The 288358-nt window shown below is 42.4% G+C and overlaps 2 protein-coding genes across 3 annotated transcripts in view; both read left to right on the top strand.

The window, feature by feature from the left end:
- Positions 1-3748, top strand: part of TNFRSF11B (TNF receptor superfamily member 11b) — a 16276-nt gene extending 12528 nt beyond the window's left edge. The window contains exons 3-5 of the mRNA XM_084281749.1: positions 726-920; positions 1205-1429; positions 2583-3748. Coding sequence (XP_084137875.1) covers positions 726-920; positions 1205-1429; positions 2583-2971 — 809 coding nt within the window. The 3' untranslated portion in view covers positions 2972-3748. The remainder of the gene's footprint in view (positions 1-725; positions 921-1204; positions 1430-2582) is intronic.
- Positions 3749-100590: 96842 nt separating this feature from the next.
- SAMD12 (sterile alpha motif domain containing 12) lies at positions 100591-269738 on the top strand. 2 transcript variants are annotated; one of them, XM_084282555.1, is made up of 6 exons: positions 114221-114308; positions 114619-114656; positions 116947-117125; positions 144530-144659; positions 182244-182384; positions 260492-269738. In XM_084282555.1, the coding sequence occupies exons 2-6, from the start codon at positions 114650-114652 to the stop codon at positions 260512-260514; spliced, it is 480 nt and encodes a 159-aa protein (XP_084138681.1). In that variant the 5' UTR covers positions 114221-114308; positions 114619-114649; the 3' UTR covers positions 260515-269738. The 2 variants fall into 2 exon arrangements, with proteins under 2 accessions (XP_084138680.1, XP_084138681.1); XM_084282554.1 differs by lacking the exons at positions 114221-114308; positions 114619-114656 and adding an exon at positions 100591-100683.
- The last annotated feature ends 18620 nt before the right edge of the window (positions 269739-288358 follow it).

Here is a 288358-nt window from a genome sequence, read left to right as displayed (position 1 = left end):
TAATGCAGTGTTAGATCTTAGACCTGAGGCACTTGCTTAAATGTTGGCTGAATAACTGTGAATTAAATGAAAAAATAAATGAATGTGTATTAAATATTTTTCCTATACTAGACGGTGCTTTCTTTGCTTTAAAAATATTTTAAAGAGCCAACATTCAAGCCAAGAAAAAAAGTTCAAAACTGTTGGTGAAATTATATTTTCCTGAATAATTTGATACTTCAGAAGTGGAAGTACTTATCAGAGGGTCTTTAGTTGATATTTAGTTGAGTTATTTTTGGCTAGAGCTGAAGTACTTCATTTGAGTAAGGTTCTGCGCAGTTATTACAAAGTTCAATTTAGAGGAATGTCTTGTGCCATTTAATTATTTTACAGAGTATTTGTATGGATGAAGTGTGAAGGTCAGACATCATGTAATATCTGAATAGACTCAAGTAATTACTGACTTAAAGACCCTTACAGAAATTGATAACAAGTGCATTTAAGAGTACTGTTTATTCTGTTACTTTAACAGGAACTTCAATCTCTGAAAGCAGGTTTAAAAAAAAAAATAAAATAATGAAGTGTTTTTTTCATTACTGTGATTCCTGCATAGACTAGATATGTGAAAAACAGAAGCCATCACAATTTTGGGAAGAATATATATGTATTTTTTTTTTTTTTTTTTTTTTTTTTTTTACCAGTTGAGGTTATATATGATTGGATGCATTGTTTTCCTGTTTCCACAGGTACCCCTGAGAGTGACACTGTATGTAAGAGATGTCCAGAGGGATTTTTCTCCAATGTAACATCATCCAAAGCAGCCTGCCAAAAGCACACAAACTGTAGTGCGCTGGGTTTCAAGATAGCATTGAAGGGAAATGCAGTTCGTGACAACATCTGTCAGGAAAATACAGATACATCACCTCAAAAATGTGGAATAGGTATGTATGATGTTATGTATCACATTAAACAGGAGTGCTCTGAAAACATACCTCTGAGTATCGTTATAATGAAAGTATCAGCATTTATGCTAAAGATACCCACTGATTTGCCTGCTACAGAACTGGATGTAGCCAGTGAGCAACAGCACTGTAAAGACCGCTTCTTAGTTCTAGTGTTTTTTAAACAGTTTTGCTTAACATCCTTGCTGCATGCCACTTACTCCAGAGACAAGCAGGGCAACAGACATTACAACAACTGACATATTCTTTTTTTTTTTTTTCAGATGTAACCCTCTGCGAGGAGGCTTTGTTTAGGTTTGCTGTTCCTACTTTACTTGTGCCTAACTGGCTGAACTTGCTAGCAGACAGTTTGCCTGGGACAAAGCTTAGCACAGAAAATATCGAACGGATTAAACAAAGGCACGGTTCACAAGAGCAGACCTTCCAGCTTATGAAATTATGGAAGCAGCAAAACAAGGAACAGGATATAGCCAAGAAGATTAATCAAGGTACCGTATATTGATAGCACTTGTATCGTGAGCAACCTTCTAAAAGGCGTTTTAAAACTTGCTTGGGATCAGATTCCTTCTGGTGAGGTGTTGTGCTCTGAGGACTCACAGGGTTTGACAAAGATTTATTGATGCAGTAAGCACAGTGAAGCTGAAGGGAAGCAGGAAGAGCATTTTCCTCATCAGCCCAGAGGACTGACTTCTTCCCAGACTTGTAGGCCACTTGGGAGTATGTGGTGCCACAGCCCAGATCCCCCTCTAAGGCTGTGCAATGCATGAAGAATTTTGATTAGGTGGGGAAAAACGTTTCCTGCAGTTGTATCTGAGCGCTGGCTGCTGAGGTTAGAGGGAGCAGGATGTATGCAACTGAAAGTACAATTTTCTGGTTTCTTTTTGTAAAGTGGAGATTGATAGTTTGAACCAGGACATCTATTTGCGGAATGGGAACACATGGGAATAAGGAATACACAGACATGCGTTCCCTTCTTTTTACCTTCTGGTAGCTATTTGTTATGCCAATTGACTGCTTTGTTGGTGCTGAATCTGCCAAGACAAGTGTCAAAGTTGAAGTAGTGCTGCAATGTTAACACCAAGGTTTTTATGAAAGCCAAGCTAACTCTTTTCATGTAAGCCACCATCAACAACCACCACATTTGCATGACCTTTTGTCCACTGGGAATATCTTTGAAAAACGCTACAGAAATGTATTTTTTGCCTCTCCTTTTAAATATGTATGCTTATGTCAGATTGTGAAATGTCTAGAATGCTTCAAAATGGAAAATAACTGTTTTAGCAAAGCCATCCTAGACATTTCTGAAGAAGAGCAAAACTTTCATTCACTGAAAACAAATATTGGGAGTCCTATCATGTACACAGAACAGTTTACAAGATAAATTAAGCAAGCTTATGGAAATAAATACTTGCTAGTAACTGTGTACGTAATTTGGGGCTGTTTGTATTTGCAAAGTTAATTACCTTCTTAAGTGCTTTTCAGAATTGGATCCTAAAAAAACAGCAGTGCTGAGAGAATAATTTGGCATAAAGAAAAAAAATGGAGCAGGAATATTCACTGCAATATTTTGGAAGTTTTTACAGGCCGTTGTACCATTGTCAGTCATTATACTTATCTGTCTTTTCTTTTTGCTTTCTATAGATATTGAACTTTGTGAAAGTAGTGTCTTAAGGCATATTGGCCACCCAAATCTCACCTTTGAACATCTCAACACACTGATGGCAAGCTTGCCAGGGAAGAAAGTGGGAAAAGAAGATATTGAGCGCACAATGAAACTGTGTCAACCTACGGAGCAAGTTCTGAAGCTTCTCAATCTGTGGAGAATAAAGAATGGAGACCAAGACACCATCAAAGGTTTAATGTATGGACTGAAGCACTTGAAAACATACCACTTTCCAAAAACCACCATACAAAGTCTGAAGAAGGTCATTAAGTTTCTTCAAAGATTTACAATGTATAGATTATACCATAAACTCTTACTAGAAATGGTAGGAAACCAAATTAAATCAGTGAAAGTAAGATGCGTCTAATTCAAGATATTTTTCATTCTCCACTGACAATTCTTCTCTAATTACTGCCAGCAGTAATTAAACTGGAACGTTGTTTCCCTACATTATGTCTTACTATTTATAGAAATGCCTGACTGGAATAGCTCTAAGTCTTTTGCAGTGTTCTTGGAGATTTTTTTTATTTTTTTTTTCTTGTTTGTTTGTACGTTTTGTTTGTTTGTTTTTAAATCACTTTTGTAAAAGCTGTTAACCTGTTGATAACACTAAGAGCCTGATTCAGCATTTTTGCACATTCAGAGTTGAAAAGCCCCACTATAGTCACTAGAGGAGAAAAGAATGCTGGACCTGGCTCTAATACAGTATTTGCTATTTATATTCTTTGAGGTATAAACATTTTTGTTGTACATATTTATTAAGTTAAATGGAAATTGTATGAGACAGAATTTTGGGAAGATAAATGAAAAGCACACTGTATATTTTCTAGTTAAACAAAAATGATCCCATATATTTTTCTGGCAAAATTTTGTAGCATGCTCTAAAAGTTCTTAATATCTTTACCTTTTGTATTTAAAGAAGTATTATTACTTAGTTTTATTTGTATAACTTGTGGTATCTTTGGGTAGGGATGTTTTAATTTATCCAACGATTTTAACTCAAATGTGGTGAAAATATAGCACGTGACCTGAATATTTAAATATTCTGTGAGGAAGTGAATGTACCATATTTAAGAAGCTGGATTTTTACATAGAATTTCATAATCTTATTTTATAAAACAATTAAATTTTTCAGTTTACTTTTCGACTGGTGTTTTACTCCTGACTCAGAAGTAGAAACTAATAACAGGGACATTCCACGTGGGTTTCGCTGCTTATCTTGGGTTTGGCTCTTTGCTAACTCCCTGCTTGGTCTAGTAGTTAATATGTGAGCCAAGTAAATATTGACCAGCACTAGCTTTTCCTGGTCACTGTACAGGCGTAAAAATAAATAAATAAATAAATAAATAAATATAAAATGTTAAAGTATTCGAGTTCAGAGAGCCCGGGTAGAAGCTATGCAATCGGTTACAACTCCATAGACGTATGTGGCCCAACATCACCCTTGGCCTGGCATCATTCTTGGAGAGCTCACAACCTTTGCCCTAACCACAGCTTGTAATTTTATGGAGGAAAGATGATGCACAGGCCCTGACAGGCTTGGAAAGCCTTACATTTTGCCACTATGTTTAAAGGAAGGGAGCACAGAGAGGTCACATTTAAAAAAAAAAAAAAAAAAAAAAAAATCGCTTGCCATTGCCCTCAGCAGAAGAATGAGGCACCTGCACAGAGATGGGCTCTCTCTGCAAAAAAAAGGACTGAAGAAAAGGGGAACAGTGTATGAATGTTGTTATCAAAAGCTCAAATAAGTTTAAGGGCTACTCATCATTCACAATACAAGCCAAAGGCTTTGGTGGCTGCAGAGAGAGACTGTACTGTGTTTTCTTTTTTTACTTCAAACTACATGAACAGAGCTTACGTATGCAACATATTCCTTTCCCTTGTGTAAAGGAAGGAAAAGCCATCAGACCTGAGTGACAAATATTCCTGTATTGCAGATGAGAGGATTTTAAGCAAAGAATGAAAAAGAGAACCCTGGTGGATGTGATAGGTGCTCATCAAAAGTGCTCTCTTACAGAGAGTACAAACACAGCTTTAAAGTACCCGTTTCCATTTTTCACTGAATTCTCAAACCACTTTTTGTATCAAAGTCCAACTATTCAGCAATAAACTCCCTTTTATATTTCACATGCTAATATTAGTATCTAATTCATTGTGTAGCTGAAAAATGGTGCTGAACACAAGAAATCCTGCGTTTGTGTTAATTCATTTGAAATCAGTTTCATACGTTTACAACAGAAGCTGTTATATCATTATATAAACATATAATTAAATAGGTTGAAAGTTGATAACAACAGACTCACAAATTGGAAAAGAGAGCCCAGATTTTGCTATGATTCTGCCAGGTGTGGAAGTTTGGGATGCTGCAGTTACTAAAAATAAAATAAGCATGCTATTGCCAGCAAAATGAAGAGGAATCCTACACACCTCCTACAAATGTTTCCATCCTAATCCTTCCTACATTAGATCTATTTAAGATAAGAATTTAGTAATTGACAGTATACTTATAGTATTAAGTAGCATTATCGTTAAAAAATAAATCAGTGGACTTAATCTAACAGCTAATATGCCAGTGGAAAGCACAGTTGCTTCTCACTCAGTACTTCATACTGCTTTTACCTTTTTGATGAAGACATTTAAACTACTCTATTGCAACTAATTCTGTATAACTCATTATAATTAACGTTGTATTTGTTTGTGGACCTTCATGAATAATGGTATTGCAGAAGATTCTCAAAGCCACAGAAAATAATAAGGTTACACTTTAGCTACCATATGCTGTGCTTCAGTACAGCATAGACTTTACTGGTTTTCCTTTGAGACTTTAGCATTAAACTGTAACCCGTGCCTTTTAAAATAGGATTATTATTTTTTTTGCCTAAAGATAAAGTAACATGTTTAATGAATTACACCTTTTAAAGCTGATGCAGCTAACCAGGTGCCCATAGTCAGGTAGACGTTTCTCGGCCAGCTTATGCCTCATTTATCAATTCAGCTTCGCTCAGCTGGAAGGAATCGAACACTTCATGTTGTGAGCAGGCAATGCTTAAACCATATTCCCTTCCCCAAAGAGCCTCCAGCCCAAAATAGCCAAGACAAACAAAAGCAAGGCCCAGGATAATGAGGGAGAGATGAGGCAATCAGAAAGTGGGAGGGTTGCTTGGAAAAAAAGTGTTTGTTTGGGGGGTGGTTTGTTTTTCAGGGAAGGTTGCAGGAGGAAAGAGGAGGTGTGTGGTGGGGAAGGAGGGAGAACCGAGAGCTGGGGGCAACCAGCAGCAGCCAGAGCTCGGCCTTGGGGTGATATGAAAAGGGATGCTGTGCTCAGGGTGCCCTGACAAGGGTAGCAGTGCCTGCCTTCACCTCAGCTTTGGGCCAGACTCAGATGAAGGCAACCATTTGGTCAGCCCCGCTGCTAGTGGTGAAGCTAAAAAAAATATACCCCGGGTTTAAAGCAGAACTTTGCAATTCCAAAATCTTCTACAACCCTTTTTTTGTTTGTTTGTTTGTTTTTGTTTGGTTGGTTTTTTTGTTTGTTTGTTTGTTTTTGTTTGTTTGTTTTAATAAAAAAGACTGTCCTGCAGTGAGGCAGTCTCCTGGGTCTCAGAAAATACAGGAGGTTTTGGAGTAGGAGGGAAATTAGAGAAGAAACTAGATATTAAGCTCTTTAATCATCTGGGTTTTTTTTGCACTGTGCACATCACCAAGCACAATAGATTCCTGGCCCCTGACTGTGCCCCATGGATGCTCTCATTGTAAAATTACCAGTAATATACCATGAACATTTAAAATAACACCTGATTAGATATCATTTAAAAAGTTAGGAGAGGTGGATAACTAAGGCTGAAAGAATTGGTCAGGGATGCTCACCTGTCTAACCAAACACCACATACACACAAGCACACACACTTGCACACTCACATACCAAACACAACCTGTACCAGGGCTTTGAAGGTTGTGGTGACGAACCCAATTCAACCAACACCCTTCGACACCCATCCTACATGTCCTGGTATAGGTTAATGTTGCCATCTCCAAGGCAGCAGCATCAGATTTCTTTGTAAATCACCTTCAATGTGTCTGAATTTTGACCCTTAAAATAATTCCAAACTGTGGCTCAGAGATACACAAGTATTTATAGAAAAAAAAATAATAATAATAAAAAAAATTCTGCAGACTACTAGAAACTATTCAATTTTGGCCAATTTCTACCCTCTAAAATATTTCTTTGTTGATACAATGCAGGGAAGCATAGCTATCTAGCTAGACAGATAGATAGGTAGATAGATAAAATTTAAAAAAGAAAAGGGGGGGGGAGGGAAATATAACTGAAAAAAAAAGTGTTTTACATTTTTTTCCTTCTCCTTAATTAGGTTGTAAAACCAATACTGGTGATAAGCTCAGTAGTGAGGAGGGATAAAAATATCAACAAACCTAAGGCCATAGTTGTTGTGGAATTGACTGTTCCCAGTCGAGTCAAAGGACGAATCTAAGGGCAAGGGCTATTGGAATGGGCTCAGAATTGCAATAAATTGTGTAATTCAATATTGATATTAATGTTTTGAACTGAACAAAACTTGAGAAAAAGTAGAGCAGGTGAATGCAACATTAATGTAGTTTATTCCACTCATCCTCATCCTCATCCCTTGTATTTATGGCAAGTTTGCGTAGGATTCCTGTTTGTCTTTTCACATTTAAAAAAAGTTCTTTCATACTACCAGGTTATTTTTTTTTAAATCATCCTGACCTTTAGTACCTAGGAAGTTATTTAAAAGGAACCACATGATGAAAGATTGTGGCTTTGGCAATATTTCGTATATGAAGAGGGCTGGGCGGGGTTCAATATCCCTGAACACAGAAAGTTCTGGAGAATACTTTTCTCTTTTTTCTCTTAATCTAAGAAGGGAAGCCTTCATCCACCTCTAAATAACTAAGACTGGCAACTAAGACATATCATTCTGCTTGTGCAGGACTTTGTCAGCACACAAACCAAGATTTCTTTCTATTGATAGCATATTGATGGGCTGGTGTTTGTATTGCGCCTCAGCTCTGTCCATGACACCTAAAGTGAGTGAAATGATGAGTCCTAAGGGATGAGTAGTCCCACCCAATGCAATGGAAACCCGGTGTCAGTAAGAGATGGATCAGGTCCTTGTGCTGAAGGCAGAGACATCAAAGATCAAGGTGCCTGAATACCACAAGGCTTGCAGGAGCTTGGTCATAGTGAGGGAAGACGAACATAGACCCACATTTTCGGGAAGGGCGTCCACGCTCGGGAGATGTGTCAGTGCTTGAAGAAGGGTGTGTTTTTTGGATTGCAACAAACTAAGTTGAGAGTGGCTGGCAGCAGGTGAAACCCGTCGGGAAGCTGGGCTATTCCGGTCTCCGGGAGGTAGAGAAGAGCAGCTTGGTTTTACGCCGCGTGGGCTGGGAGACAGCACGGGGATTCAAGGAATGGGCAGTTACTGCTGTTGAGAAGTGTTTTGAAAGTCTAACACGACTGACGTGCTGAAACCTCAAGGAGCTGGAGGAACCATGCAGGAAAGTTCCTCTGTGCCTCTGAAGCTGACTCTCTTTCTTGAAATAATCACAAAAAAGTAAACAAGCATTCAGAAACCAAATATACCTTCGCTGAAAGGAAGAGATGACTTTGACAGCTAATGGCCAAGACCCCATGGTGGTATTAGGGTGATTTGGGGCTGACAAAGGGTGCTCACAGGCAAGCAGTGGCAGCACCAAGGCAGCTCAATGTCAGGCTGTAGAAGTGGGGACCCAGCGATGCCCCCAGGCTCTTTGTACCCTACAAGGGTTCAGACACCCTAAATTTTTCCCAAGGATGTCCAGCCCCACATAAAGACCTGCAGATCTCTGTGCTGAAACCATCCCTGTGAAACATGGACTCATAGCCTGGCTCTCCCTCATGGTACAGTGATCCCAAGTCATCTCTTTGGGTGCAGGCTGTTGCTCCACGTCCCTGCTGCACCTGGTGCTGCTGATGCCACCTCTCCTTGCCCAACAGCAGGGTCGGGCAGGGAGGAGGCAGTCAGCCTTCCTTCCCTCCTCCCCAGCCTTGTGGAGGCTGCTGAGAAGGGGCCCTGCCTCAGCCTGGGACAGGGAAAACGCCCCAGCCTCCAGCCTTCACCTGGGGTGGGGCCATGCCACAGGCTGGGTTCCTATTAAATAGTCATAGAAAAATGTGCTTGCAGGGGCTGTTTTTGTGTTACACAGGCATAGAAGAAAGCTCAGGCAGTGCATTGCATTTTTTTTTTTTTTTTTTTTAAGCAGTCATGCAAAAAAGTGCCTGCTAGCATAGACAATGAGGACCAGGCCTCACAATGTTCTCCCATGTCTTCCCTAGCCCTTGAGGAAAGCAACAACATCTGCAGGCTACAGGATGTCCCTCCCTATGTAACCCACTGCTCTACCACCAGTGTGGAGGCTCAGCCTCCAAAAAGAGGACAGAAGGGCCATGGTGGCTGGCCCTGGTGACAAGGACATGGCTTTCAATCCTGAGGATGGAGCTGGCGGGTGCCATCAGGAAGGGTGAGCACGTGGGGTGGCACGCGGTCCCCAAAATGTTGTGAGCCTCCAGGGTAACCTCAGCAGTCCCCCATGTGCCACCAGAGGTGGTGAGCCTGGCTGACCTGCAGTTTGTGTCCACACAGATCTGGAGTGACTCCACAGAAGTCAATCATCCCTTGGCATGAGGTCAACAAGAAGAGAAAAGCATGTAAAGCAGAAATCTTATCCCAGAGAGCCTGCGCAGACAGCAGTTCTTCAGAGACTGGAAAGATATCTGTTACCCAAGGAGTTCTGGATTTATTTATCAGCCAGAGTAAACAGTCAATTCTGTAGCTAATTTTGTAACCCTAATATGACAGTAAAGCTGAATCTAGACCACATATTCCATTTTTATTAATGATACCCTGACGTACAGCATGTCCTGATCAGGGCAGCCTGGCAAGTTTTAATCAGCACACAGAGGAGCTCTTATATCGCTAACTTAGGACTTTGGAGCACAGGACTGAATTTTATTTTATTTTACCCAGCTGCATGAATGTGGAAGAATGATAAAGCCTGCAGATTTGCCCTTTTCTTTCAAAGATAAAAATAAAATAAAATAAAATAAATCTCTCTTTTTATTTTAACCGCAATAACCTCAGAATAAATCCAGAAATTCTGTAGAAGCAGCGGATCTCTCCCTGCAGTGATACTGGATTGTGGCACATCACACCCAGTGCCAGCAGTGCTGTGTGGGCCTGCCGTGGGGCTGAGGTGCAGCCACAGCAGTTCTGCCTGAGGATCTACCAACCCCCTTGTTCAGCACTGCAAATTCAAATTCAGAACCAACTACCACTAGCTTGGGGGTTTCTTCAGTTAAACTAGTTGTAGAATATTTCTACGTACACACAGAGAAGCATTTAAAAAAGAGTGATTGGTGGGGAACACACAGGTCTGACTGTCCATGTCACAGCCTCCTTGTTCCTTTAAAACCACCCTGGTCACACAACACTCCTATTACTGCTCTTCCTGCTTTCTTGATGTTCACAGTTTATTATTGCAATTCCTTCTCCACTCTGCTGCTACGCTGCGTTTCACCCTCCTCCAGTCCATGCCATTTTCTTACTGCCATGCAGAAAATCTGCAAAGCATTTACAGAGGCTGCAAGGAGCAGTGTTAGCCCCAGAACTTGAACCTTCAACAACTGAACCTACTAAATATATTTGGCCACGCAAAGGATCCATCAGTGCCTCAGGGAGGGTGGAAGTGCCCTGCTATTGCCCTGTGCTACGCTATATTTACAAGCAGCTTTGGAAACTGCAGAAATTGCACCTATTCCCACACAAATCTGCCCGCTCCATCTGACACCACAGTGAGAAGGTGGTGACTGCGACATCCTGCAGTGCAATCCCAGAGGGTATGGGGCAAACTTGAACACCCACAGACTGCGGAATAAAAAGAGACAGCAACCAAAGCACCTGGGTTATATGAAGGGTAATGACCAGGAAAACCCTTAAGCTAGGAAAATACAGTCCTGTGAAGGATCGTCATTGCTCCCACAGTGCAGGTACTATAAGAGATATAATATGCTTCGGCAAAACTGGAGCAACAATAAATTTGACACACAAAAAAGTGTCCGTCCTGCTGGCTGGTTAGCCCTGCTTAAGGCTAAAATACCACCAAGCTGTTCAGCACTGGAATTACTTAATCAGCAATTTCCTGGGCTTGCTGTCATGCCTCAGAGATGCCATTCCCATGGAAAGTTTGATGGTAGAAATAAATGTGTACTTCGGGAGTTGGCTAATTAAGCAGTAAATAAAAAGGATTACAATAATAAGAATAAAAATGCCTACAATTCTTCTATAGTCACCTGTGTTCCTCTTTTGCAGGGGAACATTGAGTTTAAAATTCTTGCTCCAGAGAGTTTCTATTCAATAGGCAGGGTTCAGAGATGCCTGGCAGGAGGCTTGGAGAAATTTCCCCACCTCCTGAGCAGTTCATCACCTTCTTGGTAAGGCGTTCCTTGGGGAGATAATGGGTCTTTGGCCGTCACCTACATATTGCTCAGTGGTGTTTGTTTTTTTTTTTTTTAATCTTCCAAATGCAAGGTGTTTTCCAAAAAAAAAAAAAAAAAAGACATAACAAGCTAGCTGGCAGTGTTTCCCTGAAAAATCCCAAGTACTGAATCTTGTGGGAAAGGATGCTGACTCACTGGTCCTGATGGCACAATACCCAGCCCTGGTACAGAGCAGCAGGAGAGCTGCACTTCTCGGGAAGGAAGAAGAAAGCTGTAGAAACAGGAAAGCCAGAGGGAGGGAAAGGCCTCTATGTTTACTTGTGCTTAAAGACACGCTGTAAAACAGGTGAGTTTAAACTCATTTGTCATATAGCTGTTTAGCTGATGTGCATGAATGCATTTTATTCAGGTTCTCCATGTTGTGCCTAAGGAATACACATTCATTATGAAATCTTTTGTTGTGAGTCCTGAGACATGAACAAAGTCTTCCTCTCCTTTCTGTCCCACCATACTTTAAAAACCATGTAAATCTTCCTTCTCTGAGTAAAAGTGGATGAGAAAACCCTTATTAGAAATGGACTTGTTAGTACTGCCCTCTGTGGGAGGGCTTGTGGTGCGTGATGCGGCGTCATTCGTGGTGGTGCCCGTCAAATGGCTCATGCACAAAAGTGTATCTTCAGCCCCATGCCAATCATGAGAAACAGTGTTTTACTTTTTGTTTGTTTGTTTGTTTTGTTTTTGTTTTTGTTTTTTGTTAATTGTGATTTAAGGTTTATGCTTGGTGTTACTTGCTTCTGCTGGATTTGTAAGTGCTTTAAAGAAAAGAGCTACCAAAAGAAAATTGTCGCAGGCAAGTAAAGTAGAGCCAGTCTGCACCACAGCCAGCACAGATACCCATCGCTGCTAGAGGAAATGCTTTCAGTATGACAGTTGCCGTCTTCAGATGAAGAATTATAAGGGAAAATGCTACTTCAGTGTTTATTCAGGGTAAGAAAATCCTCTTGCCTCTGGAAAGATGAGCTGAGGAAAAAAGACTGCAATTTTGTCCAGCACAGCCATGCCGTGCGGGGTGACCCAAACTCCAACCACAGCCACTGGGAGTGCTCCCAGCCACCCTGCTCTCTGCCTCACAGCCATTTTCATCCCTGAACACAGCCACAAGCAGAGAAATTCCTGCGGAAGCTCAGATTTCAGCTCCACTGGCTTTTCACTTCTCCCTCCCAGGCGAGTGTTTGCTGGTTGTGCTGAAGGGGAATTCTGAGCCCGCAGAGACCGGCACCTGATTGCCCAAAGACTTTCTGGGTGATGTCGATGTGTCTGGTTTCAGTCTGGTCTCACAGATTTTCTGCAAGCCCCGTTTTGGTTCCTCTTTTCCTGTGAATTTCACTGTGAAGAGAAATGTAGCCTTTCAGTGGAGGCCTGATGCTGCTCCAACCGGTGTTGTGTGGTGGTGTGTCTTGATTTGGGGTTTTATTTCATTAATTGAAAGCATAAGAGAGTGGCTGGGCTCTGCAGCCTGCCCTGGACGGATATGTCTCCTTGTGCTGCTGCAGCTCCACCACTGGTGAGGGGCCCTGGACTGAAAAAGCAGCAAATGAGCTGCCAGGTTGCTGGAGACGCAGTTGGCTAGAGGAGAAGAAACCAGGAGGGTTGCCACCGGGAAAAACAATTTGGGAACTCCTATTGCCAAGGCTTCCTCACTAGTGGAAGCAGCAGGAAGGGAATGCTTAGTGCCTGCTGGCTAATGGCAAGAGCAGAGAAAAAAATCTGAGGTTAGGTCCACGGATGCCAGTGCTACCTTGAGACCACAGTCTGGTTTCCTTTTAAATGCTGATCAAACTATTGATGAGTTAGAAGAAGAGAAGCAATGTGTTTCATGTTCTCTACATCAACTACAGTTAACACTTCTTGCTGCTCAGCCCAATACCTCTGTGCTCAGAAAGATCTGGCATCATGACTTGCTTGATGATGGCAGGAGAGGAAGCTTTGCCTCGGCTGTGATGCTCTGTTCCTCTCCCACGGCCCTGCAGAGCCTTGCTGCAGCCAGGGAGGCAGAGCCTCGAGGGCTTTCAGCATTTCACCCATGCATAACTTCCCCTTAATCTGTCAGGAAGGGCTGAGGGGACGCCCGTCGAGAAAGCCAAAGGTTTTACATCGTTCACGTGGGAAAATCTGAGAGCACCCTTGGATGCAAAGCCAGGGGTTAAACAAAGCTTTCCCTTCTGAAGGGACTCATTTATGTTAAGTTAAGCAGGCATTTCTGTTCCCCCCACCCCAAACAGCCAAAGGAAATTGTAATATCTTCAACTTAATGGATTTTAAGTAGAAAAAAAAGGAAAGAGAGAGAGAAAAAAAATTGATCATTTTCATAATCACATTATTATTTTCTAAACATATAAGAGCTGAGCTCAGCTAAAATGGAAGGCAACCCACTTGACTGCAGGGAGTGGAAAGGTTCCAGTTCACACAAAAGCTGTCTCTGTCTGTAAAATCAGGAAAAAAAATGAAATAAAGTGTATTTAAACCTTCAGAAATAATTAAATTTTGTGTTTACGGTTATACAACGAATGGGTAGATCGGATTGCTTAGAAGACGGGGACAGAAATTAAAGTGTTATTTTACGCTGTGTATATAACTTGTGGATACATTTTCTGAGATGAAAGCGATGCAGAAAACATTTCCTTTAGCAGGCACTGTCACAGGCAATTTGAGGGGTAGGGGCAGAACTGCTTAATCCCTCTGCGTAAAAGGGACAAAATGTACTGGCCTAAAACTTCCTGCTGTGGAGAAGAATGAGAGAAAACAGGGCCTGAAAGCATCTCTAGGTCGCTGGCTGCAGCAGCTCTCTTCTGTCGAGTGCCTCCATCTTCTGCCAGAGATGAAAGTACGGAGCAAAACGGGGAGAAAGTGGCTTATTTAAGCCAGGCACACAGTTCTGGTTTTCCTTGTTTTCTCCTTGGCTTAGATCCCCTAATTAAAAGCTCCCCGGTTTTGCATTATTTGACTCGTACAGGTCCTCGCCCTGCTTTCTGTCCCAGCACGTCCCTGTCTTTCTGTGCCCTGCATGCTGTCCTGCGTGGGACAGCTGCATGCAGCCCCTGCACCAAGGCAGGCTGGTAAATCAAACCCACTAATCCTGACGTCCAAAACAAACAGAGCCCAAAGTTGCAAAGTAAGAAGGTTTTTGCCTGCACTTCTGCATCCCTTCAGAAGAGAAGCCAAACTTTTAAGAGAGTTGGCAGAAGGTATTAAAACGAGCTTTTCTACCAAGCAAGAGCCACAACAGGGTGTTGGAGTGATTACCTTCTAAAGAGCTCAAAGATGGACATACTTTGCTATTTTTTATATTTTTTTTTTCTTCACCTGGGTTAGGTTATCCATCAGTTTCTTTCAGACAAAAATTACTTGATTCGTATTCAACTTACAGTGAAAGCAGCTTTTATTTGACATTGTATGAGATTGTCTGTTCCTCAGAAGTGTGGCTCTTTTCTGAGGCACAAATGAATAACTGTGACTTCTGTGGATATTCTGGAAAGAGCATTCATGGAGGAAATCAGTTATTTAGCCTCTTCTGGAAGAAAGGACTTCATTCCTTAATAACTGCTGATATTCCTGCTTAGCAGCCTATGTGCTTTCATATGGCCCTGAATAAAAAAGTTCCTTTATACTTGGGGAGTGTAACTTGTCCTTTTTTGCTATAGAAGGAATAGATGGCAAGGAATGATGTAAGAAGAAACGACTTCAGAAGGCTTCATATTAAAAAGAGCTAAGCCCAGACCTATATCCCAGATCTGAGTTATATTTTGATTCTGGCACAACTTTGGGGTCCAGGCTTTCAGAACTGCCCCAGTGCCAATAAGGGAAACCAAACCCTCTCTTTGCTCTTCCACCCACCTGCTCCTCGGTGTGGGGAAAAAAAAACAAAACTGGGTTGCTAGTCTGAAGCCTCACTGGGTTCCCAGACAGGGAGGAGCAGTGTGAGCTGTGCCTCCTGCAGGCAGCTCATCCAGCTGCCCACATGGAGCAGCAGCTCCATGGTTAATTAAGTCAGAAAATGAAGGAAAGGCAAAAGATGTCTGACAGAGGTGAGCAGGATTGCAGAAAAAGGGATTCAAAAACAGGGGCAGGCAGTGGTGAAGGATTACGTAGGATGAAATGAAATATGGTATAATTAAAGGAGCGAGATCTTATAGTATGCTGTGTCCTAGCTCTCACAAGACACATCTCAGGCATATCAGACACCCTGCATTGCTGATGTCTTGTTTTATGCTGGTTGAAAAAGAGCTGTTCCTAAGAAGGCTGAATGCTTAGAGGTGAAGATCACAACTGCCCCCAGAGCAGGAAAACCTGGAAGAAAGCAGAAGTGAAACATACTAACAAATTGAACCAGAATCCAAGCACAGGATAGAAAGCAGAGCTTTTCACCTGATTTCACCAAAAACAAACTAAATATGCATTGAATTGATACTCACTAAATGATAAGACTCCTGGTCTTCTGATGTCTTGGCATCCACTTATGAAATCAGAAAAGCTGTTTATTGACCTACAGTGTGTCAAAAATCAGGAATCACCTTTCATTAGTAGCTGAGATTGCTCAGACTCTTTGCAATAGCACAATACCACATAGATTGTCTCAGTGGGCACAAAGTAGCACACAAGAGGTTCCTCTGAACATCAGGAAGCACTTCTGTGCTGTGTGGGTGATGGAGCACTAGCACAAGCTGCCCAGAGAGGTTGTGGGGTCTCCTCCTTGGAGATCTCAAAAGCCACCTGGATGTGGTGCTGGGCACCCTGCTCTGGGTGTCCCTGCTGGAGCTGGGGTTGGGCCAGGGGACTTGCAGAGGGCTGTTGTGGTTTAACCCGGCCAGCAGCTAAACACCACACAGCCGTTCACTCAACCTCCCCCCTCCCTCTCTGGGATAGGGGAGGGAAACAGAACATGGAGCCTGTGAGTTGAGATAAAGACAGTTTAATAAGACAGGAAAATAATAATAATAATTATTATTAATAATAATAACAATGATGATAATAGTACTACTACTAATAATGTGTACAAACAAGTGATGCACAATGCAATTGCTCACCACCCGCTGACCGATGCCCAGCCTAACCCCGAGCAGTCCGGCCCCCCTCCCCCGGCTAGCCACCCCTATATATTGTTTCGCATGACGTCAGATGGTATGGAATACCCCTTTGGCTAGTTTGGGTCACCTGTCCTGGGTCTGTCCCCTCCCAGCTCTTGCTGCACCCCCAGCCTGCCTGTTGGTAGGACAAAGCAAGAAGCTGAGACGTCCTTGGCTTAGTATAAGCACTGCTCTGCAACAATTAAAACATCGGGGTGTTATCAGCACTCTTCTCATCCTAAGCCAAAACATAGCATTCTACCAGCTACTAGGAAGAAAATTAACTCTGTTCTAACTGAAACCAGGACAAGGACCCTGCCTACCTCAGTAATTCTGCGATTCTGCGAAAGCCACCGAGCATGTCCATGCCATGAAACCTGTTGGACCTTGGCTAGAAGGAGTACAGATGCCACAAAAGGGACAGGGCTATGTCAGTGAGGCCCATATCACCTGAGACTATCTCCAGAGAGATTATGGCATGTGCCTGAGAGCCCTCATCCACCAGTGGAAGCAATAATACAAGGAATGAAGGCAGCTGGACTCCCTTTTCCTCAGCTTCTCCGGGAGTGGTTTTCTCTTCTTCAGAAGAGTCACTTGTATTTGCTTTTCAAGTCTGTTCTTGAAGAAAAATTCATCTGTTTATTATAACGAAGTGGACTTGAAAATAGATGGTGTGCATGTATGCTTAGGTCAGAAGTGCAGTTGCCTCAGCTGATAATTATTCTGTGTTTTTTTTTAGCATCAGGGTGGACAAATCTTTCTATTTTCTTCATTGAACCAAAAAAATAAATAAATAAATAAATAAAATATTTCCTTCCTGTTACACACCCAGAACTTCTGACAGCACTGCCTACTTTGTTAACACATGCACAAAAGCTTCTTGAAAGCAGACGGGTAAATACAGCCCAGCTTTATTTTAAGCTTTTCACATTTTAGGAATGTAAAATTTCAGCTTGGCTGTAGTGATCTCTAAACTTTGCAGTCCATAATTCTTCAGTTCGAACACCACAGTTCTAATGTAGATCTAATGCAGTCTGTATTCAGCTCAACACTCAGAGCAGACTTGAAGAGGAGCTATAGATACATGCAGAATAATATCATTGTTTGTCTTGATTCTGCTGTTAAATAATCCTCAATTTTGCAGTTTCAGTGGGCATGTTTTACAAGAAAATCCCTCATTTACTTGTATAAAACACGTTTAAATAAATATCTTTAAGCTACTTTCATGTTTTCTTTATTTTACTGAGATGAAGTAGTGATAAAAATGAATTAAGAAAGAAATAATTCCTCACAAAGACCTTTTTTTTCTAGAAAGCAGAAGCTTCCAGAGATTTAAGATGAAGGGATTCTACCTCATTAGGAGGCTAAGTCTTGCCAATCTGTTTACATGGAGAACAACTGAAATACAAGCGTTAAGATAGGCTAAGACATCGAGTGGAACAGCTCTTTAAGATGTTATGGAAAGCAGTGCCGTGGAGCCTTTGTTCATATTTCTCTTTATTACGGTGTGTCTAATCCTGCCTTCAGGCAAAAGGACCCAAAGCCCAAGTGCTGCGATGTGGTGGAAGGCGTTGCTCCCATTTGCCTGGCCATGGTAGATGCGACCTTGGCCAGACAGCAGCCCCTTTGGACAGGACAGGGCCACCAGCTGGCTCTTGACAACTCTTTGGTCAGCACATGAAGTTTAGTTGGATGTGAGGAGCCTGCCGTTCTGTCCTGCCTCCGGGCTCAGATATTGGAAGAAAATTAGATCACTTTCCCCATCCCTTCTGCATATTAGTCTTTCCTCCATTTCTCACCAGCTCCTTTTATGAGCTGTATTTAATAACACCGCTGGATGGTTTTTTAAAACATGCTGTTTTAATGTTTCTTTAACAAAACACAAATTCCCATCAGACATAATTTTACAGTCTTATTACTCATACAAATGTTGAATTCCCCTCATTATTCCTATTGACCTTGGCTTTACTTAAATCCTGGAGCTGTGCATTAGTGCTTCTGCATAATATAAAATCATTTCCCTTCAGTAGGATTTACACTACACTACTTTAAATATGATTGAATATCTCCTTGTTCTTGCAGGAAAGCAAATAAGATGTCCTTTACCTGGCTGTCCATTCGTATTTGTTTCCAAATTAAACAGTCCTCTGATTATTTGCCCTCATGCTGTAGTGTTTTACATAGCCCGTGAATATCATTTGCAGATTAGAACAGTGGAGTCTGGCAAGAGAAGAGGAAAATGGACTGCAGAGAGCTGCAGTATGGAGGGCAAAGGCCACAGTCATTTCTTGAAAGTCCTTTTCCCCATATGTTCTTCCAACATAAAATTTATCCTCAGAGGTCAGTGCACAGAGGCCCGCAATGTGTGCAGCAGATAGGCTCTGATGAAGTAAGCAGAGAAGAGCAAGGAAAACTGAATTAGAAATTGGAAAACTGGAACAAGAAGAAGGGAGAAAGATCTGCTGCCTGCCTTATGCAGAAGGATCTGAAGATCTGGTCACCAAATGGTTGCAAGAGGACCCCTGACAAATCAGGGTGGGAACAGACCAGTACTGTGATTTTGTTCATCAGAGGTGAGGATGGAGCCCAGACAGAAGTTTCCCTTGTAACCTTGTCTTAGTGGTCAACCACAATACTATGGACTGCGTGTTATAAATGCTGCATCTGCATTTCACTTTCATGTTTCTCCATACATATATATACATATCTATATACACATAATTTTCTTAAGGTTCCAGGCACTACTGCCCTGTCTACTCCAGCAAACTGCACTTAAATGGCAAATCTGCAAATAGGCATGGAATTTTCCATTTTGTTAGAAAGTGTGTATTTGTCAAAACCAGACCATTTCAGTGGGAGCATGCCTGCCAGCTTCCTCAGGAAGAATTTTGCTGAGCCTACCTGGAATTTCCAATGAAAACAGCCTGCTCAGTCTCCAAAACAGCCTGTTTGTCAAGGCACGTACCTGGGGAGTGGGAGAGACAGAGTCCAGTTCTTGGCTTCAAAAAGGATACTCCATGTGATATAAAGCAAAATAGCTCCAAAAGGAGAAACTGAGAGCCCTAATTGAGGAAAGCCAATAAAGTGGCATGAAGGCACTTACAAACGGGGAAGAACAGGCTTTGAGTCCATGTTCTGAATACAAAACACAGACTGTGCCAAAGGCTGCCACAGCCCACATGAGCTCCCTAGGCTCCAAGGTGTTGAATTATGGTAGTCCCTTTCAGCAAGGAACATTAAAAAAACTTCAATAGCCCCTAAAGTTCTGAATTAACTGACTTCCATGGGAATGGCCAGCATGCAAAATAAAGTTTGAGCTGTGCTGTTAACACATCTCTATTCTACCCATATAACCTTCCACGATATTAATTGATGGTGCCCACCATGCACTACCACTTTGGGATTTAACACCTTTTACACATCTGCAAGAACTGAACTCAAGTCAGCAACAAAACTGAGACTACAGATTAAATTGTTCTTGCCTAAGAAGGCAAGACTTCAGAAACAGCATAAACTGAGAGCTAAAAACTAGGTATATTTTTGATGACAAAGCCTTTATGTCAGCCTTGATGTTACTAACATCGTCTTTTTAGTTTGTGAATCCTTAAACTGTGTTTCACAAATAACTGATTTAAATTTAATTGAACTTAATAGCATAGCTGCCAATTAGTAGTGATGTTCATTTGTTTTCTATTGAGAAGCCCTCAAGAATTGTAGCACAGATTAATATTTTGCGCCTGTCCCAGTCTGAGTTGGTTCTATCTGCATGTTTCTCAGCTCCTTCCAGAATTCAGACATTTCTTTGACAACAAAACCATCCAGAGGACATCATACTACATTTTGCACTTGCACTGTTGTACTCAGCTCCTGCTAAAGTACCGATTGCTATTGTTAAACTCCACATGCCTGCACACCAATACAAAAAGCTTGTTACAGAACTATTTTTTTTTTTTTCAACAGAAGATCAGAAGTTTATTATTTTTTCTTCACATGCAATTGACAATCCATCTATTCACCATCACAAAATCTTTCTTTCACTGGAAAACCTAGACTTTCCATCGACTCCACCATATGCATCGACTCCGATGCATTATCTCCTTATAATATCCATAGCTGAATGTTCAGAGAATCAACTGGGTCCTGCAACCGACTGTTAAGCAGAAGGTAGACATCAAGCTTTGTTTCCTTAGAAGATCCAAAACAATTATTTAGTTTTTCACAGTTTCCTTCTTTCACTCATTTGTTTCATGCTCACTTTGCCGTTTCTGTTTGTCTCATCCACTTTAGTCTGACTCATTGAAAGAACAGAACTATTGCAGTAAGAAGGAAACAAATAAAACCATTTTCTGATCTGCTGACAGCTCTGTTACTTCCCTGGACCTGGAAAAATCAGGATCTCCACACATTCTTTTTTGTCCTCTTTGCAGTCAAAATGTGGTCACAGTCTGTATAGACTATGCCAATTAATATCCCAAGAAACAAAGTCATGTTTTGAACCATCTTGTAAAACAAATATCCATTTCCACAGGAAGAAAGTATTTATTTTTTCTTCCATCTGATTCTCTCCATCTCACAGCATGCAAAAAATTTCCCTTTCAAAAGATACACAAGGTGCATCATTCTTTGAGCACTTGGACCACACTGGAATCAAGAGATCTGCCTGGCACTGGCTGACAATTTCTCCTTTTCTGTGTCTCTATCAGGAATAAGATGCTAGTCTGAACACCAATCTAAACTGTGTTCCAGAAGTATTAAGGAGAATAATGATAGTTTTCTTAGTGGCAGGTCATACTCACTCTTGCAAGAAGACAGAATGATTTTCCTTGAAGCTGCATACTCAAAGCATAACTAACTAATACACTCCATCACTGTGTGTGTCCTGAAACACAATATGGGCTTTGTTATGCTCTCATTGTAGGTCACCAGTAATGCAACTGAACTCACCGGGATAAGACCCTAAAGGAGAAGGAGTTGCTGTGTTAATAATGGATGTGACCTGTCTCATCCTTTTTTTTTTTTTTTCTTTTTTTTTTTTCTTTTTTTTCCAGAATGCTCTTATTTGTAAAAGCAAACCACTGTATTAACATAGTCTCTTACTCATATCATTTCCTTTGCCTACAGCACACTATGCCTGCATTTAACAATGGTAGAAAAGGATATGGCAGGCTTTTAACCTTACTGAACCCAGCTCAGGCTGAAGCACTGAGTTACTTGGCTTAGCCATTAACTGAGGAATATTCAAAAACATATGTTTTTATTGTACAGTAACTCTGAATGCAACTGATGGAGTAAAATATCCCAGAAAGGGAAGTTATTTTCATGTTTTTCCATGTTTTAGGCAGCAGTGTACCATGGCTCCCAGCTTCACACTTCCTCTCTTTACCACAGAGTCTGAAGGGACTAAACATTTCTCATGACCTTTATGTGTTCGGTCTGTTGGCAATAACTGTGGACAGGTGCAACTACCAAGGGGGTTCTGTTATAATTAACAAACACACTGGCCTAAGTCTCCACCCAGAAACCTGGGAAAATTAAATATTTTCCCTAGACACCTTAACAAGCAAAACTTCCCTTCCCACTAGCTCTTGAAACAAAAGGAATGCTATTGAGGAGAAAAGGGAACCCAGAATTAATTTGGGAGAACATAGTGATCATAAACAGATATTTCTACCAATCTTATGCATACATTCCTGTCCTCCAGCAACTTTGGCAGTCGACTACCCCCACCCCAGACTGAACAAATCCCCATTAGACAAATGCACTCTTGCAGATTCTGTTTCTCCCCTATCCACATACCATTCAGTTTCTCATCAGATCCAAAGATATTTATCTTTTATGGAAATGGTGTCTAATCCATGACTGGTCCTTCACACCCTCCCCTGTCAAGCAATCTCTACCCAACCACACCTGGGACTACCTGGGTTGGTCCTCAGGGACCTCATAATCCAGGTGAGAATTCAGTCTAAGAAGCAAGATTGAAGGTGACACCTCAGCTGCTGCCGCTGGCTGCAATGCCTGGACCTGTCCTAGCATGATTAAAGCTGTAGGTTGTGAAGGAAGGTCATCATTTCTGTCCTGTTTCTCACCATGCTGTCATGCTCAAGCCATCTGGTTCCTCATCTGGGAAAAACTGTAAGAGCCCATGTCCCCACTGGCATTCTTACAGGCACCATCACGTTGTAAAGACAGCAGGCAAGGAGAACCACTGTGTCCCTGCATCCAAATCGCAACTGTACAGGTCTAATAAAGCTAAATAGCTAAAATATTTGCGTTGACAGAAAGCGAGGTCTCCTGTTAAATGAAGGATTATTTATTGTCCAGGGCACTGACAGAGAACAACAAAGAATCCATTTTCCTCCAGGATCAAAACAGGTCACTAAAGACGCTTATCTTTTGCCTGATAAGGTACATTTCCTGGCCTCGGTAGAAACGGACATGGCTCCACATCAAACCCAAGAAGGCTGGCAGCTCTTTGGAGGCATTTTTCTTTGATAGTGGCTGCTGCATTTCCCTTTCACTCCCATGTCCCTTTGACACAAATTCAGCAGCAAAAGCCCAGATGAAAAGCAGAAGCAATGAAAATGGCCAGAACAATGAAGATCACACGCTTACAAAGCAAAGTCCATACCCTGCCCCTCTGGGCCACGCTCAGCCCTCCTGCTGTTCCCGTTGCTGGTGGCCCAGCCACAGGTCTCAGGCTCCATGCAGATGGGTGCTGACTGCCTGCCACCCACAGGGCACAAAGGCGGTGGCACTTCGTGTGTGTGGAGCTGGAGAGGCTGACAGCTTTAAGGAAAGTGATTTATATAATAATTAGTCATTTAGGACTTCAGCAAGCAAGTAAAGGTGCATATCCCTTGCACACCAACACTACAGCAGGCATGGTGATGCCCACTCCAGCAAATAGAACAAACTCTCTTCATACTCTGAACTTCACCCACCAGAAAACAGGCTCTCCCCAGGAGGGATGAACTATCAGGACTTGAGAAAGAGGCCTAAGTAAATGTCTCCCCAGGTATTCGGTGCTGTGGTGGTTGCATGCCCATGTGTTTTCTGCTGTTTGTTTTTTTGTTTGCTTGTTTTTGTTTGTTTGTTTTTGTTTGTTTGTTTTTGTGAAGATCTGCCCAGAGCAAGGAAGTTGGTGGCTCAGCATCCACAGCTGTTGATTTAACAGACCAGGAACAAAAGGCTGTGAGGGCATTCAGCAGCTTCCATCCCCAGAGCTAACCTCTCTCACGAGCTGGCCTTGGCTAACCCCAAGGGGACACCATGAGAGGTAGGAACAACCACGTATCAGTGTCCAAATCCTATGAATTTACTCACACACCCTGATTGTGCAAAGCCTGGCCTTCTTCCCATTTGCACCCACACACTCCCCATCCCACCCACATTCTGCCATTTCTTCCTCCTGGGCCTGTAGCCCAGGTATTTATTCCCAGAGTTGGTTCCAAAGCTGAGATGATCCCCACATACCTTGCTCCTCTCTCTTCCTTCATTTTTCCTTCCCTGCACACTGGCTGTAAACCAAATGCCCAGGCCTAACACTCTGAATAAACTAATCTGAGTTTGTGGCAGTAGAGGTAAAACAGTAGAGGTCTTTCCACAACGTTTCTTATGCCCCAGCTGCCTCATCTACCACTGGCCCTCCCTGCACAACTGAAAGGGCTCCATGCTGCATCACTGGAGATCCTGTCCCCTGTGCAACCTCCCCTGGGATCAAGCTGAGGACAAGCAGCCAGGCACCACCCAAGCAAGTTGCCTTTTCAACACTTATTTCTCAGTCCAGCTGAAATAGCTCCATGGTGCTCAGCGAGTGCCACGCTTGGTGGAACTGCAGGATGGGGCTGATTGTTGGCCCTGCTTGTGCCTGCAGCTCTGCAGCCTGTCATGCACGTCCTAGGGAACACAAATGTGGGATCAAGGTGAACATGGACAGACGTTTAAGCTAGGCATAGGCTCAGGCTGCAGTTGGCCATGCCATCAGCACAGCCAAAACCAGCCCTTTCTGCAGAGACCTGCTTACAGAGTCACCAGTCACCACAGTGGGATGCTCACCTGTGCAAACTCTGCAGGCCAAAATTCAGATGTTTCCCCTACCTACAGCTGTGAAACCACTCTCCTGTTTCTTTTCTACAAGGGGCTGAACATCTGCTATTCAGGCCAAAATTTAATCCCAGTGTTGCAACAATGGACCATAATGACCTGAAGGTGGTTTGGATTTGCTTTTTACTGTGGAAAGTCACATGGACAGAGAGCAGTGATGTTTCCTTGAGGATCTCAAAGGAAAAATCAAATTTTATTAAAGATACCATGGAGAATGATTGCTACTTTCACATTTTATTGCTCCAATCCACAACAGAAAAATATATGAAATTCATTCAACCACATATCTAGTCATACAAAGGCAATCAAAAGCACATTACAAATAATATATGATTCAACACAGTGCAATATAATTCATAATACAACTCTAATAATCCTAGAAAAAAAATGGAATTCCACAACCTATCAGAATTTTCTGACCTGTGTGTAACAAAGATTGGATTAGTTTTTATCCAGCACTTGTTTCTATGAGGCTGGAACAAAACCATATTAAGTTAGTGGGGGGAGAGGAAGCAGAGCTCATAGCATGTGTCTCTGTTCCTACGGTTGTTGTTCTAAATGGAGTAAAATAAACCAAAAAAAGGTACATTTTAAAACAAAAGAAAATTAGTAGAATAAGGAGGCCCAGCAATAAATGAACAAGTTAGTAATTTCATGTGATACTTTTATAAACTCCAGTGTGTGCTATAGCCCAACAACATTAAAATCTGAAAGTGGTGGAAAGTGTTCATGTTTGCCATCTGGCAAGTCTGGGGTCCAAAGACAGTCTTAGACCTTATTAAAGTCAGTGGTCTGGCTGGATCTTCTTCCAGGTACAACAGAACAGATTGGGTAAAAACCAGTAGAAATGGATCAAAACAGCTACAGATCCATAATTAAGTATTAATCCACATGGGTTATTGAAGAAATTCTTTAGAAATTAGAATCTCTGAAATGCTTAATGTTTTCTTTGAACCAAGCCATAAATTGAGACAACTCTTTACTTGACAAGTCTATGTTGCTCATTTCCCATGCTGGCAAAGAAATCGTGAAGAGGCACAACTTGATGGCTATGGGCCCATGGCCACATTTCAGCAACACCATATATAACCTGTTGGTTACATGGGCCTGTAAAGAACTGGCTTTGAAAATCAGAAAGTGCACGGCAGAGAACAGCCGTTCAGTAAGATGTGAAGATATCACGAACACACATTTGAGCAGATTTGTTTTATGCCTTGTTCTACCCTGTGTGGTGAACCGGTGGGAGGGATGCTCAGGATGATGCTCAGGGTGGGAGGGATGCTCAGGAGGGATGCCATGCGCTCTACCAGGAGCATGCAGATCCCCAGGTTGGAAGGTATTGTGATTTTTTTCACCATTTTGTTGTCAACCTGACTTCTGCCCCCCAGCCCCTCTCTGGTGGTGTAATGACTCATAGGGACTAGTGCTGGTACAGATTGTGAGATGGTCTGTTTGAAAGCCATGTCCTTCATGCAAAGGGAATAAACAAAAACAAAACAAAACAAACAAACAAAAAACAAACACCAAAACAACAACTGTAAGGCAGATGCTCCTACACTGGAGAGATGAAGGAAAAATAACAGCAGAAGGCAATAGCTCTAGGGAAAGTCAAAACACAGCAACCTTGGTTGGAAGATAGATCAGTGATCCCTGTAGCCTCCAAAAACATCCCAGCAACTTGCTCCAGGCTGGATCCAGCAGAATTAGCACCGTCCTTGTGAGTGACACAGCTGGATGGAGGCCCATGTGCAAGGGCATGTGGGTGCCAAGCTGGGCAGAGCCAGGAGGGGTGGGTGGGGTGACATTTATGGCTGGTTGGCCCAAGGGCACCAGGCCCATGCCAATCATGCTGAGCTGGTACCCAGAAAGTTATGTTCTGAAGCAAGAATAGAGCCAGCTTAATCCTGGTTAATGCAAAGCCTCTGGTTGAAATGATGTGCGCATTTTTAAGACTTTGTTTCAAGCTGCCTAACCCACAGCAAGGGGACATTCTTTATTACCACTTCTCTTGAAGCAAATTAATTTCCATTCCCCCTGAACTGAACTTTAGGGAGTGAGGAAGAATCACAAGAGCTAATGGGGAAGGCGTTGCCGATGTAACACCACCAAAAATATTCAGTTACTCTGTCCCCACAAAGCCACTGGGCAATTTAAAATAATAAAACATCAGAAAACAGGGCAGCTTGCTTCTCTGTAATTTAGAAGCATAAAAGGGAACTGATGTTGTAATTACAGACTGGAAAACCAAAAGCCCCATTTTTTAAAGTTGTTTCAGTAAACTTTTAAAATTTCTATTAGATCCTCCAAAGGGGACATAAATGACTTTGCTCAAATTTAAAAACTCTGAGGAAAAGATATATATCCCCGAAAGGGCTGGAGGGGACCTGGCAAACCAGAATTAGCTAGTGTGCTACAAGACAGGTATTTGTGCTGAGACTACAATTTGCTTTAGGCAGAGGTAAGCAAAACAAGGAGAGCTTTAGCATGTCTACAGTGTTTTCCATCAGGCCAGATCAGTATCTTTACTTTGCAGACAAGCCACTTGAGGCACAGATATAATAAGATCGATAGGAAAAGGGTTGCTGAAGAGCCAGAAACAAAACTAAGCTAACAAACCTCCTGTATTTTTCTTAAAACTACTAATCCTTTGGGTTCTGATACACATAGTGATAACCATTCTCTAAAATTAACCACTGTAAGCTCAAATATTGCACGACCATCTCAGCCGAGTGACAGATCGCATACCATTTCTTTAAACAAATGGAAGGAAACCCAGAGGAGAAGAGGCTTTACCAGTGAACCTTTTCAGGGAAATGAAGGGAGACAACATAACTTTCCAATGAAGTTCTTTGTTTTGAGGTAAGAGAAAGCCACTTCCAGCAGCTGTGTCCTTCCTTGGCAATTCAAGCTGACGGTGTTGGTCATTGTCCATTCCACTTGGAAGGTCAAAAGAGATGGTCTCCTCCCTCGTCTCGGGAACGCGCTGTCTCCCGCATATGCCAGAACACATTTGCGGGCAAGGCTTCTGATTTTCTCATTTCCTTTCCTGTTTTGTTGTGCAGGGATTTTAAGCTCTTGGCTTCGGAGCTCTCTTTTTATAGGCCTTTTGCCTTTGTTTATTGTCATTTACTTTTTAGCTGTTTTTGTTAAGATGCCCAGTGTCGTTCAGGCATGGATGCCCATAAATTAACATGCATTATTATTATAATAAAATTGCGTCACTGCTGAAAGCCAAACTGTCCAACACAGATCTCTAAATAGAGGGGTAAGTGAGAGGTTGGATGGTGTTGCTCTCTGCAACAAGGAACACAGAAGAAAGTATATAATCTGGGAGGTAGAAAATGTGACGAGGAGATCAACTAAGGGGTGCACACATAAGCTTTTGGTGGCCTGCAAAGTTCATCAAAAGACCTTGAAAACTCAGATGGCCATGAAAATTCTTAAAACTTTCATAGGAAACTGAGATGAATTATATGCTTAAAAGACTGTGGTTGTCCTAAACTATTGGGATTAAATGCTAAAACAGGCAGCATGTTTTGACTCCCATTTTAAATGAGCCAGCCAGCTTGAGAGAGCAAAGACTGTGCACTACCACAATTATAGGGAGAGTTTGCTTATTGCAGCATCTACCTATGAAGTGAAGAGTTCAATGATCAAATAAAACAGGCTGCCCTTTTTTAAAGCTTTTTCTTTGAATATTCAAATGAAATGTTTTCACTTTGGGGCTTTGAATACAGAAAAAAATACCCTAGGTATTATTGCTTGTCATATCTCTGCTGCAATCAATCCAACTCACTGGTGAACATTCAGAGATTTAGCAGTTCTCATAAGTGTGAAAACACTAGGTAGGATCCATCCTACCCAACTAGTAAACCTTGACATTGTGGCCCAGTTTTATTACCTAGCATACCTATCCCTTAAGTGCCTAATTGTTCATGAAGTAAAGAAGATGCCTTATAAGGTCTTCAGAAGAAAATTCTGAAAATTGTTCCACCTAATATCAAAGCATAATGCTAAGCAAGGAAGATCTCCATCCAAGGGGTCTTCAAAAACCTGCTTCTCTACAAGCCAAGACTTTAACTACATGGGCAATGTTGTCCTTTTAAAGGTGTTAGATCCCACCACTTATCCCCAAGTTAGTTGCCAAAATTATGTAAACTGGGTACAACTCATAAACTCTTACTACAAACACTTTCACTTTCAAGGGCCCCCCAGATGAAGATCTGTATAAAGACCCACCACACTCCTATGAAAAATGCAAACATTACTTCTATTTCCCCATAAGAAAACTTACATAAAGAAAAGGGATAAAATGACTTAGGTTAGGTATGCAGCGCATGCTTATGAACTCAAGGTTGTACCTTGTCTTTCATTTCCAGGACTGTCTGCCAAGGAATAAATCCACACCCATGGTCAAATACTAACTGAAAAAGGCTGAAAACACAACTGCTATAATACATTATCCAGGTTAATATCAAACTCTATTTTAGAAAAAAAAAAAAAAGCCCAAACCAAACAACAACAAAAAAAATCACCTCCTGAGCCTTAAGTTCCACTGCCCACAATTTCTTGTGTTAATGTGTCTTTTTAATTTGCGGTGTATTAGTTTTATCCATGGTCCTCTACTTTCTGTAAAAACCCATGAACTGCCAGTAAATTCTACCTCTGGTTGCCTGTAAGTCTGATTTTTTTTTTTTACATTTTCTTGGCTGGTTTGATTTTCTGTTACAAGCTCTGGTTTTGTTTTGTTCTGTTTTTCCTTTTCTCTTCTGTAAAATATTTGATGGTCTAACAAACAGAAATCCTTACAGGAAAAATCTTCCCTTGGAAAGAAGTTCTAAAAGTCAGGTCTGATTTTCATAGATTTCCCCCTGGATATAGGTAGCATTTATTTTTCACATTTATTTTAGCAAGTAGGATATACAGCAGGTATCAGATGGATGATCTAAAACTATATAATAATGACATTCAGACTCACTTTGTCATTACTTCAATTGAAAGTCCTAGTTTTAATTTTGCTAACCGGGAAACACACAGAACTAGAAGCTTCTTTAAAAGCCATAGCTGTAAATTTCTACATGAAGATGTACTCTTGCTGTTTTAATTCATGAAAAGGTACATTGTCCTTTACACATCCACAGATGCCTTACATCACCATAATACAGGAAAAGATGGCTGTGAACATTGCTTTTCGCTGAGATGGGAAAAGTTGGAGCACCACCGATAACTCACTTCAGATTTTAAATATAACATATAAAAGTAACAGTGAAATACATAAATTATTACAGTATTAATAAAACAGATATTGAAGATGACTTAAAAATAGTAGTAGCTTTTTCAAGAGAAATTAAAATCATAGCTGATTTTACTGTTGCTCATTCCCTGTATGTGCAGCTCTCAGGAGTTTCCCTGTAGGTTTCTGTCCGAATCTGTCCAGAAGTCAAACTCAAAGGTCTGTTTTTCTTGTTACTATTAACTTTGATGCAAATCCCTCCCTGCCTCCCTCTCTCCCAGCCTCCCTCATTGCTGGTATCTGAAACGGGCAGTAGATTCTGCACTCAGATAATTCCTCCCCTCTGGACCACTGCTTTTGTGTAGGCCATGCTGAAGTGTAGATAGAAGGTGGAAGAACTGGAGGTCTCTGGCTCTGATATGGTTAAACCCGCATCAAGTTTATAAATACATAAATATTTTTGAGTATGATATGATTTTGGGTCACATTAACTGAATCATCTGCCATGACATTTTTCCCTTCTACTGAAGTACAGTTCAGTTATTCATTTGTGCTAATTAATAATCCCGCAAGAGCCAAAGCATTAGTACATCATTTATTCTTTGCTGCCAGGAAAATTATATGAGGGACTTGTATTTATTGCTCTATTGCCAGAGGAACTATACTCAAAACATGGAAAATCGGGGAAAGACAGACTGCCCATTCTGTAAAAGCATCGGAGAATATTTATTTGTCCTATTTTCACCGTACAAGGCATACATCAGATTTCACTTAAGATCTCTTTGAACAAAAACACAGAGCCTTGATGACTGAATGGGAGACTTCAATAAACAAATCTCCTATAAACTGCCAACTCATTTGGAAAAAGAGAAGTCCCTTCCAGGGCCCTTTTCTTTCTTATCTGATATCAGAGTTGTATAACTGCTCTGTTCCTCTAACCACAAGACTTGTTAATGGGGACTACTCAGCAATGGCTATATCACAGCTTTGAGATAATGTCCCCAGCTGTGATTTAACGAGGGAAAATACATCCCTCCTGCAAAGATAAACAACGTGAAACTTTCCCGGCAGTGTCCGTTCCAGTCTGGTGGAGAGGACATAGTTCAGTGCTGATTAAACTGCCTTTCTGCTGCAAGCACCTTCTCAGATGCAGCGGCTGAGCTGGGGTGCTGGGTGCTTAGAAACCTTTAGCTTCATACACAGAATGTGTAGCTAACATTGAGGTCTGTGGTGGTTTTACAATGACGTGAAGCTGAGCTCCACAACGCCGCTCTCTCGTTCCCCCTCCTCAAAAGTACAAGAGGAGAAAATATGATGAAAAAAGGCTCTCAGGTTGAGATAAAAACAGGAAGATAACTCACCAATTATTGTCATGAGCAAAACAGACTCAGCGTAAGGGTGATTAACATAATTATTGCCTACTAATAACAGACCAGAGCGAGAACTAAAAGCAAACTAGAACCACCTTCCTCCCATCCACCCTCTTCTGTCTCCTCTCCCCAAGTGTCGCAGGGGAACAGGGAATGGGGGCTGCAGTCAGTCCCTGACACTTCGTCTCTGCTGCTCCCTCGCAGTCCCTCTCTGCCCCTGCTCCCCGTGGGGTCCCTCCCACGGGATGCCGTCCTTCCCAAACTGAGCCTGCGGGGGCTGCCCACAGGCAGCAGCTCTTCAAGCACTGCTCCCACACAGCTCCGTCCCACGGGGTCCATCCCCCAGGAGCAAACTGCTCCAGCACGGGTCCCCCACGGGTGGGTGGCAGCTCCCCCCAGCTCCCCTGCTCCTGCGTGGGCTCCTCTCCATGGGCTGCAGCTCCGGCTCGGGGCCTGCTCCTGCGGGGGCTCTCCATGGGCCGCAGCCTCCTCCAGGCCACATCCACCTGCTCCACTGGGGGCTCCTCCACCCATGGGGGGGCTGCAGCGTGGAGATCTGCTCCATGCGGGACCCATGGGCTGCAGGGGGACAGCCTGCTCCACCAGGGGCCTCTCCCTGCACAGCCCGCAGGGGAACTGCTGCTGCCTGCGTGCAGCACCTCCTGTCCTCCTGCTGCGCTCACCTGGGGGGCTGCAGGGCTGCTTCTCACTCCTCTTTCTCTGCTGCTGTTGTGCAGCAGTTTTTTTCCCTTTCTTAAATCTGTGCTCCCAGAGGCCCAAACAGTGTTGCTTATTGGCTTGGCTCTGGCCAGCAGTGGGTCGTTTTGGAGCAGCTGGATCTGGCTCTGCTCTGACATGGGGCAGCTGCTGGGCTCTGCTCACAGAGGCCACCCCTGCAGCCCCTCACTACCAAAATTTTGCCACGGTGACCTAACACAACTCAATTCATTTAATTATTCTCATCTAACTGTTCTTGGATAGCGGTTGGCTGTATTATTATATTACTCTAAACTGCAGGCTTGTTTTATATACACCTCTTTTACCCATTTGTCACTGCAAAATTAATCAAACTGAAAACTTGCCTAAACATTTATTAAAATGTTCATTCTTATTCAGCAAAGCTATCTATCTATCAAAGTAATCTATTTTCTCATAAGGAATGATCTTATCCATCCACATGAGGAGCCCTAAGAGATAATGAAACATAATTAATGTAGAGGTTTATGAATTCATTATCTAAAATTCTGGCCTGTCAATGGAGAAGAATAGCTCATCCCCACCTCACAGTGTGTATTTCTGTCTCTGTTGTCTCCACAAAAAGCACAAAGATAGCATTCGGGTTGAAAATGTTTTACTTCAGTGTCCAAATAATACTTGAATATATAAATATGCGGGTCGTTCCTCAAGAAAACAATTTCTCCTACAAGATTATGTAGTATTTGGAAGGCACCCAACTAAGATCTTCATAAAACCGTCTGGTTTTCTGGTGGTTTTGTCCTCAAACGAAACAGATGTGCTCAGGTTTTGCTGCCCTCTGCCAGTGCAGGCACAAGTACTGTGGTAAAGAAAAAAAAAATCTGGTAACCAAACCTTTGATATAGAAAAACCACATGGAGTTGAGTCATAAACTGTGGACACGGGACAACTAATTATGGGTTATGTTAGGCATAGGGAACAGGTTAACTGCTACATAATTACAATTGAGATCGCTGTGGACACAGTCAAGGAAACCCAGTTAATAGAAAGAAGTAAATGAAAATATATCTGTATCTATGAAAGAAAACAAGTCCTGTCTGTTTTCTTTAGTTTCTTCGGTGATTCCAAATGTTCTTGATCTCTTACCACTGCGTAAGCATTATACTTATGAAGACTAAACAGGGGTTTATGTTTCGTGTTCTGCTATTTTTCACGAGAATAGCAGGGAAGGAGTTAGTAAAAGTTTATTTAATAAGTACCCTGTGTGGGCCATGCTGCCAGTTGAGTGAAACACCAGATACAAGTGACACAATGAAAACTGGAAATTTGTGAAATGGAAACTTCTGTGAAATGGATTGTCGAGAGGTGGAAAGGAGATGGGTGGTCATACCAAGAAGGATGGTGGTCAAAGGGCTATGGGAAAAGGAAGGGAAGTGGGAGTGGGACTTGTTGAAGGACGACATGGGTGGCAGAGGCCTGTGGCTGCCCCGGTCATCCTGCTGGCTTGGGCAGAGCTGTTTGCTCCAGGGCTACCTCCTGTGGAGAAAAACCTTCCAACGCCAACAAGAGAGCGAGAAAAGTGAGGTGAGCGTCCAGACAGTCTGCATCCCCGAGGCTTCCCTGAAGGCCTGACTCAGACCGGTTTGCAGGCTTCCCCATTTCCTCCTAGGAGGGTGGAAACTTTCATCTTGGTTCCTTTAACTTGCCCTCCGAAAGTACATACTATTTCTGAGCACACACCTATATATAGCCTCCTTCTTCAATGTCACCTCACCGTCAGAGGCTGTTTCCCGTTGACACCAGCTAAATGTGGCCGTGAAGTTTGAGGTTGAGGTGATGGGTCCCTACCTGGGTGGGTGGGCAGGCAGCCAAATGGACGTCCAGTTTCCTGACCTTGCTGTGGCGTCACAGCTTGCACAGTGAGCGCTGCAGGTAAACACTGTGGCTCTTGGGGTTTCTCTGCATGCTGATTCCACTTTCAGTCCCTTTGCAGGGATGCCGTGGGTAACCCAAAACACATGCCGAGCACCAGCAGCCGCCAATGCAGGGTATCCCTCTGCCCCACCAGGCATTTCCTTCCAGTTGCAGGTCCAGATCTGTGGCTGGGGACATCCTCTTGTGCAAGAGACGTAGATGTGCTCCTGGTCTTTTAGGCAATCACTCATCTTAGGGTTTGATTCGCAGCTGTAAAAGCACAGGTCTCCTCTTCAGGTCATCAGTGAGGATATCACAATGTCCTTCATCTTTTCTGTACAAATATCTGGCAGTTTCTGCGTCTTATATTCACTGGAAAAGGTGTGCCTGTATAAAGCACATTGACATCAATATATATTTACCCATTTTAATCATATCATCCAGAATGTACAAATCCATCTAGCGTCTTGCAAGCCTCCATAGCTTTCATTACTGAAAACAACTTAGTCATCAGCAGACTTTAATTAGCTGACTGCCCACTTCTTTCTCAGGCCAGTGCCTGAGACAGCATCAGTCCCAGCACTGATCCCTGCCTTTACACTGCAATTCAATCCTTTCTGTGCTAAGAAATAGGCTTCCCCCCATGTAACCACTTCCAAGTCATTGGCAAGACTTTGCTTCTTGGACTATGGCTACTTATGCTCCAGCCATTTGTAGTGTGGGTATTTGGAGTGTCTACTGAAAAAATCAGGAAGGGCTTTTTTGAACACTTATGCAAATTGTGTTTTCCAGATCACCTTTTCGGCAACTAGACTGCAGGCTGTACTATTCCAGTCACTAACAAATTGCTGCTCACCACTCTCCAAACCTGTGATTTAGAAAAACAGAAGCACTTGTGATTCCCCTCCACACAAAGAAATGTCCTGTCTCAAGACCTCAGCCCTAAGTTATGAGCATGTAGAGTTTTGCAGCCACTGCATATTAGAAATAACAACTAATTACAAAACTGCATAAAGTGAAACATAATTACTAAGGAAGAGTATTTAAATGCCACGACAGTTTATTTTGACAGATGAGCTTGTCTTGAAGACAAAGAATTTCCCATGGGAGAATCAGCTGGAGAAATAAAGATTCTCAAGTTGCTTTTTGATCTAAAGGCAATTTCTGTACTTTTCTTTTTATCACCTCCTTTGAAGAGAATCATGACTCAGAGAGGCACAGGGTTAAGAGTGGAATGAACATTAAAGGCTCCTGTCACCACAGCTAGACTCTGAGAAAGATTTTCAGAGATGTCAAACCTATGATATTTTTTGCTGTTTCTCCTGGCAGTGGTGTGATAGGATTTAAAGCAAATTTGGGCCCTGATGGATGGCAAATGCTGCTCCAAGGGAAAAAATAGAAGAGATGATTTCAGAAAACTTTTATTTATCGTCAAGCAAGGACCATATACATCAAGGTTCAGGGATCCATTTCTAAGCAATCTGACTACACCATGTCGGTAAAAAAATAAAAATAAAAAAGATAGAGAGAAAGAGAGAGAGAGAGAGAGAGAGAGAAAGAAAGAGAGAAAGAGAGAAAGAGAGAGAGAGAGAAAGAGAGAGAGAGAAAGAGAGAGAGAGAGAAAGAAAGAAGGAAAGAAAGAAAGAAGGAAAGAAAGAAAGAAGGAAAGAAGGAAAGAAGGAAAGAAGGAAAGAAGGAAAGAAAGAAAGAAGGAAGGAAGGAAGGAAGGAAGGAAGGAAGGAAGGAAGGAAGGAAGGAAGGAAGGAAGGAAGGAAGGAAGGAAGGAAGGAAAGAAAGAAAGAAAGAAAGAAAGAAAGAAAGAAAGAAAGAAAGAAAGAAAGAAAGAAAGAAAGAAAGAAAGAAAGAAAGAAAGAAAGAAAGAAAGAAAGAAAGAAAGAAAGAAGAAAGAAAGAAAGAAAGAAAGAAAGAAAGAAAGAAAGAAAGAAAGAAAGAGAGAAACTGAGAATGCCAGCACTGTGAGGCACATGGGAGATGCTAGATTATCCAGGTTACCTACTGTACAAGAAGAAAAAATCTCCAGTTAGGCTTTGGTGATTGCTGTAGTCATTTTGTACTCATTTCCATAGCTAAAGTGCATGCTTTTGTATCTGATCTTGGCTGGTAAGTTATTCAGATTTTTGTTGGTTCCCCATGTGGTAGGCACATGGTCACTACCAGCTGTGTGCTGAACCCCTAGCTTCATTGCTCTTCTAGGAAAAGATTTGAAAATGACACTCAGCTGTGAATCCATCCTTTTAACACCATTAACATGAGGTAGTTCATAGGCTTTTCCATTTCTTGGTTGTGAACAAGTGCAAGTTAACACATTGGAATCAACCGACTTAGACACACACTGTTAACCTTCCATCAAACCTGAACTCAATATGTAGCGCTGCTAGATTTATGCCTTGGGCCACATCTTCCCCTGACAGTTCACAGAACAACTCAGAACTGGAAGCTTCACATCCTCTTCAGAAATCATCTTATAATTGCTGCTCAAATATTTCAAAAATACATCAGACATCATCTAATCCACAAGCATTGTCCATTTTTTAATTGTCAAGTTTCTCTGCTTTTACAGTCTTAATTTAGTTGCAGGCACCCATTTCCTTCATGTCCAATTTAGGTGTGGGCCACTTTCCCAGAACTAAAATGAAGGCATGAGTAAGGAAAATGCTATGCAGAGTGTGAACACTGGTGAGGAGTAGGTGCCCGCCATTACCACCCATGAAGCCTTATTACCAACACAGTAGTCCAGAGCTGCCATTAGAGCACATTTATTTTGGCATAGGAGGAAATTATCAATCACTTCTTAAATTGACTTTCAACTTCAGGGACTCACAGCAAGAAGTAAAAATTACGGTTTTATTTATTTGGACTGGACACACTGAAGCACCTGTGTAACACAGATCTCTCACAGAGCACTTTATAATCATGAGGCCTCCTCCAAAACCTCCTGAAATCACCGGGAGTCTTCCCATTAACTTCAGTGTGGCTTTTGGCCTCAACTCAGTGTGCCCATGTGACTGAAGATGCCACAGTAATAGTTCGGACGTTTTGTATTTGAATGGAGCACCATCACATTATATTCATCTCTGTTGCTCAGACGAGCAAGTTTAGCATGTTGTCCCTAAAGCCACAGTGTCACTGAAGCAGCCACCCTTATTTCAAAAGTCTGGATGGAGAATAGAGAATTTGGCACATACAGAAAATACTGCTGGTTCCGTGGCCCATTGGCATCATCTCATGGTGTTTTGTTTTCTCTGTGTAATATTTTTAATTTTCTTCATATTAGCCATATCATCAGGCCCCACATATGCCTAATGGCTATTTCTGTAAAATAAAATAACGGCAAATGTCAAAATGATTTTGGAGAAGCTAAACGGTGACATTTCTAAGGAAGCGTAAAACTTGGTGCCTACAAGTGCTTATAGGCTGAACTGCTTTTTATTTTTTTCCCCCATCTAGCAGTAATATGTATTGTGCTGAAATTTGAAAACAAGAAGTGAATATGGATTAAAAAAAGGTCCTGATTCTTTTTCCAAACATATTTTCTTATTTACTAAAACAAATGGGTAAAACTATCGTCAGGAAAACATTGTTATATGGCCATCGCCCGAATTGTATTCTTACCACTGGATCATAATTCCCTTTTTTTCCATTCCTTAAAAGTTCATTCAGTTCTAACTTCTACAGTAATGTTTATCTAGAGTACCTAATTATATAGTGCAACCTGCATCTGGAGTGCTGGTTCAAGGTTATTATAGTTCTCCACAGACATAACAAAAATATTGTTTTAAACTTATCCATTGAGGAAAAATGGCTGCCTTTTACCACTGATAGAAGTATCTGTATGTAAAATAAATTATTAGAAATTTAGGAACACAGGACTATCCTCTATTTAGAAGGCTGAATTTCCTCCATGACACTTGCTGCCACAGAAGTACTTGTTTTTTGATTCTGCAACAGACATAAAAGGTGACAGATTTAAACTAAATGTGTAAGACGTATAAAATGACAGACTGTAGTGATAGGCAAATAAGAAAGGTGAATTTTATGTATGCTGCCAGTACACGTTTCAAACAATATGTGATGGGGAAATGTGATAAGACTAATGAAATATTAATAATGGATGGAGTAGGAACAATTTTTTAATATTTTTTCAGTACTCAATATCTGAAAAAGAAGCTTCTACTTAATCTATACCATAGTGATTAAATGCAGAGCACCATTACTTTTACTACAAAGAGAAAAACTTTTTCTTTGGCAGCAGTAAAAGGAAAGTGGGTAGATAAAACAAACTCTTTAATTCATATGTCCTTACTCATAGGTTTCCCGTCAAGCATGGTTTCTTCTTTATTTAGAATCAATACTAAGTAAGGAAAGGATAAATATATAAATCGCAAAACTCTTTCTGTGGGTGTACTGGTAGCCAAAGTAAATTGTCTGAGGTTTGGAGAGACCTTGTGCTTGTTCTGTATTTGCTCTAAAATGCAGAAGTGATGAAGAAATATTTTGTTTAAATCCCTAGAATGAGGGCTGTAAGGACTGCCTGGAGTGCTGGCCATGTTTATGACACACAGCATTCCTGATAGATCCCTTGCTGCTTATTTCTGTAGTATTCCCATTCTCTGTGGAGAGGGTGAGGTCTTGCACACAGCCAAAAATGGGAAGTCAAGGGCCTTTGGCTGGGCTCCAGCTCTTGTTTTTGCCATGCCAAGCAAGCAAGGCTATAACTCTGTAGGACTTTCTCCTAGGGGATTTATACTGTGGAGGCCTGGTCCTGTTAACAGCTCAGGCAGTTACTCGAGTGCAAAGATAGGAGTACTCCCTTTATAGTTAGCAACAACTTTAAGATAGAGAATGTGATTAATTGTTTTACCGCCAGTGGAATCAATTAAGATTAACTGTACTTTTAACACCACCCCCCAACAGATTTCATTGTTACCCAGCAAGTCACTTACACTCTCCCTGTGCCGGTGCCCTTTTGTGAAATGGATGCAGTAAAGTACCTGGGGGATGGGGTGATAGTGTTGTGGGTGTTTGCATCTGTGGCACATCCTAAAAAAATTTGAAGATGAGTCAGAAGTGCAGAAGCTCCAATTTTTTATAATGCCTCTGGCTGGTTGCTCAGACCAGCAGATAATGAAGTCATCTGGGAGAAATCACAAGTTTATTAAAGGTATGGTTTAATATTACTTTAAAGCTACTGGGATTTTATATGTGTGCCAATATTTTTTATTCTTCTTAATGATCAGAAACAGCCTTCACTTTTATCTAGGTAAAAAATAGTATCAATATTAAAATAAGTTGGGGAACATGGGAGTTGCTCCTCTTAAGTATTTGAAGTACGGTGTGTTTAGCAAAGAGGAAGATATGAAATACATGTGTATGACGTAGGTACTTCAATGCAGCAGACTTCATCAAAGCTGTGAGCTTCTTAAATTCACAGCCGCATAAGCCTTACCTTCAACATCAGGCATGTTCACCCTCAACACTACCTGGGCAGATAAGCCTGGTCAAGTCAATGTAGAAAACTCCTTCATCCTTCACGAGAGGTTTTCACCTATGAGAGGTTAAACATCACCTCAAAACAGCTGGGTGCAGCCTGCTAGCAGGGTCTGACACTTTTTCAGGGAAGAATTGCCAGAAGTGCATCAATATCCTTGCTTGCACTATGTTAATGAATAGTTTGGTCAAAATGAATAGTTTGGTCAAAATCTTCCAATCCTTCCTTCCCTTCCTTCCCTTCCTTCCCTTCCTTCCCTTCCTTCCCTTCCTTCCCTTCCTTCCTTTCCTTCCCTTCCTTCCCTTCCTTCCTTCCCTTCCTTCCCTCCTTCCCTCATTCCCTCCTTCCTTCCTCTGCCCATTCTCACAGGAAATGGCAGGAAAATGATCTGAGAGCTCAAGCTGAGCATGACAAATGAGGATGACAAGCAGAGGGAGAGGCTTTATTGGCTCGGCTCCAAAGGAAATGAAATTACTTTGAGGAATTTTCAAATTTTGCATAAAATTAGCTGGATGCCAACCCACATGTTTAGATGTGGGTCAGATGAATATTACTGTCACAGGAGATGGTCAAATGATGAGACAACCCGCTCCTTGTGCTTGTGTCCAACAATGACAAAAATCTGGAAGGAAGTGGTAGCGTGAAGGGGGCTATCTGGGATTGCAGGCTGTCAGCACTGGTGCAGTGTTTTTGTTGTGCGTCTGTTCAGAACAGAAAGATATAGCAAAAAAAATGTTGTAAGATTGATCACCGTGTATGCACAAATGGTTCAAATAAATAGTTTTGGAGTCATTGGGTTTCAAGGGGACTAATACCAAGTTTGCAAGGCAATTCATCCTTTAGGAGGTAGAAAGCTGTGCAGGAACAGAGGTGGCATGAAAGCAGTGCCAGAAGGAGCTGGGATGGTGGTGGGGGTGGCACAATTCTTAGGTGACATGGCTCATGCATTTGATTGAGAGGTGTTAGGAGAAGGCTGCGGCAAATCTCTGCCCAAACTGCTTGTGGAATAAGCACAAGAAACAATTCATCACTCTTGTGTGGAAAGTCTGGCAGAGAATGATAACCTTTCCTACCTTGTTTTCATTAATTATTTCAAACTCTAGAAATACTGGGAAAGGTATTTGCATTCCACACTGCAGCTCACAGTACCCAGAAGAGGGTAAATAAAGGGTATGATGATATTTTAGGACGACACAATACTAAAGACTGTCTCTTGATTGACAGACAAGACCCCATGTGGACACTACAAGACTTAAAAGCCCGACAGGTCAAAGGGAGCAAAAAAAGAAAGGAAAGCAGAAAGATCTCTGGCAAGTGAGATTGACAGCCAAAGTGAAGCTGGGGCTATTGATCTGTTCAGGCCTGGGGCACAGGCCTGGCGGAACTGAGGAAGGACCTGATTAGAAATGGAATTAGGAATTAGGAAAGACGGAAACCTGGGAGTATGGCTTGCAGATGCAGGCCAAGCTGGAGCAAGCAGGATGCAGGAGCTAGGGACTACTTCATCAGTGGATTCATGAAAGAAAACATTTCAGACTGCTAGTCCATAGAAGGTAGGAGTATTTCACTCCCACCAAATAAATCACAGGAGACAGACCTAGGGTTGAGATTGTTGTTCACCAACAGGGTGGGCAGGGAGCTTGGGGCTCCATCCACAGCACAATTGCTGTGAAACTAAGTGGAGAAAGCAAAGCGCAGCAGAGCTGAGGCCATACAGGTCCAACTCTCATATGAGTACTTACGTCCAGAGATAGCCCGCATTTAGCATTCTAGAATTTCATCAATCCTGATATCGACGGGACTGTGAGAACTGGAAATTACTTCTGTGAGATGATTCTGTTGCTGAGCCCAAGTTAAAGGAAAATGGTAATTAAAAATTTTTGAAAAGCCTTTGTTCCACTCACAGTACAGAATTAATGTAAAACTGAAGCAATCGATCTGACACAGAGCAGTATTGGGAGCTCCTCTTGGCCTGAGTGAAACCTCTACAGTTCATACACCGAAATAGTTATCAATATTTTTTCATCACAAGGAAAATGATATTTCATCTGAGATTTTTGTGTGAGATGAGTGCTCACATGACAGCAAGGCAGTCACAAATACACAGGAAAGGACATATTCATAAATAAAGTAGCGTATTGTCTCACAACTAAGAGCTCTTCCAGGCCACCCTGACAAGCTGGCAGAGTGCAATGGATGTGACGCTCCTCTGAGAGTTGCACTTCAGTGTGTACCTGGCTGTTTTTCATGTGTATTCCCTGCTGTACTCTTCAAATCCATGCTCAAAAGCTCCTGAGGACCATTATTGAATTCCCCTGAGAGCAAAGCTGTTTTTTTTTTTTTTTTTTTTAAAAAAAAAAAAAAAAAGGAAAGGGATGAAGCACCTGCCTCTTGTTTTCCATGTTTTTCTACTTCCAATGTTATTAAAGAATGGGATAATCATTGGTCCCAAAGAAGAAACAACGTACAAAACAAATTTTCTTCTTCAAGATAGGAAACAATACATTTACTGGGGGAAATTCTCCCCACTTTGTTTTTTCTTGAGTTCCACTACAGACAAAAAATAATAAAAATTTGGAATTTGTTCTCTCAATTTCAAGTGCTCATGAAGTTTTCACTCGGAAAACACAACACAAACCCTAAAGCATGTGGGTGCTTTGGCAACCCCTAGGGTTTTAATGAGCATCATGTATATTTTTACTGGGGAGAAAGAAGTTCCTGTGTTTTTTTTCCAATATACCATTGCTTTAGTGGGAGTCAAAAGTGAAGTGAAACCATCGTGTTAACCAAGAGGATACCAAGATGATAGTGTTCTTCGGTTGTTCCCAGCACTAATACCCACTTGAAAGCAGTAAGGAGACCTTATTTCCTTTTGGGGGGTTTATTTTAGCATTTGAAATATGGCAGATAGCATAATTGGATTTTAAATATCTGATCCAAATTTATTTCAGGGGATTGAGTCAAAACAAATACAAATTCAAGTTTGCCTAGTGCATTTAAAAACTGGCAGCACACGCGTTTCAGGACCTCACCAATTACAGCACTTTACTTATTTCTGCAACAGTTGGCTGCATGTTATTTCTATCTAAAACCGTGTCCCACACTTTCAGGCTTAGTTGCGGGTTCGTAAGTGTTTGTTCTATTATTCAATCATATTATAAAATGAACCACATTTTCCAATAGCTACTTCATGTTCCTTATTTCATTTTTAATTGTGGCATTTCTTCAAACATCAGTTGTCCCACAGGATTTCATTTTTGGACCACTTTTGCAAGCCACTAAAAATGATGAATTCTTGAAGCTTGCAATCTGAGCTCAGTTTAAGCGCACATACCAAAATCTTATCCAAAACCATGTCAAAGAAGCCAAAACCAACCCCATACCACTTCCTAGGTCTAAGTTGCATAACGAATAGGTCTGCACCCTCCCATAAAAAATAAACACCCCAGCCTGCTGTATTTTTCATGGACAGAGAGTTACCTCAATATCCATGAGGCATCAATATTGTCTTGCACCATGTAAACATGAGCCTTGTGTCTTCTGTATCTGCTTTTAACTCTTGCATTTTAAATCCTCTGGTTTCTTGTGGTCTGGTGGCATTGTTTATCACTCAGATACAGGGAAAAGGCATTTGTGATTGCTGCCAAGTTAGTTTTCATCAGCTAAAACACCTTTTCCACATTTATTTTAATTTTTGAATTTCTGAAGCTGTCCAGGTGCTGCTCATGCTTGTTGCACCATACCCTCACTTGAATGTTAAGAACTTCTCTCTGTCCAGCATTGTAACTGTTAGGACATCCCACATTCCCAGATAAGTTTCAGTGTGGCCCTAAAGAATTTACAGAGCAATTTCAGGCCAGTAATCCAGTTTTGTGATGAAAAAGACAGACCATTATTACCAAGCCCGCATGTGAAGGAAACAACCACCCTCTTCTAGTGAAATGGTAAAAAGAATGCTGGTGAGGATGGAGGTTGCTGTCCTGTGAGTTCTGGTGGCTGGGATCTGAGCAATGAAGCAGGTGAAAGAGGACAACAACTTCATCTACACTTCCTGCCACCACTCTTGTATATTCTTTTTACACCACCAAAATTATCATATTTTAAATGTTCACGTATTAAGACATGCAAAGCACTTTCAGTGGAATTACTCTTTTCTCCTAAACTCTACTGAAATGTTTTTGCTCTGGGACCACAGTAATGAGTTTGTCATTGGGATGCATTTGAAAACAGACTCCAGCATAAGACACCCAGCCAGACTCACTCACTGCAGGAGGTGCAGCAGCCAGGCACACACGGTGCAGAGCTGTAGCCTCTTCCAGGTGTCACCAGCCACCGCTGAGCTCTGGTGCTGCAAGCTGCCAAGCAGCACACAGGGTCATGTCGCAGACAAAAAGCAAGCCCAGTCTATGTTTAGCAAACTGAGTTTGCCGGTCAGGTTTCTATATAATATTTGAAATCCTTAGCCCACGACTCCACCACTTTTCCATGGTTATATGTTTCTTAAATTTCCCTTCTAGAATACAGTTGCTCACAAAGCTTATATCCTTATTTCACAGATGATTCACACTCCTTTTAGGACGAGACACTTTAGATCTTTCATGAAGGCCAACCAGAGCGAGATGAGGCTGTGTGTTTTGCTTTCACATCCAGTGAGAAAACATAAATATTTCTTCCCAGACTGTAATGGAGAATATATCATTGCAAAAAGCAAGGCCTGGGCTAGATCCTCCTTTCTGCCTGTTCTGAAATGCCTGTGATGCATGAAAGAAATGCCTCAGAATATGAAAATGTCTCTGTGCTCCTGAGCCTAAGAAAGAAGCAGACCCACAGGCATGCACTGGTCCCTTTCTAAGGAATCAGTAGAATACTTCAGCTTGGGAGTGTCATGGGAAATGTCTGTAAATGGAATATGTAGAAAGAAAAACTAAGAAAAATGCAGAATAGAGAAGGCCACTGTGCACCTACACTCTGGTTCAATACTTAGGTTACTGACCTGTTATATATAGCTTCTTTCAAAGGACTTCAGTGTTTTTTATGATTCTGCATCAGAGAAGTGTCATGGGTGGATGGTCTTCATTTTGGGTGGACAAAATGTTGATGACTGTGACAGGTTTGCATCTGGTAGAAAAGGTCACATTTGCCTTGACATGAGCATAAAAATCTTTCTTGGCCAGAGTTATTGATGGTACATCCAGGTACACACTGAAATGTGCTGAATCCTGTGTTGCTCCATCCTACACGTGGCAGTCATGCTTTCTCAAGAAGAGCTGGCATAAATTGTTGGCTCTTCTTGCTCCACTCCCTAACCAATACATCCTGTCTGACATGAGTGGTGAGATCTCAGCCAGGGCATAAGCTCGTGAAAGTAGTCCCATCACTCATCATCCAGATCAGAAATGACAGCTGAATGAAGCTGAGAGTCTTCACCAAATTGTATGCACTGAAGTCAATGTTCCTCCCTAATCTTTCCAGTGTCTTCGTTCAAAAGCTAAGCCAGAATCAATGGGATATAAATTAATAGGGGAATACAAATTGATTCTAGACTATAGATCCCTTTAATCCCCTCTCCCAAAAGAAAGACTGGTACCAAAAGTCAATAGTCTACATGATCTTTTTTGAGGCTGTCTCAAGAGCAAAGCTTTGTAAGAGCAAGCCTACAAAATCTCTTGTTCAGATGTGTCAAGCACTGGTGATGGTTCCATAATGGTACTTTAATCATGCAGTAAGCAAAACATCAGCTAAGGCAAGTACTACAAATTGTACTCCATATCTACACTTACCAAGCCTGCCCAGGCTCAGAGGAAGCTTAGGATTCAGGATATCTGACACCAATTCCTTCCTCCTCTAGAAGTTAGAGCTTTCCAGTGGTAATTGTTTTGAGATGGCTGAATAGTGGAGTCCCCATTGAGAAATGGGTTCTGGAGGAAAAAAAAATATATATATATCATATTGATACTATGGTAAGCTGTTATATTTTTCTATAGCGATATAGCTTTTGGTATGCAACTTCGGTTTATAAACCAAGTAAGTTGGCTGAAGATCTCTAAGAAACAGGAAGAGTTATCACAGACATATATTTAAGATTACTTTACTCTTCCAGAGTCACAGTTATTTGTGAACTTCTAAATCCAGGTAGAACACCACAAGCTATTGTGTTCTATAATGAATAGTAAAAACGAGTGCTCAGTAAAATTATTCTTCCATGCCTATTCTTTTTAAATTATTTACAGTCCAAACTTCCTTATATGTACCTGTGTCTGTCTGAGTGTCTTGGTTATGAAAGTGAATTCCAAACAGAGCCGTTCTGTGTGCAGCTACACAGAAGAACATTAAATTAAGATTCCGGTAGATATCTGTAATTTTGATGTTTCTTAACATGTGAGAGCCTGATCTTCAGCTGGCTGTGAAGAGGGTTTTGTCTGAAATTGTAATTTTTTTTTTGAAAAGTCAACAAAATGCTCTCAGCAATTCCACTGTGTGGAATCATATTGACAGCATGGACGGGTCATTGACAGGGCTAGAATTTCTACCCAGAGAAAGCAAGGCCTGACTGTCACCTGCATGGACACTGCATGGACAGGCTTTCCAAGGGAACACAAGATGCAGTCTGCAAGCAAACTTCACAGAAATATTTTTGATTTTTGATGCAGGCAAATGGGAACTGGATAAAATATCAAGCCTTGATGGTCACAGATCATACGTATTGATTCACAGGTCTCTCTCTCTTTTTTTTTTCTTCTCTCTCTTTTTTTTTTCGCCCTCATACATTCCTGAGCTTTTTTTTTTTTCTTTTTTTTTTCTTTTTTTTTTTTCTCATTATTTCCTCTAGTTCTTTCTTGTCTCAAAGCTTCTCTTTCCTGTTTGTTTGCCTAGTAATTCCCATACTGCAACATTATTCAACTTAACATATACTTTCTGTTCCCATTCCATATCTTCCCTGTTTCTGCTCTTTGTCTTCAGTTTCCTTTTTGTTCTTTTCTGCCATGTACATGATCCTGGCTCCACTCTCATCCTCTCAAAATCAGCTCTGGATCCAGCAAGCCTACGTTTCATCATCGTTCTCACTTAGGGTCTTTGTTTCAATCTTTCCTTCTATTAATCAGTTCTCACTAACTCCCATGTCTAACTCTCTCAGATTAGATTGTTCAACTGTTTCTCTTTCCTCAGTTTTTCTTCTTCCAGATTAACTTCTCATCCGATTTATTCTCTTTTTTAATTTATTCTTCATCCCAACAGTGTCTAAAGGTCACTTTAGATCACAAGATCTATGTCCTTACCCTCATTCTTCCTTGTGGCTTTTTATCTAGAAAATATGGGTTTCTTCATCCCTGACTTTGTTCTACCCTGATCTTGTGATCTTGCCGGTCTCGTTTTTTTTTTTTTTTTTTTTTTTTTTATGTTGCCGTTGTTCTTCTTTACCAATTTTAGGTTCATGTCTCCTTGTCCAACCAGTTTCTCTCTCCTATTTCCTTCTTGACAAAGTCCACCAGCTTCCATGCTTTTTCAGCTTGACTTCTTGGTTCTCTCTGTCCACACATCCAAGACCTTGGTCTTCTTTTGCCCAGTTTCAAGTTAAATGGTTTCTTGCTCTCCGTTGATCTGGCAGTGTGTAGGCTAGGATACAAGTCATGTGCCAGCTTGATGCTACTTTTAAAAGCATCAGCAATTAAACCCTTGGTTGGTAAGGCTGCAGAAAGCTCAAGATAATGCATTTGGCATGCAAAAGGTAGCACATGCTCAGGACAGACAGGAATTTTGAATAATTTATCTGCCAAAGTCTACCATACTAATAATGAATAGGGCTTAAAACCCACCCAAATATGGGCAAATGCTTATGTGTCTGGCACCAGGATGCCTTCAGCCTGCCAACCTTCAAGTCAAAGCATGGAGAAGCTAGCATTTCCAAAAAAGAATTCTTACAACCAATTCATTAACATTGGCAAAACAATGTCTTTTTTTCATAATCTTTTTTCTGGGAAATAGCATAACCATTTTTGCTGAAACTTTCCAAAAAAAATTTAAGCAGCGGCAGACACCCAGCATAAAAATTTACAAAGTTATAAATAACTAGAATAGGGATTTATAATTAGAAGCATCAGGCAAACTTACACTATGGAGGAACATAGTATTGATAACAACCATTTTTATTACTGTAGCCCCAAAAATGCTGCTCAGGGACCACAACTCCTTGTGTGAGAACATGGGATAAGGATATGTCTAAAATATTGTTGTCCTGAAGAACTTATAAATTTCAGACAACAAAAAACAGATGAGTCCAGACAGATGGGCAGTGCAAGGAAAAAAAAGAAAACACTGGACAGTGTGACTGGCAACTCATCTCAAGGAACCATCAATCTAGGTATTGACACACCTTTTATAGTTCTTTGGAAAAGCAAGAACTTTGGGGAAAATGGGAACTAATCAGAGGATAATGAGGTAGTGTTGCAGATGCTTGCAGAAGCATCAGGTTGGAATTAAAAAAAAAATAAAAAAAAAAAAATATGGATGCATAGAAATGAAACTAATTGGCCATACTGTACATACACCTGGGCAGATGTCCTTCAGCAGTGAGAAAAGGCCAATAGGTAAATGGGGCACAGACTGGAAAGAAAGCACCCAAGAGGTTACCCTAACTGTTGGGATTGTCATGTATGCCTGTCCCTGTGCTCATAGGGGACTGTGTGACTTCAGGACCCTTATACCCCTTTCCTTTTATGTTTTTGCTGCCACAAAAGGGAGAAAACACAGACTGCCTGCTTCACTGTTACCTGCATGGGAAGATTAGTGTCTTCTGAGGACCCTGTTTCTTTGTCCTACAAGGGATCAGTTGGAGGTAAAATAAAGCTAAAGATAGCTGCAATTGAAGAATGTTTTTTTGGTGTGGGATAGAAGTGACTTTAACATCTTGCTTTTGAAGCCTGAAACACTCCACCACCCCTAGTGTTGCTCTTCAGCCTCCTCCGCTGCAGCATGGAAGGTGGCTGAAGCCTTGGGCTGTTTCGTGAAGGTGGGTGGGGTGTTCAAAGCCCTGAAGGTGTGTTCCCTATTCCCAGAAGGAAAACTGCAAAACAGCCAGTGAAAAATCAACGTTTTCAACTAAGATGGGGGGGGTCCTCCCTTCAGACAACCATCCTGGAGCCTTTCCAGCCAGGTTGGCCATACCTACACCCAGGTGTTGCAGCCGTGGGTGTAGCTCAGGCTGTCCTATGGGGCTCTGAGTGCAGAGACTGATATTTCTGAGTGCAGAGACCGATATTTCGGCAGCTGCTGCAAGAGCCGGGATGCCTGCAAGAGAGTCGATAATCCAGGTAAAGCTGCAAACAGCCGTGGTTCTATGCACAGGGGGATGAAAAGGACTGAAGGACAGGCTGGCTTGCTCGCAGTCCCAGTGGAGACCAGGGTCCTTTGCTGGCCAGGGCCAGGCAGGGTGATGGGGATTTCTGTGGGATTTGTCCCATGGCGCAGGACGGCAGGCGGCAGGATCGTGCAATGTGAGTGCCATCTGCTGGGCCTGGAAACCGTGCACATAGCTGCACAGCGTCCAGCTCGCCCACCATCGCCCCTCGTTTGGCCCTGCCATCGCCCCGCATCTCCTGTAGCTTCAGCTACACCCGGGCATCTGATACGGTGGCTCCAGGCCCTGCAGGAGCAGGCGAGGGGCTGCTGAGCAATTCTCACAAGGGCCAGGGGTATCCTTTGCTGCGAGGGCTGCCCTGGTCCCCCTGGCAATGCCGTCGGGCCTATCTCAGTATTCCTTTCCCACCCACTGGTGTGCCTGGCATTTATCCTGTTCATGGTTTCAGGTGGCTTCAAGCTGATTGCAGAGCTCTGCCTGCAAACCTGCAGCATCTTAAGCACCAGTAATTCAGATTTGAGCAAAATATCTGTAGTGGACACTGAAGTTTGCCTCTCCCCACATAAAGCATCCCTTGCTCTTTCTGTTGGGTTTATCATTTTTGGCAAGAAGGTAAGTTTTTCCAAAAGCCTAAATCTCCTCTTCAGCAGTTTATTGTCCCAAAGCAGTCATTCGGAAATCCCTGGATTGTGATATGCAGTCTCTCGCTAGCCCTACAAAGCTGACTCAGTGGGTTATACATATTCCCTCTTAACAGCAACCAGCATCTGGGACCCAAGAGGCTGGCCAAGGCAAGTGTGGATCATTGGAGGGGATGGAGCAGTATGAGATAATCTCAGCTGTTTGTTCGCATTGGAAAACTGCTGGAGAAATAACATCACCATTCCACTGCCAGTGGCCTCGTGTGACCTGCTTAGCTGCAAATGCTCATCTTTGGCTCGCACTTTCAGCTTCTCTCCATCACACATTCATAAAGTTTCAGCAGAAAAAGATTCAGACTATTTTCTGATGGATTTTACCATTATCCTCATACTGAGTTCACTGGGAAAAAGAAGTCCTTCAAGAAAGATTGAGGTGAATAATCCATAACTTTCCTTGGCAAGTTGTTCCAAAGACTAATTGCCCTTCCAGTTAAAATTTTATTACTGATTTCTAATTTGCATATGTCTGCCTTTATCTGCAGTTCTGCCTTAGTTCTGCCTTTTTTTTTTTTTTTTTTTAATAGTAGTTGGTAGAAACTCAATCATATTTTCCCAGTCTACTTTTTGATTAGCTAAACGGCTTGAGCCCATTATGGTTGTCAGTGTAAGGAATATATCTTTGACTTTGGCAATTTTTTATTCCTTCCAATATCTTCTCTAATTTTTCAGCATCCAGTCTGAAATGTGAAGAGTTGATCTGTACAGGTATTCAAGTTTCAGTCTGATCAGGAAGGCTACAAACAGAGAAATACCCAAGACCCATGACTCTCCTGTTGACATATGTATGACCACATTGGTATGTTGAATAATCACAATGAAAGCCTACACTTGTCTCTTTTTTTGCTTTTCAGCAGTCTTGCTGTTTTTCTGCAACCATTGTCTACATTTCTTCTTCTTGACATATGACTTTCCCTTGATTTTAATAAAAGTCAATTGATTTGAAAGGTGTGGCTTAAGAAACGATCTTTTTTTTGCCTTACAAGCATTACTTTTACTACAAGAAACACCCCATTTGATTGTAATTCCCAATGACAGCTACTTTATGAGATTTGTGGTGGTAATATGTGAAGTCAATATGTGTACATTTCAGGTAGACATGAGCATATTTTCTCTCCTAATTGTCAGAGGCTGAGTGCTGAGACACAGCAGCGGTCTAACAATTTACAGCATATGAGCTTTGATGACTAGCTGTGTGAATGCCCTTAGCCCATAGCCAATATAAGACAAAGCACTTCAACTTAAACCTCAGTAGAAGATGTGCACAATAGTTTGCACATGTGCTTTTAAACTATTGGGAATTCATTCAAGATTTCCTTAACACATGACAAGTCACTGATTTTTCTGAGTCCTGAGTTAGGGATGTGGTTTCAGAAGTTCATCCCTTAGCACCTCTCCAGGACTCTGTTTTCCCTGCAACCAACAAAGTGCAATAACCAAATAGCAAAAGAGTTATTAAAATTAGAGAGAGAGTATATTTGAAAATGGGAAAAAAGACTTTGATAACATTCACATCCACATTTCAAGAGAAATGAATTGCGTCTGTCTCTTTCGCCATTTTTTTGGTTAGGTCTGCCAATAACTCCTGTTATCTAGGCAGAGAACATATCTGTATTGTGGCCAGAGATCTTGCTTTTCAAATCCACTCTATCCAGGGAGGCTGCTTGTGCTTTTCAAGCCAGTTTTCTCCAATTTTTGTCTATCGGTATATTATTTATACACTGATAGAGGGCTGAACTTTTCTCACATGCTGAATCACACTGAAAATTTGTGACAAAGCTTAACTATTTCCAAGAGAGGTATGTAAAACTGCCTTAGACCAGTAGAGGTGACTTACTTTGTTGGTGTAATGGTGCATACTTCTGGGAATCACACTGCTTCAACTAGGTTGATTTCAGATTAAACTAATTAAAGTTGCACCAAAAAAAAAAAAAAAGTAGATGAGTGCTGAAATATCCCAATGAGATTTTAGACTCTTACCAATGATTAACTGCTATTTTAAAACCACTTAACTACTCACCTCTGAGACCTTATCCCACAGATCCTTCTCCATACAGAAGATCCTAACCTCCAGCTTCAATCCCTTCTTTTTATTAATGTTTCCTCCAAGCACCTTTTGGACAATCTACCAGTGGCGGTTTCAGTCTGTCTGTAATAACTTTGCTCTTCAACAGAGTCCACGTATGAATCTTTCCACTGCACTTTGAGATAAAAATCTGTTGCAAATCACATGTAAATAAATGAAGCAGGAGAAGTAAAACTGAGAATTTGGTGCAAAGAATACACTCTGTTACTCAACTTGTTAGGATATTAATTTCCAGCAATAGAAATGTACCTTTTATCTTTATTTTTTTATTTCTCTCTCTCTCTCTCTTTTTTTTTTTTTTTTTTTAGAAATACCTAAGTATCAGCCATTATTATTGTTACAGCTAACACAATAATGAGCTAGGGATGGCAGGGCATGAAGACAGTTGCTAACTAACTACTTATTCCCAATTTGCACCTTTCCAACTTTAAAAATGACTGTTTCTGGTCTATGCTCTAGACATATCAGTCATTTCCCCACCTCCAGTGGATCTGCATAGCTCAGAATATGAAAATGGGAAACTTTCCAAATAGATGTAAAAAAGATTGAAGTTAAAAGGTTATTCTTCTCTCTCAAAACATATCATTCTGAAATATTAAACCCAAGTGATAAGCAGGGTGAATTAAGTTAGACTTTCTCCTTAGAGAGTACTAGATCAATTATTTCCTCTTATGAATAGTTTTTCAGCTGCTTGGCAGCTTTGTCAACTTCACTGCAGGCAGCCCAAGGCTATGGACATAGGTGAGAGTAAAGGCAGCAATACATTGCTTTCTTCTGTTGAGTCTGCCCTAACTTCATTGCTAGGCACAGAAAGACTCTCAGCAGCTACAAATAAGACTTATTTTAAGGAGAAAATACCACTCCACCTAGGAAAGTAACAAAACTGCCACTGACCAGTGGGAAACCAAGTCTTGTTTCTTGACAAGTGTGCCACCAGCTAATTCAAATTTCTTCATTTTTAAGGATCCTTTGATGTTGTCCTGTAGGGACAAGGATATTTCTGCTTTACATACCAGTTACATTTTTCCTCAAGAAATCATATATCTTCCTCTTCTCTTTCTTCCTGTATATGTGTGCATTGGGGTAGATTATTATGAGTGGCTATAAACAATTTGAACTCTTCTAAATCCTGATTCCCAGGAGCCCCTGTGTTAACCTAGGGGGTTTAATCAAGATTGGACATACATCTTCCAATACTTTTTGAAACATCTTTCAATACTTTTTGAAAAAGCTGACCACAAGCTGTCATGGCCAATGTCTGGAGGTGCCACAGGTAGGACAGCTTTGGGTGGTAATTCCTACTGGGGTGAGGGGATGATGCTGGAGGAAGGAGCAATCCTGATCTGAACGCTCTAAATTTTTGACTCCTTGGAAAGCATTAAGCAACCTGACAGTTCATCCATAATTAAAAGCCTTACAAGGCCAGATCTGTGATAGAGCGACTGCAACAGTGAGACATGGCAGCACTTTTTTTTGCTGCTATCATTTATATTAACTCCCAGAGGAAAATCAGTTACTCTAATTAGGACTTGTGAGTTTAAATGTCAATATATAACTACAGAATACAAAGAAAAGCCCTTCAATAATAACTTCTTTGCTGTACAGAAGAAGCCACAGCAAAACATTTATGCAATAGGTTAGCCTGAAGCCAGTGGAAGGGCAGGAACCAACCCTTTTAAAAATACGTTTGCTAACATTTATCTGTTGCAGAATGAATTTGGGACATTGTCTTCTCTTGAACAAACACTCATTATTTGTTCCTAATTTCAAAATATCCTGCAGTAAATCTGAGTCTGTGTTCTTCATGTCAATAGAGAAGAGAAAAAGACAGAGGTAAAAGACATTTCAACTAATTCAACTCTTAAAGGTTAGATACTCAAGAACACAAATATCGGCCTTTTTTTTTCTCCCTGAACTCTTCACCTTTCCATGCAATTGAGATATAAAATAAATTACTTAAGAATAATAAGATAAAAATAACTTCTGGTAAACTGCAGTTTCATGAAGTGGATGGTTAGAAAAATATTGATGTTTAAACAACTGTAGAAAGAAAATCAATAATGAATGCAGGACTTTGGAGGAAATTCTTTTAAAACAGTATTTTTTTTAATGTCCATTGTGAGACCAAAAAATCAGTGATATTATTACCTATCCAAAGAGCCAACCGATAGCTGATGTCTTTTGTTTGATTAAATATGATCCTGAAAAAATTATTAGTCCTTTATTTGATATGTCACAACTTAAAATCAGTATGTGTAGAGTGTAACCCTTCAGCCAAATGTGGGGCACACCTTAAAACCAGCAGCAACTAAGACTCAGGAAAGAGGGTGAACTGCAATGTGCATAGATCTCCCCAAAGCTCTGCAGTTCTATATTCACTTACACAGCTGAAAAATTGCCATAACGTGCAGATTGTTTGAAACATTTTACTGTAAAGGCTCAGGTAGCTATGAGATCAAATTATCCTTTAGTGTTATGAGATTTGGGATATGGATTTCTTGAAACATGCCTCATAGCCATGAGTCTGCTACTAATGTACACCCTTCACTGCTCTCTGAATCTGGGCTCTCACCTGTGTTGACCTTAGCCATTAATTTCCTATGGTCAAGCATACAAAAACTGCTTCCCCCAGTTTGGATATGCTTGAATTCAAGATAGATTTACCACTCTGAGACCTTCTCAGTTAACTGGAAAAATCCCAGAGTGTCTCAGCAGATAGCACACCCAGTTATTCAAGGAATGCAAACCAGAGGCTTACAGTAATATATGTTGTACTTGTCCATCCTAATCTAGGTTAACCTATTCAGAACTAGCTATCTGTCACAGAAACTAAAGCTGAGGTATTGCTCACTTTTATTTTCCACCTGAAAATTAGATGTATTGTCAAACACTGTAGGAAAGGACTGCTTTAGAGGATTTGGTTCTCAAGAAGAAGTATATTTGGTTCTCAAGAAGAAGTGTATTTTTTATTTTATTTTATTTTATTTTATTTTATTTTATTTTATTTTATTTTATTTTATTTTATTTTATTTTCAGCTGTGACCTACCAAATCTTTAACATGGGAGATGGAAGTTTGTTATAACAATTTGGGCCTTAGCTGGGTGGGAACTTCCAGTTGGAATGGTCTAATAGCAAATATTTTCTTGGCAAAATAGAAGCATTTTATGGTGAAAATAACAACTTTCTTAAAAAATAGAACTGTTTTCCTACCAAAAAATATGAAGAAAAAAAAAAAGAAAAAAGAAAAAAAAAAAGAAAGAAAATGAAATATAGAGTTTCAGGTTGGCTTGGGCAAATTTGTTTTTATAACCAACAGCATGTTCCAGCATCTGTGCCCAGGACCCAGAGCTGCTGATGTGCAAGCAGCAGTTCTGGCCCAGGATGACAGCAGTCTGTCCCACGGCAGAAGGGAGGTGTTTAATTCCACAAAGAAAGTGCGGTGTCAGACATAATGTTCTCTTTGTTGTTCCTGTTGGCTAGTTTGTGGTCTGTCCACCTCCTCCCTCCTCTGTCCAATGCTTTCAATCCTATTCTGGGCTGCTGGGCTCTTCCCAGCCATGTGTTCAGTGCCCAAGCAACTCCCTGGGGTTTCTGAATTCCACACTCCAAACTGGGCTTTCCTTGCCAACCTACATCCAAATCTCAAGACCTTTCCACCCTGTTTATTTACCCCAAGTTTTAACCTATAATTTTTCCTCTTGCTCAATTTCTTGCTTGTGCTACTGCTCTTCTCTTAGCTTGTAGTTTATTCAGAGCCTTCTGGGATAGTCATCTCCTTATTTGTATTGACAATCCTGCAGCCAGCTCTGTACCATCGGAAAGCTTTATCCCCTGTGTGCACATACCTTCTTCCAGGTCATTGGTAAGCAATGGGGGCAGTTGAGCCAGCAGTACTAATCCCCAGGTAGCCAAAGCTCGTATTCAGTTTGTCAAAACTTAAAGGACAGAAGACTCTTGAGGAAAGAGCTGACAACAGCAGGAGGAGGAGGACTGGAGAACTAAAACATCTGTTGAAAATCACGGGAGAGAAAAATGAAAAAACAAGAGTGAGACAATCGCAGTTTCAAAGAGACTTTGACACCATGGCATGAAATTTTTTTTTTATTTTTTATTTTTTAACCTTCCAACTTTCCTGATATGGAGGATAAAAATGGTGAGACATTTCCTACTGTGGTGGTACTCGGTCTTTTGGATATATGCCTCTTCAATCAGCTTGAGACTACCTAGTTTAGGACCACATTACAGGTTTCTGATGATCTTTCTAGGCTCAGACAACATCACTGTTGCCAAAATGGTCTCTCAGATTCACAAACGCTGCCAGCACACAGGCTTTCAGCCTGAAGCAAATGTGTGAAAATGTAGGTTGGTTTAACCCTCTGCAGTAAGGCTGACCCAATTCTCTTGGCTTTGCCTTTGCACCGGGTTAAAATGCACACGCATCTGCTGTGGTGAAGATGATATGGAGTGCGTTACCCCATGGCATGCCATTTCTGTGGGTGCACTTGCTGTCTTTCAAAGGATCTATAGGCACCTGGCCCTGGCTTTCTAGACCCAATGGGAACTTTTTCCTTGATGTGAATGGTCCTGAGGATCAGTCTTGGAATGACAAAAGAGGCTGCCTTCTGGCTAATTATCTTCTTGCCAAAATACTTCTCATCTTCCAGCTCCGAATACAAAATCACTGGGATGGGAGACTGATTCAGATGCTAGCACGATTAATAGCACTAAGCGACTTCTGCACACTTCTGCCATGGAAGCACTGTGCTGCCAATACTGGTCAATAATCACAAAATAAATAAACTATATTTGCACGTGGTAAGATCCAGGTCCAGCCTAAGGAGTGCAAATAATTACAGAGGAAAACAGTTTCTCCTTCAGCTGGTTTTCAGGTGCGTGAGGGGCAAATCTTCTCTGGCAGCACTGAACTGGCAGAAATCTGGTGGACCTTGGTAGAGGCAGGTTTATTATCCTTCGCACCTCTGGTCTGGTGGCAGAATTTTAGCGAGGGGTTCCTAAGAGACCCCTCAAAGCATATCCCTGCACACAATTCATTAGCTCAGCTGCACCTGAGGTCTTCAATTTTCTGGACAGGGTATGCAAAGTGACTATAAAAACCAGAGGCCATGCCCAAGCTCAGATCTCCAGAGGAAGTCCAGATGGCTCTTCTAAAAATGAAATCAAAAAAGGCCCCTGGCCTAGATGGTATGTAGGCTGATTTTAATAAGAATTACCAGAGCATTTTCTCTCTCAAATTGTGAGAGGATTTTTCAGGACTGAAATAACAATCTGTCACTCAATTTAAATTTGTTTTTGTCACAAACCACGTGGATCTCAGATGGGAAATGATAGAAATTGACACTGACAACCCAACTTGCCAATTTTCTGGTTTGGTTTTGTTTTAACCTCATATCTTTGCTCTAACCTGTTTTTAAAATCATGAATAAATGTTACAATTGCTGCGGGAAGGTCAGAGGGAGAATAATTTTAACTGGTTTTGAGAAAGTCAAGATCTGAGCCAAGGCTGCCTGAAGATATAGTTCCAAAAAGCTTAGCAGGTGTAAAGAGATGGTACATGGGGAGGCGGTGTGTTGTCCCTGCTCTGATACAACACCGTCTAAACACTTTCTAATGAATGCAAAGGTGAAATCTAGAGAAAAGCAAGTAACAAGTGTTGGCATCAATTTTGAGAAATGGCTGCACAATAGAAAACAAGAGTTGTTTTCTAATGTTCAATCACACTCAGGCCAGCAATGAACACTTTCAACCAAAAGAAAAATAGTAAAAATGAATGCGGTGTCTTTCATAATGTATAATTAAGCTGTGAAACTCATTTTTAAAACATATTGAGGTCAATAGTTCAGTGACATTAAAAGAGAGATTACATACCATAAAGATAATACTAAATCAAATGGGGTAGAAAAGAATTGCAGGTAATGCACCACCTCCCTGCTGTAGTCACTGACAATTCCTAATTACTATGGAGAATAATTTTCCCCTCCAGCAGATCATTGTGCAAGTGCTCACTAAAGGCTTTCCTGAGGGTCGTGCTCTCTGCCAGGAGTGAACTCCTTGCAACAATGAAAACAAAAGTTATGGTGACTTTACGTGAAAATGCATGACCTCCCATTCTTGTTCCACCCATTTAAGATTACTATTTTCTTCTGAAAAGGGCCAAACTAGGTGGTAACCACTGGTAGGGAATGGGACGAACAGTGGAGGTGGATCCTGTCTGTATAAGGTGGATAGCACAGGGAGAAAGAGATTATTCAGGGCTCAGAATTGTTGTCTGATGGGTGTGAAATAAATAAATAAATAAATAAAATTGTTCTTTAGCTTCTTCCACTGCCTCCTGTAAGCAATTCATGGTCATTAGAAAGGACAATGCCATGCTTCCAGATTATCATAAAATATGATTTCTTTCTATGGGGACTTAAATTAAAGCAATTATCCGTTGAATTTACATACAGAAAGAACTGTGTGGAGGTGGATTCCAACAAAAAGTGGCGTGGAGGAAATGAAAAGTTTCTAAAAAAGAAAATAAAATTTTGTTAAAAGCATCTTATTTTGAAAACTAAAAAAAAAAAAAAGACCAAATCATACAATCATTAGACATGAAAAATGAAAACAAAATTAAATAGAAAATTCCAGTGAAATATTTTGATTACCTCCTTGTACAATTATGCCTCCAGGTAGAGGCTAGTAATGAAGATTACAAACAGAAGAAACTGCTGAATGGCAGGCAATGATTCAGTCTGTGAGATCTGGTCTCATTCGTAACTGTTGACTTCACACAAGGATACAACCCCTTGCCAGTGCCCAGGATCCTAACAGTCACGCTTCTAATTAACTTGAACTCCAGTTTCATATTTCTCCTGTGATAACAGCATTAACATAAATCCAAGAGATTATATTTTTTTAGCACAAGGCTCACCGTAGAACTGTCTGGGAGATGAAATTGCGGTAAGTAGTTCAGGAAGTTTCAGTGAAAGATGAGACACTCGACGTGAGAATAAAAGCAAGGCCAGTGGCTCCAAGGAGGAAATTCAATGGGCCACAAAACATTATATTTGAGGGTGTTAAATTGATTGCTAAGTGGGTTAAGAGTGAAATTCCCCTCTTGCATTCAGCACAGCAGAGGTGGAAGATTGAAGCAGCTGCCTAACAAAGGTTGTACTTTTTTCTGAAGCCACCAGCACTGCCTGCAAGAAAGGCAGGGGGGGACTTGCTGCACTTGCACACACAGGAGTGTCTGATGCCATTTTAGAAGCCCAGAGAAAAGCCAGCTGCCTCTGCAGTGTGCAGGCTTTGGGTGACATCCACCAGCCTCATGCAGGTATCTCAGATGTCCTTAGACCCTTATGTTCAGGCACCTGAGCTGAGCCCCAGAGCTCCATTGATCAAAATGGGAGCAGATGCCTAGATTCAGATGTAGATGGCATTGTATGGAGCTGAACCTGGCCCCTGTGATGTGTTATCTGTGTTAACTGCTCTATAAGTAAAGGATATCCTAGTAACAGAGTAAGTTATTGCAAAACAGAGTCCAGGATCTCAAATGTCTTCAAATTTTTATGAAGAGGAGAGGTAAATATTTAGTCTGTAAATGAGGTGGTAAAAGAAATGACAGTGTGGATAAAAATATCCTTTGAATCTGAACCTGTGAATCTCAAAAGGCCTGAGCCTGCAACCTTTCATCAGTCAAAATTCCTACTGCTGCATGCAGGATGGACTGTGGCTGTAAGTACAACATGGACTGTGGCTGTAAGTAACAGCAGAGCTGAGCACTTCCCGCAGGCACGGAGCAAAGCCAGTGATCACATTGCTCGGTCTACACAAGAAGCTGGGCCACTGTGCTCCCATCGGTCAATAAGAATCTGCTCTCACCTCCCCCATGCTGCAGAGCTGGCTCTTTTCTGTCTCCACCATTTACTGGAGCACAAGGAATTGGATTACTTAACCTCTGTGCTCATGCAAGGGAGGAGGAAAGACTTCTCAATTCTCTTCCACTGCTGCGCAGGTCCAATGACATCCTCGCCCCGGGGTGCCAGCCTTGCTTCACTAACTCCTGAATAAGCACAGCCAGATTTGACTCAAAGCTCTCACTACTTGAAACAATTTTCTGGAAAGGGTTAATAAACAGTTTCAAAATTCTATTTCAAAGACATATAACTATATACCTGGAATAATGCAGAATGTTTTATTTTCAGATGGGTTTGCTCCATTCTCTTTCAGTTCTGTGACCTTCAGGGAATAAAGTTTGCTCTAGCTTTTAGCTTATAGATTTTGTGTTTCATATTCAAGGTTAACTTCTTGCTTGATTAGACACAAGCAAATGCTAGCAGCTGCAGTACCACTGTGGAAATGAAATCCTGCACTGTGTCTGGTCAGAAATGTCAAGCACCTGGTAGTTAACTACAAAGAACTCATTTTGTCTTCCATTAGCAGCATTAAGGTGAGTTAGGTGCTCTTTTGTTTTCATGTTGCAAAATATGAAATGTCATAATGTAGGACATATGCAATAATTTGAAGATGACTGTTCTTGCTTTAAACAGGGTGTGCTACTCTGTTTTTAATTCTTTATCAGCATTATCACAGAACCAGTAGATGAAAGTTCAAGCATTTTGGAAAAATATTTGCATGTACATTGTCCTGGTAACACCGTAAATGCATGCTAAAAATTCAACAGGATTGGGCAATGCAAAATCTGTATTATGTGGCACACAAGGACAAAAGAAAATGAAGTACATGCTCATGACTAAGATAAGTGCAGATAGAACAACAATATTGTGTTTGCCCCAGATTAGGAGCATGTTGTGCACTGGTACAAGTTGGTCTCCTGTCTAGCCAGCTGCTTGTGATAGTCCCTACACCCTCTTGTTTTCATAGCCCTGAGTTTTCAGAGCCTGTAGGGACATGGTGCATGCCCTGACCACCTAAAAAGCACCATGGATTGTGAAACTGACTGATCACTTCCTTAATACTGGACAGGAGATCACCCAACACCTGTGTGAATGGTGTGTTGGAAGCACGGAACAAGTCTGCACTTCCTAAGAAACCTGAGGTGCTCTGGCTGTGACCTTCTGAACCTGAAGCTGGCTGGTCTCAGAGACTGCCAAAGCTGGGGGTGTTCACAGATCCAGTCCAAGGAAGACTGCTTTCAAGACTGATTTCAGGCTGCTCAGCAGCAGGCCGTGTCAGGGTTCTCTCTTTTAGGAACAGGCCATGGATGGGTGCCACGAAGCCAGGCCAGAAGGGGCAGGTGAAGGCACCAGGCCAGGCACTGGGTGCCAGCTGTCACACACAGGCAGGGCAACCCTTGAACAGGCTCTAGTGTTGCCCTGGGAGGTATCATTAGCTTGTCCCAGAGACATTTCCCAAGGTCCTGCCTCTGAACCGAGCCTTCATCACATAGCGAGCCTTCGTCACGGCCAGCACCTCCAGGGAAATACCACAGTTATGCAGCTGTTTCATGCTCCCAGCTCCAACATAAGCATCAGCTTCAAGTCAGACCTTTGCCTTGCGATGTTTGGTTTACAAATATCATAGACTTTATCTCTGACCGAAGAGGGACAAATTTAGTTTGCAGTCAAAGTAAACACCTTTGAAATGACCTTGTCTAGTACACAGCTGTTATGCATCAGTTTGGAATGAGCTTGACAAGAGGATATACATCGGCTGTGTCTTTTGATGCGCGGTTCAAGTGCAGACTTGAGAGCCTGTTGGTTGGGAACATTCAGATACGGATCAGGGAAAGAATGTTTTCTCACACTGCTTCCTCCTCCACCTTTTCTTTTCGTTTAATTTCTTTGCTTTGCTTTGCTTTGCTTTGCTTTGCTTTTTCCCTTCCTTTCCTTTCTCCTTTCCTTTCCTTTCCTTTCCTTTCCTTTCCTTTCCTTTCCTTTCCTTTCCTTTCCTTTCCTTTCCTTTCCTTTCCTTTCCTTTCCTTTCCTTTCCTTTCCTTTCCTTTCCTTTCCTTTCCTTTCCTTTCCTTTCCTTTCCTTTCCTTTTCCCTTTTCCCTTTTTCCTTTTTCCTTTTTCCTTTTTCCTTTTTCCTTTTTCCTTTAATATAATTTCCAGATATTTCTGCAAGACATCAGCAATAGCAGTTGCTACGTGGACAAGAAATTCTGTTTAGAGTCTTTACAAGTCATTCTAGACAAACAGTCAAACAACATTTTCGGTGCAATAGGAACACGTGGCGATTTTTTCACTTAGTAAGTCAGAGTTCAGTTCAATATTTCTTTTTAGCAGTTACCAGTGCAAACCAGAATGAAGAAATATGAATTAATGTTCTAAATATTTGCCTTTGTATTTGAAGAGAGCTGGTCTTTTAGCAGTCCTACTACAGTACACAGGGCCTTGAACTTTCAGTGAGATGCACAGCTATGTACCTCCTCAGCTGTTTGTATAGCGAGGTCCTAAAAGCTGTCATCAGAATTACAGCAGCTCTCAGAGGTCTCCTCAGTGTTGGGAATGCAAGGAATCTTCAGACCCCTTCTTTTCTTCGGGAAAATGATGAAGGAAAGATTTAGCTGGGAATCCACTGCAGCATGGCTGTTCAGGATAGAATGGTAACTCATAATTGTCTGTGTGCATCAGGGAGCCCAGAGGACAGATGTGCTTTTTGTACCAGAGCTGACATGATCAGCGGGATCGTGTGGGCTGGAGGCTCTGACATGCGGAGCACATGGCTCTCCTGAGACTTGTTCTCCTATTGTCATGTGGAGACAGCCTGGTGAAATGTTACTTCTTTTCATATTTGTCCACCAACGCTTTTCCCATCTCCAAAGATCAGAATATCTCTGCACTGTTGTGATCCAGATGTCTCCCCCGTTCTGGGACCAAAGGCCTGCCAGCTCAGTGTCACCTCTGCAGGAGCTGCGATACAAACGTGTCCTGGTAGTGCTGTACCCTTGAAAGTGTTTACCATGGGTAACAGGGGGCAGAGGTGACTTTGTGTCACTTCTGGGCTGTTCTAACCGAATTGTTGTCCTCACAACCCCCAGGAAATATGCAACCTGCCTGTATCACCATGCTTCTCTTGGTGAGGGAGTCAGTTGTTCGTGCTCTGTTGAAAGCAACGCTGCCACCCTAACCATGAACTCACCCCAAACCTCTTGCACAACCCTTCACTTCCTGATGAAAAGAAATTAAAGCCTTCTCACGCCGCAGCTGCAGATGACAGCTGTTGATGGCGATGTGGGCACCCGGCCCAGCTGGTGGCATAGCCTCCATGGGGTCCCATGGAGGGAGCACCAGGCCCAGCTCCTCTGGGGCCAGATGGGGCCCGTGGCACTGTGCTTGCTGTGCAAAATGTACAGCCCTGCTGCAGGACTGATGTTCAGATGATGGGGGAAGTGTAGCACCATCATCTAGAGCTCCATGTAAACCCAGGGAAAGAAATACACAAGACTGTGGTCTGGAGGTTTCTCCCACCAGGCCATACCTGTCATTCCCCATGATGGGATGTCTGCAAACAAATAAAGCAAACAGCCCTTTCATTCTCATCTGAAGCAAGTGTGCTGAATGTGACAACACTGAAGGTAAAGCAAAGCAATGGCTTCCTTTCTTAGAGCTGTCTTCAGTGGCAAACAAGTTTCTTGACTATCATTATCAGAATCCACACACTCTTGCCATCATTCAAACCAGATGTCCATTCAAACCATGAACAATGCATGTATTGGTGGTTTTGCAGGAGAATTGTCTGAAGGAAAGTGAGGAGTGGGAGAAAAAAGCACAGAATGACCCAGCACAGAAGAAGCCCAGGGCTAAATGCTTGGTTCTGTGAAAAGTCTGAAGAAGGGGGAAGATCTGGGGGGGTAAAAGCCGGGAAGAAAAGAAAAAAAAAAAAAAAAAAAAAAAAAAGAGCAGGAAAAGAAGAGTGATGCCATTTCATTTAATCCTTCTGTGCAAAGAAGATGGGATCCAATATCAACAGATGAAATTTCCTAATGAAAATATTTCACGGGACCTAGCATTGCCTAATCCATTGACCAAAATATTTTGGAGTATAGGCTTGTGGTTGGTGACCTATCACGCGTGTTTCCTGGATGGCCTAATCTACTGGCTTTGGGACCTGGAGTTCAACTGCATCTTGTTTAAAACACGGCATACAGCTCTTAGATCCTGGTGATTACTGGCTGATTTATATAAATGTTAATATGAATACAGAGGTAAGGGATTTTCTTTTGCCCACGGAAGACTGCAAAATAAGTCATAGATGCAAATATTGATGTCTTGGAAAATAAAGCTAAAGTAAACTGTCAGTGAAACTTACGTAAATGACTCTTAATTTTATTTTTTTTTAAAGAGAACTCAAACTCTCAGCATCAGCCAGCTGGCATGTTCGAAGTCTGTCTGTAAATATTAAAAGCTTTTCCCTGGCAAGAATACCAAAATATTACTGGTATCTCTGGCATGTAATTCAAATAAAGATGAAGTAAACTGTAAATGTTATCACAAAGCTTAAATAGTCCTGATATCTACTAAATGTAGAGCTTCATTATGACAGGCTGACATAACCTCAAGTAGTGCTTGAGCAACAAGGACTGTGTTGGGTGATTTCCTGTTAAGTACATGAAGTGTTTTAATAAGAGGCATGTTTTGTTTTAATGTAACTTGGTACTTTTTCTGTGTTGTTGCTGATAACCCACTCCTCTCTCGCTCTTCATGCAGCAAGCCTCAGGCTGGATTGATGTATTACCTAGTTAGGTTTTCCTAAGACTCATCCATGAAGTTTGAGACCTCCTGAGCCTTTTTGCTCAACACTTATGCCAAATATCCTGTACGGTTTGGAGAAGGTTGACCTGGCAGCACATGTGCTGAAGGACACACTGAGGATTTCTAGTTACGAGGTGGCCCTGGATGGACACATCCAGCCCACTGTGTGAGTACTTTCAGTGACTGCCCAAGGCACAGGCAGGGTCGCAGACACTCAGGAGAGGACAACCATACTTTTGGAACTCCTGGAGAAATAAAGCAGCTGCCCGAAGTACATTCAGAGAAGAGTGAGGAAGATGATTCTGGGAGAAGCTGGCTGTCAGCAGCCTTAGCTGTTTCTGGTTCCTGGAAAATGTGTCTCTTACAGCCAAAGGTGAGAATGCCCTGCTTCTTACCCCTGCTTTTGTTGATTAAGCCTGGTACATTTGCAAAGATAGCAGTTTTCTCATGAATATACTGGTAATGTAGGAAAAGGGTAGGAAAAGCTGGAAAGCTGCTGGCTGCTGGACATGCCTGTCCCCCACCAGCACCAACCCTGTCTGAACTTCATGAACGAGAGCCTGGCTCCATGCTGAGGCACCATGTGTGCCCAAGCTCCTCCACCACCCCTCGGCCCTCCCAGATCAGCCTGTGTCCGTGCCTCAAGCCCAGGCACACTTGCTTACATTTATGTGGCAAGTCTGAAACTGAGAACCATCAAATTAATCAAGGAGTGGAGTTGCCCCCTCTGTTAGTTAGTCCAGTGGCTGAGACGGTGCTGCTAATTGCACACACTCAAGCCTTGGGAGCCCCACTTGAGCATCTGAGCAGCAACCTGGCAAACCCCAGCAGAGCTTCTCCACTGTGCAGCTCTTGACCTGGGTAGGCTGAGGCCCCCAGCATTTGTAATTAAATTTTTACAGTTCTGTGATACAGCATAATGAATCAAGCAAAAATTACATATTTTTTTTTATTGTTCAAATATCAAAAAATAGTGTCGGTGATGTGGAAAGAATACATTGCCAGGCACAATTATTTTAAGATAAAAAGCAATAGGAGTTGTTGTAAGATTCAGACTTGTGTTTCTCCTGCCTTTCCAAGCACCGGTTTGGCAGGGTTAGGTATACTTAACACAATATTCCACAGTTAGGCAGAAGGCTAACTTGAGCAATATGGCATCCTATTTTTTCAAGGCTACTCAGTGAAAGAGCCCAAAAATGTGTCTAGACTTTTTTTTCTCTGCACATCAGTAATGTGGAAGATAATAAAATATTTATGTTACATAACAGGAACCCTCCGGTTATGCTTTATTTTTGGAAATGTTAAAAAAAAATATATGCAAGGGCTTCTCTGAAATGAGCGTTTGCTAACTTAATGGGAAATGTGATGTGGATTTAGCAGAAGTGATGAACAAAAGCAGCAGACTGAGGTAGCCAGTGGAGTGCTCTGGAGTTTTGATGTATCTTGCTTTCTGCAAGGCACCATCACATGGAGGATTATGTGCTTACTGCATTTGCCAGGAGGGCAGTTTTTCTTTTTCCCCACACAAATGTGTGTCTTGTGTATGCTTCGAAGGCTTTTAACTGAGATGGAGTGTGTTTCTGAACGGAATTACCCATGAGTAGTTAATGCTCTGCCGGGGAGTGATACAAGAGATGGAAGCAGAGCTCAGTCTGAGCATATTGGTGATGTCCACACTTCCCAAACGAGGCTGCAGGCTTGTTTTGCTGAACTATGGCAGACAAGGAGGTGCAGGATTACTCACTGTTGGTGATGTTAGAGTTAAAGTGCTTGCTGGCTTTTCTCTCCTGCTGTTAACTCTCTGAGTGCAAAATAGGTGTTGAAATATTCTCTGATAACATCACACCGTCATAGGCATACTTGGCCTTTCCCAGAACGGTGCAAAAATACCACAGAAAGATAAATACAATGTTCCTTGACATTCTGCCTAGATATTTCATCATAGCATTGCTGCCTAACAACATTATACTGCACCATGCCATTACCTACTTTCTGACAGGGCATTATCCCAGGTAAGGGCTCAGGTATCCTGCAGATAAATTGGACAAGAGAACAGATGCAGAAAAAAAAAAAAGGCAGGAACTCTTAGTGGACAAAAGGCTGGCAGAGAGCCTGAATCTCAAAATTGCAGCTGTCAGTGCTCAGGTCAGGCAGAATGGACTCCTGCACACAGTTCTGTGCTGTGGTACTGATCTTATTTATTCAATTAACAGCCCTGCAATCAAAACAGCCTCATTATTTGTTATAATTGTGCTTGTACAGAAAGACTATGCAAGACTAAGTGGTTTTTATCACTGGCAGATTTTTTTTTTCCTGTTTTAGCATCTGTTCATCTGAGGACTGCTTGCAGCACACTGCAACTGGACAAACTGGCGGTGGTCAACAGGAAACCCAGATTTTGCATTTTCTCTGGCCAAGGATATCATGCTGGGTACTGATAGCCAGGCTGTGCAGAGCTGCTTTTAGGGATCAAATTGGAAAGCAATGAAGAGAAAGGGATTGTTAGTGACTGCTCCAGACCTATTTATTTATTTATTTTGCCTTCCTCATCTGTGAAGTATGTTCCCTGAAGCTGCTGGGGCCAGTGTGGTTCCTTCCATGGTTCCTGTGTTGGGACTCAGTCAGCAAAGTATGGGGAAGGTGAGTGGCTGGGGACAGGAGGTTTTTTGCTGGGCCTGGTGTTGTACATGCTTCACAGGACTTGGAGAAAATGCTGTAGATTTTCTGCTTATTATTTGAGATCCTGAAGTCTGAAAAATGCCTGCAGTATCCCAGCGTTATGCAAGCAACAAAATACAAAGCCTCAGCTCTGATCAAAGTGTTAGCTTCCCTGTGTCCATGAGGAGCAGTTAGCTCCCAGTTGTTAATATCTGCCAAATATATTAATAGAGAAAACTCAGAAAACTTGCCAAGAGCAGAGTCGTCAATCACTGCCCCTGGGTGTTGGCAGATGGAGGGTGCGTGGCAGCATGGGACAAGGACAAGCCAGTGACTGCTTTGCTGCTGGAAGCCATCTCCCCACATGCCCTCACTTCTGTACAGACATTCAGATGGGCTGCCCGTGGTGGCGCTTGCAGATGGTTCAAAGGCAGGTAAAGCAAAACGCACGGCTGCATTTGCCCAGCACAGATGTACAGTGACACAGGTGAAGTTCTTGGTAACATGCATGGATGCCACAAATCATGCAACTATTGAAAAACTGGGGGGCAGGCTGGAAAAGTGACTCATAAAGCTGAAATCAGGAGGTGATATCCAGTGGTGAATTCAGCCCCTCATACACTGTGAAGGCCGCTAGGCATACACGTGGCCATGGATATGTTGTTTTCTGATGAGGATAGCAGTGTGTGAAATAATATTAAGGAAATGTGTGGTGCAAGGCCCTGCTTTGCACCTGCTACTAGAGTGCTGGGCAGCAAAGGACAGAAGAGAGCCCCACTACTCGTACAGAGTGCACCATGTGGAAGAAATATAGAGTTAATTGGTGCACAAGAGACAGCTTGAAAAATTCCCAGGCAGCTGAATTTGCTTCTAAAATTTCCAGATGCTGCAAAACTGGAGGAGCCCAAGCATGCCCTGCCCTCTCCCCAGCTTTCCGTCAGTCACCAGCATTTCCCATTTAACAATATTCACCTCCCTGCTCAGCAAGTGCTATCTGCATTCCCACTATCAGCAGCACGCCAGTGTGTGGCTTCAGCCTTGTATACAATTAAAACTTTAAGAAGCTTGTGATACAGAAGGCAAGTTCCTAAATCAAATAAAAATGTTCTCGATTTGCTTCAGACTCGACAATAATTTGCTCCAAATTTCATGCTCTCCATTGGTTCAATTTCCACAAACTCACACTAATTAGCTGCAGAGCTTCTTTTAAATTTACAAAAGCAATCATTCTCCGTGATAGCTCTATGCTATGCCCAACTCCCTCTGAATAGACTTTAATGACATGGTAACCATGGTTACAGTATATAAAATAGGCAGCCACGAAATGTGGAAATGTAACAGTGTAATATAATTTTCTCCAGAAAATAAAGGTTTTTGGCATATTTGCATTAATTAGGACATCACATTAAATATTTCATATCTGCATTCTTTACAAAAATAAAAGTCACAACTGACAAAATGATCCTTTTCAAAGCAGCAAACAGCACCATTGGAAAAGCATTTTCCCTGATAAAACATTATAACTGGACATCTATAAGTGCCATTCTGGTAATTCGGAGTTAGAGCGTGTTGGAAACGAGCCCAGAGAGCCACTGCGAGCGGAGCTGCCATATGTCACCAAGCTCAGGCTTTTCATCGAGGAGTGGGGACGGGGAGGAAGCAGCAAAACCTCTCATCTGCAGGATTGAGCGGATAATGGGGGAGGTCTGTGAGCCAGCACAGCAAACCAGGACTCTCACCTTCATGTTTTCAGGTGCCTTTTTTTTTTGTGTGTGACTTTTTTTTTTTCTTTTTTCTATTTTTTACAGAATTGGTTTAACAGGTATAAAACAACTTATTGCACATAAATCAAGACTTCTGATAAGTGGCACTCAGCATCTTTTGTGAATGTTGCCACCCCCTCCATCAAAGTTTCATGTATCACCACACTGTCTTGGGTGAAGGTTGAGGATCCTCAGATCTATCTTCTCTTGATCTGCCTCTCTGCATCAGATCTACTTATGCGGGTGGGCTGGGACATGAACTAGGGCATTTTATCCCTCTAATTTACACCTTTAGCACCTCCATTCTGGCAGTTTGTTGGGAGAAGGGACGAGGGCAGCCATCCCAGGGGAAAGGAGAGGCAGTACATAACCCTGCTGTAACTTTTGCCCTAACTGTATCATGTGCTACCAAATAGATGTAAATACAACACATTGGGTGTATCATCCACAGCTAGTTTGGAGTTGCAGAGAACCTGAGCCAGTTTGTCTGCAGTGACCAAACTCAAAAGCTTACTTCCATATGAGATGCTGCTTGCTACTTTATCCCCTCCAGGGGACAGCTGCAGAGTGGTCCTGACAAACCTCTCTGCTTATTCTTATCTGTAGCAGTGATGCCATAATGAGTGGCAAGCATCCCTGGAGTGACAGTTTTCAAGCAATACAAAGGCGGTTACTTTATTTTTCTCCTGAAGCATTCATCAAATGACATTAGATGAGGAATGCATTTATATAAACTGGTCTCTCCATGACAAACTGATGCACAGGAGAAAAGATTAAATTAATTGAAAAAATGTTTATTATGAATAGGTCATTTAGCTCTAGCCTCAAGCAAACCGCATCCTTATCGACTGGACATGGACGGATACTCCGAGTTCAGCTGTACCTCTTGTTCCCTCATCTGTAGCCTAGTGAGAGCAACACAAAGGAAGGAAGATTAACCTTAGAGAATACAAAAGGATGAAAGGTTGGAGAAAATCCTTCAGTTCCATTTAGGTCAGGCTGGCATTCAGCAACAACTCTGTCCAATTAGACAACTGGAGCGGATTTGTGCTTTGTCCCTGTGTCTTGGGCACTCTTGTTGCAAAAACAGAAGTGAGGGATAACATTTTTTCTTTTTTTTTTTTCTTCCAGCTCCAAAGCACAGATATAACAATATTGCATTTAGGGAAAAGATACCAGAGTTCTTCTTCTTCTTCCATCTTTTTTTTTTTTTTTTTTTTTTTTCCAGGTGACTGATCATTTATTTCTTTGTTTTTGATTTTTCCCCACCATGCAGACAAGATCAAATCTGGAATCTCAGTTTTGCTTAGCTAGATCTTGTTTTTCTTAATAAATACAATCCTCTGATAAGGACTTTTCAAATCCAGGAAAAGATAACAGAGAAAGTGTGATTAAGATTGTCATGCATGTGTTCTTGATGACCTTGGATTCAATTTCTGAGGTATATTCTGTTTGTGCAGAAGGGACAAAAAGAGCAGGACTCCCTTCTGAATCTTGTGTATTTTGAAACTATTTCTTCTCACAGCACAGAGCATCTCTCTCAGATATTTACAAAGCACCTGTCACCATGGGAACAAAATTAAATAACAGAAAAGCAAAGGAAAAAAAAAAAAAAGAAAAAAGTATTTTCTACTCTTCTATATGCTTTCAAAGAAAAATGGGACTGAGTAGAGCACCAGCTCCAAACTTCAGTCCTAGTTTGAGTTCATTCTAAGGATTTCCAGCAAAAGTATCGATGACAACACCATCTCCCCTCATCCCTTTCTTTGAAGAGCATGCCACCACCCAAGAAATTAAAGAGCATATTTGAGAAGGCAATGACTTGTCCCAGACTACAAAGTGTCATTCTGATAAAAAGCATGGGGTAAAATCCTAGTCCAGTCCTCATAGTCAATGCAAAAGCTAGCATGGATTTAAATCCTTTTTTTTTTTTCTTTTTTTTTTTTTTTTTTTCCCTTGAAATGAAGTGCAGGCTCAACACACTCTCCAATACTCAGACATGAAGAGACATGAAGTCATGAAGTAGATACGCAGTGACTGCCAGCTATCCAGACAGACCTGCTGCTCAGAGGATCAGACTCACTATGATAGCAGCTGGGATTTTCCAGCCCAGGATCACCCTGCTGAAGTCCCAAGGACAGACTGACGTCGGTCCCTGCCCTGTCAGTACGGCTGTGCCCACCTGGCCTGGCTCTGCAGCCCACTGAGAGAGGTGGCAAAGGTGTCTCTTACCCAGACGCCCAGCGCTGACATGCCTGCTCACTGAATAATGTGTCCTGAAACCATTCCGATGCTCTGAATAATTCAAACCTACTAAAAATATGTCACTTTTAAGTATAATTAGACAGCTATTATCCTTTGAAACTGAGTAACTATACCCAAATTATAATAAAAAAGGACAAAGATATGGAACTGTGGCACCTTTCTGAGTTTTTACTGCTGTGTTTTTGAGCTATACACTTCTACAAGCACTGCATTCTGCACCCAACAGTAATTTAGGTATCATGTACTGTGGTTTCTGATCTAGTCCCACTTCCATGCAGAACTGCCAGCAAGGCACATCGTGGGGGCTGGCTGTCTAAAGGTTAATACACATTATTCAATATTATTAACACACAATACTTGTGCTTTACGGTCAAAACCTGTGCTGACCTGATCAGGAGCATTTCCTTAGTGAGGACAACCCCACAGAATTTGAACCACAGAATTTCCAAGGAGACCTTGAGAAGTTCAGTCCACGCAGTAAACATCACATCCAGGTCTGTAGTTAAGTTCTCTCTCTTCCCCTGCCAATGTAGAGCTGTATTTTTTATTTTATTTATTTATTTTAAGTAGCTCTGCTGGCAGATATTTTGCAGTTGCTTGGAAAGAAGAAAGATCTCTTTTAAAACTGCTGCATTGCAACATTGCTCCTCTCTAGTATTCAACATCCCATGACACAGCACGGAAAGCCGTGTCAACAGACCTACCTTAGCGAGCAACCCAGCTAAGCACAACATGAGTCATCTTCTGAGCTCCAGCTGGCTGATTTGGGAAGAATTTGCAGGTGTGTGTTTGTTTGGATTAAAAGGAGACTATTTCAAGTGAGGACAATGTTTTGTTCCTGCTCCTTACTCCCATATGCACATTTTATTTGTCACTCCTGTCAACAAGCATTTGTAAACTAAAAATAATGTGTTAACTACACACACTACATTGCAGTGCTTTGGAAGACATTGAGCTCTCTCTGCTTGCAGCATGAATTTCGTCTCTTGGCTGCCTCCCTCCTTTGGTAGACAGCTCTCTTGCTGCGCCAGTTGGAAAGGAAGACACGTCTCACCCCTCACCCCTTCTCAGTTTACTCACCATTACTTTCGTAGTTAGCATTCAGAAAGAGCAACAGCTTCTGAAAGCCCAAATGTTTTGGAGACAGCCTTGGGAAACCTGGCTCGAATCATCTTTTAGGGCAAATTTGTGAGACCCCATTTTTCACCAACAGAAGTTATGTGCGAGCAAACAACAGCCTAACTGGGAGCCCCTTGGGTTAAACAAACTTGGTCTTCGTTTCCAGCACAGGTTTTCTGTGTCAGTTCTGCCGGATAGCTCAGACTCTTCTGGAATAATGGCCTCATTACATACACAGGATACAAATTGTAAACTGCATTTTGTCATCTCAAGAATAAATTACACCCAAAGAGCTATGAAACAGTGAGTGAGAATAAAGTCCGGCACATGTATTTTGCATGGCTTTAGAATGAGCGATATATATATGTAATCATTACCATCCAGGCAGCAAGGTCAAGGTCAACTCTTTTACATTGTTTGAGCTCTTGAGGTCATGTAAAAAGGAGTGTGATCATTATCCAGTATCACCTCATATTGCATCCAAATATTCTAATAAGAAACTGATCTGACTATGGACATGGTCTTCCCACTGATCTTCCACAGGCATGTGTGAGGCAGGCAAAAACAGAGGAGGAAGGAGGACAGAAGGAAAAGTCCATAGAAAACAAGGGAAAATGAATGAAAAAAAAGAGAGAAAGAGAGAGAAAGAGAGAGAAAACTATATTGATGCTAAATTATAATTAAAATGGGATAAATAAAGGAAAAATTCAGGACCAAAAAAAAAAAAAAAAAGGAAAGAAAAAAATAAGCAAACACAGAGTGCAAAAATTGTAAATGTAATAATAAGACATGATCATTATTATAGACAGCTGTCTTCTGTTCAGCACAGACACTAAAAATCTTCACTTCTGAAATTGTCTGACCTGAATTTAATTGTACTTTAAGCTTCCAACAAGGTGTCCCAAGTGGAAGTAGAATACACAATTATTTTCATTTTTCATAATTAGAGCAAACTGACATTCCATTCTGTTTCCTTTTCTATTAAAAATTAATAATAATAATAATAATAATAATAATAATAATAATAATAATAAAAGATAACCAAAATGATTGGACCCCTTTGTCCTTGATTGCGTCTTCCTTTCTCAAGGATAATTTGTTCTTAGGTGGTTTAAGTGTTTGATTAATTAGGAACCCCAGATGTAGAAACACACAGGATCCTCATTAGCAGAACAGAAAGAGAATTAAGGAATTTAACAATGGTTTGCCTGAAATGGGCAGTCCTAGCAAGAGCGTCACTGGCTGTAACAGGAATGCTGCATCTTTAATAAGCGAGTAGTGTTAGCAATTGCGGGACTCAAACAGTGAGAGATATATCATTGTGTTCTGAGACACCGCTTCCATCTATCCCATTCTCTTAACAGGTCTGATAAGTCATTAGGACCTTCTCTGCTGTTTCTGCTTATCCAAAACTGTCCCTGAGCTCTGATGGGGTTAAGTCACACACTAAGTCACAGGGAGATGGGTGGGCATACTCAGCTCTCCTCATACGGTGCCTAAGACAACTGCACCCTGACTCCGTGACTTACCACCAGCTCAGTGTTACACCAGCCCAATAGCAACATTTTCCCATTAAACTTGAGCAGAGATGTCACTTGCTTATTTTCCCAAGGGAAAAGGTTTGTTTGTTTGTTTCCTCTTGACTTTTCACTTGCTCTTTTACCACCTTTTTTGGTGGGATATGTTATTTTGGGACAGCACTAATGGGTCCTTGATTGCAGTTATGCCACTGCTGTTGAAGATAGTGCTGTTGAAAAACCCCAAGTTTTTTTTTTTTAAAGGCATATAAAACCAGCACTAATTTTTAAGGCCTCCTAAAACCATATTTAGATGCTAATGGAGTTTTCTGATTCTGTGATTGGCTATACATTGGCAAACCCAAAGGATGAGAAGAAGCTCCCCCAATACTTCAAAGAGCATGCACATTGCGAAGCCATAGCCAGAGTGGTCTGACTCCTACAAGTGGTGTCAATGAGAGCAACATGCAGTTTCAGGGATGCTTACGTGTTCTTCATGTGGGCTTAATTTCACAAGGGCCAGGATACCAAAAGCCAGGCTCCTGTTGTTGAATCTATTGGCCATGGAGCTATTATGGTTAATGATAAGGGGGATTTTCCCTCTGGCTGATATCTTTCCACCTTCCTGATATTTTTCTGATTGAGGATGACATGTGGGAGAAGTCTGGAGAAGGCTCAGGAAATCCATTTGAAACCCAAACACTAGAAAAACACTTGCAAAAGATCATTTCTTCCAGCAGATCATTTCTTCCAGTAGAAGATGCATAATTTAGAAACAATGATTTGCAATGCAGACAGCTCACATAGTTACACAGAAAGAAAGAGAATTTTGCAAATGAAAGGAATGAAACTCTGCTACTGTGGGATTAATGGAAAGCACCAAGGAAACATTAACACTGCCTGCAAGAGGGAGCAGACAGTTATCATGCTGAAAAGCATTTCTATATTATTCTAAAGGTGCAGCAAAGCATATAAAAAAAAAAATAAGCAGAGGATTGAAGATTATCTTTGACATGTAATATTTATAGCCAGAGAAAATAGCTATTATTATTTATGTAGCTAAGATAGACCTTACAAGATACTTGTGGACATCCAGCAATATTGTTTAATAATAAGAAGTAATTTCAGTCTTGCTCCACTCACAGACAAATGAATTTCAAGTATTTCTAGCACTCAGATAAAAAATAATGAACAAACTAACAACAGAATAACCTAACATCTCCTATCCCCCAAACGTACACACACACACTCCTGCATCCTAATCTCCAAGGTGTTGGTTTGTGGCCCAATGCTCCAGCAGTATTTGGAGTTGAAAATTGATTCTTGGCCAAAAACATTCATGTTATTCCCCCTTTTTTTTTCTTCTTTACATGAAGTCAGTATTTTCATGTAGAGAGATTATTTTATTTTATTTTATTTTATTTTATTTTATTTTTCTGGTGAACTCTAATTATATGAAATAGTTGCTTTAGTTGAATGAAAAATCAATACTGATACTGCTGTAAGAACATGGTAAAGTTGCGGGTGTCCATACCATGAGGCAACTTCAATAACACCAACTGTTCTGGATGATGCAATTTTAGACTAGAGCTTATCTTGTGATCAGCATTTCAAACCTTAGCGCAATTCCTGTGTTTCCAGAAGTAAATATTGTCCTTCCCTTTTTCCTTGAGGGAGAAGGGCTTGGTAGATGTTCAAAAGGCCAGGAGGTATAGGGTGGTTTGCAGCTGGTGAGTGGACATGATGTACGAGTTCAGTAGTTGGTTGAGTGAAAATATGTCAAAGGAGCAAAAAGCAAGGGCTGGATGAATTGCTACAGGAGAGGTGAGTAGTACCTGAGATCACGTTTCCCACTTTTACAATGAAACATTCAATGACAATCATGCTTAGGACAGCAGATAGAGTTCATAACGTCAAGAGAATAGAGACCTATCGATAGCTAAATATATATGTCATCTACCATGAACAGAAATCCACTGGAACTGGAATGTGAAATGGGGGGTCCAGTAGAAAGGACTCCAATGAAACCATAAATGTTGTCCGGAAAGCTGCAAATATAGTACCTGTCTTCAGAGGATGAGGAATAAATAATTCATAGAATCATAGAATAGCTTGGGTTGGAAGGGACCTCGAAGATTATCCAGTTTCAACCCCTCTGCCATGGGCAGGGACACCTCCCACCAGACCAAGTTGCCCAAAAGTCCCATCCAGCCTGGTCCTGAACACCTCCAGGGATGGGGCATCCACAGGTTCTCTGGGCAGCCTGTGCCAGGGCCTCACCACCTTCTGAGTGAAGAATTTCCTCCTAACCTCTAAGCAACACCAGGCTTTTGAACTTGATTTTGACCCTCTGTAAAAATGTAGAACAAATTTTGAAGGAATGCATAAATAAAAGCAGAAAGGCAGTAGAAGGTAGACTAAATTGCAGCATGTTTTTATCAAAGATATATCACGCCAGACTAATCTAATCTATTTTTTTGATAAAATCAGTGATTTCCTACACAGAGGTAATGGAGCAGATATAACCTAGATAGATAGTAGGTAAGCATTTTTTACAGCACTTTATAGGGAATTAGTATTTAAGTTGAAGATATTAGGGATAATGTAAAGTGGATAAAGAGCTGTTTAAGGGAAAATTTTCCCTATGTCATACTTAAAGGAGTATGAGGACGGCAGATGTTCCTGCCTCAACCATCAGTATTGGGATCTATGCTGCTTAATATATTAAGTGGCCAAGGAGGTAGAATCAAATTATTTACTCATGAAATTTGCATACAACATGAAGCTGAGGATTTCATCAACAGCAAGAAAGTAGAGGGTCACCACAAGAACATTTTGCACACGTCACTGAAGTAATTTGGAATATCGTGTTCTCCTCTGCTCAACTATGCACAAGGAAAATAAAAAAAAAAAATAAAAAAAAATAAATAATGAAGAAGAACCTAAATTGTAATAAGAACACAGAGAGTTTCAAGAAAGGGAGTAGCCATTTTATGAAGAAAAATTAAAATGTTTATGAAGGTTCAGAAGGGATTCACAATTCCTTATTTTCAGGGGCAGTTGTTAAAAAGGAAGAAGAATCATTTAATTGAAGCGAAAGAAAAAAGACTTAAACATCCCAGGAATTAAATCTGGGAATAGAGATTTAAGAAAAATAAATAAAAAAATGATGAGATTCAGAGTCTGAGCTTACTTTAAGATAGAACCTGGTATGTTCAGGGAAACTGATCTTTTAGTTTTGCAAACGAAAATGCCACAAGATGGAAAATGAAACCTGTGATACTAGTCTTTGGTACTTGGTATTTTGGGATCTCCAAGAAACTGACAGATGGATTACTGTTTGATTGCAGCATATTTATAATATATATTTGTACATGATATTAATAATACTGCATATATTATGTTTAGTTTTATATTACATTTGAGAATTGCTCTTAGTAGGAAACTGGAAAATCTTGCTATCTTTGATAAATACAATTCAGCTTCTGAGGTGGAATCAATGAAAAAGGAGAATATTTCATATTTCATGAAATTCTGGAGGTTGCCCAACCTAAGAGAACGTAAATGGAGAACACTGGTGGTTCTAGTACCATTATAGTATCACTATAGTCTTGGGTGATTGATTGGTATACCCTCTCTTAATGCTCATGGTAGAACAATTAACTGATTCGGTATCATATCGGTGGTCTGGGGAAACAGGGATATTGTTCTTTCTTCTCTCCTCTCTGTAACATGAGGTGGTAGACCCCTTCCTAGCATAACTTAAGAGTTTAATAACCTTCCAGAGACATGGAGGAGGTCTTTGAATTCTACTTTTCCTATTGCCCATTATAGTATAACTTTACTTTTATCTAATGCAGACCTTAAGTTGGTTCTAAGATGCTGGAATACATACTTTAGGATAAAGCCTGGTGTAGTTTAGAAGCCTTACAAATTGTCTGCAGTTGCATGCTTTCTCAAATTGAAAGAAACAGAACTGAGCAACCCATGAAGGTCTTTATGATTCTTTATTTCTTTGTTCCTCACTTCTGCAATTGTACTGATGTAGTCATTAGCAAGGAGAATGGGTGGGTGGGTTGGCTGCCATCCCAGAAATTGCTCAGGTTGTCTTTCTGAAATACCTTTTCTTTTCACATAACTGTTCAAGAGCCATTTGACAACAAGAGCTTCTAAAAGACATTGTGTGAAAGACGTTCAGTACGTGTCCTAAGCTCAGAACTGATTCTACAAAGCCAAAGCAACTCTTCAGGGAGGATCTACATTCTTGAAGATTCCCCAGACAAGTGCCAAAGACATCATGGAAGAACTTCATATGGACAGAAGCCTCCATCCTTAGAAAGAGCACTAGCCCAATCCACTCCTGTAGACAACCCACACACGTGTATAGAAGACTTTTTTTGTTCCATCTTTGTTTTTAGGAGAAACACAATTTGTGGAAGTGCTGGAGTATGTAGGAATTACATTAGATTTTCCAAAACTCATGTTCTCTTCTACGGGCTTTGAGACTTTGTAGGATAAGGAATACATCCTAAAGCAGTAGTAACTACTGAAAAATCAGATGTGACAAAGAAAGAAGTGCAGATACTGCAAAGTCCCCTCTTACTGGCACACGGCGAAAGAACAGACTGGTCAGCCATGTCAAATCATGCAGATGACTTTTGTATCCTGAGAAGCTACTCATATTTTAATACAGAAGTTTTTGCTTGGTGGATGGAAGCCAATCTTTTTTATACTATGAAGATATATAAAGAATAGCCAAACAAGATTATAGTGCATCATAAGAGGATATAGTAGAAGCACTTGCTGCTTTCCACTCTGTATTTTTGGATACACTCCAGTTGTTCTTTGTTCCCAAACCTGTAATTATCAATACTCTTAGTGTGAACCCCACAGTCATATGCCAGATGGGTGCTGTGAGATAGGTACCAGTTAGGCTAGTTGCATGCCAAGCAGCTTCACGGCTTTAATTACTACTGTAGGCTATATCTATGCACATACTTGATGATATGATTAGTCAGAGAAACAATATTAGAAAGGTTAACAAAGCTGGTCACACGGCTCAGAGAATTATTACCGAGGTGGACAATTGAAGGGACAGATGTCCCAGTCTACTATCTTAGAAATTGCTAATATGTGTTGGCAATATTTCAGGACCAACCAGCTGGACAAAATTTTGTATCTTTGCCCTCCTGTAATACTTTACACTCATAAATATTCCTTCCAGTAAACAAATGCTTGGGTTTGAATGTCCTTAAAAACACCTGGTCTATAGTATAGGTCTTCTACTCACAGTGGAAGGAGGTGAACTCCCGTTTCCCTAACAGTCCATGCATATTTCAGCTACAGAATTCGGGAGCAGAGAGTTTCTCTGAATCATGCATTCCTGTTATCAGCAGGAGGTCTTATGCTCTGCCAATCCCATATTCATGTAAATCCATAAGCCTAAAGGGGGAGATTTACAGAGGAGTCCGTGGAAGCAACTTTGCAATACTTGCCTGGTTCTGTATCTTATTAGCTTCTGCAGGCAATGGGCCAACACAGCTCATAGTTACTGCAGTATTAAACTAAATAACGGTCTTAATAACATACTGAAATATATTCAGAGCCCTGTGGTGTAAAATATATTAGATTATTTCAAAGACAGGACAATCTGGGTCTCTGGGGAAAAGCAAATGTAATTAAAATTATTTCTACTCCAAAAATTCACTTCTCATTACAAACGTTGCCACAGAGTATTCCCAATGCAATTTTTATTCAGAGTTAGAGAAAGAGATATTAGCCTTCCTGAAAACTGTGTTATCTTGAATAAGATACCGTATGCCTTGCCTTAAGTGAAAGAGGAATGGAGATTAGATGCTAGATTGTGTCAGGTGACTTTCAGTCTTCACATTTATATGGTGGAGGTAGGAAAATGTAGTATTTGCTGAGGCAGAGATGGAAGACTTAATCACATGTGACTTCAGAGTACAATTACATGGTATAAAATGCAGTTATTAAACAATTGTTGAAAACACTGTGTAGGACACAAAGAAGTACAGACAGGAGAAATAATGAATGCTAAATAAAATCCTCAGGTTACTTACCTAACTGAGACTACCTTATTATGTGGAATCAGGGCCATCTGCAGCAGGTCATCTCATCTGACTTATCTTTAATTCATTTACATTTTACTTTCTTAATTTAAATGTTCAGGGAAAACTGGAATGAATTAACTAGATTCACACAGACCGTGAATACAAAATGTATGCTTTTCGCTGAGTTATAACAAAGGAGAGTTTGCTGAGGAAGAAATGTGTTTATGCCTTTTACTTGGGCAGGATATTTTTACAGCAGTAGAGAGAAGCACCACTTGAAAAAAACAGCTTTGCAAACACTTGGATTTGCTTCTCAGCAAATAATACATGGAAAGTTCTTCCTCTGGGTGACAGGAGTGAGATCATGATTTCTCTAAAGAAAGAAACTAGGAAAGGGGACGTTGATACAGCAGGGAAAAGCTACAGGGCAATAATTACAGAACAGTTGATACAACCATAATTGAAATAGTTAAAAATACTTTGCCTGTGGGAACTCTGAACAGGCTTGAGATAGACAGATGGCTGTCTTTAAAAAAGCAAAACAAAAAAGGCAATTCTGTCATTTCTAGATAAGGCCAACAAGCTTAGATTTTTGATGCATAACTGAAACAGTGAACTATATGCAAACATGCTAAAAATACCATATAATGATGCAGTGATGTCATACAGCTTTTGGATGGCAGTTTGCTGAGGGACTGTAGACAATCCAGCGATAAACAAACATAAATATAGACATTAGCAAAAAGAATTGCCAGAGGTCAAACAGTGGATTTATATTTTCCTGTTCCACAGACAATGTTGTCCAGTCAATCACACTTGCACTCAAATTCTACAGTCCTATCTCTGCATTTCTTGACCTTTACCATCTCTCTGCTAAGCAGTAACTCAGCATTTGCTTCACTCTCCCATATAAATGTTCAAAGAAATCCATCCCCATTTTCCACTTCTCCCTCCTTCAAGCAGCAAGGTGAAAGGACACTCCATCACAGAATGGTTTAAGTTGGAAGGGATGTCCAGAGATTATCAGGTCCAAAACTCTGCTCAAGGAGGGTCACCTAGAGCCATCATGTCCAGACAGATTTTGAGTATCCCCAAGGAGGGAGACTCCACAACCTCCCTGGGCACACCTGCACAGCACAGAAGTGCTTCCCAGTGTTCAGAGGGAACCTCCTGTGTTCTAGTTTGTGCACATTGCCTTTTGTCCTGGCACTGGACATCACCAACAAGAGACTGGCTCTGGCATCTTTGCACCCTCCCCTCGGGTATTTGTACACATTGGTGAGATCCACCCTGAGCCTCCTCTTCTCCAGGCCGAATCATTCCAGGTCTCCTCATATAAGAGATGCTCCAGTTCCTTGATCATCTTGGTAGCCCTCCATTGGACTCTCCAGTATGTCCACATCTCTCCTGTACTAGGCAGCCCGGAACTGAATGCACTACTCCAGGTGTGGCCTCACCAGTGCTGGGTAGATGGAGATGGGAAGGATCACCTCCCTCAACCTGATGGCAATACTTTGCCTAACACAGCTAGGTACTCTTAGCAGCAAGGGCACACTGCTGGCTTATGGTCAACTTGGTGTCCACATGTACCCCCAGATCCTTTTCTGCCCCCCAGCATGTACTTGTGCCTGGGGTTGTTCCTCCCCAGTTGCACAACTTTGCACTTCACCTTGTTGAACTTCATGAAGCTGAAACTCTTGGAAAATGTCTCACATAGATATTGCAGCCCAGGAAGTCCTCTGCAGTTCTACACTCACAGTATTTTCATCCTCTCTTCCTTTCTGGATGAAAAGACTGCATGTGAAAGAACAGCAAATGAGAGCCTTGCACTGTGGTTAGGAAAAGCTGTCTTCACTAACGAGCAGTGTCCTTCAGATCAATAGGATGGAAGGAGACATAGCACAGGCTCATCCAGCTTCTCTGTCTCCCCTTGCAAGATGATCACAGCCTACATTACCTCATGTTTTCTTCAGCTTTTTAATAGCTGCCATTGGACACATAAATCTACAAGAAGATAGCCCACAAGTTCCTATTTTATGCAATGGAAAATACTCATCTTGCATCCCTTGAAAAGTTGCACTTAGTGCTTTGCCCTGCTGTGGAGGGCACTGATCTGGCACTCCTGGGAAGAGGAGTAGGGGCCTTTTCTCCCAGCCACCCTCCCATGGTGTGCTTGGTGTCAAATGCTTTCTGTCTTGTGAGGAAAGTTGGATGGGGACACTGAAAAAAAAAAAAAAAAAAAAAACGTTTTGCTGACAAGTCACAAAACACTGTTGGTTGACAATGTTTTTTTTGTGTCATCAGAGAGACAAAAATTTTATTTAACTAACTTTGGATGCAGATTTTTTACTCTCCATAACAAGAGACTCAGTTTTAAGACTTCCCCAGCTTACATGCAGTTTGCTACCTGAAGAAAAAACTCCTGACAGTGCTTGAAGGTTGCGTGCATGTAGGTATGACTATGTGCATGGCTTGTGTAGCTGCTGAATTCTCTACCAGAAAAGCAAAGGTCCAGTACTGGTACAATAAACACACAAATAAGCAATGAGGCTTGGGCTTCAGTGCCATGCGGAGTCCAGACTCATTTATTATGAGAGTCACTGATGGAGGAAATTCTGCCGAAGGAAATTTGTTCACAGAGATAAAATTCAGCTTAATCTGATCCCACATAGCAGAATTTACTTTAGCTAGCACTTACAGCAAAAAATGATGAATCACAGAAACTTAAAAATTAGGCTTGAATGATGTGAAAGGAGAAACCCAATCTTGTGAGTGGCAAATTATGAACTGCAATGACAACATTCACAGACCCAATGGCAACATTCACAAACCCAATGGCAACGAAGTCATAGAGCACCAGACAAGGACACTGTGACCAACAAGATTCAAGTCCACAGGACTCATAGGAATAGAGCTAGCAGGACTAGGAGGAGTATTTGTGAAATACTGTGGTGCAAAAATATGTCCTAGACTGGATGAGTAACACCGATTTATATTTCCTGGCGATAACAGAGCTCTCCCAGCATTTAATATATGGGATAAACTTTTCTATTTTAAAATACGTCTATATGAGTTTGCATTAATACAGCCTCACAGAGCCATTTGGGCTGGAAAAGACCTTGGGGGTTTCTACTCCGGCCTCCTGCACAAAGCAGAGCCAACACTGAACTCACACCATGTTGTTCAGGGCCTTGTAGGCTCTTGAAAACCTCCAAGGATGGAGCTTTATAACTCCAGAGAGAAGTAATACAGCATTACCATTGCTAGCAACAGGCTTCAGGCTTTCTACAAAATTTGCAGAGCTTCAGGAGAGAGGCTTGTCAGACGTGCCCTGCCTGATCTTGTCTTGCCGTGCCTGGGAGCTCTGTTTTCACCTGGTTAAGCTGCAACAGCAATTTTTCTTCTAACCAGATGGCTACTCGAGATGTGTTTTACTTTTCCTTATCTCTGTGTGGTACAGCAATAATTTTATACAGACAGTTGTAACAAGCAGTAATTCTGTGTAGAACAAGATATTTATGACTAACATAATGATGTAGTTCAGAGGAATACAGGCCTGGTGTGGCAGCAGAGGCCTTGAGGAGTGAGGAAACAGGATGCTGTGATATGGAGACAGGCAGGGGATGAGAAGGAATGGGGCACAGGCTGGTACTGGAGACCCAAATGCTATAAACAACTTGCCCTTAGCCCTTCATTAAACAAATGTGGACTTGGATCTGGACAAGAGTAGTTTTAGGGGAGGTAACAAAAGAGCAACTATCCAACCTACATAAAACAGCACAAACTTGGTCTTATGATGGACTTGCAAACCAATGAGAAACAGCACATGTATAATTGTGTCAGAAAACACATACAGATGATCCCCTAGCAGATCCGAGAGTGAAAAAGAAAAATAAATCAACATCATACTCCTCCTGGCAAAGTATTGCAGATGCTGATGTTTCACCCTAAAACTTCCACAAGCCCCAGAGTGAGCCCAGGGATCTGAGGATCCAGAGGAACAGTGGAAGGGTGAGCCTAACACCAGGGGAAGGGGTAGAAACTAGGAAATGTCTAAATAACAATTTTCTCTGTATTATTATTACCACCGAGACTTTTTTCCTACATAAGATATTCAATTTTTTATTATTCTCTCTTTCTTTTCTGCAATACTTACGTCTGGACCAGAAATGATTTTTGGATTAATCTATTAAGATTTCAGTCATAAAAATGATACATTCTTGATTGTAAAGCATGTTTCCTGTTTGTCCAGAGAGAAGATTTTGAATCTGACTAATTGCACAGCCTTTTGGAGCAACCATTTGAATGCTTCTCAGAACTGTTGTCTGTGTTTCTCAGTAATCAGTCCAAAACACAGTATTACTTGGATGATATTTTATTTATTTTATTCTTCTACTTTATTTCATTTTACTGATTTATTTTATTCAAAAAGAATACAAAAGCACAACCAGTAGAGACACAGGTCATCTTATTCTATATCAACTCAGCAGGACAGAAGCTGAACTTTGTGAGATGACACTTCAAATTGAATCATCTTTTTCTTAGGAATATAATTTTTCCAGCAGGACTGGAATCTACTCCCAACATAACAAAGAAGTAGCTTGCAGGTATCAAAGTTTAGCACTGCTAGAAAAATGACAGGCATAATGCTTGCTTCATAGACTTATTTCTTGCATGTTGTTAAAGAAACTTTATCCTTGTCTCTGCTTGAGGTGTAGATAAGCATCACTTCAGAGAATCTCAAGCCTGCCCTGGGCAGACCTTGCAGAAACCTGCCCAGAAACAGTGAAATTCTGGATCATAAGTTGCCCTACACCTACCTCATTTCATCTTGTGCTACGGCAGCTTTGATTCCCAATGCCTCAGACTATGAAGTTTGAGCTCTGCTTGCCTAAGCCCTTTGGGATAATAGTAAGGCCACTACATTTGAGGCAAGAATGCTTAATAAAACCCGGAGAAATTATTTTAGTATTGAAATATTCTTGTACATAAAAATAGAGAAACTACCCTTCAAGTCATAAATGCAAACAGCATACAGATTATTTTGCTATCAAAGGGTTGTGAACAATGGAAGGATTCATATGAGCAAAAATATAAAATGCCTAACAGACAGTGAGATAATTTGAATTTGCTGCCACCAATTCAGATTTTTACTGACATAAAAAGCAGATCAGAAGCTGAATACAGGACACTCTACCTTCACTAGGTTTCTGCACAATAACAAGTAATTGTAGGGAATACTAGAATGGTTAGTGCAACTATTTATATCTGATTCAACAAAAATTAAGTGGCTTTCTGGCAACAAGATGGCCTAGCAATCCTAAGCATCTTAATCTGAAATCGCAAGTGAATTTTCCCCAAATGCAGCTGCATGGTGTAAGTTACTTGCTATCTTGTTATTGCATTAAAGCTAGATGTAAAATATATTCATAGATTCACGCTAAAATGGAACTGTTTTTCAGAAGGAAACCCTGACAGTAGAGTATGTAATGGGTGCTCCAGTCCAAATGTGTGTGAAATACTGTGCTACTTACAGAATTCCTGAGAAGATAACGGTGATCAATACGCTGCTCTCCCAGCCTGACTTACGCGGTTCAGCATGGCACAGTTGATATGAGGCCCGTCAGCTTACGCACCACTTAGCTGCTGCTCTGCTCTTCTCCTGATAAGAAATGGCCAGAAATAGCACTTATGTCAGAAGCTGCATCTGCTACTATGGCTCATGTTTCTTTCTACTGTTTTCAGCCAAGAAGAAAACCTGAGAGAATCAATACCTGACCAAGGATCACCATTTGCAGCCTTGGATTTGGGAACTTCTTCTGGGTGAAAAGCATGATACTGGGACATCGCTGACAGCTTCCCTTCAGGCAAACCAGACAACCTTAAAACATCAGCAGAATTTTGAAAGAATCTGTAAACTGAAGGAAAGCAGGAAAATCCTCACTGGCGACTTTCTATAAAGTCTTTTATGGCATAACAGTAAGAGGCATGTTAAGATGTGGCTTGCCAAGCATTTCTGAAAGGCCTATTCAGCCCTCAGTCCGTCAGAGATTCCTTGCTTCTGACTCGGGGTGAATTCGCCACTGGACAGAAGGCCACCACAAAGCGGTATTGATGGCTCATTTAGAGGCCTTGATTAAAGGCATGACTTTGTACAGGCTCTCAGCAAAGGGGTAAACTTCATTTTGCAGAAGATATCACGTATTTCCTGGTTTGTGAGATTTGTATTACTTTTCTCATATAATATTGCCGCGTACTGCTTTGCCTTTCTGGTACAGTGTCATTGGATAAGAGAAGATACGATTATAAAACACACTGGCAAGCAACATCAGTGCTGTGGTAGGAAGCTCCTGTCTGAATTCTGCAGCTAATATGTATTTAGCTCTAAAGGTTCATAGTTCTCGAATAGTCAAAGGTGAAATACAGAATAAAGGACTAAAAACTTATCCTTGGAAGACTTCAGGATTCACTCAGGGCACAAACAGCAGCAGCAAGAGCGGAGCAGTTCAGAGCACAAAGGAAAAATTCAGCAGTCTTAAGAGAAACTGAAGGAGGCAGATGGCAATTAGGTGTCAGTAAGTTCTCATTAAAAGTTGATGATTTCCAGACTCAATTAGAAGAAAACTCTTTGAAAAGATCTTTTGGAGCAGTAGAGAGGGAAAAGAAGCATTAAAACCTTTACAAGGTTGTTGTGTATTACAAAATGTTGTCTTTTCACTGCTGTTTGGGAAAAGTGTAGAAAAGTCATATTTGGGGTCTGTAGTTCTATCACATAATAATTGAGATTTCTGATGTTAAAGGCTTGCAAAACGGACGTGATCAAACTCACAGAGAAAAGGGAATAGAAGTGGAAAAATAAAAGCATAACTAAAAGATGGTGCTTTGTTTTCTTTGTCTGTTAAAAAAAAAAAAAAAAAAAAAAAAAAAAAAAGAGAGAGAGAGAGAGAACTCATTACAACTTACTTACTCCAAAATAACCTGCAGTAGGAAACTCAGAAGAACGTACAGCTTTCTTACATGCAAGTCACACAGTGCAAGAACATGCTTGCCTATTTTTGCCTATTGTCTTGGAGAAATAATGCTATGGAAGGCTCTGAATATGGTTGCTCACTGCATTCAGCAGTCATATCAGCCATGGCTACAGCTTGTAGAGTCGAGTGGGCTGAACCCCCCAGTCCCAGGGCTGACCCCAGCCCACTTCTGGTCTTCACACCTGCGCTCCCAATGTTTTCATCAGGGCTGAAGGCAGGTCAGAGTTGTTCAGGGCCGTGCTGGGTGAATGCATTGCACTGCCTCAGTGTTTGGGTTGAGCACGGCCTTCAGCTGCCCCATGGTGTATGCGGGGCAGCGTGCAGACTACCAAGGAGATGGCTACCAGCACCTTCCCCAGCAGGAGGAGCAGGCCGAGCTGTTCCCTGGGCTCTTTTACTCCTGGCAGGCATTTCCGTGCAGCTGGGACAACAAACAGTAAGTACACAACTGCTGAGCGCAGCCTCTGTCCTGGGGCCCAAGAGGACGGTCACGCCAGCTCCTGCTGCTCTGAAGGAGGCCAGGCTGCGGTGGGAAAGGCCACCACAAGGACTGCCAGAAATGTCACTGAAAGCACCAGGAACTTCCACTCAGTTCCTATAGGAACACAAAATAGGGTGTAGAGATTAAGACACCCAAACATTCATGCTGTTCAAACACTTACTGCACTCACCAGTTACTAAATGTTAGCCCTCTCTGATATCTGAGCTGCAGTGAGACATCCAAGACATCCACACGCAGCTTGCAGACAAAACACAGAGCCTCAAGGCACCAAGGGGAGACCCTTGGACATCATAAAGGGCACCAAACATGTTTAAACAGCCAAATTGACTCTGGTACATCCATGCATCAGGGTCACAAACACCGCTTGCATCTCTGGGCTTCCTGCACATTTCAGAGCTTCTCCATTGCAATTTGTGAGAACAGGGCACTTGAAGCTGCCTTCATCCACTTTGGTACAGCTCCATAACATCTGTAGGGCACTTAAGTAACATATACAGCCTGCAGTGCTGTCTGGCATTGCTATCTTCCAACATTTCCTCCTTCTCTCATCTCCTATTTTTCCCCAAGGCTTCTCAACAGCTCACACAAAGCTACTTGCAAAAATGACCCTAAAATAACTTACAACTTATTTTGTGCTTACCTTTCAGGTGGCAAAATCCAACTTCCCAGCAGAGAGGGGTTCTGGGGTTGCCTTAAACTGTTGGGTTAAGGAAGCAAAATGTCAAGTGGTCATGGGAGGTTTCACAGCCATGTAGATGGAAAGGGAAGAATTTCATGTTCTTCTCTTGATATTGTTCCTCCATCTGACTGAGAATCAATTTAAAAACCTCCCTCCGTCCTCAGATAGATCACATTTGCCTCATGGGGATGGAGAGACAGCAGGCTGCTTTGGCCACAGTGGAGGAAGAAGAGGCCAGAGAGGTATTGTAACAGCTCAGAAGAACCTTGGTGAGCTGGGCTTGTTCCTTCTGCTGCTGGGCAGCAGTGGGAAAGATGCACTTTCTCCCCCCAGACCAGCACCTCTCATATCCCAATCCCCTCCTGTGCAGCAGTAGTGACTATGCTGTCCATGTAGCTACTTGCTGCTCCCCAAACTAGACTTTTCTCCTACTAGGATAGGCAGGTAAGTATCACAGGCCATTTGGGGGTTATTTACTTGCCCTCAGCAGTCTGTAACCTACCCCTCGCCCTGACAGCAAGACCTTGGTACAGTCACTTCAGCAAGTGCAGACATTTCTGCTGTCCCAATCTGTAGGTCAACTGAACAACGCAAATTATTGCAGCCAGATCCTCCTCATGCTCCAACCCCAGCATAACCCAAATAACTCCATTCACTTTCTTGGAATGATGCTTGTGGGTGTGAGAAAGGAGGAAATAACTTGGCACTCCTAGAGCTTATCTTCATTAGAAGACAATCATTAGTTGAAGTTAATACACCTGAATGATTTCATTTGTACTTAGCTTGGTTTTAGTGAGCACTGGCATTCAGGGGAACACCACTCCAGCTACTGGAGTGATTTGATTAGCAGAGCTGAGTGATTAGATTAGCAGAGTGGCTGGACAGAGCTGCTGATTACTTGCAGCCATTCCAGCTGATGTATCCCCACTCCAGAAGTAGCTTGAGCTATGCATTTGCATAGATAAAACCTGTGCATGCTTATATCCTGGTTTTTATTTGCAATTTACAACCTTGCTTCCTGTCAGCGCTTCTAGTCCCTTAGCTTACTTAGTGGAGGTCTATAATGGCTGTGAACTGCTGTTAGCCTGTGCTGGAGATCATTATATGTTACTGAAAATGTCAGGGAGAGAAAATATTGGTTCTTTGTCATAACTCCAGCAGAGAGATATTTCAGGTGCTCTGGGTAATGCTCTTTCTGGAGTGGTGTTTCTTGGCATACAACAGTGCCTCATTGCAGAAATACTGTAGTTTGTTTGATGCTGTTGCAAATAGCAATAGTTTTCACTCTCTCTTAATATCTCCAGAGTTCTACATAGTGGTGAGAGCTTCCTAGGGAATAACCCTGGTTTTAAGGCTGAAGCTCCAGAGGTAGGTGCCCACTTGCTGTTTGTGAGCAGTTCTGCCTGAGAACAACTGAAAATAAAGCAAGCAAATAGTGACAGTAGAATTTCTCTTTATAAACATAGTCTTCTCTGAGTTACATATTTCAGCTAGCTGGTCATCTAGGCTATACCTGTTGTCAGCAGAGAAGATGACAAGCACCTTCAGTAAATGCTGCTCTTTCTCCCCTTGGTGACTTCTAGGAAATGCAGTGTTACTGAGTGTTTGATGCTTCGATAGATAAAGTTCAGCGAGATGAATCCTACCCTTCCTGCTCCCTGCCAAGAGGAAGCAGACCTGTGCTGCTGCTTCTTTGCCAAGAGATAGCAGACATTATGCTTGCCCATATGGAGCAGTGCTCTGAATTCCTGTGCTTGGAATACAAGTGGAATTCCCTTCTTATTAAAAAGCAAAACAAAGCAACCTCCTCAGAAATAAGTGAAATGTTCTTAGGAATGTGGAGTAGGTGATCATTTCTGGATTGCAGGGACGATTTTACATTCTGTTAGATCACTGTCTATTTCTTTGTCTTTCTCGGTAGTAAAAGCATGCAAAGTAGTAACTCTGTATGAGCAATCTTAAAATATAACACTGATTAAGAAAAGTAACGTAAGAAATAGTATAGGGTGGTGATACTTTGCATGGCTGTTAACGGTTGATATTTGCATAGTAACAGCGATAAATCCTTCTATACTGGACCTGCGTCTTCTCCGCACTGGAAATTTCACTATACGAGGTGTGAGGTAATGAAAAATCAGGGCTGTAATACCCCACTGAGTTTCTGAGTCATCTTATTGCACTGAAATAAAAGCACTTTAGAAAATAAAAGCCATCTGTGATGTTAAATTCAGTTATCTGATTTGCCTTAATAAATGCTCACAAATCACACCAACTGCTTGAATTTTTCAACAGTGCTGAGCCATTCCTGAGCAGGTAAAGGTCATCAGGCTAAGACGTTATCAGCTCTGATCATTATCAAGTTATTATTTTCTCCAATAACACAACTGCTTCCATCCAAATCCAGCACATAAAAGAATTTTAAAGAAAGAAGCAGGTCATTTTTCTTTAGCTTTGACCTTCAGAGGATCACATGAGTTATGTTATTACACTGAAATCTATGCAGTATTGATTATTACTTATCACTTTATTCTACTGGTGCTGAGGAAAGTGACAAACATTACTATTTTTTAAAGGTCATCTCCCAAGCTCTATGTTACAGATTCCCCGTGGCAAGACTTCTGTATATTCGGAATTCCCCGTATATGTCCTTTTTTCTTGTTGCCTAGTAATTTTGCCCAAGTGTAGGTGGGCCACTGTGACTGTAGACGTTAAATATTCTGGTTGTAACTGCACTGTGCTTAGGATGTATCAGCCCTCGTGCACACACTGATCACGCTCTAGATGGGCTGTGTACAGATGTCCCACACTGCACAGGCTCATGTATTTCTCTATGGGGAGCCCTAGGAGAGATATGCTAATGCTACCTAAAACTTTGTTTCTAAGATGTTATTTACACCTGTGCTGAAAGCTACTGATATGAATTTAAAATCTATTTTGCCTAAGTGTAAATGTCTCCAGGCACTTAAATGTTTCCACAATGAACATATCAGTGCACACACCAACCAATATCTAACATGATTGTAACAGGAGTGGTCTGAATGCTCAGCCAGTAAAAATCAACGTAGAGTCACCAAAATAAGGATATTACAGAATCAGAACTGACTTAGCTCCACAGCAGACATAGTTCAGCATCCTCAAATCAGTGAAAAACAAGATACAGAGACACAGTCCAAGCATGCAGGAATGGTGTCAGGGAAGCCAAAGCCCACCTGGAGATGTATCTGGTAAGGGACATGAAGGACAACAAGAATTTCTACAGGTAAGGAAGACTAGGGAAAATGTGGGTCTGCTGCTGAATGGGACAAGGACCCTAGTGACAAAGGAAATGGAAAAGGCCAAGGTACTCAGTGTTTTCTTCACTTCATCTTTACTGGTAAGACCAGACTTCAGGAAATCTCAGGCCCCTGCGAGTAGTGGAAAAGTCTGAATGGAGCAATGAAGACATCCCCTTGGTGGATGAGCATCAGGTTAGGGAACATTTAAACAATCCATATGAATATATGCCCACAGGACCTGATGGGATGCATACAATAAGTGATAAGGGAGCTGGCTGATGTTATTGCAAGGTCACTCTCAATTACCTTTTAAATGTAATAGTAATTTGGGAAGTTTCCTGATGACTGGAATGGAGCAATTGCCACTCCAAGAAGGGTAAAAATGATCTAGAAAATACAGGCCAGTCAACCCTGCCCTGATCCCTGAGAAGGTGATGGAGCAACTAATGCTGGAAACCATTTCCAACCATGGTTAGGATGGGAATGCCATTGGGATGGAATCCATGGTCAAAATGGATTTTCACAGGAGAAATCATGCCTGACTAACCTGATAGCCTTCTATGATGAAATGACTAACTTGATGGACAAGGAGAGATACTGTTTATCTTGAATTTAGCAAGGTTTTCAATCCCATGTCCCATAACTTTTCTTAGAAAAATCGATGAGGTACAGACTGCACAAGTAGATGAGGAGGAGGACTGAAAACTGGCTAATATGATGGGCTCAAAAGGTTGTGATCAGCAACACAAAGCCCATTTAGTGTTGTGTAGTTAGTGTAGTGGTGTAGTGGTATACCCTGGCAGTTGACACTGTTCTGTTATCTTCATTAATGACTTACTGGGAATGATGGGATGGTGTGCATCCTCAGCAATATGCTGGTGCTACAAAACCAGGATGAGTGGCTGATATACCAGATAGCCGTGCTGCCATTCAGAGGAACCTGGACAAGCTGGAGAATTTTGATGTAATGGAGAGTATGTCCATCAAAGGGCCACAAAGATGATTAAAGGATTGAAATGTCTCTCACACAAGGAGAGGCTTAGAGATCTGGGCCTCTTCAGCTTGGAGAAGAGAAGGCTCAGGGAGGATCTCATCAATGTGTATAAATACCTGATGGTGGGCAGTAAAGATGATGCAGCCAGGCTTCTCAGCAGTGCTCAGTGAAAAGATACAGGCCAATGGCCACAAACTGAAATACAGGAAATTCCATTTAAACTTCAGAAGAAACCATGAGGGGTGATCAAGCATTAAAGCATGCTGCCCAGAGAGGATGTGGAGTCTTCAGCCTTGGAGATACTCAAACCTGACTGGACATGATCCTGAGCAACCTGCTCTGAGCAGGGGGTTGGACTGGATGATCTCCAGAGGTGCTGTCCAGCCCCAATGACTGCATGGTTCTGTGGCTGCAGGTTACAGAGAGCACCGAATTGTTCCTGCCCACATCAGGTTGCAGTTTGGCAAATAACAGCAGAACCTGGGGTTGTTTAAACAATTTATCCAGCTGTATTGACTCAGTCTGCCAGTCAGTCACATGGACCTGCTATGGTAGACTGTTCTATTAGGTTTGGCTCTTCCATTTTCTCTGAGGAATGCTGATGTGGTAAGGCTCAGCATCTCCAACAGAGAACAAGGGGAACACTCAGTGTTTTATTTTTCTCTGAAGAAAATGGACCCAAGCACTTTTTTTTTCCTAGAAACTGTAAATCTCCATCAGTACTCTCACATCTCCAGTACAAACCCAGCTGTGGCTGTCTCTGAAACTGCCCAGTTCTGTGTTGGTGTGAGGAGCATTCCTTTGCCTTGTCTCTGATGGAGAACGCTGAAGATGCAATATAGTCTTCTAGCCCTTAAAGGCCTAGTAGAGAAACCTGCTTCTGTTCCTGATGAATTTTAAACTTTCTTTGGGCCAGCTGCCATTTATGCATAGAAGGTAAAGAAGAGGAGATATGGATGATGCTTGGTGTCTGGAACCCTGAAGAAACTAGGTCATAAGTCCCAGAAGATAGAAATAAGTTTCAATATGTGCATACAGATTCTCTTCACAGCTTTTTCATTCTTATCTCTGATGTTTGTAAGCCCAGACATGAGGACAGGCTGGGAGAAGAACTCACTGAGATCAGCCATGTGGAGAAGGACTTGGGGGTTCTGGTGGACAAAAGGCTTGACATGAGCCATCAGTGTATGCCTGCAGCCCAGAAGGCCAACTGCGTCCTGGGCTGCATCACCAGAGGGGTGGCAGCAGGGGAGGGAGGGGATTGTCCCCCTCTGCTCTGCCCTTGTGAGGACCCACCTGGAGTTGTGTGTCCTGGTCTGGGGCCCCCAGCATCAGAAGGACGTGGGGCTGTTCGAGCGGGTCCAGAGGAGGGCCACAAGGTTGATCAGAAGGCTGGAGCACCTCTTCTATGAAGAAAAACTAAGAGAGCTGGGGATGTTTAGCTTGGAGAAGAGAAGGTTCTGGGGAAACCTTATTGCAGCTTTTCAATACTTAAAGTGGTCTTATAAAAAGGATGGAGAAGGGCTCTTTACAACATTATTTGTCTTCAGCCATTTTGTACCTTCTCATGAAAATACAGGCATGAGTGATTTACATAGATCTTTGTAAGGGTTGTACACTCGAGTCAGCCAGAATATCGCTATAATGTGCGCCCTGTTGAAAGGGAAGAGCAGTTTATGAATATATCTTCCTCCAGCTGTAGCTCTCCCATCCAAAAACATCACTCTGCTCAGCTCCTCATCACTAGCACTGCTAGTGACTGCTGACCCTCAGTACACGCAATCAAACTCTCATCTGCTTCAGTCAAAATGAGCTGAGTTGGACACAGTCTTTTGTAGAAGCCATACAAGATTACACAGCTCCTTTCAACCAGAAAGATTAGGAAGCAGTGAATGCACAGACAGGAAAGAGAGTGGCAATGTCTAAGTGGATGGTGACAAGCAGATCTGGGCAGCAGTGGCTGATAACTGGTCCCACAAGCACAGCTGTTGATAGAACGTGTAAATCAGCTGGGTTCAGTCGTGGCAGTATGCTCTGCACTTCTCAAAAGGCTGGAGCTGGGAGAGCAGGTGTGACTTAACCTTACACTGAGCCTCTCAGGACATCAATGAGAGGATGATCACCTGCCCCTGATGATGCAAAGTTGGTTTAAAAGGGGTTGCACCTTTAAAAGCCTACAGACCCCTCAAGCCAGCAGCAGAAGAAACTACCTTCACTTTCTTGTTGCCACACCATGCTGCCCAATTCCTTGTGCTAGCACATGGATTTGGGCAGTCACACAGTGAATGACAGAAGGTAACTGGGTGACATTCAAAAGGTTTTGTGCCAGGTTAGTTTTCAAGTCAAAAGGAAGGCTGTTGCAGGCTAAAGTTAGCAACAGAGGGCAGGAAGGTAAATCGCTGCTTTTGATAGTAATTCTAGATCAGGGTAGCTACAAGTGTTGATAAGATCACAGGATACTTCTAAGTGGAAGGGACCTCTGGAGGTTTCTAGTCCAACCTTCTGCTCCAAGCAGGGTCAGCTGTGAGATCAGAGCAGGTTGCTCAGGGCTGCATCCAGCTGGGGCTCAGATATCTCCAAGGATGGAGAATGGAGCAGGTTGCTCAGAGAGTTTTTGCAATGCGTGATTCTCTCAAGGTTTTCATTATACTCAGCCTGAACCTGATGTATTTCAATTCATGCATTATTTATCCCACCCACCCACCATACAACGCTGTGAAAAGCCTGACTCAAAATGCTGTTGTTCCTGGTAGCCACAGCTGGGATCCAAACATGAAGCCTCACTGCTGATTTTGGTCTGTCCTGCGGGGCAAATTGTCACAAGTTTGCTTCAGGATGAAAATGGTGTAGCATGTATCCATGTTAGCATAAAATTTCACCTCAGTTTACCATTAAGCAATGAATGAATTAAGCAGAACATCAGATCATTTGATGATGGCAACAGTCAGTACCACTCTCCATGCAAGACGTAAAACATAGATGTTACTGGAGGGTGGAAGTAACCATGTGCTTACAACAGGATAGACCCTCTGTGTACAAATACTACTGTCACCCCAGACAAAAAAAGGTCATATTATCCCATCCATTTCCCTTCCCCAGTTCTCTATCATAAAAGATAAAGCATAATAAATTCAATGCATCTTCAGAGCATTTTAACAATCAAATTCCATTTTTCCTTGCAAATAAAAGAAGACATTAGTTATTTACAAACCTCATTGCTGTCTTTATTTAAAAAATAAATCATGTACTTAACAGATAAAATAAGAAAAAACACCAGAAACTGCAAAACTAAGGATAAAATACGCTTTGAAGACATCCAAGGATCTTTTCTGAGTCTCCTACAGACTTCCAAATGCACTTCCTGTAGCATTATGGATCACAGATTATCATACAAGGTATTTTTGAGAATAAGGGAATAGAGGTGTGCAATATGAACACTAAGAATATGTTTTAACAACAGAAAATACAAATTAATTATACAATTACACTACTGCACTATTAAAACCTGCTTTACAGAGTCTTAATGACATAAAATCGAAATAATATTACAAATATTTTAAACTTCTTTATTATATTTTGGGCAGCTCCCCAAAATGTAATCCTACAGTGATTAAATAGTGCTTCTGAAGTCATTTTCAGACCCCACAAAACTGCTTCTGAATATTGCTGTTTACACTTGTCGTGGTTCCGCTCGAGTGGGCAGCCGAGCTCCACCACAGCCGCTCTCTCACTCCCCCTCCTCAAAGAGGAATGGGGAGAAAATATGTGAAAAGGGCTCAAGGATTGAGATAAGGACGAGAAAATCACGCAATAATTATTGTAACGGGCAAAACAGACTCGGCATAAGGAGATAGTAAGATTTATTGCCTACAACTAACAAGCGAGAGAAGTGAGAAAACAAAGGAAAAAAAAACCAAAAGCACCTTCCCCCCATCCACCCTCTTCCATCTCCTCCCCCCGAGCGGTGCAGGGGAACGGGGGAATGGGGGTTATGGTCAGTCTACAGCACTTCTTCTCTGCCGCTCCTTCTCGGTCACTCTCGTCCCCTGTGCTGTGGGGTCCCACCCACGGGATGCAGTCCTTGATGAACTGATCCGGCGTGGGCTTCCCACAGGCAGCAGCTCTTCCAGAACTGCTCCAGATATGGGTCCGTACCACGGGGTCCATCCCTCAGGAGAAAACTGCTCCAACCTGGCTCCCCTACGGGCAGCAGCTCCTGCCAGATCACCTGCTCCTGCATGGGCTCCTCTCCACGGGCTACAGGTCCGGCCCAGAATCTGCTCCGGCAGGGGTCTTCCACAGGCGGCAGCCTCCGTCGGTGCAGGGCCACCTGCTCCACCGTGGTCTCCTCCACGGGCTGCAGCGTGGAACCCTGCTCCACCGTGGTACTCCATGGGCTGCAGGGGGACATCCTGCTTCACCATGGTCCTCACCACAGGCCACAGGGGACTTCTGCTCCGGCGCCTGGAGCACCTCTCCCCCTCCTTCTACACTGACCTTGGTGCAAGGCTGTTCCTCACTCCTCTCACTCTCCCGGCTGCTGTGTGGCGCAGCGTTTTTTCCCTGTCTTAAATATGCTCTCACAGAGGCGCAAAACAACATCGCTTATTGGCTCGGATCTGGAAAACAATGGGGCCCTTCCCAAACATGGGGCAGCTTCTAGATCTTTCTCACAGAAACCACCCCTATGGCTCCCTGCTACCAAAACCTTGCCACGTAAACCCACTACAACACTTTAACTTGGTTCGTTCTGTGATTGGATCCATGCAAGCATAAAAATCTGTTTCCCACAGATCATAGTATGGGAGTTCAGCCTTTAGTTCAGTACTAAAGTTCATGCTTTAGTTCAATAACAGCCTTTGAATGTTTTTTATTTCACCACTGCAGCCTAGGTCCATTCAGCTAAGCAAATCTTGGCTACAAGCATTCACTCGTGGCTGTGAAGCTGTTCACTGCTGGAGATACGTGGTGACTGACTTGAGGTTCTTATTTTCAGATGTTTGCTCAACAGTTCGTGAATGATGTGTCTGTGGTTTTGGATGTTTGGGCCCCCAAACTAATTAATCACACTTCAAAATCCTGGATCACACCTATATGGCAGAAGTACCTCACTAACAAGGTCATCAGATGAAGATGATAGAATCATGGAATGGTTTGGGCTGGAAGGGACCCTTAAAAAACGCCCAGTTCCAACCCCCCTGCCATGGGCAGGGACGCCTCCCACTAGATCAAGTTGCCCTTCAACTTGCTGAAGGTACATTTAATCTCACTGTCCACGTCACTGACAAAGATGTTAAATGGTGCTGGTCTGCATACTGACCTCTGAGGAACGCCACTTGTGACTGATCTCCACTTGGACACTGAGCTGTTGACCACAACTCGTTGAGTGTGACCACCCAGCCAATTCCTTACCCAACAAGTGGTCCATCTATCATATCCGTGTCTCTTCAATTTGTAGACAAGGGTGCCATGCAGGACAGTGTCAAATGCTTTGCACAAGTCCAGGTAGATGATGTCAGTTGCTCTCCCCTTATCCACCAATGCTTCAACCCCATCACAGAAGGCCACCAGATTTGTCAGGCACCATTTCCTCTTAGTGAAACCATGTTGGTTGTCAACAATCACCTCCTTATTTTCCAAGTGCCTTAGCATAGTTTCCAGGAGGACTTGCTCCATGATCTTGCTGGGCACAGAGGTAAGACTGACTGGCCTGTAGTTCTCCTGTTCTTTCTTTTTTCCATTTTTAAAAATGAGGGCTATGTTTCCTCTCGTCCAGTCAGCGGGAACTTCATCAGACTGCCACAGCTTCTGAAATATGAAGAACAGTGGCTTAGCATCTGCCAGTTCCTTCAGGTCCTGCGGATGCATCTGATCTGGCCCTACAAATTTACAAGTAAGAATTTCACTGTATTTTACATGAAGCTACACAGTACAAAGGGATACTTAAATCTTCATGACTTGAATTTTTTAAGGGGAAAAAAAGGAGGAAAATGATGATTGATGATAGTGTAGTGATGTATTCAAGCCCTGCATGTAGGTTTTGTCCTCTTCTTCTAGTGGAGCTGTGCTGTTGATGGATGTACTTTCATCTAATTTTAGCTGGCACAAGTCCTGCCTAGAAATGTTTTGAATGGCTAAGGAGCTTTTGGTCAGTACTGCTTATTTCATCTGCAGACCTAGAGCAAAGTACACAGGAAATTGACTTCTGCTGTGTCAAACCAAGTTTGTTTTAGGGAAGTTTGCTATACTTTTAAGAGAAAGTTTAGAAGAAATATGTCTGGAGACAGACAAGGTAAAAAAAAGAAGCAAGGAAGAGTGATGAGATAGCTCTTTCTGAGCTGAGAAAGCTGGTCTTTTTCTACTCTATAATTTAGTAGGGTGTTTTTAGAAAGTTAGCTAGCTCTCACTGATGTTTTTGAAAGCTACGCTCAAAACAGATTGTGCTTTACCCATATATTAATTGAATCAATTTGCAGCCTCTTTTCTCTAATGAGTGACATACATTAAATTACAATTTGTCTAGTCTTGACCAGAATTGTAGATGTTTTTGATGCTTTTAGATTTTGTTAAATACTAGGTTTCACTAGCTATCATGTAACATTAAATATAAAAAACTATACCTTTTAACATCTGTCATGCCCTATTTGCTGTCTAGTCACAGCCGTAATTTTGCTGTTCTTCATCAGGCACAAAGCTGTAATTAAAAATTACAGGGCTTTTAAAGGGCTTAGTAAAATTGTACTCACTAGGGATGTCCTCAGGGCCCACAGCTGAAATGCAGTTACCAGTCAGAAATTCTGCATACTAATGGAGATAGGCTCCAGCTCTCCACATCCATACCATCTGAACTCCAAGTCTTGATTTATTCACACTATGGCTCCTAACTCATTCTAACCAAGAAAGCAATGCTTCACATATACACTAGTCAGATAATCGTACTAACTTACCTCCAAATACCGTCATGATTAAATAAATACATAATGATGAGTCGAATACATAAGCTTAACACAAAATGTCATTAAGATCACAAAAGTTTATGTAGCGAAGAAAAAATTTCTGAAGGTTGTGTGTGTTACATATTTGAAAACAATCAAACCTAGGAACACCCCATTATCTTGACAGAAAGTACGGGAGTATCAGCCCATTTCACACAGCAGCTGGGATCAGGTGTGTGGTTGTGTTGTCTTCTGCAGTCTCTGCATATCCTCTCAATTATAATCACTCACAATGCATTGTGAGTATGCCTACTGCTTTGCAGATACATGAAAGACAAGGCTGCTGCTCGAGGGAGCTTGTATCTTGACTCATATACAACACAAAGGCTAATAGTTCAAATGCATATGAGAGCAAAGAATAAGTGAGATCTTCAGGGCAAAGTTGGTAATAGAAGGCTTCAGGCCAGACTGGAGCTTTTAGGCTGTCCTGGATAGGCTCTGGTTTTCCTTCATAAAATAAATAATGAAGACCCAGTTTTATTTTAATCACTTCAGATATTTCAGGAATGTCAAAATTCCTGGGATTTATGAACACCACACTCATTTACACACGTTACATTCTTGCACTCTAATTTGAAGTTGTGGAGGTTTGTTTTGCAAAAATAACCTGTCCTGAATAATGCTCATTAGTTGCAATAGCCAGTGCTAACAAATAAAAAGAACATGTGCAAATGTTTTCATGCCCCAGATGTATATGCCCTTGAATACTCCGTCCCTCTGCTCTTGTCCTCTCAATTTCATTAATGACTTGTGTGGGTGAAGGAACTCAAAGAGTCTCTCTGTGTAGGCTACTATTTGCTGGGAAAAAAAAAAATCTTCTAAAATCCTTTTGATATCTCAAAATGAAACTTAAAAAGGGTATAAATGCATCGCTTTTCAGACAGCAAACATCTCAGAACGGGTTCTGAGTGCGACAGATGTGTGGTATAAGACTTGTGAGGAGTCAAAGTAAAGACTTGGTTAGGATGTTGCTAATCTCCTTCCATTTTGGGATTTTTTGGCTGACCTGTCAGAGTGGGACAGGATGCACTCTATGGATACCTTAAAGGAGGCTGTAGTGAGGTGAGGGGTGGTCTGTTCTCCCATAAGCCTGGTGATAAGATGAGGGGAATGGGCTAAAGTTGCACCAGGGGAGGTTTAGGTTGTGTATTAGGAAAAACTTCTTTACCGAAAGGGTTGTGAGGCATTGGAACAGGCTGCCCAGGGAAGTGGTGGAGTCACCATCCCTGGATGTCTTCAAAAGACGTTTAGATGTAGAGCTTAGGGATATGGTTTGGTGGAGGACTGGCTAGTGTTAGGTCAGAGGTTGGACTTGGTGATCTTGAAGGTCTCTTCCAACCTAGCTGATTGTGTGATTCTGGATAAAGATGGTGAACAGAGGAAGACTGAGGACCCCACGCTATGGCATGACTGCACCCAGAGGCGACAATGGCACGTTCCCGATGCCCTTTTCGTGCCCTTCTCCCAACAGAACCCCCCCTTTTGCCCAGTTAGGCACAGCAACGCCATGGCGCTCAACCCCTAGCGGTCTGCACCCTCCAACAACACCCCCCCCACCACCACCCCCCTCTCTCCTCCCCATGCCGGGACCAACAACCCCTCCATGGGCCCTGGCGGTGGCAGGGGCTCTGTCGGGGACTACATTTCCCGTGGAGCCCAGGGCAGGCGCGGCCCCGCCCGGCTGTCAGCGGCCGCGCTGCAGGTTGAGCGCGGCGGCTGCAGATGAGCCGAGCCCGTGCGCGGGCGGGGCGGGGGGGGGCGGCCGGGGCAGCGCCGCCGGGACCGGGACCGGGGCCAGGACCGGGACCAGGACCGGGTTTGGGGTTGGGACCGGGGTCGGGACCGGGCTCGGCGCACTATGCGAGGCCGGGAGGATGGCGGTGGAAGGTAAGGAGGGCTCCGCGTCCCTTCGCTTCGCTGCCCCCGGGGGCCCGCCCGTTGTCTCCTCCCCTCCGGGCTCTCACCTGCGGTGTGGGGTTTGGGGTGGGGGGGGCGCCCCCCAAAAAAAAAAAAACTGGGGTGCGGGAGGGGAGGCAGGTGGGGTGGGGGCATGCAGAGCCCTGGGGTCGGCCCCGAGGTGCCGCCCCGGCGGGTGGGGGCGGCGGGTCTGCGCCTCCTGCCCTCCCTCCCTCCTTCCCCTCTTCCTCCCCTCCTTCCCCTCTTCCTCCCCTCCTTCCCAAATTTCCCCCAAGGCCCTGAGCACCCCCCAGGGCTTCTGCCCCCACTGCCGACCCTCCGTGCCTCCCCCACTGACATGGTCATGAGCCCCAGGCAGCCCCCGGCCCGGGGACGTGTGTGCCCCTTTTACCCCCTTGCCCCCCTGCCATCCCCCCCCTTTGCCTCCTTTTCCTTCCCCGAGCAAGAGGTGCCCAAATTCAAGGGGACAGAGCTCGGTGAGCAGCCCGGCTCCCGAGACAGGTGGCTGCATTGTGGAGGTCTTCTGGTGGGTGCGTGGTCCCTCTCCGTGCAGCTTTTGGGGAGGTCATGGAGTGATGTGGGTCGGTGTGTGGGGACAGGTACATCTTCCCCCTCACTGTCTGCCTCTCAACTTCCCTGTTTTCTAGCGTTCAGGGCCCATCTTGCTCTCCTCTGTGCCCGCAGGAGAGCCGTAGGAGTCCACGGTGTGACAACCAGCCACGCAGCCACCCCCTGTGCAGAACTCGGGGTATGTCGCTGTTTTGGGGGTGCTCGCCTTCAGGCAGCCCTCGTTCAGCTGCTTCTCAGGTATGCTGAGATCTGTGGCTCCATCTGAGGCCGCCTGTGTCCATGAGGATCATGCTGAAGCTCTTTAAAGTACCCAAGTGAGCAGCACAAATTAGTGCTGAGCTGAAACTTGGCCAGTGGACACCTCAGCATCCCTGTGAACCAACTTCCTAGGCAAACTTATATTAAGGTAAATAAAACCCCTATGTCTCAAAAGGTACCTGTGCCGAGATTTCAGCCTCTCCTTAAGCCAAACAGATTCTTTATGCCCAGGGTGCTTTGCTGAATAGCAGTTTTGGAGACTGTAACGGTGGAAGGAAGGTAGTGGTCCTGGATAAAAGCATCTCTTCTGCTGTGGCAAAAACTTAGCAGTGTGAACCACGCATGCGTGCCTGGTAGTGGGTAAGTAAATGAAATGGACTGCCATGCACCAGATGGTTCATACGCCAGCAGCAACCCCTCTTTCTGTGTGTCATCCTCCTTTATTCACTTGGAGCCCTTCTCAGTCTGTTTGCTAGATTTTTTCAGGTCTGTAATAATTCCTGTCATATCTGCAGTGCCTTCCATCTGAGAATCTCGAAAAGCTTGGTTAATATTAATGAAGGAAAGCTCTGCTAAACCTTTGGGAAGCAGTGCCTCTCCTTTCTCCCGAGCTGATTTGGGATTTGTTTCCTCTTTAACCCCTTCTTCCCATTTCCTCTCTCCAGGATGCATCCCTGCTGTGGGCTCTCAAAACAGGCCTTCGTGTCTGCATGTCCCACTTTCCCCTCGCTTTGTTTGCTTCCTCCCTCGACTTTTCTTGCCTTTGTGCTGCTGCACAGCTCCGTCCCTCTCCCTAGCACAGCGAGGTGACTCCTTTCTTCTCCAGCACAAGGAGCCTTGTGGCCGTGACTACTTTCTGTCAATGCAGTGCGTGCACGTTTATGTCCCTTTCTTACCCTTAATTTTCTTTTGGGACTGGGCTTCTTTGTGCAAAGGCGCTTAATAGCGTGCTTTTATCTTAATGCATGCTCCACAATATCGGAGCCCTGGGTGTGGGCCGTGTGCTTTTCATGACCTGTGCCTCTTGGCAGGTAACACGTGGCCCTTTTGTTAGGGAAGCCCAGCTCACCCCGTGTCCCTCATGGCTCCTGTCACTACACCATGTGCTCATGTCACTACACTCCAGGCAAAAGCAAAGCTGCTGTGGAATTTTCCAAATTTAAAGAGTTTTGGAGAAAAAATGCCAATTTGCTGAACTCGATGTCTTGGACTTAGGGAACACAAACTGCTTTTTTTTTTTTTTTTTTAGTTGATTTGTTTGTTTTTGTTGGAAAAAAATGTTTTCCTGCTTTGCTGCTTGGGACCTTGAGAGCATAACCTTGTGCACATCAGCTCTGGAAGCCTGGTAATAAGGAGGGCCCTGAAAACCTGGCTTAAGTGGAATGTGTCCAGCCTCTCCGGCTCAGCTGGGAGCTTGGCTAGCGTGGACTTCCTGGGACTTCAGAGCTTTTTTTTTATTATAATTTATTTTTTTTAGTGTCACGAGGCTTCTGGACTGCCAGGCCTGCTCGCTTCTCGTGCGGGCTCGCAGGCGGCTGGCTCTAGGACACGAGTGGAAGGGAGTGGGGGGGTCCCTGGGGGCAGGAGGGAACCACAGGTCCTGGAGCATGGGAGTTCCTGGCCGGAGCCAGCATCCGCTGCCTGACCAGTGCTGCCACTGCTATTGTTCTGGGGAAAACAGCCTCAGCCACCAACCCAGAGACTTTTTTTTTTACCCTCTTTCATTTCAGAAGCGCTCCGTGTGGCTGAAATGGCAGCATTTTGTAACATATAGTTTGCGGAGAATCTTTAGGGGAAAAAAAAATCGGACTTTATTTTAACAACCTGTTGAAATCTTCCTTGGGTTTGATTATTTTTAATGCTGTCTTAGGACGAATTGCTGGAGTTTAGTTATGGTAACAAATGTCCAGCAGTTTACTTAAAGAAAACATCCCAATTTTTTATTATTTTTTTTTTTTTACCAGAATAGCTGACAGAGATGGATTTGCAAATATGAAATAGGAATTTGGAGGATCCCAGAGTTCTTTGGCAGTTGCATAACGCGTACCTGAGCGGGGGTTCAGAGGGACTCAGCCAAAATAGTTTGATCTTGGTTCGCCCTACTTGTCCTGAAAGAGATCTCGTGGCCTGGGTGGTCCTTCAGGCTCATAGTATCAGTGCTTGGGATGGATGAACATATCAGAGTCTGTGTGGGGAGAGAGAGTTTGCTCTCCTTAACACAAGCCCATCTAGATGGGAGCACTGCCAAGGTAAGGCTAATTTTAGACCTAGCAGTTTTGACAATGTTCCTTTAAGTGTTTTCCTCCCTCTAGTAAGAATGAAAGAACTAGGTCAGAGCCAGTCGAAAAAGGCTTTTGATCCCTGCAACAGTGTTCTCAAAAATATATTATTATATTTTTTGCTCTTGTGCAGCAGAGGAAAAGGGGAAGAGAGAATGGTGACTTCCCCCCCACAATGCTTCTTGCACAGGAAAGCAAGAGACTGACAGCAGCCAGCAGCTAATGTATGTGTGCAGGTAATCCCACACAGTTCTGTCAGCTCCCCTGCAGCTCTGACCTGCAGCATCTTGGAGATTTCTGAGCAAAAAAAAAAAAAAAAAGTGCTAATTATGTCACGGAATTATTGCCTAGCGAGTGTTCAGTGAAGCTTGGTCTAATGCCTTCTCTTCCATGCGTGTGCTTTGGAAAGTATATGCATATGTTCATTGCTAGTTTCCTTCTGAAAACTGATGGAAAAATAAACTCTTTCCTGTCCTATGGCTCTTCTGCAGTGGTGGATCTGCCTGCTGGAGAACATTTTTCACTAAGAAGGAGAGACTTGCTGACATAAAATGACAGAAAGGCTCTGGCCTTGCCCCGTGGCAGTCCTGAAGGAGACTGGAGGCTCGAAGGAGTTGGGAGTGTAACGGGGTCTGGAGCCAAGGCTAACTGCTGCAAGACTTGAAGTTTTTTTGCAGCCTGTAACTGACTTCTGTCAGAGCAGTCCTGAATTTCAGCAGTGTGATACACCTGGGTGGAAAGCTTGCAGTGCTCAGCCAGCCCCGGCGGATATTGAGTGCTGCCATGTGTTTCCTCAGAGCGTTGCGATACGGTGAGCTCATAACTTGCAGTGCCAGCGCTGCCAAGACTGTTAAAGCAAGTTCAGGACCATCAGAAAGGGAGCTTCTAGTTTTAGTGTAGGCATCCATCATGCTGTCCCACGGGGTGCTCGAAAGTACAACTGTCTTAACAAGTTTTCAGTTATTCGGCACTTCCTTGCTCCTACACCCACTCCAGGCTCAGATCAGGTGTCTGCACACCTAAGATGTCATGGAATCTGATCTAATACGTGGTTTTTCAGCACACTTAACTCCTTGCCTAGCAAAGAAGTCACAAATCCTGCCATCCAAAAGGTCTGTGCTTCCATCAGTGCTTGTTTTCTTTAGTAGTTTCCAACCACTCCTTAGCTTGAAGGGCTCAGGAAAGCTTGGAAAGAGCTGCCAGTTGGAGGCAGAGCTGATATATGTGTCTGCCTCTCCGGCTCAAAGTGTCCCCTCAGATTGTAGCAGAGGAGATCGATAGGACCAGTGTTGGAAGCACGCACAGGACAGGCAAGAGGAAGACCTGAACTGCAGCCTTTGATCTTTGTGCTGCTTCTGTATGTTGCTTGGTGACTGTTTATTGTAAAAATGCCTCAGCAGTTATGGGTTTCCAGGCTGGAACATAGCTCCTCTTCCACCCCCTTCCACATGGCTGTGTTCCTGTTGGGCAGTAACATCTGTGCTCCTCTTTCTTGCTCAGCAGCAGCCTGATTTTGGAGGATAAGGCTTCCCTTCGTGCCCCTGCCTCAGTGTGCACACAGCTTGGTGGCCATGTGCTCCTCTGTCCTCCTCTGAACCACTCCTTAGCAGCTCAGAGAGGAAAGATCTACCTTTGAAAAGTCAGCTCTGTTGCAGTTCCTGCATCTTTGAAAAGACAGATAGTTAATGATCCTTCTCCAGAGGAATACTGTTACTGTCTAAAGCCAGAAGTCTGTTTTGGACTGCAGGCTCTCATCAACAGGTGCATTGTGGCAATCAGACACCCCCAAATTAATCTGGTGCAATGAAGAGTGGCACTATGCTAAAGTCACCTTGGGTGAGTTTAGACCGAGTGGCAAGGGGATATGATTTCAGGTTGTGTGCTCATTTTCCTCTACCTGCTTTTAGAAATGAACTCACATTAGGCAGGAATCAGGCAGTTTGGGCTTGGCATATCACTGCGTTTTCCTTGGAGGAGATTTTGCTGTAGCACAAGAGTGTACCTGAAAATTCAGAAGTGTTTTCAGGTCAACCAGTTCCATGACTGTTTGTTCTTACCCTTTAAAACACCTGGAAAACTCCAAAGCTCCAGGAGGACATTGATTGATATAAATTGGCTGTTCTGATGCAATGGAATCCCATCCCAAGGATCAAACTTGGCTGCTGGTGGTGGTGATGTATGGGCGAAGGAAAGAATGGTGCTTTGAAAGTTTCTCCACCAAGAAGAGAAAGTGAGAGAGCGAATGACAGAAGATAGATGTTATTTGCATTTCCTAACATGCTGCTGGAAAGCACTGACAACGCCTGTAGTGACACTGTAGGATCCCACATTTATTGCTTAAATTGAACTTATAAAGCAGAATTTTTCTTTTTTTTTTTTTTTTTTTTTTCTTTTTCTTCTTTTTTTTTTTTTTAGCAAGGTAGGTAACATAGAGGAGGCTGTGTAGCTTTGTTCCTCCCACGGGTCAGTTTATGAGGGCAGGGCAGGCTGTTTGGAGCCAGTCTCTTGGACTTTGCAGGATTGCTTTGTCCCAGGGGTTACAACAGGAGAGCAGCAGCAAGAAACACTGTGGGTGAGGCATTGCAGCCAGGCGGTGTCAGAGTTGCAGATCGGTTAGGGGTGCTATGTCTGGTTCTGGTGCTAACTTTCTGTGTTGTCATGGCTGAGACAGCTTTAGCCTCCATGCTTTGGCTCTGTCCCATCTCTCTGGTCTCTCTTCTTGCTCACAGGGTATGATCTTTGAGGCAAGGACCCTTTCTGTGAACGAGAGATGCTCAAAGGTTGGACTGAGCAATCCTATGTTGAGTTATTTTTTGTGAAAGCTGTTGCCTTTGGCTGGCATACAGGTGTTTAGCCTTGAAGATGAACAATTGAACTACTCATCGCTAAATTATGTGCTCAAAGCATGCAGGGAATGTAGAGGGAGTAGTTCTGGAAGGTGCCAAAGGCAAAGGTGGAGGAAAGGGCCAGAAAATTGAGTAATTTTGAAGTCTTCTGGAACCGTCTGGTTGGTCATGGTCAAAATAGCAAACGGAATTTAGGAACTATGAGGAAGAGCTCAAAAAAGAAGAAGCAAGGAACAGTTTTTACTACTTCTTTGGATATTACTCTTCTATTCTCAGTGCTCCATTCAGTTTTTCTTGCCACATCCCAAAAACGACACAGGGTGGAAAGACTACAGGAAAGGGCAATCAGCTGGTTAGAGATAGGGCATGTTTTCTGAGGGAAGGTTCTGGTTCTTTAACCTGGAAAGGAGATGACCATGAAGAGAATCCTTAGACATTAATGAATGGTTTGGAGAAGGTGAAAAAGGATCTGGTTCACAAGGCAGAACAACGAAGGTATGGGCTTTTGTGCTTAAAAAAAAATAGTTTTTCAAATTACACGATTCCTAAGTTCAACCTTGGGTCATTTCTAACATGCCAAGGCAAGTTTAGCTCATGTGTGTGCCCTTAAGCGATGGCATATGGGGCTAGACTTTGTCTGACCCATCCTGATGGCTTTTATGAGAAAATCTGACTTGTGTGCACCCAGAACAACCCCACTCACCACAAAGAGCCTGATTTGGATCGAGGCTGTAGGTTCCCTCCCCTTCGTGCTGCTCCTGGGTGAAGCAAGCAGGTGGGCAGCAGGGCTGAATATGGGCTGAAGTGAGCTCTGCATTCATCTACAGGATACAAAATGCTTGCAGGGGATATGTGGCTGAGTAGGAAAAGGGCTTGAGGAGGAAATTTGGGGTGGATTTTAGCCTGTCTTCAGTGCAGTTTTTGGTTTTCTTTTGGTAGAGGGCATTTAGCTGAGTTGATTTGCTTCTCTGAAAATATCCCAGCAAAAGCAAGAAACAGACTTTAATAATGCTGTTTCAGAAATAAAAGGAATTTTAATGTGTGTAAATAGAAGCTTTCTCCTGGATTTTCCTCCAGCAAAATAATTGCATGCTCTCAGCTAATGGTTTGTCACTACAAGAGTCAGCTGTGGTACTGGAGCGAGTAGGACACAGTGGTATGAGTAAGCTGTAGGAGGTAAAGAATTTTGCTGGGGGAAGGCACAAAGGCATTTCCAGGCTCCTTCGTTAAATGTGCAAGGGAAGGGACAGCCTTGAGGACCGACAAGAGGTAACTTAACAGGCAGCTGAGAGAAAGCCAGGACTGGAAACAGAAGTCAGCTGCCAGATTGTGACTAGTTATGCTAGTGGGAATGGGTAACTGTTTCTTCCTCTGCATTTTGATGACTTTGTGCATCGTACGTAGGACGGGGAATAAAGCCTGGGTTCACAGCTGAGTTGCAGCCGTTTCTGTTGCACGTGCTCAGCAGACAGCAGCTTTCACTAGGTGCAAAGGCATGAAATCTGTGGTGTGTGGGGGACAGTGCACTGCTGATGCTGTAACACCTGTGTGCATCTGGGCTGGGCTTGGGACGTGCTGGATGGGCTCACTGGGCTCTAACATGGTAGGTTGCAGAATTAAGTAGTAGTGCGGTTGGGACTGGAGGCATTCATATAAATAGAGGCTGTGGTGGACTATGGCTCGCTAATCTCTGCAGCAAAAATATTTAGGAGCTCATCTAGTGACCACAAGACAAGTTTGATCCAGGAGTAGTGGAACCAATGAAGACTTGTTTCTCACCCAGCTGAATCATAGCATCATTAAGGTTGGAAAAGTACTCCAAGATCATCTGGTCCAACCATCCCCATACCACCAATGTCACCACTAAACCATGTCCCCAAGCACCACGTCCAACCTCTCCCTGAACACCCCCAGGGATGGTGACTCCACCACCTCCCTGGGCAACCCATCCCCATGCCTGACTGCTCTTTCTGAGCAGAAATGTCTCCTCATTTCCAACCTGAACCTCCCCTGGCACAACTTGAAGCCATTCCCTCTGGTCCTATCACCAGTTACCTTTGAGAAGAGGCCGACCCCCAGCTTCCCACACCTTCCTTTCAGGCAGTTGCAGAGAGCAATGAGGCCTCCCCTGAGCCTCCTCTTCTCCAGACTAAACACCCCCAGTTCCCTCAGCCGCTCCTCACAGGACTTGTGCTCCAGGCCCTTTTCTATCTTATTTTCTGTGTTCACTCTGAAATCCTCAGTGGGCAACAGCCAGTGGTATCTAGTCGGGAGTTTGCACAAGTTGTTTGGTGATTGACTGCAATGTACGGTGGATGCTTTCCCTCCAGTGAGAGCATTAATTCAGCTCTCTTCCTCTCTGTCTACCTCCTGATTTGTGCTTTTCATGCTCAGGCCTCTTACCTCCTGCAACATCCTCTTTGACTGCAAAGCTGTGCATCTCACAAACCTGTCTGAAATCCAGAGTTGTTCACTTTTCAGCAGAAGCTTTGCAGATGCTGGCATAAGCCGCCTTATTAACTAAGGGTAAGATCACTTTGCAAAACATACTTCAGCCAGTGGATTACAGCATAAGAGAGTTCATTATATGTTCTTGTATATACATGATGCATGTTACTTATTGACCTTTATTATTTTTTTTTTCCCCACTAAGATCCCTTTTACTATAAGCTAATTGCATAGCTCACTAGTTCCCTGTCTTTGTCACCATTTTTGTCCTATATACCTGCCCAGGGTTTATGATAGACTTGCCTCACTCACTGAACTGGCCCATTTTTCAATGAGCCTCTCTGTTGCCATTGTGAATTCAAGAGCTGCTCGCACCAATTGCACATTTGTTAAAATAGAATGAAAAAATGCTTCAGAAATAATTTGGCTGCCCAGCCCTTGTCTCTGCTTTTCATCACGCGGGCCTGTGGCTGTTACAAAAGGCAGACCTTGCCTTGCTGAGGCTCTGGGGCCTGTCTAGTGATAGCCAGTGCAGGCTGCATCCCGAAGAGCAGGTGGAACAGAAAGCTTTTGGTTTACAGCGTTAATACAATCTGTGAAATCAGAGATGGAAAGTGAAGGAATTGCCTTACATAAAATAAATGAGTAGTTTCCAGTAGGAAAATTCTCAAAAATGCAAGAGCAAATTTCTTTAACTGAGTAGACTCGAGTGCATATAAATCCTGATGGGACGAGGGTCTTTAAAGGCAAACTTAATGTATAACAAAAGAAGATTTCTTGTTTTGGACTTGGTGTTCCTGTTCAGTAGACAAGTAGGGAGTATTTCTCCTCTTTATACCCCTAAGATTTGCATGAGCTTCAATTAAATTACAGAATTATTTGCTCAGTTTGATTCAGACTGAAACTGCTGAGATACTTGTTCTGGTTTTGTGATATATTTCTGATGCTACACAAAACTCATCAGCTGCCTCTTACAGCTGAGGTGTAAGGGAGGTATGTGGAGTGTAGGCAGCTGAGTAATGTTTTTTCCCTTTTTGCTTTTGCCTTTGCCTTTAGTTTTTGGCATTCTTTGTTTTTGTTTTTGTTTTTTTGGAGAGAGTGAATGGCTTGTGGTATTAATTACTGTGGTACCATGACATAGCTACTCAGTTGCCTAGCTAGAGAGCTGCGAGCCATGTTGGGGATGTGGGTACTTGAGGCTTTGTCTTGCTCTCCCTGCCTGCCTGAGCTCTGAACCCAAACCACCTGGTGCAGCTCATCGCTAGGACCACTTTGCAAAACTCCCCGCAGCCCAGCCCTGGGTTTTGGCACAGCCTGTTTGTATTTGTTTCGTGCTCATTCCTGATGCTGACCAGCAGAAACAGGCAACTTGGCATTGGTATTACTTTAGCAAAATACTTCAGGGCTTCACCTGTCAAGAAGGTTTCTGGTAAGTCCACATTATCAAAGCAGAACAGATGCTGACTGACTTGGGGCTTCTAGGTCTGAGTGAATGCTGCTGAGACCGTTAGACAAGCAGATTGGAGAAACATCTAGGCAAGATTTTGAAGGTACTTCCTCAGCAGGATGCCAGCAACCTGGATGGCAACATAAGCAGCAGGATGGATTCGTGTGAGGCTTTGACTACAGCTTCAGCTGGCCCAAAGTGATGAATTGGTGGGACTGTGTGGGTTTACGTTAGCTGGAGGTTGCACTGCATGGAGAGGTAATTCCTGCAGGCAAAAGCCAGACAGTTTCTCAAACTAGGAACATTTTGATGAGGCGGGTGGACCATCCACAGGAGTTACAGAAACAGATTACTGTGAGAAAAGTTCCTGCTAGATAAAACAGTCAAAGTTTCCTATATTTTGTGGCACTAATTAAGGTCATCTGTATTGGTGGTTTTAATCTTTTTTTTTTTATCCTTTTAAAAATTGTAGAAGTGGTAACAACTGCTCAGGTTTGACAATCTTGGGAACAATCCTATATTTTCTAGAGGTGTTTAGAATTACTAATGCAGTACCAGGTTCTGGAAATTGGGGAAGGGCTTTGATGCAACTCCTTCTTGCTTGCTCAGTCAATGCGAGCAGCCATCTGTCTGGAGCAAGATCTGTTCTGTGTCAATGCCTCCCTGATTCTGATCAATATAATTGAAGTGGATTGTGAGTGATACCAAGCAAAAAGCCCAGTGGTTGCTGTTTGACCACTCAGTATTGAAATGCAGCACCTGGAAGTGTGCAGGAGCCTGGCAGAAAGAGCTGACTGCAGAATTTTGCATGGTTGGAGATTTGATTGGCCTTTGATGAAGAACCGAGCAAAGATGGAAAGGTGGATTGTGTCAACACAGCTCCTGGCATTGTGCAGCTAAGTTTATGGCACAAATACATGAAATAGAGCTTGGACGTTTGCAAGTGTTTTACATTTTAAAGTTTTCTAATGGTTCAGAGGTCGGATGGGTGTCTCCTGTGTGCGCTTCTTGTCTCTAGAGAGCAAAAGCTAGCACATGACTGTGATGCACGCAGAACAGGGCAGATGAGTAAGAAGATGCTATTTTTACCAGATCGCTTTTCAGAATAGAGCAATTGTTATTGCATGCAACTCCAGCACTTGCCAAGTATGCTTTAATGCAGTCTTAATTGATCTCCTTAAAATTTTGAGCAGCCAGCAGTGTTCCCACTGAAACAAGTAGCTCAGAAACATTTGACGCGGCAGGCAGCGGAGCACACAGAGGTAGTGATTGATCCTGGGTTTGATCTGCTACGCCTTGAGCCCCCAGATGGAGAGCTTGACTCCCCATCTGGCCACGCGAAACTTTGGATGTATCAAGGCTGACTTCTGAAGAGTGCCTTCAGGCTCGTCTCAAGGTTTTCGGAGTATCCTCTAGACAAATGCCGGGCCTCCTCCCAGATGCCAGCAGCTTGCTGTGGCTCTTGGTGACTGCTGTGTACCATCAGGCGTGCTCAGACAAGCTGTCTCCTGGCTGCTTGCTGTCCGTGAGGCAGACGTGGAGGGGAGGAAGGCAGCTAGGGGAGCAGAGCCTTCGCATTGCCCTGCGAGCTCCTTCAGAGCTGTGTACACGTGCCGGAGGGGAGCTGCGTGGGCGCGGGGCTCTGCTCCCCATCAGCTTCTGGAGGGCAACAAATTCTCCTGCTCTGTCTGCTCAGAAAGGAGCTGGGCTTGTGTTCTAGCCTATGGGAAAAATACACTGCGTCGCTTTAGTTTTCTTCCTTCCCTAGTCTTTTAGGGCACATGTGGTCGTTTTTCCACTTTGGGTGCTCATTTTACTGTTTTCTCACAGTTCCTGACCCTCCTAACTTGGCAGATCTAAGCAGCCTTTCCTTTAAAGTTCTGGAATAGGAGATATTTTCCTGTAGATTCGGCTCTGCCATTGAGGTAGGAGTACAAGAGCACTCGAGTACCTTTGTTTTTAAATAATGGTCGGTTTTCTAAATGTAATCTGTGATCTCTGTCATTGTGGCTGCCAGCACCATTTGTCATGCGCTTGTCGCTCCAGTGCTGTACGGAGCACCCAGCCCCAAAAGGAGAACGTTCCCACCACAGAAAGCTTTCAGTCCAAGTAAAACAACAATTGCTGAGAAGCACGAGGACAGACACGGCATTAATCAGCTGTCAGGTGGGGTTTTCAGCACACTGTCCAGCTGGTGGGCATAAAGGGAAAGGAGAATTTCAGCAATCTGGAATGGGATGGAGACTTGTTACTGAGATGCAGGGATGATGGATGGAGTAAGATTAGGTTCTGCTTCCAAATCTAATGATGCTACTGACGTGTATGGTATTAACTGGTATGGAGTGGGGTTTGGTGGCCTGATGGGCTTCTGGAGTCTACGAGTGCTGAGATGGATTTGACCTGGCAGAACGAAGAAGTGCTGGGACTGCTGTCAAAGCAGTGGGACAGGGAAATGCCAGAGGGTGGGGGAAGGTGGTGGTAGCCAAGGGCAGGGTAGAGAGAGGTAGGAGCCTGGACAACTAATTTAGCAAGAAACTCCTTTGTCTATGCTTAGAGAGAAGAATCTTTGTCAGACGTCCGGGAAGAGATGAGCTCTGCAGTTTGGGGTCAGCCGGGAGGGTCAGAGGAGTTGGGCTGTGATGAAGTTGGTGATTTGAGATCTGCTTAGATCAGTTCTAAAGGACTTCAGCCCTGGAAGCTGTCAGCCCCTTGAGCTTTGCATAGTCAGTCCTGACGTTGTGAGCCAGTCTTACCTGGCTGAAATTATACAAGGTGCTGATCTGAGAAGAGGGAATGCTGTTACCGTCCAGACCTTCACCTCTTTTCCTGCTTTTAACAAATCCTGAAGGGGAGCAATTATGGTTTGTATTGACATTTCTTTAAAAAAAAAAGTGAGAGCTCTGCCTGCTCTAGAAATGAAAATAAGGGATTTCTGTCTGCTAATGGAAAGTAACAGAGTGCAAGAGAATGCTCTTTCCTTCTTTGTCTCCTAGCTGAGAGCTGGAGGCAGCACTGGAGAAAAAGCAACAGAGCTGGCCACCTGATGATGCCTCCTGACAGATATTAGCTTTGCCAAGTGACCGAGGTGATATTTATTCTCACTTCTGCATGTTCTCCTCCGGTCTCCCAGTGCTGAGGCTGCCAGTCCAGGCTTAGTGGTAAGCCAAGACTGTGCTGGGGGTGAAGAAGGAGAGTTGAACTCTTCCCTTCTCCCTCTCATCCCAGAAAATACATTAAAAAGTTGTTTCTTTCTCCCACCCTAACGCTGATAACTTCGGAAAAGTCTTTTCTGAGGCAGTCCGTGTTTCTTTTGAACAGTCACATCTTTTCAATGAAAAGCTAATGGGAGCACATGCAGTTGCCAGCAGCCTCTCCAATTTATTTTTCCTCCCGGATCCTAAAGCTTGGATAACGTGGTTATGCTACCACGTTACCAGAAAGCTGGGTCGCTTGCTCCCCGTGCTGCACAGCAAATTGATGCTGTAACCTAGAAGGCTTTCCTTGTCGTGCATCCCATCCTCCCCCCGAATCTGTATTGTTTGGGGCCACTGGGAAGGGAGGGGTTGCAATCCACAGGAAGCTTGCTGCTGGCAGCCTTCTTTCAGCCAGCTCGAGTCCCACTGGGCTTTGTGATTTCTCTCTGGTGAGCACTGGAAGGAGGCTGGCAGCCACAAGCTGCACGTTTCTGGATGCTGCTGTGGTGTGTGTGTTTGGAAGGTGTGCTCAGGAGTCCTCCTGTTGGGCTAGGTAAGATCATTGCAGGAAAGACAGTTTGATACTTACTTTATGGCCCCCATTCCTTACCAGGTGTCTTTCACTGCTGGTTTCCAGCCTCTGCTTGCGCAGGGTGTGCTGGAAGGGAGTGCTTTTACGGGGTGGTTAGGGTATCTCCCTTTCTTTTTGTGCAGGAGGGGAATTGCAGTCTTAAATCTGACTGCTAACAGGACAGCTTCCGTATGTATTGGGCCATGGAAAAGTCTGTCTCGGTGGATCACATCTATTTTTTCTGTAGTCTGGAGGGTAAAGTAGTCATTAGTAATTACTTTTTTTCTTTCAGGCAGGTAAATATGATCTAGAAGAGATAGATCATGACGGGTGAGTATGATTTAGGGGAGAGGGAATTTTTTAGTGTCCTAACGCACACTAGAATGTAAATATAAACCACACAACACTCCCTTTGAAACCTCCCTTGGGAGATGAAAAGTGTTAAAGACTCCATCATAAGTCTGTCAGGCTTGTGGTATGGGAACATAATGGCCACGCAGCCAGAGCAGGTGAAGCCTGCAAGCTTCGCTGCAGAAGTAAAAGGGTTTTGACATTTCTTTCTGTTGCAGAAAGAGGTTCAGTAAGGGAAAAATCAAGCAGCTGCGTTCAAGTTTAGCTCCACTGCGGTCTTGTAGCCATGATAAAAGTAAAATCCAGGGAGAGGTAGGTATGGCGTGGATCTAGAAATAAAGGGCTCAAAAGTTAGGAAATGCTTCTCCTGAGATTATTAAGGTTGAAGTGTTTGTATTTTGGATTGACTGAGTGGTGTGGCTGGGAGAATCAGTAGGAGGAGAGGAGTGCCTTGCAGACAGCCGTCTGTTCTCCCTCCTCAGCAGTGAGAGGCGATGTCAGAACGAGGAGACTTGGGTTTTGCTCTGCCTGCAGCCGAGCTCCAGAATCGGTTTGAATGAAGGAAGAGAGGCTTTCAAATAAAAGAGCTGCAGCTAGACTTAAAGAAGAACTGTTCAGAGCTGCCTTGGGAAACTGGGCTCTGTAACAGCTCTCTAGGAAGAAATTGCAGATGCCTGGCCTGCTGAAATGAGACAAGAAGATGGCAGATATGAGCCATGCAGACTGCTGCAGACCTCCTTTCCTTTAGGTTCTCTTATAGCAAGAGTGAAATTTAGTTCCCTTCCAATTTTTACTTTAATATACTGGTTTTCTGTGGACCAGCGACAGATTTTTTTTTTTCATTCTTCTAGAGAGAATGCAGTTTGTAATACAATGTGGCAATTCTTCTTTCCATCACTCAGTGTTGTTAATGAAATGCCCTTCATAATATTCTCTTGGCTTGAACCTAGAATAAGTTTCCGTCCTTAACGTGCAGATGTAGTTACTGTGGTCCTTGTACAAATCACCCGTTGCTTACAAGTATTTGGGTGTTTGTGAAATCCCAAGGGGAAAAGGCAAATTTTTGGTGTTCTGGGTTCGCTTTAATTCTGCACCAAGAAATTTCTATTATTTAGGCCCAAAGTTTTCAGTTAGGATTTGGATTTCAGGTGTATGGATATTCAGTGGGTTGTAGGACCCTTTGCTTTCTGAGCCTGCTGGGGCCTGTTTTCTGTGAGAGGCTTTCGGAGCCGTTCACACGGCTGCTAAAACTGGCAGTTCCCATTCCTTCCCCTGCTCCCCACCCTTTGCGTCTAAGCCAAGCATGGGTAAAAGGGCAGCTTTTATTTCAGTTTCACATTGTTTTTTGGGTTTCTATCTGGGGCTGTTAAATATCTCACCACAGCATAAGAAGGAGGAAGCTGGGGCCATTAAGGGAGCTGCGCTAGAGGTAGCGCAGTTACCCGTGAGCAGGAATACAAAAATCGGATCCGTGCATCAAGGGAAGTCGCCTCAGGATCCATACGTCTTAAAATCTCTGCGTGTGCCAAGGAGGTTGTTAAGGCTGCTTCTCTCCGTGAGTGCTGGAACTGTGAAATTCCAGGCAGAAAACAATTAAACCACCACCATAGCTCTAAATGTGCATTTCTGTGGGACGGTTTGCATTTGTTTTCTTTTTTTTTTCCCCCCTCTGGCTGCTTTCCTTATTCTGCTATCATTAGTCCACACCTCATTATGTGCTCCTAGAGAGTACATCCCTCTTGCTTGTTAGGAGGGTGTGGGTGGTGATTTGCAGTGGAACAAAATGCTGAAGGGGAGATAATCAGCTGGGTAAGGCATTACTCTATGCACAGACCGACTCTCTGTGCACAGCTTACTTATCCCATGTTGGTTAGAGCCTTGCATGTTATAGGTAATGGAAAATGCAATAGAAAAACTTCAACTTACTTGACTAGAAAAGAGAAAAAAAAAAGTGTGACTGAAGGATAAATACATGAGATAGATTGTTCTACACTAGTAAAAGTTGTAAGCTAGGGGACTCAGTAGTGATGCCAGGAGGATATATTTTGACATAGAAACTTGCACAGAATAGCCTTATACAGTGTTGCATTCCCTTGCATTTTCTTCCTCAAATATCTCACCCTGGATCCGTGTCAAGCTATGGACAGTGTTTTTGCCATTATCTGTCATAACTCTGTTACTGTATGGCATTTCTTAGTACTTTGTGATAAATACTTGCAACATTTGGGTTCTTCTTTCCTAAGCAGTGTTTTGTCTTTTTTCCCCCCAGCTATCCATTGCAATCTGAATCCGAATGGTATTGATCACCCTGTCCCCACAGAAGGCATTAATCTGCAACTTGAAGGTGAAGGAGGTGAATCGCCCTCTGCGAAGAACACCAGTGCTCCGAAAGGGCCTGAGTCAAAAGAGACCCCCAAAAAGCAACAAGTGGAACCAGAAATATCTAAAGTGAGTAGAACGGGATCCTTACTTATTTTGGTGAGTCTTTAAGAATCCAGGCATTTTGAAGTCCTGACTACTGCTTAAAAAGCATTCATCATCCTGTTAAAGACATACAAAGGTGCAAAAATAAGTCTAAGGAAGTGGGTGTTACGGAAGGGAGGTATTGCTGTGGAGTTTTTGCGCACACATCATGGACACTGCACTATTTTATTTCTCTCTGTGTGAAGATAATGATAAATAATGAAAATGCTCTTTTTCAGGCTTTGTGAAGACCTGTTTTGTGAATGATTTGAGTAGCAACCAGAATGGCAATGGATAGGGTTTTTGTTTTTTCTTTTCTTTTTGGTAACTTGTTTATTTGTTTCCTGGAGCAGGTAAAGGAAGAGAAAGGTTTAAACGTATGGATGTTTATATGGACAACTGAGTTCAACAAACTGTTAACTAATTTTAAGAAAAATACTCTGTCAGTTCTTCCATATCTGGTATGTCAGTGAATAAACACACTTCATAGGTGAATCATAAAGACAAATGAAGCATCTGCATCCGTTCATAAGCTGATGAGAGTTTTGCTATTTCTTTGTGTGCAATAGACGTGACTGTGAAGTGCAGGTGAATGTGTGTGCTCCAGACCCTTCAGGGATAGAACAATAATTTGTCACATATTGTTCTAGTTAAAAATGTATCTAATATGAGAGAATATTTTTTTAAAAAATACTAGTAGTTTGGGAGAGATTCTTTAAAAGCCCTATCAGTCTTACTGACCTGCCTAAAAGCAGTTTTTTTGAGGGGATGAAAAATGTCATTGTTACTGAATCTGGTACTTTGGGAGCTAGTAGTGCAAATAAATGACTGTTGCCATCTATCCTTTTTTTTTTTTTTTTTTTTTAAAAGGACCAAAAAAGGCTAGGTACAGTAAGAGTATTTTCTACTGTCATCAATATAGTAAATCTTACAAATAATATGCATACAGTTACAAGGTATTTCACTTTTCGAACAAAATAGCATTAAATGTTTTGAGCAGTAGCCTTAACAATAAAGGTTTGGTATGAATTCTCCATTTGGATATTTGTCTAAAATACCTAGTTATGAATAAGAACACCTTACGCTCATTTCATTCTGTCTTTATCAGCTCGATCCAGTTGTTAACTCTATTAACTAGATCAAGTTCAAGCTGGCATTGATTAAAGTCTGTCTCTCTTTGGGCTCTGATCCAAGTGGGTCCTTCCCACCTTGGGGTATTCTATGAAAATCACTGTTGTTTGTAGTCTGTTTTGGGGCTGGTGATCAAGTGTATTGATGATTTCTCTTGAGCCCTTGGAGAACAGGCTTGTGCTTAGTTGGAATCATCCGTTTGGTGTAAAGACCACCAAATTTTGGATGAGCTTTGAGACAAAGCTCAGCTAAAAATGTGTTTACCCAGCCTTTCACTTAGAAAAGCAATCTGACTCTGCCCTGTTTTGACCTCACCAGATGCAGATCTGCCCTGTATTGAAAGCTCAAGTACGTTAAACTCGGAAGAGATCTTACAAGCTTAGGCATGAACGAGCTTAGTGATGCAATAGAGCTTCCAGATGAGAATGGGCTCATGTAGCTGACACGGAACACAGGCAGATCAGGCTTGTCTTTGCTTGCAAAAGACTTATTCTAGTGGAAAATTGGAATGAGATACATTGGTGATTTAATATAATGGAGCCTCTCTCTACTATGTGAGCTGTACCTGTTGGATTGATGGATGGGAAACCATTTCTGTGCTAGGGATAGACAGTAAAAAGAGGGAGTGTAGAGCTCTGAATGTAGTGAAATCAGCCGTTGGTTTCCTAAATCTGATTACAAGAGCTTTATTTAACGTGAGTTGGGCATTTTTCACATTTAACACAGAACTGGCAAAATAACCCCACCCCAAACTAAATTTTTTGCTTGATGGAATAAGCTTGGCATAATAATATCAAGCTAATGAAGTGGGCTGCTCTTTGTGAGTGCCTTGTTCATAACTTCTTTGTGTGTGTGTGCCTGTGTGTGGCATTAACTTTGTGACGTTTCTCATCTGGATTCATGTTATAGCCTGAGGTGGCCTGTCTTTTCAGACTTGCTCTACTTAAATGTCAAAACTGTGTTGCTTTATCCTCTAAAATGTGAATGTAGAGTTGGGATTGTCACTTGTGTGGCTTTAGGAGTTGAAGCAAGCTGTCATTATGAAACTTTATACATGCAATCATACCCGTACAGTGAAAAGATGAGAAGGAATAGAGGCAAGTATTGTAAATAAAACATTGGGGCAGATCCATTTGTTCTATATTTCCTCATTGCTCAGTTATTTTTAAAAAGGCTTCTTTGCAATCCTGTGCATTCAGATAATATTTAAACATGCTCCATATCCACAGGGGTGAGACATACATTGCACAAAGCATTGCAATGTATCGAATGCAATTTAGGCTGCCTCACAGACTTTCTTCTCTGCTTTCAGCTTTCTAATTTGTCTTCATTGGGACCAATTCCAGCACTTTAAACCCCTGGCAGCTCTAAGGTTTTGCTGTCCAAAGAAACAGAGTCTCCTTTCTAATAGAGCGTGTTCTTCTTTTTCTGTCTTCAGCTATGGTTTTGCAGAACAGTAATAATTCATGGGCTACAGATAGATTTAAAGTTCTTCTGCAGCTACTGAGTTGCAAATAGGGGAATACAAGTATTTGTTTCTATATCTGGGATGCAGACAGCAGAAAGTGTAGATTCATTGAAGGAGCTCTCATTTAGAAGCTCTTGATGAGTGTGGAATCTAATTTTCATAGGCAGAGGTGTGATTTTAAAGAATAATGGAGTCATGATCACAGTCTTCCTCAAACGCTGCTAAGGAACCAGCTAGTTACGTATAAAAAATACAAGGAAGTCTGAAAAACGCCACAATTACTCATATTTAAACTGATGTGTTTCGTTCATTGAGAGGCTGATAATATATAGGAGATAATACAAATTAAAGAAATTATTGAAGTGTTAAAATAGCTTTATGTATTTAAAAGTGTGTGTTTATGGATACAAATATGTATACTTTCCTGGTTAGTAAATGATTTTCAGTGTTCAGATTGTATAAAATAATCAGTCTGAGTGGACAGTCTTACAGAGCAGAAAACTTAATTGGAGAAAGGAAGGATGCTTCACGTATATCTATCGATATAGATATAAAAATAGTGTATAAAATTCATTTAACTACCACCTTCTGCCTGTCATATGTGTTTTCTGGAATTCTTATCTTTATTTCATTAAAATGCTGCTTCTGGTTGCTATGGTCTGTTTGGTTTTATTTATTTTTTTTAATAGAACTCTACTCAGTAGCTCCCACTGGCCTGACTCATGTTTATCCAGAGATAATTTAGGGTACTGAGAGCTTTACTATACTTTTCAAGTCCCATATTTTTGTCAGTATAGGCTTTAACAGAGGAAGCCTTTCCTAACAAGGTTCAGAAAGGCCTCTCTTACAGAAGTGCTAGCTTTATCAAGGCTGCCCACATACTGCACTCATGAAGTGCTGTTCAGTGTGAGCGTGACCCCCAAATCTGGTCTGTCACTTATTAAAGGTCTGTCACTTATTAAAAGACTGTTTCTTAAGTAAGGTGCATATATCTGATGACACATATTGCCTCGTGTGGGAGCAGCAGTGGCAAATAATAGACCTTTTAATGTTAACCACTAGTTAGACTTTTGTGTTAGTAATAGCAGATTTTTATCTGACTTAGGGACAAATTAACAGTCCTTTAAAATGCTCATGAAAACTCTGGAAGGAAATTGGTAAATAGAGAGGTGTTTTGTCTTGCCTTCTGCTGATGACTGCCGTGTAGACACCAGTAGAGTGTACATTTTGTTAGAGTGTGGCTCAGTAACTCTTCCGGTTGCTTTTGCTTTCTTTAAAAAAAAAAAAAAAAGCTTTTTCAAAGTGACACTGAACAACACTGAAGGACTGACTGAGCTCGCTACCAAGAGGATGAGCATTTATCACAGCTTTCTGGGCCCAGCTCAGGGTCGATGGGTGTGGAAGCAGCTCCTCTGGCTTCCTGAAGAGCTCTGCCCTTCTACAGGAGTACTTGGGGTGCACAGCATAGATATTATTTTGTCAGTTACTCAAAAAAAATCTCTAACAGAAGAACAAAAAAAATATTTTTCTGTAGAAAAGATCTCTAGGTTTTTTAATCAGTGGCTTCTGTTTCACAGTATTATCCTTTGTAGTCAAACTTATAAAATGAGTAGGATGAAGAGAGGGTTTTTGCCAAGCCGCAGTCCTGGTGATATGAGTAACGTTACATACATGTACGTATTCGTAACAGCTGCTCAACCATTTTATTTTTTTTGTAATTGGTTGAGACACATCAACAGCCACTGAGTGGGTTGGTTGGTGAAGCTTTACCATTTTGCTTTGTTTTCCAACTATTCCCATCTTCTTTGTGGTGGCCTCGTGGGGTATGTAAACAAGAACCCAGACTGAACTGGCTGAAACCCAAAAGGATTTTGGCCAAGTGGAGGTTGAGCGTGACCCCGTCTGGTCTGTTCCACTCAGGTGCTGAAATGTTTGTGGACACCTTTCTTCCTCTCTCAGCTTACAATTTGTTTGTGATCTCTGATGTCTGAAGTCTCAAAACTGTGCAGTGGACTCATATCCTGAGCAGTGAAACAGGAATGCTGGGTGACCCTGTGTGTTTCCAGCAGCTGAGGCTGATGTTTTTATCCCTCACTGGCTGGCATGAAGTGCTGGAGGAACCCTACCTGTAGGGCAGAATTTAACTGCTTGGTACAGAATTTAAATTGTAAGTAGCCAGGGAGACAAGAAACCAATCTGTCTGCTGCAGTCCTCTAAGTCAGCTAGTTGTAGGACAAATGCCTGATTCGGGGTCCAAATGTATTCCCAATAGTGTTTTTCCCCATTCTGCGTCTTCCATTCCTGTTATGAATAGCGTTCTGTGATGCCCCATGTTTTTTGCAGCAAGATTTCTGCATTCATTATAAAAGATCTGTCTTCTCCAGTTCATCGTGACTGCGTACCTGGGGATTCGGAAATATCAGCTGCCCTGACAGCAGCTGCATGTAAGTGGGAGATCTTGCCTGACCTCATTTGTTGTGTTCTGCCCAGGACAGCGAAGGGAAAAGAAGGGCATCTTGCAAAGGACCATTATTCTTTTCCTTCCCTGTCTCAAGATGAGATTACTCTCCTACTGCTTCTCTTTTTTTTTCCTTTCTCCCCACAGGAATTCAAAATAACTAGCTCAGGCTAATGCTTAGCTCTTTAGGTGGCTGTAAGTAGAGCAGATGAAATTTACTCGCAGAAGACAAGACCACTGTTGACCTTCCGAACTATTTGAAGAGATCCTTTACAAGTAAGGCCTATCGCTGCATCAGGATACCAGGAAGAGAAAATCCTCTTTTTCAGGCCTCTTACAGTTGCACTTTCACCAAAAAAAAATCAATGAAAACATTTTAGGTGCCTGCATGTGCATGGTGTGTGCACGTGAAGGAAGGCAGGGTGCTGGAAGCATTGCAGCCCGTGACCCTATGGTGGGGCTGGGGGCTGCACAAATCCCCAGCAAAATGGTGCTTTCTGCTGCAGGGGGTGAATGCCTCTGTGTGTAGGTTAGGCAAGAGCAGATGGTTACAAAGAGGCAGCTGAGGGAGCATAAGGAGGGAAACGTCGTCTCTTCAGGCTTCTATTGTCCTGTGAAAGCTATCAGTGTGAAATATGTGTGCTTTTCCGTTAGAGCAGTGTGAAAAGGAGCAGCGACTGCAGGATGTATTAGCAAACAAGTAGTAAAGAGACGTGGCAGTACTCTAGAAATAAGTGGGATGCCTGATGCTATAGGCACATGTAGGCACAGACGCATTGTTTAAAAGAACTTCTCTTCGGGGAAAAAGAAACACAGATAAAGAGATGGAGCGGCTTTTAGAGGAAAAAAGCAATTCCATGCAGCGTGCAGATGCATAATGTACTTACACTGCCTGTTCTGCTCGCCTTGTTCTGAAGCTGCTCCACAAAGCCATCCAAAACCGCTGCTTTCACTTTGAAGCTACTCTAAGGGCTTCCCGGAGATTGCTTTAAAAATAAATCAGTATTTTAATGACACAGCTGCCTTGGTGGAGAAGAAAAAGTATAGAATTGTCCTTTAAAGAAAATAATAGAATACTGATTAGAGGGATTACAAAATGTATTATAGAACCAATTTAGCATTTAAAATAGGAAAGCGGTTTAATGCCTCACTGCTGGCACTGTGAGTTCTGCAAATAGTGCATCTCATCTGAGTTATAACAATAATTTCATTAATCTGCCACATGTGTTTGCTGGACACTTGTGACAAAACTGATTAGCAGTCGCTGTAGTCCACCTTTCTCTCTACAAGTGTTTTTTTTTTTCTTTACCATTTTGAAAAAATGACATAATTGCTTAGCACTGCAAGTGAAATGTGTCACAATCACAAAAGGGGTGTGTGAGCATAATAGCCCCGATAGTGTCTGAAGGGCATTTCTTGTGTTATCAACTTGTCAAGCTTTCACTCAGTGCAGAGGTGTGCGAAGGAAGGAAGTGATTTCATTAAGGGTCTGGAAAAGGATGGCTGGGGGCGGAATGGAGTCCGTCTTTCCCTCGGTTACAATGAGTGGAATTGAGCTCGTTGATGATGAGGGCAACTTAATTTAAGTGTCTGCGTGTAACCTAGGTATCTAAACTCCTATTATTTTTTTGCTGAAGATCCAGTCAACGTACTCAGAAGAGCATAGAGAGGGTTTAGATTTGACCTGAAGTGAGCACTGCTCAGCAGAGTCTGCCTACACTTCATGGACTACACTGATGTGAATTTAGGTATCCTAATCTCAGAAAGAACTTTGTGCTCAACCTTACTAGCTAATGAGCCTTTGTTTGATACTGAAATGGTTACTAATGTCTAATGGAGGTGAAATGTTTTAGAAGACCATGTTTCAGAAATTGCATTTATCTCAAAAATCATGTTTACACTTAGGGCAAACTAGACACAGGAATACAGCTGTGTTCAATATGATTTTCTAGCAAGCAAATGCTACCTAATCTGGAACAAGTCTGTCCTTTGGATTAAAAGGAAAAGATTGGAGTGTGTATTCCCCCACCCACCCACTTTCTTTTAATAGGTCTTGGACTTCAGAAATCTGTTACTCTTCTCTAGAAGTGAAATTCCTGATGTGTGGATCATTTTTTCCAGCTGTAGAAAGAAGATAATTAGGATGAGTTAAAACAGACTTGGAATAAACTTGCTACCAATCTTTTCTTGTACATGTGTAACATTGGTTCTCCAAACGCTTTGCCATGTGTGCCTAAAACCTGGAAAACACTGACTTGGGCAGGATGCTCCAGAATAATAAATGCTGTGGTGCATTTTCTGCATGCTCTCATTCTCCTCCGTGGAATAGATTCACCAGCTGGTGGGTAATGGTGAAGGCCTCCTCTGGTGCTTTGTCTGCTGTACACCCAATTAAAAGAGGGGTTGACGTAGGACACTGTTCCACCACAGTTCCCAAAAAGCACAGTGGGGTTTGGTATATGCTGCCTTCTGCAAGCCTTAATTAATTTTTGATGGATGGTGTAGATGGGATTTTCCATTTTTGTAAGGACTTTACTTTGGGGAGGATTTTGGAGAACTTTTAATGCTTCTTGCGTCTTGCCTATGATTCTGATTGGAAGTATTTGGTGGCTGGGAACTTACTAGCATGTGCATGGTGTTAGGTGCTGAGGGAAACCTTGTCTCATTCAGGGCCTTTAGGCATTGTAAAAATGCTGACAATAACACCTGAAATCGAGGAGGCTTTCTAGTATGCTTTGATTTCACATTTCGCAAATAGTTTTTTGACTGTTTCTGAATGTAGATGGCAGTCAGAAGGGTTTCTGGTTTATCTCTACTCCATGGCCAGCTTCAGATTACTGTGTAGCTGTTGTGCCAGTGCAGGCAGCTGAAAGATAACTCCCAAATGTCCAAGATGACATCTTCTGTGATGCTTTGTATTATCAGTGAAGCAAGCAGACGGTAAGGAGAACATCATGTTTAATGAGAGACAATTCTTCCCTTTCTCCCTGTAATTTTTTTGACCAACTGATTAGTAAGTAGCATGGGGTTCCTATGACTGATTAAGAGTGATGTAGCCCTCACTCTTGCTTTGCCTGAAATGGGAGATGCTGATGCTGGTTCTTGTGGTGCATCACTACCAGAGCCCACCTATGCCTGCTTACGTCTGAATAACCAACAGGATCTGCTCAGGGCTTCCTAGCAGTCTGACTGTGAGTTTGCAGCAAAAGCAAAAGCTCAGCATGGTTTTTGGGAGACTTCTATGCCCGTTTTATATCTCACAGCAGCTAACAGGTGTGATCTTTCTCCTTGCAACCTCAAGAGCTCTGCCAGCAGAAGCAGCAGCAGCAAAATACTGGGGAGAGGGAGCAAGGCTGCTGCGTTGGGCAGTAGCACACTGTTAAATTGACCATTTTTCACAAGAAAAACGTTGTGTTTCCAGCTTGCCTAGAGGTTAGCCACGCAGCAGTCATCAACACGTTCTGAAGTAAGAATTCCTCTGTCTCCTTTACCCCCTAATTCCTCACCCAGGGTTCATGGACATTGTTGGTAGGGACTGTTCTCAGAAGATACAGTTGGTAGAGTGAATATTTCTAATTTTATCAAATGTCTAGGAATGAATAATGTTGTGATGCATCAAGCTGTGACTCTAGGGTTAAATGTGCCCTTGACGTGCATATCTAGAAGTAGAAAACCTTCAGCTCTGAACAAGGTAGAGTTACTGCTCATCTCAAGGCCTTTTTTTCCTACTCTTTACATACAGCATCTTGTAAGTGGGTTTTATGTTCTGCCTATTTCCCTTTTTCTCCAATGTCTGTAAGTGCATCCATCAACTACTGATGACTTTGCTGACCTAGACACCCTCTACTTTTTTGCCTTTTTTCCCTTGCTTTAAACAAAAGCATGATAATAGAGTCTGTATCTAATGGTTTTGGAATCGCTATTAATTCATCTTTCATTCAAGGCTGATTGCTTTCAATCTTAGCAGTACGCTTTAGATTGCCAAGGATTTTCTGAATGTTTTCATTATGAAAAAGTAGATGTGACTGAACTTCAGCATACCTTTGCTGATACACCGTCCTTTCTTTAAATACAGCTTGTATCTAAATTTGAAGATTATTTTAACTAATTGCTGTCCTTGCTGATTAAGTAGAAAAACATTTTCTGGTACAATTTCCATCATGATTAACATCTTCTCCTTCAGACGTGACTGTCTCGAACATTTTTCTCCTGGTGACTCAGACATTTTGCTCTTCTTTTGGTTTGTCTTGAAGAAAAAAATAATTTTATTGTCAATATTTCATCTTTAGATGTGATTGGTGATACTCATAGACCCAGTGAGGAAAACTGTGACTGTTACTCCATGTAGTAAAGTTTCCCAAAACTTTTACTGCTGATTGTAGAAGAAGATTCTGAAAATGAAGTGCTTGTTAAGGTTCATGCTTACTCAACTGTCACTGCTGTTTTCTTTTTCTGTATGGAAGGCTACTTCATGGCTTGCAAACTATAGCTAGTTGTTTGTACTAACTAGTAGCTGAGTGATTATTTGGAAAAAGGGGTTTTGGCCTAAGAATTATCAGTGTTGTTTTTCTTAGCTGTTATTTAATTTTCTCTTAATATCTGGCAAAATAACTTTGGTAGTTGAAGCATTTCATTTTTAAACAGTATTTCTGAAGGGGAGAAAAACAACAGTGCCAAATGAGGTGCTCAGATCAGTGTTCAGCATGGTGATAAAATCTCAAATTCAGATGAAATTCAGTTACTCGTGTGTGTCCATTGGAATATGTTGCCTGTTTTGCTGGAAGGGAGACAGTAAAAGACATTAACTTTTTTTTTTTCCCTGTTAACTTTTTCTCCCCACATTGGTTTCCAGGTTGCAAAGGACACAAAAATGCTGATAAAATCCAGAAAGAATAATAGCGGAGAAGGCAGTTGCATTAACTTTTGATTCCACAAAGAACACTGTAAAATGCAGTCAGGTTAAATGAATAGGCCTGACACTTGGTGGGGTAAAAAAAACAATACAGAGCGCATCTTATTGTGCTATAAAATAGTTTACACAAACTGCAAGTGATGCTAAAAACTGAAAATAAAATGAGAGGATAGAACTGGGCTTGAAAATAAGATCAGCACTTCTATACGTGGCGTGATGATGGCAAATGAGGCTAAGTCGTTGCTGATGAGATTTTTATTCAGCTCTCTTTTCTGCATGATCATCTTCATCTTCCTCCCTAACACACTCTCCCATGGTTAAGCTTTTGTTCTGGGTTTGTGGATTTTGTTTGTGTTTTTAATTCGTTTTTTTTTTTCTTCTTTTTCCTTTTTTTTTTTTTCCATTGACAAACCTGGTACACTTCAGGATCTTACAGAGCTTTGTACCAGGGCATCTCTGAGGAAGCACCTCACCAGCTTTACCAAATTCTTTAGTTTGTCCTGATGAATAAGAGATGAGAATTGGATGCTCTTTCGGTGAAACAGGTGCAAAATTTTTTTGTTCAGAGAAGTGTAGCTGCTGTCTAATTCCAGAGCTATAATTATATGAGAAGTAAAGTGGGGAGCAGTGAAATTACCCATCTCATCACCTGGGAGATCTCAAAGGGTCAAAATAAAAAGCTGAGGAAGGCACAGGTTATAGGGATAGTAGGTAGATGAAGGAGATCAGGTAAAGATCACAGGCAGTAAAAGGGAATTGGACTGCAAAGGATGAAATAAAGTGTAATGGGAGAAAAAAATCTAGAGCAGAGAAAGGTTAAAAGGAAAAAAAAAAAAAAAAAAAGAAAAATGTTGCTTCTGCATGCAAATAATCTAGAAAACTCAAGCTTCAGTGCTGACCCCAGCAAGCAGGGCTATAAATCATGGTGGAATTTGGAACTTCCCTTCCTATTAGAAAATTACTCTCGTAATGTTATTAATGGGTATTAATTTGCTACATAGAGGAGCAGATTGACTATAACATCTCTGTTAGCAAAATGGATCAGGTGTTTCTCTTTCAATCCTGTTCTAAACAGATTGACAATATTTATTGTATAAAAACAGTAAATTGAATGTTTTGCAGTGACTCCTCAGCAATAATAAATTTTAATCATTATGGAAATTAAATAATCTCAGTATGGCAGGCCAGAGAAATGAGCTGACAGGAACATCGTGCGGTTCAACAAAAGCAAATGCTGAGACCTGTACCTGGAGAGGAGAAATCTCATGTACTAGTAGCTGCTGGAAGCCAGATGGCTGGAAGTGATGTTTGCAGAAAAGGTATTGGGGATCATGGTAGGCACTGTCCCTGGGGGTGTTCAAGGAAAGGTTGGACATGGTGCTCAGGGACGTGGGTTAGTAGGTGACATTGGTGGTAGGGGGGTGGTTGGACCAGATGATCTTGGAAGGCTTTTCCAACCTGAATGACTCTGTGTTACACTGATGAGAGGCTAGAGGCTGAGCCGGGAAATGTCACATGGAACACGTGGAACAAGGTAGATAAGGCTGCAATTTGCAAGGTCCTGCAGTTCTGCCACCTAACCTAACCCATAAAAGTGGCCTAAATGAAAGCTGGAGAGGAACTCTATCAGGGAGTGTAGTGATAGAACGAGGAATAAAGGCTTTGAACAAATGGAGGGGAGATTTAGATTAGATGTAATGTGAAGAAATTCTTCACTCAGAGCACAAAGCGCACATGGGAATTAGGGCTTAAGGTGCACCTTGCTTCTGTTCTTTTTCATAAATTAATTTTAATTACCTAAAAACCAGTGTTAAAAATAAACCCAGGGCACAGGATGGGAGGTGCAGGGCAGACCCTGTGGCCGAGGGGCAGCCTTTCTCTCTGGCAAGCCAAATGGCCTGGGGGAGCCAGCCCCAGAAAAGGGGCCCTCACAGCCCCAACCCTCCTCCTCCTTTGCTGAGCTTCTGGGCACCCTGATGGCCAACTTGTGTGGTGGGAAGATGACTAGAAAGAGCAAGGTGAGCGGCAGGCCTCTCGGTGTGAGGACAGCCATGCAGTCCGAGGAAGCACTGAGCAGGAATGCACCTAACGCAAAGAAGTGTCATGGGCAGAGGGATACAGCCTCTGTGGCACTGCAGTGACACAGGGAACAGGCCGTCCCCTTGACCATACAGCCACGGGGGGCATGGGCCTAACCACTGGCGTGGTGGTGGTGTAGAGCGAAGGCAGGAGCACCAGGCAGACAGCCATGGGGAGCAGAGGCATGCCAGTTGTCCAGAACGGAGCATGGGACCAAGCCAGGGCCATAAAACAGATGGCAGCATTGAACCTGTGCATGGAAATCAGCCCAACAGTGGTGTGCGACCTAGGGTTGGAACTGGACGACCTCTTGGTTCATCACTCTGGCCTGAAAACATTCCAGACAGAAGGCATCTTGTTTGGGCAGTTCCAGGCAAGGACTGGCCTGTCCTGCTGCCAAACACCATGGAGCCCATGGAGCTGGATCCATGAGATGTGCAGGAGCCGATGGAAGTGGATCCACCTCGGCCAGAGCAGACCTGGGGCTACCCTGGCATGTCTTTGCTACCTACCAGCGTTGCAGCAGTGCCCGGCGAGCTCCCTACTCGTCGCTCAGGCTCCATCCCAAGCATTAGCTTGGAGCCACCAAACACCATGGATGTCCCGCAGGCTCACCTGCAAGATGTCCCGGCAATAAACAACTCTTGCCGATTCTCAGGGGTTGTGTGAGTGCTTCTTTCCCATCCCCCAGCCCTTGTTTGTGAGGTGGCATCCCTTCTGCACAGAGCCTGGAGGAACAGCACGAGAGAGGACCCAGCTTCCTTCGGGCTGCTGCGCTGGGGTGACAGGAGGAGTCCCTGAGGGCCACCATGCACCTTTAACATTTGTGAAAACAGACTGAGGGGTGAAAATAGTAATGTAACCAATTATAGGTGGCTAATTTCTTATATTTGGAATGAGTTTCTATATCTGAGTAATTGGTAATGACAAACATGGAGAAGGCTCAGGTAATCAACAACTTTGCCTCTGTCTGCACTGGTAGACAGGCTTCTCAAGTTTTTAATTTCCCTGAACCCATAGATAGAGGCTGGGGGATCAAAGTCCCACCCACTGTAAGTGAAGAGCAGGTTCGAGACCACCTGATGAATCCAAGCAGGTACAAGTGTATGGGACCTGATGACATGAATCCCAAGGTCCTGAGGGAATTGGCTGATGGAGTTGCCAAGCCTCTCTCCATCATAGTTGAAAAGTCTTGTCATTTGGGCGATGACCCTGGTGAGTGGAAAAATGGAAGCGTCATGCCCCTGCTCTTCAACAATTAAAGAATTGAACAAAGAGCAGTACTCTTCAACAATTAAAGCAATTAGGAGACATTTCTTCTCAGAAAGAGAAAGGCATTGGAACGGGTTGTGCAGGGAGGTTGTGGAGTCACCGTTCCTGGGGGTGTTCAAGGAAAGGTTGGACGTGGTGCTTAGGGACATGGTTTAGTGGGTGACATTAGTAGTAAGGGGATGGTTGGACCAGATGATCTTGGAGGGCTTTTCCAACCTTAATTTTTCTATGATTCTTTGACTCTTGCAATCTGGATGAAATATAAAAATAATAATTGTAAAATAATAAAAAGTTGTAATACTTTTTCAAAGAAATAGAGGAGAAATAGGTTAAATGTGGAAGAAACCTTCACCTCCATATCATCTCCTCTGTAAGAATATGGGAAGATATTTTCATCTCATCAAGGAAACCTTGAAGCTTCCAGTAATCTTGAGGCTAGATGCCTCTCATCTAGGGACAGTCGGAAGGTAGTTGGCTTCAATGAAAAATTGCTGTTGACTGAGGAGGTTTTGGAAACGTGTCCTCATAAGCAACCAGTAATAAAATGTTAATTTATAATCGTAAAATAGTAGTATCGCTGGTAGGTACTAGATGAGAGTAGTTCAAAGTGGGAAACTTAAATGAGAAAGTGAAATGAGAGAAATGGAAAGAGAAAGGGGGGACTGATTGTTAAAAGCTGCTGCAGCTGCTCCTTGGAGCGTGTGGGCTGTCTCATGAGAGGTGAGCAGGAGAAGAGGTTAAACAGCACAGAAGAGACGAGGCAAGTGAGAGAGAAAATGTGAAAAGTACCGTACATTGCTAGGAGAAAGCTGAACTCCATAAAAGTTGCATTATCTGGAAGCCACATGCAGTGGCTTGCAAAACTGGGTCTGTCAAAATGCTGCCTGTCAGTAGATGGTGCTCTTTATATCAGCTATTTACTCATGCTCCTTACGCTTGGCTGTGTTTTCATGTAAAAGGTCTGGTAACATTCCTTAACAGTTCATTTCTCTGAATTCTGATGTCTAGGAGATTAGAAAACTCGGAGGCTTTGGCAGGACTGCCAAAAAAAAAAAAAAAAAAAAAAAAAAGAAAAAAGGTGTTGACTAGATTCCTTTGAAACATCTTCCATCCTTGAATTTTTTTCAACTTTTTTTGCTTGAGAACATGCATTGTTTTCAACTTCAACAAACTCAGAAGCTTTCAGCATGAAAACCTTGAACAAAAATTGTGGATTGGAGGGTGTTTAAGAGTAGAATTCAGTTACATATCTGACCTGAGAGACACTGCGACAACGTGATCTACAATAAAGCTGCAGAGCAGATTGGGCAAGTCATCTGCAGACCTAAAGTTCCCTTTTGCATACCAACTTTTCAGCTTTACCTGCTGTTTCTGGATAGATAGCAACTAGCATATTTTAAAATCTAAGGCTTCTTAGAAATGACTTAAATGAATCAATGCAATTGTGAGTTTTACCTCGAGTCATTTATTCATCCGTAGTTGGATTGATATAAAAAGCTGCATAAAAATGAAGATTTCCTTATTAATGTGATTGAAGTATTATTGGACCTGCCTGCGTTTTTCATTATTCAGAAAATATGCCAGCTCTTGAGTATTAATTGTGTAAAAATACTGCTTGCTGAAGGCTGCTGTTGAGACTAAAGCCCTGATCAAAACAGCAGAACAGCATGGCAGACCTGATGTGGGATTTGAGATGCTTAAAGTTACTGGAGTCTTTAATCAGTCATCTGTGTATAGAACATCAGCTACTTAACCAAGGGGTAAGTTCTGACTTGTGAGCTGAATTTGCCCCTAGAGTGGATCTTGAGTTGTCCGCTGTTTGCTGCCTGACAGTATTGTTCTTCCTGCTCACAGAAAGTGAATGATTAGCGTGAATTATTTGTGTAATCTTAAACTGCAAGCAAATGACCCAAGAACGAGAAGTTGACTGAGTTCCTTTCAGAAATATAATTAAAATATTTTTAGTTCTTACTCAGGGCCAGTTTGTTTTTCTAGCACACTGGTTTAGATGGCCCTTCACAGTTCTCTCCAGGAAGGCTGTATATTGTGTGCGCTCAGCACATCATAGCAGATAAATATTGTTCGTCTCAATGGTGAATTTACCTTCTCTGAGCCCTTTCACAACGTTCATCTCCTTAAGACCTGAATTCCTTACTTTGAGGTCAGGTGGACATAGCATTTTGCAGCAGGTCTGGTTTTGTTGCTGTTGAAAATATCAACTTCATGTTTCTAGGGACATCTCTTAGTTGCCTTCCTTGGGAAAGGTGATGCTGGCACATTTGGGGCTAGATTTTCAAAGGTTACAAGGAGCCAAAGGCAAAATCTTCATGTAAGTGGCATGCTTCCCCTGCTTAACTGTCCTGTGGAGCCAGGATGCTCCTGGGAAAGACCCTTTTTCCCATGAATGGCTTGATCTAGGAAATAGGTTTGGAGCATGGCAGTAATATTACCCTCCACCTTTATTTTTTTCCCTCGTCTTTTCTTGAATCTGATCTGCCAAATCCCACGTATGCGGGCTTTATAGCTCCAAATATCTGGGGTCATGAGTGGAAACAGTGATGCTGGCACATCCGTCTGCTTCCTTTTAAAATAAGGACAAGCTCCTGACCTTTGTTTTGCATCTGAGTTCATTTGCCTCTCTTCAAGGAGTGCTTCCTGTGAGTAAGAGGGGATGTCTCCCCTTGGTCTGGGTTGCCCTTTATGTGAGCGTGGGCTTTGTGCTCTGTGGCTTTGTCTGTGTTTTCTTGTTGGCTAACTTGGGCAGCTTCCTAGCCAGAGGGGCTGGCCTTCATAAATCTCAGTTTTGATGCTATATGCTTTCTCTAAGAAAGGGGATAGAAGGGCATTGTAAAGCTTAAGGTCTTTTTATGAATATAGGACTTCATAAGGAAGATAAGAGAATATAAGCATTTGCCTCATTAGGGAGGCAACACTAGTTTTTCAAAAGTAATTAGCAGGAAATTAAATTGACGTCAGACGTGCCCTGCATGTTTGGAAAAATAGGTAGTGCATCTGCCTTCTAGATATTTGTTTAAGCAGAGAAAGCCATTGCGACCTTCTACACAGACATTGCGCCGCTATCACATAAATCAGATGGCTGAGGTGATCTGCTGCTTCTATCAACATTTCCCTTCCCTTCTCCTTCCTTTGCTGCAAGTGGAAACATCGCTGGGAAGGAAGAGGTTGACCTGTCAGCTGGGGCTTAGGGACCTTTTCTTATTAATAGTCATATACATGTCTGGCCTATAAAGTTGTTCTGCTCAAAATGTGTTTGGCTCAAGACAATGTAGTTAAGAGTCAACTGGCAAAGATATCCAGAGAACTTTGATTGCTGTTGGGCTATAAAATACCTTGGCTGCTGCACTTGTCTTCTGCATATGAATGAGCCTACCCATAAAGACTGAAAGTTGGCATGGGAAGGTTATGCTGGTTCATACGGTACAAGCCTCTTAATTGGCACATCTGCTGGAAACAAAGGTGCCAAAAATGTGATTCACTCAGAAGGAGTAAATCTTTTAAGAAAGCAACCTGTCATTATTTTATAGGCATTAAGATCCTCTCAGGATGTTAAATGCTCACCTCGTACAAACGTACTGTTGTTGAGCTAATGACAGAACTAACCGCACTACCTGCTAAGGCCAAAGTAACAATCTGGTTTATAGCTCTTCTCATCCAGAAATCCTGCTCTATAACTTCAGAATGAAAAAAGGAGTGACACATTCACCTCTGACATAAAGCAGCTATTAAAAAACTTAAACAGTTACTTCTCAAACCCTAGGTTGTGACATGTCAAGCATCTTCTCTGGAAACACTGTAATTAGAAATAGAAGGGTGTAGGTGTGGTCTGTGCTACCCAGATCTGCTGTCAGATTAACTCTACCAGTAAATCCCAAGAATAAAAATAATCTTCCAATATCGTTGATGAAAACACTCCCAGACAAAGGTACACTGCATTGGCAAAAGTAATATTATGCTATAGGTGTTTTTTTTTTTTTTTTTTTTTTAAGTAGGTCACCAAAAAGCACAAATTTCTGACACTATTAGGTGACTGTTTCTGAGATTACACTTACCCTCTATTTGAACAACTTTTTGTAAGAATATTCTGAATATTTTGAAACATAAGGACATTTTAAAAATTATTTTTATAAATGAAAGGCATTGGGACTTCAGATACATTTATGTTTTGTTACTAGAGTTACATGAAATCTCTGGAAATACAGAGTGCTGCTCTGTACAACCTCCTTTTTCATGAAATAAAGACCTATTTGTATTAGAGTAGTATTTTTAGTAAAGGCATTAATTTTATAAGCCTTAGAAAATTCTCCCATTAAGCTACACTTCATAATTTTAAATTGTCACATTTCAGTTCATATCCGTGTTACTGTGGGTAATGTGAATATGAAACAGGTATGTTTAAAAGTCATAGCCCTGTCTAGCTCTTAGCGTTTCAGAGCAGCCAGTTTTGTAATTCCCCTTGCTGACTATTGGTAATTCAGCTATTTTTTGAAAGAGTCCAATTAAGTTTGGACTGAAGAATTGCAGATAAGGCATTGCCTGACATACATGCTTCTGACAGAAGCATTCTTGTGATCTACAAAACAAATGCAAACTGACCAACCTCCTGTAATTCTTATGATGGAATTCACAAGTGTGAAGTCAAAATTTTGTGCTGTCTTTCAGATCTTTCCATGTTTAGCTCTCTTCTTGTGCTGTTTATTGTTCTGCAATTAAAGAGCAACAAGATTTCGGTGCATTATTGATAGTTTCGTGCAAATTAAACATTTCTGTAGCGTTTTGGCTGATGGATTTCCTTGCAGCTCCAGGCTGTATTTTTGCTAAATTCTTTTACATCACTATCTTTAAATCTGTGAGAAATTCCAAGAAAATCAGTGGACCTACTTATATGCCTTGTCAGCAGTTCCATTAAAATAAATACAAGGAGTCTCAGTTTAGTTTGATCTTAAATCGTCTAGAATGTAACTTGCTGAGGTGCCAGGACTGATTTAAAAAAAAAAAAAAAAAAAAGTGGGAATGGAGACTCCTTTGTAATTGTCACTTTTGTAATATAGGTAGCTTTGTGCTGGTGTTATTTTTTATTTTAATGTAGACCTGGAGAAAGTATTTTTGACAAATAGTGAATTTCCCCAGAAGTGGAATTGCAGTTTGCCTGGCAGCACTTCTGAGTTCAGGGCAAACTGTTGGAAAAGGGAGGGGGGCTGCATTTCATTGCCGTCTTTAGTTATTAGGTAACTCCTGCTCACGTTCATGCTTTTGCCCGAATGGGTTTGAACTCAGTGCTTTCACCAAGATGGGGTACTCTTCTGTGCCTCCTGCCAGTCTGAGTGGAGGAGTATTCGGTGATGAAGACTCATGCCATAAATCTCCTTTGCGGTGGGTGTAGCATTTAGTTTTTAAGACAGGATAAAAGATGAGCCAGCCCACAAGTTGTGTGTGCCATGTCAAGGGTGAGTGTCTCGAGTTTCTATTCTTGCTGTAGCGGATGGCTAAGTGCAATAACAAACATGTGCTTGTAATAAACTTTAGTTAATTACTTGATGTTGTTGTTAATACTGGGCTGTTAATTGAAATTAATTATGTTTCCTCTTTGACTCAAATACCAGGAGCAAGCAGGCTAGAGAAGTTTGAGGAGGAGCCTTTTATCTTCATAGCTGCACAAGGCATGCTAGTAGGGTACCTGCTGTGTGGACAGAAATGGTCTGTTCTCCAGATCTGTGCAGGATCCAGAGTAGGTTTCTCTGTGGAAAAGCAGAAGGGCTTGTACTTACTTTATGAAGACTGTCATCTGTGATGCAAGATGCTGACGGCTAGAGCCCCGACTGTGAATGGGGAATAGGTGGTTTGAATTATCTCAGGTAGCAGAAGGAGAATCAAATACACATCAGTGAAGAAGTATTGAACAACTGGTGTGTTTTGTGAGGTTAAAATCCCTATCTTGACAGAGCAACTCTCCTTTTCTGATTTTCTCTGCAAATATCCAAAAGCAAGTATGTATTTTTGGACTGAAAGGAATCTTCTCTACCGAGTGAAATTAATCTTTAGTTTGGCAAGATAAAAATGCACAGTGTTTTTATATGAAGTGAATTTTAAAACATTGCACACACGCTTAATTTAAATTTAGCTGTCAGCCCCCCAAATTGATTGTCCTCCTGGTCCTGCTTGTGATTTTATTTTAAGCATTTTTGGTCTGCCACAGTAGCGGTTTTCAGGATTCTGATAGCAATCAGAATAGTGTCGGGAAAATTTCTTGATGACGTTGAGGAGTGCTCTGTCTTCACCTTTTTCATCCTGACACTTCAGTTCTTCAGAGTCTGTTGATAATGCTACAACAATTTATCTCAACACAAGCATATGCCAGTCGTGATTCTTGCTTTCAGAGTGCAATATCTCTGCAATGAAAGAGAATACTCTTACAGAAAATGTATCACCTTATTTATTCTCGCTTGTTGTTTCAATACTGTATTTATCCCTATCAGGATAATGCCCAGTGATAGTTTATTTGGCAGCACAGTTCATTCTTTCCTGTTGATAGATACACTTGTGACATCCTTAAGATAGAGTTAACTTCCCTCTAACATGTTGTTACTTTCCAGACCGATCTCATTATTTCTCATAATTTGTTTCCTTTTTCTGTTGGTAGTGCACTGAAGCTTGTAGTACAGGTACGGAAGGTAATGGATAGGGTTGACCCAGCTGTTGCTTGAAAGGTAGATAAAACACCTGTCTCCTGGTTCATCAGTCTGCTCAAGAGCTGGTGGTGCATTGATTTGGGACCCTAGGGGAGCAGTTTCCCCTTGTGCAGAGCTGGCTTTAAGCACTGCTGGTGCAGTCCCTGTTTGGGGGCAGCAATCCCCAGCAGTCTGCTGGAGGCAACAAAAAGAAGCCAGTGGTTGACTTTGCCCTTGGGATTGTGGAAAGACAAAGTATGGGGAGCGGGAGACACCACTGATAGCATAGAAGGGAGGTCCTGGTAGAAGTACATGTGTTCCTTCGTACCTCACCTTTTCCTCTTGGAAGCAGGAGGATGGGAGTAGCAGATCAACTTTTGAGGGCCTTATCCACTTCTCCTACATCTTGGAGGGTTTCCCCACCTATTGTCAGTGTTTTTCCTTGCTGTGACACAGCATCTGGGAGTGTGAGGAGTGAGAGGCAGCCCTGCAGCCCCTCAGGTGAGTGCAGCAGGAGGGCAGGAGGTGCTCCAGGCAGGCAGCAGCAGTTCCCCTGCGGCCTGTGGAGAGGCCCCTGGTGGAGCAGGCTGTCCCCCTGCAGCCCATGGGTCCCACATGGAGCAGATCTCCATGCTGCAGCCCCCCCATGGGTGGAGGAGCCCCCGGTGGAGCAGGTGGATGTGGCCTGGAGGAGGCTGTGGCCCATGGAGAGCCCCCGCAGGAGCAGGCCCTGGGCCAGAGCTGCAGCCCGTGGAGAGGAGCCCACGCAGGAGCAGGGGGCTTGGGGGGGAGCTGCCACCCACCTGTGGGGGACCCGTGCTGGAGCAGTTTGCTCCTGGGGGATGGACCCTGTGGGACGGAGCCGTGTGGGAGCAGTTCCTCAAGAGTACCTGCAGCTGATAGTGGCATGCTTTTGAGCATCAGGCTGCATCAATAGATGTGAGTTCCTTGGGAACTGCACAGCCTCCAAGTCAAAGCTCTTGCCATCATTATAAGACTGCCTCTGCCATGCTCTGGTGGTCACAAGTTAGGCTAGCCAGTGCCTTACTATATGGAGTAAGCAAGTTTGGTACAGGTCTCCAAATGTGAGAGACAGGCTTGCAACTCAAAGAATGCCTGGTGCTGGCTGACCACACTTCCAGAAAATCTGGGAGACTTCATAGGTCTGTCATGTGTGTCTTATTCAAAGTGGACGTTGTTTGTTGGTGTATGACTGGAATAATAGTTGCTGTAGTCTGTCTACTTGAATCCTCCTGGGGTGGCATTAGCAATGGTTTAATTCATGGTTAAAGCAAAAGTTGGTGCAAAGTAGGTCTTTCAACTAAATAGTTTTTTTTTAAATATGTTTTATTTACTGTACTGACTTTGATTGCTTTTCTACAGTTACTTAAGTAAGAAATTACAGTGTAACTCAGAATTTCTGATCCAATTAGTTTTAAACGTTCTTTTTTATCAGTATAAAAGGGAAGGCATATTACAATATTTTCCTTTGTTTCTTTTTAAGTAAAGAAACACATTTTCTTTGGTTTGTTGTTTTCATCTCTTCTAAGTATTAAAATTCTAAATAACACAGACAAGAACCTAGCACAATGGAGGTTTCAGTGTTTTATGGATTGTCTGCTTATTACTGTTATTTTCTTTGGTCTTTGCTAGAAAAATCCGTAAGTATGATTATCTGAGAAGGTATATTTCTAAACTAAAATGTTTCCTTCCAACGTTCTTCAATATTTTAAGATAACATATAAAAATATATTCATAACCCTTGCTCATTTCATCACAGCTTTTATGTTAGCCGTTGGTACTGAATTTTACATGGATGGTTTAATATTAGAGAAGTAATTTGGAATATATGAAAAAGATTCTTATTTTCTTGGATTTTGAAATACAACCCAAGCGTATTTTAAAAAATCACAATTTTGAAAGTCTCCTGGACATAGCTGCTCCTGCGTCTTTGTGCCATAAACTCTGAAGATGATACCATTAGTCTTGCTTCCTCAACAGCCTGAAAGATTTGACAATAACTGAAATAGCAGCTTTTTTTAGAGCTGTGAAGTTTAAGTTCACTGCTATATATACGTATATATATCGAATAGAAATAAAATTTCATTTATCTAATTTTGAAATATTTCATAGTTTGCTTGCAGAGGGTGTTTGTTTTGATTTAACAAATACTTCATTCTCAGCATCCTGCATGACGTGATCCCTTTTCTTTCCCCCCGTTCTCTCTGATCACAAACACATCTGTGTGTTTTCAGATGCATTTCTGTGTTTCCTGCCCCAGCGGACTCTGCATTATATGGGGGTGACAGCCACCCATCTTGCCCTCTGTCCCTGTTAGATGGCAGTGACCGTGTTCTTTCCTTTGCTCTTCCCATGCCATCCCTCACAGCTAATGGCCTCCTTTTCTCTCGAAGTTAATGAGTTAATGAAATGGTTCAATACGGAGTGGCTGTATTTGGTGTGAAAATTTCCCCATTCCTGAAGTGCAGCTGGCTCAGTGTGCTGCTCAGAGAAGGTCCCTGCAGCCTTGCCTTGTTTCTGTCCTTTGGCCAATGCAGCCCTAACAAGATTGCTGCTGCTTTGACTTCTTTTGGTTAAAACGTAAACTGCAGAGCAGGGAATGAATGGTAATGTCAGAAGTTGTGAAGTCTGACTTCAGATAAATGTGTGTAAAGAAGCATTGACTTTGCAGATAGGTCAGAATTAGTATGTTGATAAATTGGATGTTGCAAATGGTATCATGCTACATTCTTCCAGCAGACCTGCAGTCTTGTTTGAATGAGGACCCTGGTCCCAGATTGCCTGGATTTTGTAATACAAACACACTCATAAATGCCAAACCAAAAATATATGGTTTTGGGAAAGCTCTTTACAATAAATTGGAATATTGTATGTAAAGTGTTTTTAACAATAAGATTGAATCCTCTTTCACTCAAAAATATGAGAGCCTTTCTTTCTGTTCCACCATAAAATATGATAGAGACAAAGAAATTCTGGTGAATAAATCAACCTTGGAAACTGGAAGACTTGGTAAACTGCCCCTGTAAGAGGTAACATATATGTCGCTGCTTAGGAAGAACAGGAGTTGGCTGCTAATGCTATTCTGAACACTGAAATACACTCTAATAATGCACTGCATATAACTTTGATTTATCTATTTATTCTTGAGTTGTTGATTTTAGGTACTATATTCTCTGTTTTGTGGAACAAAAAGCATAAAATTGTCATGTATTAAATATGCTGATTCTTTTTTTTCTCTTGGGACAGTCATTTTTATAGTCAGAGGTACACACAACAACAACTGTGTTTAGGCAATTTAAAAGAAAGACTTTGACACCAAATCCCAAAGAAACAGGTTTTCCTTCAAATATATCAGACAAGACCTGAATACTGAGAACTTCTGTGCTCATTAGACCTGCATGTGGCCCAAGCCAGATTGGCATAGTGTTCTGCAGGATTAAGACTATTAAAATGTTGCCAGTAAAGGGCAATTTTAGGATTAATTTGTTAGGAAAATGGAAGGCTAGGCCAAGGTTTTATATTTTATCAGTTTGGGCTTATTATTTGACCGAGCTGATAAACAGAAATAAAATAAAACATAATGTGTTTTCCAGCTGTCTAGATAGTTTGTATATAGTTAGTGGCAGGGGACTCATTTTGCAGCTATGTTTATGGTGAGGGTCATTTTCCTTGGCGTACTGGGAATTTTTTAGTGCAAGATCTAGCTTTAGAACAGGAAAGGAACTAACAAATGAGTTCTGTGGGAGGGAAGTATATTTTTAATAACCTTACATCTAGAGCATCTGGTTGGGAAATGTTTTGGGTATGATGTTCCAAAAATGAAAGTACCTACAATATACTGTTTATAACCATTGCTTTAAAAAACCTACATTCCTCTAACTCAGCAAGTCCATACAAATTAGAAAATTAAACATAATGCTTGATGGTGCCAATATAATAAGAATATCCTCTTAGGGCTGGTTATAAGTTTAAGTCGGTAGTGTTTCAATCATAATTCTGAACACTGGACAGTAAAGGATTAATATACGAGTCTGGGCAGTGATCTGTATGTTGCATGGCATAATAGCCACATTTGGAGGCATCTTTCACTTCTACAGGCACAGAAGGAAGTATTAAATTTGTACCCTAACTGCTGATAAACTTGTTCTTCAGATATTTAACATAACAGTGTTTAAAGCTCATAAGAGGAGCATAGCTACTGAACTGAAAGCAGCATCCTCTTAGTCAAAACCAACTTTGTCACTATTTGTGTAATTTCTGCTAGGAATAAATAGTTTATAAGTCTATAGCCAGCTGTATATATTTGCAAATATTTGTAATTTAAGGATTTTTATGATGTACAAGAAAAACCATTAACAATTTATTTTTCAAGAGCTGACAGATTCTCTCATCTTCAGAAATTCTAATGCTCGAGAAGTATCTTTAAATTTAAGCAGCAGCTTGTACAAAGATATACATGCTAAAGTCTAGATTCTGTTGTTGGGGAATTTCCACGGAATTGGAGAGATTACTCCTATTATATGGCTATTTTTACTTGTATTTTTCTTTGATGTATTTGAGAATGAAATGCATTACCTATATATCTGTAATAAAAGTCAGCTAACCAACACTATAATATTGGGCTCTTCATTGAAATTCAGCTTCTTTAGTCTTCATAGATGCAGAAGGAACAGTTACTGGGCACTTGCTCTTTTTACAGAGGCCATCCCTTCTCGAGATATCTGCAGTGTCCAGAGCATTTTTCTATATGTGTGTGAGACAGACGTGCTTCCCAGAAGGGTTAGTGGTAAAGCAAGCACTGTTCTGGTTATAGTGCATCATAAACAGCTCTGGATTTCTCTTTGTGGATGCAAGTCTGTCAATCAGACTTCTACCCGCTGTAGCTTGGTGGGTGACAGCACAAGATGAGAATCAATTATTTGGGGTGGGTTTGCATTAATGGATTACCTCTAAATGCAGGTGATGTATATTCATGTGTTTGAAACAGGATTCATATTTCTGGTGAGTGTATTTTTGTTTGAAACAAAAAAAGGCTGAGATAAGGGATGGGAATTGTATTGCATATTCAACAATATTTTTTCTGATATTTATTTAGGCTATGAAAAGAGAGAGGCAAAATTGGACATGAGAAATTCAAGACATGTTTGCCTGTCAGAATTTTAGCTCTGCCGTATTCCCCGGACCTTAGTTGATATCTTTGCGTGATGTCCTTTACGGACTTAATAAGACATGCAAAGCACTAGCTTAAAACCGCTGTTGTCCTTTGGGCTTCTAGTAATGAAAAAATTCAAAGCAACTTTGAAAACGGCTGTCTGACAAAATACATCTGCCTAAATGCTGGAAGAAGACCAGGCTGGCAACATCAAGAAAATCTACCCTAAGTCCTAATGGAGAAGAACGGTTGAGGTGATATTCTCTTTCACCTCAAATTTGCACAGAAAAACTTGTCTTGAACCTTCCACAACACCCGGAGAGCTGGAGGGATCAGTATTTTGCATGCACAGCAAGGGAACAAAGAGACTTTGAAACCAAGCATTTTTGTATGTTTTAAAAAAACTATCTGCAAAGGTGAATTGTTTGATTAAATGATACGTGACATTACATGTGAAAGTGCAGTTGACTTAGTTTATAGGTAGAACGTTCATAAATCATTACTCTGTCCAGATAATCTGATACAACCTGGAACACAAACTCAGATCTCACTTGTGGATTTGAAGGCTTCAAAGGCTGCAACTATTGCCGTTTGTGTGCAGAGTTTCCCTTGCATTACGACTGGTTCAGGCTACTCTTTGATCTAAATAGCCTCAGATTTTAGCTGAGAAGCCTTATCTACTGGCGATGCTTCTTGGTTGCTGGTGACCTGTGCTGATGTGACTAACTTGTCATGCTTTTTCCAGTGAGAGCTCAGGTTGTCTATGTCCCTTTTGTTATTGGAGTGCTGGAGGTGGGTGAGGAGGAGACTGTCTATATAGTAGTAAGAGAGCACCGAGATGTAGATTAAGGTAATTGAAAGTTGATAATTGGGAAATGGGGAGCAGCTATCCCATTCTGCCTTGTAATACTGACTGTAGTCATATAGCTCCCTATAATTTTTCATATATATAAATTCAGTAACTTTCTTCTAGACTAGCCAGCCCTGCACTTGCTAGCCTTGCTGTGTGAGAAGAGCTGTAGTTTGGGAAAGGTCTGACCGAGGCTCTAACGTGCTTCAGCTGTGAAAAGTGAGAGCCCGAACCTAGCCCCGAGCAGGGATCAGTTGTTCAGGGTTGCTGGATTGCACTGGCTTTGAACTTTTCGCAGGGCTGCAACCACTGTCTGTTGAACAGTAAGGAAGAAATTGTTCCCCAGGCCAGGACCTGAAGTTGAAGCTGGCTTTGTGTTAGGACTTTTCAGTTCTGTTATCTGTCAGTTGTCCATAATCTGGACCTTTTATGACAGTGGAAATCACACAGGCCTGATAAAGAGCAAAAACAGGCTTTTTTTTTTTTTTTTTTCAGTCTGTTTTTCATCTTGAAACTCACTGTATTTAAAAAAAAAAAAAAAAAAAAAGTCTGGACCCTTCTTACACCAAATGTAGTATTGTTATTTTGAGCAAAATGTCACCTTGATATGTCTGTCTCAGAAGTGTTTGCAGATAACAGATTCTATACCCCTAATTGCACTCAGTAGTTCCAAACCAACTTCAAATACAAGACCATGACAAAACTTATGAAAAACTGTACCCTTGTAGGTTGCAATTGAGATGGAGAGCTACAGAGAGACAAAAGGAGCTCTCAGTGGAGCAGTGGAGTTGGAAGAGGACAGTCCTTAAAGTGATTCACAGAAACAATTAAACCTCTGTTTGTGGATATAAGGAATATGTACAAAAAAAAAAAAGGATTATTGTAACGAAAATACATTTACTGTGTTTACTATGTTAATAGACAATAATGGGAAACTTAAGTACTGATTTTTTTTTTCCTTTCAAAAAGTAGCGTTGACCTGTTAGCCATAAACGTTGGCTTTCTGGTGATTTTTGCAAAGCATGTGGAAGAATCTGATCCTTCATGATCAAAATCTTTTCAGAAAGAGTTTTAAACTGTTGCTCAAGGAAGACATGGCACAGTACAGTTTTGTGATGCATGGAACATACATGCAGTGCATAACACTGTTAAAATACCTTTAATTTTGTGTAATAAATGCTATGATGCATTTGAGTAGTTGGGTCATGTGTAATGTGCTGGTGACTTGGATATCTGCCAGCAACAGCAGCTCCTGTCTAACATTTATTATTTTAATACTGTATATGGGATGTTAGCATAAAATTCCCAAAGCTAGTGTGTGCACTAAACATCATTCCTCTTTTTCATTCTGCTTTTCTAGTCCGGGACTGTGAAGCTGACCAAGCCTGTGGCATTATGGACCCAGCAGGATGTCTGCAAATGGCTGAAGAAACATTGCCCTAATCAGTATCAAATCTACAGTGAGTCATTCAAACAGCATGACATAACTGGTAAAGTATGCACTATCAGAAATATTTTACTTAGTTAAAATGTCATAAATTGTTTTACGTTGTTGGTAATAGATTGTGACTGTACACTGAGGGCTTTTTGTTGACTGGATGACTCAAGAGCTGCAAGATCTAGAGTGGGGGGACAATAACAGTGTCCACTGCCTGTGGTGAATAGCTGATTTTCCCCAGCTCTCTTAAATACTTATTTCAGATTATTCAAGGTTTAATATAATGAGAAGTTAGTCTGCATGTGCGTAAAGGCCACACCCTGTTCATTCCAAATCAAACCCCTAAACATTAAGAAACGCCTTACGAGAAAAAATATAAATGATTTTTTTTTTCATTGAGGTGTTCCACCTTAAGGAATTCATATCTTTCTGGCCTTTTTTTTTTAATTACATTTAGATTTGTTAATGTGTAGGCTGGGAAGTGAGCCCAAGTGATCCCCACCCTAGGACTGAATCAGTTTCAACACAGAAAGTTTGTTTCTAATGCATATTTCGGTAACTTTGTTCAAGAAAATGTGCGATCAGAGGAGATTTTTACATCTTTTCCAGAACTTTGTGGTTGCTTAACTTAAAGTTAGTAGTTTTCTAGTATCAATCTAAACTATTATTTGCTGCTAGTGAAGCTGTTTTTTGCCCCAAGTCTGTAGCTGGAGTACACAGTTGTTCTTTTTCTTGTTTTTTTTTTTCCTTTATTTGATAGAGGGCTTCCCACTTTCACATATTTTCTTTGGCTAGTCTAAAAAATACTTGTTTTGTCATAGTTTCTCCTCCAAATACCCGCAAGACCTCCAAATCCTCAACACTTGGTGTTTTGTCTGCAAACAATATATTAAAAAGCATCATTGTATTTTTATTTTCCTATTTACTTTAGAAGTTGATATTGATTTTTTCGATCTGCTTGACTTTTTAACTCCTTTTCAGTTTCTGGTAGTAGTATTTTACTTGGCCACTTTGAACTGACATCCATTTAGCTGAGTAACTGGATTAATACAAATACAAATGCAACTGGGGAGTTAAATAACATTTTTGCTTGTATCCCAGGAAGTAATTAGTCTGTAAAAAGTCTAATGTGGGACACTAATTTGTTCTCTGAAGTGGTAGTATACAAAACTTGGAAATGGCATTCAGCCAGTTAATATAAAGCAGCGATTTCAGTTCTACGTGCAAACCTCAGTCTAACAATAACGTATTGTTAACTCATACATGTTTTAATCTGTGTCTCTTTGTATATGTGCACTTGTGGTGTTTCATTTTTTCCATTAATTCTCATTCTTGTTATTTCCTTTTTGATAATGAGTAATTGCAAACATGGCAAACTGAACTGCTCATCTTTGATTGTTGTGTAGCCATGAATACACACATGGGGTAATATGTGAGAGGTGGTTTGTGTCACCTTGGTAAATGTTGAGATTTAGTACGTAATCACTGCCTATTTCCTCTAAGTCATCTGTTTCTCAATATCTTGAATAAAGTCCTTAGAAGTGTAGTCTATCTCCACCCATGTATACGTGGGTGACTGCTTCCAGAAAACTTTTAAATGAAGGTCTTTCTTTTCATTTTTTTCTACTACCATTTTACTATTACCATGTCTCTTTTTAGAATTTAGGCACTGTGAGCCGAAGTTGAAGAAAAAAATGTTTTCATTTCAATGTAAACGTACATGGAAATCATGTAGTTTCATTGTAGATGGTTAAAACTTTAAATTTTATAGACCTCTATGAAAAAGGAGAATCAAGATCAATCTTTCTTACTTTACTCAAAAGAGGTATAAGGAAAATATTAGTATGAGTGTTAGAAAGTAAGTCTGCAATAAAGAAAAGAGCTGCATTTGATCTTCATTGGTCCCTTCCAACTCGGGATATTTGTGATAACAGAAAAAATGTGATAATATTTGCATGGATTTTACAAGTTATCGTGATAATATTATGAGTGAAAACAGTAACTCAGGAGGATACTTCCAGTGTTGTTGGTCCCATGCCTCAAAGTGCTTGACATATTTTAATAAAGGGGCAGAACACTAAATTTTTGGCTCAAGAAAAGCAGAATGCGAAATGAGCATGAAAACTGCTATGAAGATTAAGCCAAGATAGTGTAAATGTTTCCAGATATGGCTATGGAAAAGTAATGTGATTGTTGAAAATCTCTCACGAATTAAGTTAACTTTCATCGTATGGAAAAATACGATGAAAGGGACTTGAAGAAAATGACAAGAAAAGGATTTTTAAGCTTTATTTGAAGATAAAATCTAAGGCATGGTCGTAAGCCAGGAAAAAAACTCTTGGACAAACATATCTAGATGTTGTCACCTTAACCAAGGTGTTGAAAAGTGTGGCATTTTGAGTACCTGGGGACTGTTAGTTACTGATTATGGTTTATTGGTTTGGGGGCAAAAATTTGAAACAAAATGTCCTTTGTAGAGGATTTATGTTTATAGCACTCTTGACAAAAAGCAGCTGCAGATGCATGAGGAAAAAAAAATAATGTGAGTATACCTAACAAGGATAAAGAAAATCGTATTTATATTAACATTTATATTGCCATAATGTTGTGGGGCAGTGTACTCTCATCACCTTTGCACCAAATTGTGGGTTGATGCATTCAAGACTGAGGCTGGCACTGACAGGGACTTAGGCTTGAGGAGTGAGCCAACAGGATCCATAAGAAATTCACCAAGGACAAATGTGGAGTTTTGTATCTGGCAAGGCAGAGGCCCTAGCACCCCATAAAGGCTGGGGCTGACGGGCTGGGAAAGCTGTGTTGAAGAGGACCTGTGGTCCTGATGGACAAGGGAAAAAAAAAACGACTAACAGAATCCTGGGCAGTATTAATAGGTGCATAGCCAGCAGGTCAAGGACTGTGGTTATTGTACTTCACATGTTTTAAACTCCAGTTCTTGGACCTCCAGTGCTGAAAAGGCATTGACAAAATGGAGTGAGCTCAGGTGAGGACCACCAAGATGCTCAGGGCTGGAGCACTTGCAATGTGAGCAGGGCCTTCAGGGAGCTGGGCTTGTTCGGGTAGGGTGAGGGGACTAGCAGCAGCTTCCAACATGTGGAAGGATCTTATCATAAAGATGGGGCCAGGTTCATCACAGAGATGTATGAGAGTCACTATACGTAAGTTGAAGTGAGAATTTAACACTGAATATATTAGGAAACTTTTCCCCTATAGCTGGGCATTGGAAAAGGTTGCTCAAAGAGGGTTGTGCAGTCTCTGTCCTGGGAGGGCTTCAAGCCCCAGCTGGAAAAAGCCTTGAGCAAAGTGATCTGATCTCATACCTGACCCCGCTCAGAGCAGGACTACAAATGTCCTGAGGTCCCTTCCAACCTGAGTTCTCTGGTGATCCTACAATTTGCTGAGTGCGTATGGATCACCTCAGAACCAATTAAATGCATTCTGCAGGCAGTTAGGGACGATTAAATACAGAAAGGTCCAATAATAAGTTGGGAGATGTTTTTAATACACAAAAACTGATTTGGTGAGTGGAGCATCTGGTTGATATACTCAGCAAAAGGCCAGAGGTCAATTGCATTATGTCTGACCCAAGATAGGACCAAAACAATGTGAAAGACTAACTCTGAGCAAGATCTAAGGCACGTGATAAGAATTACCAGTGGTAGAAAAAAAAAATAAGACAATAAGAAGAGCAAAACAAAGATGCCAGTGGCCTGTACAACCAAGAAAAGGAAAGAATGTAATGGTATGACCTTGACACTAGAGGCTCTACAACTGGTGGTGACTTTTACAGCAGCATGAGGGAGCATAAAAAGTTGTTCTGACTGCACAGCCCTTTATACCCGCTTTATACAAATATAATCCATGGAACAAAACTGAGAAATGTACCTTGTTTTTGGTGTTTGGATGCGGCTTTGAGTTTGCAAGGCAGCAGTGCTTTTAAATGACTAGGGAGTTCTTGAGAGATGAATTGTTCTTTGACAGCCTTATCCTGTGCCATTGAAACAGATGAAGATTTTTGCCATGTCTCAAAATTAATAGGAGCAAGACTGGGCATCGAATGACTAAGGAATAACCATTTGGGGGAAAATGGTTCATTGGCAAAGTAATAAAGATGATGCCTAATTAACTACTTATTCATGTGTGATTTGTTGAAAGAAAGGAAGGAAGGAAAGAAACCCTGCTTCACCTCTTGTTTTTACACCCTGTTCCCCAGTGTGCTAATGCATGTCTTCAGAGCATGAGGTTTTAATGCTATGATCATTAAACAAACCTCATTCTGTCAAAGTAATACCCAAGAGGTACCTTGGTCCAAGGAAAGGAATTTGATAGGAGGTACTTGAAAGGACTCAAGCCTTTTTAAATTAAACTTTTAAGGAGGAAAGGAACAGGACTCGAGAAAACCTCTTTTTAGTTTTAGAAGGGACCAGAATTTATGAATATTCATTAAATACCAAATGGCACCTCAGAAAATGAAATATGAACTGCTAGTGAAAACCTACAAATGGCCGTAGAATCTGGCTAATTCTATAACCTCTAAAGGTGCTTTCATTAAATCAACTACTTTGCCTTATATTTTTATGAAATTCACATAAAAATACTGCTTTTAAAATCCGAAATGATTTTTTTTTCATTTGAATAATATGTTTGCAAAACATAATGGGTTTATCATAATGGCTGAAATACTTAGGTTATGAGCACGTTGGTAAAAGGATGGCCTTGTGGTTTTAAATACTACACTGGAATTTAGAGAAGTCTTGGCTCCATTTCAGGTTATTCTGGTATTAGGCAGCATACTGAATCCTGAGGATCTAAGTTATTCTATTCATACAGAGGAAGAGCCTCCTTTTTATTATCACAGTGCTGCCAGATACGTTTCCAGGACATATAGTTAGGTTATACTCTGTTTCACGCAACTCAGTTAAGTTTTGTGCTACAACCAGTGAAATGCTATAGGGGCGAGAGATCTGAAGTGGGATGCAGAAGACCTGGGTCTCATTCCTATCTTAGTTTCAAGGCTTGGTGGGTACGAAGGGTGATGACAAACAGGTAGCTTTATTCACCATGTTGTGATCTCCTAATCAAGATCCCCATAAACATTTTGGTGTCTATACAACAGGGATAAATGTATTGGTGTTTTTAAATAAATGTATTTTGATATGTGAATAAGAGATGTGTAAGAGCTACTTGAGTCTTCCTGGTAACAGGTTCTTTTATCGTGGAATCACAGAATGGTTTGGGTTGGAAGTGACCATAAAGATCACCCAGTTCCAAGCCCCTGCCATGGGCAGGGACACCTCCCACCACACCAGGCTGCCCAAAGCCCCATCCAGCCTGGCCTTGAACACCTCCGCAACCTGGTCCAGTGCCTCACCACCCTCAGAGTATAGAATTTCTTTGTCATGTCTAATCCAAATCTCCCTCCTCTTAGTTTGAAGCCGTTGCCACTTATCCTATCCCTACACTCCCTGACAAGGAATCCCTCCCCAGCTTTCCTGTAGGCCCTCCTTTAGGTACTGGCAGGCCGCTCTAAAGTCTCCCTGGAGCCTTCCCTTCTCCAGGCTGAACAACCCCAACTTCCTCAGCCTGTCTTCACAGGTGAAGTGCTCCAGCCCCTCGATCATCCTTGTGGCCCTTCTCTAGACTCATTCCAACAGCTCCATGTCCTTCTTGTGCTGGGGCCCCACGGCTGAATGCAGTACTCCAGGTGGAAGTCCTTTTCATTTGAAACCACTTCTCTATTGCTGTTCCCTCCCTTGAGAAACAATTGCAACTTTGCCATTCTTCATCCTTCCATGATTGATAAGTATCACATCAACTCAAAATATCTTTTGTGCTGGTTGCACACTGTACCTAACATGAAGCCTAGTGCAAGAAGCAAAATAACAGCCTCTGCAAGGTGACCTCAGTAGGATTTCACCCCTGATGCTTCCCTGTCTGTGGTACCTGACACCTGGCCCTCCAGAATCTTCTCACAAATCCTACTATAGTTTCAGTGCAGAAGATGACATAAACTGGCACCTTTTCTTGGCTTCTTTTATTGTATATTGTTTTACTTTCCTGTATAAAATGGTTACAACCTACCCTCTGGGTTATTATTGGTTAAGGATTGGTTTTATGATCAGATGTAAGACTGGTTCCAAGTAAAGAAGGTCCTGGGTCAAGGCAAGGTGTTGTTGGAAGTACTTTGACCTCCTGTAAAATATTATTTCAGTTCTGTTTACTATGGTTTTCTGGTTGGTTCCAAATCTGTGGCAGGTTTTGAGCATTCCTTAGTGCTCTCAGGTATCTCAGAAGGCACCTAATTTATTCCCAGAAAAAGGAAAGAAAGTGTTTTTTAATAGAAACAAAAAAGGACCTTCATTGTGTCCAAATGTAGGGTATTTCAAATAAAACATTAATTATCTTCCTTTTTTTTTGCATGTGTCAGTTCTCTTCAGCACAATAGACCTCTTCTCCCAAGCAGTGTCCTGATAGTGGTTCGTAAAGCAGCTTCCATCTCCAGCCATCTCTGCGAAGCTTTTCTCTGTGATGCAAGGGGTAAGCCAGCCTTGCCCACAGTCCTTTCTGCCACTTTTCCTTGCTCTGTGAAGTCTTAGCAACGCTGTTGGCTGGCAGGCTGTCAAATCAATCCCGACTGCTTCCATCTGCAGTTTAAAAAATAAAACGAAATTGCTGCTTCACACTGCAGAAAACTTTTATTCTGCTTTCCCAGTATAAGGTCAGTCTTATTTGCAGCATGCTTCATGGAGCTGTGATGCTAGTGTTGGAAAATCTGAGGGACTAAAGAGTTTTTTCCTATTTCATACTTGGCTGCTTTCAAACTTTTAACATGTGGAACACATCAAAGAGTGACGGCTTTGGGATAAGGCTACTTTTTGCATAATATGTGGCAAAAGTCTAACTGTGCTTTTTGCTTGGAGAATAGTATTGGAAGTATTTTAACGCAACCCTGTGTTTATATAGCTTTATATGTATTTAATTGAAAGAAGTTGGATGGGCCCGGTAGTTGGAAAGTGGGGCTTTTTTTTTTTTTTTATCTTTTCCTTTTTTATTTATTTTTTTAAACTGTTATTGATAAAAGAAAGGTTTGCATGGAAGTAATCTTTTCTCATGTCTCAACAGTGATGCCTGGGTCAGGCTTTTCACTTAGATTATAGCTCATGCAATGTGTAGGGAACTCCCAGAAGACAAAATTGTAGCGGCTCATTAAAGATCTAGTACAACTAGGAAAGCTCCCTGCAGTTGAGATGGGGGTGGTGAGGCACCTAAATTACAACTTCCAGGAAGTGTTCAAGTAGTGCTCTGATTTTAAAATACTTAATTATTTGCTGAGAAATTGTTTTTTCTGCGTGCAAAATGGTCTGTGGAGTAGTATAGCAGAAAGTCTTCTCTCTTGAGATTTAAAAAACAAACAAAAAAAAGAGGCTGAAGCAGGAGACTATTTTCTAACTAGCTGCCATGACAAAGTCTTTATTGCTAAGCCAACTTGCTGCTGGTGCACAGGGGAGCCAGCCCCTGTTTGTGTACGCAGCACTTGAGTCAATTAGTCGTGAAGTGGAGCTATCTTCTCTTCCTGCACAAAGCAGTAGGGAGCGTCCAATTCCATTATTTTTTACAAGAAATCATGTGTGGAGGAAGTTGTATTACTGTGTTATGTTTAATAGGAAGGAGAACTTGCCGAAGGGCTACTGAGGCATTTTTGGCCTTTCCTGCCAATGACATATTAATGTTACTGCTTCTTTATCTGCTAAATTTGGAATGAAGGATTTCCATACTCCTCACCCATTATCAGATGTGAGAACTGCTGTGCAAGTAGTTGATGAATGTTTTACACTGTTTCCTGTCTTACTTGATATTTCTTGGATCTGGTTACTTTGCTAGGGAATGTTCACTCTGCTTGTAACTACCTGGGACGATTTCTTATGGTTTCAATAAATGATTCCTCTACAGCATACTCAGAATTGAATTGCACTCTAGCTGCCTCTTTTTCTTTATTCTGCTACTCTGTAAGAATTCACTAAAAGCCATGGTAGCCCCATTTGCTGTAGTTTTTACTCCTACCTGATGTATAACAGAATGCAAGTAACGTTTGAATTCTGGTCCTTGAGCTTCAGATTCGAAATTCCCCGACAACTTAGCTTTAAAGAAGTTGTTCTGTACCTTTAGAGTATGAGTATTTAGGTGACAGGAGCAAGTATATTGCTCTTCATCTGAAGTAGTGTTTACTTGTACTTACTCCTCAGTACTTAGTTCTCAAGAGCTGTCAGATGTTGGGGAATTAACGTTTCATAATTACATGCAAAAATAATTGGATTATTTCTTCCCTCTAACACATTTTTCCCCCATTTTTAATTTAGTCTCGTTCTATTTGTTTTAGTCAACTTCTGCTAACTAGAGATCATACCATCTTTTACCTTTCTTCTTAAAAAGACCTTTGTTACCCCTTCCTTGTAAATTGGATCCGCTCTATCCCCTAAGGAAACACTAATTCACATCAGTATCGTGTAAAACTTGCTGAAAGAACCTCTCACCTTGGCAGCCAGTTTCAAAATCAATTTCTGTTTCTTACTCAGAGGGGAGCTAAAAATCTGAATTAGGTAAGATACGGACAGCTGTATCAAATGTCTTAGCAAAACCTATTTCAGGAATTCTTGAACCATATTATAAAGCCTTGTGATATTTCCTAGCTTGCCGATAAGGCTGCACGGTGTGTCTGCAAGAACTGAACACTGATTGTGATCCATTGACAGAACCGAAAAGCTTAGAAGCTGGTGATTTAGCCTGTGGGTGCTTACGCTGTCTATCTTAGGTGACTCAGACATCCAACTTAAGTGTGATTCAGAAGACCAAGGGTGAGTGAGTAAATCGCTAAATAATCAGTGGTGAAGAGGCAAGGCACGCCACCAAACAGAATAATCTAGTGGGCTTAGAGAAAGGGGTAATGAAAACACCCCTTTTATATTCATGCTGTTTCTTTTGTGCACTTTCACTTGTTTGGGGAGGAAAAAAAGACCCCACTGCAATACCCTTGACAAGTTCTTGACAAAACATGTTTATCAACTATTTTTTCTTTAGGTGCCTTAGATAAGCAATGACTACTTTAATAATATCTCTATCGCTTTGCCAAATATTGAAGCTCTACCCTTTCATTTTATTTATCAGGAGGTTCTCTTTGTACAGGTTTTTGGAGCTATCACCAATTGTTAGTGATCAGATTATTACTTGACCGTGTCCCTTGATCATTAGGCTGTGCGGTCCCATTATCTAGAAGCTAGGCAGGGAGAAGCACTGTTATAACCTAGAGATCTCCACTGAGCAGTGTGAAACCATAGGAAGTAACATCGTTAACTCTGAGTGTGCTTCTTTATTTCCCTCTTTTATTTCCCCACTCAGTTAATACTAATGAACTGCTTCAATATGGTGCATTATAGCTTGGAGTCTTCCACTGAAACAAAGCATGGAGTCCTTAGCTTGCAACTGGTCATGAAATATTTAGGCTTTCCTATGAATTGTGCTGATTCCAAGTATTTTGCCCTGACCACAGTCTCATTAAGCTATAATTCTGTACTGCTTTTAAAAATTTCTGCTGTATCTGTTGAGTTTGGACCTTCCTTACCTAGCTAGGTTAAGTACTGACTGCTGGTCACTACCTCTGGGTTCTCATTTACTGCAAAGTTATCTTTTTTTCTGCAGCATTTTGGAAGTTGAGATTCCCACTCTGTTTGGAACTGGGACAAAAATGGGAGGTATTGGATGATCTTCTTTCAGATTACTTGTGCTATTGCCTGGGAAGGAGTATTTATCTTCTTGCTGCGCAGACATGAAGTCAATTTTATGGCTCAGTTGTAGGTAAGGAAAACTTAGATGGGGAAAACTTCAGTGATTAAGTGGAGGAGTTGTTAGAGGACCTTACAATTCTTCACTTTGAAGAAGGGAATTAATTTGCTGCTTAGTGGGTGTGTGTTTGTGATATCAGTGAGCAGCTAAAGCTGATTCGTTTTATTTTAGTTTGTTACTTGCCAGCATGTGCTATTCATGATACGGGGATTTAGTCTTAACGTAATCTTATAATTATTTGGCAGTGTTCCCTGGTCTAATAACAAAGCTAACCTAATGGTGAAACACAGAAGAAAGCTTTCCTGAAATCCCAAACCTGGAGGAAGCCACATCCAAGAGTTTGGCTTCTGTTTTGTGACAGAAACAAGCGAGTGTGTAGTTAATCTCACACATCCGATCTGTCTGTAATTTGTGGTATTCCTCCTTTCACCTCAGACTTTGACCGTTACCTAATCCCCTGTGACTATTCCCTAGACAGGAGCCCTCAGACAATTATGCTGTGATTCCAGGTTCTCTGCTGTCTCTTTCTCTCTCTTTATATATATATATATGTAGCCAACAAATCCAGTCTTCCACTGTATCTCTCACAAATAGCTTAATTTTTATCCTCAATTTTGCTCTCTGTTGTGCTTCCCCATGTTGTCAACTACCTTATGCTTTCTTTCCTCTGGACTTTTTGTCAGCATCCTCATGGAATTGCCAACAAGAGCTGGACTCATCCTGTGTAGTGGTTCTGTGCCCAGATTTCCCCCAGTGTTACTGGGTGAAGGGAAATAGCCATACGTAATCTTCAGTACATCCCAAGTGCATCTCAGCTGATGTTTAGAAAGAAGTGGAAATGCACTTGGGAAAGCAGTGGGGTTTTTACCTCATTCTTTTGCAAAACTTGAACAAAAGCTTTAAAACAGCTTGGAGAGACCCAGTTCTTTCCCTCCCACTGTGAAATGTAGTAGAAACACTTTTTTTTTCTGTAAGACCTCAGCAGCTCATTGATATGTAGTGCAATAATTCTTTGTTCCTCAGGGGGGAGCTTGCACACCAGCTAAATAACTGATTTCCAGCCTCTGGGTCAGGCTTCCGGTAAGCTGTATTTTCAGCAACTTTGTGATGCTGTATTGGGAACCTGCTATCCAGTCTGAGGTAAAATCACAGCAGCAGCTCTAAGTAACTACAGTTGGCTTTATCCCAACAGAATATCAGCATTCGGGTAAGTCAGTGACAGCTACACCCTGCCTGTGTAGGACAAGCCAGTCCTTACCCCCAGTTTTCAGGCTCTTCTGATTAATTTGTAGACTGTTGCTCGTCAGATGCTAATTTTTTCATGTCCCTCTTCGAAAACGATTCAGTTCTTGGAAATATTATCCCAGCCAGCTGAGCCTTTTACAGAGAACAAAGAGACTGGAGGAAGAAGCACTCTTCTCTTCCCTACCTCCCCCGTATTCTACTCAAAGTAAAATCCAAAGCTGCTTTTTTTTGAACAGCTCAAGTGCTGAAGCAGCTGGCCTCTGAAAGTCAAGATTTGCCAAGGGAATAGCCTTCAGTAAGAAGAAGAGCCTCCCAGTGGTCCAGGGAAAATTATTGTTTGATTTGATATAGTTAATTGAACAGGTTGAACAGTCTGACAGGGTCTGGTACGGTGCATCTGATGCTGAGCTTTATCCTCATTATTGCAGAGTACACAGCAGAGGGAGGTCACAAATACCTGGCTCCTTCAGCAAAGATGTAAGGACCCGGCGTTTTCCTCTTGAATTCAGTTGAAGAAGCTCTTGGAGCAGGAAAAAAAAAAAAAAAAAAGAGGCTGGATCCCATCCAAGCCTTTACTGCATTTAGGAATTGACTTTCAGCCCTTTGCCCAACAAAGATCTGTGCACCCTGTGAAGTGTTTATCTGAGTCCTCAGGTCTCAGCAGTGATCAACACTTACCCGATGCAGGAGCAGGCTTACTGTCCTCCTGCGTGCAGCCGGTAGGACTGCTGGCTTCTGAAGAAGGGGAATCCAGTGCGAGAAACCTGAGCCTTTTTATTGATTTTTGTTATCTGTGACCAGGAGCCCTACAGGTATAAAAACAAGCCTAGACATACACACAAAGGAGGTTCTTACTAAGGCATTTTGGTCTGCAGCATGGACATCTAAATTAATCCGTGGACCTTCTTAAGCAGTCATGCCTTCAGTGCATCTTTTTAAAGTAATAATAATAGTTCCTTCCCTCCCCCCGGGTTTCATTAACCTCACTGAGCCCAGAAGTACTTAACGGAGGCCAACTCTGTTAAACAGCAATCAGCATTAAGTGGTTAACCTCAGATAAAACTTGGGAACTCCTGTTCTAATGGCTTACTATTAATTGCAGCTACTATCTAACATGGTCCTGTATGGGAGTGCATGTATTTGAAGGCTGTGTTGCTGCTGAAAAACAGGTCACTGAAGTCCATTCTGCTGTGGATTTTAGTCATTCAGGATTACCTTACAGCAGAAGCAGGGTTAAAGGATGTCACACAAAAATGACGTGAGAATGTGAGCTATCCCACAGAAGCCTTGAGAATCTCAGGAGCCTGTACGGACTTCGCCCAATTCTCCAACAGCTCTGCTTGAAGCACAGAGGAATTCCTGCCCATCAGCTTGGTAAGAGAAGCCTCCAACTTTCACAGATGAAAAATGTCGCTTCTTAATCACTGACTGACAAAAAAAAAAAAAAAAAAAAAAAAAAACACAAATGCTCCCCAAAGGGGAATTCGAGGTTCTGTTCAGCGAAATGCAGAACAGTGATACACTTGAGGAAATGTGTATCCTTTGTCACTGTGCCATGTATTTAAGACAGGCCGTCAATGTAATCCCTGTCCTGTCAATTGTTCTGACAGGGCACCTGCATTTCCCTCTGCTGTGATTAGAGGAAGATCTTCTGCCGAACTGTTTGATAGTCCAAACAGGTTTATGTATATAAACCTCAGTCGCCATCTCTGCAGGTTTTGTTGGGTGCAGCGAATCGCAGCATTGAGATGACTTACTTGTTCACAGGTCAAAATAACCAGATCCTTGAGTTATTTAGGTTGGAAGGGTCCACTTGAAATCATCTAGTCCACCCTCTGGCTCAAGCAGGGTCAGCTGGAGCAGATTGTCCAGGACCGTGTCCAGTAGGGTTTAGAATCATCTGCACAGATGGTCTATTTAGCCAAGGTTTTCCTTGACTATAATTTTCAGCGTACACTTTTTAATGTTTATTTTGCATAGGCTGCATAGATTTTTATCTCTTAGCACATGTTCTTGACCTAAATATAACAGCTCAGAACCTGAAGATGGATTAGTAGGGTTATTCAAAAAACAGTGCCAAATGTGGAACAATCCCAAGTGGCTTATAAGGAAATGTTTGTTACGTGTTCTAATTTTTTTGTTGCTGTTGTTAAGTATAAACACTGTCTGGAGAAATGCCAGGAATGTGACGATCTGTTGTGAGCAAATCTATAAAGTGCTGCGATCCAATCTGTTGTCAGGCACTGGTTAAACTGCAGTGCTAAAATGCCTGTGTCCATCGGCTTGTGAATGTTAGGCGCATGTAGATAGAGCTTGTCATATACTGGCTTATCAAAAACAAACAAAAGACAGCTTGACTGTGATGAATGTCACCCGTAACCTTTATCCTAAGCGAATCTACTTCTGAATTTGCCATTCACAGACGTGTACAATCCTTTTTTATGTCACATTAAGCCCCATTCAGACCCATATCATACCGACTTGCTCCAAGTCTGTCTTATGGAGAAAGCTTTCTTTTCAAAAATGATGCTCTGGGATTTTTTTTTTTTCCTTTTTGTTACACTCAGCACAAGGAGCTACAGACCTGTTAGCCTCTTGCCAATTCTGCCAAAATAATGGAACAGTTAATTTGGGTTTCTGTCAACAAAGCAGTGCCTTGTATAGTTAATACCGGTCATCTTGATGTCCAACCTGTCAAACTAACCTGATACTCTTTTCTTTCTTATTTCTCTTCCATTGGCAGGGTTACAAGTTTAGTTGTTAACAGCCACCATGTGGAAATACGGTATACTTCCCCTCCCAAAGCATACAGCATAGGATCACGTGGCATCTTCATTAAACATTTGCCTTCTAATACGTAGGCTGTGCACTGGACTCAGACTGCTTCTTTGACAGAGGCTTCTCTGCCCTGGTGTGAGGAGATGCTGATGAAGAGGGACATTGCTGGTGTCCCCTGGTCACACAGCATCATTCAGACTTTCTGTGTTGGTGGCCTAAGCGTTGTGGTGAGGAGCAGCAAACAATTAGGTTGGTGATAGAAGTGTCATATGAACAATCTAGCTAAATCGTCCTTACAAAGTACGTTTTATTGTAATTTAATGTAATGCAATATATGAGAAGTCCCTCCACTTCGCAGGGATAGCCTCTCCCCTGTTGGAAAGGAGCCTGTCAAAGAAGAAAATGAATTAGGATTTTATAGGTAGCCGTGTTACGTGCACTCTAAACGCAAAGCTAATGGGTCTAATGTAATCTCTGGTTGTAGAAGTCGTACTGAATAGCAGGGACTGTTGTAACATACACAGGTTAGGACACTTAGGACTGCTGCCGGGATCCTGTGTCCAGTTGTGATGTTTTAACTCTAAGAATAGCAAAGAAATAGATGGAAGGCAGTGCCAGGCCTTTTCCCAAGCCTGGAAGATGAGCCTTGTGTTGTCATGTTACAGGAGATGAAGCTGCTGAAAGGCAGCTTGATAGGTGACTCGATAACCGGGTACAGGGGCTTAGCAGGACAACAGCGTACGTTCAAAAGCTGAAATTGGAAGCCTGAGTGATTCAGTAATCAGAAAATGAATCCTGTCTTTGCAGGTCATTCAGCAGTGGAGCTGCTTACCAGGAAAAAAAGGCAGACACTGACAGAATTGAGTTTGTAAAAGCTGAGATGGATGGGTGGAAAAATACCTGGTAGGCATGTGTACACGCAACACCCAAGGCTGCTTGCTCATGGGGGTCCTTTAGCAGAAATACCTGCAATTTGTAGGCCCAATGCACTCTACAGCTTCTGTGTTTTATTTTGTTTTGTTTTTTGTTTTTGTTTTTTTCCCATTTCGTGAGAGTCTAGGCCTCCAGAAGCAAGGGTCCCTGGGAAGCTCAAATGAGCCTTGAACAAGGCACCCCACATTGTGTGACAAACTAATTAGCAACAACTCCAGATGAAATAATCTGCAAGTTACCCAGCTGCTTTTGTGGACTACAAGTGATTTTTCTTACTCAATCAGTACATCAGACTAGGTCTAGGGTAAAACTTCTGATAGAAAGGCAACTTATTTTGTGTTCCTACTTAGAGGAGTCCTGCATGCTACTAGATGTATCACTTTAATAAAAATTTGGGGTAAGTATCTATACTTAAGAAACAACGTGGTAAAACCAATCAGTAATTTATACATGTAATGCTTGCTCTCCTAAGGCTTGAATCCATCATGTTTTTTCTGTGTTTGACCAGAGTGTGTTAGACTAGATTGATACAGTATAGAAAAGCTAATCTGAGATTTCAAGATGTCCTCTATCTTCTTTTGAAAGCCCTTGTGGTTTGAGTTTTGCAAATATACCAAATGGTTTATATGCAAAGATGACATCTGTAAACAATCTATTACACATTTGTTGCGAGTCTGGTGGGATGCTAATACGTGCTCACGTACCTGCCGTTCCTTTAGTTCTGTTCTTAGGTCTTGCTTCTGCACAAGATTCCCCCTATAGCCTATTAATACCATCTGGATGCTGTGTTTATTTACACATTCTTCTAGATTAAAGAAACATTTGTTGCTGAAGCTGATTTAATGTGCTTTTATTGGGGAGGATACCAGAACCTACAGCCTGCTAGGAGACTCTCACTTCTAGAGCTGTTGCCTGGGAATTGCTGCAAAAAGCACTGTAGGGCAGGTAGATAATTCTTCTGTCATGCCATGCATATCCTTAAATTTGCAACATCAGAAGTGGCTATCCCACTGTGTTAACACTGATAACAAAAATAATTTGAAGACCATTTATTCCAAAAGCATAACACTTCAAGTATTTTTTTTCCCAATTCAGAAATCTGTGGCCATCAGCTGATGCAGTCTGGATCAGATCAATAGAAGGATTTGAACTGTCTGTCTTTGGCCTGCATATGCTACGTGAAGCAGCGCCATAGAGATTCCTGATCCATCTCTGTGTTGCTGGGATGGGACCTACAGGTGCAGAGTGTGGACATCAAATCGATCTAAAGGAAAGCAAGTTTCAGGCAGGTTGTGTTTGTTCTGTTTTTCAGGCAAAATACATTCTGCTAGTGCAAATGCCATTGCTTCTTTTTTTCCATGCTTAGGGTTTCTTTGGTTTTTAGTAATTACCTAATCTCAGGGTTAAACATTTTGTACAAGTTGTTCGGGGATTTGGCTTTTAAAAGTAGGGTGTTATCTCTGGTGTCCATTCAAAAAAGGTAATTCAAGGGCAGTAGGCTTCCAGAATATTTTATCTCGATGCAGGATTTTATTTTTAGCTAAGGCAGCAATAGTTACCTATTCCAGCTGAAAGAATACATTGGCCACAGAACTGACCAACACTGAATAAGACTTCTTTTTCCTTTGTGTTTGTCCTTTTAGTTATGACAAGGCTAAACTACTGTGTGAATGGTTCAAACGCTGACTTTGGATTGCCCAAGTCAAATACTCTCTACCTTTTAATGCCACCATTCAGTGGGTCTGGCCCTGACTGCTCATGGCATTAGGGATATATGTGATGGTTCTGATCTTCTACAGGGACCAGTCGCTGGAGGACAGCACAGGCTTCATTTCACAGCAATGGGCTGACAGTAGAGAAAGTCTCAAGAGTCTTCTGTTTCTGGTAAATGTCCATTCAAAAGATGGCAAATTCTGGCTCAGTGTTGGTCAGTCTGGGACCTTTCATCATTTCCTTGTCCTAGGCTTAGTCTTCTTAAGAATCTTCTGTGTTCAACAGAAGGACCAAAAGTCTGCTACCCAAAAAAAGTTCTGCTACCCAAACCAGCAGTGGAAACCTTTAGGAGTTCAGGAGGGGCAGTTTTCTTCTCTTATTGTTCCTGGCTCCACCGAGGCTCTATCTGGCTTGGATGACTCTGTCCCATAGTCTTAGGTTGGAGCATGCACAGTCTCTTGAAGTGACTTTTTGAATGAGTCTGGAGTGGTTGTAAATGCTTAAAAGGTTCTAACATGAACGAATTCAGATAGATCTTAATGGAGACAGCATGTTGGCACAAAGGCTTATTTTCAGGTTGTGCTTTCACACTAGAAGCTGTGGTGTTGTTTTCTGCCTCCCAATTGCTATTTGATTCTTTTAACAGAACTGCAAATATTTTCCCTCACTTTGTATTGAAATACGTTGAAATTTTGGCAAAAACAGTTAAGCCTACCAAAAATCCGACTGATGCAAAATAACTGATGTGGAAATTTTCAGCCTCAGTGGTTGTGGTTCAGCAACACTTGATAATTATGAAAGGTGTCAAGCGGCTATAATCACAGTCATCAGCACCTGTGCTGTATGTGTGTACCCAAACATGCATTTGGTCTCCTTTGTTAGGAATGTATGCAATCCCTAATTGCTACGAGACCGGATCAGCTGCCGTGCACCCTTCTCTGTGTAAAGGCAATGCCTATCTAGAGGGGCTGCCCCTGTGCTGCAAATCAAGTATATACTGTTGTGGAAGCTTTCATTTTCTTTTCTTATTTCATTACCATATTTAGGTATGATTTTTTCAAACTAGAAGTACGTTATCATTCGCTCTTTAGAAAATAATTATTGGTAAGTTTAATTTTTTACAACTAATCCATTGTGTATGCGGTTTCTATGTGTTGTAATCATTCCCATGCATTTTTTCTCACCCCTCATGGTATTCAAATATATTCTACAGACCTCTTTAAAGCAGCAAAATAGGTGTGATTCTGACTGTAGTATATCATGATGCATCTAGCTTAGAGTCTTATCTTTGTCCAAATGAAGTGCTTAGGGAGGAGTATGAGAACAGGGCAAGCATATGTCATACATATTTCTAACGCCCTCCTGCCCTCCAACACTTTGTGGTTCAGTCTTCCAGAAAGCAGGATAAATCATGTTTTTGAGCAGCCACTATATGAACACACAGACAAAATCTCTGTGGTGCGATGTGTGAGTAAAGGACAAAGATAAGAGTGCTCATGCTACCCAAAAGCTGGCATTGCCTGATTTCTAAGATTTGAACAGTGCAGCTTTAATATTGACTTTTCGTATGCTCAGTGATACTGGTATGTTTTATACTAGAACAGATGAACATTTTAAGATGTGAGGGAGTAATAAGGGTATTAAACAAACAAAAAAAGCCCACAGTGACAACAAAACTGGCTGATGAAGTGGAAAAGTATGCCTTCTGAGCTTGTAGTTTTTATTGATGCTTAGTTAATGTTTTAGTTGCAAAATGATTATTTGGTGGCACAAATATTTTTACCTCCAAAAATGCAACCTCAGCGAGCACAGCATAAGCCCAAGTGTTTCAGTTCTTACACGTGATTCAGGTTTGTGTAGTTTGAGATATTTCTATCAACATTGGAAGTCTGCTTTGAAAAACCTGCAACATTTCCGTACAGATCCATACTGTTGCATACAGGTCTGACCTTCAGAGGCGCCACTTCACAGGAACTCCACAAGCCTTTTTATTTTCTTGAATTCGCTGGATGATGCCTGGCTTTCATTCCTCTGACAGATTGTTTATTTTCACCAGGTGTGCTTCAGGACTGACTCTTTGTTTGTTTGTTTGTTTTTCCCCTTTAAGAGAGAGCTGGTTAGTTGTCAGTAAAATAACAATTACAGCATCTGAGCATTTACTGCCTGCTCTAGAATGCCAGGTGTCAGAATACAATTTAAGGAAAAGATGGAAACAACTTCTTTTCTTAGAGTAATCTTAAAAATTTAAGACAAAGTAGAATGTGGTTCTCCGCATCCCATCTGAGTGAATCCTTTAGTAGTGAGCAAGTATTTGCATACTCTGTATGTAAGCAAACTGTAGCTAAACAGCATCCACTAAATCTTGTGCAGTCTATTGCTGACTTGCAAAAATTGCTGGGAACTGTTACACCAATATGATCATCCATCTGGCAGGGAAAAAAAACACGCTGTAAACTGCAGTGCCATTAACACTTCTGTATGGAGAAAGCTCGGATGTGCTGGATCTGTTCTGTACCTCAATGAATTGCCGACAGAAAAAGAACGATACAAACAACCAGTCTGAAACGCTCACTTGCACAAACCTGCAATTATAATTGATAGTAAGAGACTACGGGAAGCGGTGTCTTTTGATAATATCTCTCAAAAAGATATCAAAATGATTAAATGGCTTTCCCAAAGCATTTGGGGACTTGCTAATTCTAGTCTGATTTAAAAAAAAAAAAAAAAAAAAAAAAAAAAAGGCAGCTTGCTTTGTTTCAACAATTAATGGCTTTCTCCGAGTGCAGAGCAGTGAAGCTGCCAAATATGACCTTGGAGTGGAATCATAGCTGGAATATTGAACTTCTTTTGTTTGATGTGAACCACAGTGACCAGTCATCTAATTCTCCCCTGCAGGAGGTTATTGAAAAGTGCTGGAGCTGATTGCAGCCGCAGTGGCCCAACACGGACAACAAATTAGTTTGACTCAACTTTGAATTGTTTTGCACTGCTGTGCCTTGTGCCCAGAAACTTTGTATGTCCTCTGGTTGTCAAACTGCATTGGAAGTGGGTTCACTTAAAAGTGGGTTGGGTTTGCCCTCAACAAAGTAGGCATGGATATTGTTGTGTCCTCTTGCAATTCTTGCAAGCCTGATAAGTTTTTTAGGTAGTTTCCTACACCTCATACATCCAGTAAAGCTGTATCTATTTGCAGGCCAATGTGTTCTGCCCTGCTCCAGGGACATCCAGGCAGGATTTCATCTCTGGTTTTAAATACTGGTGTGTGGCTGCTACCATCCTCTGAGATTTTAACTTGTGGGAGATCACATATCTTTGTCCAGATTACTCCCCAGTCACGCCTCAGGCGAGTGTATTGTGGTCAGGTACTGGAAATGCTCGGTGTAATTGACCCCTGGAGAGGGGAGCTTTATCTCTGCCAGCTGTCAGGCAGTAGTTTTAACAGAGGTATAAAAGCAGGAGTCAGGGCAGGTGCTAAGTAAGGGGATGACCAGGACTCTCTCAGTGCCTTTGTAAAATGGAATTACTGTGGTTAAACTATATTGCATTGGCAATTGCTGCTCAACGATATGATGAGAGGTGTGGTGCTGTAAACCAGGCATCCTGCGTATCCTTCTTGCGTGTGCTGTACTGCTTCCAAAGCTTGTCGTGGTGTCAGTAAGGCAACTTGTGCCCAAACCCAGGGGCTGCTAACCCACTGCGCTGGGTCGAGTCATAGAAATCTTCAGTGATTCCAAGGCAGAGCAAGAGCAGAAATCTTGACCATCTCCACTGAGACGTTTCCAATCCCTGTAAGTATGTAGGACTATGGAGAAATAGAACTTAAGGGGAGGAGAAATAATGTGTGAGTGCTGCCTTCCTGCCACACTGCCACTGGACTGGGTGTAACAGCAGTGCTAGAGATGATGCACATTTTGTATTCCTCTTTTAGAGTAAGGAGAAAGCTGAGGAAAAGTTGTGTGTCTTTTCACCGAAATCCAATAACAATAATAATAAAGGATTAAAATAGCAATATCACCTGACTAAAAGAATTTGAGAAGGGCACTAGAGGTAACCTGTGTGCTTTATTTTTCATTGCTGTATCAATGTGAGGAAAAGACAGAGAAACATGGCTGATGGAGAAGCAATTTGGCCTCCTTAAGCAAACGTTGTTCTAGCTTTGCACAGCCTTAGGACACTTCAGTAAAAATGTTTAAATGTAAACAACTTTCATCTTGGTATACAATTCATTTTTTTTTATTAAAAATAATAAATATTATCCTGAAACATCATTGTGTTTGTCATTTGATGGCTTCATACTCCTCTCTTTTTGTTTTGAAGCACTACTGCCGTAAGATCCAAATCTTGTAGCAGATTTGGAACAAGGCCTGGGTGAAAACTTTGTAACAAATAGCTTAGTAAAACTGAAGATATAAAATATGAATGAGAGCTTGAATGCCTCTTATGAGTAACACTTCGCATGAGTTCACACACAAGTAGGTGAGTGTATGTGAGGCTCTGAGGCGTGCAATATTTTACTTTATCGCACAAGTAAAATTTCTTATCTAATAACACGCATTTCCCACAAGCTGCTCCTGGATTTGAAATAAGAGACTCCTCTCTGCTCAATCACTTCACTTCCACAGAGGCTGTTTTGTGTAACTGAGATTACCTGATACTCCATGTAGAAGTGCAGCTCTCTCTCACTCGCAGAAAACCCTTGGTCGCATTACAGAAGTCAGTTGTAGCAAGAAATGTTTCTGTCTTAAGAGCCTGGTTAGCTGATTTAACCTTTAGCACTCTAAAAGCCATTTTCCCCAATCATTCTGGGACTCCCTGAGACAGACTTGGATTGATTCTCTTTTCAAGGCAAGTGTTCAGTGAATGGTTTTGCAAGCTTAGTATATTGAGGAGCTGGCAGTTCCCAAACACTGCAAGTCCTGAATTTCTGTCTCTGTAGATGCGACTGTTCCAGCTGTCAGCATGTATGTGGTATAAGCCAGGACCTTTCAAAAACCTGGCATTTTGTTTTTTTCTAATCTTTTCCAGCAGCCCCTTGAGTAAACCTTTTACAATGGTCAGTATGGTGCTCTAAAGCCTGGTGGAAATACCGACAGTGAATTTCAAACCTTAGACTGGGAAGTGACAGTAAGTGTGTTTCTTATTAACAGCTCAGTGCCATTCAGGAACCCTAGCAACACAAACTATTAGCAACTGCCTTCATACAGCCCACTTCTGTGACAGCAGAGTAGTTTTCTTGGTGTCTGTGCATGCTTTTGTTGCAGCAGTCCCATAGCAGCTCTGCTTCTATGCAGCCACTCTGCAACAGCAGGAGGCTCCTGGTGAGCAACACACAGGTGCTTCTCCATACTTTGCAGAGGGTGGTTTACTTTTATCACGTGGTGTTTATACTGAGCCCGGAGTGACATCTTATCCTGCTAATTGCTGTGGTTACGTCAAGATCAAAACCTGCAAACTACCTTTAGAAGTATCCCAGTGTCGACGCTCTTCCTTTTTTTCTCAGCTGCTCTCGCTGCCCTTGCTTTAAAGCTGTTCCTGTGGAGGCTAGACCAGCAGTGTAGCTGTTCCTGCAGGTGGGAGGAGACCAATATTCATTAGCATTTTTCGCTGCTACCTGACAGGGCTTCAGAAGCAACAGCGGTTTGCAGAGGTCAGGGTTGCAGAACACATTAAAGGTATGCCCAAGAAATGCAGGGGAGCGAGCTGGCACAGACATACCCTACAACTGTAATTAGTGCTTCCTATGAAGCAGGTGGAATATGCATGTGAAAATCCATGACAGCTCTTCTGACTTGTGCAGTGTGATATGCAGCACGCTGCCCTTCGGAAGTAGTCCAGAAATTGGACTTGAGATGCTGTTGTTTGGGCTCTTTCACATGCTGTCTCTTACAGAACTTCACAAAAACAATGTTTTTAGAACTGTGTTTCTTCAAACAGTGTCCCAATAATTTACACCTTTTTTCTTCCTCATTTCCAGTGTTTGAAAATTTTGGAGTATATTTCTCTGGATAAGTAAGAGCTGAGACAGGCCTGAAAACAGACAGGATCATTCAGATGCTTGGAAATGAAATACTACAGCAGAATGAAATCTAAATAAAAGCACTGTAATCAGTAAAAGCTTACCCAAATGTCTCTTTCCTGTTGCTTTTCCTCATTTCCACTGTTGAAAGAACTGTATTATTAAATAGTTTGGTACAGGTAAGAAGTGGTGGAGGAAATCCTTTCCAACTGCTGCCTTGTGCCAGGGGACATGCCAGGACTCCCGAGGGAGGAAATATTAACATCTCACCTCTGGACCCCTGATTTCACAGAAGCCAGCTTACGTTTTGCTGTGTTAGTAGAGCTGGTTGGGTTTATCGACAGAACTGATGGCTCTGTAATACTGATATTTTGATGTCGGTGGCATTTCCACAAACACCTCCTGGCACCGAGGCTAATTGGCATGGACTGGCTCACGCCCAGGCTGCCACGGGCTTTTGCTCTTCAGAGCAGGATGGCTGCGTTCACACAGTCTGTGGAGAACAGCCCCTGATTTGTGTTTCTGCCTGAACCATATCTGGGACTTTCTGGGAAAGTGTTAATTGGCCCGGGACAAACCATATACCGGGAACCCCTGGAGCAATATGATAATGGAAATGAGTGAGTTCCAGTGCCTGGACAAGTGTGGCACTGGTTAATTTACTGGGATGCAGATTCTAGGAACCAGCTGTGCCCTGATTTTCAGTGTGTAACATTAGGTGAATGGGCTGAAAAAAAGCCCTGTTTTACATGCTTAATGGCCCCCATCCTTCTGCATCTGTAACCTTGCTAGTTATAGTGTTTCCTTTATAGAAACCCGATGTCTGGTTGTGTTCCTGCTGAGGGATGCTGTAGGTCATGTACGCTAGTATACGAACAATTCTGAGTGAGGTTCCAACCACATAGGTATTTTTTCACCTGTCTCCATGGTTTGCACACTTCAATCGAATATATTGATGTACAAATTATGTAAGAATCTTGTGTTCGGTCGCTGTTAATTGTGACCTTGCTAACTCTGCTGAAATTCAGACAACTGGATTTTCACTGCTCCTCTGTAGAGTCAGAGAGTCACTGAGGCTGGAAGGCAAATCTGGAGGTCATTTTGCTCACTGCCCCCCCTGCTCAAAGCAGGGTCAGCCAGAGCAGCTTGCCTGGGTCTGTACCAGTTTGACTAACTCCAAGAATGGAAACTCTGCAGCTTTTCCAGACACCTGTTCTAGTGTTCAGCCCCATTCACAATAAAAAGTTCCTTCTTACATTTAAATGGAAATTCCTCTGCTTGAGTTTATACCGAGTGTCTTTTTTTTTTCCCCATCAGGTATTTATACATGTTGAAAAGCTCCCCCAGAGCCTTCTCCCAGCTCTCTCAGCCTCTCTGGGTACAACGGATGCTCAAGTCCATCATGGTCTCCATGACTCTTTGCTGGACTTGCTCCAGTACGTCCATCTCTCTCTTGTACTGGGGAGCCTAGCACAGGACTCAGCACTCTAGGGGTGGCCTCACAGGGCTGAGCAGAGGGAAGGATCACCTCTCTTGTCCTGCTGGTAGTGTTCTGCTTCATGCAGCCCAGAAGAGCATTGGCCTTCTTTGCTGCAACGCTGCTGGCTCATGTTCCACTTGGTGTCCACCAGGACCCCAGGTCCTTTTCCTCGTAGCTTAATAACAAAAAAATATTTCCTGCAACACTGTAAACGGACCTTATGTGATCTCCTCCATTTCATTTAAGCCGAACCTGGTTGCTGAGAGCAGATACAAGGGCTTGAGGGTAAGAAAGGGAGTGCCCATGGCTCTGCGTTGCAGACAGGGTCTTGGCCTGCCCATCTTCAAAGGTCATCAGAAAATTGCTCCGGAGCAGGCTAGAAATAACTTGATTTAGATCAGCTTCTCAAGCAACTGTGCTGAAGGATTTGTAGCTGATACTTCAATCTATAGACAGCTGTGATCCTGCTTACCATCCAGCTGATTTACTTTTGGTGTATTGACAGGATTTCACGCTGTCAGTGCTCACGTGGCCAGTCCATGGCACACAGCATATTCCTTAACCACGGAAGCTTTGCAGTCTGAGAAAACTGTAGAAAATAACATGTTCCAGTGGGAAGCAAACAGAAGAACACTGGTGAGGAAAACAGAACATAAAGTGTATTGTGAAGAGGACTCTAAGGAACGTTGCAGGGAAAATAAAAGTGAATTGAGCAAAGAGTATTTACAGATATGGACATTTGCTTTAGAATTTTAATTATACGCTAGAAAGTGAAGTAAATAATTTCTTTGTACCTGTTGTTGCTTCTTAGGTTTCTGTTGCTGCTATTCAAATCTTGCTGTGGGAATACTGATACTTGCTGGAGTTTCATGTGCATGTCTCCAACCCAGGAAAGAGTGTTGAGCCTAAATGTTCATTTATCATGTATAAACAAGAAATTGTTTTGTACATAACCAAAACTAGTTTCCAGGCTTACCCTAAAATGATTTTGCTTTTGTACTGAAGCCTGAGCACAAGCTAATGAGTGGAGATGAAGATAAATAAGCAATTTTGTACTTGACTAAGGGTTCAATTTGTGGCTCAATGTTATTACTCAGAAAATGCGCGCTAGACTCTTACAGTTTAGGAAAATTTTGCCAGGCTGAAAATGTATTTATTTCTTTTGTTCTCTGCGTGTGTGTGAAACAGCAGAAAAAAAGGTTTTCTATATTTGTATCTGAGCTCTGCTGTGAATGGATGCATGCTCATTGAACTTGTCAGTATAGTCAGCCAGGACAGTCTTTGGCCATAGATTTAACCAGTGTGTTGTCACTGATACCTAATGCATATTCTGTAAGTAAACACACTGCTTAAACAGTCACCTTTTCTCTTGCTAGGGTACTTAGACATAGACTGCTTAGGTAGCTTGTCTTCAGCATTATTATCGGAATCTTCTGTGCTGATAGTTTCCAATTTTATTCCTCTGTACGAATTGTTCTTTGCAAATTGTTCATATGGGCTTTAGTATATCCAGTAGTCGCAGTTGCTTTTTCGCTAATCTGATTTTATTGGTTGATCAGTGTTTGTTGAACTCAGTGCCTGCCTCTTTTAAAAAAGTCTTGAAGGTAGATCATGTCGTATGTTCAAATGTTTCCACTCCATATACTCCTTTATTAAAAACAAAGCGCAACTGAAGATTCGTACATAATGCAGTGCTTTAATGTTTGCTGATCTGAAGCAATGAAAGCTATCTCTAAAAGAGAAGAGTTTAATTTATTGTAGAAAGAAAGCCCACTGAAATTATCAGAAAAACAATATAATATAAATAAATAAATAAATAAATAAATAAATAAATGAGTTTGGGGAGTTGGCTAGTACTTGTTTGGTTTATAGACATTTCTTTTTCTTTCTCGTACTCTTTCCCACACTTTTTTCTAAGGCCTTTTGGATTGCTGGATTTCACACAAAGGTAAACAGCCCCCCAGTACTGCAACCTGTACAGACTGCAACAACCTAAGCTCCTCTGAATTGTCTCTTCCCAAGGCTTCATTTAAAGGCTTAAAGGAGTTTAGATTCACCCATTTCACTGCTAGTTTGCATCTTATTGTGCATTAGCTTCATTATTGAACTCTTCTGCCTGTTTTAACGTTTTAATTATTTTAGCTTTACCTTGCAGTGCTTGCTTTTTGTTTTGCCCCATCCTGATAGATGAAATCACCTTGGGGATGGGAGAATTATTCTGTCATTTTAAAGTCATTGGTGAGCTTCCTCTCACAAGCAGCTCTAGGTATGGCTAAAATCATTGGAAGCCGTCCACTGACCTCAGGCTCAGCTGAAGCTCAAATAGGCCAACTCTATTTATGCTAATTAGTCCCTAAATGACAAGGTTTGGGAGACTGAGTTTTTGGGGAAAGCAGTGTCACATTCTTGATTTGCTCCCAAGCCTTTCTAGACATCAGCTACAGGGCAGCCAGCTAGCTGGTGGCAGGCACGGAGCCAGCTATGGGCTTTGGCACTGAACACAGGACTTAGGTGAGATGCTCTAGAGTGAAAAAATGAAAAAAAATAAAAAATAAAAAAAAATCCTGAATTGTTATCTAAACCAGTCCCAAGCTTGTGTGGCTGCTGCAAAAGCCTGGAGGTACCTGAACACCGTATTTCCCTTTTCTATTTTAGCTGTAAATTTACCTCGGTGCCTGGAGCTGCATTTTTGTGCATGTCCAAAATCGTCCTGCTCTGAGCAGAAGAGCACCTCGCTCATATTTACACCTGGTGGTGACTCAGAAACCAGGTCTTTGGGTGCATAAGCTGACTGAAAAAGCCTGCTCAGTTGGTGTGCCTGGCCCAGGACCAGCCTCCAGGCAGCACGCAGTTGTGCTCGCTGCTCCTGGTGAGGGAGGAGGACAGGCTTTGTGGAAATGAAACATTCGTCCAGGAACCAGGAGGAGTATGTGTGGCTTCCTCCTCAGCCTGAGGGATTTCATACCCTGCCTCCGAGCTCTCAGCCTGCCCAGGAGCCAGTGGTTTCGCTGGTGGGCAGGGAACAGAGCACCTGCTTCTGTAACACAGCCACAGGGGCCTGGACTTCAGTGCCTGGTCTTGGAAAGGGGCTGGGAGCTCTCAGTGGCACCCAGGAGACCTTCCTGCATGGTGAACAGCAATCAAGAGGTTTTGTCCTTTGATCTAGCATCCCCAAGTGTGTTACAGGCAAGGCCTCCTTTCCTCAGGGGCCCTGTAGTGGAGTAGCGCTGGGGTTCAGCATGTTCCCCAGGGGGTTAGGGCATGAGGCATCCCCCTCCTTTCCAGAGAGCTGCATTGCTCCTAACTGTAGTAATTTTTATTTAAAGTGTCACACATCACATCGTCTTCCTGACCCTTGTAGGGAAAACGAGCTTTTATTTTTCCTAAGGATCACGACACCTGGAAGCCTGGTTCAGGCCCACATGTTCCCTTTGGACTGCAGCCCCGGGCTGCAGCCTTTGGTAGCATTCCTGTACCTTAGTGTATTATTATTATTATTATTATTATTATCATCATTATAATAATTTTGGGGTTTGGTCCTGTTTCTGTATGCCTGATGGAATGCCTTTCTGAGTCACGGAGTATATATAGGGAGGAGAATTTCCCAAAATAGGGGCTGGACTCATAGGACCCAGTTGCTTACAGATTAGATAGAATAAATCATTGCTCAGGTATCTGCTTTATTTCTGATCCAAAATTAATGTGGTCCCACAGTTTTGTGTAGGTCAAGTACTAAATAGAAGGAATAGGCCAGCAGAATAAAATCCTTATGTCCCAATTGACCTCACAGCTACAGTAATAAAAGCTGGAAGAAATGCAAAGGAGCTCTACAAAGTTTATCATGCTACTGAACCAGCAACGCAGCAAGAGATTAGTATCTGTACCTGCAAGGCTGTGTACATAATTGACTAGAGGTGACTCGTACAATAGGAAAATTATACTCCTGGAGGTTATAAAATGGTCAGCTATAAATTAAGGGTCCACGAAAGGTGGTACACGCAGCTTGGGAGGTGCCAGGCTTCTGGTTAGAAGCCCACACAGAGACCTGGTAGTGCAGAAGGAGGGAGGAAGGGATGCCCCTGATTCTGCAGGTTAGGAGAGTTGAAGCAGTCTACAGTGCTTAACCTATGAGCATGCTGCTTTTGATTTTCCATTTTTATTAACATTAATTATTAACATCGTGAATATTAACACGAAACCTTTCTCAGTTTCATTTTTTATTAAAAAAATGGAGGGGAAAGCCAGAATAGGCATGGAAGAAAGCACCACTGAAAGCTGCTTGGTGATAACAGTGTGGAACAGAGGAGAGCTAGGGATACAGACCAGGAAATGTAGTAATACTGTGTGTTCCTCAGCATTGGGATCATTAAAGTTTATTTTAATATTTAATAAAATTTTAATTTTAATCTTTAAAAACGCATAAATAAACAGTGATTGGGAAGTATTGCTAGAAAATCTAAGGTCTTAAATTCTGGTCTACTGGAACTCATGATGACCAACAGCTTTCTTTTTGCAGTACAGTAAGCTGTCTGGTCACATTATGTAGGTCCTCCTTGCTTTCTGCAAGTTTGGCATTAAAAGAAACTCAGCAAATGAATTAAAAATTTCCCGTGTTTAGAATTTTGCCTGAAAGCTGTGTGACACAGTAATCAGAAAGAAGCAGGGCAGGCTCTCTCTAGCATCACAGAAGGGACGAGAAGGTTCCCAAGATTGCCCACCAAGCCGTGAGCAAAAACAGGAAACTATTGCATAGAAATAAGTTGCCGTTCCTTGGCCTTCCATATGCTGCATGCTGAAGAATTGTGAGTTTGGTGTGTATTTTGCAGCCTAGCATCTTTGAGTTATTGGATGGACTGATCACTAGCAAATTAGAGCAAGCAATGATATTCACTGACAATTTCTGTCCCTGGGACTGTGGAAACACGCTCCCAGAGCCCAGTCTTCAGCCATGTTCGTGTTTCCTACTATAGTGCAGTTCAGAGAGCTCAGTGATATATCTGCATGTGATGGGAGCAGGTGTTCTTCCTCGCTTAATTAAATGGCAGCTTTTCCGAATTCACGTGTGTACTCCGTGGGCTTGCCCCCTTTGCTGGATGCACGCACCAGTTTATTTCTAGGCAGAACTGCAGAACCACTTTTGCTTTAGAAATACCAAAAGGTGAGACAGTCTTCTGCGTGCTTTCAAGAATTTCCTAATTCCAGTTCAGTTGGGCACCTCAGGAATAACCGTTGTTTTGTGTGTGTGTGTGTCATTACTTTTCTTGTGGTATTAAATTATCATTCTTCTGGAAGAAAAATGATTTTTGTAAGGTCCACCATTAGGAGTTACAGGAAACCCTTTTGCCCAAGTTTGCTGTAAAGCCTTCAGTCGATTCTAATGCTTCCCAAATTGGCTTGCCCTTTCATAATCTGCTCTATGTAGAAGCTGTGCATTATAATATATGAATGTGTGTTTACTCCTGAATAAATTAACATGAGTTTTGCCAGCGGGCATGATCTAATGTGATTTTTTGCAATTAATAAAGAAATGGGATATCTAATGCATAATGGGTTGCACACTGAGCAACATTAGATTAACAGGGAATGGAAGAACTGTGTGTCCTGCTGATGGTAGACAAAATCAAAGGTGTTGACAGATTCACTCACTTCATCACAAACAAAAAGGACCTTGAGGTTTTTTATTTGTATAGGGGGACCATAAATCTACCATACTGATACCAGCAAACAATAGCCCTGCATTGTGTTTCTTGAAAATATGATGTGCAATATAATAGAAGCGCATTATTACATGTCTTTACATCTTTATATATAGCTGTAGATAATATATAATTTTGTATGGCCAGGAAGTAGGTTGGCAAATGTATATACAACAAGCAGTGTGGATTTATAGACTGCCTGCTAAAGGTTTACATTTATCCTTAATTTACTTTGTGGGTCCTATCGGGTCCTTCCTGAGAGTACTAAAAATGGTTGTCTCACATTTTACAGTACATTTGCAAAGCGGTGTAATATGATTTGTGCCTGAATTTATATTTCAGGGGGGAATTCAAGTTATTACTATTTCCTCCTATTAAAATCATCAGGTCCCAAATATGTACAACTGGAAAACAGGTCTGTCTAACAGTCTTTTACCCAAGACTTGTAAGGAATCAATATAGTTCCCATCAGTACAGTAAATTACTTACTGAACCACTTCCAGTAATCACGATGCATAGTTTCTCATTAACCCCTTCCTTTCTCTATATAGAATCATTATTTTCCTCCAATAAAGTTATTTTGGAATATTTTTGTAATTCTTTACAAACTAGGGCAATTCATTCAACATCTAATAACTAAGTCTGTTACATATACGGATGTGTGATGCTCCCCACTAGGTAGTACATGATTAAAATAGTTTCTTGAAGATGTGTGGATGAGTCATGGAGCAGGAATTTCTTTTATTTATTTATATTTTTTTATGGAAGGATGTGGGTGTCAGGAGACTCCTATTTCTGTAGAGGGAATTTTGCCTTTAGCATGACTTTTCAAGATACCTGGGCTGTTTCGAGATGCCTGGCTGGCTGAAGTGTCTACCAAGGAGAGAGCAGGAGTATAGTACTGACTTCAAGAAAGTTTGTTCAAAATTAATAACCCTACAGTTAAGTCCCTAAAATTAATATCCATGACTCCTGCTCTCTTAATTCAAGAGGTGTTCAAGGAAAGGTTGGACGTGGTGCTTAAGGACATGGTTTAGTGGGTGACATTGGTAGTAGGGGGAAGGTTGGACCAGATGATCTTGGAGGGCTTTTCCAACCTTAATGATTCAGTGATTCAATGATTCTAAGGTGGCTCATTTTCAGAGAACCTTGGGGACCAGGAGATACGTAGCTCAAAGGACTAGCTCAGAATAGAAAAGATCATCATTATTGGATGGAACATGGAGGGAGCTGGGAAGGCAATGCTAAAGTGAGAGGAAGTTAGGCCACACTAAGTAATCTGAGTTAAATAGCTTCACAAATTTATTACTGACCGCTAAATAAGCTTGTCAGAAACAGAGAAATTTAGAAACAAATTCATGTCTTGGCTGCTGCTATTTTTGTATTTGAAAATATAGCGTTGTTAAAGATTGTGTTATTTTTCATCCATATCCTGCTCATGCTTGTAGCTCAAAAGTGCAGAAAAGGGGCAGAAAGGTGCAAGAGAACTGCAACTTGAGAGGGCTTTTATGGAAAAAAACTGTTTTGATGGTAGACTTAATGGCAGCAGTAACAATAGTCATCTCTTCCTCTTTTTAGAACTGTAAACAGAGATGATGTGAAAACAAAGGATGCAGATAATATTCAGAAAGCGCCTTTGTTTACATAGCTGCTTTTTTTGAGATTAATCAGACATTAATTGGCCAGTTAAGGCAGTGTTTGCTTTCATAAAGTTTACTGTCGAGCTGGCCTCATCCAGATCCAGCAAATAATGAGTGATAAAGAGCCAGAAAGTCATCTTATTCATGTATGATGATATTAACAAATAAAGGCGAGTCAAAAAGCTAATTTGATACATGAGCAAACCTAAAATGTCTTCCTGTGCTTTCTTCTCTTCCACTGGAGGAATGCTGGAGATGTGAGCCTCTCCCTTTCCTATGACTTACCAGGAAATAGTTCCTTCTGCTCCATGGAGGTTTTCTGCATTTGCTAACAGGATGAGAAAGCACAAGAATACTGTCACGGATGTTAGAGAACTTCCTTAGCTGGAGATCTTGTATTCATCAAGGTTGAAGGGCCTACTTTGCTCCTTCTGTTCCATATCATTTGAAACTACTCTTCCCTCTGCTTTATTTCCATACCAGTATTCCTTATGTCTCCTGTCTAAGTGGGTCCCCAGCTGAGAAGTGTTCATCATATCAGAAGCACCAGGCACCTACCAGTAGCAAATTTGGGGAAAAATTTGTCCTTTGTCTATGCTGGCATTTGCCACTATGCTAGTAGGTATCGATGAAGTATTTGCTGCAGTGCTAAGTCTGACATTTTTGCTTCTGAAGCAACTGAGTCTTGCCTCATTAGAGAGATGCTAGAAAGTTGAAGTGGGGCAAAGAAAGGGGCAATGCAACTGCCATTTCCCAACAGCCTATACTGGCTAAATAATGAGTAAGATGAGCCAGATCTAACTCCTTTGGCAGGAAAAGCTGTAGATTTGCCCCAGGGCATTGATGATGAAGTGACTGAAGTGTCTGGTTGACTAGTGATGAGACTGGCATGACAAAGAGACGTGCTCTTAAATTCTTATATGGAAAGCAGAAAATCTAGGACTGTATGAGATCTGATGGGTTATCACGAATATCATTGTCGTATCAAGTTTGTTCTGAAAACATGCATGATCATTGATTTTTACTACTTCTTTTACAGAAGTTTCCTGAACCCAGCTTCCTTGATCATGTTCATATCCATCTGTCCTCTTTTTAACTTAGCTGTTTGGTTTAATAATTCTTCTCTTTCCCTGGTACTCATCTCTCTCCACTGCCATTGTGAGGCTGTTTTCAGTCTGTAGGTGGCTTTACATTTATCCAGCATCCTCACATGAAATAATTGCACCATTCCTCACTATAAAGTCATAGCCTCTCTCTGCCTGTTCTTGTCTGAATTCCTCCTTCCTGAGCGTGTGATGAGGATTTTATACTTCTGCCTCACCAGCACCCGAACAATGATATTAATGTCTCTATCTCTGTCACGGAAATTTCTTACCTGGTAAGTCCTAGGAGGCTTGTTTTCAAGCACTGAAGTGAAGAGAAACAAACATCAGCCTGTATAAACAAGAGGAAAGCTGTGATCTGACTATTTCAAGTAGAAAAAAGCAGTGAACTAGAATTATGAATATGTTAATGGAACTAAAGAGATAAATACAAAAGCAATATGTCTGAAATTGTTCTATACAAAAACCAGAGAGGCACATTATTATCAATTAAGTAAGAATATGCAATCATTTCAACAACAATTTAAAATAGTCTTTCTAGCATGGAAATATTTTTTTCAGGTTTTCAGCTTGGATAATTTAGGGGTTTAATGAATTCTGTGTTCCTGTTTTTCTAAGTTTGTCATCCAGAAATATGATCAAATGATGGAGGTTTACAAATCATGAAAGCAACAGATAAGCTGATTGTGGAGTTGTTCACCAAATACTGCAATGCAAGAGCTAGGGAACACTTGAAGCAGTCAGTAAGAAATCAATATAAAACAGGCAAAAATGGGCAGTGAGCTTCTGGAATTTGCTATCCCAAGAGGCCGCAGAGGCAGACAGTATCAGCAGGATTAAGAAGACAAATTTATGAACATCAGGACAATATGTAGGTGCTAAAAATGATGTACTCTCTAGTATCCCTAGTGTAGCTGGCACAGTTCAAGGGGAATGACTTCAGACAGTAACCCTTTCGGTAGCTCTCCCTAAATACATCTCTGAATATAAAGCTGGATGAACTGCTGGTCTGGCAGTAAGGCATTTTTAATGTCCTTGCGTTCTCTGTCCTGTTCTTTCTTTCTCAGTTAGATTCTATGCTCCACGGTCAGTGAACTGAATATTTTGTCTTGATATTCATGTATGCCTATCAGGTTGTACTTAGAAGACAAGATCACCTTTCTTGGCCATGTTTCACACACACTGTTTGTTCCCACCCTTGGCTCATTATCTTATCAACTTTAAATTAGCCATAGTTCTCTTCAAGGTTTTGCATGAGATCAACCTCCTACTATTTGCTCTTGCTTTCCTGCATTTCTTCAGTTCTTTCTACACTTAATAAACCCTTTCTTCCTTAAGCATTCACCTCCTGTACAAGTATACTTTCAGGTCTTCCAGCATGGTCTCCCTCTAGATGTCTGTGAACTGTCAGCTTCACAGGCTCAGGGAAAAGAAGAGGAGCAGTAGGCTGTACCCGTGCGGGGAGGTATGAGCATTTGTGATTTGGTACAGCCGACCGCGCCACATTCCTTGCTCTAGGGCCAATGCCAACCTCATTGGACCAATGCTTATACTCATATTAATGTTCTGTGGCATGCAATGTTTCTCCCTCCACTTAAATTTTCATCTAATCCCAGCTTGATCAGATGAGATCTGCAACAGCTAAGTCATATTAGAAGAAATTAGGCCATCAATCCATTATTAAGCTGGAAAGTATTTTATATTCTGTGTCTGCCCTCGGGGTGTCTCAGAACGTTCCATGGCTGTTCCTTCCTGACTGTGCGAGGGCTGGGTTTTAGGTGCTAAAAGATGCATAAAGATACTGAGAGTTGCTTTTTTTTTCAAAAAGCATTTGGTTCCCTGCCGTGCAGGTAACATGAGCCAAGGCCTACGTGTTTGTGACTACAATCTTTATTGTTCTGCTGGCCAAGAGACTTTTGAAAAAAAAATCTCCTAATGTCTTTTATGCATGTAGCTGCTACTTCTACATATATATAAAATAGCCTTGAAAGAGGTAGGAGCCATTCTTTAGTTTTGGGAACTTTTCCTGAGATATAAGGAATACTCTGCTGAGATACTTGCGTCCTAGCAGAGATCAGTGAAAGGTTTTGAAAACCTTAATGCTTGTTACGTGTTCTGCTCTTGATAATTTATTCTGTCCAACATGCTCTGAGAATTAAAAATCTAGCCCCAATGGTTTCTGCATAGCTGTCTCTTTTATCCCCGATGCTTGCCAGAATGACCATCTTTTGTGTATGCTTATTAATTTTCTTCATTACTCTTCTCTTTTTCAATGAAAATAGATCTTAATCTTGAGATCCTTCATGAAGGTTGAGCCACAGCAGCACAGAATAGCAGAGATTGGAGGGCACCTCTGGCAATCATCTAGTCCTGTCCCTGTGCTCAAAGCAGGGCCAACTAGAGCCAGTTGCTCAGGACCTTGTGAGTCAGGTCTTTAGAATTTCCAAATAGACTCCACGACCTCTCTGGACTTCTAAGCTCAGTGTTCAACAACCCTTAGATAGTCCATAGCATTTTTCAGATATGTACAGTACAGGAAGCAGTACAGTGAAGCTTCTGAAATCATTAGCTGATCATTAGGACCTTGGTCTTAGTAACTAATTGGCTTTGATGACGCCAGTCATTAGCTCTATCTTTTCGAAGTCATGACTTGGTACCAGTATAATAAATTATTCCAGTTCTGACTTGGGTTTTGTTATTTTGAGTATTGAGAGGGAAGATAGTATGGGGAGGACTGGATTGTCTTAGTTCAGGTCACTTTCTGCATTCTGGAAATGCCATCTTCTGCCTATTGATGATTACCTTCTTGCCTCATCACTGCCTCAACAGGTCACAGTTGGATTTGGTGCACGCAAGGGTTAATTTAAGGCAGCTTGTAAAAGCTGCTGCAAATAGTATGAGTCAAAGACATTTTTTTCTGATGGCATTGTGCTTTGAGCCAAAGCCGCAGAGGAACTGGCATGCCTGGAGTTGAAAAGAGATGTCTCTGTGTTGTGCACACTCAACTTCCAAAGGCAGCGACTGGGGTAGAAAACAGACTTGAATATGAAATAAAGAGGTGCCCCCGAGGAAGTAAAGAGTGGTGGCTATATCCACGGCCAAAAAGAGGTGGAGGACACTGGATGAGATACATGGCCTGGGTCTGTCCTTTCATATTACTATTGCTGACTCCCTGCCCTAAGATGACATGGATGTTGGCACTCTTTAAACTGATGGTTTGTTTATTTTTTTGTTTGCTTTCAGTTGCTAGATTGACGTTACAGACCATACTGTTAGGCTGCTGTACATCCTTTGTAAATTGCTTTAAGATGTTTTAGTGTGATAAGGCGACATAAAAATTGAAGTCATTATTACTATCTCTATCACCAAGGGAATTGGACAGCTGGCATTGATCCGCAAGGAACTAATTTCCATAGTTTGTTATTACATTAACCCGTAGAGTTCTTCTTGTTTATGATTTCAAAGAAAGTTTTCCTAATCAAAAGGTCATCCTCCATGGTATTGCATGCTTGAGAGACATCGAAGGGCAGGAAATGAATGAACCCTGTCATTTTTCATTTGATCAATGAGATCTTGCATTGTTAATAATAATATCCCAGCACTTTACATTACATTTACATCATATCAAGATCCTAGCAACCACTTCACAGAACTTTTTATGGGTGAAATGTAGCAGTTAGTGAAGGGGAGGTTGCTAACTACTGGGTTTGGGGCAAATTTTGTGTGTCCCCTTAATTAATTGGTGGTTAATTTATCTCAAATTCTTTAATTAAAATAATCATAAAAATCCTGTACCCATATTGCTGTTTTGTAAAGAAAGAGATTGAATAAGGTCCTTATCTTGCTGTGTTGAGTAATGCTTTATGATGAGCTAAATTGCACCATTCATCCAAAAGCCCCACTAATGGCAGCACAGAGGCTGCTGTGTTGGGGAGAGAGTAACTTGTTCTTCACCATCCTCTTCTGCTTTCAGAATAAAACCTGAGAAATCAAAGGGATTTTTAATAATTAAAAGTGGTTGTTGTTAGAACTGGAGAAAGTAAAAAGTTCGGTTTAAAAAGTTGAACCAAGCGTCGTGCCATTTTCTAAGGTGGCATTGGTGTAGCTCCAGTGTGCTTTGCCAGCATCGGCCAGGGCACCTGTGGATAGATGAACACAGACATTGGGAAATAAGGGGCAGTAGAGGGCCACAGGACTCTCCTCCCTGTATTATCTCACAAAACTGGTGAAAATGAAGGAGAATAAGGTTTGTTTGTTTGTTTTTGCCTAACATAAAGCTCTGCGTGATGCTTTGGTTCTCTGCTTGGCCCAAATACTTCTCCAGTGTTGGCTCTGCCAGTGTGCAGCCTTCCTCCTGTTTGCTCATGGCATGAAGATGCCCAAAAGATGGAGTCAGAGTTCCACTAGCAGAAAGTGGGGAGTGGGGATTGTTTTTAACATCTACAATCTGCATGGGACCGTGGTGCAACATTACCCTAATGGAGAAGCTAAGTCATGAACAGAGAGTTCAAAGCCTGCAAAGACTGTAATAGGGCAATCTCTGTAGCTGGGCAAACAGCTTTTTCAGGAATGATTTAGATACAGATGATGTATGGGGATATATAAGGGAAGTCTCTGGCTCTTTCTTCTGTTCTGCTGTGATAGGTTACTGCTTAGAGGGATTTGGAAGGCTGGATCTCCAAGTATAGGGCTCTCCTGAGAGGTGTTGCTATTACACTATAAACATGTCTGAATTGCAACAACGGTCATCCTCAGCGTATCTAAAAATTGATTAAATTGGTCAAATTTCACTTTCACTGGTGGTTTCTTGACAGTAATTTACATGTTTGATAATAGGTGAGGGCCTGTTTAGACACCTGGACCAATTGTAGACTTCTGGGGGAGGCCAGCTGGCACTCAGCTACAGCAGTTGGTCATCTAAAATGGCACCAGATACCGATTTTCCATGTCCAAATGGCTCACAAAGTATCAAAACAATATATAAAGTCAAGAGAAAGGGGAAGAGTGGAACACAGATCTCTTGACAGTAAAACAGTACCTAACTGAGGAGACTATCATCTCAGACTGAAGTATTTCAGGGCTGGGAGTTTTTGCTGTAGGAAACTAGCCCATCAGAGTGAGAATATTACATTAATGGAAATCCTTGTGTGATTTCTCTTTCTGACTTTTGCATCCAGGCCGTGCTTTGCTGAGACTTACTGACAAAAAGCTTGAACGAATGGGCATTGCCCAGGAAAGCCTGCGACAGCACATTCTGCAGCAAGTCCTTCAGCTGAAGGTGAGAGAAGAAGTCCGAAACCTCCAGCTGCTTACACAAGGTATGAAAAATAATTTCGGTGTGGGCAGCTCTTGAGATCAGGTAGGAGAAGTTTGCCTGAGGGAATAAAAGGTGACTTGACATTCTGCAGCAAGAAATGATGTGTGAAAATGCCTCGTAGATTCCACATGCTTCCCAAGTTGGGAACAAAAGGTAAAATAATGCACAAACAAACAGAGATGTTCAGTTGCCTGTTTTGCATGATGAGTAGGCTTCATCTACCACTGATGGTGGTCTCACTTAAATGTCTGCTTACTAACATGAAAATAATTACGTATAAAGGGAACAAGAAGAGAACATGCTGTCTTTATAGACACTGTACATTTTGCATTAATTGTTTACTTTCAATGTGAGATAAAAGAGTAATCTCTGTAACCTGTTTTATGGTAAGAGCTGTCAGTGGAAAATTACCTGTTAGACTCAGCTTTTTGCAGATGGCTGATTCCTTTTTCATGTTGGAGTAATTTTATTGACTTGAATAGAGTTGCTTCTAATTTATGCTGCTAAGAAAAAGCAAAACTGGGCTCAATATGGAGATCTTGATTAGGAGACAGAGAAGCAGGAGTAACAAAAAAGCTTGTACATATTTTCAAAATGAGGTTAAGATGTTTCATAATGACTTGCATTATTAGTTTTCTATTAGGGCTTTTTAACAGCTGTGGTAACACAGAAGAAAAGCAGTCATTGTGGTAACAGTGTAAAGTAACATTTATACATCTTTTGATACATATCTGCAGTACTTTCTCAATGCTAAACATTGTTTGGTAGTCCAGTGAGATAGCATAAACTACACGCTTCTGTGGCGTTTTGGTTCAGTGCCTGTAATATGTCACATCGTATGAAAAAAATAGAGTTCTTCAGTACATGCAGTATATTTTTAACAAAACGTCCTTCACACATGACATTATGTTCCCGATTAAGCCTTTCTCACTGTGTTTGGGGAAAAACTCTCTGATTAGTTGAGTAAGCTGCGTTTTATCTGAAAGAGCTGAACAGTTCCTTCAGGCTCGGTGTCTTGTGGATTGTGATGAGAAGCTCGAAGGGCTCCTTTATATCACCATGATCTGTGAATATGACTTCACCTCGTCTTTTGTCATGTCAAAGGCAGTGCTCACGCTGAAGCACCAGTGTGTTCGCCAGATGTGTAGAGCCCTCTTCCCTTCATCCATTCATCTTTTCATCCATTATTCCTACATCCTTTTCTCTAGTATTCTCTGAGTTCTCTCTTCCCCTACATAAGAAGAGTTATTGGAGAGTTTACAGGCTGCAAAGTTGTGGTTGCCAGCCATCACTGCCGTAGGCTGGGTTATGGAAGTAAACTCTACTGATACGGGACAGCGGAGATCCAGGAGCTGTAAATGTGGGTCAGTCGGTCACCGTAGATAGATTTCTGCATGAACCTGTATTTAGTATTGAGGACTGTGTGTTTCCAGCCTTCTCCTTTTCTGTTTCTCTCTGGCTTCCCTCCGGACACATCAACTATGAGTCATGATCAGTCAGACAGCGGTGACTGCTATTTCAAGGAATTTAGTGAAGCATCCTTTGAGATTTAATCCTTGTCTGTGCAGTTGAAGATACAAATTTGGACTTTGGTAAGGGCATGAATAAACACATACTGAACTATGAAAGAAAGTTCAGCAATTGATGTATGGGTGTGTGTTTAATGTAGTCTCTCTCTGCCTTGTAGAGAGAGCAGTGTTGCTTAGTCTGATCATATAAAGGCATGCCATCGTGTGCTTTATGAAAAACAGCACAAGCTTACAAAAAGCTGATGGTCTGCAGCTCCTGCTGTCTTCCCCCAGCATGGCACTAGCCATTGTGCTGCACTGAGCTCTGTTTTAACCTCCTTAAATAGAGCAGGAGTTACGGGGCTGTATGGCTGTCCACTGAACATTCCCTCGTGCATCAGGTCTGTGTTAATCATGTGATCCCAGAGCAGGGGGCGATGAGTGATAGGTTGACAGCAGTGTTTCTATCCCTTATCACTTCATTTGCGCCAAGCTGGAGTGTATCTGTTGAGAGTGCCTGTTTGCAAGTACTAAGGTTAAGATGCATTTTCTCAAACAAGTGCAGTCTGTAAAACTGGATGTCAGTTTTTCTCTGAAACTGGTTCTGTCCCCTTGCCCAGTTTCTTCAAACAGTGTCCACACTTGCTACGGTTTATACATTCCCAATCAAGGTTGTTACTGGAATAGATTTCCCTAAGTGTTTTTCTGTTTTGGAGATTTTTTCTCTGAAGAGTAACAGATTTGCATGCCAGAAGTTTCTGCTTTATGAAAATTCCACCTGCAAAATGCAGCCCTCAGTGCCGCAGTAGCTACACTGTCCTCTGCTGTCCTCCAAAATGTCCTCAAAAAACGGGAAAAAGAAAGCCCTCTTGTCTCTCAATGCAGAGCTCAAGAGATCTTTAGGTAAAAGAAGCCACTAAAAATCCTTTCTGAATTCATTTAGCACACCAGCTGGGTTACAAGCAGTGAGGTCCTAATTCAGAGCCCATTGATGTCTGCAAAACGACTTCCACTGACTTTACTTCGTATCCTGATTGAAGCTGGAGGGGACAGGGAGCGTTTCAAAAAAGCATTATGTAGTATTTATCAGATATTTTAAGTGTTTTTGTGTTCTGTTGGCTACAGAGAAAGTTAACCTCATTTTAAAAACTCAACAGAGAACTAGCATTCTTTTCCACTCCTGTTTTAGAAAATTACTTAAAACTGCTTCATTCTTCTTCATTCAGGACACACCATCCAGTCTGTTCTGGGGATCTTAAAGCCAGAATAGTATGTGATTGTGTAATTGAAGACTTGTCTCGAGTTTTAGGAAGACTTTTCTTTGGAGTAAGGACTGCCTGATTGAGGCTATTATCTGCAGAAATGCTATTCCAACCTGCTCTAGGATAGAAGGGTACAGGCCCAACTACTGATCTCTGCTTTTTTCCTAGACTTAGTGATGTTGAGGAACTAATTTGACAAAATACCTTCCAGTGTCTCTTAGGGAGAGCTGCACACTGCTGGAAACACCATTGTACTGTTTCCACTCTAAACCTAAGTTGAAAGATCTTTTCTTTTTTTTCTTTTTTTTTTTTTTTTTTAAATCCTTACATAACTACACAAAGAAGTTATTTTGAGATTTTTCAATGTGAATCCTGGTTTTGGCTAGCATAGAAGAGACTGTCCTCAAAATGGTAGAACAATGCTATGTGTGATTCTCTGCAAAGTATCCACAGACAGCCATCTGCTAATAGGGCTGAGCTTATCAGGCACTTTTGAATTTAGATTAAATTCAGATACCTGCATTCAAGATGACATTGGAGCCACTCCTGTGCTTCTCTCTGAGTTTCATATAGGGCAAAACACTACTTGAATATGCTGCCTGGCCACAGGATGTGCCATTTTCTTATAAAAAAAAAAAAAAAAATCGAAATAAAAAATCTCCAGCCAGCAAAATGTGTTAGAATAAGGGTTTATGTTTCAGTGAAAAGCTTCACAGATGTTGATACCTGTTGACATTATTTCTTCAGTAAGTTTTATACTCATCCTGCCCTGGTGCTAAAGTGCTGAAAAAAATATGTACCCATTGGTAACCACAATAAGATGAACTTTTTTCCTTCCTTCATTTTCCGAACTAGTCCCATTCAAAGTGCATTGTAATGTCCTAGAATTTATATTCTTTGAGGAAAGGAAGTAGAGGGCCTTCAAAGGTGCATCTCATCTTCTGAGGAAAGACGAAGCAGGAGCCACGTGTTCCAGCGAAGGATGGTTCATTGGGCATTAGAGGAAGGTCTTAACAGAAATATTGCTTTCAGGATCAGTGTGGTGAATAAACCAGGACTACGAATCCCACCCCACTGGAACCTGTTATAAGGATTTTTGTAGTATTAGCAGCCTCTTAGTACTAGAGTAAAGGCAGGCATGATCAAGCAAAAAAAGTTTGAGCTGTTTGGCACCAAACCCTCCCAGCCTGTCAGAAACATTACCCTAATTCCTGTTCACCTTGTCCGCTTTTTCCTTGTGAGTATTGAAGGTGGGAGGAATTTGAACGCTGCCTTTCCAGCTTGCACGACCGCGTCTGAGGACGTTTGTTGTCGTTTTCCATAATCAAAGCCTTAAAGTGCTAGACCTACTCCCATTGTCTGAGTTCCCACATAGGGAAGACCTTCCCCGTTGTGATGGGTCCTGTACACAGCACGAATGGCTGGGAATTACACACCTGCCTGAAAGGGGATTCGAGCAGTGGGAAGATCTGAGAACAGAGGGCCTTCTGAAGTGCAGGACTGGGAGGGCTTTTGGAATCCAGAGAAGATTGCAGCTTGCCGTCCCCCTGCTGTGTAGGCTTTATGGATACAGCAGTATCTGAGCTGTTGTTGTCTACTGTCTTTTATGTCTCTTAAAGAACCGTTTCTTGGGATCAGGACAACTCTGTCATCCTTGTAAAGAAGTCTGAACAGCTGAAGTTCGTGATAGAGGGTGATCCTGTTACACTTCCAGGACATACTGTTTTCTTTCCTGGGTACATTCTGGACTCAAGGTTTTGGCATCTAAGGAATCAGGAGTTCCTTCCACCAGAAACACTCCTTTTCATGTCTGTAAAAAACAGCAGATGTTGCCTCTGTGTGCAGTCAAGGTAGGCAGTGTGTTTGCCTTCCCAGGCAGCTGATGGGAGGAAGTGTGTAAGACTTGTGGAATTTGGGTTTCATGTCCCTGTGGTGGTGTTTGGAGCCATGAGGCATTTGAAATGTTGTCTGTCCTCTTACCAGGCACCCGTTTTCTTTTGTTTTCATTATCTTGACCTCACCTTTTTTCTTTTCCTTAAGTGGAAGCTTCCAGCTAGTCAGGAAGAGCCTTTCTTCTTCTAGCACAAATTACTATGCAAATGTTTCTTGCATATGCTGCATACATGGCATCTATCCAATGCACAGAAAAAAACACTTGATAGTTCAGAAAAGCTCCAGCAAACTTAATTCCCAGCTGATTTCCTTTGCTTTGTGCTCTTGTTATGCTCCAAAATCTCTAAGAGACCTCATAAATTGAAAATAAAGAATAACATCGAAATACTGGCAGAATTTGTCCAAAAGTCCAGGGATAAACTACTCTATTCCAGGACTCAGAATGGTAAATTGCCTGGTTATAGAAAAAGAAGTTTTAATCATCTTCTCCATCCTGGTTTATTTTCACTATATGTCCTTACCCCTCTCACTTCCTTCCGTTGTATGTTGTCTCCTGTGCCGCTGTAGGAATCTTAGCACTTGTGCTAAGTGCTTAACACTTCTCTTCCAAGACCATAAAACGACTTTGTTGCCATCCTGGAGTACAAAAGAGCAGTCTTTGTTGTATTTTTCTCCTAGTCAAGGACATATGCAGCACTTAAAGAGGAGACTTGGTAGTTAGAAGCTGTGGTTGTTTCTGAGAGGTTTTTCAGGTTTTAGGCACTGTTAAGTTTTCTGAAAATCGATTTTTTTCAGGTTACAAGTATGCACTGAGGGTTTCTCTATAGTTTTCATTTGCTTTAGCTGTAGTAGAATATTGTATGTGGAGTGTCTGTTTGAGCACAGATAAAATGTTTAAAATACATGCTTCGGTGATGATGAATATCAAGTTCCATCTATGGCATCTGTTATTTGAATTTCATGTTTCTGGTTTCTAACCTGAAGAATATACTTCACAGTGCAATCAACAGTCCCTGATAGACCATTGAATTGCTGTGGTTCTAATAGTTACCTTTTAGCTGTTGCTGTGATGCTAATATATATACATGTATATATTCTTATGAAATCACCAAGATAGCCAGCTGACAAAGTTCCAGTACACTGGCCAATACCTTGTAGTGCAGTCTGGATGTGCTTAGCACAGAATTGCCCTTCCATATGCACAGCATATTATGTTGGAGTTTGAATAAGGGAAAATGTATGCAGCTCTGAAATTTGTATTGATGAACTTCTACAGCAAGATCTTAGCTGTATAATACTATTAGACGCTTGCATTTTTATATGTTTCTATAAATGATATTGCAACTTAGTCTAGCGGGAATGCAGTTTTATCCATTTTGTACGATTGATTGCAGTTGTCTTGTTTTCTTACTGTTTTATTAATGTTTGTTTTTTTTTCTCATTCCTGCTTTTCAAATTTCTTAGAAGTCAGTATGCTGGAAAATTAGGTGTGGAGAGTTTGGCCCTTCTAAGCTAATCCATACCTAAAACTGTCTTATGTGTTGAATGAATAGATCTTACATACATATTTTTATATATATGCATATTTCCCCACTCATGTGTAAATTGGAAAGAGAAGAAACAATTTTGCTAAAAGGTTTAAGAAAAAAAATAGAATATTGCTGTTTGTGCTGTGACCAGTCATGAAAGACTTTCAACCAAATAGGAAAGTTTTGAACAGTCAGAGGCTGTGATTTACCAGCAGCTGTTAGTGATCAATGCCAGCAGAAATGACTTGTTTTCACCCAGCTGAAAAGAACAGGCTGTTAAAAGGGATTCCAGCAATAGGTACAGTTGTTCACACAGAATTTAAATAAATCACGTCTACATATTGTAAGATGGTGCCATTTGCAATGTAACATATTTGTCATTTCTAATGAGATTTTCCAGAAATCGGGCCTAGAATAAAATTAGGATTGATAGTTGTTTTATGAAATAAATAATCAGGGCCCTAACTATACGTTCCTTCCTACCCCTTGGAAAATACATAGGAATTTACACTGCTGGGCTTGTGGTTGATGCAGTCTTCATCAGCTAACACCTTTGTGGTCAATTTGAGTGAGCAGAGCTGGAAGTAAGAGGACAAGTAGTGTCCTTCTGGCTCAGAAGAGTATCCCACTTCCAAATGCTCTGTCTCTGACAGAGCCAAGAACCCTGTACTCTCTGTGGTCTCATCCCCTTGTGCACCCCACCATCCAGAAGTACTGCATTAGGAAGAATCCCTGCCTAATTCTTTTGCTATCCATGTAGTATCTGTCTTATTTTGTCATCTTTGTAAGTTCTTCACAATAAATCTTTTTTTTACAAATGGAAATATGGCATCCTCAGTGGAGCCAAAACTGCCAAAGCCTACCTTTGTGTGCCTTTGGTTGGGACTCTTCTGCCTTCTACAGAGACGAAGTAATCCCACTATTATGTGTGTGCAGTAGTAGCCATGCATCCTCTAAATTTCACGTACAGACCAGTCACATCTCAAACACGTCAGAGGAATTGTTCCTGTTGCTCTCCATTGATTATTGTAGAAGCTCAGGATGTCTGTCAGGTGTATTTGTCTACAGGGCAGACTACTAATATTAGGTGAGATCAATTCCCACTCGCTATGCCTAAATGTAAACTCTGAACAGCAAAATGCTGTTCTGAAAGCTGGATGAATTGCCCTCTGCACTCAGATAACACTGTATTTCTGATTTTATGAAACCAGTATTACTGATGCCTGCATAAATGTGTTCTGTTGGAAAAGTGTTTCACCATATTGGTACTTTTAACAAACACCAAAGTCACTTAAACCCTTTTTGAAAATATAAAGTTTTGCTGTTTTCAATCCCTGTAGGTGGACTTTGCCAAATAGTTCAAAAGCATTTTTTCTTCCTGTTGTTGCTAGCATTTATGGCCTGTGCAATAAAGATTTATAATTACTGGAAAGAATCAAGGGAGGTGGGAGAAAAACCCTCTCCTTTTTATACCTTTGTAAACTTGCTTTTCTAAGTTATATAAAAAGTATGTGTTTTGTTTAAAACTTTCTCTTTTTTCACTCAATTTCTTTAAAAGCATTTCTGTAATGCAATTTTAAAAATGAATGGGGTTCTATTCAAATAAAAGTTTTCTTTTAATGGCTTTTATGCTTCCTGTGATAGAGCACCTTCATTTACTCAGTCATACGTGGTCAGTCAGCAGTGTTATGATCCGTTTTTTTTATTTTATTTTATTACTAAGCAGTATGCTTAGTAATACTAAGCATATCACTGGCATCTTCCACAAAGGACAGGGTTGATTTTTTTTAACCTTTTTATTTGACATGATCATAAAACACAGGTACTAGACCAGTGTTTTATGACATGTTCAGGTATGATTAATATTTTTAACTATGCTAGTTCCCCCTTAAGATCAATATTATAGAATTTTTCCAGTCACTATTTGAATGGATTTTAATTGAAATTGATTCCCTATAAAGTAATATATTGAAGTGTTTAACAATGATCTTGTGGTCCTTGACATTAAGGAGTTCTGAATTGTAACAAAATTCTGAACAGCTGTCAACAAATACTTAATTTTCCTCTATGCAGCCTGAGGATAGTACTCATGAAACACCTGTATTTTTTTTTTTATTTAAGTGCTAATTCCAGCAGATGACAACATCAATACAGCAGCCACAGTTTTCAACGTGAATACTAATGGAAGTTAGTGGCCAGATGAATGTTTTTTTTAAATAAACCCATTATTCTGTTTTCAGTTCAGTTACAGCTGTGTTGTGTGATCATAACGTATAAGAAGGACGTGGACCTATTAGAATGAGCCCAGAAGAGGGCTAAAATGATGATCAGAGGGCTGGAGCACCTCTCCTATGAAAAAAGGGTGAGGGAGCTGGGGTTGTTCAGCCTGGAGAAGAGAAGGCTCTGGGGAGACCTTACAGCAGCCTGCCAGTACTTAAAGGGGGCCTACAGGAAAGCTGGGGAGGGACTCTTTGTCAGGGAGTGTAGGGATAGGACAAGGGGTAATGGCTTTAAACTAAAACGGGCTAAATTTAGATTAGATATAAGGAAGAAATTCTTCATTCAGAGAGTGATTAGGCATTGGACCAGGTTGCCCAGAGAAGCTGTGGATGCCCCATCCCTGGAGGTGCTCAAGGCCAGGCTGGATGGGGCTTTGGACAACCTGGGCTGGTGGGAGGTGTCCCTGCCACCAGGGGGTTGGGACTGGGTGATCTCTAAGGTCCCTTCCAACCCAAGCCATTCTATGAATATTGAAATGTGTACTGTTACGTGTAGTTTTACATTCACAGAATTTTCAAAGTTTTTACCAGTAAAAAAATGACTCCCAGTCACCTGTCTTATTAAAATTTACCCGTGTGAAGAAAGGATGCATTGTGAAAATCTGCAGTGAGTCATTCCTTACAGAACTCAGGTGTCATCTGTAAGGCCATTGAGTAAGTCTTTGTTTTTCTCAGTATAAGAGTAAAGAAAAGCTCCTCAACCACACTAAGGTTTCATCCACATCCTAGAGCTTATTCTAAGTTATCCACATAGTTAGAAAATGAGTTAGTTTACATACACTTGGCTTGTACCACTGACGTCCACCTGAAGACAACCTCATTAGAAAACATCTGAGCTTAGGAGTGCTCATCTCATTTTATATCTAGACAGCCCGATACAAAATGTCAGGACTCTGACCAGGCACGCTCATTCAATTATACAAGAGAGCTGGAGCTCATCTTCAGGAACTATAGGGAAAGCATGGTAGAGGCTTTTGTATGTAAACAAGAAAGCATGTCAAGGTTCCCCTTCAAGCCTGAGAGCAGTCTGAAGGCATACACATTGACACGGTTGTAGAGCTTTGAGCCCTCTCCACTAGGAATAGGATTCAGGTCTTCCCAGTCAGTTCACCTGGGACACCCAGCTGCCGTCAGCTGGCATCTCATGCTGTGAGGTGCATTTGAAGCCACTTCAACACCTGGGTCTTGGAACAAATAATTTTGCCTTGTCATTTACTGAGACCAGTTAGGAAGCTTTGCTGGCAATAACATCAGTCAACAGACTCCGATGTTCAGTTCGTGTTTTCTGTGTTGAGGGAGCACTGTTGTGTAGGATTTTCAGGAGATGGGTTTTGAGAAAAAGACCTGGAAAAATAAGGTTTTGCAAAGCAAAAAGAAGGGGTTCTTTCTAACTGATTATGTCTTTGTTCAGGGAGCAGTAATGCAAAACTTCTGTTATTAAAATGTGTTCTCCAAAGTCCTCTAGACAGTATGTTTTTTTCTTTTCTCTTCAGCATATGTCAGAGGTAGAGATGGAGGGGGAATAGCAATCACATTTCCTTCTTTCTTTAAAGTGTTAGCTCATTCCAGCCTTTTCGAGAAACAAAGAGGAAAGGCTTCTTTCTATTGCTATTTCTTTTCGTCTTTCATTCCTTTACGAACTCCTGAGTAACTGAGGATTGTTGTTAAAGTTGGGCCAAGAGATTAGTATTTACTGCTCTAGTTTTCCTTCGCGGGTTTTTCCTTAGCCTGAGTGTTTAAAGGGCTGATTAGACTGCAGTTGTCTGGTGAGGAATTTCTTCAGCTTGTTCGAGAGAGCGTAGATATGTGAAACGCTATTCAGCCATGCCTTGTGATTTTCTGTCATAAGGTGCCAAGATGGTCCGGCCGCGTTTAAAGACTCCTGGATGCCGGAAGAAGCAATCAGCATTATCTTAGACAATGGACTGGCTTTTAAAAGTGTCAGGCAATTAAGGTTGCAGATAGACTTTTGCAAATTCCCCAGGCTCATCACTCCCCCGGTGTCACAGCGGTTATAATTCTTGGTCCAAACTTGAAAGACTTTCTGAAGCAAACCATTTTTCACATGAAAGGGACAGGAAAAGGAAGGGAGGGATAGTCCTACCTCCACAGCTCCACTGACAAATCTGCTGTCACCTGCGGAGTTTCTGAATGCATCTTTCTCTAGGCTCACGAATTACCTTAATGTGTCCAGCATTGCAGCTGCCATCCGTTCTGGTGGAGCTGTTGGCTGTGACACTAATCACTGATACTGTTGACTTTTGTAGATCTCTACTTAAACCTGTATCATAGTTTTTGAGGATCATGGAAAGTAGCCAGCCCTTACAGCCCATCAAGGTAACAGATGTCTTTTTGTTGGGTTGTATCTTCTTAAAATGAGATATCTAATAGTTTTTTTGTCTTTTTTTTTTTTTTTTTCTTTCTGGAAATCTATCTTTTAGGTGTAAAGGGTTTTTTAGCTGTTGCTATGAAAATAGCGTTTTATTTTCTTCTAATCCTAATAAGCTGTTTTTGAGAGTGAATTATTGTTGTTTACTGATACTTGCTTGCTGAAATTGTTTGTTGATAAGTTCTCTTTCTCCCTTCTTAAATATCAGCTGCTGTGTTAAGCACTAAAATGTGTGATTGTTGCTTTGTCAGCAACTCATGTTTTCCTTTATTATACTGTTACTGCTGTTCTTGAGATCTCTTTGGTTCTCTCTAATAATGGGACTTGTCACTGTGGGAATTTTACTCTACTTCTACATGGCTTAACTGATCACATGATAATTCTAGTATAAGAATTTTTTTTACAAGTTTCTTCAGAGTTTTCTCTTGATCCAGATGATCAGAACCCAGGGTATTTACATGAGGAACGTTAAACAGATGCTGGACCAGAGAAGAGGACTCATTTTATCATGGATATCTCTAAGAATTAGGAGCACCTGATGTCTTCTTTAAGCTTCTGCTGCTTATAATTAATGTGGATAAGGTCTTTGAGAAAGTCTTCAGATGACTCAAGTCTTGGTCCATACTCTTCACACACACAATCTGTATCAATTCTAGTGCAGTGAGCGTATAGCAAGAGCAGTTACTGAGAAGAATGCAGATCTATGTCTACCATCAGCTACAGGTTGGTTTTATCCAAATAATCTCACTTTAAAAATCTGAGACCTCAACTTTGCTCTTGGTTCTGTGAGGGCAAATGAAGAAGTAATGCTCCATTGATTTTGGTGAAATGTGAAACTAGTTAAAATGAGAACAAGATCAACCCCATTTTTCCTCTACAGCATGAGACTATAAAGCCCATTCAAATCAATGAAGGGTACCGATGACTCTGCTGACCTCTGGATCAAATCCATAACCCTTTTTAGTAACTTAATTAAAACCGCAAATACAGAAGCATAAGTGTTCTGTTCTTTAAGTCAGCACAGGTCTTTCTAAAATTGAAAAATACCGTGATCCCTTGCCAATTTTATTGTATCTAAAATACAGTTTTGATGCATTTATCTCTTTATAAACTTTTTCTTAGCTATATAAAGCCTATTTCCTACCAGGTCTCAAATTTTCTTTTGATGATGCTCACTACCTATGTTATTTGAAATCCTAATTTTGTAATCACTGATGAAAATAAAAACCACAAAATCTTTTTTTTTTTTATCTTATTTTTCTATTCATGATCTTTACTAAAATGGCATAATCAAAGATAAATACAAGTTTTAGCTTGAGCAGTTTGAAGTGTCTTTATTGTGTCTTACATTAGCCAGCCAAAAGTTAGGTGTCTATTTGAAGTCCTTGCTCACATTTCTCAAGTAATCAATGAAGAGTGATAGCCACCTCCAGAGATAATCTGTGCCTTTCTAAAACAGATGCCCATGATAGGCACAATGCATTGCCCTCTGGAGGCTCTTTCCTTTGTCAGCTGGAGGCCTAGCCATCTAATTTGGGTTAGCTAAAAATGAATAGAGGAAAAGCAAGGCAGTAGATTTTGCCATTTTTTGCTTCTCAGCATGAAGTATATAACAAGTGACGTTACCTACTTTTAATTTGCCGACAATCTTCCACTGCCTTAGTATATTAATTTTTCTGCCGTTATCTGTACCTGTTAGCAGCATTTGGTTATGCTATGCCCTTAAATTGATTTTTTTTTTTTTTGCTATAATTCATAGCATCATCTTTCACATGCTATTACTTTCTGTGTGAAGAATTTTTCACCTGAGCTAACTACTGCTCACTGGTAGCAGAATTAAAGCGCCAACCAAAAAGGCTAAAATTAATAAATTACAAGTTCTGGGTTAAGGGGTTTCGGTGTGGTTTTCCTACTTGTAATTTAAATGTTCCTTTAGTGTGAATCAGTGATGGACTCATTTTATAAACTGTCCTGGGTTATAAATTACCTGTGCTTTGGCAATTTTTCTTGACTATGAATTCTTTAATAACTAGGGTTAGACAGGTCCTGTCCTCTGAGTTCCTCCTCTTATCTGGATGTGGTTGAGCCTGATGCAAATAGTAAACCATTAGTATTATTTTGGGACTGTGGCTTTTCTTGCCTCTCTGAAGGTGGTTCGAGTCGTGCACATGAAGGCCAGGACCAGGCTGAGAGCCCCAACTGAAGAGCTCATTGGGAACTTAACTTTTTGCTTTGTAATTCAGAAAAGTTACTGAAAACTTTTCGCTTTCATGTAATTTGTATTAGCAATGAAGGTGTAAGTCTCTTGAAAGCTGTGAACTGCATAGTTTGAATTAAATAGAAAGGCTGGTAAAGCCTATCCAAAAATGACTCAAAATAATAACACAAAAGAATGACTGGAAAACCAAGCTTTTTCATTCTTCTTTTGTTTGTGCTTTCTGTGTCTCCCTTGAAGCTCTTTTGCATTCTCATGCAGCTTGTTCGTTTTATTGAATGCTAAAGCCTTTTACCATCTGCCAAAAGGTTTTATTTTGGGGTTTCCTCTCATGTGGGAGGGTGGTTTCCTCCTTCCCTTCGTGCTAGTTTCATTGCTATCTTTAGGACTCCGAGCCTACTGGAGACCTTCCTGTCTCCCTTTTATTACATATTCTCATCCTTCCTTACTGCAAGTTCCTGCCCCCGGGGGCAAAGAATAAAACGAGAACTGAAGCTGCCTTTTTGAGCTGCCTGCCTGATGCGGGTGGCTTTTGTTTTAAAGGCAGGAGTCTGGTTCCTGGAGTGCAGGTCTGAGTGCCCTCAGTAGAAAAACTCCCTGGCTTGGGTGTTTTGAGGAATGGTCCTTGCACAGAGGTGTGTGCAACTGCCCAGTGCTTCAGCTGCAGGTTTAATGGGCTTCTGAAAAAGGACATCTTCTCTAAAAGCAGCTTACTCTTCTCTATTTATTAGTCTTTTACTTCCACACGTGAACCCAACCTGATCTGCCACTGTTAGGACATCCGCAGCCTTTTCATTTCTCCCTTATGTGGGAACTTCCAGATGTTTATTTTTTCTACGAACATATTGATTTCCTACCTTTCTGCTATAGAGAAAAAGAAATTTGAGGTGTTATATTTGCAGAGTGATAGAATTGCATTTTTTTTTTTTTATCCCAAGAACAAAATAAAGTAGATGGCAGCCTGGACTTTTTCAGTATGAGGTAGTAATAGGACTGTAATGTCATTTTATTTGTGATTAGCTCATCTCTTGGATGCTGAGATTTTCTAATCTCTCTCCTTCCGTCATCACCCAGCTCTCTTTAAAGCTCCATCCTCCTTCAGTTTATTTACTCTCCTTCTCTAATTGAGAACTTTATTGTTGATCACCATGAAAAATTGTCAGTGCTTAAAAATAAATGATCCATCTCCCATCTCCTCAGCACGTCTAGTTTTTATGGCTCTAGGAATCTACTGAAAGCTTGAGCTGGGGATGAGGATGTCCCAGAGTGTTACCTAAATGTCTGATCTGCAAATGAAAAGGGATACTGGGATTTCTGTTCAGGAAAGTGCCAATAAGGCTGCCCATTTTTAGTCACTGGGCATTTTAATGACATTCACATCAAAACTCCAGCTACAGCATTGTACAGAGAGGTCAGCGGGGCCCATTTCTAATAGGAGAATTGTGCAAACTTCGCACAGCAGACTGGGATGGCATCCTCCTGAAAAATAAGAGGGCTGTGTGACAAAAAAAAAATCAAGCAGGAGGAGACACATACTTCTTCATTTAGAAAGCAAGATTTTAAAATCTCATTATAGTTGGAAAGGACAGCAGTCTCACTGAATTTGATAAGAGAAGAGGAAAAAAATGTTTCCAATGGACATACATCACCCAGGGTTTGTATGTCCGAGCAAACAGAGCTTTCCATGTTCTCCCCGTCACACGCATGCACACACACTTTAATTGGATAAGAACGTAAACAGTAAATTAAGGATATGATTAAAAATTTAACAGCCACTGCAGAAACCATCAATAGTAAGTGCTTATTAACTTACATATAACAGCGTGCTGGTGTGATAGCTTCAAATTGGCTGCTGAAACCGATTTGCAGCAAATAGGGCCGGCTTTCCAAAAGGATATTTCTGAGTTTCACTAATCAGGCCCTCAGCTTTAATTACATGTTTTGTTCCTTCACGATCTTTGTCAGCCTTTTCAAGACACTGATGATATGCATGACTTCCTTGAACTACAGTGGGCGATACGCTTAATCCATCACCTTTGATGCTTAGCAGAGTGAGACAGTAAAGGTCCAATCCCTCTTTGTTCAACCTTGTGCGTTGCAAGACTTCTGTAATTTACCCCCCCATCTCCATCCCCTTCTTCTGCAGGGCTTCACCAGAGCCTCTGCACACTGTGCAGCCCACTGTGCTGGCTGTTTGTTTATGTACGTGTTGAATGATAAGCTGAAGGTCGAAGCTGCTTTGCACATCTGAGATCCGCGTTTACACCTGTGATGTGCAGAGCAGCTCCATCTGGCACTGCACGGCAGAAGCTGAAGTTTTTGGATTGGGAACTCCTCCCACCCCACAGTCCTTTCCCAGCCCATCTCCTCGTATTTATGCCCTACTCTCTTGTATGACCTGCATGTGGAGTCAGAGGACAAGAAGTTTGGCCATTTGCTTCATTAGAGTCAGTGTGGTTTTGACCTAGAACAAGTCATTCTCAGTAGGACTGTTACAGCCTGGATTCAATGCTGACAGCTCAATGTTAGCTTTAAATATTTAGGGAAAGCTGAAACAAGGTTAAAGACCTCTCAACATTGGGACTAATCTGACAGGGCTGAGCAAAGCAGGATCTTATCTAGTGAGCTCTGTCTTCTTGGAGGTTTGATTTTCAGGTGGGTTGGATAGTATGGATATGTGACCAATATGGGGGACAAAAGAGCTTTCGTGTTCTTGTTTTCTGCCTGCATGTGGCTAAAACTGTGTGCGGCTCACTCCAGAACACAGCCAAGCTTTGTGCGTGTTATTGGGTCTCTTGGGTTCATTTAGGATGGGGATGTTCTCTCTTTTCTACTTTCAGTCAAAAGTGAGAAATTAATGGATGTTACTTGAGTTAAAGATCTATACAGCCAGCTCAACATCAGTGCGTTGTATATATCCTGCAAGAAACTTTTCTTTTAATTCCTCCTTCAGGCAAGAAAGTAGCATGTCCCCTGAACATCTGCCAAACTCCTTGAATGTGGCTGCAGCTGGCTAAAACATGGCTTTTGTTAAAGAATACCTGGGAGATGATTTTTCTAAGAAAATAGTGGAGGACATGAATACACCAGGTCTGAGACGCAGCTGCTGAAAGCCACGGCAGAAGCCAGGATGTGAGGTTAGATGCACCCAGGATGTGCTCCTCTCTTGCTTTCTGTGCTTTGTTTCTGACTTTGCTGAAGCCATTCGCATATATTGCATCTTTTTCTAAACTACTGATTCTCAGATGGCGGAGGGCAGGGAAAAGAATCCAAGGGCACACAACGTGCCCAGCTGGAGCACAGGAAACAAGGTTGGAAACCCTCTGGCTTAAAGTGGTAGAGCTGAATTGCTGTCAGCAGCAGAGGGAAGCCTCTCCAAAATGGTCTCGAGCGTACAGAATACTGCAGGGAGCAATTCCTTTTCTTCTCTGTGTCCTGAAAAACAGATGGATCTGACATGTTTATTGCCTTAAGCTGTCTTGTTTTATCAGCACATCAGATCTAGGTGCTTGACAGATGTGCCAGACAAAAAAAACAAAATTCATCCATGCCCACTTCTATGGGTTTTAAGCATCTCTAATTCTTATTTAGAACTATTGTCTTTATTGCTCAACTTACCCAGTGTATAAATAAGGAGGTATTTTCATTTAAAATAAAGGGAAAACAAAGACAAATAAACTGTTACAACCACAAACCGATCTTGTGAGCTTTAAAAGCAACATTAGGCATCTTCAGCCTTTTGGTTCAGAGCTGTGTCTGAAGTAGGAAAAATGTCAAACTCAGTGCAGAGAGCCAGGATGAACCATACTGGTAGCAGTGAAGCAAGATTTTGTGCAAGTTACAGCTTGAATAGCCCGAATTTTCCAAAACTGCGTTACAATTGCAAAAGCATGAAATAAAAAACTATACGAAGCCAGTGATGTGTTTGCTCAGAAGTTCTTGCAACACAGCCCTATATCAAAAGCTGATTAATTCACATCTACCCCTCTCCCACTTCTTCCCCTCAGCACACACTTGGACTCTATGGGGAATGAAGCAATAAGTGTTTCTGGGTGGTTTTATGCAGCAAGGACTCTGTTGCAGTTTTTAATCCTTTCTCTTTAAAAAAATAAATAAATCAGAGAACTAAAAACTGTGATCAAACACTGCAGTATTTCCAACAGTTGCAAATTGTGTAGTGCAAAGTGGGTATTAAAAATTTACTGTGATTTTTAAATTAAAACTGTGCTACATAGTTACTTTTTTAAAGAGACTTACATTGGATTTATTTGAACTTCAGACAGCAGAGTAACCTTAGACCTTACGGGTTCCTGTAATTACTTCAGTTCGTATTTTTCAGCATCTAGCAGTGGGTATTTGCTGCTGAAATGCAAAGGAAGTCAAGACAACCGAACTGGTGAAAGTTGCTGGTTAAACACCTGTTGTTGAAGTGCTAAGCTCTTTTTTGACTTCTGCAGGTGCAAAGATAATATCTTTTTCATGTTTATTCAGCTATTTCAATTCAGCGACTAGTTCATTCAAAGGTAAGAAACCACTTGGGATGAAAAAAAAAAAGCTGAAAAGCTTATTTTGCTTTTAATCTTTAAACAAAACCTGTGCAGTGGAGAATAGCATCTACCAGTTCTGAGATGCTGAGAAATACGGTAACCAGAAGTAAGACATTCAGTTCACCAAGTGAAGATAATGTTCCTTGCTTAATAAGACTGCTTACTTAAAGTGTAATGATAAGCTTGGTTTTGCCTTGATTATGTAGTGTATTTGGAAAATACTGTTCTTCAACATTTTTACTGAACTTCACTTTTACACCCCAAGATCTATTTTACAACTGGAGGTTAAAATGAATCCAAAATAATAAAAAACAAAACGAAAACCAAATTAAACAAGTAAACAAAACCCTTAGTGTTGCCTATCATTGCTAATGACCAAGTATAACAAGAATGTAAGCAATGAAAATCAATCAAGAGTTGTGTATAGAAGTGCTAATCATGTGAAGAAATATGTGTAGGTTGTGTTAACTGAGAAAGAAATGCCATGTTTACTTATTGATACATGCTATGTTCAAATTTAGATCAACATCCTGACAAGCTCAGTATTACTTCTGCTGCCCACAAGCTCAGGACAAGTAGTTTCTGCATTTTTCTACTTAACAGAAATATTGATAGGAAAGGTCCAAGGGGTAAGGAGCATTTTAACTATCAAGGAGCATTAACAGAAAGCAGTGTATGGGGAACAGAGAGGAGACAAGTCAACTCTTGTGGTTTAGAAGCCAAGGCACATGAAGGACAAGGATGTAGATGGAAGGAGCTGACGTGGGTTTGCTGAGGGCAAACCAGCCCCGCTGCCTTCTGTGATGAGGAGTTATGAGGAGCAGTGCATGTTGTAGAACTGGACATTATCAAGGCATTTGATGTGGTCTCCCACAGAGGCCTTACACCCAAATTGCTGAGATATGGACAGGATAATTAGTAACCTAGATGGAGAATCATCTAGACTGTCAGGCTTAGAGAGTTGTGTTCAGTGGCATAAAGTGAAGATGAGGTGGGGTGCTCCCTTAGCAAGTTGTAGGGTGATGCCAAGTTTGGGGGCATGCTCAGTGTGCTGATGTCACTCAGTGGGACATGGGCAAGCTGGAGAAGTGCACTGACATAGACCTTAGGAAGTTCAGCAAACACAGAGTGCTGCCTCCATAGGCAATAACCCCCTGCACCAGTACAGGCTGAGGGCCAAAGGCCAGGGAGCCGGATAAAGAAGACCTGGGGCACTGGTAAACAACTTGAATATGAACAAGCAGCGAGCCCTTGCTGCAAAGGACAGCAACATACTCTTGCATACAATACCAATTATTCCCTTCCCTTTGGCACTGCTGAGACTAAATCTTGACGATTCTGTGCAGTTTGGGCCTCTTCAGTACAAGAAAAATGTTGATGGATTGGAGCAAGCCAATGGATGTTGGAGCAGGCCCAGAGGAGATGTGGGTGTCCATCCTTGTAGATAGACTTGACTGGACACAGCCCTGGGCAACCTACTTTAATACTAATCCTGCAAGACTTCCAGAGGTGCCGTCCATGCTGCGTGGCTCTGTGCTTAGAGAGAAGCCAAAGTGTGAGCAAATAGTCAGATTTCCCTTTATGGGTCACTGTAGGAAAAAGTAGGAGCCATTAGAGGTATTTTATGTGATTTGCTTTAGGCATCTACCAGGGAGTAAGTTGAATCTGGCTGTGGGAGGTCCTGATCTCTTCCCCTGAATGACATGCTGAGTAGATGCCTGCCCTTGGTCAAGTGAGTCTTGTCTAGGCTGTCTAGTAGGAATTAACATCTAAAGAGGGTTGCTTTTGTTTCTGAGGGCAAAGTAATTTACCTTATGCTGTATTCTTGCTCATCGGAAAGAAGTGGTTAAGAATTTGAAGGCAGAAAGCAAAGTGAGTGAAAATGATCACAAAACAAAAGAGTTTCTGCTCTGAAGGAAAGGAAAAAATGAGTAAAAGCAGCTGAATAATGTCAAAAGACTTTAAAAGAGCTGGTTCCTTTGAACCTTGGAATAGATAGGTGAGGGCTGAAAGGGAGGGAAAAGAAAGTTCAAGGTAACTGCTGGGTTTTTGAAGGGGAAGATGCTACAGACATGGCACAGACTGCCCATTGAGGGAGGCAGACACAAAATATCACCACTAGTTCAGGACCATTACAGTTACTTGAAAATCAGGAATGGGAGGAGGAAAATGCATTACAAAGGGAAAATAAAAGATGGCAGAAACACCTGGTTTAATGAGTTGCATAAGGGAAATATGAAGGAAATGATCAGAGTTCTGTTACTCTAAGACAAGGAAGGGAAAGCTGATCACAAAGAGGAGGATGAACATTTCAGCTTTTCTTGGATTTAGTTTTCCAAAATGGGTTAATCATGATGGGGTGCTTGGGACTGCTAACTTTACTGGAGGGAAAAGAACACAAGATGGAATAGGGAAAGAGAGGTTAAATATATGGAGGTGAGATAGATGCAGGCATTGGTGTCTGTGGGAATTGACCCTGAGTACCTGGGAGTCAGATGAAACCATCCCTGAGCTGTTGGCTTTTATCTTTAAAACTTGTGAAGGTTGAGGAAGGGCAAACTTAAACACTTAAAATGAGGAAGCCTGTCAGCTTAACTTTGATACATGGTGAAATGCTGCAGCAAATTATTAATCAATTTCTAAACACCTAGAGGATAATAAGCTGATAGAAAAACAGCCAGTGTGGATTTGTTTAAAAAAAATGTGTCAAACCTCTCTAATTTCCTTTCTGAATTGAATAAGAGGTGTATAAAAAAGAGAAGTAGTAAGTATGTCTTTACCTTAGTAAGGTTCTTGACAGTATTGCGGATAGCCATGTGGCATTCTTACAAGTAAACAGGGGAAAATCATCTGGGTGAAATGACTGTGAGGTGGGTGAAGAGCTGGTTGAAGTGGTGCGTTCAAAGACTGGTTGCTGTTTGTTTGTCAAATGGGGAAGGAGCCTGAAGTGCAGTTCTGCTATATTCTGCCCTCGGTCGGGTGCTGCTCATTATTTGCAGTAATATCTCGGATGATGGACTAGAGAACACAGCGGTAAGGGACTATCAGCTCTAACAGGCTTTGGGCAATTTGGAGGGCAGGTCTAGAGTCCAAAGCGATTCTGATGAAATGCAGAAATGGCTGAAATGAGTAAGATGAGTAGTAAGCAAATGTAGGTACTGAGGGCTGCGGCGAGGAAGGGAAAGCAAATGTATGAATGCAGATGAGGGATGTCTGAGTAAGTAACAGTACCGTGAGAGAGCACGCGGGGCTGGGATATCACACGCTGAACGTGAGTCAGCAGCCCAAAACTGCTGGGGGAGAGAATGAGAATGGGGAAGAGCTCAGACTTCAGTCTAAGTGGGAATCTTGTGTTTAAGCTGTAGGATGTCATTAACTCTTCTCTGTTGGCTCGCCGTCTCTATGCTGGGGTAGTATCCGGAGTGGGCTCCAGGCTGTGAAGCAGTATAGACAAACTGGAGAAGGCCAGACGAGAGTGAGCTGTGGGGGTGAGAAGAAATTTAGAAAAGACCAGTGAGGAAATATTAAAAGAATTGGTTTTGGGATGGAAGGACAAAGTTGGGAAGAGATGCAAACTTTCTGGTATATTAAAGGATTTGTAATATAAAAGTGATGCTTATCCATGCCCTCTCTCCCTACCCAAAGGTAAGATGGGAAGTAATTGGTTTAGTTTGCACCTAAGATTTGGGTATTAGAAACTTAGCATAAACATATCACAGAGTGGAGTACTTGGGGGCGTGAGAGTAGAGGCGGGTTATAGGTATGAGGTGTAGGAGTTAGCTGTGAGGATACCTGTCTTTGCCTTGGAGTAGAGGGATAGACTAGATGATCTTTTTGAAATCCACTTCAGTTCAATCTGTGGTTCTGCCCACCAAAGGAAAATGCAAATTAAAAATGCAAAACAAAAATAAAAGTGATTTAAACCAAGGATTCCTGTTTGCTAATTTCAATGGTGATTACATTCAGCATTCTAAACATCCCTGGTTTGAATTAATCCCTCATGTTGCAGTGTTAGCATCTTCTATTTATGGAGGTCTTTTACAATGCTTTTTTATTTATTAAAAAAAAATAAATAAATCAGTGTATGTTCCTTGGTGTGATAATCTTTTTGAGCATGAGTTATACAAGTAATGATGAAGAGACTAAGATGTTTGTTCTTAAAACTGTTCTGAGGTATTTGCTTTAATGCCTTAGGTTTTCAGTAAATTGGCTGAAACCATAATGTAAAAACTAGACATCTCCTGAGACAACAATGTTGGAATAAATACAAATTTCTTAAATAGGTAACACTTGCATAAAGAAATATCTCCCCTCTAAAAATAAACTACTCTCCAAAGACACAGCTCATCCATACAGTAGCCGTATGCATCTTATTTTATCTGATGCTGTACTGGTGACATTAATTCAATGAGGAGACCAGAATGGGAGCCTGCTAGTTATTTTTCATGTTTGATTTTCTTCTCTATGAATTTAATATAAAGATGGTTATGTTAAGCTAATTATACATTGGCTTTTTATTTTCTGCTGCTGAATGAAATCATGTAGAAGGATTTTTTTTTCCCCTTTCCCTGAAGAATGGAACATTTGACCACAATTACCATTTTTTGCATTAGATAGAACACCTTGCTGTCTGTTACCAAAAGTGATTTACTACGACATAGGGCGCACTGTTTGATGAACAGTGTCTGACTGGCCAATGGGACATAAGTAATCAAACAACGCGATGCCTGCAGAATCACATTATGTTTGACATTTATTATAAACCCAAACACCTAACTGCAAAATATGACTTAAAAGAAACAAAACAAAAAAAAAAAAAACAAAAAAACAAACAAACAAAAAAAAAAAAAAAACAGATTTTCAAAAGAGAAAAGCCCATAAGGAAACAGAAGTGATTGCTGGGATAAATTTTCTTCTTACAGGAAATCTGTGCTGAGCAGAACAACCACAGGGAAAGCTGCTTTCTCCCCTTCTGCATTCTGCTGTCCCCAGCCCGGCTGCTTCCTGCGTGTCTCTCTGCACATATGTGCCACCCACCTAAGGAAGCAAATGGAAATGACTGGTCTCAGGGTGGCACCTCGATCCTTAGAGTTGATTCTGACCAGGAGGATTTTTTGTGTGTAAGAACTGGTTATCCATGCACTCGAGGCTTGTGCTTATGTCAGTGTGGAGGGCACACGCTCACCCACTGGCACAGAAGCGCCATCAGCCACTGAGCACCATTCAACCAGGTGCCAAGCACCTTTCATCTGAGCAAAAAAGATTCTTAACAGCCACTGTTAAAGATGTTTCTGACTGGTGTAATGTATTAACTGTGGGGATGAAAGAGTTAATTCATTTCCCATCCATATTTTTTCTTTGTAGAACCGATTTGACACAGTCTAGCAGGGTGCTGTTATTGAAAAATTGAAGCACCAGGTGTGATTAAATAAGATCACACGTTTCATTCCCTCTTTAATTTCACATCACCCTTCAGCAGCTGTATCCCTTTGCTTTCCTATAGCTGGAGAACGCATTGCATTTATAGCAGGCAGCTTGCTGCATTAGTAACGTGCACCACTGGGCTGTTGTGAATCAAATCTGTTTGTGCACACAAATTATTTATTGTTTGATGGACCAAGTTTATTAATCTGTTTATTTCTCTAGAGCACAAAATACAGGGTGCGTTTGAGTAATGGAGACAAACCTGGCCTGGCTCCCTGGTAGTTCTGGAAGTCCATGCATACAGCAGAACATGTCTCATTCCACTCTCTGCAGTGGTAAAAAGCTGATGTGTGATGGACTTGGGATCCTGTTTGTGTCCTTACCAGGCATGGGATCTGACCGAGTCACCTGCTTTGCTGAGATTTCATGGCCTGCCACCAGCACGAAGAGAGCACACCACTGCCCCTCTGGTCACAGCGGAGCAGCAGTGCTGCCATCATGCACAAAATGCACCCCTGTCCCTTCAGTGGTGGGCCAGAAAGGTGGCATCAAGCTATTTATAGGTAGAACATGGTGGCAGAAGAAGAAAATGATCACCAGTAGGCTTTTGACTACCCATTGTCTTATAATAGTGTTCCTATTACATATGGTTTGGATTCCTGTAATACTGCTGTTAGTTATTCCAGGCAACGTTTCCCCTTCCAGGCTCTGGCTAGCCTCACTTCTCTGAGGACAAAAAGCAAGTCAAGAACAAAGACTTCTTTTTATTTTCTTTATTTCTTCTTCAAGTCCTCAGAGGAAGGAGGACCCCTCAGAGGGTTTGTTTGCGGTATTCTTACACCATTACCTGCTGTAAAAATTTGTGTGCCTAAGACAAGGCCCTGACGTGAGGTGTTCCTGTGCACCTCACGTGTAATTAACCAAAGGATGGAAGTCTGTGCTGTTGTGCATCAGTGTACAATGTTATGGATTGCAGTTGGCATACAGTTCCTAGAAGCACAGTTTTGGGGTTTCTGAAGAGGCCTGCTGTTGTGGTTTTGGCTTTGTTTTCTTCTCCTGCACCTCTGGGGCCGTGCTCTCCTGGTTTCCTGCTGTACCTGGTGGTGATACCACATGTTTATACAGCTATCGTGTGTCATGACACAATATGGTAATGCTTCTCAGCAATTTTGAGCACTATTTGAGCATGAAAATGATTAGAGGATAGTAACACCTGACCTATGAAGACAGGCCAAGAGAATTGGGGTTGTTTAGTCTGAAGAAGAGAAGGTTCTGGGGAGACCTTATTGCAGCCTTTCAGTACTTAAAGGGGGCATGTGAAAGAGATGGAGAGAGACTCTAGCAGGGCCTGCAGTGGTAGGACCAGGGTTAACAGTTTTAACCTAAAGAGGGGAGATTGAGATTAGATATCTGGAAGAAATTCTTGACTATGAGGGTGGTGAGGCCATGGCATAGGTGTCCCTGCCCATGGGAGGGGGGCTGGAACTAGATGATAGATGTCCCTTCCTAACCAAACCGTTCTGTGATTTGTCTGTGGCCCATTTGTACATGTGGGTATTTGAGCAGTCTGGCCTATCCTCCAGCACCCAGCCCTTGTGTAAACAGGCAGCTTTCCTCAACAGGGACTTGTCAAAAATGGATACATCAAATTTAAGCAGATGAACTAAAGATGCAAAATAGTACCTGAACACCATAGTGCTCTCATTCCCAAGGGAATAGGCTTTGGTTTGCTTTAGCATTATTCCCACATAAAAGAAAAAAGATGCAAGGGGAAGGCCACAGAAGAGGTTTGCTGGTTCTAGGGAGGCATCTGGACCTGCATTTGGGTATAAATAATGCCTGTGAACACCTGTCTCTTCTTAAATTCGATCCTGGAACCAGCACTGGGACCAGCTCCTATGTCTCCTTTTTTAAATCTAGCTCTGCAGATAAAACTGTCAGCCGGTAGTGCAAGGGTGGCCTTAAAACCAAGCTGACATTTATGCAAACATGGCTTAGTTCATGCAGGAAGAGATACTCTTTGATCTGCAGGAGGACAGAAAATAAAACTCCATAAAACTCCAAAGGAAACCATTTTTCTTTTCTTTTCGTTGGAGGAACAGTCTTTGCTGAGATGGAGGAAGCTGCTCTGACCTTTCTCTCCCTGTGTGATACTGACCGAGCGTGACTGTTTCATCAAAAGCGAGGCCAATATCAAATCAATGGTCTGAACTAACTGGTCCATTTTGGTGTGTAATTATTGCCATATGCATAAGCAATTCTCTTAATGCAAACAGGATTATTTCTTAGCTACATATTCACATATACACAGAGGAAGTGTTTCAAAAGGTGAAGTTGCATTTAGGTAATTGTTTCATATTATGCTGGGGATTTTCTTTAATTATCTTTTGGGGTTGCAAGAGAAGACTTAGGAAATGTTTTGGGTTCTGAAAGTTTTTCAGTAATGTCAGCCTACATTATTAAAAATGTGGTGTTGACCCCTTCAGAAAAGATGAGGTTTCAAAGGAACCCACATTTTGCATTCTGTGTTTTGGGATTTTGAGTCTTCTTGCTATTCTTGGTTTCAGGCTGAAGCGTTAAACCTTTAAAAAAAAACAAAGTAGAAATGTTCATGCCATTCCCTGGTTTGTGGAGCTGTTGCCATAAGGGAAACGCTAGATTAATATTGGGCAGGTTGGCAGTAGTGGTTATTCCTCCTGCCAATGCAAAGCAGGGTGTTATTTTCCCTATTATTTTCCTGGTACCCCTTCTTTTCTTTAGGTGGGTGAACTTAGCTTTCTTGCTCAAAACCAAATGTTTTTGCCATTGGTTCTGCTTTTCCAGCAAGGTCTTTTAATGCTGCTCTTTTCCTCTCCACATGCAAAGCAGCCTTTGCTCACACCTGGTACGGGATAGGATCCTTCTCCCTGAAGAGAGCACAACATCTGTTTTGCTTCCTAAATGTAGAAAGAGAAAGACATTCTCAAAAAAAATCTCCTCCTTTCCTTTCCTGCTTGCTAACAACAAAAGAGATTTTAAAGCATTTGGTGTTTCTAGAGAGAGAAAAAACACTGGAGCCCTAGACAGGAAAAAAACAACCATGGAAAAATAAATTGAACATAATTTGAACTATAATTAAAGGTCTTAAAAAGAAGCCAAACTGCCAAGTTGGAAAGGAAAATGTGCATCTTTAAATAAAGTACCTTTATGGACGGATGTGCTTGGGGTTACAGTATAGGACTGCCATTCAGGACATCTTGGCTCTATTTCTGCTCTGGGCTTCCTGGGTGATACCAGACCAGAAACTTAACCCTTAAATGCCCTGCTGGTCTATATGTAAACTATGGTGATTTTGTGAGTCTTGGCACTTCATAGTGCTTGTAAGCACGGGGAGATGGAAGTTATTTAAACAGAAGCTGCTGTGACATTATAGTGACGGCAGCTTTTTCTTTACTGTATTAGCAAGGGCTCACACCCTTTAAAATACTGGCAGCATTGTGAAACTGCGTAACTGCATCTCTGGGGAGTCTGAGCACAGTGGGGCCTGCAGCTGCAGTAAGGGGCCCTGCTTCAGAACGAGTTAAAAGGTAACATTAAAAAAAGTGCTTCGCAGGGAAGGACCTGGTGGTTTGCCTGCCGATGGCCTCCGTGCCCATTGAATGTGGCTTTCAAAGCAGGGGATCTGGCTACGTGCAATCTGCCCGCTGCTAGAAGCCAAACTGAAACCAGAGGCTGCGAGTTGAGCTGTCTGCGATCTGGATGGGGAAGGATTTCACACCTGTGAGGTTGCTTCTGCTGTGACATATAATAGGAAGCTTGCAGGCAGCATGATGTGATCAGTGGGAATAGGGCACTCCTGCTGCTGCCTGGAGAATCCACAGGTGCAGCTTTCAGCTACTGCAATCTACCAGCACTCCCATTTATGATATGGTTAGAGTTGGTGTATTAGAGATGGCTACTTCCATCATTTGCCACTTAAACCCATCTGGATAGATCCAAAGAATTTTATCTTTTAAAGATGACCCACAACTCTTTAACCTTCTGTTTTATATTCATAGTCGAATACCTTGGCCACTCTGGCAACGCTTCCAATTTGCACTCAGCAAATCTGTATTTTATGAAACAGATGAATATCTGACTTCCTTCTGCATTGCAAATCAAAATAAAAGCTATTCTCTCCTGCTCTTGCTACTGGTAGCAAAACTGTCACCAAATCCACATGGAAATGTGCTAAGAGGTAAAGTAAGACACGGATTTTGGTGGCATGTTGGCTTTATCTTTTTATAGCTGTATTTGCAAAAATGCAAATTCTTTGGTTTGTTATTGTGTGTTTGAAGGGCAGGTAAAGATTACATTTTTGGTGGTAGTTAAGTAGGAGATAGTTGTTATCAGTATTTCAGGCCTCTTTTAATTCACCATGCATATTCTTTGTGTATGTTTCTGCAGATGAGAATGATCTGTATTTAAAAGTTCAGCTAACCATTTCACAACTTGGTAGCAATCTCACAACATGGTATTTATCCTAATCTGATGAATTTGGGACAGCTGCTGCGGTTTACAACTGAATAGTCGGGCATTTGGGTCCATCGGCTGTAATATTTCTGTGGCAGTCTGACCTTTGAGCTGCCAGTAACAATTCTGTCCCAGAGCCCAATATGACACCCATATACATTTCCAAAACATACTTTTTGCTCTCTGCATTCGTTACTAGAGGAACCCTTAGATTTCTTCCATTGCTATCCATGTGTCCTTTACTGAGGACGGGAGAGCTTGCGGATAAGCAGCAAAGAACTGTGAAGCAGAAATGCTTTGAAGAAAGTAATAAACAAAGAAGCCCTGACTACTGGAAACAGAAAATTCAGAGCTTAACATTGGTTGAGTTGCAGCAGAAGTAATGAAGTGTGAAATGTGCTATTCCCACCCAGTACGCCATGCTGCTTTAATTTACAGAATATATAATTATATAACATTAACATTCTGGTACATCGGTCTTTGACAAAAAATGAAATGAAAACAGACAAACGCATGAATCTATTTATAAGGCAATTATTGTAATAGCAGTGGATAAGAATACAAACTTTAACCATTTTTGTTATTTTAAAATTGTGCCCTTAAGATCCTTTGATTTTGTGCCCTAGTAAATACTCAGTTACTGTTGCAAACCAATTTAGTTTAGTAAACCTTTACTAAACACTTGCAGAAGCCCTTCCAGCATATTTTTTCCAGCCTCTGAATCCTGTAACACCAGAGATCTGCTTAGAGATCTGCTTTTGAACTTGAGGGATAAATTACATGTGCGATTGGCTTCCCCGGTCAGACTGGGGTCCTTTCAGACCAATGCTCTGCCTTTGGCAGTGGCCCGAATGAGCTGGTTAACCAAATGTGCAATGCTCCGGCAATTACAATGAAAAGCACCACATCCCAGCACTCCAGGCATCGGTGTTAACCACAGAGTTCTCAGAATAGGAGATGCCCTTTTATTTCATTTGCAGAGAGATGACAAATGTTTATTATTAATGGTTCCCACCGTATGATTATTGAGGAAGGGGAGAGAATCCTTTCCTAATCTCTGCAGGCAAATTTCTCCTCTGAGACCCTACTTGGTCCTAAATTGACCCGCTGTGCTTGTGGTGCAGTCCAAGTATCTGTTAGTTAAACTGTTTTTGAGAAAATCCGCCGAGAGTCTGGATTGCTCACAAGACTCTTAGTGGTCTGCATTGTCATTCGCCTCCATGTAGCTGAGGTCAGAACTAAATGGAAGATTAAAGTCAGACTGGACAGTTTAGGAAATGAATATGCTTTTCCAACGTGCCCACTAATAAACAAATCTCCTCATTACAAAGCTGCCACCAGTCATCTGCTCTCCTCAGAAAGGCCAAGTAACACTTCCAAGGCTGGTCAGCCTCTGCTTCTTCTTGGATGAGATGCTTCCTCTTAGGGTTAGGGTCAACAGCTGAAGCTGGGAATTGCATTACGCTTCATTACACTTCTTTTATCTTTTTTTTTTTTTTTTTGCTTGTACCTTAAAGTTTTTCAGCTAAGTCCCCGGGCTTTGTTTTGTTTTGTTTTGAGAAGAGATGAATTAAAAATCAGAAAACAGCATTCAGCTTTCTCCTACTTGATAATGATTTACACTGAGTCCACAGACAACCTGGGGGATGAGGAGTGCATATGCACAGTACTAGCTGGGTCAGAAGATGGCCTTTCTGAGTTCCTATCTCCAGAGGAAGCTGAGTTGTTTAGTCTCTGGGATGCTAACAGGACGGTGCTGAGACAACCTAATTTTGGTGGCTTCATGCAGGAAAACAAAACAAAACAAAACAAAAAACAGCTCAAACTTAATGACCTTCTGTAGGGGAAAAAGGCTTTAGGCATGAAGATACTGGCAGAAGTCAACAAGATTGTCATCTGGGGAGTGGAGAGAATACGGAAAAAGAAACAACTGAAATACCCTGCATGTTTGAGTTAACTAAAAGGTGTTATTTTGACATGGAAGCGCAGTTGACAGAGCAGGGGAGGTATGATCTTCAGCATGCCACATCACTGTTTAAAACGCAGCTTTTGATACTTCCCAGGGAATGTAGTGAGGTTTTTATTAAGGATTACCTAATGGCTGGATGTATTGTCCATCATCAAAGGCATTGAATCAATGCAACATTAAATGCTGAGGATCTTCAAAGGGCATGCTATAAGCAGGAGAAAATTGGGGAGCATAACAGGAGGCTGTACTGAATTTGGGGCAGAGGGGTACATTTGTGACAGGAACAACAAGAAACTCATGTCATTGAGATTATGCCGAAGAAGATCATCAGCCCTGTGTATTGCTGTGGGTAGAACATTTGAAGAGGTGGATCTGATTTAAAGCAACAAAATAAAGGAACTGTTTAGAATATTGTTTGTGAATGGGTGGTATACTTGAGGTACAGGTTATGTCAGTGTCCGTATAAGAGCATGGAGTGGGGATGTTTGTGAACAGAATTGTCTGCTCTCGCCTTGGGCCGCAAAGTTCCCTAGGAAAGAAAGTCTAGGTAGAAAAGTAGTGGAAAACAGATATAAGAAGTTTCCCTGATCATGTAGTCCATCCCTTTGCAATGAAACAAGATCAGTGCACAGAGTTTATAGCTGCACCTGGAAAATGGATGGAGTTATTTTTAATTGGCAATATTCATGGTTTGGTAGCATACCACAAATGTCAATTATGCGATGACCTATTACAGTACTAATTGGACATATCATGTATCAGCCATACGATTGCTGTTAATGGGATGGTAACTTATTCAAATTTATTTGTATGCCATCCCCTTCCGTGCACTGTGGTGGTGACCAGGAGAAATAAGTTTATTCTTACAGGGTTGGTAAGGCTGCAGATTTACAAGAATGCAAGCCCACGTACTGGTCCTGAATATTTGATTCATCGCAGAGAAGAGGAGATGACATTGGTCCTGTGTCACTTCAGGGGCTGAGATACTGGAGGCTGTCTTAATGCAGAGACGTGACGTTGTGCCAAAGAAGCTAGCTGGAGAATGAGTTGCTGTGGAACTTCTCTAGTTGGTATTCCACACTAGGCAGGCGGTGCTAGGTCTCGCTGAGATTCCCACTGTGCAAAAGGCTGACAGATGCTTTGGACTGACACAATAATACCAACTTTTTATGATGTATGCGCCGGAGGAATTCAACATATCCCTGAGCCAGCTCAAGTCTCGCTATGTTCCATTTAAGAAATATTGACGAAATGGGCCACATTATCGCTCAAGTCATTAATACATAACCTATAAAAGGACCTGGGCGAAAAATAAATAAATAAAGGAAAAAAACTCTAAACCAAACCTATTTTCTGCTCCTATGCTCCTTCTGCTGGTTATGCAGAAGCAGTAAACAAACCCTATTCCCAGAGCTGTGCTGACAACACTGATGATGGTGGTGCACAAATTAGGAGGTAAACAAAAAGCCGTGTTAATTTCAAGCTCCATTAGAAACACAGGCGGTAAAAAAAAATCAATGTCTCCCAAACAGAAAAGGTCAAAATTGGTAGGGAAGGAAAGTTGGTTTTTCGGTTGGTATAGGACTTTTTAATTATTATTATTTTTATTATTTCTTTTTAATTGGGTGTAAGCAAGAAGAAGCTACTGGTCAGTGTCATCAGTGCCTAATAAACCAAAAAATAACTACCAAAAGTTGTTTTTTAAAGAAAAATATCCTCAGCTTTGGCTCTGGTTGAAATACTTGTATTTAAAGGCTGGCTTCTATTTTAAATTTTGCCTGTAGGTTCTGTGGATATTCGGTTACATTTATAATCTTGGCATGACACATTTGAGGGATCATTCTTTTGAAAAGTGTAATCATCAGATTTCACTGTTTTCTCTTGGCATAGTGTATTCTTGGATCAGAATCCTTGGGGCCTGTTAGTTTAAATTTTAGGCTTTGTTGTGCATCCAGATTAAGCCTGGAAATACATGTGTGTCATTTTGTTATCAAGTCGTCTAGCAGAGGCTGACAGGAAGAACAAATACCGCTTTATATGTTTTCATTTTATGGTAGTGTGTCACCTTCATCTCCAGCAGCATTAAATGTTTATCACTTCGTGTGATCTTTGCTTTGCATATTAAACTAAACTTCGCGTGGCCACGTTAAATTATGTATGGAGGTGGCATTCCAAGGAACCAGCTCTTCTGATGAGAGTGCACATGCAAAAGTAGGCACATAAACACCACGCAAGGCGATTTGACCTTACAAGAGCAAAGGTACTCGCTTCCTAAGCGTTTGAAAAAGTGGTGCTCTTAGCACAGGTGTTCAGAAAATTATTATTCTCACTCTCCTAACACCACTGGAGTTATACATATTTAGTGCAACCTCCTTTTAGCAAGAGCAGCGTTTGGAACAAGGCTGTTAACACGTCTTCGTTCTCCAGCACCAGCTAGTCGTAGCATTTTGCTGTAATAAATTCCTCCTCGTCCCTGTGTGTTAGGCTGGATGCCCCTCCACAGGCTAGGACCAAGGCACAGGGAGTTCAAATACCATGTTTTATGTATAAAAAAGTCTTCACATGGCATTTAGCTTGGTTGGAAACCATCTTCCGCCACAGCATGATCAGTATCTTTGTAGCAAAATCAAGATCGTTGTGGTAGAGAGCACAGATGAGACATGCAAAGGGCTTCTACCTCTGCACATTTCCTTCCGAACAGCTGCATCTCCTCATTGTCACTTCAGCTCATCCCTAAGACACAGCTTGGGCTTCTAATTGTCATTCCCTTCGGTGGACATTAGTGTGCTTGTTAAATTGGCCATTTGTGTCCCACAGCTGCTGTGCCTGTCCGGTGACTCACTCGGACCTGCATTTCGCACACCCCGTGGGAGCAGGGAACAAGTTATCTCCGTGCCTTCTGCTTCTGGTCCTAAAACTGTTGTGCATCAAATTCAGTCCTCCTGTATTGCTTCATTAACCTCTTAAAGCTGCAGTTATTTGGAGAAGAAAAAAAAAAAAAAAAAAGAAGAAGAAGAAAAAAAATTTAAAGACAAAGGAGCCTAAAGGAAGGTATCGTCTCCTAAGGAATTCAACATCTTCCACCAACAAAAGAGACTTACTCAACCTGGAGGCATTGTAGTTAAGGTGTAAAGTAACGTATGGAAGTCAGCCTGCCCATCCATAGTTGCAATGGGAGGGTGTTAGTAACAGCAGCCAAATCTTGTTTGGTCAGGAAAGTAAGCGGTGAAGGCTTGAGGATATGTAGAAAGCTGATATATGGAGGGCCAGTTCCCCAAAGTTCCCCTGATCTGCTTACTTCCATGTCAAAGCTTCAGCACTCCGTGTTAATGATTGCCTGTGCTGAGAACATGACATTTGTATTTCTTTCAGAAAATGATACCTTTTCTCTCTCTGAAGTAGACAATTTTGTGTTCTGTCAAAACTTCATTTAAGAACAGTTTCCCTTTTGCAAGTGTGAGACCAAATAGTGCCCCCTGAAATCATGAGAAGCCAACATCATCGATTCTCGGCCTCTGCCTAGCTGGTGTCTGCCCAATAATAAATTATGAACATCATGTTGAAAAATACTTCTGAAAGTAGCCTTCCTGACATACAAGTAATAATGACTGCAGTGAAGCTTGAGGGCATACAAAGTGCTCACCGTTTACTACTACAGTGAATTCTTTCATAAGGCTTTCCTCTTTTGCAGTACAATTAATTTTACGTTTCATTTACTGACACTGGCATGCACTTAGCCTTAGAATATTAGTTAAAATTGGTTTATGATGTCAGCCCTATTCTTAGCACACTGAAAACAGGGGAATAATTGAAGTGTGCTGTTGTACAATTTAGGGCTTGTGGTGGACTTCGAGAATTTCGGATGGAGAGATGAGGATGTGCCATTCCCGCTTCTGTCAGCCTGCAGGGAATAGCTTTTCTCTTTAACATTTCATTGTAATCTTTCTGATGATACCTCAAAATGTCAGCTTGTGCCTCATAGCTTAAGTTCTTCCCAAAATAACTTCGATGTACCTCCGAAGTTTAAAAACTAAATCACAGCAATATATACCAATAACACTCAGACACGAAAGGCTGTTGAAATTTAGGATATCATTTATTTTGGGTTAGCTGCATTTTCAGTTCTACGTTGTCTCCTGTACAGTGCTACCAACGAGCTGGCTTTAGAGATGGCCACAGAGGACTCTGTACTAGTCCTGCTGAAAACCTTTGCCAACTTACGGAGTTATATTCTAGTGAAGTGTTAGGAACTTTTCAGGATGAAAAGGAATTAAGAATAATTCCGCGTGGAGTGCTTTTGGCTTCCTTTCTGCAATAGTGTTTTGGTTCTGAAATGTTCGATATTTAGCTTTTCTGGGAAGAAATGAATGCATTAGGCAGTCAATGAAGCATTGCTTAAAATCTGCTTTGGGGCTCTCACAGACTTCCACAAGCTTTACTTAAGCCTTGTGATGACTTGGAGAAAGGGACATTCGTAAATGCTTCCTATCGAAGGAGGAAGAACAATCTGAGACATCCACATGTGAGTAACACCCTGCTTGACTTGTCTTCAGGAAAAATAACGTGTGTGGATCACAAGGTTGGCTCTGTCTTGAGAGGTTATGGAACATTTTCTCATCAGAGAACATTTGCCTCTGAGTTTGCTTTTCCCTGTGAGATAAAACAACCGCTGGGAAGCACTGAAACTTGGTGTATTAGGGAACCCAACACACGGAGCTGAGAGGGCAGTCAGGACTTCATCAGCTGAACGTGCCCATGTTCTGACCTGACCTTACCCACACGTTTCCATCAGAAGGGCAGGCTGTTTGCCAGAGTCATTCTGAACCCTTGCTCTGAAACATGTTTTTTTTTGGCTGTGCTCTTATCTATAAGCTATCTATTTTTATTGCTGTCCCCATCCGAGATATTTCAGGCTAATGAAACAATACGATTGTTTTTATCCCCAAAGTATTTCATTTCTACTGAAGAATATCATACAGTGGAATGCAAATCTAAATCCGAGCAGAAATCTCTGCTGAGATGCTTTTAAAAATGAATTAGCTTAGTAAAGAACTGGCAGATACGTGCCGAACACTCTGTGAGGATCGCTGATTGTGAAGTTTTGTTAAACGGTGCTTTCTCCAAGCATGTACAAAAATAGCAACGTTGGAAATCATGAAGCTCTGTCTTTTTCACAACTGAAACTATTATGGGGCTGCATGCAGCGTTCTCGTTCCCTCTTCTCCCTGTTGAAAGCTGAACTTGTTGGAAACATGAGGAAGTAGTAAGCATGGTACTTAATGTGATTACTCCAGAAATAGGTGCTATATGCACCTACAAGCATTAGCCAGCTATTTAGGGTTTGCACCACTGAGCTCCACTCTGTATTAATTCATTAATGGAGTCATTAACAAAAATGTGATGGAGTCTTTTCCTACTGCTGCACATGCAGCTCAGATAAGCAAAGACTTCAGAAATGTTTGTGCTGCTGTCTGTATGCACCTACCTCTGCGATGCCTGTAAGCACAAAGTGAACTTCTGCAGTCTTTGGTGAGCTGCCCCCACAAAGCAACTGGAAATCCTTTCCAGGCCTGACTACTGTGCACATGAAACCTCGGCAGCTTCTCTCATCTTCCAGCCCTTCACAGGCTCTCTCCCTCCCTGGCATTTCCTTTGGGAAGCGCGGCCATTCCCATGGCTGCGGTTCCACCCTCCATCACCCACGGCAGTATCACCTGGGCTGCTCCTTGGGGAGAGCTCCCCGAGAGCTCCCAGCCTCCTGCAGACCCCACCTGATAACTGCTGGCTGAAAAATTGGCAGCGTTCGAGCTGCTGAAGTGTGCTGACTGCTTGCTGTCTCGTGTTGTCTCACTGGTTCCTTGCATCTCTGCATCTGCTGCGTTTGTCTTCGGATGTGTCTGCACTGCCTTCTGCAACTTGAAGCATAAACCAGGGAGGAAGTCTGGAGAAGTCTACCTATAGAAGAAAAGCTTTGTGTGACTGCTGTCGCTGCTCCTCTCCAGCCAGCCCATTTAAACCTGGATCCATACCTTCCACTTGAGTGCGCAGACTTCTGTTTTGTCTTGGGAACGCACCCGACACGCGACGTAGGGGAACGTTTCCACCACTAATCTGTTTCCACGTGAATTAGACAGGCAATATATCAGTGTACCTTTCAGAGCTGCCCTGTAATGACCAGAGCTCGCCTGTTCCTCACCTGCACGCTGCTCGTGCCCGGTCTGGCTCGCCTTGCACGGCTCCAGGGCATGTGCAGTGTACCAGGAGTGCCGGCTCCCTCCTGCTCTTGCAGGTACTAGAATAATGCAGTAATTAAGAGTACAATGTGGGAATCTTAATTTCTCCACTGATGTTGCATCACAAAGAGGATTAGAGGTTGATCTCTTAATGAAACTGCCAGTTTGCCGTTGCCCCGTCTCCTGAGTATTTTGAGAAATGTATTATTTTACAGAGCATGTCTACATTTTTTTTTTGCTTTGTGCTGTTCACATTGGACCTTAGAAATGTCTAACTGCTCTGTGATTTATTTTTTTTTTCCTATTAGCTTGCTAGAAAAATGCAAGGGAGGGACAGAATACAAAAACTTGACATTTGGAAATGTTTTCCTGCTATTTTAGTTATTGTTTTCTATTGCTGTTGTACCTACTATCCCCTGGTGAGAATGGCTGCATATGTATAGTAAAAGGCAGTGGCTGTCCTAAAGAGCTTACCTCCTAAACAAGACAAATGGTAGGAAGCATCATCTGAGGATTGCTCCAGGAGGAGGCACAGAAGCGCTGAAGCTCAGGCTTCGGGCTGCACGGGAAATCTGTACTGGAACCAGAGCTGAACTCACATGGCTGCAGCTGCTGTCCAGTGCCGTAGCACTAAAGCCTTTTTTACCCTTCCAGCCTTTCTTCCCGAGCAAAATCGCTCCTCTTAGTGCTTTTCAGAATCCCACCAGCAATTGTCGGAGCATCCCATGTGGGCAAAAGCGGAGCAAACGCCGCGCCGCGTGGCTCCCTGCAGCCCGGTGCTCGCGGGAGCCTACCTCCGTGCAGCACTAATGAGACCTACCAGCATTTCTCCTCCAACCTATCAGCTGAAGACCGGGGAAGATGTGATTTATTAGCCAGGACTGGGATGGATAGCATCATAAATCTCCTCCAGCCTGCCACAATTAAAGTTGCCAGGGCTCTGTACTTTGCCACGTGGAATCCGCGCGAGCCTGATCAGATCTGACCGGCTTGTTCTGCTAAACGCGAGTGTTGAAATGACCGCCCAGAGTTTATTAATAAGTGTATAAATCTGGACTATAAAGGGGAAAACGATGAACTGGTACTAGTATATCTGTGACATATACTTAATAATAAAACTTAAACTCTTCTACAGCCTGATACAAATTACTTGCTCTGCCGCGCCGGTCCTGCCACAGATACACATTTCATTTTTGTGATATACTCTGCGGCTGCTCGGCTAATAAGTGCTGAGAAGGGATAGTAATGGATAGATAGATGCATCTGGTATTTATAGAGGACTGTTTTAATGGTGCTAAAAAACTGATGTGCTCAGCGTTCCTCGCAGCTGCAGTTGCGTTTGTGGCAGTAATCCTATCAGGAGGGCTGCTGGCTTCCAGAGTAATTAGAAGCCTGCAGCAAATAAACACCAAATGAGTTCCCTTTTTTGAAGTTATCTTTTCTCCCTCTTTTCAATAGCCCTTCTCTGGTATAATTATGTAGCAGTCATTATAACATTAAAAATCATTTTGAGTGAATGAATGCTATTTTTGTTGTTGTTGTTCCTTGCTAATTATTACGAACTAATTGTAATTTAGGCTAGTCTTCTAAAAATCTCGCTTCGTTACAGCATGGCTACTGACTGAAGGCTCTTGCAGCCTTGATCCCAGGAGCTCGAAGTTCCCTTCGCCTGGGTCGGTGTGGTGGCTTCTGAGATACAGACGAAGGGCGAGCAGTTGCCCAAAGCCGTTTTGATAAGCTCCTGCCCTTGTAGCATTCAGGCTGTGGGATTCATACAGGTTCACAGCAACGGGTGCTTGCCACCAGGGAAGTGGTGGCAGACTTACTGTCTGATAATACAGAGAGATAACAGCCTTCCTCTCTGGCTTTTTGTGACTTTGTCTAGGATAAAACTTGGAGTCCTGAGATGCTCCTTCCTGAAAAGACACTGGCGAGAGTTCAAAGGACAATAGCAAAACAAGCAATAGTCCAGGGAGGGTTGAACTCTAATTTGTTGTATCTTCACCATCTATCTTGGTTATTAGCCTTGCAACATTTGTGGCTTCAGTCAGATGTTTTGGATTTGTGCTCGTGTACGCTGAGTTGCAGTATGTAGGCAGTGGGTCAACGCCGCATAAACCCCTGTATTCTGGTTTGCATGTTTTGGCTCTTGTTTTCAAACTGGTTTCAAGATTTAAAAAAAAAAAAAAAAAAAAACAACAACAAAGTAAGGTTTGGTTATAGCCGCATAAGCAAGTCTATATTAATTTACATTTACTGGTAATGAGGTACGAGAATGAAAAACCCTCCCCACCTCTCAGATCCCAGCTTGAGTTTTTAAGATTGGCTGTTAGAAGAAAAATGTCTTTGTACTCCCAAATTGAGCACATTGAGTCCGGAGTTACTAGCACATAATAAACATGGAAACATCTAGTGACACTTTCTTTAATGGAATCATTCTTTAGACTAGAACCACAGCTTTTATTACTCGGATTCTTAAAATGCCTTTTATAATGTAGCTCATAAACAGCCTTAGCTTCTGTTGTCCTATAATGGCAATTTCTTCATACCAGGACCATTCCCAACCAAGGCAGCACAGCCCTATGGCTGTAACTTGGCATGTTCACAGAAATACCAGAGCGAGATGTTGGGGAGATACCGAAGCTTCAAGTGCTTCAAGTATTTCTAAATGTACTTCATTGTGGAGTTCAGTAGATACTTGCATAGCATTGGCTGTGCTCAGGACCTCTCTCTTTTCCTGACCTGTCCTGCAAATTACTTGGGGGTGAGAGAGATTTATACCAATGGGGCAAATTGCTGTGGTGAATCTGGGCTCAACTTTCAAATGAGTCATTACAGAGCAGGGCCATATATGCCCAAATACGTGGAGGAAAGATAAGCCAGATCAGCTTATGCTTTAAGTCAATGCATCTGTGATAAAGCACATAAAATCCTCTAAGGAGAATTACGATGCAGTGAGTTATGACTACTTCATGCTTGAATGAAAGCATCCATTTGTAGGTTTAGGGCATACAACCTCCTACACAGGGCCTTCATTGTTTAGGGTGATTTACCTTAATTTTCCTCAGTGTTTCCATATTTTGGATTTGAGCTCACGTATGCTGAATTATAGTGTACAGACCTTGGGTCATCTTTTTCTGAACCTTGTATTTTTCCCAGCCTTTTTTTACCTCTTGGCTTTGAAAGGCATCTCCTGAGGAAAGAATGTGGTTTTGTGCTTGTGATACATCTCAGAGGCTATTTAGATAATGGTTTCTTGACAGGGAGGTGCTTATGTTTTTTGCCAAGTCTTTTATTCCAATTGTGATAAATTTGCACTGTATAACAGTGAGAATAAAAACCCCATAGTTTCATTGGAAATGAGCTTGGGAGTTTACCATCCAAATGCCTCATGCTGTCAGAGAAGCCCTTAACATCTCCTGTTGCACACACTTCTGCTGATCCAGGAGTTTTTAAGCACTGAAAGCACAATCTGCTTCTTGGATGTATAGCAGCCCCAAAAGGAAGAGGGAATCCATTTAGAGGAGAAAAGTCTGTTTCCAGGAAAAAAAATGGAATTACTGCAGAAGGTCCTAAAATCTTGCAGTGGTCTGCCAGACAGCAAATCCCTGAAAGATATCTGATCACAAATAACAGGAGGATGTCTGGTACAGGCTTCTGACTGATATTTCAGTCTAGTAGATAGAAGTGAAGATAGAAGGGAAGCAGAGGTAAGGAGTCTAATCACCCAGAAACCACACACACTTACACATACACTATCTCTCATCCAAGAAAAAAATGAACATAGCAGTTCACTCAGAGTCATAGCAGGCATGAAGGACTAGTTTCCTAGTCCAGGGCAGAGTTAACAATACAGAAAAGAATGCTTGTATTATTTGTTCCCCTCAACAACACATTAAAGTTTGAACAATTTAGATGCAACTAATGGAACAGGAAAAAAGAAAAGAAGGAAGGAAGGAAGGAAGGAAGGAAGGAAGGAAGGAAGGAAGGAAGGAAGGAAGGAAGGAAGGAAGGAAGGAAGGAAGGAAGGAAGGAAGGAAGGAAGGAAGGAAGGAAGGAAGGAAAAGAAAGAAAGAAAAAGAAAGAAAGAAAGAAAGAAAGAAAGAAAGAAAGAAAGAAAGAAAGAAAGAAAGAAAGAAAGAAAGAAAGAAAGAAAGAAAGAAAGAAAGAAAGAAAGAAAGAAAGAAAGAAAGAAAGAAAAGAAAAGAAAAGAAAGAGAAGCCAGACTATGATACCATGCTCCTTGCAATTACTTCTCAATGCTAAATAAACACATTGGTGAGAAAATTGTAATTTGCAATTATTGGACAGTGCTAGAAAGAGCAGCGTGATAGCCAGTCCCAGGCAGGCCCTTGATGAATAGGAAGTTATTTATAGCGTTATGCAATGTTGCGTTCTGCCAGTGTATAAAAGGAGTGAATTTCAGCGGTGATGGAGGTTCGGTACAAGACCATCATGCCAACCTGTTCCGGATTGTTTTTTGGGAGATGGAGAAAGGAGGAGGGAGGGGTGGCAGTGTCTATCACAGAGAAGAAAGGCAGTGAAACGCTACCCTCTTTTAATTAAAGGCTCCCACAAAGTAATTTCCCCCTTTAGCTTGTGATAATATGCTTTTGGCAGGAAGAGTAATGCGAACAAAACACTCTTCCTTATAAGCAAAATCAAGGAGGGCAGGCAAATTGTATTCAGCAGCAATTTATTGAAGGATTTGTCATTTGTTTTTGAACAGCCCTTTGAGTCGGGCAGTAGGAGCAGGGTGTTGTGCTTGTGTGTTTTGAGTGGCAGTAGCAGTGGGGTTTGAAAACCTTTTAGAGGAGTCTGGGGATAGTCTCCCATGGGAAATTATGGAAAATACCTGTCAGTCTTAATGGAAACTCATCATTCCAAAAGGAAACTAATGTGCTCTCTGGAAGTATATTTTATCAGCGTTAAGTCCTCTTTGCGGTAACGTAAAATAGGGTGAACATGACAGGGGTAGTGAAATCTCATAAGAGTCTCCCCAGCTTGGGGAATTTTAAGAGCTATGCAGAGTTCCCTCTGGATATCTGAGCAGCCTGTAAATAAGTACAAAGGTTGTCACTTTTTTCCCTATTTTGATCATTTCTGATACATTTCTTCCACATTATCTGCCCAATTGTGAATCCTCTGGACATTGCAGATGGAGCCACTGTGAATTAATTCCATTTTCTTGCCTAACCGCTTTCCTTATGAAAGGACCTTTTAAAGATACGTGGCCTGAAGGGTCGGGGCCCTTTTGTTTTGTGATGTGTGGGTATCATTGTAGTCTGTATCCCTCAAGGTACTGGAGAAGTGCACTGCTCCTCTACATGCATTTACACACACAAAGAGGGGAAATCACAGTTAGATCGACACCAGAAGTGTTATCCTGAATTAGCTTATTTCATTTTCATTAAAAGAAGACATGAGATGGGAGAAAGTATACAGCTGATGTAATGTAATTCGTACATTGTACATCTCATTGTAGGGCCTTCAGCATAATGTGCCACGCGGAGCGTTTTTTTTGTACTGGGGAAATGCAGCATCCTGTTGAGGAGATAGGCTGCTCAGCTGAATGACCCTGAAGTGGGTCTGCAATTAGTGAGCAATAGCCAGGAGAAGTCATGCTGCAGCTGACACACAATGCAGTGCTTTCCAGCCAAAAGAGACACATGCACAGCACTAGGGAACAGCTGATGGCAAGGCTTTCTGAAAGAACAAGCTGTAACACAGCAAAACTTAATCAGTGCTGTCCTCCCTCTTTCCTGTTCTCTATGTCTTCATTTCTTCCTCGTACATCTGCTGCTTCTATTAAAGACATTATTTTAGACATTAATGTCTAAAACAGGGATCCTACCGAGGAGCCTTGCAGCGCGATGGGTTTAGGTAAAGGCACTGAGCTTTAGGAAATTGCCGGGGGTTAGAGACACAATAGTTGTTGTTACTGCAAGTCTGTTAAAACTAGAGGGAAAGGGAAATGTGGCAATGTGAAGTCTAAGTGCCATGCTGTGACCAGCTTTTACTGCCATAGGGCTAAGAGCAATGGTAGGTCCAATATGAAAGACTACCTTGGAATAATTGGCAACAGCCCTTCCTTTGATTGATTTTTGCTTCCTTTACTTGAATAATCTCACCATAAAAATGTATAATAAAGTAAAATAACACAGGCGCTCAGCGCAGCGATTGCAAGAGCAGGTGAGTCACTGCCATCCTGTTTGTCCTCGACTCGGCAGAGAAGCAGCACACACTCAGACATGAGAAGCAGAGGGAAGGGAGGCTGGCTCCGACAGCAACTGTAATAAACGGCCTAATCTTTCTGAGCTGCACTTCTAACAAATAATTAAGCAGTGGATGCGTCCTACAATAATACCAGCTGGGCTTTTCTCTAAGTCTCTAGACAGATTTTCGGTGCAGAATTATCTCAAGTGATTCTTCTCTAACTAGCATAGCTCAAATGCGAGCAGCCACGGTGCATATGAAGCCTGAGGTGGTTGTATCCATATCATAACTTCTGGGGTCACCCAAAAGCATCCTTTAGTGCTGCTGGAAATGCTCAGAAATCCCTGGTGGAAGGGACATGGCACTGCCAGGTTATTTGTAGTATCACAAGGTGATAGTAGGGATCCCGACTCTATTTTTTAGGATTGCTGTAGTTCTCACCATGCCTTGGTGCTAAATTACTCTGTATGTGGACTCAGTGATATGCAGATTTCCATCTCACAAGCAATAAGCAGCAAGAGATTTAAGCAAACAGATGTTTACTGAGTGGGAAATGGAAACGAAATGAAACAACAGCACAGGAAAAACAAATAAGGAAGCCAAGACTCAGCTGTGCTGGCAACAGAGCCAGACCTCTGCCCTGCCCGGGGGGTAGCCAGGGACTGCCCTTGGTGCTTCCAGATCAAAATTCCTGACTGAACTGGGAAGCACTGTTAGTGGCAGAGGTTGACCTCCTTTGCAGGGGTTGTCCTCTGCCCTCCAAGATATGTGCAGTCTGGTGGTAAGGCAACTGTGTGTTTGGAGTAAACAGACCCTCAAGAACCTCTTCAAGCAACCACTGTGGCTGCTTGTGCTGCTGCCTGGTGATCCCTGTGTGAATCATTAACACAGGTCTGCAGTACTTTGTGTTTTGTTTTTATTTTCCTTGGATCCCCCTTCCCTCTCGTGTGGCCAGGAAAGGCAAACACTGTCCCCTTAGTAGAGCCTTTTTCCCATTTCTAGCCCCTAGCTCTCTCTTTCACCCTACTACTGCAACTGCACTTTTGGCCTAGTACCATCACATTCATAGTCATCTGACCATCTGAAGCTGTTTTCTGGTTCCAAGTCATTATTGTCACATTCATCAACTGGCATCTCTCAATTTTTCCACTTTTAAAGATGAGTGGCTTGCATATAATTCTGTGAAAGCTGATTCTGTTCTACCTTCTATTCATAGTTCAAGTTTTCTTCATAAAGCTCAAGTTCATTTCTGCTTCTCTTCGTAAGTCCACCAATCCCTCTGATACTATGGCTGCCGACCAGAAAGTCCAAAGCAGCAATATACAGGGTATCTCCTCCATCTGAAACTCATCTCGCAAATTCCAAAAGTCCTTCTAATAGCAGATCTCTCTTTTTTTCTTTCTTTTTTTTTTTTTTTTTTTTTTAATTTAATGAGCCTCGTTATACTTTATTTGTTCAGCTTTTTGTGAGCAGCCATATGGCATCAGTGGAAACCCAGTGAAAATGTATTTATTATCTCACAAAATGTATAGAAGGATGTCAAACGTAATTAAAAGCGTTCTCTTTGAGATATATTCTTACCAATTAGTCACTTGGAGCTTCTAGACAAGTCTTATCAGCTGGCTGGCAGAGGATATCTCTAAGATAGGTGTCATGGGTCAGGAGGAGATACAAAGCGAGTTTATCAGTAGTGCTATTTCAGGTATCACAAGCTACTTCTGAGTTCTTGAAATTCTTGAGCGAAACACTTGATTCTTATCTCTTTGGAAAATCTCTCTTGCCACAAAGTAGAAAATCAGGCACAGTGGAGAAGTGTTTAATTCCTCAGTGCTGGAAGTGTGCAGTCAGGAAACAGTACAACCTGGATTCTTCCCACCAAACTTGCATTGGTTGCCTGAAGCTGGGAGACCAGAAGCCCCCTCCAAGTCACCAGTTCAGATAAGCATCCAGAGGGCAGTTCAAATTGGAGGCTGTATTTATACTTTGAATATGAAGTAATTAGATTCTAAGCTTATGAAGGTTTTTAAATTCTTTTGATTAGGTGGGATGGAGCCAGACTGTAAGGCCTGACAGAATTTGTTTGGACAAGAATTTGGCTTTCAGGGAGTGAGGAATTACTTGGAGAAGCCAGGCAGAGGATTTTATTTATTTTTATTTTTTTTCAGAAGAATTCCTTGCTGCACACATCTCACTTTATAAAAACATTTGATCGGAGCTGCTCCTTTGTCTAAGACTTACATGTAGGTCAAATACGAGTGGTTGAACACTCTTCCTAAAAATCAAGTACATCTCTCATCCTCTTCTCATTAAGTGAGGAAATTTGTGGATTTATTTTTCATTCCATTTGCTCTGAATTTTATGCAAATTCATCTGCAAGGCCAGGCTTGTGCTGAAGCCGGTCTAGTCAGCAGCTGCTTTGAAGTGCTCTGCACCAAGCAGATGTCTATAGAGGCAGCACAACTTTCCACCTAACGTGGTAATGGGATTGTTGAGTAGGCAGGCTCGAGTTTTCAGATGTTTCTGTAGCCATTTGAGGCCATCAAAGGGGAGGCTGCTGCAGCTTCTCCTCCCCAGCTTGTTGCAAACTCCTAACTCCTCTCCAGGAACTCGGGCAGTGGTGTGGAGAACCGCCTGGCTGAGTTGGTCTAGCCAGAAACACTGACTAACGACTACCAAAGCATTAGGATTTTTGTGCATTCAGACATTTGTTGTTCACATTAGCATGTTTTGCATCATGAAAATGTATTCTCCCCTTCTGCTTGCACACTCATGTCCCATTTGGGAGGACAGAACTGCAGCATATTACTAAGGCCTGACTTTGTGGGCCCTGTTGCCACCTCCCCCTGAGCAATGTTACTGCAGAAAGGAGAAGGGCCTGCATTTTCTGAAAAGTTACATCTTCTGTATCTGGGCTTTCAGGAATAGGTGCAAAAATCCCCTTTTGTCGATGACTGTTTCCAATGCTACCTCCTGCACGTGCTGGGTGTGGGTGCTGGGACGGTGCGTGCTGGACTGGGCCTCCTGGAAAAGCTGCACCAAATATTCCATGGTCTGAATTTTTGGGTAGACCTGTGTGGTGCCAGGAGTTGGACTTGATGATCCTTATGGGTCCCTTCCAACTCAGGATATTCTATGATTTTGTGATTCTATGATTTGCTGTGGGACGGACCTTGTTTGGGGTCCATTCCCCAGCTCAGAGGTGGGACTGCTTGCCCATGTACACTGCCAGTGCAATTTGCCCCCTGAGGTGCTCCGTATCCCCAGTTGTTCATGAGGCAGGCATGGTAGATGAGCTGCAGCTCTTGTTGGTGGAGGATCAGGTCTAGGTCTCTCCACAGATGAAGCCTGGGGCAGCTCGGTGGTTCCCTCCATCCACGGGGGCTGCGTGAGGTGTTGGGGAGGAAAGAAGCAGAGGAAAGGATTGTTCAGGCAGTGCGGGGTCCCCACCTTCCTTTAGGGTTCCCACTGCTGGGTTAGAAGGTGAATATAAATAAAAAGTCTTCCCTTGTATATTTAGCAGTCATTTGCTGGTGCTAAGAGCACAACGTAGAGGGGGCCCTGCTTTCCTGTACCCATGTACCAGTGACTTCAGTGACTGGAGCTCCGTTTGAGAGTGCCTTCCCTCCTTGGCAATCTTATTTAGCACAGGCTTCAATTAAACAAGCAAGCCGGGGAAAATAGGGGGTGGTTGCCTGGTAACCAACTGCCTTGAGATCTGGAAAGATAGAGCAGAGTGAAGGGTTAATTTTTGCAGGTGAAAGTAGAATTGTCCAGGGATGTGGGTGGTGGAGGTTTTAAGCTGGAAAGATCTAGGACATGGTTCAGAGAAGAAGTAGAGTTCCCACTGGGTTCCCTCTCCAAATAATAACACAACAAGAACGGTGTTTGCTTAGTTAAAATCCAAGCTGATGGAAATTTAGAGAGAACACAAACAAGATTACTGTTTGAGGGTACTTCCTTGTGGGTGATATTTACATAACTTGCCACAGCATTGCAACATTTTCTATCAGGGCATCTCACTGAGAGTTCAAAGCTTGCCTTAAATAAGCAGTTGTACGTGGCTGTATATCCTACAAAAAATAGGAACTGCTTTTGTGCACGTGTTCCCTGGGAGAGCGTGATTTTTACAAGGTACCTGTGGGTGTCAAAAGATCTGTATTAAATCTTGATAGGTTTATTTGGAGAGAGCCGAAACCTGCACAGAGCTGGGGGGCTTCATACCTCTGAAAATCAAGCAGCAATCATGCTTCTTCAAAACTTCACCTTCTGCCTTATCAAGTGCTTGTTTTCCCTTATTCAGTACATTTTGAGTAGTTTTGGAATTAGAGAAACAGAGAAGAGAGACAATTTATGTGAGAGTCCGTGCTACCTCTTGAAAATATCCTTAACATGCACTGCTAAATCTTGACCCAAAGGATGAGAATCCAGATGTAGAGCTGGGAGGCCTTTCAGGAGACCTGCGTGCCCTTCCCCAGGCCAGGGAGTGAAGGAGCCAGTAACGAGGCAAGTCCTAAATGCAGGTGCCTAAGTGTGCTTCAGCCTGGCCCCTGTTTACGGTGTCATCATGAAGAGCGAAGCTAATCTGCAGATATGCTGATTGATTCCCTGCGAAGGCGATCATGAGGCTTCCTGCGAGATCTGCACATTGACTGGCACACGTAGTCTGCCTGCAATATGCCCTCGTTATTTTCTGTCTGCTTACTGGAGTCCTCTTTTCTTACTGATGAAAAGCAGAGGGTGAAGTCGATTCTTTCCACGAGCTGTTTTTATTTCTTTGTGCTTGTTTGTATTATGACAGCACTTCAGAAGCCCTCCTTGTGGGCCAACACCGCACGGCACAGGTTGCTTTATGAATATGGAGTGCAAAGATTGTAAAAGATTGCATGCTAAATATGTCAGAAAGCAGTAGATAAACACAGCAATTTAATATGGGAGAATAACAAGACAATAGCTCTCTTATAGTAAGCCACAACCCCAACAAATCTATTAAAGCTTTGTGGACATTGTGGCAAAAGAAAATCTTTCTAGGTTAGGATTTTCCAAGAAGACAGGGACGTGTGGCCTTGCAGATGTTTTGAACAAACTCTGCCCAGAAGTGAGAGCCTTTTGGGAGAAAATCTAATTGTCTTTGGAGATTTTTTTGACTGTGTAGCAGAGACTGGTGTCACTGGCAGAGTTAGGATCAATAGCTCTGTAACAAATAAGAAATGATAGGCAAAGATAGGCTATGCTCAGAGGGACCTTGAAAGTCTTCAGGCATTTCTGAGTCTGCTGTTGCAAATATGAATCCATTATCATCAAGCAAGGAAACAGAGAACAGTCTTTGTGACAGCATTTTGGATGGATGGGAAGCAGGGCCAGGAGTGCCTGTGAAGTGTTACACCCACAGCTGATGGACCCTGGCTCTAAAGATAGTCACGAGCTTGGACAAATTTTCATATGGTGTTGGAGATGAAAAAAATCTTATAACGGTAAAGGGGAAATACTGCCAAGACTTAAATATGTTTTTAATCTGTGCAGGATTGTCCAAGTCCTTGCTGGAGCACTGTCTGTACTGCCACATTTTAGAATAATGGCTGGAGTGTTGTGCATCAATTTTTACATGCTTTGGGCCAAGTATGAGTGGCCCAAAAATATTCCAACAGTTTTTTGTTAGGTGCATCCTGGCAAAAAAAAAGGAATGTGTATCTTTGGGATTTTTTTCACTATTTTTTAGAAAAATCCTTTTGAGCAGAATTTAAAATTCTTTAGCCCCTGACTCCTGTTCCCACCCACCAAAGGATGTGCGCTGGGCTTGCAGTGCAGTATCCCACATACAGCAGGACAGCCCCTTTGTATGGAAGCATTTTCCTGTGGGTCAGTTGGATTTTGTGTTGGAATTTGCAAATCACAAAGCTCATATCTGTGTCTCCTCATTTTCTGTTATAGAGGCTTCTAAATAATCAACTTCTCCCTGAGCAAGGAAGAAACTTTGTCAGTGTTTGTATGATCTCAACATGCAAGGTGTGCTTAGTGCTGTTTATGTAGGACCTACAGGCAGTAAGTTTTTTTAATTAAATTACTTTGACCTAGAATGCGGTTTAATTAAACACCGTATTAAACAGACTTAAACAAAAAGGCATTTAGTAAACCACTATGCAAATTTCAAGGTAATTAAAATTTGAGATCTGTCAACTTCACACTATCTCTATAATTGATGCTAAATGTGAACAGATCAAATAAGTACACTTTTCATTGTGTTTCATTTTTTTTTCCTTGTGCAAGCTAAGATTGCTAATCACTCCTTTGAATTATTTCTCTATCTGATCTGTTGGATTCATCATTAGAGTGGGTGTCTTTGGGGTTGGTAGTTACTGGTTAGTTTGGATGCACCAAAGACGTCTTGCATAATGCAGAGGTGACAGGGCACTCATTAAAGAAAATAAGATAAAGTGTTAACTGAAAACAATAAAGAAGAAAGGAGTCCTAACTGGAAACACTGACTACAGCTTTCCTAGTTAGTCTGAAAAGAAGTGCTCAAAGGGAAATGGACGTGGAACCAATAAAATAGAAAAATGTCCTCCAAAAGTTTCTAGAATTGGAGTTGGACCAAATCCAATACAGCAAGACTATTCAGTCCACCAGGACAGCTGAATAACTTAATTTTCAAGTCTAAGGTCAAGAAAGCAGTGAGCAATATGCATAATTTTCTAGCCAAGAACGACTGACCCTTGTTCCAAGTGATAAATAATCACTATGCATACACAGAGAGCCTTTAATAAATGCTAACAGTTAGGCAAATATGGCCCTAAATGGTGATGAAACTGGCTCTGCTGTTTGAACCGGCCAATAAAAACGGGTAGCGGGGGGAGCCCCACTCTGCCCAAGGTTCCACAGAGTCAAAAAGGAACCTGAAATTAATAAACTAGCCTGTGTCTACCTCTGCAAAAGCTGAGGCGTAGGAAAGCCAACATATTTATGTATTGGTAGCATCTGTTACTACTGCTTATACTCTGCAGCAGCTGATGTGACCCAGCTGTGGATCAGCATTTATGAAGGAGCTGAGGATTATGTGCTCAATATCTTTTCAATACATCCTGCTGAGAACTCTGCTGATTTCCAGGGAAGGCCTCCAGAGAGCAATCTGAGTGCTTCGAAAGCTGCCAGCTTTCTCTCTTGTTGTTCTCCACATCGTCCTGCCTCTCTCGCTCCCCTGCCTGTCCCCCCATTACCTTGGGAATTCATTCATCCCCAACCACCTCAAGAAATGATTGTGTTTTGTGCTTTCCGAGTTGCAGTCTGTGTCACAGCAAATTATAAAATAACCACAGCCCGTTGAACAGATGGGATTTAAGATGACCTGTAGAAATATGGAGACAACAGAATCTAAGTGTAGATAAAAATTACAATTAAACATCTACTTTCCAGAAAAGAAAAACCGTGTGACAACAGCAGAATCCCCCATTTACCCTCCAGATTACAAAGGGACAGTTTTCATTTCTTATTGTATTGAATCCTCAAAAAAAGATCAGCCTTTATCAGCATTTTTATAAATTAGGCTGACTTTGAAATTGTGGTTTGTGGATGGTTTCAGAGGTGAAGAGATGAGCATTATTTGCATAATAAAATCACAAAGGGAGTGAGTATGCAAAATTTAATTTATTTAAAATTCACCCGTCCAACATGCTGGGCACAGGTACGGAAGATTAATAATAAAAATAGTCACCTACAGCATATAAATTAATGGCAATGTCCAGACCTAAGAGCTTCCTACCCCACACTCAGAAAAACCTTTGGAGAACAGATACGCAGCATGACCTGAATGTCATTCTGTCCAACTAAAGAAGGTGAGACCAGCCAGCCCTGTGCTCCCTCGTGCCCGTGTCAGACTTGCTGTAATGCCGCTCCATTTTGCTCTGAGCAGGACTTGATGAGCTGCTGTGGGGCAGGTTATCTGAATAAGCAGATCTGAGTGGGTCTGTTGAGTGAAGGACACTTTAAGTGCCTTAAAAGATCTGCTCTTGAGTTCCAGAGACAGATGTTTATAGCTTTTTTCTAAATCACATCTCTGCAATCAGTTGACACAAAATGGATGACAGGAGGGTATTTGGTAATTCCAGGATCTTGTTAAAAGTAACTTTTTTTTCTATTACAAGCATCAGTGACTGTAATGTTAGCAACAATGCCACTACATTTCTGACAAAAGCTTGATGAAGAAGTTGTGTTTTATTATAGTTTTTGTGCTACATGGTTAGTGATGTGTTACACTGAGAAAGTCCAAACTGAGACAGCCTAAATTCTTCCTGCATTCACCGTGTTTCTTAGTAGATGGTTTCTGAGGCATCAAAGCAATAGGGAATATTTGGCATAGGGAAAGAGAACAGTGTTTGAGCTCGGATCTCACGAAAAGTAAGTTTGGGCTTCTAGCTGTCGACACTAATAATGTGACCTACATTTTGCCTGATTTAGATATCTACCTCCAGATGAGATGAGACGAGCTGTACACCAGAAATGTCTGCAGCTCTCCATTGTGGGAGAAAGGAGGGTAGCCATCGAACTCTCATCTGTTCCACTCTGTAGACATCTGCTGTTGGCTAGATGAATCCTATCCTAAGGGGATTGAGTTATGGCCTGAAAACATTTAGTAAATAACTGTGCTCATGGTATTGAAATTAAGTCTGTAAGGGGCTGTCCTAGGAGGCTTCATAACAGAGATTAAAGCATTTGAATATCAAAGTGTATGGGAAGAACAAAGGCTACTGTTAGATTTTAAATGGTTTTATGGTTTGAATATATGATTTGCAAATATTAGTGGGTTTATTTTGGCTGATTTTTTTAATCAAGTCCATCCCAAAAATCGTGTCTGAAAACTCCACAAGCAGCTTGGAATAGACAGGGGTTGCCTGTTAATTACTTTTTTGTTGTGTGTTTTTCTTTTTTTTTTTTTTTTTTTTTAACTTAACTGCTCCATCAATTTTAAACTCTCTGCCCACTAACAATGTTGGTTGTGTCCATGCTGTGGGACTCAGTACTGCTTCCCAGCTCTTGGCTCTGGCTACTTCTCAACTCCACATGGTGCAAGACCGCATGTTGCCTCCCGTCGGCAGACCCTGGGTCCTCAGCTTCCATGCAGAGAAAGCCCAAGTAGCAGAGCACCACAGGATGCTCCAGCAGGTCCCTGAAGTGGGCAATCAGAGGGTCAGAATTGTGGGACAGGTGCATTTTATAGCATGCTCCTGCCCTACATTAATAAACTGAGCCATAGCAATATAGTTCACCTCAGGCAGAGATTAACAACACAGGCTGTTACAGCTGTAATGCTTGGCTTTGCTCCCAAAGTCCATTGTTCAAAGGTTTATAGAGCAAATCAGGAAAAATTTGGATAGCATAGTGGCTGATGATGGATTTTCTTCCAGCTTTACTTCCTTCACCTTTCCATTTCTTGTCCCTTTAATTCTTGCTGTGACTGCTTTAATTCTGTCTGTCTCTCCTCATGGGGAACAAGGAAGCCATGGTAAACTGATTGCTTTTGAGTCGAATGATATCTTCAAGGCAAATTTCACAGGATGCAAGGGCATTTTCATGCATCTCTTGATGAATGAAGAGTGACTGGGAGGAGATCAGAGATGGAGTGAGATGGTCAGGGTACAAGGGTGGAACTGTCAAAGGTGTAAGAGGATGGTGGCCACCACAGCAACATTGCGAGTGAGATAGAGAATTGCTGGGCAACAAGAGCAGATGAGGAATAGGGGGCAAGCAGAAAATATGTAATCTGATGAGAGATTGGGGGATAAATCTCAAAGTGTTGACAGCTGTGGATTAATTGATCACCGAGACCTAGTGATCTAGGTGCAAATCCATAGTTCTGCATTGATAGAACGGAGACCAAAGGTTAAGACATCTGCATGGATGGACAGGAATTTAAGTGATGCAGTGGCTGAGAGGACTAGCAGAGCAGCACACACAGTGGGAATGGGGAAGGGACCTTGCATAAGGGAAGGGACCTTTGCACACAGATATCAGATCAAAAATGGTTTCAAAGGGCTTCTGCAACACTGCTCACTCATGAAAACTTCTCTGGAAAAAGAAACTGAAAGGTGCTTTCTGGGAGAGCAGAGAGACAGCAGAGGCCCTCATCTGCATGGTAAAATGAGCATGGAAGAGATCATGTAGCTTAGTTGCTTTGCCTTTGCTTCATTCCCTCTATACCCATGAAGAAATCATGAGGGATGAAGCCAGAAGAAGACCAATGAAGAGATGATCCTAATTAGCCATAAATGCCCTCCTTTCTTTTTCTTTCTCTTCCCATCTTTCTCCTCCTCGTGCTAGTGGCACAGGAGGAGGTCATCTCTGAGACCATTCCAGCTAGCAACTTTTCAGAAGGTGAATAGCTACATTCACTGTGGAAGAGTATGAAATCTGGCTAATACTATTTGTGGGGGAAAATTGTTTAGGGTAGTTTTGTGGTTTGGTAGTGCTGAAAATATGTTGCATGCAATGCTGTCCAGATGTGGAGAAAGCTTTATTATTTATTCCTGATCTGGAAAAAGTATGAATGAGAGTAAACATTGTCTGCTTCAGAAGAGATTTTGGCACAAGCTTCACATGGGCTTCTCAAGAAGGTATGAGAGATTGTAAAATGAAACATGGATGTTTATAATTGAAGAACATTCTCCCCAGGGAATCATATGACTTTTTAAAATGAAAATTCAGTCAACTAGATATTTAGTTAGCCCAAGGAAATGTTTTCAGTTATCAATTAAAGACAGTATGTGTGTTCTGTTGCTTGAAGATGCCATATCTTAAAATGAATCAGGATGCTGGATAATTATCACTTTACTCTTTATTAAAGTGCTGCTTTTCCTCCAGCAGTGGCTGTAACAGCTGTTCAGCCACATTCATTAACTTGTAGAGCAAAACTTTTTGTTTTAACCACAAATACTAGGATTAAGGTTACTTTTTTAAAGTTAGTTTTTCAGCTGATATCTAAATACTGGAATATGTAGGCGTCTAATGCATTTGCTGCTTAAATATGATTTCTCATAAAGACAAATTTCTAAATGTGAGTTTGGGTGACCTTAATTATAAAGTTGCTTTCAGTGCTGTTGTAAAGATCTGCATTTTTGAGAGTTTAAAATAAAAAAATACAAAATGGCTCGCTCAGTGATTGAAGCAAGTGAATTAGAAAAAGCATTTATAAATGAAAAAAAATGATTTTTCCTCAATATTGGTAGGGCAGGGCTCAAAAAATATTTCATTTATTACACATTCACTCAGAATTTAGGCCAATGAACAGTTCTTCTACTGTAGATGAAAAGATGTTTAAATGTGCTGCTCAAGGTGGGTTTGCGATGATTTTTGTAACTGTAGACTACAAAACTTGGTGGTCCTGGAGTGAATAGGAATAATGCTGCAGAAGCGACATATACACATAAAAACTATTTAGCTGTGATATGTGCCAATATCTCTCTGTGATAATGGCCATGATGAATTTGTAAGTATAGTTATAAGAATTTGAGTAAATTCCCCAACCATAAGCAGATAATAAAACATTTTAGGAGTTGCATTACCATTAAATGTATTTCTACTTTATTGCTAAAGTTTAGAACTGTTTTACTTAGAAAAGTTAAGCTATTTAGAAAAGTCAAGGGTATAAATCTTAAATTGACATTTCTGAAAGAAGCAATCATGGAAGAGAATAGCTGAGGTGGGAAGAGATTGAGTATCTCCAGGAATACAGACTCCATAACTACTTCAGGCATCCTCTTCCAGTGTGTGACCACCATCACAATAAAAAAGTGTCCCTTCTTATGTTTAAGAGGTATTGCCTGTTTGTCAAATTCTGAAAGTGCTGGAAGTCCACGGGTCTTATTCCATTAGGTGGAATTTTGGGCCCATTTTTGTTACCGCTAGGTCATTTGTAGATGCAAAAATAATCTGGTTTGGATCCTAAATTTAGACTCCTTTTTCTGCAGGCTTCCTCTTTCACCTAAAAAAAAAAAAAAAAAAAACGAACAATTTCTGACTTATACATGTTACATTACCCAGATAGGCCAAACGTAGCACAGCTTTTTCAAAAGCTGAAGTCTCAACAATCCAGCTTTCCTGGCATTCACAGCCAGTGCTCGAAGGCAGTTTGACATGTTCAGTCCAAGCTAAGGTATTGTGCATGCAGTGAAAGGCCTCTCATTGTTCTTAACCTCAGTAGTGAAATAGCATCCAACAAGTGCAGGCAAGTTTTCCATTGTGTGTTTTCAGCTTAACTGAAGTTTGAAAGCGGATAAAACCTAATTGCAGTGCAGAAGAAAGGATTTTTAAAAAGAGAGCAAAAGAGTAAAAAGGGTTATGAATATGCATCTTCTCAAGATTTAAGATTATGTTTTTAAAGATATCAAGGCAGAAATTGTATACTATTAAAAATGTATATTGATGTTAGATAATAGCAGGGCTAAACTTTCTTTTGAGAATGTGCATTTTCAAAGAAAACTGTTCAGTGGGGCTAAAAGAGGTCCCCATTGCAGACTGGCCAAATGCACTGGGACAGTTTTTGATAGTGTGTAATGAAGGACTTGCTGCTACTAGAGAAACTCTCATGCTAAAATGGCACAAAGTCGCTAACAATCCCCGCTGAGTTCAAAGTTAGCCCGGGATGATGCAGGAACATGACGCATCAAAGCATTCCCTTTTGCCTGTTCCGAGTGATTTCAGTTAAAACCAGATTTCCTTCTTATGTCACAGCCTGTTTGTAAAAACAGCAAGTTTACACACCGAGTCCAGTCAGCAGCGATGCAAGCAAGTAGTATTTTTTTTGTTGTGTCTTCTTCAAACAAAATCCCTGGTGGATGTTTATGTATCAAAACTGCCATAGATTAAAAGATACATGCGCGCGGAGCTACCCAAGGACCGCAGTTTCTGTGCATTGTTTTGAAGGGCAACACAAAGCCCAAAGAACCAAGATGTCTTGGCATGATAATATACACTCAGGAAAATGTTGGCTGGACTCAGAACTTGTTTTTAACTGTTGGGAAGTGGTATGGGGAAGAAGACGGAGAGCATACGGGGGATGGCTATCTTGCACAGACATTTGACTGACGCTGTGAAAAACCAAGTTCACGCACAGGAGGCACGACTTCACAGCTCCGCGTTTCACGTGGTGCTGTCAGCAAATCCTTCAGAAGGACTCAGCCCAGAAATAGGCAGGTTTGCTGCTCACCAGCAATCCCACCCTAACACCATCTGGCAAAAACAAGAAGCCCTGGGAGTCGCTTGTGCAAGTGGGTTCGGCAAACAGGCTGTACTCTCACCTGGAGTTTCTGCAAAACGCTTCCTGGTGTCATTTTGTCAAAAGAAAATGAGGAAAGGGAAAGTATCTGCAAGAACTTTGATACTATAAAAAGCATATTCTTATGCAAATACGCAGCCTCATATTTGAATCAGTCTCTTCTTATTCCATGAGTTTTTGCTTAAATGAGTTATACAATCCCTAGGCAAAGGCAACCGTCTACTTTCTTCAAGTTTTGAAATTGCATATTTTTTAGCATACATTTTGTTTAATTTCATTTTGTTCTCTAAAAGCAGGGGTTCTCCTAGATTTGTCTTAGGTTGAGATCAATATGATTCAGGCATCTGGGGACCTTTTTGGCCACACCTAGCATAGAGTGCAGAGAACTGAAGGGGTCTGAGGTTCTGTATCGAATGTTTTACTGTCTTTTTATTCCCCCCAAACTGCACTTTGTGAAACAGGGTAATGAATGCCTTGTTTTTGCATAAAATATCAAAAACCAGTTGATTCATTGAAAGGAACAGAGGGCCTTTGCTCCATCGTAAAATAGGTTTTAGCAAAGAATTTTTAATAGACTTTTAAAGACTTCTCATGTTGTCTAAAATTTCATGTTTTCCTTTTCTTGATTGAATTTGCCTACCAGAATAAACTCCAGGGAATATATATTGAAACCCTTCTGTTTTTTAATGACATGGGAAGTCCATCTCTGGCCAGTAGTTTTGTTTTTATTTTTCTGCTCCCAGATTCACTGCTAGCAATTAAATCCAAGTTTAGCTGTAAATGAACACATGACTCATTCTCTAGATGAGAGTCGAGGAATCTTTACACGTCTCGCTTGTTATTGTTTTACTTGCTTTTTAATATTTCAAGATTTGTCATGTATATGAAAGTCGTCTGTAGGAGAAGCATGGTGCTTTTCCAGAATCGTCCAGCTTTTCATCGGTATTGACCATAAAAGTCACTGGTAACAGAAGTGGCTGCTGATCTTTGAAAAGTATTGAATTTTTTAGTGAATGTTGATTTGAATGCTTGTGGGAATTGCTTTTTTTTTTATTCTCATATTGCCAATATTTTGGAGCAGTTGCCAGTTTATGAGAGAAAATTTGAAAAAGTTTAAGAAAATCAGTAGGCTAGAAAGCACTAGAAAAAGCAGCAGAGGACAAATAGTATGATGTGAGGCTTTGGGTTTGTTTTAGATCTAACTACCCAGTTTTGCTCTAATGTTTCTCTGAATCAGTCACTTTAATTGAGTTCAGTGGCAGGAAAATTAAGCTAAGTGCTCTTGGAGATAACCCCGCTACTCTCCACATATTTTAAGTTCTCTAATCAGAAGAGCAGTTTAAATATTTTTAAGTTTACTGACTTAATCATACGATGTTCCAATACAGCATCAGATACAATCAAGACCAAGGCACTACATCTGATCCCTTAAAGAAACCCAGGGATATCAGATTCATTACTTCCTCCAAGAGAAATCTCCTACCTGAAAATATTTCTGCATGCATGGGGTTAAAGGCGAATTTATAAATAAAGTGTGATTGCTGAAATCCCTGTAGAAAAGTTTACAAAATATCAAACGCTCTATTGGAGTTCTTTATAGAAGTAGCAATGCTCTTTCTTTTCTTTCATAAAGAAATGATTTTCCAGATTTTATTGCAACTCATGTCTTGCTTAAAAGTCTATCTGCATGACTTGCCACCAAAGGTAGCACCTTTCGACCCTCCAGATCTTAAAACTGTGGCTAATCAGAAGGTTTATCGTGACTGTGACAATATTCAGCCTTTATTGAAGAGCTGCAGCTTCTGAAGTCATGTGAAATTATGAGTTTTCAGTTTGCATTAAGCAATAAAAGAAGAAGTTTCTGTCCCTTCGTGATCTGGAGAGAACAGCTTGGAAGTGTGACTCGTAACAAGTGGAAAATCAGAAAGCAGATCAATCTCTCATACTGATTTTTCACCCAGCCTTATGATTTTGCGGAGGGGACTCTGACTCTTGTCTGCTGCTGAGACTGACAATATTGTCAATATTCTCTGAGCTCTTGCAGTATATTTTATTGTCAACATCAGGGTCGTAGATTTTATACAAAAATGAAACTATTGATAGATAATATCAGGGCAGAAATATGGGGGGAGAAAAGAGAATACTTCTAAAACTAACTGCATGTGTGTGCAAGAGCATCTATTTTTAAATATGCCCTGAAAGTCCCTTTTTTGCAGGATTATGAATATGCATATGTGTCTCTGTGTGTACATGTACGCACATATATATGTGTGTTTGTGCTGATAAGTGGTCTTGCAGAAGAAGAGACAAACCTGCACGATCCTGCAGCCGGCTCTGTTAGATTTATCTCAAAGGCTTTGATAGCTCAGGCTGCTTAGTGCGTGTTTATGATTCCCGTCCTTTTGATTTTCAAGGCTTGGTTTCACATGATATATCCAAACTCCTCTCCTCTAGCCAGGAGAGAACAGTACAGGGCAAAGTTTTTCTGTAATTATAGATGTAATAAACCACTTTTATATTTCTTCAGAAGCAGTTAGCTGAGAACACCCATAAGCTTAGATCCAGCAATCTACTATTTTAAGATTGCCCAGAGCAAGTTAATTTTAGGTTTAGTGCTTTGTAATTTAACTAGAGAACTGCACCTAAAATCTTAAGATTCAGTTTTGCAGACCTTAAGAAGATTTGCTTCTTCAAGTTTGTTATTATTTATAGTTGAAGTGCGTTTAATAATTTGCTGTGTGCTCAAAGCTAGCGCTGCAATCCCACTTTAGCTAATGGGGGTTGACAGCGTTTTTGTTTTTTCTCCTGGGGTGTTTTAGAGACACTGTATTGTGATCTTGCTCTGATCTTAATGAGATCCAGCCAGGAGTTAGAGGAGTAATGCCCCCTCCACACACACACACACACGCGTGCACACACCCCAGAAATTCAGTGCAGTCATTTTGTTGTTCAAAGCAGCGATTTTGGAAGTGGCCTGCAGCCTCTGGGAGTCTGGGGATTATTGCGAGGGGCTGGAGCGAGGCAGCCAAGGAAAGACAGCTTTTGTCAGCAAGCTTCGGCTCTTTATACAGGGCCCGCACCTCCAGGGGGTGTTTGTTGGAGGTCTGCAAACCAGCACTGGAAAACTGCACGATGTGTGTTAGGGAGAGCGGGAGCTAGGTGAGGGCAAGGGGATGGTGGGTGTGTGTGGCAGGCAGGGGATGCCCATAGTGCTCACTAGATGATCCCAGCTGGCCGGGCTGCTTTTGTGCTTTGGGGAAAGAAGAGCCAATATCGCTTTGCAGCGATGGACAGCTACAGGTGATAGAGCAAAATCCAGAGGAAAACATCCATCCACAAACTGAGAAATACCTGCACTACTCTGATACCGTGGTCCAAACGCTCCCTGCAGCCCTGCTTCCAGCGTCAGTCCCATTTTTGAGGGCAGTCAGTTTCTAAGGACTCCTACAGGAGTGAGAAGTGGAGAAGCAAAGAGCTTTCCAGCTCAGAGACTGTTCTGGCCCATCCGAAATAGGTGTTAAGTTATCTAAAAATCAGACACCAATTTCCATTTATTCAAGCACCCTAAGAGACCGGAGGAAGAGGCAGGGGAAGGATTAACCTGTGTGTTTCATGCTTTTAATGGTGTAGAAATGCGAGTCATGGCTGAGCAGCACATTGACAAGGCTGTTCCCAGCTTGATGTGGAAATCTGGCAGTTTTGTACCACTGGCTATAGGGACGTCGTACCATCAAATTCAGCTGTCCTTGGTCACCTGGAAGCCTGTTTATCTGAAAGTGGTTTTCCAAACAGAAATATGGTGCAGGACTGGCTCTGACACTTGCCCTGTGTGGCACAGGCTTGCTTCCTCTGCCTGCGGTGCCTTCAGACAGACAGCAGCCCAGAGGAAATGGTGAGGCAGAAAATAATGGGAGGAAAAAATGAGCAGGGTGAAGGCCTGAGTGTCTTTGACTGCATCTTAGCCATATTAAGTAGAGAAAAGTTTATGCCATTCAAGAAAAAAAAAAAAAAGGAAAATGTCTGAGGAAACACGTTTCAACAGCTAAAGATGAGTCAGCATACAGGAAGCAAGCTCACATGACTGGCGAGTACAGTGAGATTATCGGTAAATCTTTTTTCACACTTTTCCTCCCCCTAAATTGCAGGTTAACGACTCTGCTCTTAAAGACATACCCTGGGAGCTAAGCCTGAAGTGTGTCGCTTTCCTGGAACCGTGGATTTCCCTCGGTCCTGCAGCGAGGATGGCCCAAACCCCAGGAGTCTCCGAGACACAGAGCACCTCACCCACGGGCTATGCTTTTTTTATATGCCCCAAACGATTTCTGAAGCTCATTTGCTAATAGTGGGGTTCAGGATACAGCAGCTTTGATTTCACAGGGAGCGTTTTCAAGGCCATCTTTTAAGCACTGCACAGAAAGGATTTTCAGCCCTCTTGGTCATGAGTAGATGAGCAAAGAAGTGCGACTGTAGGGCCTGGATTCACTGCATCTGTTGAGGCACCTAATATCGAGGATAACCACACTTCTAATTTAGAAGCGCCATCATTAATTTAGGGTTCTAATGTAATTAAGGGTAATTAATAGTCATCATTAATTAAGGTGTAAATTAGGTGGGGTGAATCCAATTGTAAGGTCAGAGGCTGGTTGATCCGATTTCTATCTGTAGCGGGGGAAAGAGCTCTCAAGAAGCTCTTCCAGCTCTCTTCCGAAGATCTCCTGTACCCTACCTTGCTCAGCTAGCGATGCCAAAAAAACAGCATCCCTAGCTCTAGCCCTGCTAGCACCCGAGGTGGGTCAGAGAGAGCAGTTGGGTGTTTACCTGAGATGAAATGAGCTCACGTAGTGCCGAGAGCCAGCCTCCAGCTCGGATGTACCCGGCTGCGCGGAGAGCCAGGCTGATCAGCCCCGGGGCTGAGCTGCACGATCCCACAAGGAGTGGATCTGCCTCTCTTTGCCCCAGCCCAGAAGCCATGCAGATTTCAGCTCAGATGGAAGGGGAGGGTTTGTGCTGCTCTGTGGAAGCTGTTGTGAAGACAGTAGGAAAATGTTGGGCTCCCGGGCTGTCGGTCTGGCATCTTTCACAAGAGCTGATGGTTTACTGGGGAGGTGGGGAGCTGCTTTGGTTTGTTTTTTTTGTGTGTGTGTGTGTTTTTTTTTCTGTCCTTCTTCAGGGTTGCAATATACTTGCTAGAACGGATGGAGGCACATGCTCTGGCAAGCCTGGGCGCTAATCCTCACGGGATGCCCAACTGCCTCCCTGCCTGGGTACACCGCGTTCATCAGCGTAGGCTGGCAGTGATGCAACGCCAGCCAACACCCCGAGTGGTTAATGCTCTTGACATAACTTGACTCCAGGAATGACTAAAGCCTTGACTGCTTTAACTTCTCTCCTTCCTCATCTGCACTTATTCACTTGGATTTTGTGCCCGTGATGCAAGGCTGTAGAGTCAGAGCACAGCTCAGGAAAGGAAGGCCTTCCTGCTTTGTTCCTTCAGACAGACCTGAAGTGGGAACATGGAGAAGGCAAAACTTCTCCTCATTTAAACGAGATTCATCAATGCAGAGCAGTAGAGACACAATGATGTCTGTCAGGCTGCTCGAGCAAAGCCCCCAGTGACTTTGAGTTCAGGCTCAGAACCTTTTCAATGTGCCCTGATGGGGATTTCCAAGGGGGGGGGGATCCTAATACCGCAGTGTTAAGCCCTTAATAGGCACTTATTTAAGTGGCCCAACTTTCAGGGTAACTCAGCTCTTTCCACTCAAGTTTCTCTGCAGATGCTTGAATCTGGTAGGAGCTGTTGTGGGCTCAGTGCTCTTTAAAAAAGAATGGGGGAAAAAAAATCTGTTTTGCATTGGCAAAGCACAAAAAGATGATTTCTACTCACCTCCAAGCAAAGGGTAATAGCGGATGTTATGTTCCTCTAATCTCGCTGATGACTATTTTTACAAAACAGACTACAGTGCATTTACTAGTACATGGTGAAGGGGCATAAATAATTTAAACAACAGTTGTCAAAATAAATGAGCAAAGTGCATTTTGTGATAAATTACGCTTGCTTTTTTAATGTGTTTCTCACTTAGTTGAAAAATTCAGTAATTTGCAATGGATCTCCCAATCATTAAAGTGAATTAGCAAGACTCTACGCCCTTAGCCATAATTCTAATCTTAACTGGAAAGGAAATATTTAGTATTATTTTGCAAGGGTTCCTCCTTGATATTCTTTTACAGCCACAATCTTACAGCGTAATGGAAGTTATGTATGTGTCCTGGTGACTTGGATTTTAGAGCGGAAAGCTGATTATGAGCTGTAAAGAATTTCGTCTCGCACAGAGGATATAACTGTTTTACAGAGGGGTGAATGACAATTCATGTTGCCGGCTGCTTCAGTCTTTCCATTGGTATGCGGGTGCTAACAGAATTTGTCCTTGCTTAAGGAGTGCGTAATGGGGAGTTATTCTTTAAAAGTCTAATACCAACATTAATGTATACACAGAGCATTCATCTGCTCAATTTGTCTGCTTGCTTGTGTGTAGGTTATAAGTTACATGAAACTCCATTGTTGTGGGCCTTTTATATGTGTGTGTGTGTATATATATATATTCACACACATCTAGGCTTGCTCTCCTTTATAGTTATGCAGAACTGTTTTTACACTTCCTTTCTCCTGAAGACAAAGGAGGCTGCCACAGTTGAGCATCCCTGCAAATCAGAAGTGGAGTCATTTTTCTGTACCACTCTGTGGGCGCAGGAAAAAAAAAAAAAAAAAAAAAAAAAAAAAAAAAACACACAGCAGAAAACTCACAGAAATTGGCAGCAGGCTTCAGGTGCCCTAGTAATAATTGAAAGCATTGTTTTAAAGCATTTGATTTGCAAGGAGTTATGGAGATGACGTTACATTTTTAAATAAATCATCCCTGATTGAGTAGCAGTGCTTGTCCATTTCAGTCTTACCTTGAAAGCAAAGAACAAATTTCCCATAAGCATTACTCAGAATACAGAGAGACAAAACAGAAACACTTAAATGCAGACTTTTAGGGGCAAGTCTGGCGTGCATCGTGACACACAAAGGATGGACTGGAATAGTGAAAAATATTGGGAGCTGCTGGCAGTGTGGGTGTGTGCAGTAATAAGTGTCAACACAAAGAAACAAGAAAAATGATGATAGCCACATAAATATATTTATTTATTTATTTATAAATAAATGGCTTTGTTGATGAGGAGTGTTTTCCCGACTCCTCCCCAGTTGGGCAGATGTGACTATCGATGTGAGTGACAATGTCCATCTCATATGTACAGGTGACATCAGAAAGACAGATTTTTTTGTCCTGGTTCCAGCCATCTCATATCGGACATCAGCGACTCAAACTGGGGCACATCATCAAGATTAGAAACACCTTTATTTGGGGGAATAAACCTCAAAAAGTAGTCTTTAATTTGAAGAAACAAATGGGATCTTCCCCAGTGTAAATATCCTGCCTTGAAATTGAACTTCACGCTTCTACTGGCGGGAGAGATTGGTTGTTTTTATAATTTGATTTTATATTTGATATTAAAAGGTTGAAAGTTTGCAGACTGTTCTGAAAATGTGACATGGGAGAAAGGCGTCTGATGACACTAGGAACCAGCTGCTGGCTAACCCCTGATGCAGCAGGGTTACAGCTGTCACCCAAAGGTGATGCTCTCAGGTCCCCAGGAGGTGCTGGAGGATGTTCATTCCTTACTCATAGTCCATGTGTATACACAAACACATTGTCATGCATAAGTTTTCACCCTTTCTTACATTAAGCAACTCCTGTAGGATGGGGAGGCAACACCATGAAGTCCCAAAGGCTATAGGGATTGGGAGCTACTATCCATTTAGGATGAATATTGCTTCTGGGTAATGAGAGCTTTGTTCATCCCAGGGAGAACAGACCCAGGTGATTTGGTCTGCAGTCACAGGGGGATATTTAGCAGCTGGCAGATAGCTGGTATCAAACCTTCACAGGATTTTATGTAGAGGAAGCAGAAGTCTATGGAATTAACAAGGTTACTGGTCAACAGGGGACGACTTTCATTACAGTCCTCCAGATCCTTTTTTCTGGTCCTTAAAATCTCTAATGAATGTTTTAATGTAATTCATGGCCAGCGCTAGAATTAGCAGTGATTTGTGGTGTCTCGGAGTTAAGTAAAGGGTCTTGGCCGTTCCCAGCAAAGTCAGTAATTCTGCTGCCGCGTGGAGAAGTGAGCACCAGCCAAGCTACAATCAGAAACCTCCATGGAGATGACCCGGGGAGACTGTTTTTCACCTTTCTAGTGGTTGCCATGGTGCATGATCTTCAAAAGGCAAAGTTTCCAAACTCTTTCTGTCTCTCACAATCAAGTCCTTTAAAACATTTTTAGAGTGTGTTATTACTCATCAGTATGTAAAAACGGCACCACCTTGCTCAAAAAAATCTGTTCCCTCTGTGTATTCAGATTTGTGCTTGCGGCTTTGGTTAGCTAAAATAGTTTTGTTTCTTTTTTTTTTTTTCTTTTTTTTTTTTCTTTTTTTTTTTCCCTCTTTGGCTCTGTAGAAGCAGCACAGTTCACATTTCATCTACCCACTTGTTAACCGAGGTCTGGATTCACCCCATCTACCTTCAGGTACCTCCTGGGTTTCCCTGAGGCCTCTGTGAACAGCTGAGGCAGTGACGGGCTGGGGCTGGAGATAGGAGACCCGTCACCACCTCCCTCACCTGAATTAACCTACAGATTTCATCTAGGGGACAGCAGGAGGTGTCTGAAGGTGCTTGAATGAATACAGGCCACACTTCCATTTGCAAGTCCTTTGTTGGTACAGCGGCCCAAGCATCGTGAGTCTGGTAGGCAGGCCGTGGGCTGAGTGTAATATAACTAATGTAACTAATTTTGTGTGGTGGGGAAACCGAGATTTTCAACGGTTTCTGTTGCCTTTGGTGGTAGTTTTGGCTTAGGCTTTGGTAGATGACTCAGAAAGAGTCATCTGTGGTTGGTGGTTTCAGAAGAGATCCAGATCCTTACCAGAGATTTTAAAGAACATTTGGAGAAATTCAATTAAGTCCTGGGTGTCAGCAGTGCAGAAGACTGTATCCAAGCTTTTGGCTTTAACAAGGAAGGTTTTCAAGCTTCCCAAAACCCTCTTAGAGGCTGCTACAAAGGTTGTGGAAACTGAATCTCAGACACGGCGAGAAAACTAGGTCTCAGAACTGCCTTTCATGTTAGATCAGGAGAACTGGAGTTGTGCAGAGATATTAGCCACTCAATCATGAGCTCCTATCTTCGACACTTGTCCTGCAGGCAGCCTGCTCTCTGGGAATGGGGGTCATTTTCTTTAAAGGTCATTGCAAATGATATCTCAGCATGGCAGGGTGGGTGAGTGCTGTTGGTAGTGCTGCTGGATCTGCACAATGCAGGTATCACAACAGATTCTGTGGTATGTATATAGGTGTTTCTCATTACATTTTGGCTAGGGGTGTTGGGAAACATATCCTGTCTTGATTCTAGGCACAGATCCTGTCTGTATTTTGCATTTATGGTATAGAAAGAGTCTAAAAAGTGTTGTGAGTGTTTACAAGCACCGCCTGTTGTCACAGCAGAGGTGATGGCTGTCTAGTGACAGACGTGGTGAGCTCCTTTGTTTGGGGGCAAATGTGTGTGCAAGTCTGCAGTTGGTTCGTAAAACAGCCTTGGATGAGCAGCGCTCTGTAAAAGCAACGTAATCAGTGTCCATTAAAATGTGTTTTAAAAGATCATATATATATATATCCAGGCTTTCACTTCTGTATGTTCTCCTTTAACTCCAAATCAGTATCATTAATGAAACTGAATAGTGTGCTGTTAGCTGACAATGTGTTTATTGAGTATCTGGATTTAAGTACCAGGACTGTAACTGCAGTGCATATTTTTCCCATGTAGTTTCCTTACAAATGGCATATGTGCCATTCATCTACTCCCCACCTCTATGATTACAAAATAGCCAGGTTACATAAAAACACCTAAATTACATATTTGCATACAATACTGCCGTGGCTCTGTGGAAGCCATTTTGGGCTGTTCAATGCTTGCATTTTATTTCATTGAAATGTTATTTCACCAGCAGTGCTGCAGAGTTGTTCCAGACTTTTACTTGAAAGGGTTTTATTTTCGTTATTCTACTCTATTTACTGCAAATGAAGTAAACAATATTTAGTTAAAAAAATAATAAAAAACAGTAAAAGAAAGTACTGCTAATGTAGTTCTTCCTGCCATTTAGACCTCTGGATTTTTTTTTTGAAGTTGAATTTCAAAGTCTCTGGGGAGAAACCAGCCTTTAGTTAAGTGTTTGAATAGCACAGTGGGACCCTGATTCATGGCTGGGCACTGACAAAATAACACAACCGAAAATAGCTTCAGGATTGGGCCCTCCCTCCAGTAGCAAAAGAAAAGTCAGAGAATGCATAATTTGAACAAATGTTCTGGCTGTTGCCAGTGGGTCTGCTGTCCCTATTGTTATTTAAAAACAGAATTAGCCATGCCTGTTATCTATAGTGCTATCTATCCACTCGCAGGCTACTGGCTTCATTCTTTATTACCTTTCTAAATTGAGTTAGACATCAATGTTCTTTGGAAGACCACAGTCAGCATTCGGGGAGACACAAGATGTGACTCCATCTTACGAATCCTCTGGCTGCAAAGCTGGCTTAGGATGTTCCTGCGCTGCCTGCAGCCGTTCTTCCCCACACCCTGCCAAGGCTGCTGTGGCTGTGGTGGAGCCCAAAAGCAGATCAGTGAAATGAATTGGTTTAAAACAAGTATTGCTCTCTGGTCTTGTTTTCCATGTGGGAGTGTTTCACAGATCCATTGTGTTGTGCCCAGCAGAGGGGCAGTGGTGCCTGCTGGAAGGAAAAGCTCGAGGACCATGGCTGTCTCCACTGTTGCATGATTCATCTCATGGAATTGTACTCCTGGAGTTGTCTATGTGCTGGAAGCAGAGCCATGGTCTTCCTTTCACAGACAAAAGGGGAAAAACTTGCTTTCCAGAAAAGTGCAAAACCATGGGATCACTTTTTTGGATAGCAGATTCAGAAGTTTTACCTTTTTACTGGAGACATCACCTCTCTACTGGTTAAATTCTTGAGAGTTTGAATCAAAAACAAAAAGCTTTTTTTAAAAAGCTCTCTTATTTTTCACTTGCTACATAAAGCCAGTAGTATCTGCATGTCGAAAATCAAAACCGGACGGATTTCCTTAGCTTCCAGCTGATGATCAGGGTGGGTTTATAGCAGTGGATTCAGAAGTGCTCACTGGAGCGGCCTGGCCAGTGTAATAACTGAACAAATTCCATGTGCAATAAAGAAACACCTTTCAACTATATCAGAAGATGTAATTTCCTGAGATCATCCTGGTCCTACTTAGATTTGGAAAGGATTTCTAATCCTGAATGTGGGCCAAGAGGATGAAGGCAGAATTCGTGGTGCCAGGCTGTGCCCCAGTGATCGCAGAGATGAATCTGGGATGCTCTGTTAGGGCCACCGATACCATAATCTCATGGGAGCCTCCAGAAAGCTGGTAAAAGTGTGAGCTGTAGCAGCACGTTGTAGTTACGCCCTGATGAGGTGAGATCATTTCCCTTTGTAATCTCAGAATTGAAAGTAGAATCAAATGGCGGTGTCATTAAGAAGTTGATATTTAACATGTTTACAGCTCTCTCAGAGATCTCCAGTTCTCACACCCTTTGGACCAAAGTCCAGACTCCTGAAATATGGGACTCTTTCAGGAAAAAAAAAAAAAAAACCTTTGTTAGTGTGGCAAACTAAGTGTCAGTTTCTGAAAGTCTTGCACTGGCTTTCTGACAAGGCTGCTGTCTAGTTGTTTTACAGTCTCTTCAATGTCACTGATTTTTTTTATTTTTTTTCACTTTGCATTTTAGTGGTAAAATGGTTAAATACAACCTCTCAGCAACCTAGGTTCATCTTGCTAAAATACCAGGGCAAGGGTCCCCCCAGCTAACCAGCCTCCAGCATCCACTTCTGTACGTTGCACCCCCCTGGCACAGCCTAAGCAGGGATGAGCACTGAATACAAAATCCTCAGAGGGCGGGTTGGAGGTGACAGTGAACAGCCTAAAAAATGTCTTGGCGAAGGACACTTTGTGTTTATTCTTGGGCAGTCTGTGATAGGGGCTGGGCTTGTGAAATAAATATGACAGCGTGGCAAGTACCTGAGCAAGTTACTGCGAGGAAATGGGAAGATGGAGTGCGAATGCTAAATGTGTGTTGCCTCCTCTTACTCAATGACAGGGCGCTAAGCTGCCGTGTGTTTTCCACAGGGTAAGGGCATGCACATGGACAGTTACAGCAGAGCATCTGTTCTGCTGTAAATCTGGACGCTGGTTACCTCGCAGTAATGTGTTCACGGAGGCATACCCTTAATTATCCTAAATAGACAAATGCATGATGCAAACTGAAGATTTCAGACATATGGACATGCCAGAAGTTTCGAATCTCTTGTGGGTGAGGCTTTAGAAATGTCTCGAGGGGTTACCAGAACTTGTTGCAGCCCCAGATCTGCTTCTGAATGATATGTCAGCACTTGTTTAGGATAAATATTAAAAGACTTGTAGGAATCATCAGAGAAAATTTTCACAAGTGACTTAGAAATCAAAGTCTTGCTGCTTTCTAATGAGACTTTGGTGTGCAAATCATTTGGGTCTTTTTTTTTTTTTTTTTTGGAAAATCTGGTCCATCTTCTTTCTAGCCAAAATCTTTTTCATGCTCCAATGGCAGAAATTCCTCCTTCCTACCTTCCTTGAAGCAAAAATGTAATTGGGATCTGTATTTTTCTGGCACTGGAAGAAAAATACCACATCCCATTAGATATTTTGAAGCACAGAAGTTTGTCTGTGCATGAATTGCGATAAACTGTTTGGCCTGAGATAAAATGGTGTGACTGCTCTTCCATTTGCAAATTCCTATCAACCTAATTGCCTACCTTAGCTAAAATATGAGAAGTGTTTAATAATAAACAAAGCATCATTTCTGTTTACTCCTGTTTTATGTGCCCGTGCGAATTCCTTGACTATGATGTCGATTTGTTCATATATTGCAAGTAGAAATGAAAAGCAAACCAGTGGCAAATCGAAACAATTTGGCAGCCTGGACACAATAAATTATCCAGCTGCAAAATGATACCAGTAATACTGAGTAAATAATTTCTCTCAAAAACTTCGCTACTTTGTGGATTGTTTGCAGGAAGCATCTCATTATCTCAGCTGTGTGTATAAATTTCTAAGAAGATTATTTAGTGTGTAATTTCCCTGTCAAATTCCAATATCCAAGGCCTCAAAGGAATGCAGGACTCATCCCTCCCTGGGATCTATATCGTTCCTGATTTCAGCAGAAATGTAAGCATTAAACATGCTAATCCTGAACATTGTGGTACCTACATTTCACATGCTAATTGGAATTTGTAACAATCAAATTAAGCATTAAGTTGCAGTTCCTGTCACCTCTCGTTTGCCATTTAATTGCTGGATTCCTGCTCCGCGCTAATCATTTAGCTTTTCCGGATAATCAGTGAAGAGAGGACCTTCCAGAGGATCGTTTATCCAATATGACAAGTAAGTAGGGTGGATCACTCCTCCAAGGGCCCTGTCTTTCCCCACCGCTTGTCAAAGAGGCCTCGATAATTAGCTTAGACTGGTTGCCCATCAAGAGTAGGTTAAAATGAATTTGTGCAAACACCAGGTGAACTTCAGAGCCAAGCGTGCTGGTGCTGTTACTTCTCATAGCTGAGTGAATTCAGGGATGCATTCACATGCCCCACTTCTGCCTGCGATTTACATTTGGCCTGTGTTGCAGCCTGCAGTGTGGAAATACCCAGCTAGCTTCAGACTAACGCAGCTCAGCCCAATCATCGCCTCAGAAGTCCATGCATGCCGATTTATTTCCATCATTAAGCTTAAAGATGAGCTCCCAGGCAGGAAGGGGATAGGCTTTTCTTGATGCTGTTCCACTTTGTGGAACAATTTTGGATTTACTTGGATGGACAGCAGAGGGAAATCTGCTGCTCCAGGACATGGCAAGCAAGGCCTTCGCCCACTCAGGCCGAGGCCCTGTGTATTTCACTGACATGTACATGTCCATGCTTGGTGTGCCCCAGCAAAGAATCTACATGATAAGTGAAAATCTTGTTTTCCCGATATGACATTTAGTCCCAAACCCCTCTGTTTTAAGTGTGGAGATGCCCTTCTGTCTGACTTTTAAAGGTCAATTTCTACCTGGTATTGAATTATTTTCCGCCACTAAGTGCGTTGGTCCTATCCTTGATTTACACCGGGTATGTCTACACTGCAGCACCTGAAAGCCCTCTCAAGGCCAAGTGTTGGATCTGGGAATGGCATGGGTTTTCCTGGGAAGGAAAATTGGGTTTGCAGGCACCAAGGGGGACATGGAGAACTCCTACCCATCCTGTAATATGCCCCAAAGGACCCTCCTGGGGACCCTTTACAAACATAGACCCAAAAGGACCCTTTACAGACACGGTTCATATCGCTTAGTTTGGGAGGCAGGGGACATGACACAGATCTGAATAACGTTTTGCTTGGGGTTGGCAGCAACCAAATATAGCAGTCACCTCCACAGAATACAGAAAAGCCACCAGTCTGAAACCATTTAAATATATTTGTGTGATCATATTTTCAGAACGTACTCATGCCTGATGCAAAAGGAGACAGAAAAATATGCAAGTGCTTTGGGTAGCCTCCTCACTAAATAATAGGAAAGGGGCAAATCAGAGTAAAGGAGATTTCTGCAGCTGATCAATCAGTTCCTGTGTGGAGATGATTATTTCTCCCCAAAACCTCAACAGCTGAACTTCTCATACCTTCTTGAACACTGGCTAGGTATTCTTTGTAAACGACTTCTTTACTTGTCTCTGTGATCAACACAGCCCACATAATTTCAGGCCTGAGACTTCGGGCCTGGCTTAAGAGCCTCTTTGATACAATCAGCCCATCCTTCATTTCTGAAACACTACTGCAGAGGCAGTAACGCTGGTATCTGGAGTCTCTGGTGGGTATACATCAAGATATAGGCTTAATAATCACCCAGGGAGTCTTCAGAGGTGGTAAATCAGTTTGATCTCTGTAGTTCATTTTCCAGCCACCCAGATAGAAACATGAGCTTGGTTTGCAGAGCAGCGAGCACCCTTCCCTGTCACAGCATCAGCGCCAGGCTGGAAGGGGACCTCTGCCTCAGGCAAGACTTTGCCCTGCTTGAGCTTGGTCCTGCAGCTGGGAGAATTAGACATGGGGCATTTTGTTATTTTATTTTATTTTGTTTTGTTTTATTTTATTGTATGTTATTGTATTTTTTTTTAATTTATTTCATTTCAATTTGTTTCATTTATCTTATTTTATTTTAAAGTGCATGTTGAGGGGTCAGTATAGATGGTCAAACCCAGACTTTATTTTACATCTTTAGGGTCCTGCTTGTACAGTGGTGCTGCCATGGAACACCCTTTGTGCCTAGCTAGGGGCTGTAAGATAAGGTGATGCCTTCTTGTGGAGTACTTTGAAATTGAGGCATTTTGTTTGTGATGTGGTAGGACAGTGGGTCCACTAGAAGAGCCCATGAATATAGCAGTTATTCTCGGGGTTGGATGTTGTACATTAAATGAGGTGGTGGGCCACAAGAACCACCAGGGTGAAGAGAAGTACCAAATGGCACCAAAATCTTCTTTCTGTTCTTTCTTCTTGTTTGCTTAGAGCAATGCAAGGATCCTGGGGAAAACAATGATAATGTGATGTGATAATACAACTAAAAGGTGTATCATAATGCATTTCTCCAAAGAGATAAATAAAGTTGCTTGCTCAATGTACTGGGAGAGAGGCTGATTTTGTAGGCTTCGTGATCTCTTTGTTTTGTTTTGCTTTGTGTGTGTGCACGTGCAATCTTTTAGGTGGTTGTAGTAGGTTTAATTCTCCTTTTCACTTGGCTAATCATTTGAGAGAATGAAAACTGAATTAAAAGTTTCATTTCAGGGAACCTCACAGTGACTATCTCCCCAAAGGTGGGTAGTTTGTTCCACCTATTAATCCTGCATAAGCTCTGCATAGGCAGTGGGGAATCTGTAGCTCCAGAGAGTTTCCAAACCCTTTTGCTATAGCACTTTGATTTTTCTAGTGAAGTCTTTAGTTTCCTCTGATTATGCTTCATAACTTAATGCATATTTTGCTGAAGATCCTCAGGCAAGTAATACAGCGGCGTAATGGACAGAACTATATTTCCAAATGCTGCTGCACAGTTTTTAACAGGATGGGTTTGGAAGTGTCCTGCAGAAGCTGCAGAACAAATGCAAGGGCACGTTCCAGGTGATGATCAGAGCAGCCACCAAACCACTGCAGGCCACCGCAGACTGTGTGGCTAAGCAACTTATTTGCATGCTGAAGATACCACTTGAGGCCGTGTCTTTTTTTTTTTTTTTTTTTAAGTTCACTGAGTTTTCACAGTTCCTGGTGCTTTACATTAAAACCCAGTGTCTCGAGACAAAAGCAATGCAGATGCAGAGTTTCGAGATGCAGTGCAGATGGCTATTTCGAGCCACGGTGTGTGGAAGTCTGTTCATCTGTGACAACCTTTTTCACTTCCTGCAGAGCACCCTACAAGGACTTGTGAGATCAAGAACTGATTACAGGCAGGCAGTGAGAGATGTGCATGATAGGGTACGAAGTCGGCAGTCTCCTATGCACTTGCAGCTCCAGACAGCACCAGCTCAAACTTCCAGACTCCTTAGCAGCACATTCCTTTAAATCTTTCTGTTTGTTGTAATATGAGTCTCTAGAGAAGGATGCTGGTGGACAGCCAGTACACTGCTCACGTCGATGGGTAAGTTTGCAGGAGATCAAGAGGATTCTTTGAAAGTAGCTATAAACACGAAGGAAGTGGTTGCTTGCACTTTTTCAAAATATTTTAGCTGCTTGTAAGTTCAAGGAAATCATCGTGTTCTCTTGAATGCAAAAACACACTTCTTTTTTCTTTGTGTGTTCACAGCAGCAGGTAGATGGTGGGATGTCTGAAGCATCTTGAGTAGGGATGAATGAGCCTCTTTGAAAGCAGAAAGTCTCTCCCAGGATTTTCCCAGCTTTTTGAACCTAACTTTTAAGCTTGAAAATTGTCACATTTTGTTTAGGCTCAGACATGAAAAGGGCATACATTTCGAGGGGATGGTTTTTTCTTCTGAGGACTCCAGATTAACACTAAAATCAAGCTTTGTAGATGCTAAAATGCTTTCAGGATATTTTTCAGTACAAGGATGGAGTGTGAGCTCAAGCCTTTTAGAGAGCTCATCATGCCCTTCATGAACTCCAATTTTTGAAAGAAGAGGCAAGGAACAGAAATTACTGCATAAATCATCTGTGCACAGAATCGATCGTGTCCTCATTTGGTTTAACCTAGTAAAGTTGCTGAGAGATCTGCTTTAGTAGGGAAGCTGGAACTGTGCGTGACTCATGAAGAGACTTTTGGCTAATCCAACTATTTGAGGACATTGAATAGCTTAGTGAAACACATTTTGGACAACTACATTTTCAGCCCATTCTGTGTGAACCAACTGTGTTTCACAGAGCAGCTGCGATAACCTCTGACTAATTGGCTTTTCAGAAGGTTACCTGCTGAGAGCATCTGCCATGACATCCATTCTCCCAGAAATGTTTCATCTCAAAATTGCCTGATACAGGCTACAGAGCCCTGCATCGCAAGCAAGGAGTGAGTTTTCTCTTTAGTTAGAATATAGGGGAAAGGATTTGCCCGACCTTGTTGAATGTTCATCATCTGTCTTGAAGCACCAAGCATCCTTTTCAAACCCGGCTGTCCCCCAGCTGAGCTCCTTAGAATCTCAATATAAAACAGAGTGTAGGAATTAAAATGCATCAGCATCAAGTGACAGGAGAGACGTCTGCTCTGGCTTTTGAAGGCCACCCGGAAGCCTTCCTTAAGACGAGCTCCAGATTGTGAATCTGTGAGGGAGCCAGGATCCGGCGTCCCCACGTGCTTGCGATGGTGTTCACACTGCGCTAGCAGCATCCCACACTGAGCCCTGCTGGGGCAGGCTGTGTGCGAGCTGCGTGCCAGCTGCCTCCTGGAAGCCCTGGTTTGGACCTGGGGCTGCTCGTGGTGAGCAGCATAGAAATAAAGCCCAGGAGTTTATTGCATGTAAAGTCATTCTCCTCCATGTATCTCACACGGGAATTCAGTGGCATATTTATGGACTGATGTTAAAACTGTACACAGGTAGATTTAGAGCACCTGGTTGTGGGAGTGTGCTGTCCAGAAAAAGAAGTGTTTCCAAAAAAAAAAAGAAACCCTGAGTTCACATTTGCAGAAATCGCATTTCACATGTCAGATGCTGTTTGTTTTAAAAGCTCTGCTCCTGGAGTCTTGTGATGATGCATCTCTGTCCCTGACCGTTTGAACAAAACCATCTTGTTTCGTGGCTGGGGGTGAAAATGAAAAATCTGTCATAATGGTATCCTGAAAAAGAGTAGAGCTGATGGGAAAGCAACATGTATTTTTAATTCCATGCTTTTGCAGCCATTATAATTATTTAGCATGGCATCATTAATGAATTTTAAATGCTTGGGATTAGGATTGCTGCGTTTGAAGCTCTAGATGCTTCTGCTATGCTCATAGATCCACCTTTGTTGTCTGCTCCAAAACTAAAATGTTGGTTTCCTTCTTGGCAAGCAAACTCAGAAATCAAAAGCTAGAAGAGACTTCTTTCCTTTTCCCTCTCGGCATTTTCCTACCATATTGACACTGCAGTTGACAAACAACATTAAATAACCTTCAAGCCTGTGTCAGCTACCAGGTCTCAGTAATGAGGGGAAAATCAGACCAACACATGACTGGTTGGGAATAAAAACAAAATTGTCAGGCTGATCAAAAACCATCCACGTCCCTGCTTTCCCTTTTGGCTGCTGGGTGTTGCGTTCAGCCCATTGATTAATGTGTCACTGCTTAGCATCATTTTAATATGGGCTGCGAGGCAGTGGCACAGCACCCAGGCAGCTTGCTGCTTTCCTGAAGCCTGGAGGCTTGTCCTGCTGTCTGTACAACACAGGGCTGCCCTGCCAGGAGGAGGAGGAGGGAGGAGAGGTGGGCACAGCAGGCTGGAGGGCTCTGCTTTGCCACCTCCTCCATGCTGGCTCCAGCTAGGACAACCATGCACACCCTGGGGTAACCTTTCATCTCTGGCACTGTTGACTCCGCTTACCAGGGACCAGTTGGGTAATAAGGATGTGTGGCAATAGCTGCTTTTACCTAGAGAATAAAAGATGAGAGATTCCTCCCACTCAGCCCAGAACAGAAAGAGGATGATTTCAGGATGAAATGAAACCAAACTCGGTGTCATCTGTCCTGGGGCAAATGACTGCAGTGGGGGTCCGTCCTCTTCTTGGCACAGTTCACCCTCAGCTGCATTTCCCAGCCCATGGTAATCCCCATTCCTCCTCCTGTCACGGTGGTTGACCTGGATCAGCAGCTCCCCAAGTAGTTTTTTTTTTCTTTTTCTTTTTTTTCACATTAACTTCCATTAGCCTCATAGAAACAAACACCTCATGCTCACACACCTCAGTGGTTATAATTCAGTGCACAAGAAAGATAAAGGTAAATCTACAAATGGGCTGGCAACCGTTTCCTTTTGCCATTGTATGAAATTCTTCAAAGCTGGTAGTGTCTCTAATTATTGTGTAGCAAGATGCAACAAGTCTGCAGCAATCTGCAGAATACTGGAATGTCTCAAGTGATGCTAGAAGCATGAAGTGAGATACCCGTGACCTTTATAACACAGGAAAAGTACTAGTAGAACTAGCTGAATGCAGTTTTTCACCAATCTGAAAGGAATAGTTGGTATATGGATGTTGGAAATAGGCATTTTTCACAATAATCCCATGTTTGAAATGTCCTGACCTTAGAAATGTAGTACAAAATTAGTTCCAGTGGAGAAGAAACATAGCAAAAGCAACAGATGCTTGTTTTCTTTATCAGGATTCCTCGATTACGGAAGTAAGACAAATAGTAATACTGCTAGGTTGAGCTGAATTAACATGCATTAAAAATGAGTGAAAAAGAGGTCCCTCTTTCGTTTAGAAAGAAATCACAGGTGCTCAGAAATGAAATACATCTCTGGCTCTGAAATGATTGGAGTCCTTCTACAGCAGCTTCTCGAAAATGTCATGTGAGATTAGGTCTGTATGCAGTTGAGTTGGTAAGCATACAAACCCCATGCAAAAAGCAGTCATCGTTCCAAGAGCTTGCAGTCTAAGGTAATGTTTTCAAAGATGACTACTCATTTGTGAAGCCTTTTTAAAAGATCTTACTTTCCAAAAGTGCTGGGTGCATGATCCTTAGTCAACCAGGATCATTAGAGGAGTCTCTATCACTAAACATGATAGGTTACAAGAGGGAGTAAGTACTTCTGAATTCCTGGCCTCAAAAGACAAAGTGAGAAGAGAAGAGGGGTGCTAAATCACTACTAAGTCTTTGCTTTAGTATAAGCTCAGAGCTTAACAGAATTACTGCTTTTCTTTTGGTCAGTGTCACTGGTTGTATCCAGACTGGCCCTGTTTGGTGTCCCACATGGCTTGAGGTGGTTGCTGTCACGTGGCAGTGTGGACGGATCAGTCCCTGATTCTTCTTGCTCATGGGTTTCTCACAGGCCAGCTGGCCTACTTCAAACCAAAGCACGAGTACAGACCCATGGTTTAGACAAAGTGGATGATGGAAATTCCAGCATGGGCGTAATCTTGAAGCCTGATCTGATAGAGTTAGCCAGTTCACCCATTTTGTTGTAGTCCTGTAACTGTGGATAGGCAAGGTATTTTCATTTGCTTGGGAGAGCTTTTCAAATTTCCCCTTCCTTGCAGCAGGTGTGCTATTTAACTAAAAAAACAAAATGAGACAAAAAAAGTCTCATTTCTCCTTTATGAGACAAGTACATCTCTGCCAATGCTACACAGAAGTGAGATAGCCTCAAGGTCACCTAGAATCCAGCATTTTTTGAGGTTAGGTACCAATTTCCCTCTCTCCCCATTTAAAACGTCCCCCCAGATTTCTCCTTTATCTTCACACCTGCTTAATATCACCACTGTGTCCTTTTCTGTCCTGGGGGATGCAGTCAGTTATCTGTCTAGACCAAAGGTCCCTGGATTGAAACCTTCCTGACAGTTCTTTCGTGGAATAAAACAGTTGCTGGGTCCCAAATGTGCATCTTTCTTGGGCCACTTTTGACACGGTCGTATTATGGAGTCGATGACAGTAGATGCAAGTGGGATCATCACCCTAGAGAACCTGGAGAATAAAAACAGTGCAGCTGTGAAAACAAAAATGAAAACTACCACGATAATCGGGTGAACGTGCCCACATAAGAAAGGAAATAGCTAAGGAGACTGGGTTTTATTGTTCCTCTATTTAATAGGCCATATTTAAACTGAGGAATGAAGTGCTTATGGCAGGGTCTGGTTTTGTTGCTGTTGTTGTTTTATATCTCACTCGGTATTCTTCCAGAACCTGCTGGTTTAGCATCCCACCCTTTCCTCGCTCGATCAGACCTCCATTTCCATAGCTGCAAGGGTTTGGAGGTGGAAAAGCCAAATACGGGCAAACTTTACAGGCTGGCAGAGCCCGTGAGTCCGCACCCCATAGAGAAGAGCCCTCCGGGCATGATTTTGAAGGGGTGAAGAGTAGAAGGCTACTGCCAGCCTGAGTTTCAGCTGACATGAATACTGCCTTGGCAGCATCGGCATCCCATTAGCATCTCAAATTGGAATCTGGCCCCAAAAAAAAACAAAGATCCATCTCGCTCCATACATATGGACATGTACGTTCGTGCATGAGGAAGGACATCAGCTGGAGAGGGTGCAAAGCACACCCCAATGAGGGCTGTCCCAGCACTGCCCTCGGGGTTTCCAAAGTGCAATAGCAATCTGCAACATGTATTAAACACGATCTGTAAAACTGGGGGTGCTGAGGGCTCTGTGAGAAACAAAGCTGTGTCCACAGCAGGCCTGTTGAAGTAGCACAGGCGCTTGTCTCTGCATGGCTCCCTGGCTCCAGAGACCAGTGTAGGCCTGTGAGTAATTTGTGTGCCTTTTGGTGGCTAAATACTGAATAAATGAATGCGTTTCAGTGGGAGCTGTCCTGTAGAGGCACTTCTTTCATGTTTGCAAAGGCACAACAGGGAACACAAATCCCCATCCAAAATTTTATGATCATACAATAACTTAGGTTGGGAGGGACCTCTGGAGATCCTTCAGTTCAACCCTGCTCAATACGGGGCCAAGGTAGGTTGCTCAGGGCCTTCTTGGGCTGAGTGGTGAATATCTTCTGTAGGTGGAGGTTGCACAACCTCATCAGGGAACTTATTCCAAAATTTGGCTACCCTCACTGGGCAGAATTTTTCCTTGTATCTACCTGGAATATCTCCTGGTGCATTACCTGTCCTCTTCTTGCCATGCATCCCAAAGAAGACTTTGGGTGGAGGAGAGGAAAAATTTCAAGAAAGCCTAGCCAAGTCGCAGGCTCTCTGGGACTCCAGCTAGAGGAAGAGTGAGCAGTGCTATAAGATGAAGCAATAAAATTCAAGTAGCATTTATCAAATCAGACAAATGATTGCTGCTCTGTGCTTTATATTTATCTAGGAATTGATTAAGCACTGAAGTTTTTGGTTGATGAGTAAAACTGATTAAAGAAACTGCCAGGGTCACAATATATGTTCTAGGAGTAGTTTGTCTTTACTTTATAAATGCATTTGCTCAGCACAAACTTGACTTTTTATTTTAGTTGAAATATATGGTACTTCCTTTGCTCTGTTCTGTACTCACTGTCTGTTTTTGGTTTTCTGTTTTGTTTCTTGCAGCCCCAGCAGAGAGCTCTCCGTAAACATTTCCAGCCTCTAAAGCTGCTGTCCTGCCACTTGATATGAAAGTGAACTTTCCTTTGTGAAAAAAAAAAAAACATAATAAATGGCACTGCCAAGAGGTGACCATGGAGGACTGAAGGCAAACCTGAAGTAAACGCAGCCCACTCAAGATGATGCATTCTGGGAAGACCTGGTTTGCTGCAGAGTAAAGATGTGGTGCATAATATCCAGTGCTAATTTGTTCAAAATGGTCATTGACAGACCTTTAGCTGGAAAATTTCTTCCAGTTTTCATCACTGTGCATAACTTTGAGTTCCCTGTAGGGGACTGTCTATGCCCTTCACTAGAAGTCCTGTTTTAGCATGGCAACTACTGGATTCTTTTATTATGTATGCAGATGGCATGATGTTTTAGGAAAAACTTACAGCAATTCTCCAATCTCAGTGGATATGTTCACAATATTACACCCCTGATAGGAATGTAAACGTCTTGTATATGTTAGTTTTGCAGTCTAATGGTATTCTGTTAAACGATATCAGCACTTCATACGTGCTTTCCACACAGAAATAGCACAGCCCATATATATATAAAGGTCTTTTTAAAAAAATACTGAGGATATGTTTCAGTCTTTGTACTGAGACTGCATCCAAACTGAAGTCCACTACTAGCATACCTTCACTGATTCACAGTAGATTGTGTAGATAGATTTGCACGTGGCAGAGGTGTGACATTTTATTGAGACTTACAGAATGCCTGTCACAGAGGTAGCCAAGAACAGGGTAAGGTTGAACGAGCTGTAGGACACTGTGTCTGCTCTCCCTTCCATCCACCAGATGTCAAAGGTTCTCATTTTCTAGCTTGCCAATGAGTTTTCTTACTCAGTGAGGGAGAGGAGAGGGAGAGCACCTTTCTCAGAGATGTGTTTGACCCTGGGTTTGGTCTACAATAAAAACAGAACAAACTGGAAGAATTCAGGTTCTTTATGCTGGCGACCATTTACGTTTTGGGAAGGACTGGGGAGTCACAGTCCAAACCAAACTCTCTGAAAAAGGTAAAGTGTAAGACTATACTTCTAAGGAGCAAGACACTCCCTCTGGAGAGGGCAGACTTCTTTGTTAACTTTTTCCACTTTCTATCCAAAACAGTACTTTGGTAGGAAATAGGAATAAGCAAATGGTTCTTATAAGCCTTTCAATATACTGTAGCAGGCTCAAGACTGTTGCATTCAATCTGAGCGTTGTTTTGTGTTCAGTCTCTGAATGGCTGGTCTCATCACTGGCTGTATCACAGCTGGCTGTGGTACTGTTTTTTCCATGGGGACTCAGTGGAATTAACGTCTGTCCCTAACATCAGGACCTTCCTGACATATTATTTATAATGAACTGATGTCATCAGTGTATTGAGGAGGCTTACCTATTTGTTCCTTCTTTCTTTAAAATCAAAGGTAGCTTTTTGTGTATTTAAAGACCATCATTCTCTCCAGCCTGATAGACAGGTACTGTAGAGTTGCCATTAGTGTGTATGCCAAACCGTGGGTGAGATGCCATAGGGGTGTGAGGATGCAGTGATCGAGAGAAGGAGCAACTATATCAAGGCCAAGGGACGTTTTAGAAGTAGGTTCCTGTGTTATAATATTTAGCTATTGTACAGTTCATTGCTAGAGAATGCAAGGTCAACCACTGAGGGTGCCTGTACAACCAACAGATAAATGTATTTAGGGTGTAATTTTTTTCAGATGGGCGGGGGTTTGGTTACGCCTCTCCACCCATTTCAGATTCAGCATGCTGAATGCTTCTTTACTGTTCAATCCAGAAGGAAAATATTTTTATTGACAGCCAAGATTTTCAGAAGCTGCTAGTGGTTTCTAATGGTTTGGGTCTTTCCATGGCTTTTCAATGGAGCTCCCAAAGTTATAAAGCAGCGAGCTTTATATTTTCTTTCTGAAAATCCTGGCGCCTAATTTTAAATTAATTGGTGTACAAGTTCTCCTTAAGACATAAGGATCTTTGCCAACAGCAGCATTTGCACTTTTTAGAGCTTCTCATAGCGTAGCAGGTTGGAATCTGATCCTTGTTAAGAGAAGTGGCCGTGAGCCCTGCAGAATTCCATTGTAAGCTTCAGTAAATTTTACAGCTCTTTCTGCTACAGATTTTAAAAATGCACTCTGGCAACTGACATCAATTTCATGTCGGTACAGCAATTAAAAAAGAAACAACTTGGATATAAATTACTTTTAAAAGGAGAATGCTATGCTTCTGCAGTAGGGATTCTCTTATTATATTACATTCAATGAAACAAATCTGTAATAATTTGAATGATAAAAGGAGTGTTTATCTTTAAAAAAAAGAAGAGTGTTGTCTTAAAAGGGCGTATGAGACAAAGTTGAGTTAGGCAAAGAGCCACTAGAAGCATTTTTTGTATCAATGTTAGTTTTGAACATCTTCCAGTATATGGGCATGAATTTAGATGTGTGCACTTCTCCTGTTAAAACAGTTTGTTTTAAAAGCTTCCCAGGATTTTAGCTACGGTGATCTAGAAACGCAGTGTTATAGGCCCTGAGAAATGTGAAAACAAAGTCCAGACCCTTTGTGTAGCCAAACTCAGTGAGAACTCTGCTGTAGGTGCCCATCAGACAAAGCTCGTTGGACGGTGGCGTAGGTCTCCGTCCTACAGACAGCCTGTGCATGTGGATAACTCCAAACGTGAGCAAGAATAGTTCCCCCGAGCCCCGCAACACTCCTCACGTGTCTAACTGTCTGAAGGAGCCATAAGGAAATAACTGTACTTTTTGGCTTGTATTTAACTATTCATCATGTTTGGATTTTTTTTTTTTTAATCGCTGTTATTCTCCCAAAGTAGGCCATGCTTCCTCAGGGATATTTATGAAATTGTTCTGCATCTACTGAACAACTATCTGAATCCCAGCGTATTCTTCTGAAAAGTTTTTAATATAAATAAACATGTGGGAGAAATTTTTTGTTATTATGAATGGGGGCAGGTACTGTGTTCTCGGAAAGGCTATTGAGTGCAGACAATCAAGTCTATTGCATTTTTTATGCTGAACACCTTATTAATAGCAGACACATCCGCTTTTGCCTGGGTCGCAAGAACGGTTCTGTGGAAAGAATGCTTTATCTCTAGTCAATAAATCATTTATGTCGAGAGTGCCAAAGACCAAGTCAACATGAAAGGGAGCGAATAAGTTATTCCGGCAAAGGAAGTGAATTTAAATACGCTCAGAGCCATTAGTTCTGTGCAAAAGAGCTGGAGACTAATGCTATTTTAATAAAACAGCAATTATCAGCCCTGTGGAGATAGATATATTCGCAAAGGCCAGTGCTCCCGTTACGCTGATCGCTGGTTATTAGCTCTGAAACACGGGTGGCTCCCCGCAGCCCTGTGGTCAGGGCACTGCTCCTGGCGGCAGACCTGCAGCCTTGCTGCCCCTGGGTGCCCGTCCCAGCCACATCTTCCCTGCTGTCTTTGTGCAGGGAAGGATGATGCAGCATCAGCCCCAACAAGAAACCTAGGCAGAGACTCAGCCATCCTCAGTGCTTCAAATTTTGTGAAGGCCAACACCTGAAATGAGAGGAATTGCTCACCCGAAAAAAAAACGTGCTGCAGCTCAAAACATCCTTTGCGCTGTTTCATTCCTGGTTTGTTTGTTTTTTACATCTGCATGGCTTTCTCTGCCTGAATACCCCGTTGTTTATTCTGTTAAGGAGCTTCAGGAGGGAAGGCTGCAACAGCTCTGCGAGCTCTTTGGCTTTGCCAACCCGTCTGCATCACCGTGCCCTGGCGGTGGGTTCGTGCCTGGCTACCCAGTTCTGTTACTCGACAGCCAGACTGAAAGCAGCTGCAGTGTCGTTGAGGAAATCAAACCATTAAAAATGACAAAATTCTTTTTTTTGTTTTGTTTTGTTTGAATTTTCAAAAGACCTCAGGGCAGGCCCCCAGCAGACCTGCATTGGCACTGCTCCATCGCAGTCCCTGGAGATCTGTTGATTAATGCCAGCTGTGGAGCCCGTCCGGGGGTGATTTTTTTTTGCTATAACTAAAACTGACCTCCCTCCACCCTTCATGAAGCCACAAGATCTCAATTATTCAAAATTGTTTCAGGCAAGCAAAGTAAAAACCTGCATTTTTCACCCCAGTCCCCTTTTAACAAATAACATCTCCGCAATCCGAATCTCCTTGAAAGGCCCTGCTACAAGACTGTGGCGTGATTGACCCTGGTATAAATAGACTGGTCAATAAGATTTTAATTTAAAAAGAAAAGGCCCTCTGTTATAATTAAAATTGATGGTTGGGGGGGAAGTATTACCAGCATTACCTGCAATCTCCTATAGTAAAATTCAGGAAAGCACTCTGCAGTGCAAAAAAAAGCCACCGACGTAATGTATGGGTGATTAGGCAGGCTCATGAGTATAAATCAGCAAGTAAGCAAGTAAATGTTTGATGAGGAAAGCCAAAAATGTATGGGAAGTCAGTGGCCAGTAGGTTAGGGCTAGCAAGACCAAACACTTCACATGCATCCTAATAAATACAGTCGTGGCAAAGCAGAGTCTGATGTGAGATACGGTGCGGTGATTACTCACAGAACATGCAAAAACCAACAAATATTCTTGTTTTGTATTTGAGAGTGGTAGAATGAGGGAGTCAGATTGCACATTAAAATGTAATTCCTCCTACTCCGTCAGTAATTATGGGTAATATTAAGCAGCGACTATCCAAACATATTCTTAAATTTGCAGAACCAGATAACCGAATCCAAAAGTGTAGGAAAACTTGCCTAGGATTTATCAGAGCTCAAAAGCACAAAAGAAGCTTTAAATAACAAACACACACAAAACAATAACTGAAAAGAATGAGTGACCTGACCCAGAAAACTATCGGCTCATTAGCCTCCTATTTTCCTATTTTCCTTTGGGAAAATCATGGAAAGGTTGATGTGACACAAATCATTGCAGCAATTAAAAATTGATAAACCCCTCCGAATGATTATGTATAGAAATGCATTGTGTCAAGTAAACTTCCTATCATTTTCTCATGATATCAAAGGCTTGTTGATAAAAGAAACTCTGCTGATGCATAATACTTAGCCTCCTATCGATCATTTGATTCTGATAAAGAACAAAATAGCACTATGCAAAATCAGTATAGCCCATAGTAAGTGGATTAAAGCCGATTACATGCTAGATCACAAAAAAAATGGCTGTAAATATGAAATTAACATCAGCGAGACTATTTCTAATGAGCTCCTCCCAAGGTATGTTCTATTTTCAATATTCCTCCCAGGGAAATAGAAAGTTACTGGTGGCAACACCAAGAGATCACCAAAGAGGTGCATGGTACGAGACGATGATGAACCCGGAGTACTGCAAATGCAGAAATCCAGGAGAGGAGAAGGAGAGTCACACCTGGGGGCATCTGGAGAAGGGTAGCTGTGAAGGTCTGACAAATAATCCATTCAATATCAACCCCACAGATGTGCTTGCTAGCTGGGAAAATGTAATCTCAAAGGAAGAGAGTCAGTAGGACTTGGAGGAGATTTAGGATCTGGCAACGGGGACACTGTAATGGAGCCAGTTTGTGCCCATCTTCCAAAAAGGATATTGACAACTTGGAAAGATTATTTTCTAAAGCTCCCAGTGTCATTCAAGGGCAGGAAAACAGGTCTTATTATAGTGCCAGACTAATGAAGCTCAAGCTATTAATTTATCAGAGACAATTTGAAGAGGTGACTTGATCTGTCTGCAATCACAATCTGCTACCTGCGTGGGGAAGCGCTGTCTGAAGGCAGGTAGCTCTTTTATTTGGAGGAAAAGGGAGTGATGTGCTCTACTGGTTGGGAACAGATCAGGCTAGAAATTAAGTGCAAACGCTCGACAGGGAGGATAATTACCCATAGAGACAACTTACTTAGTTACCTGGCACGTTCTCCATCACATAAAGTCGTTAAATATATGCAGAGTATTTTTCTAAGTCAATAAGCTCTACCTCAAACAGGAATTTAGGCTCAGTTCAGCAGTCACTGGATGAGGTTATTAGGTGTGTGTTATACAAGAGATCAGGCTAGATCATCAGATGCAAACTTCTGAATTAAAATATCTCAAAGTTTCCGATATTACATGAAGGCAGGCCCACCTATATTCATTTTTTTCACACAAAATTGACTTGAACAAAGAGCCCTGAACTAAACTGAACTTGTCAGCATTTGGTAGGAGCTGCACTAGATCTCCTCACAGTTGCAAGGTTGTTCTGCCTGTAGTTAAGGGAAGAGAACTGGACAAGAAAGGACAACAAAAACCCTTGAGCACACAGAATAACCCTGATGTCTCTCATTAATAGCAGCCTGGGACAAAATCACGCACTCAAGTGATCGGTGTGGGCACGGAAGGAGAGCCGTGGCCTTGCCTCTTAACCAAGGAGGCGGCATCGTGGTGGCAAGAAGCAGCTTCTCCTGTGTTCAGCAACAAGTAGAGAAGCCAAAGTGCTGGTTGAGAATTACATTGTACTGCTTTGCAGCTGAACAAGGTGCGTGAGTTCCTTGCTTCAAAGCCAGCAAACTGTGCCTGCTCTCCTGACGGGCCCTGCTGGAGCCGGCTAATGAAGGAAGTGAAACGACTTCAGTGGGACGACCCCGAGTAACAAGAGCTGGTTGCAGTTGGCTGTTATGAATATTGCACCTTGGAAATAAGCAAAGAGAGTGCTCAGGTCTCACAGAGCCGGTAGGTACGAGGCAAGCGTGAAGCCAAGAGCCACCTTCCAGAGCTGTGCTGTGGCAAATGGCACGAAATGGGATGCATGTTTTAAAGAGTAAACAGTTCGCGCAGGCAAGAGAAACCATAAAAGCAATACTTACTGCAAATTGGTATTGAATCAATATCACGAAGTGGAGACGAGAAGGGAGCTGGCTACAGACAGAGCTAAGAAGATAAAGATCTTCGGGGATTCTCGCTCTAATCCAGTGTGAAATCCTAAGAAAATGAGTTTGGGCTAGATTTATTGTGTAAAGAACACCGGTACGTCCTGGCTGCCCGTCAAATGAGCTCCGTGGAGCCACCGGTTATGTGCACGGTGGCACAAATGTCCCCTTGCAGCGGGGACGGACAGACAGCCCCCGGAGGCACGGCCGAGGTCAGGCTGGGGAGGGAAGGAAGCTGATCCTGCAGACGGCTGCACCATGTCCGCTTCTCCCCCAAAAGTGGGATTTGGGGCATTATTATAACACGTCCAGGCTTAGGCAGAATGAAATGAAAAGCTCCTTTCTGATTTGAATTCCAAATCTATCTAAATACCTTTGCTGAAAAGAAAAAAAAAATCCTCTGTAGCTGTTGTTACATCTCTAATCACATTACTTCTATTAAGCACTTGCCTTGAATTCATCTATTTGATATCATGTCACCAAATTAAATAGCGATATACATTTGTGTTTTTTTTTTAAAGCAGGGAGATCAATATTGCAGCAAAACCGCATGTAAGCAATAAAAAGCTGCGCAGAGGAAAAAAAAAATCTGCCCATCAGATGCTGAGGGGACTTGTTTGTTTTGTTTTGTCTATCGAGAGCTCGGTTTTACATCCAGACAGAGGTTTTCCCTACTGCGGCAGGCTCTGGCCTCAAGACTAGTCCAAACAGATGCTTGGATCCCTCTTACTGCTTCATCCACATTCCTCATGTGCAGGGGGCTCCTTCTCTGCCTGGCTCCTGGGAGAGGCAGGAAAGAGATCGAGTGGCCTCCAACACGGTGGAGAGTCCACGGAGGGATATGAGCTTCCAGACTATGCAAAGCATCTCAGCCTGAGACAGATCTCATCCTTCTCCCTGCTAAGCTCAGCTCCATGGATGGAGGAGAGGAACCCAAAGACCTCCACCAGGCTGTCCTGGGGCCATGGCAGGAGATAGACAGACAGACAGACAGACAGATCTCCTTGCAGGGTCAGCATCCTCAGGGCCAGGGAAGCTCGCTGCCTTCAGAGGTCACTGCAGACTGCTGGGCTTCCCCTACAATAATGGTCAACTGCATGGGGCAGGAACCTGAAAATGTGAATGACCAGCATTTACATCATGGAATGACAATGGCTGGGGTCACGAGGGGCTTTTAAAGATCATCAGATCATCTAGCCCCCACAACTCTGCCATGGGCAGGGGCATCTTTCACTGGGTCAGGTTGCTCAAAGCCACCTGGCAGGGTTGGGATGCGCTTGGCTTTGTCCTTGGTTTCTTGTAGGGATTGAGATATACAGACATGCCTCACAGTTATTCCTTTTCCACATCTAAGCATGGGTAAGATGAGGGTGATAGCTGCCTGACCCTACGATCAGTCTCACACCATGTCAACCAGAAAAGTGGCCTCCAGCTTTGGGATCCTCCATCCTGGGGAGCTGAATTTGAGGTTGGCTGAACCTGTCCTTGAGGAGGGCAGGTAATTTACGGGTGGAACTGAAGCCACATCTGTGTTGTCTCCAAAGGCTGCCCCAAATCCATGGCCCGCATGCAGCTGGGGATGGACACGAGCTGCAGGAACCGAGGGGGAGGCTGGGATCGAGTTCTTGGGGTTGAGTTACTGGGAAATACACCGGGGTGAGCCAGGAGAGCTGCTGAGGAGCCTGGTGTAGGAAGGGATGAGTGTGGTGCCCTGGCCATGCTGTGTCTGGGCCAGCTGCCCTTGGGTTCAGTTTTGAGTTACGCTCACCAGGGAGATGCTCTGAGGCTGTAACCTCCTTCTGATGTTAACTTGGTTGAAAATCTAGGAGAATGCCAGCACTCGAGTGGTTAAAACATGATGCACTGTTACTCCCTGTCCACCTACGAGGGAGCATTTTAAAGACAGAGCCAAACGAGGTGGTAACACAGAAGCGTGCCTTTTTGTTTGAGGTGCACTGCGCTTCCCCAGGCATCCAGGTGTTCATCTGTATAGCAGTGCTTCTTTTCCCAAACCAGAAATTATCATGCAATCTAATTTTTAGTACAGAAAGCGGCCATCACTGTTAATTCCACCCTACGGTTTTTATATTTGCGATTAAATTCCTTCTGTTTTCGAAAATCAACAGAAAATACAACCCGGGTGGGAGGGAGGAATTCTTATAAATGATGAAATTAAAATCAATATCAAGTTTTTGGTATCTTTGGGCATGATCTCTGGAAGCTTTGGATATCTGCTTTATCATTTTGTATATTTGACAATTTTGTACTCTGCATTGTTTGACTTCATTTGTGCATGGCGATGTATTAAAACATGGAATTTTTATTATACAGTAAAAGCATTTTGTTTGATTTAAACGAGTTCAGGGCTTGCTCCATTGCATGAAGAGAAGAAAAAAAATCGATGGGGAACAGAGGCCCACTGATGACAGTTCTCGGCAGGAGGGGACCTGTGCCCTGGCGCAGCCCTTTCCATCGAATTTTCTCCCCCTTTCCCTTTGAGGAGGGGGGGTGAGAGAGTGGTTGGGTGGAGCTCAGCCACGTAGCAGGGTAAACCCACCACCAAGACATCTCCTATGGGGACCAAACACTATAGAGGCAGGTACTAGGTTTGCTGGTACATGTCCTTTCATCTCCATCCCACCCCCATTTATTCTCTGTTTGGCTCAGCACTTGCAGCACAACAGCAATTTGCAAGTCAGTGGCTGAGGTAGCTTTCAGAGATGCTAACGCTGAAATTCCAGCACAATTCTGTGTTCTTCCATATATGTGGTGTTTGGTTTTTAGGTTTTTTTCTTTTCAGCCATGATTATGAATATTCTTTTCTTGCGACGCAGAGACTGATGACATGTTTTGGTCAAACAGAAAATAGTGGGCTTAATACAAAATAATAGAGTGAAATTATGTAGCGTGCAATGCAACCAACAAAGTCAGGATGAATTGTCATCTGAAAAAAATGTATTTTTTTACTGTAACATTTTGTGATCATGCAGCCATTTACTAAATTCTGTTTACATCTTTAAAAAGCTTTCTACTCCGTAAACTTTGTTAGTGAGAAGTGTATGTTAGCAGAGAAAGTTCCGTTTTAGAACAAATCTGTGCACGTCACATCTTGGGCTGAAGGAAATCAGAAGCACCATAATGGTGCAGGAAGCAGTTTCCATGTCGCATGTTCTTTTCACCATAGCAGTCTCCACAGGGGTTATGGCAGCACCATATGACTATGTTCTGAGTGCTGCATATGAAAATGATTTCCATTAGAAACAATGGCACCTAAATCAGATCTGCCGTAGGATGAAACAGCAGCTACTGTGACAGTGAAACTCCTCCCTGGACATAGAGAAAGCTCCTGGTGCTTTGGCGCAAGGACAGTTTGGGGCCACGTGTGCTCTGCGGGTTTTGCTTTCTCACCAATGGGCAGTTTCCCAGTTCATAGCTCGTTATTCCTAAATCATCGCTGGGGCAGCTGGTTGTGCAGCTTGGTTATTCTGTGCATTTCCTTTCCATGATGGATGGTCCTCGGAGCAACTTGCACGGTTCTGGGTCCTCCAGAGTTTGCTGTACCTCTGGGCAGCAGCTGCAGGTCACAGCCCTGGCCATGCTGCTTGGCCCCTTGGCTCCAAAGTCACCTCCAAATGTTGGGTTCCTGAATCGAGACCCAGTAACTGAGCCAGTCTGTGCTCAGCTGGAGCAAAGCCTTACACGGTGAGCAAATGCCCTTAGACCACAGTGAAGTCCAGAGAAAGGAGTCCAACCCCAGAAAACACAGGTGATGCCCCCAGCCCCACCACTAACACGCTGTCTAGCAAAGAACACGTTCCCTCTCCACCTTTTCTCATCCCACCTCCTGACCCATAAAATGGGAACTGTATTGACCTCGAACAGAGAAACTACAAGTCTGCCAAGAAGCTGCTGCTGCAAAGATTGTAATGCAAGTGGGGTTGATCTGAATGGACCAGGCATTTTCGTACAAATGTAATGTGCTTTATTTGGGGAGCAAGAATTTCCCACCCACACCCCGGGCTTAACTGACGTTCAGGTCTCACTGCAACCATGCTCTGGCCTGTCAGGGTCTCAGTGCAGGTTGTGATGCTCCAGAAGCATCTCTGTGGGTTTCCTATCAGTCTGGCCTTGGTTTGTCTGAGGTTAATTTCTCCTCTGAATGCTCCTTCGCTTCATTCATGTCATTGCTTTGTCATTGCCTTCCCCTTGCTTTCTGCTCCTAGCGTGATTCCTCGCCTTCCACTGCTGTTAGCATCGAGTGGGAAGTGCACCGAATTACTGCACATGGGAAACATGCTTTCAAGTGAAGTGGTTCTGCTTTAACTAAATGGCACCGAGGCACTGGCCTTAGGAGGAGATAAAAAGGAGACAGACTGCTACAGGTACATTATAGAGCAATCAGGGCATTCATCTCTTCCTCATACCCATGTTGGAGCAAGAGGCTGGAATGGCAGCAAGAATGATTCTGGGTGGATGTCAGGCAAAGCTTTCCGGGAACAGGGAGGCTGAAACATTGGGAGAGAGCCTGGAGAGATGGAGAACTGCTCAGCCACAGGGAATCCTGACCCTGTGCTGTGGCAGGAGGATGAACTAAGTGCTCTCCTGGTGTTTCTTTCAGACCGATTTTTCTGCAGGTATGACTTGAATGGGAAGCGAAGAGTTAACTTTGTTAATTATCATTACTTTGCATTTCAGCTGGAACCGAATTTAGCTCTTCTTTTTTTACCTCTTGGAGGTAGAAGCCTACTACTCTGTAGCTATGAGTAATTCCAGACATGCTCTGGCTCATTTAAGTCAATTCATCAGGCTGTCAGCCGGGAAACTGGGACACGTCCACCGCTCCTGCCGCCCCGGGCGCAGGGGCAGAGCACGGGGTGGCTGCGGGGAGCAGGGCTCCCATCCAGTGTGGTTTGTCCTAGTAAAGGAGAGAAATTATTTACAGGGAGGACAATCAATCACCAGAACAACCTCCCCAGGGACATGGTAGAGCCCCCATCACTGGAGGTTTTCAAGATGCAATTGGACAGGGTGCTAGATAACCTCATCTAGGTTCCCTTTTCCCATAACAGGGTGGACTCGATGATCTTTCGAGGTCCCATCCAACCTGGGCTGTTCTTTGGTTCTGGGATTTTGGCATTATGGTGAGGATCTTGGTTGAGACCACCTCCAAGATCCAGGTTTTCATTTGCTCTTTGCAGGGCATGACCAGGGGATTTGGGGCAAGGTTGGCGAGAGGCTTGGGAGAAGAGGGGTAGATAGAAATGGAGAAGAAAAAAAAAAAAAAAAAAAAAAGAAAAAAAAAGAAAGGGGAAAAATATGTTTTAGCCCATCCACAAGGCAGAAAAGGGGCAACATTTTATAGCCAATGGTCCAAAGCCTTGAAGGATTCATCCATCGTTATCCTTGGCAGATGGCAGGTTGGAGGTGCTTGTGGTCACCTCCACCCCCACCAAAGGCTGTAGGTGTAGCCTCTCCTTCACAGGGAGTTTTAAGGCAGAGAAATGAGGTGCTCCAGGGCATGCAGCAGGTCTCGGCTTGAGCATCCTGCTCTGGCACTTTGCAGGGAGAGCCCAGGGGGAGGTGGTCTGTGCTACACGCCCGACGCACGGCCCCAGGGCACTTCAGCTCTCCCTGCTGCGGGAAGGGAAGGAGAGGCTGACAACGTGGGAGGCAGATTGTTTTATGGAAAGTATCGGGAACCATTGTGCTAAGCTGATTAACTCATTTAAACAATTTTATTTAGCTGCAGAAGTTGCCCCGTATGAAAGTGCAGCTGTAAGCATTTGCACAATGAAATGCTCCCACATGCAGAAAAGCCAGATAAGCCCCTGCCTGTCATTGTTACAGCCAGAAATTGTAGCACTTTGGGGAAAATGAAGGTTTTTTTTCTGCCTTTGTTTAAGTTTTAATGCAGAGCATGAAGAATACAGTCCTGCTAACTGCATGTCCCTCGGTCCCAGCCTCAGCCCGGTGTTGGCAGTTCTTGGCCAGAAGCCTCAGCACTTGGGAGAGCCTGGGGCTCTGAGCACCTAACTCCTCCTGGCGATAACAACTGCCCCTTTCTGCCCTCTGGGAGCAGCTCTTCTTCCCTCCCTCTGCCTCCCGGAGATGTGTATCAAGGGTCGAGGAAATGAGGGTCAAGGAAATGAGGCTCTCTTCATGCTTTCTCTTTCTCTTCGTTATTAGTCTTTGTTATTAGGCTGCCTCTTAATCCCAAAACATGGACCTTTTTTGACAGTGTTCTGCTAATCCCAGGAGGGACAAGGCAACCGAGAGGAAAACCAAGATTGTCTGGAATATTACCCAAATGTGCTGGACCGAGGACCACCCTCAGTTTTTCTCTTGGGCCACCAGTCACAAAACCCTCCCCATTAGGCTTAAATTAAAACCACCATAAAAGCAGTATGGTTTCAAGCAGTCAGCAGGGCATTTATATGGGATCTTCAGCCTGAGACTTCTCCACAGGCCATGGTTTGGGACCCCCTGAGAGTAGGATATTGTCTCGAAATATTCTCCGAAAGCCAACGAGAGGCAATGGTATCCGACCACAAAAATAATTGCTCTCTGCTCTACCATCTCTGAAAGCTGTAAGGCAGCGTTACCTCCTCTGTTTGCTCTGCTCACTGCCAATGCTTGGCTCTGGTTTTCCTGGGTTCCCATTGCAGACTTGGAGAGGCAGCAGACCTTCATCACAAAGAGGTGGCCTTGCCTGCACATCTCCTGCCATGGTGCAGACAGAAAACGTGGTCAGCCGTGTCTGTGGCAGTAGGTGCTTGGGAAGCATCTGAGAGATACTGGGGGCTATGCTCTGCTGTTTGCTTTGTGTTGAGAGGCAGCACTGTAAAAAAAAAAAAATCAATATGTCCCATTTTAAATGGATTAGGAGGCAGTTAAACAACAGGTCTCAGAAGAGGAGTTGCAAATGAAGAGTGACCCCATGGGAGTTTTCATAAAGGGAATATTCAGGAAGCTCTCCATGGCTGCTTACTTTAGGGGTTGTGATGGATAAACAACCGAATACAAGGTCCCGATGTGATGCTCTTGCTAAAGGGGCTAATATGACCCTAGCATGTATAAATGGGAATATTGAGTGTAAGGAAATGTATTAGCTCTATATCTGGCATTAATGAGACAAAACTAGTCCCGTTCAGCTGTCAACACTTAAAAATCACATTGAAAAACTGAGAAAGGTTGGGAGAAGAACTGTAAGACTGATCGAAAGCATATCTTACGATGACCCAAAGGAGCACAATCCATTTATATTATCAAAGAGAAGCATAAGAGATGAATTGACCAAGATCTGTAAGTATCCACACATGGAGGAGCAGTGCTGCATCGGAGGATTACTTACTCCTGCAGACAATGGCATGCAAGCTGGGAAGACTGGAGCTAAAAAAAAAAAAATTGGGTTGAAAATGAGGCATATTTTTCTCCTTAATAGCCTTGTAATTAATCACTGGAGGAGCTGACGTGGGATATGGTAGATTCTCCATCACCCAAAAAGATCTTTAAATTAAGTGTGGATGTCTTTCTACATGATGTAGCTCATGTACTGGTGTGGGAATTGCTGGGCGAAGCTCCACGGTGTGCATTATGCAGGAGGGCAGAGGAAACCACCACAGTGGTGCTTCCCGGCCATGAAAGCTCTGAAACTATCAAAGCCATGACGTCTGCATCGCACCCGGCAGCACACAGCCTGTTTATGCAACACGTGGCATGAAAAGACTCTTTTAGGGATATTTAAAGGGCTTTAAATATTTTATTAGGTAGGGGTTTTTTTTTGATAGCTGCTGCCTGTAAAACCAGGTAGATGAAGTAAACCTTAAAAAAAAAAAAAAAAAAAGCCAACTCCAACTCCTGAAATAGATTTCCTATACCCCCAAATCCCAGTATTAAAGGCCAATATCTCAGGATACTCGGGGCTTTCAAAGTGATGCTCCAAGGACTGTCGTTCATCGTGGTTTAAAGCTCCTATTTCACAGATTTATAGATGCTGAAGTCGGAAGGGACCACAGTGATTATCTAATCTGACCTTGCACATAACGGAGGCCATGGGGCAGCCCTCAATTACTTCCAGGCTCTGCTGAAGCCTTCCAGACCCTTCCTCCACACCGCTGTCGAGACACAGCCTCACCCCTCCATCCACACAGCTCAACTTGGCATCGTCTCACGTCTCACCGCAACATCCTTTCCCTGGCACATGTCCATGCAGATTGCTGCTGCAAAGCTCATCCGCCGTTCCCACCTCCCCCCTGGGACCCACCTCGCCACCTTTTGGGAAGAGAGAGAGGAACCGGGAGGGAAGCTTGTGGCAGATCATCTTCCGGGCAGCCCCATTTGGTTTTCTGGCTGTTGCAGGATTTATGAGTGCTAAGGTAGGTCCTGGGAAGATGGAGCACTAGGAAATGATGGTCATAGACATGTAAGACGTGTGTTCGTGCTTCGTTAGCTTACTGCAGAGACATCACCTCCAGCCTTCAGCTGTTTGAGACCAAATCCTCAACTGGTGCATGTGACTGAACCAAAATCAAGGTGCAGATCCTGGTGTGGGGGGAGATCAGTCATGAATTAATTACTAAACGCCTGCACACATTCCCATGCATGTAACAGCATGGTACAGTTTGCATCCAGACAAAACCTAAGAATTTGAAGGCTCCTTATCTTTCTAAAGGAACCCAGCTTGGTAATCTCACGACCAGGAGGTTGGTGCCATTGAGCTCGCACCATGAATAAGGGGAAACTGAGTCAAGGAGCAGGAGGAGTGGGCTGTGTGGGAGAAGTCAGCCCACCAGCAGTCCCAGATGTTGCTTTCTAGAGAGCAGCTCCTTGCTTTTTGTGTGCAAGTAACACTAAGTCTTGGGGGAGTAGGGACAGGAGGAGGAAGGATACACATACACGACCGACTGCTTTCACTGCTGCTCTTCTATGGGAGATGAAAAATACCCTCTTTCAGAAGGCCTTAGCATGATGACTTTTTTAACCTAATATTAATACACACAATTGCAAAACCTGTCACCATCTGAACTCAGAATGTGTTTGTTGTGTGCAGGGTTTAATCCTTCTGGAGTTAAATGGCACAAAGTTGCCAAAAGTTTCTGCACATCTCTGTTCAGCGTTGCCTACTGCTGAGCATGCAGCCCTGGACAAAACGAGAGGCAGATATCTGGCAGTAGGTGCTAATGAGACCATCGCATGTAGCAGGCGAGACCAGACCAGCTCAGCAAGATCAGGCAAAATCCGTGCTCTCATCGGGTGTTCACAGCCGCCTCCCACTGTGCTCAGCTGGCTGGGAGCCACTCGCACACGTCCCTCCTTGCACGGATATTTGATGGGTTTTAGACTGCAAATCTGACCTTGCAAGCCCACCTGTCAAAGTAGAGCTTTGGACAGTCCCTTACAGGTGAAAATAGAGCAGTGTTAAAGGATATTGCAAGCATCCTTTTCTCTGAGCCAGCACAGTCCAAGCATGGAGCTGGAAGTGCTGATTTTTTTTTAACAATGAGTTGCAAAATTCAATGCCCCATCACCTTTAAGTCATCCTGGTTCGGTGCCCATTGTGCAGGAAGTCCTGGGCAGCTTCAGCCTTCCTAACTGCCGGTGATCACAAATGCCTTCGAGCAGTGGTGAGGTAAAGCAAAGGGGAGGCAGGGGAAAACGGGAGAGAAGGGAAGCAGTAATTTGCAAAGAAATTTTTCATTTAATTAGCTGATTATTTACATCTCGCTATACAAAGCAGAGCTAAGTATATCCACCCAAGCCAATATCTATGATTCACAGTTTGTCAAATGGATATTCTGGAAGTGAGAAGTTACAGAAATAAAAGTCACGAAGCACCAGTTGTTTTTTATGCTCATGGACAGCATCTTTTATTACATGTAAATTCAATTTATAACTATCACAAACAGAAAAAATAGCTAAAGCCAAGTTTGCATGGATAGAAAAGTGATTTAGCTTTGAGAACAACAAATTGCAAGCCTAAGGATGGGTTCTAACAAGGTGTTTTAGAGGGATTCACCTGACCAGCAGTCAACGTCCGCAGTGTCTTTGTATGGGCTCTGCTGGAGCAATTTCCATCCTGGCCTAGAGCAGCCAGCAAAGATGGCAAAGCTCACCTTAACACTGCTGTTTCCCCTCTGCTGACCATGAGAGGAGGCTCAGAAACTAGCTCAGATAAAGCCTGTGGCTGACTAAAGTTAGGTGAAGCAAACCCTACTTGCTGATGCTCTTTGAAGCCATATTTATAGACAAGTCCCTAATCATTTTGAGAATTTCTGGTGAGATACCTGGCATGATCCGCGAGCCCTTCCTCACAGGATGCTGAGCTCCTGCGGCGCTACCCGACAAGGATAAAAGCTGCAAAACCCTCCCCACGCACACCTTTAGAAGTCATGCTGCAGAATCTGAGGCTGAACGGCCAAAAAGAAATGGCTCTGCTGTAACATGGGCTATGTCCTGTGCCCGTTTCAAGAGAGAGGAATCTGCTGCCAAGCCAGGTTTCCTGCAGGGATAACTCAGCCCCCTGACATGTTACCTGGAGTTCCTCAGGTGCTTTTGCCACGGCTGGGAGGACACACACGTGAGTTAATTTGCAGAAGTAGGAAGCACATCTCCGGATGTTTCTTTAGCATGTCAAGAAAAGGCAAGGGTTTGGGCAGGCTGCTGGGTGGCAAGCAGAGCCGCATCTCCAAACACCTCAGGCGGTGTGCCCGGCACGAGCAACTCCTGTGCTGTCTCTCTCCTCTGAAGATGCACCAGGCAGGAGGACTACACCACATATCTTTGGTTCTCTGGAGCATACCTGTAGAGGCAATGAACCAGCAGCCATAAAGCTGGCTGTTTAACTGACTGGATGGTTTATAAATTTAATAAACAAATGTAAATACCAGTAGGTATCTGAAAAGTAGTGTTTCACTTTTTATCTGAGGCAGCACAATGAATGGGGAGCAATATTCAAGCACCAAAAGTTAGCAGACTAGGGACAAAAATATACCGGTTGCTAGGAGATGGCATTTAATCTAGAACTTTAGGCACTAAATAAAAACAAAGTTATAAGAAGAAACACTGTTTAGGACAGAAATCAGCACTAAGCGAATGGTTGTTTGTGACAGGAACCGAAGCTGCCACGGCTGCTGTTGAGCAAGGCTGGGGTGAATGGGAAGGTTATCGGCCGTGGAAACAAAACCTGGGCCTGTGAAAGGCACCGCGGGCAAAAATTGGACCTTGCCAGGGCTGCTGGGAGGTGGGACCCTAAGGCAGATAGGGTTTGTGCTTCCAAATATCCCCTCGGTCTGTGATGGAAGCACCACCAGGACCTGAAAGGTTGTGAAACTCAGCTCGTGCCCTCCAGTTGTGAGAGTGACAGCGCGGCAAAAGTGACCTGCTTGTGACGCTGAACCCTGAGTCCACCCGCCTTTCTCCATGGAGATCCTTCATTTCTTAATAGAATTAAAAATTATATATATATATGTATATATATATATACATATTTATTTATTTATTTTAAGACGGGTGAACCCATAGCCTAGTCCAGCTGATGGTAAGCAGCTACATCTTGTGAGGACTTGCAGGCAACCCTCTTCTGCTTCTTGTACGAAAGAAACTTACAGACAGGTCTGAGAAACAACGTTCCTTCAGCACCACGCCAGGGTAATTTCCATCTCAGAGTTCCCCTTGACCAAGGGTGGTAAGCACTTCTGTAATATTTGGTCACGGTGATTGCATTAATTAGTAGGACCAAACTGTAGGGGTCTCAGGGGCTACATGGAAATTCAGACCTTTCATAACTTCAATATTACCCAAAATCCTGAATGCTGGAGCACAACCTGCATGGATTTGCTTAGGATAGTGTTTGTTGGATTGATTAATAATGTTCTCTGGGCAGCAGCCAAAGATCAGAGTCCATGCTGACGCCAGCAATCTGCCAGAGGGCTTGGGTATTATCAACAGTTGATATGGTCAGGCTTGGATAACCGCTGGTGGAGTGGATATGAAGCCCTCTCTCAGCAGAGCCATAGGACCATCCTGTCTGCTGGCCTAGTGTGTCTTCTGAAGGTTAACAACTGCTGTCTTTGGTCTCTCTAGGTGGCCCCGCGTGAGCACGGGGCTTGGACCAGGTGTCCTCCTCTTCCAGCCTCAGCTGGGCTGTGACACTGTGACTTTTACACCAGAAATGATAGCAAAAAGGGGCTGGAGGGAACGGGGGCAGAAACAGGCCGCTTCCCTTAAAGGCCCCAAAGGCCTCAAAGGCCTCAAAGGTCTCAAAGACCTAAAAGGCCGCTAGATATCCAACTAGATGTCCAAAGGGAATGGCTTAAACTGCCTGTGTGTGCCTGCGGCTCCCTCCAGCCCCACGTGTGTGCTGAACGAGGCTCTGAGGGAAAGGGAAATGTCAAAGATGCATGCGGGAACTGCATAATTTTTCCAGTTTATTTTAGCAGAAGGTGTTCCTGGGCTTCCGGAGGGCAGCGAGAGGGTTTTGTATGTTGGGAGCTGATCACAAATCAGGAGAGGAGCCCGGTGCACCATTACTACTCAGTTTTTAGCCATTTGATTTTTAAGTCCTATTCTGATCTGGGGGCAGGCTATGAACCCGTAAATCAGCATTATGTCTCCTACGAGGCCTGGGAAGAAACTTCTGCTTATTTTTTGATATCTCGGGCTAAAAACAAAGAACAGCCTGGTAAGATAAGCGCCCTCCAATTCCAGGGACCAGTACGCAGACCACAGCAGCCAGCAGGACCCGCAGCCACCCGGGGCTCAGGGCTGAGCGGCAGCTTTCAAACATTAACTGCGATGTTTATCTGCCATCAGAGGAGCTCATGTCCTGAACGCATGGGCTATCAGGTGGGACAATCGATAGGCAAAGCCTGCTGGAGCTGGGTGCCTTATGCAAGCTCAATAAAGCCGGAGTGAGTGCTGCTTTTCGGCATCAGCTGAAGAAGGAAGTAAAACCACAGGGTATTCGTGGGGGGTCTGATGCCAGGACCGTGTGAGTTGTAAGAAATAGGAGCCTGTTAGTGTTTCCCTTGTTTCTTATCCCTTGTTTTAAGATTCAAGGTAGATGAGATACATCCTGCTGCAACTGTAATTAAACATGAAAGTCTGGAGGAAGGAGGGGAACGGGGAAACGCCAAGTCTGCTCTTCATGGGAAGAGAAGTTAGGGGAGCAGCATAAAACATTTCTGAGATCAGCTAATGGCAGTAGCCAGGGGGATCCTGAACACCCGAGGTTTTCGGAGGTGCTGGTGCATCTTTCCTTCTTTCCCCATCTTTCCTTCTGAAGCAGAGCTGCAGGAGCCAGATATCCTCACGCTGCCAGGAGGCCTCGCCACCAGGGCCATGCCCATGGATTCAGGACCAGCTCCAGGCTCCCCTGCTGCAGCAGCACTGCTCACCACATTTTGGGGAATCTCCCCTTCCCTGGCTGAGCTTAAGGCTTCCTCTCATTTCCCTTGAAGCAGAAGAAGGATGTGCAACCAGAAGCAGAAGTGGGATTGTGATCACCACCGACCCACGCAGGTGGGAACGGGGACTGGCACCTGCTCGTGCCACGGAGGAGCAGGAGCACTTTCATCTCTGCGATTGTGTTTTACCTTTTGATGCCCTGGATGTTTATTGCTTTATCATGTATTAATTATTGGCATTCTCTAGGCTTCCTTCTATCTTAATCTGATTTAAAACAGACATTTGCATTTGAAAAGTAGCTAGCATGTATAGCAAATCCTTTCCCTTGGTTTCCTATTAATGCGCCCAGCTTTGATGTATTATATTAATGCCATTTGCCAGGGGTGAAATTAGCACACCACCTAAGGAGAGCCACTTCCTTGGCGAGCCTACTGCTTTTACCCACAGGCAAAGCATCTGCCTGCCCTGGCACTAACGCCGGATCCTGACAGCAGCAGCGCGGACACGCAGCTGCTCCTCTCCCCATCACCTCTGCAACCGCTGCGTCCTTCCTACTGCACCGGGAGCTCTGTGCACACCCCAGCCCTCTGACCTGGGGCCAGGAGGATCCACAGGCTGAGGAGCAGAGAGGTCTGTGGCCGTGGAGCAACAAGAGCTGAGCACGATGAGGTGCACCTCGCTGGTGATGGAGGGCGGGGCAGGAGAGGTTGTGGAGGGGGGCAGAGGGCTGCGTGGTCAGGGGGGTAGGCGAGATGTGGGGTTTGCCTTGTGATCTTCTCAGGGGTGTAAGCACAGAGGCTGACAGGCATGTGGACTTCTCACAGCCTCAAAATGATCTATTTAACCCTCCTGTCGCACTATCATGGTCAGTTTGGGAACAGAACAAACCATTCCTCTGGTGAGCTCAGTACCATCATTACTCCCTCCACTTTTTTTTTTTTTTTTGGCTTGCACTGCATAGCTTGCATAATTTAGGTCTTTTGTGAAGTTTCCCTGAGCCTGATTGATCTGTTTAAATTGGAGCAAAGGGCCTGCGGGGGTCACGGGAGCAACTGGTTGGTGTTGACTTAGCTGAAAGGACGAGCGGTGGGCATGGGACTGGCTGACCAAAGGTGTGCTCAGAGCTGCTGACCTTAGCGAAACCAAGCTTAGGCAACCAGCCCCAACCCACCTCGGGTGCTTGTAGCTGCTGGGAGGCTTTGCCAGCCTGGATCAGATCCCAGGACCGGCAAGGCTGCAATGTCCCTGCGTGGCACTGCCGTAAGGAGTAAGGAGCAGTGCTGGGGCTGGAGACATGGCCCTCCCAAAACAGCCCTCTGATCCCTGCCCAGGTTGAGAAGGGGCAGCTCAAAGTGAGCTTGCTTCCTTGCATGGAGTTTTGTGGCAGGCTGAGTTGGTTTTAACAGCATTTACGTTAAAATGATCACAACTTCAGCCCATGGACAAGAGTTCGAGCAGTTTCCAGAGCTCATTTACAAAAGGGGTTGGAAAAGTTATTCCAAGTTAACAGCCTACATTACAGTAGCAGTTATTTGAACAGGTGGGGACTGGGGGAAGTAGGGACATTAGCCAAATGGTGAATCATAAGCTAATCAGATTGCCACCCATATTTGCACCGAAAGGAGGGGAAAAAAAAAGTGGTGCACGAAAATCCCGCACACCGCCAGCTTCAGAACTGACTCAGCAATGGCCCAAACTTTTATTGAGCTTCACTGGGCCGCCTGCTGTGCTCCCACTTGGTACAGGCATGGGCTGTCTCCGGAAGCCACTGGAGAGCCTTGCTGTGCCCCGATGGCCTGTGGCTTGTTTGTTCTCTGTGTTGCCCTCTGCATTTCTGCTCCCCACAAGCAGGGATGAGTCTGGGGCAGCTGCAGCCTCCATCTCCTGCACCCAGCAGAGCTGTGCCGGTGCCAGAGGAAGCCTTTGGCCATCAGGGGACAGGCAGGTGATGGAGCCGGTCCCTGCCTCTTCCAAAAGGCAGGGGAAGAAGAACCACGCTGGGGCCAAGGGCTGCTCTGCACCACTCACCTTCATCCTCAAGGAGTGCAGCTGCCGGGGACCCCCTGGAGCAGTAAATAAATAAATAAGTGGAGACGTAAGTGGATTAAAAATAAAGTAATGAAATAAAAGAACAATCACATCGCTGCAACTCCGCTGATGTCAATGGGATTCCTCACGCCTTGCAGCAGCGAGCAGAGAATCAGATCTAAAGTGCTGAGGCTGCTGGCAGCTGCTTGCCTGTTTGTGTGTGCAGTGGAGAAAAGTGCTTGTTTGGTGCTGATTGCAGACTATGGAATAAGAGCAATTTCTCATCCCACCTCCACAGAAGCTATTTAAATAGTTCTACACCCACTTTGAAAGATGCTCAGTTAGAAAGGGAGTAAATCTGGAAGTTGTTACTCCTCGAAGGAGGAAGAACCAACAACCAGGCTCTGCAGACGGTGAAGCCCTGGGGCTGGAAAGCCAAAGCCTTATGCAGAGCCCTGATGTGCAAAGCCATTGTGAAACACTGGGGATGGGTCTGTGCCAGCCTCTCCCCTCCTTGGGGATTCGCTTACATCCACGGGCAAGGAGGGCAGCATTTGCTGGCTCTTTCCCACACCGGTGATGGAGATTTAAGCCATGGCACAGGAGCTCAGCCAGGGGCTGAGGATGAGGGCGATGCACTTAGGATTTAAAAGCCTCTGGTTTTTACTAGCTGCTTAATGTCACGGTACATCAGGGCCTGAACAGCTGCCCTTCCACCCCACCTGAAACCCTCACCTCCTTGGGAAAGGGCAGCGATGTTTTTTTCTTCAAAATAAACTAATTATAAAACCGAAGTCAGTTTCTCACATTTAAATAGCCTCTGTAGCAACCAATTATTTCCGAGGACACGAGGAACAGCTGTTGCAGTGCTGTAGCTCAAGCCGTTACATCTTGGCTATTTAAATGGATAAGAGTTGATAGTTTTATTCCCCTGTGATATTACTAAGACATGATAAACAACCATAGTGTTAGTATTAATTTGTGGAGTAAAGATCGCTTTAATTTGCTTCAAGCCGAGGAACAATTTTAATGCAGCATTATCATGCCACAAATTACTGTTCTGTCTTTCCCTCCTTTTTCCCCACTTCCCTTATTTTTTTTTATTTTTTTGGATGAAGCAATACAACCCGGGGCAAAGGCGACGTTAAGGCAGAGCTGGTTTGTAAGCCAGCCTTCAATCTTCACAGACCAGGAAAGCTTTCCAAAGGAGAACCTGGTGCCTTGCCTGGGGACCTTCTCAGCTCCTGTTAGAAGGTGGGGAAATATCACATTTGGCCATGGAAAGGTGAATCTGTGGCATGAAGGCTGGCAGTCAGAGCTCAGTAAGCAACAGGTGACAGTGCTTAATGCACACGTGCCTGTCAAGCCTTTCCAAGTATCCTGGCTGCTCTGTGTTTTTATGCTGTGTTTCTTCCTAGGATCATGACACACTCAACAGTGGTGATAAATCAGCTCTCGTGATGTCCTGTTAGCCAGGGAAATATTATTGACCCCGTTTAGTGAGAAATCTGAGGCCCACAGATGGCCTAATGGTGTCATTACCCCAGGTTGGGCTTCCCATGGCTTCAGCAAGTCCAAGACAGAGCTCAGCACTTCTTGAGGTAGAAAAGAAAGAGAGAAAGAGAGAAAGAGAGAAAGAGAGAAAGAAAGGAAGAAAGAGAGAAAGAGAGAAAGAAAGAAATGGGTCAGATCAGTGAGATCTGTGTACTCAAACAAGTCAAAAACCCCACAGAGGGTTGGATTCACCACAAGGTTTAGGTGCCACGTACCTCTCATGGGCCAGTAAGGTACCAGGGAGCAATGCACGTAGATGCTCAGCAGCTTTCAGGAAAGCTCTGTAGCCTCTTCCCTGAGGTGTGGAAGGCTTTTCCTACCGAAGGCTCACTGTGGTCCTGCCAAAATCAGACCCCAGGCACGCTCATGATGCTGTGGTGAGTGCAACAGGGGGCTTGAAGCCAGGGCGCTTGCCTGATGTGGCTCCTCTGGCCACGGCTTAGTAAAAGAGTGATGCATTGAGAGGTGAACTGAGATGAAGGAAATTTCCTTACTGGAAGCTGCCCAAATGACGAAGGTGCTTGCATCACGCCAGGATGTTCACAAGGACCCAGAACGGAGATGTTTTTTAGAAGGGGTGTCCCACAGCTCAGCCTGGGAGGATGCTGTCCTGCGAGGCATGAGGGTGATTCCTGGTCTGCTGCTTGGAAAAACACTTCAAAACAAAGGGGTTGGGGACAGGTGAAAGTGTGGCAGCATGTTATCTTATGTTTTATGTAGATTTCAATCCAAGGAGTACATTCTGAGGCCCAGGATTGAGCCCTGTAGGCAAAGTAGATAGAGGAACATCCAAGGCTGAGGGGGTCAGTCAAGGACTTTACCCAACAGCATCAAAATGAAGCTGCACCCAAGCATGTAGAGCAATAAGGACTTTTTCACATGAAAAAATGTTCTGTGGGCTTCCTGCTCACCCAGAGCAGGGAACTCTGAGTAATTAGGTTTTGGAGGCGCTGTGAGCCGCAGTTGGGCACCACAAGGAAGACCCCAAGGGAGGAGTCGGTGCTGATCCACCTCTTTAAATCTGGCCCCGAGCGACTTGCATGGGTCGGACAGGTGTTAAGAGGCAAGGCCAGAAATAGAAAACTGATTCCCACTCCTGGCCTTTCGTTTGAGGGCTTGGATGGATTCCCAGACAACTGCCAGCCCCATGAAGGTACAAATTACTCGGAAGGGTGCAAAAGGGTAATGGACCGGGGTCAAAAGCCACCGCTGGCTTGCAGGCCCTGAGCAGGCAACGTCGGCCACAGTGAACGTGGGGTTCAGCCTTGATGGAGAGTACACGAACAGCTCCTCCTCTCCTCTGAGCTGGGTTTCTCTGTGCTGGTTTGCTCCCCACCTGCCTGACAGCAGAAGCAGGCAGATTTATTTCCTCCGAGGAAGGCAGACTCGCATTGCCGGAGCACCCTGCTGCCCGGCGGGCAGCTCCCCACCAGCCCCAGTGCCGTCCGCGGGGTCTGAGCGCTGCCGAAAAATGGGCTGGGGAAGGCTGATTTTGTGCTGTTACCCAGGGAAATGACAAACAGCAGCCAGCAGCCGGCTTCTAAAGGCAGTCTTCAGAGAGAGAATCGATCGCCGGGGCTGCACAGCTCGGGTAGGGGCACGCACCCTGCCCCTCAGGGAGCCCTGCCCAGCACAAGGCGACGGCAGCGGCCGTACCGCACGTCGGGCACGGCAGCGCTGATCCGCAGAGCTTCGTTTCCCTGCCCCGCAACGTGATGTCATTGCTGCCTGTGCCTGGACCCAGGCGTTTTAAAGCTTAAGTATTTATTGCTGCTGCTGCTGAGAAGCTGGGGGTGGCCCTGGTTCCTCCAGCGTGCCGCAGTCCTGCTGGAAACCCAGCTGCTTTTGCTTCCTTCCCGCGCCTCTCTGCTGTGGGGAGGCATTTTCATGCCATGGGCTCGCTAGCACCCGATCCTCAAAATCGGCTTGCGACAGCTACCGTCCTTGGCACAGACAGCAAAGCTCGCAGGCTTCCTCTTCTGTTTGAAACTGGTCCCCAGAGGCTTAATTTGCAGACAGTAATGGGATTCCATCTTCCTGTGCTTGACAGAAGGTGCCTCTGCGAGCAGCCTTGGTTCACCTTTCAAGAAGCTGACCTCTTTTTCTTGAACAGCATCCCAGTTTTGGTATGTGGGCTGCGACAAATGTTTCAGGGAAGGATTACAGGGTTAATTAACACATTAATATTTAATCCTGCTTCCTTGCTTTCACGTCCCGGGCCAAAATTTCTGCCCCCGGACCCAAATCTACGGCAGCCATAAGTATCACTTTCGACTAGGAACCTGAAATTTCCATGTTATTACTCTCACTCTTTTCTTCTGCGTGAAACCCCGGCCTCCTTCCTTCAGCTGTCCTCCCTACAGTCAAATTGTTTGTGTGGGAATTGTCTTCTCTTGGCACCAGACACGAGATCAACCCTCATTTCCCGTCAGTACCGCGTCCTCCTCTGCTAGGCTCTCCTCTGCTGAGGAGGCACGACGTCTTCACGCCTGTTATCTTCACATTTCTTCTTCTCAGCTCCACAGAAGTGGAGGGAGGTGAGGAGGAGACATGACAGGAACCCCAAGGGCATGGAAGAGCATGGGGATGGGCACACTTTTTGTCAAGACAGGGGTTGTGGCCTTCAGCTGGCTTGACCCAACTCAGCTCCAGCACAGCATCAGGAGGGTGGGAGATGGGATTGCAGCAGGGGCAGGCCCACCCGTTATGGCTTTAACACCGGTATGAGCAGCAGGACAAGTGTGCTGGCACAGGTTTTTCCATGGGATGGTTCCTTGGTACCTACAGCTTGTGCAACCAGCTTGAAGCCCGCCCCATCCCATTCCACCACCCTCAGTTACTGAGCTAGGAAGGCCTGACACCCGTACACCGACACATCTGTGGTGTTGTCGCCCCTCGCAGAGCCGTGTGTGCGCAGGCACTGCTGCCACATGTTCTGCTGCTCTCCTGCCACCTCCTGCAGCCTGGCCATGCCTTTGGGTTCGCCACCCAGCCAGCAGCACGGCTCGCTCCAGCAAACCAGGCTGCTGGTTACGGAGTTAAAACACCGAGGAGCGGGTGAGATCAAGCACAACTCTTAGCCCAAGGGATGTCTGGGTGCTGCGGGTGCTCCCTGCAGCAGCACCCGAACTGGCAGCTGCTCCCCAGCCAGCCCCATGAGGTTTGGGGTGCTCATTCCGGAGCACTCATTGTAGAATCACAGAATCACTAAGGTTAGAAAAGCCCTCCAAGATCACCTGGTCCAACCACCCCCCTACCACCAATGTCACCCACTAACCCATGTCCCCAGCCACCACATCCAACCTCTCCTTGAACACCCCCAGGGACGGGGACTCCACCACCTCCCTGGGCAACCTGTCCCAGTGCCTGACTGCTCCTTCTGAGCAGAAATGTCTCCTCATTTCCAACCTGAACCTCCCCAGGCACAGCTTGAGGCCATTCCCTCTGGTCCTATCACTGGTTACCTGTGAGAAGAGGCCAACCCCCAGCTCCCCACACCTTCCTTTCAGGTAGCTGTAGAGAGCAAGAAGGTCTCCGTTGAGCCTCCTTTTTTTTAAATTTTATTTTATTTTATTTTATTTTTATTTTTTTCTCCCATTTTTGAGGTTTAATTTCTTGTTTTTACAAAATCAAGGTATAGTGGCATGTAACAGGAGGCGGCCGTGGGCAACCACATCTCCTGGGTGGCATCCACCCCTGCCTGTGCTGGGGGGACAAGAAGATCTTCAGGTTTCCTTCCAACCTGAGTCTTTCTGTGGTTCTACGGTACGTTTTACTGTTAGAAAACCCTTTATCCTAGCGGGTTACCCTACCGACCCGTGCAATAAGTGCCAGCTCAGCGGGTGACACGGGTGGCAGGGAGCACGGCTGCATAAAGAACCTCAAGAAGAGCAACCAGGCGTTGGAACCGGCTGCACCGGAGGATGGTGGAGATGGTGGAGCCCCTGTTC

This window comes from Netta rufina, assembly GCF_964035555.1.
Source record: "Netta rufina genome assembly, chromosome: 2".
Taxonomy (NCBI): Eukaryota; Metazoa; Chordata; class Aves; order Anseriformes; family Anatidae; genus Netta; species Netta rufina.
This window is presented reverse-complemented; position numbering and strand designations above follow the sequence as displayed.

Bases quoted from the DNA above. Each gene is read 5' to 3' on its own strand.
- SAMD12 (XM_084282554.1), top strand. The intron at 117,126-144,529 runs GTGAGTAGAACG...CTGCTTTTCTAG, and splicing joins TGGAACCAGAAATATCTAAA to TCCGGGACTGTGAAGCTGAC. The intron at 182,385-260,491 runs GTATGAAAAATA...TGTTTCTTGCAG, and splicing joins CCTCCAGCTGCTTACACAAG to CCCCAGCAGAGAGCTCTCCG.